Source organism: Ochlerotatus camptorhynchus, unplaced genomic scaffold (genome assembly GCF_037179485.1).
Source record: "Ochlerotatus camptorhynchus isolate MF236.1 unplaced genomic scaffold, CSIRO-AGI_Acam_v1.1 ptg000307l, whole genome shotgun sequence".
Taxonomy (NCBI): domain Eukaryota; kingdom Metazoa; phylum Arthropoda; class Insecta; order Diptera; family Culicidae; genus Ochlerotatus; species Ochlerotatus camptorhynchus.
Window position 1 is genome coordinate 1,226,271 of NW_027040795.1, and position 288,358 is coordinate 1,514,628.

The 288,358-nt window shown below is 38.8% G+C and overlaps 4 protein-coding genes and 1 pseudogene across 4 annotated transcripts; 3 read left to right on the forward strand and 2 right to left on the reverse strand.

The window, feature by feature from the left end:
• Positions 1–10,072: 10,072 nt before the first annotated feature.
• Positions 10,073–26,015, forward strand: LOC135707287 (dynein regulatory complex protein 1). Its single transcript, XM_065229090.1, has 4 exons — positions 10,073–10,678; positions 10,758–10,968; positions 25,399–25,566; positions 25,784–26,015. Exons 1-4 carry the CDS (start codon positions 10,173–10,175, stop codon positions 26,009–26,011), a joined length of 1,113 nt encoding a protein of 370 aa, XP_065085162.1. The 5' UTR covers positions 10,073–10,172; the 3' UTR covers positions 26,012–26,015.
• LOC135707316 (uncharacterized) lies at positions 19,230–20,503 on the reverse strand (annotated as a pseudogene).
• Positions 26,016–38,697: 12,682 nt separating the features above from the next.
• Positions 38,698–226,062, forward strand: pio (piopio). Its single transcript, XM_065229086.1, has 8 exons — positions 38,698–38,854; positions 39,201–39,494; positions 115,319–115,379; positions 139,167–139,212; positions 155,100–155,332; positions 224,983–225,570; positions 225,628–225,780; positions 225,846–226,062. Exons 3-8 carry the CDS (start codon positions 115,338–115,340, stop codon positions 226,041–226,043), a joined length of 1,260 nt encoding a protein of 419 aa, XP_065085158.1. The 5' UTR covers positions 38,698–38,854; positions 39,201–39,494; positions 115,319–115,337; the 3' UTR covers positions 226,044–226,062.
• LOC135707317 (probable fatty acid-binding protein) lies at positions 136,372–137,276 on the reverse strand. Its single transcript, XM_065229118.1, has one exon. The coding sequence runs from the start codon at positions 137,242–137,244 to the stop codon at positions 136,846–136,848; it is 399 nt and encodes a 132-aa protein (XP_065085190.1). The 5' UTR covers positions 137,245–137,276; the 3' UTR covers positions 136,372–136,845.
• A 14,646-nt stretch (positions 226,063–240,708) lies between the features above and the next one.
• On the forward strand, positions 240,709–243,183 carry Non1 (nucleolar GTP-binding protein 1). Its single transcript, XM_065229066.1, has 4 exons — positions 240,709–240,869; positions 240,957–241,231; positions 241,296–242,775; positions 242,850–243,183. Exons 1-4 carry the CDS (start codon positions 240,822–240,824, stop codon positions 243,003–243,005), a joined length of 1,959 nt encoding a protein of 652 aa, XP_065085138.1. The 5' UTR covers positions 240,709–240,821; the 3' UTR covers positions 243,006–243,183.
• Positions 243,184–288,358: the final 45,175 nt, after the last annotated feature.

Genomic DNA, 288,358 nt, shown 5'->3' on the forward strand with positions numbered 1-288,358 from the left:
ACCCAAACGATGAATATCGGCTTCACAAAGCTACGGCAAATGAGCCTGGAAAAATAAACTTATAATGCGTTGCACAAATGATTGAACTTGTTGCATATGACATAAACAAAACTAAACATATAAACGTTGATGCTTAAAAAAGCTATAAATTGTTGTTTTAAAATCATATTTTGTGCAAGTTTTAAATGTCTTTGGGTGTCATTAAGGATGCAGCACTCGAATATGATGAAAAGTGCAAATTGAACATGGTGGCGCCTACATCACTTTTTCATCTCACGGCAGTGAAGTTTCCAGAATTTTTCAAGAATTCTAGTAAGCTTCTGATATTTTAAAAATTCGCTGAAGTTCTCGTAATTTTTATTTCTCTTAAGGTTATGAAACTGCCCTGTCTTCTTTCCTGATATTATAGAAACTTATCTAACGTGTATACTAGACTGATGCAAAATTTGACTTTTTTGCTCTACAGTACTTGAATGGTTTCAAATCAGGTCCTGATTAGCCTTCCAAAGTTACAACTCATTTGATTAGAAACAGACTTCGCACAAGCCATTTGAAGTTTACTTGTAAATTACTATGGGAAATCTCAACTTTTTATTCATTGCCTTCTAGTCTTTTTCCATATTGAGCTGCGAAACAGTTCGATAGCCATTATTATATAAAATTTTCCCAGCTCCGCATGTGATAAGCTACAAGGAAGGAAAATTGAGGAAATAAGGAACGAATTGAAAACTGGATGGGAAAAGGAGGGCTTTTGATAGCTGGGATGGTCAACCATTGCCCAGAAGTAAACCGGCGTTTGTGCCTAGAAGACGTGAGTGGAGTACAAAAGTGAACCAAAGTATAGTGAATTACCTTTTTATGTTCCTGGTGTTCATTCAGGTGACTTAATCTTACCATATATGATTTTGGCTTGGTTCAAAACAAGAATTTGTCCTTTAGGACCTTTTTTTGGTTTATTCCACGGATATCCTCACGATCGGCACTTTTCGACCAAGTCAGTCTCGACTGTCTTGGTCTAAATGTCAAGGACCTTCAACTCTCCGGCTTAATAATTGCCAAAAAGGAGAGCATCCTCGGACTCGGTAGTCCTAATTGTTAAGGAGGAAGACCCTTTTCGGCTCGACCAAGGTGGCCTTGTCACGGTCAGCTGATGTTCGCCAACGAAGGGAGACGCCGTTGACACCGAAAAGGCTACTTCGGTAGCTGCACAGGGATTGCTATATTCCCTGGTTGCGAACCGCCATTGCAACGCGCAAACCCAAGCCTCCGATCCACCATTGTCGTGACCACAGCTCAAGTCACCAGGCGCCATCTTCCAGCCCAGTTGAAGTCACCGATCCGCCATTGTCGACGGAGTGATCAAGCCACGGACCGCCATCGCGACCCATAGAACACACTACACAATAGCCCAATAAAACCATCCGCACCATAATTCCATTTGAATAAACTTCTAGACTTTTTCCACCCACACTTTAGCTTCCAATTAATTTCACCATTGCTTAAGAAATCCCACAGTTTCTGCACAGTTTGTTCCGCGTACCCCTCCGAATTACCCAGTAGCATGCCGGCCCTGTGACACAGTTCATGGGTCTCATGCTACTGAGCTAGACATCCGGGAGTCTTGATTGAGCCACTAGGGTCCCAAGTAACCAAAAGTTCTGCATTCAACACTTCCAAGTTCCATAAAGTTCAAATAAAGTTCCGACAGAACATTCAAGTTCCATAAAGTTCGAATAAAGTTCTGACAGAACTTTCAAGTTCCATAAAGTTCAAATAAAGTTCCGACAGAACTTTCAAGTTCCATAAAGTTCAAATAAAGTTCCGACAGAACTTTCAAGCCACATGAAGCAATCCGCACAAATTTTTTTTTGTAACAAAATTTAATGTTCGTAAATATGAAATAGGGTAACCAACTTGAATTGGACCCCTACATATTTTGGACCCTTTTCATATATTTTCCTCGCTTACTGTCTAGTTTCTTCAAATTCATCTGGGTTGATGTTGTAATTACATTCTTTCAATTACTTGCTATGTCTCAAGATCATTAGTTCACCTCAAATTGCTTACAATTGCTCAATTTATGCAGTTTTAGAAAATGTTATCGAAAAAGTTTCATGTTTCGACGTTTGTCAAGAGGAATCGGCGTTAGTGAACTTGTTTTAAATTTGGTCTAAAATATACAATTCAATGATTTTTTTTATCAAATCAGTTTATCTGACTTTGGAAGATGTATTTCACGTGTTTATAAAGATTTCACCTTAAGATTTTACTTTAAAAGTATTAAATAAATAGTGTCCAAAAAAGATCGTAAAAAAATGTTACCAACTTATTTTGGACACTTATCAAATGAGAATCATCAAAAAAGCGACAAAAAAAAATTCCGGTTGGTCGATCGTGCTATTATCTCAGATTTCTGATTAAATTGGTAAGTAAATCAATCAAAATTATATGAATTCATTGTTTTTAAATATATTTCTTGTTTATCAGGCGATTCAAAATGGGAAAAACGGCAAAACACGTAGAGTGGTCCACTCTGAGTTTTCCTAGTTTTCCACAAAAGTTTTCCTATCTCCCAAACGCATTTAACTAAGGGGCTGTTCATAAACTACGTAGACGGGGTGGGAGCGCTTGGCAGATGTCTACGGTCCATACAATTTTTTTAAATTTTGTGTTTGAGGCTGTCTTCTACGGAAGGGGGGGGGGGTTGAAATCTCTCAAAAACCGTCTACGTAGTTTATGAACAGCCCATACAAAAAATAATATGGACTGCAAGCATAGAGTCAGGTCGGTCTCCGTATTAAGATTTACTTCTGAATGATTTTTTTTATGGTATGATCAGTTGTTTCCTTATGTTATATTATATTTCCTCCGTTACTCGCGCCAACTTTTGTAACACGAGTACTCACGCGTTGTACTTTGTACAACAGTGTGAGTTTTACATTTCCATTTTGCAGCCGAGCTACCAATCGATCTGAAATCAACGAGTATTCCTCAAAAAACTTGCTTTTAACTAAACAAGCTAAATATTTATTACAGTTAATCCCCAAAATATGCGGATAATAGAGAAAATGTAAATGGAAACCGCGTAAATGGTGTCCATACTACGAGGGTTCTGACTTAATTGGTTACAACATGGAATATTTCGAGATCCTGACCAGATAGAAAGTTACTGCCTTTGCCAAAGTAGTTCTAGAGATCATAACCTTTTTGCTGGTGCACAGTAGTTCAAAATTTACTCACTACATAGCGCTAGTATACATGTAAAGTTCTCGCATGTGATATATCTCGAAATCCTGACCAGATAGAAAGTTACTGTCTTCGAAAAAGTTGTTCAGGAGTTCAAAGCCTATAGTTCAGAATTTTTTCACTATATGGTGCTAGTATATACGTGAAATTCTCATATAAAATATCTCGAAATCCTGATCATATAAAAAGTTACTGTCTTCGGCAAAGTTGTTCAGAAAGTCAAGGCCTTTTTGCTGGTGGACTTAAGTTCAGAGTTTTCTCACTTTGCAACGCTAGTATACATGAGGAATTCTTGCATATAAAATATCTCTAGATCCTGACAAGATAGAAAGTTACTGTCTTCGGCAAAGTTGTTCAGGATGTTAGGATCTTTTCGTTGGTGTACAGTAATTCAGAATTTTCCCTTTACGTGGCACTAGTATGCGGGTCATTCAGAGATATTTTACATGCAAGGATTTCACGTGTCGTGTTATGTACTTTCCACCAACGATAGGGTTTGATCTCCTGGACAACTTTGCCGATTATAGTACATTTTTAGCAGGTCTTGAGATATATCATATGCGAGAATTGCACGTATATACTAGTACCATGAAGTGAAATATTCTGAACTACCGTCCACTAGCCAAAAGGCCTTGATCCCCTGAACAACTTTGCCCAAGACAGTAACATTCTATCTTGTCATGCTCTCTAGATATTTTATATGAGAGAATTTAACGTGTATACTAGAACTACATAGTGAGAAAATTCTGAACTATTCTACACCAAGCAATAGGCTTTGACCTCCTGAACAACTTTTTCAAAGACAGTAACTTTCTATTTGGTCAGGATCTCGAGATATATCATATGCGAGAAGTGTATATGTATACAAACGCCACGTGGTGAGAAAATTCTGAACTACTGTCTACCATTCGAAAAGTCTTGACCCCCTGAACAAGTTTGCCCAATACAGTAACTTTCTAGCTGGTCAAGAACTCGAGCTATTGTATATGCGAGAATTACACGTATATACTAGCGCCTCGTAGTGTGAAATTTCTGAACTACTCCACTAACGAAAAGAGCTTGACTTCCTGAACAACTTTGCTGAAGGCATTTACTTTCTATCTGGTCAGGATCTAGAGATATTTTATACACGAGAATTTCACATGTATACTAGCACCACGAAGTGAGATAATTCTGAACTATTTTACACTTAGAAATAGGCTTTGACCTCCTGAACAACTTTGCCGAAGAAATTAACTTTCTATCTGGTCAGGATCTCGAGATATTCCATGTTATAACCAATTAAGTCAATCCTACGTAGTATGGACACCGTTTACGCGGTTACATCCAAGATGAGTAGCTTTCGAACACAACCGCATGTAAATTGCATAATAATAATAAACAAATAATATTATTTTGACATAAACGTGACCTCACTTCCTCTAGGGGTCCAAAATCAGTTGGTTACCCTAATCAGTGTGCAATCAGCCGGTGGATCCAACCCGCTCAGATGAGATGTCCATAATCTCCATCGATAACAACAACGAAACATTCGTACTTCAATTGAATGTGCGCAGCGTATGGCGAAATTACAACGAGTTCCGCAGCATCATCGATGAGAGGCATCCTATAGCAATCTGCCTTCAAGAGATGATGACCAGTAAAACGGAGAATCTTCTGAAGAATAATTACCAGTGGGACACTTGCAGTCGGCCCGAAAGCTTGGGTAATGGTATAACCGGCCTTGGCATTCGTAAAGATTTTCTTTTCCAACTTCTTCCAAACTACTCTGGCTTGCACGCCTGCATTGCTAGAGTCGGAAAGCCATGGAATATCACAGTTATCTCCATCTACGTACCACACACTCTTAATAGTCAGGAGCTTGTCGGTAAGTTACACGATCTCTTACTAACTCTCGACCCACCGTATCTACTCTGTGGTGACTTCAACGCATCCCACGAAGCCTGGGGTAGCAGTAAATCTAACTTTCGGGGTCGACTACTACTCGAATGGGCAATCGAAAATAATCTCCTTGCATTGAACGATGGATCACCTACTCATTACCATTGCACCTCGGGCTCGTTCACCGCAATCGACGTTTCTTTCATCTCCTGTTTTTTTTTTTCCTTTTGGTTTGTTTTTTCCGTCGATCTTGTTTTCCGTGCTGAGCTACCAATGCTACCGACGTGCCAGGAAGGCAGCTCCCACACCTGGACCCTACCTATCGATCCATCAACTCATGAACCGGGGTCCAACGGCTTTACTTCCCATCCGAAGGAAGGCGTGATCAGAGATGTTATGCCTCAGAACATCCCGGCGGTGCCGACTGGGATTGAACCCAGGCCTGCTGGGGTGAGAGGTAATCACGCTTACCACTACACCACCGGTGCCGTTATCATCTCCAGTTCTCTTGCATCCAAGTTCAATTGGTACTGCGAAGAAGACTTGCATGGTAGCGATCACATTCCAATACACATTAGAACTTACAACCCACTCCCTGCTACCCTCTCGAAAAAAAAAAGATGGTTATACAAGGATGCCGATTGGACCAAATTCGAAAATGTTGTCGCACAGAAAATTCCGACAGACTCGGATGCCAACATCCAAGATATCACTCGTAGTATATTTGAAGCAGCATCAGTGTCTATCCCGAGAAGTAACGGTGGGCCTGGAAAGAAGAAGGAGATATGGTGGAACCAAGAAGTAGGTGAATTGATACGGAAACGAAGAAAAGCTCTGCGGAAGCTAAGGAAGATGAGCGATGCCAACCCAAGCAAGAGTGAGGCAAAGCAGCAGTTCAACGCATCAAAAGCAGAAGCTAGGAAAGCTGTGGAGGAAGCGAAAAGAAAATCTTGGGCTGAGTTTCAACAAATATTCACAAGCAGTACACCCACGTCCGAACTATGGCAACGCTTTAATAGACTGAATGGAAAGAAGAGTGCTAGGGGAATCGGACTTATCATCGACGGAGAACATGTAAACGACCCTACAGCAATCGCCGATCACTTTGCTGATTTTTTGCAGCCTCTTCCGCCACAGAAAGTTATCCAGAAGCGTTTCTGCGATGTAAACAGGTGTAGGAAACAGAAACGAAGCTGGTAACTTCCGCCCAATCTCGCTAACGAGTTGTGTGGTTAAAACCATGGAACGAATGGTGAATCATCGGCTCATCGCGCACTTAGAGGAAACTGGTAATTTGCACCACAGGCAATATGCATTCCGTAAGGGAAAGGGATCAACCTGTTACCTGGCAGAATTGGATGACGTTATTTCAGACAGAGTCTGGCATCGAAACATTATGGAAGCGGTAGTGAAAAATCATCTGGGAATTAAAATGAACAACTTCTTTTTTTTTATTATTATTATAGTCACTTTAACGCTCTTGGGTCAGTCGCGACTTGTCCGGGGGTGAGATTTGAACTCGTGACTTTGACGTGAGAGGTATGGATGCTTACCACTACGCCAGGGTCGCCCCCGTGAACAACTTCATTTCCAACTTCTTGCAGTATCGTTCAGCTAAAGTCAGTTTTGCTGGGCACTTGTCCAAAAATACCCATCAAGAAAATGGAGTCCCTCAAGGCTCGGTTCTTTCAGTATCTCTGTTTCTCCTTGCTATGAACTCTATATTAAAAATCATACCAAAAAATGTCCAGGTCTTCCTATACGCTGATGACATCCTTATCATCGCCACCGGTAAACGAGTAGGATTCCTTCGTCGTAGACTTCAAAAAGCAGTTACAGCAACCGAAAATTGGGCTACTAGCATTGGCTTCGAGATGTCTCCTACAAAGTCTTCAACCATGCACTGTTGCAAGGTTATTCGTCATAAAAACTGGCATTTAGAAGGGGCTAAGATATTGTTGGGGGACTCCGTTATCCCTAAGACCAAGTCTACAAGAATCTTGGGCGTTCTTTTTGACAGGAAATGTAAATTTAATATACATACGAAGCAACTTAAAGAGGATTGCAGAAGCCGTCTGAATTTGTTAAGAGCTATTTCGAAAAAAGCAGACCGTAAGACCCTTCTTTACATAGGAAATGCAACAATAACATCAAAACTTTTCTATGGTATGGAAATTCTCAGGAAAGAGAACCTCAAAAACCTTGCCCCGATCTACAACCAAATTCTAAGAATCGCTTCAGGTGCCCTTCGTACCAGCCCTATCTTGCCTCTGGCCGTGGAATCGGGATGTTTACCTTTCCAGTACAAGGTCACCCTCTCACTAATTAGGAAATCATGTTCCGTGCTAGAAAAACTACCTAACGAGTGCAACGGTTTACGGAAAAAAGCCAACACTGCCTTCCAATACCTTACGGGTAAATCGCTTCCGCCATTGGAAAAACTCATAACTATTCAGCATAGACCCTGGCACAAACGGAAACCACCAATCGATTGGACAATCAAAGCGAAAGTCAAAGCAGGACAGACGCCTCTGCTAGCAAGGGAAGCTTTCCGTGAGTTAGTAGATCACAAATACCAAGAGCACAACCGATGGTTTACAGACGGATCTTTGGCTGATGGTAAAGTTGGTTTCGGTGTAATTGGTCCTACAACTAGAATTGAAGCTAGTCTTCCTGAACAATGCTCAGTTTTCACTGCTAAAGCTGCAGCTTTGTTATGGGCAACTCGTGATGCAAATGGCAAGTCCGTTATATTTAGCGACTCTGCTAGTTGCCTACAAGCACTAGAAGCAGGAAAGTCCAAGAACCCGTACGTTCAAGCTATCGAGAGGAAAGCAGAAAAAAAGGATATTTGCTACTGCTGGATTACCGGTCACTCGAAAATAACCGGAAATGAAGAGCCTGACAGAGCAGCAAATAAAGGTCGACAGCGAGAGAAAGCTACAAACAATGTTCCAGCACACGATATTATCGAATGGAGTAAAAGTGAAATATGGAAAATACATCAGTCAACTTGGGATGGATCAGCAAGGAATATAACTAGGATTGTTAAACCAACAGTTTTTGGATGGATGGACCAGAAGGACAGAAGAGACCAAATAGTTCTTACGAGGCTTCGACTCGGACACATCTGGCTAACAAAACACCATTTGTTCGAAAGGGAACCGCAAGAAGTTTGCAATACCTGTAACAGGAACCAAACTGTTCATCATATCCTCATCGGCTGTCAGCAGTTCAATTCACAGCGTCACGAAATGGGTTTTCCCGACGACGTAGAATTTATATTAAGAAACAATAAGGATGCGGAAGTGAAAGTAATAAGTTTTTTGAAAAAAATTAGAATGTATAAGAAAATTTGAAATGTATATATTTTGTGAACACTAATTATTAAATTTTCAGAGACGAATGCCCTTGAAGGGTAAAGTCTCTTTAAACAAAAAAAAAAAAAAAAAAAAAAAAAATAGCCCAATAAAACAATCCGCACCATAATTCCATTTGAATAAACTTCTAGACTTTTTCCACCCACACTTTAGCTTCCAATTAATTTCACCATCACTTAAGAAATCCCACAGTTTCTGCACAGTTTGTTCCGCGTACCCCTCCGAATTACCCAGTAGCATGACGGCCCTGTGACACAGTTCAGGGGTCTCATGCTACTGAGCTAGATATCCGGGAGTCTTGGTTGAGCCACTAGGGTAAGTCTCATCTAGTCTCAGATTTTCAATGAAGTTTTCATATCGACCACCGCTTTCTGGTGTGTGGCGTATGGACTTGAGACTTGGCATTCATAAAACCCCCAAAGTAACTGTTCACGGTCAATAGTATCGTAAGCGGCTTTAAAATCGATGAATAAGTGGTGTGTAGGAACTTGATATTTGCGACATTTTTGCCACAAATCTACTTGCTAGTGCTAGTGCAAGACGGTGGAAGATGATCTGGGAAAGCACTTTGTACTACAAAGTTTGTACACACTTAGATTTTTTTGCCGAGATGGGCACCACAAAAAATATGTTTGTTAGCTGAGATCTCGGCGAAATTCCCGTTTGTTAGCTGAATCTCGAAAAGTTTTTCACTGAGATCCAGCAAAATAAAATGCCGAGCTGCTCGGTGGTGCCCATCTCGGCGAAAAAATCTAAGTGTGTAGGCTGCGTTGAGAATGATGATCGTTCGGTAGTTTTTTTATTTTTGTATCTTTATTAAGGAGACTTTCAGCTCCTATTTTTATTAAGGAGATCTTTGATAAGCTTTTGAAAAAAACTATTAAAAAAATATTGAAAAGAACATTTTTATGTTTATTATGTGTTAACACTCTTTTGATTGATTTTACTCAAAATTACATAGTTTTTTTTTTACAGTATATATTTTTACTAAAAAGCACTTGTTTTTGCCTACACTTTAGTCTCAGACGTCATTTCGAATGGATGTGACATTTTCGAGTTATGATTTATTTAAAGTATCGAAAACGCCATTTTCATGTTTTGCTATTAAAAATGACTTAAGTTTTGCTCCAATGAGAAAGTTGAATATCCAATTAAACAAAGATGAGCTAGACTAAGTAGGTTATTCAATTTAACTGTTAAATCAATGTACAGTCATCAACAAACAGAAATAAACATAATTTTAGTTAGTTAGTAGTTAGTAAATGTATGTATTCTAATATCGAGATAGGCTATATTTTGCAAAAACTGTAGTGTGAACGGGGTATACTTCAGCTATTAAAAATAAAACAAGAAATGCTCAAGCCACAACCACCTTCATTATGCTGTGATTATGCTTCAATCAAAACTATGTTGAAGTATGTTTCAACAGACAACAGTTCATTTCACCCGAAAACAGCATATCCCTGACACCAAACAGTTAGTAACCATGCTAACGGCATAGTTCGCACTTTGCCATATCGTCGGTAAATAAAGCATAAAGCATTGAACGACGCACAGCTCGGCGATTAGGAACGAAAAACTTCCCCCCATTTCATTCAACGGTGAACCATTGAACTCTGAAGTTGAAGGTGACCAATTCGCTGTTTAAACTCTTGAACTTTTCCAATGAAAAACATGGATGCCGTACTGTTGGAGCGCGAGCGTGTCCTTTTTCGGATGAACGAGGAAATTAACGCCAAATCACGTGGATTATTTGAACTAAACGAAAATGCCACCTGGATGAATACTAAGAGAAGGATGAAGAACAACATCAGGAAGTTAAATAATCATCAATCGGTGCAGTCGGACAGTTCGGGGAGTTGCTCCAGTGAAGGAGGAAACAAGGAAAATGATTGCGATCCGATGAGTCCATCGGATGCGGAAACGGAATTCAACGACAGTACGCAATGCACCGAGGAAAAGTCTGTGGACAGTGAGAAGGACTCAAATTCTTCGATCGGTACCCAGAAGGAAGAGCTTCAGCTGGTGAAGCCCAGCGAGAAAAAAATTAACAATAAAGCCGTTGCCAAGCAGAGCGCAACGGCCGGTGGCAAGAATGTTAACAAAAATATAGCCGATGTCGTGCCAAAAGTGCTCGAAAAAAAGAACATTAGCTCGGAGGGGTTGATAAAGTGAGTTCGATAGTAACATTACGCGCCAGATATGGGGGTGGTGATGAACGAGTGTGTTTGTTTTTTTTTATGATTCCAGGTTTTTGAAATCAAAGGTTGCTATCATTCAAACTGAGCTGGAATCGGTTCAGAAGCAAAACGAAGCAAACGTGAAAGATTTGAATTTGGCACTGGACCGGTTGAAGCAGTTGGAAAATTTCAAGGAACAGTTGCTTACGAAAAATGCTGCCTTGGAGCGAATGATTAAGAAGTATGAAGAGCGCAACTTGGAGCTGGATAAACAAGTTAAGGTAAGATTTCAAAAATCCTAATAAACATATAATTTTCTTCATTCAAACAACAGTTCACCAAGAAAGGCAACCGTACGTGGTACTTTACGGGATGTAAGATCTACCACCAAATCCTAGTCCTGACTGCTTCAAACTAGGGGAACTGGGGGAACCGCATCTTACACAGAAAAAAAATCTGAATTTTACTGGTGATGTAAACATCCATGCATGCAAACATATATGCATGTAAACTTCCTTCTCACGTAAACCAGCAACTTGTAAGAAATGTTGCTTACAAAGATTGACGGTTACATATAATTTATGGAATATCTCATTATATGTCTCATAAATTTACGCGATCTATAAGGGATGGTCCATTAATTATGCCACGCAAATTTGGCCCACCCCCCTCCCCCCTTTGTCACATTTTTTGTATGGACCTTAATTTTTTTTGTATGGCTCGTCACAGTTTTCAGCTCTCCTCTAAATGTGTGACATACTTAATGGACGACCCCTAATGTAAACTTAAATAATATATGACGCTCCATTTATGAGCATCATATTAACGGAAATGTACACTACTTTTTTTGAACTGTGTAGTCCTTGCTACTTTTTATGCCTTGTTGATAATGGCAATACCCGGCTTTGTCCACCGAGGATGAACTTCAAACAAGGAAACAAATGAGTTACACACTTAGAAATAACTAACTTTACACGTGACGGAATCCATCTTTGACATAAAGAATCAGACGTAAACAGATATTGCTTGTAAAATTGAATGCTCCGAGACTAAAATGTTCGTTACTCGACGAAAAGTACGTTTGATTGAGTTGAATTGAGCGTCTGTTATGACTCAATTTTATCTCAAAATTGACACTCGTATATGTCAGTCTCACATCACCTACATTTACATGATTTTTTCTAAGTGTGTATCAATGAACATTTTTCGGTACTTAAGGGCGGTTCTAAAATACTTTTTTTTTAAGACGCATATTCTTAAGATTGTTAAGAACTGCGAGATGTTGTTTTACGAAAGTTAAAGCATAGAGGTAACTCTAAGACCAGAAGGTACCGAAGAAACGTGCTCAACTTTTTGGCTCAGCTCTGACACTCTCTTCGGTCCCAAGCTAATCGATCCGCCCAAAAAAAAAGGAAATCCACGAACCTCTTATTTTATCTGTCAAACTTTCATAGCGAATCAAAACAAACATAGTGTAGTACTAGAATTTCGAATAGAATGGGGTACGCTTATAGATTTACTTGAGGTCAATAGGCTAGTCAAGTAGTGAGCCAATTTAAAACCGTTAGTTTCCATCGGTTGGTAAAAGGGTGTCCACAGTCAAAATCACTTTAAAAAAGCTGTAACATTTTGCCCTTGGGTTAATTTTAATGAAATTTTGGGTGAGTTTGCCTCAGCGTGTATTGTTTACACTTCGTGAGTTTCATTGTGAAATTTCAGGTGGTTTTGAAAATGGAGTCGAAGGAATAGCGCGTGCATGAGAAAATGTTGCAAGCTCACCTCAACAACCCACATCTTTCGCATCGAGCCATCGAAAGATGTTGGGAATCCTGTTTCTCGTGTCATTACACGTTTTGGAGAACGTTTAACTGTCGATCGGAAGCAAGTGAGCCCAAGAAAAAGTGTTCCATACTGCGTAGAAGATCACAAGCGAGTGGTTGCTGCCTTCAAACGCAAACCCAACTAATCCGTTCGGACAAAAAGTTTCGTGCAGAATGCCAAGAGCTGGCGCCGTTGGTGTAGTGGTAAGTGTGACTGCTTTCGCACCCCAATGGATCTGATTTCAATCCCAGCCGAGGTCGGTGGGATTTTTCTGAGGCATAAAAATCTCTGGTAACGTCTTCCTTCGGAAGGGAAGTAAAGCCGTTGATCCCAGCCCCATGTGTGTGTTAAATGGGTGCGGTATCCTACGCAGGTGTGGAAGCTGCCTTCCTGCAAATTCGATTGCCGTCAATGGATGGCAATCGATGTCCGTCGGTGATTGGCACTAGATTGCGGAACAGAGACCGACGTTAAATAAAGGGAAAAAAATAAATTCTAGAAACGAGCAGGACTACGTTCATTCAAGGTTCAGAAAGCACCAAACCGCAATGAACGGCAAAATAGGACAGCTAATGTATCGTGGACGATGAAACATACGTAAAAGCGGACTTCAAACAAATTCCGGGAAACCAGTTTGTGACTGCGAAAGACAAGTTCGTTGTTTCAGAGTCCCTTAGAAAATAGCCAGTGTAGAAGTTCCTCAAGAAATTCATGATCTGGCAGGCAATTTGCTGCGTTAGCGGAATGCTTAAATAAAACAGCAGAAATGGTCACCTTCCATTTAATTCCACTTAATTCATGTTGCTATCCATGGCATGATACGAAGTTTCGTTATTAGAGAGTTGCATAGATGTTTCTCCTTTGCTTTACTTAAATCTTTGATTATTATTAGTTAGGTAGGTTCCGATTCTACACGTTGTAGTTTCATTTTTAAACCTGTGATCTTGACATTGTATGAGTACTTAAGGGGGTCAAATTTTGATAAGTCTTTTTTGGGAATGACACTGATGAAGACGTCGAAATTCGTATGGATTACAAAATTAATGAAGTGGAATTAAATTGAAGACAACATTTTTTACCGTTTTATGTGCAAACTATAAACAACAGCTAAGCGCACCATTGTGTACTTGCTTTTCAAAATTTGAAGCAAATAACTCAAAACTGAAGATTAAATCACTTCCAATGCAAGCTAGACATTGTTTTCTATTTGTTACGCAACGCAAAGCTTTACTCCTCCCCTCTCATATGTAAACAATATTGGCTCCTCTTTAAGCGTTACGTAATTTATGGATGCCGCCTTATAATTTTGTATAAGCAAGTATTCCTTCAAACCTTTAAAACTTTTAAACCTTTTTTTTTCTTGTAGACAAACTCTCTTCAGTATGTCAAACCTCTAGAGTGCATGGTTTTCGATATATGTATCGAGTTTTGTCTTGAATTTTTTCGTTTTCGACCATAATTGGTTCGGAAACCACAACGTAAGGGAACATGCATAAATGACGTAGCATTTGAGGAAGGACGGGACTTAAGAAGTTGATACCGGCCATGTATTGAGTATAGTGTTGCTTTGCCACAGTACCTTTGGTAGCGGTGCCGGTGATCTAGTGGCAAGAGTGATTGTTTATCACCCCAAAAGGCCTGGATTCAATCCCAGTCTGAGCCGCCGGGATTTTCTGAGGCATAACATCTCTGACCACGTCTTTTTTTGGAAGGGAAGTAAAGTTCCCGGTCCATGAGTTAATGGGTCGATATGGGAGGGTCTAGGTGTGGAAGCTGCCTTCCTGGCGTTGGTAGCATTGCACACTGTGCTAGGAATTCAATCAAGCGGAGCAAAATTAAGAACTCCGAAACGAAGCATTTCCTTTGTGTCTTCGGCAAAGTTTCTTATCATAATGAGGACCATCTATTGAAATAAACAAATAGTTCAAAACTCTTCCGCAAAGATGGCGCCACAATCTAACTCCTTTCTCTGACGTTTTGGAGACTTGATGCCAAAGTTGTTTATCTTGACAAAATAAACAGCTCTTTCAAAGTCGTAAAATTTCCACAGCCTACTGGTTCCAAGTTATATGGAGTTAAAGAAAAAAATGTCTACAATAGGTTTTTTTTTCTTTCTGTATTGGTGTTTTTGCTTACAACCATATAATGTTTTATTTTTCTCTTATGCAAATGCATTAAATTTATAACTTTAATGAAGAAACATGCTGGTTTAAGCTTCAAATTTTAAAGATATTATTGAAAAAACGAAATAAATAACCGCGGTTTTTGAACATTAATATCTCATAAAACGCAAAAAATCGCGACCTTACATTTTCAGCAAAAATTAAGCGAGTATTGCTTAAACAAAATATCCGAATTTGAGAGAGGTATATTTTGGTGTTTTTTAGATTTCTTCATTTAAGTGGAACAAAAAACCACTTATTTTCACATTTTTTCTGTAATTCCATATAACTCGAAAACAGTAGGCTGTGGAGTTTTGACGTCTCAAGAAGAGTTGTTTATTTTATCAAGATAAACAACTTTGCCAACAACATCAAGTCTTCAAAACGTCAGAGAAATAAGAGAGATTGTGGCACCATCTCTGCGGAAGAGTTTTGAACTATTTGTTTATGTCCTTATGGTCCTATGATGATGAGAAAATTTGCCCAAGACACCACGTCGGAAATGCTTCGTTTCGGAGTTATTAATTTTTCTCATGGATACCAAAATTAATTAAGTGGAATTAAATGGAAGATAACCCCCCCCCCCTTTTTTGCTGTTTTATTTAGCATTCCGTTAACAACCCAATTTCATTACTTCATTATGATGGCTACCAAGCCTTTGGGAATTTTCCTTATTAGAGAGTTGTTTAGATTTTTCTCCTTTAGCTTACTTAAATCTTTGGTTTTTATTAGTTAGGTAGGTTCCGATTCAACACATTGTAGTTTCATTTTTATACCTATGATCTTGACTTTTTTTACTTAGGGGATGAGTAGTTAAGGGGGTTAGATTCTTTAGTGGGAATGACACTGATGAAGACTGCACATTGTAGTCGAAATACGTATCTGTCATGGATACCAAAATTAATTAAGTGGAATTAAATGGAAGATAACCCTTACTTCACAATTTTTCTCCGCTATGTTGCATTCCTGGCCCAGTGTGCATTGGATGCAAAAATATCGCAAATTTTTTAAACTACGCTACATTTTCGCACATTACAGAGAACGAAACCCAGCTTTACATACAGTTTTGTATTGTTTTGAATTTTTCTGTTTTCTGGTTAATCACATTTGAAGTTTACAGTATGGAATCATAAGATTATAATTAATACCAAACACTCCAGTGTATATATTCATTAAAATTTGGCAAAAAATTCAACCTGTGACATTTTTTCCGTCCAATACAAGCTAGCAGCAGCTCTGCGAATGCCAGCAATTGCAAGCGAGAACGTATCTCCTCTGTGATTTTTCAAGCGGTCGTTCAAAAGTAAACCTGTATACTGTATATCTGTATACACTAGACCTGTTCATTTTAAACGAAATGTTCGGAATGTAACGGGTCAACCGTGATTACTGTTCGTCATGTTAATTTGAACTTTTGTGCAAATTTTCAGCAAAATCGGTGTTGATTTAGAGGTGCTTCTAGTTAATTTTATGTTTTCAAGGTAATTTACGGCTTATAATATTTGTATCTCGGGACTGAAACAACGAAAGCTGCTGTAACAACTTTCATAGCAAAGCTTAATGTGTTATCTACCAACTTTGTGGTCAAAGGTTGACTATTCGAAGTGATTTTATTGAATTTTCACTTAGTTTCATGCTCGAAGATATCTTAAAATGTGAAGAATTTTAAAGTATTTGTTTTAAGAATTTTCCACCCATATGATATAAAAATGTGTAGTGTACGGCATAATGTTCCTCATATTGTTCTAGAAGTTTCGTTCCAACATAGTTTTCGTGTATATTTCATAGATTGAGAGATAAAAATCAGAAAAGAGGCCGTTTAGCTCAAATTCACAAGACAACAGAACCAATAAAAGTCAATTAGATTGACAGAACATAGTTGCATTGCTTTTCAATGACGACCGATGACTGTTTCATTGATATATGATTTTTTTCATAAATATGAATCCTCAGTAGACGTGTTTTTTTTATCAAAGGCAAGTGTCACTCGAACCATAACAGCAATTTATAAAATAACGAACATTTTGAATGGCTCGAGTGACACTTGCCTTTGATAAAAAAAAACACGTCTACTGAGGATTCATATTTATGAAAAAATCATGTATCAATGAAACAGTCATCGGTCGTCATTGAAAAGCAATGCAACTATGTTCTGTCAATCTAATTGACTTTTATTGGTTCTGTTGTCTTGTGAATTTTAGCTAAACGGCCTCTTTTCTGATTTTTATCTCTCAATCTATGAAATATACACGAAAACTATGTTGGAACGAAACTTCTAGAACAATATGAGGAACATTATGCCGTACACTACACATTTTTATATCATATGGGTGGAAAATTCGTAGAACAAATACTTTAAAATTCTTCACATTTTAAGATATCTTCGAGCATGAAACTAAGTCAAACTTCAATAAAATCACTTCGAATAGTCAACCTTTGGTTACAAAGTTGATATATGACACATTAAACTTTGCTATGAAAGTTGTTACAGCAGCTTTCGTTGTTTCAGTCTCGAGATACAAATATTATAAGCCGTAAATTACCTTGAAAACATAAAATTAACTAGAAGCACCTAAATCAACACCGATTTTGCTGAAAATTTACACAGAAGTACAAATTAACATGACGAACAGTAATCACGGTTGACCCGTTACATTCCGAACATTTCGTTTAAAATGAACAGGTCTAGTATACACATCGGATGATGGTTATGAAAAAATGTGTACCTTTACCAGCACTGATTCTGAAACCAAAACACTAACACTAAAACTCGACTTAAAGTGCGTTTGAATGAATTGAATTTATCGTTTCTTTCTATTGATTATTGTGAATTTTCCACCTTATCGAACGCGACGAATTGAAATCGTCGCCGTAATCGTCGCGGGTGTATAAATGTCATGGGTTGTGTCAAGTTGACTGACAGCTGATGAACTTATCTCCATGCCAATCAAAATAAATAAATATTATAAACATTGATTCACATCTTGCAAGGAAAATTGTGACGAATTGAATTAATGTATTTAATAAAAAAATCAGAAATATTATCACCATTAGTATCGCTACATTAGCAATAAGTATGAACACTATTGACATGAAAATTCCTCCTAAAAGTGACGTTATTGTTTCAGAAAATGTCCAACATTATTTGGCATATTGTACGACGACAACGTGCCAGTCTCAATACTAAATATCATTGCATTTATGGATTCTTTTTTCTGGGACTATCAAGACAACGACTCTGCGAAATTTACGGTAAAAGCAAATCTTTTTTTTTTTTTTTTTTTTTTTTTTTTTTTTTTTTTTTTTTTTTTTTTTTTTTGTATTATAGTCACTTTAACGCTCTTGGGTCATTCGTGACTTGTCTGGGGGTGAGATATGAACTCGTGACTTTGGCGTGAGAGGTATGGATTCTAACCACTACGCCGGGGTCGCCCCCTAAAAGCAAATCTACAATAAGTGCCTGGATTACATCGTACAAGAAAAACGGCGTCCTTTCGGAAAAGGAACGGAAATTGGTATACAGAAAGTTTGGGGTGGCAAAACGACAGTGGCTTGTAATGTTGTATATGACCGAACCAACCTTGTTTCTCGATGAGGCACAGAAACGGTTTTTTCATAAATTCGGAACATCAATTAGTAGATCTTCGATAGTAAGGATTCTGCACGCGGAGGGTATGAGCTGGAAGAAACTGGAACGTCGCGCCATGCAGATCTGTAATGCTGATATCTCAAAATATTGCGAGGACTTATCATTTCAGTCGGATTTAGCTAATTTAGTTTTTCTGGATGAAGTAGCTTTTGATAGCCGCGATATTCTACGCAATAGGGGATATGTATTTGTTGGAAAAATGCTAATTTTCCGTGGCGAATTTCATCGCCGTCCGAGAGTTTCAGCTCTTTGTTTTCTAGGGCAAGGTGGCCTTCTTGATTCATTCATGACGAAAGGGACATTTACACGGAAGAAATTTTTCGAGTGTTGTCGTACGTTTGCCCTTGAATCTGGTAATGTAGAGACATACCCGGGTTTCTATTCGGTCTGGATAATGGACGGAGCTCGAATACATTGCGATAGACACATTGTTATGTACCTAAGGTCTATCGGCATTGTTCCAATATTTATGCCTCCGTACTGTCCCTTCTACAACCCCATTGAAATTGTTTTTGGAATTATCAAGCGATACTTACGACGGCACTACGAAGAAAACAGTTCTAAAGACATCAAGACAGTTGTGGGCGATGCTTTACTCAGCTTCAAAATTATGACTGCACAAAAATCATGAGAAAGTGTGGTTATAAAGAATGAGGAAAATTTGACCCTAAAATTGGGCTGAATCAACCTATTGAAGACTTCGATTTTTGTTTGGAACTCGAATCAAAAGAGGCGATCTGAAGAAGGACTCCATGTAGGACATCATTCTAGTTATTTCCATCACAGATACACGAAATAAATGAAATTTGTTTCAACAGCTTTATTTTACAACATCAACATAACAAACAAATGACAATCACATCCGGAAATTTGAACGATCTGGTTCTTTCGAATGCCATTTTATCTTTCTTCACATATGATCAACATCTTCTGCGTCTGTTACAGAGTTCGCCAGTGCTCGACTGAGCTCGTTTTCCACAGGTGCAAGTGAACGTTGCATTGAAGTCAGCATTTCGTTGTAGCTTTTAAGCTGTATTTCCATTCCCGATACCCGTTCTTCATTTTTTTCGGCCGCGGCTGATAGGTGTACAGACTGTTCTCTGAGCTCTTGAATGTGAACTTCCATGGCACGAATAATAGTTTTAGAGAAAAATAGTCCTCGACGGTTTTCTTCCAGAATTGCCGAATCATCATTCGGTGCAGGTCTCAAGTGCGATTAAATGTCGTCTGGTGGATTCAGCTTCACATCGTCACATCTGTATCCCGGTGCTGCTTCCACATGTTCCGCCCAGTTGTTCCACACGAATGAATCTGCTGATACTTCTGGATGCATTCTCTTTAGCTCGTTTATTGACCCTTGAAATGATTTGCATGCAGTACCTGATCTTTCCGGTTCATCTGGGGCTTCTAGTTTCTTCACTAGATCATACAGTTTTTAATTTACCACCGCCAACGAATACACATGAAGGTAAACATAAATAACCTTGCTTCTCCATCTTATCATTACATCCGGTTTTTCCTGCAAATCAGATACTCGATATGTTCGTTTACGTTGAAGGTCCTTGAACAGCACAAATTTATCCATGTCTTTGAACTCAGGATCCGCTCCTTCTGTCCACTTAACTCGTTTCAAACTTTGGTCATCATAAACAGTTACCTCCCGGAGAATGTGACTCCTAATAGCCTCCCAAGTTTACTCCAACACCTCCTCGAGTGAATTGCCAAAAACATGACATTCCCTGGTAATCACCTTCGCATCCGCTTTTACTTTGTCGTGATGTTGTCCTTGAAAATCCTTCTTGTAGCAGGAAATCATGAAATGAAACGTACTTTCCTCCAATCTTTTACGTTTCGGTGCTGGCAAAACACTTGAAGAATGGTCAGCTTCCGGCTCTTGCTTAGGTTCTGCAGGTTCTGCAGGTTCTGTCTCGTCGTAGTCTGGGAACTTATCAACGTTCCCAATAGGATCGCCTTCGTCAAGGAACTCAGCTGCATAATCGGCATCGGAAGCATCCAGCTCCAGGTTTATGCTGCAGTATGAAAGCTGAAAGTGAAAATAAACTTCGTAAATATGTATGAAAATAACATTATTATCCGCATTTTCTTTACCGCTTCCATCTCCTTGTTCGTAGTCACTTGATTTTTACAGTTTTGAAACAATTTATGAACCGACTAACGAAAAAAAAATATCCATAAATACGAATGAAAACAAACACACTAACTCCAAAGAACCCATAGCTGGAAAATTTTCACCCATTTGTGAAAAAAGGTTTGACTCATTAAAAATGTTTTATGTTCATTAAAAGTGCCTTTTACTAATTTATGAATAACTGTTACCTGTACATTTTACGAGTAACAGTTACTCATTAATTTGGTAAAATTAACGGCACCGGTGGTGTAGTGGTAAGCGTGATTACCTCTCACCCCAGCATGCCTGGGTTCAATCTCAGTCGGTGCCGCCGGGATGTTCTGAGGCATAACATCTCTGATCACGCCCTCCTTCGGATGGGAAGTAAAGCCGTTGGTCCCCGGTTCATGAGTTGATGGGTCGATAGGTAGGGTCCAGGTGTGGGAGCTGCCTTCCTGGCACGTCGGTAGCATTGGAGCACGGAAAACAAGATCGACGGAAAAAACAAACCAAAGGAAAAAAAATCCCTTAAATGTAGATTACATGTGTCGATATTAGGGCACCGAAATGTGCATGACTTTTTCGTAGTGTATAGTTTTACATTGAATTTTTACTGATGGATGTGGGCGTCATGTATAAGGAAAGAGAGAAGGATTTGTAATTTCCATTTAATTCCGCTACCTTATTTGCTTATCCTTGACAGATACGCGCATTTCGTCTACAATGTGCTTCTTCAGTCGAGTATTAGTACAAGACACTGAAGAAGTCTCCGGTGGTGGTGTATGGTCAAACGTCAGCAGCAGCAGATTTTTTACACATTCTGCACACAAAATAGCTCACTCCTCACAGGATTTCGCGCCGATTTCTATGAATGGGGGTGGGCAGAAAGAATCGTTTGTGCAGAATATGTAAAAAAGGAGGGACTTAGAATGTTAATCAAAATGCATATATAGAGGTACCAAAAATGTTTTGCAGTGTCAGGTAGGGTAAGTTGACCAATAGTGGACCCCCTAGTAGGAACAAAAAGTATTTGTGTGTGATTTTTGTGTGTGTGACAACACAAATGTGATAAGTTTTTAATTGGTCATAATTTTCAACATTTGTGCATGACACCTGTTTGAGAAAAACATCGCTTTCTACGTAAGTTGGGTTAATAAAGCTGGTTTAAAAATGTAGTGCAGTTTCCCTATAATAGACCCCTGCTTCCTAAAGTGAACCCCTGTCCACTATACGTTTAATGGACCCGGATCCACTAAAGGAAACGTCAGCACTGAGGTGGACAATTTATGCAAACATGTTTATGCATTTAGAGTATGTTGTTATTTATTGTTTTCTAAGTATAGAACATACAACTTGGTGCCGAAGAAGATACCTTCATCAATTGCGTCACGCTTAAAAGGCCTAATTTCCCCGCTATTTCACGTATTTTTGTATGGATCTGTAATTTTATCGTTTGCATCGTCACAATTTCTAAAACCCTCCCCCTTTCTTGCATGACATAATCAATGAGTGTTTCCTAGAGTGACAGTGGCTGATCATAAACTACGTAGACGGATGAGGGGGTGAGAGGCGTGGCAGTTGTATACGGTTCATTCAAATTTCTAAAAAAAAAATTGTATGGGCGATCGTCTACGCTGGGGGAGGGTTGGGGGTTTAAAACGACAAAAAAAACATCAACGTAGTTTATGTATAGCCCCTTGTTACATATTCAATTTGTTCCCTTCTATCTCCAAGAACGATATCATTGTTAAAATAGTTCAGTTACGGGTAATCATTTTGTGCCATCTTAAATCTTGAACCCAGAAATTAACAATAACATATTTTAATTTTCATTTTATTTAATTATCTTTGTTGAGCTTAAGAAAGGGAGCTAACAATAAACATTGAATATCGTTGAATATTCAAACAATATTTGAAATAAGTGTAGGTTAATCTTTATTATTGTTAATTTCTTGCAATCCATACTTCAAACGCTCCAGTCGCTCCGCCGCTTTTTTGATCATTTCAATTTGTTTGTCTTCTGCTCGCTTTACTCGTTGTTTGCGCTTTTCTTCAGCCTTCCGAAATTTCTCTTGTTTTGAGTTTTCTTTGTCTTGTTGTCTCTTCTGATGAAACTCTATACGTTTTCGAGAAGTCAAAACTGGTGGGCTCTTCGGTTTGTTGAACTTCCTGTTCTTCTTCTTAGGCGTACTGGGTTCACTTAAATAGCTCTGAATGGTCTTGTCTTGGTCAGTACAGTTTGACAAGGACAATGGATCTTTCTCAGAATTTGCATTTTCCATACATAAGATGTCCGGTTCATCAAAAGAAGCATCTTCCATCAGGTCATGAAACGAAGGGATCGGATCGCTCGTGTTGATTTTATCTTGCGATGAACGGGTGTTGATATCGTCAGAGAAATGATGGAGATCAGTTTTGTCATTAACTTGACCGAGTTCGCCGGTTTCATTATTAAGCACCTCATCTGGGTCTCATCTTCTTCAGAGAAAGCTTTAATCTCGCTGTTATGAAAGATATCACAATGTTATTCAAAGAGACAAAGAAATAGGTAAAATGTACTCATCTGAAACGGAATCAGTGCACATCTGTTCACAGCTGAGTTCGGCTTCATCATTATTCTGACCAAGTTCGCACGATTTTTCATTAATCACACGTTGACAACAACTGCTTTATACACTGCTTTATACAATTGGCATACTATTCTCTCTGATTCCCCCGTGAAAAAATCAACATTAAGTTCGCGGTAAAGGGCAGCTTGCACTGGACTAATCTTCTGAATTATTCCCTCGAGCAATTCACGCGAAACAGCAATAGTGGATTCCTTTGTGGAAGGAACACTCGGTTCCGGATTTGTCTTGCCTGCTATACATTTCGAGTAATCGACGATCTTTAAAAGAAACGTCGATGGCCTGTTGTAAAACTCCACCGAACTCGTCCGTTCGAATTACCTTACCTAAATTTGGAAACGATGAAACAAAATAAGTAAAACCACAACATAACTTCATGACATCTGCTACCTGGATGTGCAGCCTGCCAAATCCGTACCGGCTTGGTCCACCCAGCCTTCAGCGAACGAAAAATTGCTACGTCAGCTGGTTGAATAATATGTGTACTGTTTGCGTAGGGACATACAAGGATGATCCCAAGTTGAATACACTCTTCAGCAGTTGCATCCGCGGTATGGCTCTTATGCCCGTCAATGAAATAGATCACCGGAAGTGGAATATTTTCTCGCACCAAATAAGGGTGAAACACACTTCTAATATAGGCCATAAATGTCTCTGTCGTCATCCATCCACTGTCTGATTTTCCAACTCCCCAATCGGCGGGAAAACTTCGCGCAATGTTCATACACGGCGAATGAGAACCACTCAAATTTGAGTTTAGTTCACTCATAATCACCAAAAGTGCAGGAACTCAGCGATGAGTAAAATTTGTCCCTTTAGGTTGTCGTTCCCTTTTTTTAACCTGAATATGCACCGAAAGTGAATTATTCCCACTTCCCTCAATTTCTATATCGGGATTTTTATTACTTCCTACCAGCGGAACAGCGCACTCTCTGTGGAAAATGGCTGGATGATACAATTAATTCATATGATTGATCGCGAATATCTCGCGATTGGAACAAAAATTAGCAAGAAATTCCTCCAATCAATATTCGCTTTTTTATTATCTATTGAATAAACCAAAAATTCCGTCATTTTGTCATCAGAAAACGAGGCGTTTCCCTAGCGCCGCCGAATGTTCATACCAAACACTGACCATGCCAGACCGTACCTATCTTTATGCCTTGTGATGCTAATTTAAGGCCGTCCTATTAAGAGAATTATGCCAAAAAAATCTTGCCAAATTCTTCTAATAGAAGTACCTTAAAATTTGCATCAAAAGGCACAAACGTCCGGTAGGCTTAGATTCTGTGATTTATGTGTTTTCCCTAATACATATTTCATTTCCACACCACTATCATCTCCAAGAACATCGTGGAAAAGTTTCCACAGCATTGTTCTAAACTGGATTCCAAGCTTCCAACCCATCGGATTGGCTTGTACTACATGGACATCGACAGAGCACCTCAAAAACAGAACTCTCGCGGAACTTTTCAAGAGGTCCTAAGTAACAAATGTAAACCATAGAGTTAATCGATACACACCATTGCTCTTCTATCATTGTATGTGATACAAACATACCCATCCAAATTTGCTTTCATTTATTTAAGATAATCATAGGTCAAAAGTTGTCCAATGTACAGTTTGAAATTATGAGTACGTGATTGTTACTTCAGACATTTGGAATTTATTCTGAAATCTGTGAAAGGGAATCTAGTATCATGTAGAACAAAACGACCAATGTAAAACTCATTGATTATGTCATTGAGAAAAATCGTCCAATGTAACTTGTCCGATGTACAAATTGACTACTTAAAACGTCCTATGTGTTTGGTTTTTTTTTCTATATTGTAGCATGAAATTCAAAATAAAATTGTGATTTTACCGTTTCTATGAATTTTCAACGTTATTTTCACTGACTAAACTAAAAATAGTAGGTATATCAAAATGTATTGTTTCGAAACAGTAAAAATGATCATCAGTCGAACTTCAACTTCGATTTTCTCAAAATGGTGGATATGTTACATTGGTCTATTTAAAAAGTGACGTAAGAGCTCTCAAATCACTTCTGAGTTTCAACCTAATGAACTTTTTCACTGATAACGAGCTGATTTAATATTTACCATACTTTTGCTGTGACATCAAAACTACCTTTCGTAATGCTACTTCAAATGTACGGTCGTGTCTTGGATACAACCTCTTACTTTTTGCGCTCTAAATATCTCTTATTTCCTCTAAGCTTGCCGACCTTCGGTATTTTCTACATTTCCGCTCATTTATCAACTAATAAAGCCAATTTCATAACTGCAGAAATTTTAACATCACTGACCCGCTTTCTCCCACAGGAAAAGGAAGTCCAAATAATCAACAGTGCAAAAGAGCTGTCAACGGCGCGAACCGAGATACGCTGCTTGACCCAGAACAACCAAAATCTAGAGAAAAGACTGTTCAAAGCACAGGAAGACAACGACGGTCTCAAGATCAAGCTAACCATCGCCAACGATGCCGAAAAGGTCTCTCTTATGTTTTTTTTTGTGTTATGGCTGTTGTATTTTCTCAGGCAGTTAGTGAGCAAAGCCAGGAATTCTGTGCTAGTGGCCTTTGTGTCATTAGCGGTGGTTGCGTGCTTTTATCGCTTCGAAGATGATGTTAACGATCGCATGTGTAGCACCCTTCTTTTACAGAATCCACTCATGTAGGACTATACATATTTTTTTCTTATCTCCGTAGGAGACACGAGATGCAGCACGACAGGAGCGATTGACTTACGAAAAACAAATTAGACAATTAAGAAAACAAAGAAGCGAAGTACTGGCAGATTACAAGAAGCTTCTGATGGCAGTCGACCAGATGAAGAAGCAAAACTTCCAAACGGACCAGGCGCGTCTCATCAGTGACTTTGAGCGGGACTACTTTAGACATTTGGACGATGCATCCTCTTGCTCTTTGCCACAATGAGAGGAGTAAACAAGTAGATCGTACCGATATTCCAGGTTTTATGCGTGTTTCGAAGATTTGCAACGTAGATTAATGTAGTGTGGGACCATGAAGAGGCATCATGCCGTTGTCAACCGACTTATTTGTATACTCAGTAATAATCAATGTTTCATTAACTTTAAGTTCAGAAACAAACATAAATCGCAAATTTCACACAAACATTGCTGCATTTATCTCTATAGGCGTTAACTATTGGCAACTGTTCAGCATGATGTCTTCTGATGCAATTAAATAGTGCACAATAGACCGTAAAAAACTGGTATGGAATAGATTATTTTTGATAAAAGTATTCCTAGTATACTCAACTCATCTTCAATAAATATTCATAAATATGCACAGCATAAATTTATCCAACATTCCATCATTTATGACTCAATCAACGCCTTGCAACTTCACTTAGGAATAATACCGTCCATCCAGACAAATAACTCGTCACGAAGAATGCACCATCCATTTCCTGGTAAAACAACTGACGGTCGTCGGTCGGTGTCATGCTAATGCGCGATGTCGTGGTGTGTCGGCTGACTTCATAATGTTCGGTATGGAACATCTCCTCGCCCATCAATGTGTATCTTGCGGCTTTGCGCGTATCGCTTTCGTTCCGACATTCGTTCTACCTATTTATTCTCGCTGTTTTTCATGTTTGTTTTCCTATGCTCTGTTCGCCCACCCGACCGAGTGGTGTTCATGAACGTCAATGTTGATATCATCATCGGCATCATCGCTGTCGTTAATGATTTATGTGTTTCTTTGTGCTAGTGAATGCATTTTCAATTAAACTCTATGGAAGTATGCAATGATGATGATTTTGCTCGGTTGTTGTGTGGGATGCAGTTTGCTGGTGTGCAACGATGGGCGCCATATTGGATTGACCTTACATTTCGTAGTATGCTGTTGCGATGCAAAAGCAGAAAAGTATTCGTGAGAATGATAGAGAAGTGTCAGTTGCTGCACACAGGTGAACATCGAGCACATGCTGCACGAAGAGGAAAGTATCAAAACAATGTATCTGATAGAAAACTCATTTAAAAACAAATCTTGAAGCTCGGTTTAAAGTAAACCTAGAAGCTATTTCCAATTAGGGGTACCATTTTCCGATGATACCTGAGATCAGGTATTATAACTAGGACACATTAATATAACCGAAACTCTATTTCTCTAGGGAAGTGACAATAATCACCTTGTGTGACGTGACTTTACATGCATATAAACAATATTTTATGTTTTTGATAGAACTATTGGGAAACGAACATAATTCAAATCCTTTTATTCAATAATAGGCATATCCCAAGCAAAGACAGGGGGCCATTAATAAAATCTAGCAAGAATAAATTAATAACGTTCTGGGGATACATCCATCTAAAAAGTTGAAGTCTTCTGCAACGCTTCTTGGTTTAATTTTAACCATAAATTGAAGTACATCGTCATTCTTCGATATAAAGCTTCTTAAATCTTAATTTCTTTACTTTATATCGAAGCTTAGTTGCATCGAAATAATCGAGTTATCAAAAAATGAGTAAACTGGTTTTGCTCCTCAGATTCTGGGTAAATGGTTCTGATATCAATTTTTCGTAAGTTCAAAATGACACACTTTGAAGTTGTGAACAGGCAACTTTTGTGCAGTGAGTCTAAAAATAGTTTTTAAAGTGAAGCAGTAAAAATGAAGCAGCTACTTAATAGCATAAAGGTAGCTCTAAGACCAAAAGGTCCCGAAAAAACGTGCTCAACTTTTTGGCTCTGCTCTGGTACGTTAATGGGTGTTCTTGGGACCGATAGGCTAGTCCACTGTGAGCCAATTTGAAATCGTTAGTTTCCACCGATTGGTAATAGCTTGGATGGCGAAAGCTATAAGCAGGTAGTAACCGTTACCCAGTTTCCTCCATAGGCACGTTTACTCAAAATTGAGTAAATACATATTTACTCATTTTTGAGTAACTTCCCTTTTGGCTGGACTGAGGCGTTTTCGACTCAAAAATGAGTAGCCTCAAAATGGCGTGTATCGCGCTTCAGATCGCTCATAGCTAGCCAGCAGTAGTTGCTTTTTGATATTTTCAAAAAGTTGTGCGGAAATAAACATTATATATTATTATTTCAACCCACCCAAAATCTAAATTCCCCCAATCATCTACAGCAGAAACACACTCCGATACTCTTTGTATGATGCTAACAACCTACAAATTTCTTTCGTAAGTTCTAGACCTCCATTCCCCACTGTTATCAGCTATCGGCCAACATTCGTTTGCCTTTGTAACCACTTCCAGCTTCAATTTAGAACACCTCTAAACCGTGATATTATCATCGTTCTCATCTTATCGGTGCCTTTTTACGTGTTAAATTTATCTCAATTCAAACCGAAAATCCATACGACCACTAAAGTGATGTAAACAATGTAAATTTTTCGTCAATTTCATTTTTCCGCTGTTGCAATGGATGACAGAGTTTGACGTCACAGTCCATCAACCAGGGAAAACGAAAGAGATGACAAAATCACATTGTTTACATCGCATAGAAATTTTTGGTGTTTAATCGGCACACACTACTGCACAATTTAAATTGAACGAGTGCGAGCAAGAGGGAAACAGATTAGTGGGAAAACAAACCATCCATGTGTGCTAGATAGAGAAAAACGATTAAACGTCAAAAAGGTCTATTGGACACTCCTTCGCGGCGTCCTAAAATTTCGTTATCTGTCATGAGATAGTTAGAGCTGTCGCCCGATATGATAGAGATGTGTTCGATTAAAAACGATATTAATAATTTAAGAGATTATATAGGAAAAATGGATGTATGAAGACATGAACAGATTCATCAAAACAAAGGTATTAATTCATAAAATTACAATAAATCTGGGAGTTTCGTCCCCCTCGAGACATTTGCAGAAAGTATGATTGTCTTCTTTGGGCCTTGAGGGTATTCAAAAGTCATTCTCTGGCAGCGTCATTATCCGTACATTGTCAAAATGCCTGATACATTCTTTATACATTCATTTTTCATACATTTTTCAATAAAATTAAAACCAATTTAATTTACAGTCTGGCATCTGAGCTGATACCTTTTAAAATAAATCTCATTAACAGCTGAAGCATTTTTTTTATATAAATCACAATCAATGTATTTGGAAATTATGATAAATGCTTTGTCCATTTTCAGTAATTTTGGTGAAAAGTTGAGATTAAGTCATTAGAAGCTGTGAGAAAGCTCTTTGAAATTGTGAACACTTCATCGGGTTGGATGATTATTGAATTCATTGGAAAATGTGGTATGAAAGTTGGGACTGATCTTGTTGTAAGTTGCGTAAAATACCTTCACAAATGCCATCATTTGCTAGAAATGTCATGATTTTTATTCGATGCTCTTCAATTGCATTCGAAACTTTTAAGAATTTCAGTAAATATGTATGTATGAATGATTAAGTTAAAAGTTGAGCGATCAGTTTAGCTCAAAATTCTATAGTATTATATACCTTTTTCGTCGATTTTCACTTTTAATTCCACTACTGTTGTATCACTTTCACTATTATTATGAACCAAAACAGATACGTATATCGTTTACTACTTGCAAATTTTTTCAGTGTATAGTCATAGCATGAGGAGACTCTAAGATTAGAAGGTCCCGAAGAAAAGTGCTCAACTTTTGACGTAGGACTACGTCTTTGATTTCTATATGGGGATACACTTTGTGAAAACTGAAAATGGAACATGTAACAAATTAAGAAAGATTTTGAACGTTAATAACTCAGCTGCCCCTGGTCCAATTTCAACAATTTTATCACCAATCGATCAGAAATATGGCTACGCATTGATAACAATGCTCCTGAATGCTGATTTTCAACAAGAAACTATTGAAAAACTGGTAAATGTCCAGCATTGTCCAAAAGCGTCGAATTAACTAACAAATTGACCAATTACCTACATGCATATGCTGCTTCCCCAGCACAGTCGTCAGAGAGTAGTAAGTAGACGAAACAAGTCGAAGTGGCATTCGCCTCCGATCCTCGGGCGCGTGCGAATAGGGAGGATGGAATTGCGTAATATTTTGCACACTAATCGCCATATTCAGAACCAAACGCAAATTCTTTAATAGCGAATTCGTTTATTATCGGGGTTGGAACCAGTTCCAACCCAGTGCGAAACCGAACTTTTTGTCAGTGCGAACCTCAACCTGAGCTAGGTTTTAAAAAGAAACGAGCAAACTGACGTTTGTCAGAAAACAAGCAGACCCAATCCGGATACCCGATCCAGGTTGGAACGGAATAATAAACGAATTCGCTATTAGATAACCACCATCCGTTGTCTGGCTCGCCATGGCGGTGTCTGACGTATCTCCGGTTTGATTTACGAGGTGTGCTGAAAGTGTATCAGGATATTTTTGATGGAAGAAGCAACAATCTAGCATCTAATTCGACGAAGACGGCAGGAAACATTTCTGGATCAACAATAGAAAAGGGCCCATCAGCATTTGTAAACAAACCGTTCCAAAGCCCATTCCTAACAAATCGAAGGCCGCTCACACAAACCAACACCATCATCGTGTAGGTAGATGTTTCCCCTATCCGATGATTGTGTTGGTTTGTGTGAGTGGCCTTCGCTTTATGCGGAATGGGCTTTGGAACGGTTTGTTTACAAATGCTGATGGGCCCTTTTCTATTGTTGATCCAGATTTGTGAAGCCGAGTTATTTACGAAAGAGAGTGTCGATGAAGAGAATCGATCAATGTAGATAGGACCTATTGAAAAGTGACGCGAGATTTGTTTTCCGTACTGAGCTCCAATGCTACCGACTGAGATTGGACCCAGGCCTGCTGGGATGAGAGGTAATCACGCTAACCACCGGTGCCGATATCTATCACGGCGAATGAGAACGACCCAAATTTGAGTTAACTTATCTCAGAAATAAGAAATAAAGTGCAGGAACTCAGCGATGAGTAAATTTGCCTCATGTTTTCCCAAGTTTTTCCAGGATCTTCCAGGAAAAAAATCCCGAATTTGAGAAAAGTAAAGATTGGATTCACTCAGTCTATTGGTACTACTCCGAGACTGAATAAAATTTTCGTCAATTTCGTCATTTTCTGGCAGATTTTTTAGGTTTTCCACAGGAAACCATGAGACCCTGCACTTTTGGCGATTATGAGTGAACTAAACTCAAATTTAGGTCGTTCTCATTCGCCGTGTACGCAAAAGGAAAAGAGCCAGTGTCACTACTTGATAGCAAACTACACAAAATGGGAGGAGTCTTTGTAGCTTTTATACCACTTGGTTGCACATCATTCTGCTTTAACCTGAAAAGATATAAAGCAGCGCTGCTGTCTAGTATCAGCTCATTTTCACTTTGGACGGCGTGGTCAGCAATAGCAGCAGTAGGAAGGTGGTTAGTCCACGTTCATATAACCCAACAAGCAACAATTGACTGGTCGTGGCAAAGGAGGTGCCAATCGTCATCGCAAATTCTTCGAGATATAAGCACCATCCGGCGTCTGGCTAGCCGAGGCGGTGTCTGACGTATCTCCGGTCTGATCTACGAGGTGTGCTGATGGTGTTCCTGGAAAATGAGGTCCGTGATGCTGTCACCTACACTAAACACGCCAAGCGTAAGTGGCCATGGATGTCCTCTTCAATAAAACGGCCCATTTCAGGACCATCAAGCTTACATCAGTAAAGAGTTGGAATAGAATTTATCTGTGCTTGTTTGTCCATATTCAGAACCACAAGCCCCCAACGACCACACAAACTTGGAAGCAGGGGTGCAAGTGATTTTGATTGATTCTCGTAATCATTTTTCTCTTTGAAAAATATTACTACAAATTTGGTACGCTTACAATTCAAAAACGGAAAGAGTTGAGATAATAGATATTTGATCAATTAAAAGAACTTAATGCTCTTCACATTTATTTCGTCCACTAGCGGTCCTACGTCAAGCATCCGTTCGTGCCCCTAGGCACAGACCTTTCTACTTTTTGGCTCAGCTCTGGTACTCTCTTTGGTCCCAAGCTAATCGATGCACCCCTCATTTTATCTGTCAAAGTTTCATAGCGAATCAAAACAAACATAGTGTAGTACTAGAATTTTGACTAGAATGGGGAAGTTAATCGATTTTCTTGGGACCAATAGTCTAGTCAAGTAGTGAGCCAATTTAAAATCTTTAGTTTCCACCGGTTGGTCATAGTCTAGTAGGCTGATGATATACTGTTCTGAATGTCAATCTCTCCCTATCTCAATGGTTCCTTCGATATCGACATCGTTTTGTCTCGAGTTTTTGGTGCAGTGGCAATAGGATGCTGCACGTTGACGTCACGAATGAACGCGATGAATCCGCATTCATCAGTTTGACATCCAGTGGTGGTTTGTTTACCTTTGCTTGTTAGTCGATTCAAGTGAATTTGAGGTTAAAAAAAAAGAATTAAAAGATATGATATCCGACTATGTTCGTTTGAAAAATATTCCTCTCCAAAAAATTAAAAAAAAAAATAATATTTTTTTTTCTAAGTCCATGTAAGCAAACCACTGCCAGATGTCAAAATAAGTGAGGTTAACCCGACGGTGCAGCTCCCTATTGATAGCAAAAGAAATATATGTTCTCATATTTATGTTATACAGGTATACCTCGATATAACGTAACTGTTAATTTTAATCGATCATTCATACAAGGAAAGTAATAATATTATCGGACATATGGGATAATCCCCCATCTATTGGTTATATTAATTTGTATTTTTCAACTGTTATTAGGGAGATATTGACAATGGACTTCAAAAGTGACAGTTACGTTATATCGAGGTTTACCTGTACCTAGAATTACCCCGATGGCACGTGATCTATTATTCGGTTGGTGTGATGAATCAGGCTTCTGTTCGCATGGGAGTGGTGTGCCTTTGAAAAAATGACGCTGTCACGAATGAGCCAGCCAAACAATAAATGGAAGAAAAATTAAACATAATTATTGCGAGGCTACCCTAACGGCAGATGGAAAAATGTGTGGAAAGAGCTTGTTGACCCAACAATTTTTTATGGAGTCGGTGCGAATTTTGATTCCCTCCTCATGACCGTGTTTGGATATGAACATGTTTGAATGAGTGAATTTTAAGAAGCGTGGAGGAAATTAGATCTTAGTGTTTTCACTTTATCCACTTCTGAAGCAAAGGAGTGGAAAGGTGATGCATTTTAAATTCATATTGTATGAACCCGCATCATTTGACATGTAGCAAGAATTGATTTGGTGAATTCGTTGCATTAAAAATATCCTCATATCTCGATCTCACGTGATCTATTGTTCAGTTTGTGCGGTTGAGTATATTCATGACAGTTACACTTTTATTCCTCTTGAATCGTAGGGTAAGTGAACCAGTCTTTGGCCCAAAAGGATCCCCAATTTTAAATTTTTAGGAGCACTACCCGAGCAAAGTCTGAGATTAAATTGAAAACTACATTTGGTGTTGCTGCTAATGATCACTTAGGTTGCTGTCGTTTTGATCATTTTAACGGTTAACGGTTTGGGGGCAACCCCGGCGTAGTGGTTAGCATCCATACCTCTCACGCTAAAGTCACGAGTTCAAATCTCACCCCCGGACAAGTAACGAATGACCCAAGAGCGTTAAAGTTACTATTAACGGTTAAAATGTCAAAATTTAGAGCAAAAAATCGTCCTTTGATAACACATTGAAAACTAATTCTGCTATCAGTAATTGCAAAGTGAAAACTCAATTTGATGTACATTTTTCCTGTTGTTGACAAAACAAGTATTCAATTTGGTGTTCTGCTAAGACAATGAAAACAAAACAGCACCAATATATTTTTGAAGATTTGTCAATTGCTTTGATTTGATTTCAGTTTGATGTTTACATTTAAATTTGATTTCGATTTGCTGTCATTTTGATGCTGGACTTTCCTCGGGTAGTGCCATAGCTGGCTAAATTACCTTAATTCGTCTATTCGGGAGAAACATTATTAACCACGATCATGATCGAGTAATCAGCTTTGGCTTTAGACTTTATTTATTTCGCTGTTTTGGGAAAAGTTTACTACAAATATAATTTTTTGAGCAAGTTTTTGTTTGACATTCCCTATTTAGTTTTGATCCGGTAATCTTACCCTTATAAACAAATACCATAAATGAACTGTATCCCGGATGGGTAAACTATCCCTCAAATGGTTTGGATGATACCTCGAATACGTCGTCCAGCTCTCTTTTATGGTTATTTTTATTAGGGTAGATAGTAACCAAATTTAGTTTAACTTGTATAAAATAGCAGAAAAAAAACTTTGAGGCATTAACAATTTTATTCCCATACTACGTAAGGACCAAATAAAAACAATGTACATCACTAAAAGTAGCATGCAGTTAAGTTTCAAGTGCTTTTTCGTAACTTCGTGCATCTGAGTTTGAAATATCGTCGGTCGTACTGATATATTCTGGTGCAAGGGGCACCATCGTCGGACTTGAATGTCATAAATGGAGTTATGTGATATGAGAGGCTTGGTGGCCTTGGAGTGACCGATTTTGCTTACTGAGCAGAACATCAAGGGTTTAATCACAAACTTAAGACCCACGCACATTAGATCCGGATCGGACGCGTAGCGGCAAAGTGACAGCTAAATCTATTTTCTAACTGTCCAATTGACGTCAACGCAACGCAAACGGATCTAATGTGGGTGGCCCTTTATTCACATTCAAGACTCGTAACTCGCTTTCTAGTTTAACATGAACACATCACTTACATTGATTTTTGGATGTGGAGAGGATTTCTCGGCTTCCAACCAAACGAGTATCACGTCCTATTCCTGCAAATTGTTCTGTATTCGTTGTTGTGGCTGGCGGTGGTATTGTCTATTATAAAGTTTAAAATCACCAATTTTTACTTATTGAGGATGATTGCTAGTCCCAAGCATAATCTGTCGGTATTCTGAGTTATTTTAGGTGATCTGGTAACAGTGGAGTAGTAGCCGTGGGCTGTCAATCATGCTCATGCTCAAAATATGATCAAGTTAGAAAATGACCACTTCCTTGGTGCTGTCATAACATGTACAGATGTGGAAAATGTTGTTCTGAATACTTTTTTCAATCTTTATCGATCTTGTTTTAGAATTCTAATATAATTTTTTGAGTCGCATGGAAGTCAACACCCCACGCAAGAGTGCCACATTAGGATCGAAGCAGTTAGATTTAAATTACGGCATACTGGTCACACGGATGCACGTTTGGATTATTCATTACAGGACTGATAGTCGTGCTTTTCTGCTCCATGAGTAAGGAGGGTGACACCACAGGTAAATTTATTTATTTATTCGCTTTCAATCAAACCTAGCCCATTTCAGTTACAATAAACACTTCACATCTATCTTTACTACCTCTTTACCTTGCTAACCTCGAAAACAAAATCATTTTAAGCGTACTTTTATTCTTGGTTACATCAATTGTTTCGAAATATGCGTTATAACGAGACATCATTTCTATTTAAAGGCCGATTTTGGCATAGTTTGTTCTTTAATTGTTAATGTAAAACAATTTTCTATTTCTTGGAAAAAAAAGGTCATCAGGGTCTTATCGATCATTTGGATGTTTTTTTGTGAAGCGTTTTTCTTTATTTATATGGATTCCTCTTTTAGATATTTTTATCAGTATGAGATAGATAATAACTAGGTAGGTCATGACCTTTCATACACTTTTCCTGACAGTTGGTGAAAGGTCATTTGGATTCAAGCTGTTGCACGGTTAAGTTTGACATTGATAAGCTTCTGAACGCCGTTATGCAAGCGAGTGAGGATGTATTTTCAAAAATCGTCTCCTCGCCGTGGCAAAGGCACAAGAGGGAACGCAACCGGGACGGCCGTGCTGAAAAAACGAGTGAGGATGGATTTGAAAAATAATCGTCACCTCGTGGTGGCACTGCCACAGGATAAGAACGCGACCGCGACGGCCGTTCTGAATGAAAGTGAGGACGGATTTGGAAAAATCGTCTCCTCGCCGTAGAAAAGCCACAGGAGAGAACGCGACCGGTACGGCCGTTCTGAGAAAACGAGTGAGTCCTTCTCAATGCTGCTAACAGAATTGTGAAGGTAACCACACCGGAGGTAACGGAGCCCTCGACGGAGCCATTTATAAACGCAATCGGAACCGCCAGTAGGGGATAAGTATGCAATTCCGGCAAAACCAAGTAAGGATGAAAGTTATGAAGGAACAACAAGCAAATACAAAGAGAAGGTAGTAATGAAACGTTGACAACTGGTATCTAGATCCTAGATACGCATTTGCATGCTGCTGGAAATTATTTGATGGACGATGAGGATAAACGGATTAAAAGTAAATAGTTGAGAGCTATGAGAATGAAGAAGAGCAGCACTATTTATTTTTGTGTTGTTATTGAACAATCTCAGTGATTTCCAGGATCTCTTGTTTATTTATTAGGCTACTCAAAAGTTCAAAACCATGGACGCAGTCGATTGACTCTCCCACCAAAACATGTTTAGCAAACATAGATGAATTCAGTACCCAAAAGTTAAGGCTAACACTAGGAAGTAACGGAAGGTCTATTGCTGCTTCTACTATCGCCAGTGGAAATTTTAGGTCGAATCCTTCTTGATTTCTAGGTTGTAGCATTGCCCGAGTACCATGATGATAATGTAGAGGTACATTTTCCACTTGCCGGGTGGGTCATAAGTATAGGTTTCGGCAAACGTCTACCAGAATGATACACGGTAAAGAAATTTCTTGTCCTGGATGGACAGCTTCTGCCATCACTCACCCTTCTCCTTCTCGTGGAGGAGTTGAACTTAATGGTTGGCAACGGTCAGCGTATACTGGCTAACAGTTCCAACAGTGGCCGACGATCTCGCGCTTACCAATCTTATCATCGTTAAAGCAAGAGGAATTAATGTTGTACAAAGAAAACCTCACATTCGTGTTATTTGATGCACGTTTTACTTTTTAACAGGACAGGCACAGTGATTACCCTCGTATATACTATGCAATATAGTCAGATATAGCTCGTTTAACCATCCATGAGTACTTGCTAAATGTAAACAAACAATCTCAATAGTGAAAATCTCCAGTCGATTAACGTTGTCAAAGTGAGTTTTAATTCTACCGCTGTCGCTTGAAAAATATACGGCTATTTGTTTTTGCTTATATTACAAAATTGGAAATTCACGTTTCAATGTGAAAATTGTCACTGGTGGTTCAACACATTTTTTGCGGAACACAACTACAAAATATTGTTTTCTCTGATTACGCTTAAAAAAACTCGAAAAAATAAAAATATAAATATGGAAATAAAATCAACTCTCTATACATTTTTGTATTAACATTATGCCAATAGAAAGGTAGGTGGCACCATGATATTTGTGAAATTAAAACTGACAGCATTCAGTGATTCATTAACATGAATTATTGTTAAAAAAAACATTTAAAACTTTTATACCAAAGGAGAGGGAAGATATGAGATGGATAATAACTAGGTAGGTCATGACCTTTCATACACTTTTCCTGACAGTTGGTGAAAGGTCATTTGGATTCAAGCTGCTGCACGGGTAAGTTGGACATTGATAAGCTGCATTGTGGGTGATTTGCCCATAATTAATATCGGCGGAATTTCACAATCAACTTTCATGAGAATATAATGCAAGCACTTCTAACTTGCTAAAACTGCTAGATTACCGATTCAACAAAATTGAAATTCCCTACATTGAATTACTTTTAAAACCCGTCACCATGATCGATCAAACCCCAGACATGGAAACAAATATTCTTTTCCAAAAAGTAAAAAAAAAGCGATTCGTTCAAGAAGAATCATTTAAGCGTCCGTTTTCGCATTACACTTCACAATTTCACAAGCCAACATATCAAGGTTTTTGTGAATGCACGTAGCTGAAATGGTAAAAAGGCAAATGAATCATTAAACAATGACGATGTTCCTTAATAAGTAAAAAAAATCTCCTTAAAATAGATCGGGTTGCTCCTTAAATGATTGATCAAAATACGTTGAAAATCTTAAAATGCTCAGTAAATATTTAAAGTACGCTCCCTAAAATGGAGCAAACTGTACATTAAGCATTTGAAAATGCTCCTTAGTATGCACCGCTTTGCACCATTTTGAAGTGTAATTGTACCATATTTCATCGGAAAAGCTGCTGTAGAAAGGTTAATAAGTACCATGAAATCAGCTGAAATGTTCAGTAAAAATGCACAAATGCACACAATGATTTACTGAACATTTCAGCTGATTTTCAACTGATTTCAGCAAAATTGATGTTATTACATTTTTTTCGTTCCAATCAGTCACGTGATGCACAATTGTTTACCCTTTTGAGCATCCCTTTATATCTTATTGACAGTAAGCAAAAAAAAACCCCTCACAAACACCAAGCATCGAAACATGCAACATACAAGTAAGTTAAAAACATCAACACGATCTTCAAAACCATCATCATCATCATTTTCATAACAGCACAAACATACCGATACAAACTCAACCCACATTGTCGGAAAGGCCATCATCGCATACACTCTCGCAAACGGCAAACCTGTTCGATTAGCTCTACTCCCAACCCGTGCGCCGTACGTCCACAGCCCATCCAACTTCGTACCCCGTTCGCATGCACGGAGGAAGCGGGCTTGCCCGAGCCACACTGCATTCGCTCGCTCAGAGGCAACAATAACCGAAACGAGCGATTCAAGGTATTCCCGTCTGTGGAAGAGTTGAAGTCACCAGCAACCGCCAGCAGCCAACCAGCACACAACGGCGGCCCCGTCAGTATGTTTCGCGCTGCGGCCTGATTCGCGTGTGTGTCTTGCAGTGTGCTAGGTGGTGGCTAATGTAAGTTTGCTCTTCTCGTTCGGACCGCGACCGAATGTCGTTCACTTGACCACCCATCGATCCTCCGTAGGGACCCGCTTCGAAGTGGGATCGCGGTTTTTTTCTGTTCTTTATTTTTTTTATTTGCGCAGAAGTCGATATTTTCCTTCTTTTGACTGGTGCGATTTCGGTCTGCTTCATTTAGTTATCTGAACGGGAAAAAAATTTACTGTGGAATTTCGGGATCGGAAGAAAGGGGGCTCCATTTGGTTGGATATTGGTGTGAAGTCGACTGGAATGTGCTTTTTTTTTGTTCTGCGTTGATATCTAAATCTAAGCGATTACTATTCTTGGTTTTATCTTTCAGTGGAGAAGAAGAATGAAAATTGGCATTGTTAGGTGAATTGGAAATTTCAGTGCCCAAAGTTGATAGCAAGGAAGAAGCAGTTTAGTGATCATTGAAGTGAAAGCGGTGAGAAGAGAATCGATTGATCGATTGAAAGTAGCATTGGAAGTGCGTGCAAGCTAGAAGGATTAGTTAGCGGGACCTTCGACCTGCACCGAACTGGGACCGATAAAAAGCCTTCAACAAGTCCGGCGAATCATCGGCGGACATCGTACACCCGCCGGGTTACGTAACTTTAACAAACCCAGCCAGAAAGTAAGTGTATCCTTCAAACCTGTAATTTTTGCAACCCTGTTTGCTTTATCTTCCAATAAAAAGTAAATGCTGTCTCTCTTGGTGCAAGAAAAATTGCACTGTATTTGTACCATGTTGTTTTTTTTTCCCCTGCATCCTCGGAGCTGTCGACTCGACTCAACTGGACTGGTACTGAGACGACCAGACACGGTTTGCTCTTTCAACTCGCGAAGTTTTATGGTTGTTTTTATGCCTTACTTTTTTGCCTGCATTCGATCTTTGATCTGTGCTCGGTGCACAAATGACAACTCAACCGAATAGCAGCGTTTGTATGGGGGCTTAGGGTGGCTCAAAATTAAATTAATCGCAGATAATCTGGAAACTGTTCCGAACGAGATTAACTTAATCCATGACCGATGATTTACCGAGCCAAACATTATCGCCATCCACATGAATGTTGGATTCGCCATAGGTTTGCAACACCCTAGCACTAGGCACTAAACGAGCGCTGGCACTCGTACCGAGAAGGACTGGAGGACCACTTCAGAACCGCAACAAAAGCTCCACATCAGGCCCCAGGTAATGAGTCAATCTTGAACTTTTGGACTGGCCGATGAACCGGTTTCTGGATGGGGTAAATGTGAAAAATGATCATTTCTAGGGAGGTAATCAAATTATAGACTGTATAGAGGAGCAATTTGATGCTCTCCGAGCTGCTCAGAGCACTACAGCAGGGTCCATAACAATTAGTTCGAACTTAAAAAAAAGAATATGAAGCTATTAGCGCCCGCTGAGACCTGCACCAATCGGCATCCATAGGTACCTATGCGCTCTGTCTTTGACCTGAAACAGGCAGGTTAAAAGCCAAACTGCTACTACAAAGGTAACGGCCAGGTTGCCTGGGCTTGGGTCAGCGATCTTCACTCGAAGAGCAACCTTGTTGCTGGAATAAGAGTAATTGATTCAACACGTTCATTTACACCTACGCCACCTCCATCCGGTCAGTCAGCGGTGAAAAAAAAATGAATAGGGAGATGAGAAATTTGTAGGCCAGAGGTCTTCGCACACAAGGAATGATTGAAGAGGGAAGATGGTGAAATTAATTTGATGCTTGGATGTAGCTGTTGTGGCTGTTGAAATTGGAGAATTTGAATTGAAGAAAACAGAAATACTTCAATGCCAACAGGAATCCTTAAGGTTAGAATTTTGATAAAATATTTTTCAAAGGCTGCTATTTATTCTGAAATAATAATAAACCCTGTTTATGAATGGAGATAGAATTATGAAAAAATAATTTATAAAAATGTGTATCCTAAAACAAAAAAACATTTAAATTTTTTGATCATAATGATCTTGAGCATTTCGAGGTCAATTAGCAAAAATTTATACAAATTATAGAATTTACCTTTCAGAATTCTATAAAGCTTAACAAGAGGCCAGGGTAAAAATTAAAAAAAAAATTGACTAAACGTTGAATTTCTACGATTTTGGAAAATTTTAAGTGTCCATTGTGTCCATTTCAGAAAAGTTAGCATTTTGATAAATTTTCAAATTTAATAAAATTAACTTTTGTGTTATTTAAGTGTTTTTTTTTTAATTTTTGACGAAAATTTGTGATTATTTTTCAGTGCGTTTCCAGTTTCCTATAACTTTGTCAGTTTTCGTGCTATGAGTTATTCAAAAATATAAAATACTCCATTAGGCGATAGTGAATATAGTAGAATTCTGGCACAAATTTTATTCAAATCAAGTTACAATTAGCCGAAGTTTAATGGAAATCGGAGCGATAAAATATAAAATATGTTTAGCAATTTGGCCTGGAACTGCCCTCCAAATTTCTAATATTAATTCTGTTGACAAATCTTTTTAAAATCCAAACTTTGGGAAATGAGATTCTTATATAAACTCTTATATAAAATATGTATATATACTTCTATCTATATAAAAATGAATTTCTGTCTGTCTGTCTGATCCAAAGACTCGGCAACTACTGAATCGATCGGCGTGAAAATTTGTATGCAGGGGTTTTTGGGGCCAGGAAAGGTTTTTATGATAATTCGAGAGCCCTCCCTCTCTGAGGGTGGGGGGAGGACTTCCATTAATATAAAATAGAAAAATATATCATGCTTTTTTGAATCGGCGCATAAACTCAAGCTAATATTTAATCCCGAGCAAGGCCGGGCCCGCTCAGCTGGTATACAGGGTGTTCGGTTCCTTAGTGCAAATAATTTAAGGGGCGATAGAAGATCATATTTGAAGTAAAAAAATGTTCTACGCATATGATCAAATCTCAGAGATTACTGAGTTATTGAACTTTTTCTGTTTTGTTCCATGTTTGCTATAAATTGGCTGTTACTCAAAAACTATTCCATTTAGGCTCTGAACCATTTGGTGGATTATTTTAACTTTTGGTTAAAATTTGACACATGGAAAGTTATCGATTAACCCTGCTATCCGAGCGTGGTTATTTCTGACAGACAAGAAGTTAAATTTTGACGATCGTGGCTCGAAAACCGGTCGATCGACAGCACGGGGATTTTCGAACATAAGAAATAACTTTCGAAATGTCACTTTTAACTACGAGTTAAATTTAACTCGGCAAATGGTTCACAGCCTTAGAACTTATCAGACCATCATCCGCCTGGCGATCAAGTGTGCTGTGCGCATTGCAAATATACGTCAACAGCAACGCACGGTGGGGTTGAATTGTGTTTAACGCAACCGATAATTAACGACCCAACATGATGTGTTTAGTACGAAATTGCGACAAAACCAAACAAGATAGAAAATTGGTGTCAAAGAGAGAGTTGTAGAACGCTATGAGAGGCATCTTTTGGTTTGACAAAACAGTACACTTTATTACGTATTTTTTTAAATAATAAGAGAAAACCCGTAGGAAAACACAAACTTTAGACTCATTTATCAATGTGTCTAAATGCAGCTTACTTAAAGTAGAAATGACACTATTAAGTAGAAAATTTGCAAAGATGTCCAATGGAGGCAAGAGTTTTGTGATCAATGGCATAGTTTTCGAGTAAGAGCCAATTTATGGCAAGCATGGACCAAAACAGAAAAAGTTCAATAACTCAGTAATCTTTGAGTTTTGATCATATGCGTAGAACAATGTTTTACTTCAAATATGATCTTCAATCGCTCCTTAAATTATTTGCACTAAGGAACCGAACACCCTGTATATATATAAGAAAAAAAAACATTAAAAATCACTTCTTGCAACCCCTACCTTCTTCGTATCTAGAGACCAGCACTTATACCTCTCCACCACATAAGCATGAAGTATGATGGAGTTTGCCAGTGATAAATCATGCGCTTCAGAAAAGTTTATTTGGACTTGGAAAGATTTCGATGTAGATTAATAAAGTGTCAGATTGTGCGATTTAATCTTGATTCATCACTGCAACTTCACTAAAATTTTAGCTGAATGATATTCAAATAGTCAATTTGTGTGATTTCACGCAATAAAGAGGTGTAAACATTGACGATTTTTCAAAGAGCAGTTGAAAATATCGCATTTGGATCGCAGTTTTTCAATAATTACAATTCTAATTGAAGTAGGATTGATCAAAGTAGGCCATATTGCGAAAATGACATGTTTTTGTTTTGCTGCGTAGACTTTGCTCTTGTAAAAATTAAGATAGGATTACGGGATCTAATGTCAGCCTAGCCCCTCACTTCGGCCTATCAAGCAAATAACCCACACTGAAAATAAAATTTCGTTTATACAACGAAATCGCTCGTTTGTTGTACGAATTTATTCGTTGTTTTCTGCAACGAAATGGATATGTACATTGTATGAAGCTAGTTTCGTTAGAACTGTCATACTCGGTATCGCCACACCCAACCAGCGGTCCACAAGTGTTGGTTGTGGAAACCGAAAAATGTGGAGTGTGTTAGTGTGGATGGGTAAAAATAACTTCTTCATTGGAAGGAATAAATATGACAAAAAAATAAAAATAGGTTTCAGGTCGGACTCGACTCATGAACCTTGCGATCGTTGGATCTGTGTTGTACCCATCGCTCTATCTGTGCTATGAGAAATGGTAAAGCTAAAGGCAAATAAGAAGCACTCATGGAGCGGTACATCGATTTCGCTTGCATTTTCTGCTGCTTGCATGTATTTTCTTTCTCTAACATAGAACCACCGCGACGAGTAATTTGATTTATTGTGGTAGCTTGCATGTATTGGTCAAACCGACAATATTTCTAAAAAAAAATATCCCATCTCCAACACACAATCAGCACTTTAGGAGACAATAAGCGCAGTTGTTGGTTTGATTGTACGAAGATGTATTTGTATATTATACGAATAAGGCATAATATTGACATTGCGCCAGATGACAGGAAAAACGAATGTTTCGTACCATTTATGAAAGATGTGTTGTATGTACGATATTCATTTTTACGAAACGGTTTTCAGAGAAATAACGAAAATACATTTTCAGTGCATTAATTCAGCAATAATACACAAAAGTAATGAAAAACTAATAACAATTATGCTGAAAAATTGTAATCTGTAAATTTATTGCCTATTTATGGGACACATTTTGAACATTTCTTGCTCTTTTTCAATGAAAAAGTTTAGTGACATTGACTTAATTTTCGATTTCTAGGCGCCATGATCTTGCCGTATTATTGCACTAACGAAAATCTACAGAGCTGTGATCATCAAAAAATCTGATAATGTCATGAATTTAAAGGACTTACCTTTTTGTCACATGCTAGATTATTCAATCAATATCGCACTTTTCACTATACACTGGAGTCGCTTTTTACGCGGTTTTTTTTTTACACGGTTTTTTTTACGCGGTTTTTTTTACGCGGATTTCGGAATTTACGCGGTTTTTTTTACCCGGAATTTTTATTCCGGAATTTACGCGGTTTTTTTTACGCGGATTTTGGTTTTTTTTTACGCGGATTTCAGAATTTACGCGGTATATCGCTTTTTACGCGGTTTTTTCTTACACGGTCTTTTTTTACTCGGTTTTTTTTTACGCGGATTTCGGAATTTACGCGGTTTTTTTTTACGCGGATTCCGGAATTTACGCGGTTTTTTTTTACGCGGTTTTTTTTTACGCGGGACGTATCACCCGCGTAAAAAGCGACTCCAGTGTATAAAATATTTAACGCTTTTAGCACTTTATAATTATGGACCGAACATTAGGAACGTAATTTTGATGCTTGTTCCTAATGATGGCCTACGAACTTTATTTGATAACTTTGTTTTGGTTTTGGTGAAACCATTAGCGTTGACGATGACTCTGCAACTGTTCACTCCTAATAAGCAAATGTCCAATTTCGTGAAACATAGCGGATCGTTTCTTATCCTTTCACTCCACTGAAAAATCCTGTAGGCAAATGTTAACCTTTGCGTGAAAGGAGGGGTCAACACGGTACACACGCTATTTCTAAACAATCCAAATTTGAGAAGAATCTACTCATATTCGTCAAAAGCAGATTACACCAAATTGAGTAAACAAAGTTTAGACTAACAAGATGACGAATGGAAAATATCGATCTGAATCTGAACGATGTTGTTCATTCGTCATATTGTCAGTTGCAACTTTGTTTGCTCAACTTTTGGTAGTCCTACTTTTGACGGATATGAGTAGATCCTACTCAAATGTGGGTAGTTTAGAAATAGCGGGCAGTCAATCCTCCCGTCAAAACAAACTTCACGGCAAATGAGACTGACTCATATTTGAGTACCGTACACTCAAATTCGCAAAAGCGTAGATCACTCGTAGGAGGAGTAAATTTTAATCAAATATGATTTAATGTCACTCTCACCTCGTACATTACGGAGAGTATGACAGACCATATGCAAACAGATTTCATCTACACTGACCTATCAGCCGCCTTCGACAAGTTGAACCATCGTATAGCCATCGCCAAACTGGATAGGCTCGGTATAAACGGCAGTCTCCTATGATGGTTCGCAACTTATCTATCTGATCATCAGTTGGCAGTTGCAATCGACGACTGCCGATCTCCTTCGTTCCCTGCCACTTCGGGTATTCCGCAAGATAGCCACCTCAGCCCGTTGATATTTCTTGTGTATTTATTTTTTTTTTCCTTGATTTGTTTTACCGTCGATCTTGTTTTCCGTGCTGTGCACCAATGCTACCGACGCCAGGAAGGCAGCTCCCACACCTGGACCCTACCTATCGACCCATCAACTCATGAACCGGGGACCAACGGCTTTACTTCACATCCGAAGGAAGGCGTGATCAGAGATGTTATGCCTCAGAACATACCGGCGGCGCCGACTGGGATTGAACTCAGGCCTGCTGGGGTGAGAGGTAATCACGCTAACCACTACACCACCGGCGCCGCTTTCTTGTGTATTTCAACGAAGTCAATTTCGTCCTCGACGGTCACCGACTGTCGCTCGCAGACGACATGAAAATCTATCTCCGAATCCGAGCCATCGCTGACTGCCACCTTCTCCAACTCCAACTCAACGCTTTTGCTAATTGGTGCTAACTAAACCGCATGGTTGTAAATCCAACAAAATGCTCAGTAATCACGTTCTCACGGAAGAAACATCCACGTTATATCCTAGAAGGCGTTGACGTACATCGTGTGAATCACATTAAGGATCTGGGAGTCATTTTAGATTGTCAACTCACATACAGCCAGCATATCTCGTACGTGATCGACAAGGCATCCAGAATGCTCGGCTTCATTTTCAGGATAGCTAAAAGTTTCACGGACATCTACTGTTTGAAGTCGCTTTACTGCTCTCTCGTCCGGTCGGTGTTCGAATACTGCTACCCTGTATTACCAAAACAGTGTACAACGACGTCTATTCAACGACGATTCATCTGGTTTTCGGTTCGACGATTGCCTTGGAGGGATCCTCATCGCCTTCCAAGCTACGAAAGTCGGTGCCAGTTAATTCACCTGGATCCTTTGTGGAGTCGAAGAGATACGACAAGGGCCCTGTTTGTGGCAGACATTCTACAGGGCAGAATCGATTGTCCTTCTATACTACAACAAATCGACGTTAACGTTCAACCACGAGCACTCCGTAACAACGTAATGCTGAGGATACCTTTTCATCGTACAAACTATAGTTCGTATGGTGCTATCAATGGGCTACAAAGGGTTTTCAATCGTGTTGTTTCCTTATTTGATTATCACTTGGCACGCGAGACGCTGCGTCAGAGATTCTGTGACATATTTTTCAGAGCTAGGAATTAAGTTGGACTTCACGGCCTTTGCAGCTTGTTACTTCTTGACTATATTGTATTTCCTAGTATTGCTTAATCCATCATTAGGACTAAACCCAGTCTGTTGATGTAGACCCAAATAAACAACAATAAACAACAATTTTAGTGACATTTAATCATGTAATCATATTTGAGCAAAAATTTACTCATTCTAAGAGTGACTTACGTTATTGCGAATCTGAGTGATCGGGATTCAAATATGAGTCATATTCATTTACCGTATAGGCCCTTCGAAAATCTATCAAGCCAAACAATGCATTAGGTCCTAAGTAACATTGTTCGATTCTCCTCGTCCACTTTCTCTTTCTTTAATAACTTGGCTACAAATCCGTTTCTTGTCGTGTTTGCCGTATTAGATGCTAGATAATAGCTTCTTTTATCGAACTATGTGTTGAAAATTGCTGGAAGTGGCTATACATGGCCGTGGGGAAGCAAAGAGAAAATCTACTAAGAGATTCTGTCAATGTTACTTACCTTACCAATCAGGCTAAGGCCTTGTTGTAATCTGCTGTCCGAAGAAGTCGTCTCCCCTCTACTCGATCCATGGCCACACTTCACCAGCCTCGTAGTCTGCGAAGGGTCCGCAGGTCGCCTTCTACTGGGTCGATCCACCTTGCCCGCTGCGCGCCTCTTTTTGTTGTTCCTGTTGGGTCGCTTTCTAGATTCATTTTCACTAGATCGTCGTGCGACATTCTTATGACGTGCCCAGCCCACCGTAGCCGCCCAATTTTTGCAATGTGAATGATGGATGGTTTTCCCAGCAGCTGGTGCAATTCGTGGTTCATTCGCCTCCTCCACGTTCCGTCATCCATCTGCACTCTACCGTAGATGGTACGCAACACCTTCCGTTCGAAAACACCAAGTGCGCGTTGGTCGTCCACAAGCATAGTCCAGGTCTCGTGGCCGTAGAAGACCACCGTCAATCTGAACTCGGGGTGGGAGGCTAACATTGTCTTCCCTAGAACCTCTTCCTGTCATGTATTTTGTCTTTGATGCGTTGATGGCAAGTACAATCCGCCTAGCTTCAGCCATAAGTTTGATGTACGTTTCCGCCATCGTATCGAAGTTCCGTGCCATGATGTCAATGTCATCGGCGAAGCCAAGAAGCTGGATGGACTTCCTGAAAATCGTGCCACTCGTGTCTATACCAGCTCTTCTGATCACAGCTTCTAACGCAATGTTGAATAGCAGACACGAAAGTCCATCACCTTGCCGTAACCCCCTTCGAGATTCAAAGGGACTGTCAATGTTACTTAGGAGCTAATGCATTGTTCGGCTTGATATCACTTGACTTGACAGTTCGTTATATGTGTGGTCGTGAGATGATCTATTTGGCTCGTGATTTATGTTATCAGGATCAATGGAAAACACCATCTCTTTTATCCTCATCAGTTCTTACGCGAGAAGTGAAAGTGATGTCAACAATGTGATTATGAATAATATGAATGATAAGGAGAGAAAATAAAAGAAGCGCGATTGCACATGCCCATCCTTTGTAGATCGAGGTTCATCATCGATAGGACGAAGTTGCATCCATTTATAGACCCAATTTGAGTACAGTAGACCGACACTACTTCCACGTAGCTGAAATGTTTTCATGTTAAAATGGTGAGATTAAGCAATGTTCAGTTGTGCCTAATCAATATCCAAATAAGAAGGATATTTAAGCTAACATGTTCACAGTGAAATATCGACGGAAGCTCAATAATTCCATAACATACGGCATATTAGACCGATGTTAGGGACACATACCCTTATTACAATTTTGGTGTAGAAGAAGTTAAATTGAATGCACAGAAGTGGTATTAAAAATGATGTTTTTGAAAAAAGTTTAATTTTACAAAATGACAGAAGCTTGCAATCCTGACAGATATGATGATATTGATCTTGTTTCTCAAAATGGATCAGTTACTACCATCTGTCATTCTTGTAACTGAAAAATCAGTTCATGAATAGTCTTTTAGAATGGTTTATAGTAGATTGACGTAGAATTACGTCATACATATCATACTATCGTCGTGGCGGAACACTTTGTAGGAGTAATAGAACGTCAACATTTATCTTATTAAAGTCGAAAAGTTAGGGTGTTAATATTAACATTTGTTATATTTCGTATATTGATAACCAAAGTTGATTGTAATAATATTCCTCATATAGGTAGTAGAGTGGTGGAAAATATAGATTTTGTTCCACCAGGCTCAATTGATTTCAAATTAGGTTTAATCATTCTCCCAAATTTAGAGTTTATTTGGATCCAAACTCACACTGCAGTGGCCTGCTGGTTTATATGGGAATTACTATGGGAAAAGTGAACTTTATGTAGTCAACGTCCTAGCACTTCGACTTACAATATTAACGGAAAAGTTTTTTCCTGATCTGATGGGAAATTTCAAAAGATACAACATTGCTCCAGACCACTTCTAGGTAATTAGCTATTAATTGATTTCCAATCCAATATTTCTTATAAGTAAGCAGACGATTACTTTTAGGGCAACACTGCATCTTGCACTTAGTAGCCTGGATTTTTTGTCCTATTCTTTGCACCAAGTACCCAATGTGGCCTGCTGAGCGGTTTATGGAGCAGGTCAGAATAATATCATCTTTCTGATTAATTAATACCTAATTATCCTGACCTTCAATTCAAATGCACTCTTCAGAAAAGTTGCAGCTGAAATATTTCACATTAGTACAGCTAGCAAACTTTTCCGTAGATCTGCGAAGAGCTAAAACGATGAGATCAAAAAGTTCACTTTTATCACAGCAATTTCCATGTTAACTTCAAAGGGCCAGTACACAATGAGTTTGCATCCAAATGAGCTCACATTTTGGGAGAATTACCACCTGATTTGAAATCGAACGTAGCCATAAATTTCAACATGCGGGCTACTTTGGAACAAACTGCAATTTTGCACGTTTTGATAATTAAATCGAGACAATGAATTTTGATGATGGAGTTGACGATAGGATTCAACGAAACATATGATTTAGATTGTATTAACAATGTACTGTAATTATGATATGAAGTCGATCACTTTCAAGAGACTTTGACATAAATATCATGAATGGTATGCAAATGCAATGTTTAGACCAGATAGACCACTAGATTTAAGAATTCATATTCCCGGTTTTTCTCGATGGCTGCCCATTTTGATGAAAATAGCGACATGATAAAAAAAATATTTTAAATTTAATTTTAAATTGATTTGAATTTTCGAATCTTGATCCAAAAAAGGTTTTTTTTTTATGATTACACGGTGAGCTTCTTTTTTAATACTGCACACACAAAAAATCAAGAAAATTCTAGATATCTTGAGGATAGACATTTATTTCAGATTCGGTACTTCGAAGCATTTTAAAGATTCTATAGCTTGGAAAAATATTAATGATTTATACTGATAATACCATCATTTTCAACATTTTGGGACTAAGAATTCAATTTCCGAGATCTCGGAAATCATGGATTAACCCAAATTTTTAAGGTCCCCACTTTTGACTTGAATTGCGGATTCTGGATTTATCTAACGCTATCTGCCGCCAAGACTTTCTCCACTGCTTACTCCGCTACCGTAAAGTTGGAAGGGTTGTCCGTGTGGACATTCAATGATTTAGTCTTGTTGACGTTGATGGTGCAACCCGCCGTAGAGGAGTGTTCGGCTAGGTCGTTGAGCTTACTCTGCATAGGAGAGTGCCTTGTGCTAATAGCACAACATCATCAGCTAAATCGACGTCGTTGAGGTGCTCTATAGTGATAGGCTTTCAAAGCAGCCCATGGTTCCATACACGATCAATTGCACCTACCATAATTGACGGTTTTATCCGGGACTCCGTAGTCAACGAATATCAAATAGAGGGATTTATTTCGAATGAAATGATAAATGGCTGCCAGCGCATCAACTTATATTTCAATTCTATCCTGATTCAAAAATTGTCGGGTGTTCCTGAAACATGGCCGGATGTGACCAGTGTGGTCTTGTGAACTCCAAATGTCTATCATTGAACTGGTTTAAGAATTTTCATTTAATTTGAGGTATCACATAACGGATTTTGATCCTGGTCACAAACTGGCTACTTCTCCAGGGGTATTGGAACATGGCCGGATTTCTCCAGTGTCATGCTGGTCACATCAAATGACTACCATTGAACTAGTTTTTGAATTCCCATGTCATTTAAAGAGTCACATTATGAGTTTTAATCGTTTCATTTTGTACAAGTCATTTTAAACTTGTAACATTGTGTTAAAATTACGAATAGGATTAATGTACTGCTTCAATCTGGTTTTTGTCACTGACTTTATAATAGTTTCACTACGTTTATTGTAAGCAGTCATAATAATTATGTGGACCAAGTTTGGCAAAATTTGTGCAATAGTGATTTGTAGTAAATATATTTCGAGTTAAGCTGTTATCAAGCTCTACTGAGTCAATCCGATTCGATACAATATCTTCACTAACGAAAACATTGTAAATTCACGACGCGCTTTTATTGTTTGAATGTTGATTCGCATAACATAAGATGGAAGGGGAAATCTTGTTCAACCTAATTTACGAAGAGCAAATAATAAGAATTGTGTTCGCACTGATTCTAATCGTTCCTCATGCGTGAATGAAAAAGTTGACCAAACTGTGCTGCAATATTCAAGTATTGATCTTACATATGAAATTTACAGTGTTTTTAGTGTAAACATCTCCGGAACCAGCTGACCGATTCCAAAACTATTCAAAACGTTCTATGGGATGATCATGAAACATTTCATTTGGCGAATGTTGTGTCCTATTCAGATCAGTGGCTACCGACAAACATTATTTTGTTACATACGGACACACACGCACACACATACATTTTATGAAATAGTCGAGCTGAGTCGATTGTTATATGACACTTGGCCTAGGATCGATAGTCGATTTTCCAAGCGGTATGTATACCCTTCTTTGTATGAAGGGTAAATAGAGCAACTTCATATTGAGCGAAAAAAAAATGTGTCATGCTGCGTCTGTTCATACCTCTTTCTTTCTGACTGCGAAAATAAGATATAACAGCTATCGCAAAAATCCTCCACGCGGTCCCCGGGCGGGCGGAATGGTTTATCCAACAGCGTGAACCCCAAATCTCACTCCGGCTTAAATGGAGCAACTTAATCTGATTTCCCATCATCAAACGGTTCGCCTCAACGTTTCACTGCTCAGGTAAACCAAAAAAAAATCATCCACATTTATCCCCTCATTTCATCTGTTGTTTCTTCACGCAGCAAGTCGTGTAGGAATGGCAATCAGCACTAAACTATTTAGCCTATTTTCCATCCCATCTCTCTTCCGAACCACCACTCGCCAAGCTCTAATAAGTCACCCGACTTGCGCGGCGCACTATTTCATTCCCTGTTGAAAAGTGCGGGAAATTATAAACACACTCCATGAAGAAACAACACTACAGGTGGAAATGGGGTTACGCGCTCCAGGTTTCCATCATTCCTCCCTTGGATCTGCCGCTGCACTGTGTTTTCCTCATCCTCTTCCTTCATCCGACTTTCGGTCAGCCGTTGCTGTTGTTGTTTTTGTTGTTGTGGTGGTTGCGTTTCGCTGGAAGATGAGTGGAGAAAGATGTTCTGCGAATCAAAAGTAGGTTTCCGATGCCACAGACTAGGGCTGCGGCGACAGGGAAATGGCTTCCGGTGACGGTCGGTGGTGCCGATCCGGTCGATGGCGTGGCAATCAAGGAAAGAAAAGCGCCGTTGTTGAGAAGGCAAGAAGCAGTAGAATGATGAATTAGCATTTCGATGTCGCTGTTTGTCATTTGGTATGTATGTTAATTGCTGACTCCCGGTTGGAGAATGGGACGGATGCGGTGAACTGCATTTGGAATGAAATGCTTTAGCATTTTCCATATTGAGGGCATCTGTTGCGGTACATGTTCTACGATTCAAGCAAAACGGAAGTGCTATTTGGTGGAAATGATACAATTTATAATCAAATTTCGATTAGCGGCGTTCGATTAGTGAAGCAATTATGATCTTGCATGGGGTAACGAAATGAAAAATTATTCTTTACGTCGGTCAGTTAGTACAGAGATTAATGTTAAATACATATATATATATATATACATAGCTAGTACCTCGATTGAGACTCGATTTAATTAGAATTACAATCGATCGAGTCCAATCATGCTTATCGCTGGTATTACGTTCAAAATAATAAAACAACCGATAGTGAGTGATGGGACTGGTATGCAAGTACTTTTGCCTTCGTCTCAAAATGTAATCACACATGAGTCCCTTACCTTACCTTCCAATCAGGATAAGGCCTTGATGTCGTCTCCACTCTTCTCGATCCATAGCCACACGACGCCAGCCTCGTAGTCTGCGAAGGGTCCGCAGGTCGCCTTCTACTCGGTCGATCCACCTTGCCTTGTTCATGTGCAATACGGTGCAAGTCTTGTTATATGTTATTCAGAATATGACCATAGAACATATATCATATAACTACCCAGATCACATGTGTCCAAGTGATATTGAACAACATTACAAAGCTTGTAGTAGAACTAACATTGAGCAATCAATTTGATAAGTTTGACAATGATTTGTAATAGAACTCATCTGAATAATACACTATTATTGAATACAGCAACAATTTTGTAATACTCGCGCTCTAGAATGCAAATTATTTCGGGTGGAAATGGAGAATTCTCGCGTCCCTTTTCAAATAGACCAATGTAACATATCCACCATTTTGAGATAATCGAAGTTGAAGTTCGTCAGATTATTATTTAAACTGTTTAGAAGCAATACATTTTGCAATACTATTTTTAATGGAGTCAGTGAAAATTCAGTAGAAACGATAAAATCACAATTTAACTTTGAATTTCATGCTACAACATAGAAAAAAAACACATAGTATATTTTGACAAGCCGCGTTGTACATCGGACATGTTACATTGGACGATTTTTCTTACAGACATAATCAATGAGTGTTACATTTGACGTTTTGATCTACATGATACTAGATTCCCTTTCACAGATTTCATAGTAGAATACCAAACTTTAGATTGGCCCCGCTTTTAGAAAACGAGCACCAATCATGTTAGGCAGTCCGAATGACCAAAGTAACAATCATGTACCCATCATTTCAAACTTTACATTGGACAATTTTTGAGCTAAGATTTTCTTAAATAAATCAAAGTAAATTTGGATGGGTGTTGTTGTATCACATATAATGATAGAAGAGCAATAGTTTGTATCGCTTAGCTCGATTTGTTTACATTTGTTACATTGGTCTATTCGAAAAGTGATGCGAGAATTATCGCTTTCTTGCTCTTAATAAATTTGTTGTTGACTTGCCATCTTCGCGAGTAATGTTGGGCATGTGCGTTTTTGACATTTGCTTTCAAAAGCAAAATTCATCAAATTCAATGGATGAAAGCCGTGGTGCCAATTCAAATGATAATCATTTTGATTTAAATGTGTTATACAGTACATATTTTTCAACGACAAAATCGAAAAATCAATGAAAAATCCCTTCGATTCGTAGTGCCGCATGACAGACTGAGTCAAGTAGTGCAACAGCATTTGGATTAGATGTGACAACTGTTTACCATGTAGCTTCAGCGACAGCAACGTTTCCGCCATCGTCTCAAAGTTCTGTGCCATTATGTCGATGTCATCGGCGAAGGCAAGAAGCTGGATGGACTTCCTGAAGATCGTGCCACTCTTGTCTATCCCAGCTATTCTTATCACACATTCTAACGCGATGTTAAATAGCAGACACGAAAGTCCATCACCTTGCCATAGCCCCCTTCGAGATTCAAAGGGACTCTAGAGTGACCCCGAATCACTCGATCCAACGTCGCCTTGTTCAATCACGTCAGTTTATCCGGAAATCCGTAATCCATAATCTGCCATAGTTGATCACGATCGATTGTGTCGTCTGCGGATTTTAAATCAATGAAAAAATGATGTGTGGGCACGTTGTATTTGCGACATATGAGTCCTACTCTAACAAAATACCTAAATGGAGGCTAAGAAAATATTTGTTGTATTTTTAGTTGTATCCTTATTTTTTCTGCTAATGTAGGTAATTATAATTTTACGTCGAATCATTATGTTCAGTTCAGAACTTTTTATTGAATTTTATACGCTGGTCTTCCAATATATCCCATGAGCCCATTTGTTAAGTTGAGGTAAAAGATCTTTTAGCAAATTAGCTTTAATTAATAGTAAATTAATGTCATGAAAGGCATCAATAACTTATGAATGACTGAGTTCTTTTTATTTTACTAAACACCGAAAATAATGTTTTTGGGTGATTAACGTTGAAGCATTAACGTCTACATTGAAGTTTAATCTACTCTAATCTAATAAAATGCTAAATTGCGAGTTTTTTTTTCTAGTTTTTGGACATTTTTTAAAGCTTAAATTGGAAAATTTAGACATTGGGTGACATTGATAAACCCCTTAAAATTACTTTTGAGTGACTTTTTATGAGATATTCTTATTACATCTCCAGCATATATTATGGATAATATTTTGTTTTAATGCAGTTGCACCTAAATGTAGGCATTTATAGTAGGTATCACTAGTGGTTTCACAGAAAATCATTAATTTCTAACATTGGAAACGTTTAACCATATTTAAAAAATACATTAATAGACTCAGTGAACAAAAAAATCTTTCAAGTTAAGGACAACAATCGTTCCAACCCTATGATTCGTATGTTTGAAAACTGATATTGAATGCTATTTAAGGCCAACTAGATAAAATAAAAAAAAACTATTTTTTTGTAAAGAGTAGCTTGTCAAAGCTACCATTGAATTCTCATAATGAAATGCTTTCAAGATTTCTCTCGACATCTATCACCAATCAACCAATTGAACCCTGGTGATCAATTTACCCCCGGATGAAAATAGTTAAATTTTTAATTTATTTTATGTAGCAAAATGTAAATAACATAGGGTTTTTGATCCAATTTCCGTTCTACTAAGCACAACCCGTGCTTTACCTCTCTTTTCTGAACGAGTTTAAACAAAAAAGTTGAATATTTCTGTCAAAGATGACTTCTAAATTAATTCACCGTTCCATACGTACCGTTGGATTTGATAAAGAGTCACAAATTGTTGAGATATTGTTTAAAATCTAATACTGCTTCTTGATTCTAAATTCGTCCTACGAGTTTCAATTCCGTCCAAATGCATTGAAATGCCATAAGATTTTCTTCGTCCTACGAATAAAATTAGAAAAAATGGGATACGCTAGGAGCACTCCTTTTGATATGAGAACAATGAGCGTAAATATTCATACAATGCGCTCTAACAGAATTTATCTAACCCAAAAGGCCTGGGTTTCTATCGCAGTCGGCACCGCCGGGATTTTCTGACGCATAAAATCTCTGATCAGGCCTTCCTTCGGAAGTAAAGCCGTTGGTCCCCGGTCCATAAGTTTATGGGTCGATAGGTAAGGTCTACTACACCACCGGCGCCGGCAAGAATCAATATATTCACATTATTTTTCAAACCACTGAAGAATGAACAACTCACTGCACTTTAACTTGTTTCCACCAGTCCACCAAAATATACGCGATTCCCTTTTCCTGATGCGGTATAAAACTCTTGTCCGTGAAATCCGCCTTCACATAAGTTTCGTCGTCCATGACGACACAGTCGAACTTTGTGAGCAGATTCGTATACAGCTTTCGGGACCGCTGCTTTGCCGACGTGTTTTGTTTGTAATCTCGGTTCACCACCTTCATCTTCTTAAACGTCGACAATCCGGCTCGTTTCTTGGCTCGCTGCACAGTAGTATGGGAGACATTGAGCTTGCCAGCGACGTCCCGGATGGAGAATAAATGAAACAATATTGTCAGGCCGTTTTTGCTACCCCCTCAAAATGGCGTTGGTTTGACTACTGGTTTGACGCATACAATACATTTCAGTTAGCGAAGCCACAATCAAAAGTAAATATGTTTCAGTAGACGAATGTTGTGTGTTGGGCTGGGTGTCCCAGGTAACAAATTGATGCTTAACAAGTGTTCTTTAAACGATTTTAATTCAGGCTTAGTTTTAATAATTGTTGTACATAGACCACTTTAACCTTTGTTCAGCTTTTAAACATCTAAATCTGGTGATTTTAATCAGCCCAAAGCTTAACAACAATCTAAATTATAAGTCTTTTCCAACCCTTGTTCAGCCCTAATTTTTTATTTAAAAAAAATATAATGGAAGACCGCTTCATATCTTATATGCTTTTATGAGACTGCTTTAGAATGTTGCTGACTAATTGGATTTACATATTTATATTGTTATTGTATGTCTAAAAATTACCTTTACATTTCGGGATTCGAACCGGCAGTCGCTGATTCACAGGCGTCAACTATACCCACACGACCACTATTTGAAGCAGAAGGTATGATCATTAACATGAAGCACGTCAAAATTAAGTTGAATAATAGCAACCGGAAGAGTATTATACAGCAATGCCGAATTATAAACAATAAATTGTGACAGTAAAACATTCCTCCCATTTCAAGTGCAGTAAACACAATGTGGACACAAGTGCGCGATGTATTTCGATGCTATTTTAGTGCTATTATTGAATTCTATTTTTGAAATGCGGTATGAAAATTAAGTGCAATATAAAGTCGTGAACAGACAAAACACAGTAATACTAATGTTAATACTTCCGACGTCGTCGCAGTCCACTTCTAGGTGGAACTATTCTTGAAAAGCTCCTCACCCTTTTCAATTGTCTTTACTGCTGGTGCTGCTTGGTATTAGAAAGGTAGGCAGTGAATTTAGAATAACTAAAATGTCGGAAATGCAACAAGTGAGACTGACAACATTTAACAATATTGTGCTATAAATTCATATTATTCTATCAGGCTATCGGAATATTTGTAGCGCATTGCTGGTTTGTAGAGTAGTATTAGGCTTAAATAAGTCTTGTTCAGTCTTTATATCAGCTAACTTACTGAGGTTGAATTATGGGGATACAATTCGCTTCATGCACTACTAATCAACTGTATATTCAGCCTGGTGTTAATCAGCTTCGTACACCTTAAATCAACCAATAATCAACCTTTGTTCTTACAATTCAGCTTGAATTGTTACTTGGGTGTAATAAAGGGTGTCCCACATCAAATTGCATCATGGAAAAAAACGCTGTCGAAAATTTCAACCGAGCCTTTTCAAACTTTCAGACAATAAAATATAACCCATTAGTAAGCTTTTGGAATATTTATTTCATTCAACTTCAATACCATAACCGTACCCTCGAACCTTACGCTTAACTCCACTCATTAGATTCTGTACAACATCTGGCTAAAGCTTCTTCTGTACGGAAACCCACTTTTTCATCATGTCTTCCTCAAATTTGACCTCCTTGGGATGCTTCCGTAGTGCCTGCTTCATAATAGCCCAGTATTTATCGATTGGCTTTAGTTCCGGTGCGTTGGGGGGTTCATGTCCTTGGGTACGAAAGTGACCCCGTTGGCTTCGTACCACTCCAGGACAACATTTGAATAGTGGCACGAAGCTAGATCCGGCCAGAAGGTCGTAGGGCCCTCGTGTTGCGTCAACAGAGGAAGCAGACGCTTCTGTAGACACTCCTTGAGGTAGATCTCTCCGTTTACAGTCTCGGTAGCCACGAACGGCATACTTCGTTTGACACATTAGCAGATCGATTTCCAAATCTTGTATTTCTTGGCAAACTTTGAAAGTTTCTTCTTCCTTCCTTCCTCCGGATCATCAAACTTGTGCCTTCACCATCCAGAAGAACAGAAGCCCGGAAGCTGCCGGAAGTCCGTCTTGACGTAAGTCTCATCATCCATGATAAGACAATGAGGCTTCGGCAGCATCTGGGTGTACAGTTTCCGAGCCCGTGACTATCTCACCGTATTGTGTCGTTTGTCACGATTTGAAGCCTTCTGCACTTTGTACGTATGCAGTTGTGACATTAAGAAGTAAATACACGTTTATACGAAATGAAGTCGTGCATTTTTAAAATAAAGTTTCGTTGCCTTTTGATATAGGGGAAATGACGGCTTCGGCATGCCAGACTATTTTCGGCAACCCAAATTGAAACACTATTTTCACTGGATTTTCTTACGAAAACACTTCGCTGAATGCATGCAAACGATTCTTTATGCTTTCAGCTTCAATTTGACTATACTTTTACCACTGAGAAAAAGCAATCTAGCAAGGTTTTCTTGAAATGAAACACACGCACTACAAATTGTAGCTGATTTCGAGTTGCCGATAATAGAACAGCAGATTTACATGCAGTTCAAATGGAACGGTTGCCGAAGAAAAACTGGTTGCCGACAATACTCGCTCTCACTAGAGAAGATTGGAGCTTTGTAAAAGCGTTTCAAAACAGTTTTTGACAATTCTTTCGACTGAAATTGTTAGAGCAGATTGTAAACAAACCAATACTGCATATGTGTGCGTTCCTTAGAGAAAAGGGCTACACCCAACCGGTGGATGTAAGATTCGCTTACAATTATGTGGGATTCATGATCAGAGGATGTAAGTGGAGACCGCATGAACCGAGGATGCGATATACCTAGCTGCGGTCCAATGCAAGAAAATTGGAGACCGAAAAATGTAGAGTGTATTAGTGAGGTAAATTTATTGTGTCGAGAAAAAATAGGAATTTGGTTGCCGACTTGGCTCGAACCACGAACGTTGCGATTATCAGACCTGTGCTTTTTTCACTGCTCTCTCCATGCTCCTGAATATGGATAGTCTAAAAGCAAATATGAAGCGCTCATTTTCTCGCATGCTCGACTTCGTATGCTTTTTCTGCTGGAGAGATTCGAGACAAGTGTGTGCGTCGTTCTACAATGTTCTACAATGTGCGTCGTTCTAGAAGCTTACTGGTATAGTCGAAAGCGTAGACAGAACACGAAATGAAAAAGACAAAAAACCATTACGGAACTAACATTCATTGTAATAGAGGCATTCGAGGCAAGTGTGTGCGTCGTTCTACAATGTTCTACAACGTGCGTCGTTCTACAATCTTACTGGTATAGTCGAAATATCCACGCTAACACGAAATAAAAAAAGACAAAAAACCATTACATCGCTTGCATGGTCAATTCCTAACATTCGTTGCGATGTTCATGAACAGAGGATGATAGGAAACGGAACTAACATTTATTGTAATAGATTTTTGGTTTGCGTGTATAGAAAGAAGGTCGCTGCTTAGGTTGCCGAGAATACGTAAATTCCCCTATTCGTACAAAGCACGCATTTTAAATTTTGAGTATACGAAAGTTTCATACTTTTTAAGTAAACACGAACATTTCGTATTTATTTAAAGAAACATACGTTTCAATATGATATAAAATCAGTAACGCGTGTGACAGTTTTATCGATAACAACGCATGGATCCGTAGAAATAACGAGTGATTGTGTTGTATAAACGATACGGCTCGTATAACTGCACCTTACCCCACCTGCATGAGGAAAGAGAGAAGGATTAGTAATCTCCTTTCAATTCCATTGCCTTAATCAACAGATACGCGTATTTCGTCTACAATGTGAACTTATAAAGGTTGACATGACATACAAGTCCAGTGTTCGGATAATTATTTTCAAATCTCATTCATTGAGCCTCCCTGTGAGCGTGCAAATGTGGCTTACAAAATCCACGCTTGAAATTCTCTTGCATATTCACGCACTCACATTCAACGCCGAAAAATCATTCCAGCTTTAAGCTCATAAAAACCAATCAAACGTCAACTGATAGCATGCTTATGCATGTTGTGTTAGTTTTCTAATCCCTGATGCACAAACAATGAATAACGCCAAAATATAAAGAAATTAATTGTTGAGCCTGAAACTCATCGGTGATTTTTGCAACGTCGAATTTTGCAAGACAAAATTCATAGGCGTATAAACTCACGCATGAGATATGAGTTTTTGAGCATTTCCAAATACTACGATACAACAAACCAATTCCACCAAGGTGGTTATGCAACAACTTAAGCTGAAAAGAGAAATTTGTGTCAGTTGAAATTCAAACATGTACAAATACAAGCAATAAAGATCATGTAAGTAGCATGTTGAAGCCAGGCGTAAGAATCCAGTTGAAACTTAATAACGTAGAAAAATATAAAAATATGTAATTTAGTCAAAAAGGTGCTATAATTGTGGTTTTAAATTAATGCTCAATATAAGAACATATTTCATCTGCCCATTCAAATAAACTGATCAAAGCAACTACCAATTTCCAGCTGCTGCCCTGTGCATTCTTGTATCATTCTCGCTCACGATCTCCAAACCATCATCCCTCTCGAAAGCACACAGCTTCACCAATCTACCAATTACCTACAGACCTGAATTTGCCCTCGATTTAGCGTTGCTTCTGAGCGCGCTTTTGCCATTCCCCTGCAATAATAGAAAACAGTTCTCCGGTGTAGATTGCTTCGCACTCTCCCACCACAGCTTTCAATGATAGTGCGGCGAGAAACCCCGGCACCCAAATCTAGTTCACCGAAAGGAACTAACAGAACCTAAGGTATTAATCGGCAGCCAAAAGGTACACTCCTACTAATTGTGTGTAAATTGTGGGTAAGTGCGGTTTATCCGATTCAACCAAATTGCTCAAATCAGCTGGCTTCCCAGCGTGGACGCCCCACGCGCCTCGCTGATGCACCCCGTCAGAAGAGAACGTAACGAGAAGACGAAAACAACAACTGCCCAACACAAACAAAAATCTAGCGGAGCTACCTCGTCTGGGAATTTGTTTTGGTTGTTCGTGATTTTGGTTTCGGATTGATGAATTGCGGTGCTCGCTCGAGTTTCGGCCTTTGCGCCTTCACGTGTCCATCGGCCTCAAGAATTTTCCCCGCACGTCTGTGCTTTTTGTAACTGTTCCGATTATTGCGGATCTTTATCTGTTCTGGAGCTGGCTTCTTTTTTTACCAGTCGGAATTGGTGGAGGGCGCGCCGCGGTGGGAGGGGAAGAGGTAGTTTTTTTTAACATTATTTAACGACTGTCAGGTGCAGCTGTGTGGGGGAAAGAGAATTAATACTGGACCGAGCAACGGTTTTTGGCTTGAGCCTGGGTTGCTCGTTACATCTGTTTTGATTTTTGTTTTGGTTTAAAGATCAACAACCAAATCAATTTCTAATTTCAATTAGCTTTCTGCAAATCTTTCCCGTTTGCATGATTTTATTTGGATCATTTTCCATATCTTCACGATAGTGATCTGATTTAATTTAATTAAAGAATGTTCTGTTGATGTTAATTAGATTAAGGGAGCTTACGCCTCCAATCCAGGCTTAGAACAAGATCGTACCCGGAAGAGGTAGACTTCATCTGTATTCTTTCTCAGCTGCTATAAACCGCACCAGTCTTAGTTGAATCAGATCAGCGATCATGTATGGCGGATTCAAATGAACTGAAATTGCCATTAGGTTACCTTGATTAGCGGATCATTATTTCGTCTACCACCCCCACATGGAATAACAAAATTCAACAGTTAGTCAACTATAAACTCCGGCAGGCGGGCTGCAGTGACGAACGTTCTCAACTTTGGCGAGGTTGAACAACCTGTTTTCTTTATTTGTCGCGCACAGACACACACACACACACACACGGGGCAGAGTGGCGAAGGAAGTTATATCTTTTTACTAAACAATTCCACCATGTGGGCGGATATAGTGGCAACGTGCACGTCGATTCAGTCAGAGCGTTGGAAAAAACGCACATATTACACCTCCTCCTTCTCCTGGTAGATGGCGGGCGGGCATCTATTCGCATTATTGTTTGCGATGACATCATTGAAGTCAGCGTACGGTTCAGACTGTATTGAAACATTATATCATGACTGGGTGGAGGAATGAATGTATTCAACACTTTTGAAGGTTAGCCGGAGACTAATGAGGTAATTGTGCAACAATTTGTGACTGGAATTGAGGGAGTTAAGTAAGTATGTAATTATTTGATTCCGATCGATTTTAGTGGGTAGTAGAATGGAAGTTGTTCAATTGAAGTTTAAGGTCGAGGGTAGTTAATGAATTGCTTCTTTTCTAGTTTTGGCTTGGTTATTGCTGATGGGTGTCAATACCAAATTTAAGTGTACTATTTTAATGTATTTCGACACATCAGTAAGTTCAGCAAGAACAATACGCTTTGAAAGGTGTAGGTTAAATAAACACTCTATTAAAGTCATTGAAGTCGCTTGAGAAATATACTCATTTGGATTACTGAAGAAAATCAGAAAAACCTATGCGTAGGAGCCAGTGGAAACTTCCGGGAAATGTCAAAATCAATTTCTATGATAACTCTGCATAAACTCCCCAAGAAAATCGGAACAATCTTTAGGGGAAACCAGATGGACTTATTGGGGAGTCGGAAGAGTCTTCCAGGGGAATTCAGAAGACATGTCCAGTGGAAGCCAATTATTGGGACAAGCCGGAAGAATCGACTTGGCACGAGCCCCTCCGATTTTGATAAAATTTTCAACAGATTATGATTTTTTCATGGATTACGAGACCATTTTGACTCAAGACTAATTTTTGAAAAGGGTATATGTGTTAGATTTCACCTGGAAATGCTTTTAGTATAAAACAATGAAACATATTCAGCTACATACTAAGATTATTTTACCGAAATTTGTGAAATTTTACCGAAACCTCAACAGTTGAATGTTCGGTAAACAGTTCGATGGTTTTTCATAGATTTCGTGTAATTTTTCAACGAATATCTGTGAAAAATCACAGAAAATCTGTTAAAAATCACCGAACAGTTTACCGAACGTTCAGCTGTTAGATTTCGCTAATATTTCACAGATTTCGGTAAAATAATTTTAGTGTGTAAGCTTCCGGTTGACTGAATCCGAATTGACAGGCCTTTCGTTTGACTTCTGCCATCAGATTATGTACAGCCACCTCGTCCACTTTTTTTTGCCGCAGAACGTACGTTCCTTCTGCTTCTCGCTTCCAACAGGTTTTTTTGGTATTCTTCAGGTTTCGCTTGACGATGGTCCAATATGTTTCGATCGGGTGGAGGTCTGGCGTGTTGGGAGGGTTTTTGTCCTTTGGCTCCACCTGCACGTTGTTGGTGACATACCACTCAATGGCCTTTTTCAGTAATGGCAGGATGTCAAATCCAGCCAAAAGAGCACGGAACAATCGTGTTGTTTCGGGAAAGGTAGCAGACGTTTTTCCAGACGCTCGTTCACGTAAATTTCCTGGATGACGGTTCCGGTTGCAGTGAAAATGCCGTTTTTCAAGCCACAGGTATAGATAGACTGCAAAACCATAATTTTTTTAGCGAACTTCGACAGTTTCAAATGCTTGAAAATGTCTGCCACCTTTCCCCTTCCATTTCCTAAGAAGCAGTTTAAAGTCTACCTTGACGTACTCGGCACGCGAGTAGTTCGGATTTTCGTGATTCTGCACGCACACACCTATAAAATGAGGGATGTTCAGGTTTTTTTTTAATGCTCCGTTTACCTTGCTTAAACTCTTTTAAGAAATGCGTCAAGTTTAAGCCGACCAAATTTTGATCGAAACACCCTTTAGAGTCGATCCATATTGTTTCAAAAATGTTAGTATACTCAGCATACTCAGTTCTGTTTTTACGGGAATTTTTTTGCCTCTTTTTTTGATAGTGGGATCTCAATTTGCAACCCAATTTAATTAAACTACAGGAAATGGCTCTAATGTTAGCTTATGGATCTCAAATTGGACCCATCGCAAAAATCTGCTCTTTATCAATTTTATCTAGATGAACGCGTCATTGGGACGGTACTAATGGATATTTTTGGTCAGTATGGAAAATTTATTCGATTGCCATTGAGGCCGACCCTATCATTAAAAAAAAAATCAAAAAAATGTGCGAACTGATGAGTCGGTAAGGACAAAATGAGGTTTTTCAGTATTTCGGTAAAAGTATTACTGACTTCGGTAGTTTTCTAGGTAAAAGACAGAAGGTAACCCATAAAATGTTTGATGTTTAATTTTTTCCAAGTCTGCTGATCTGACATTCAATATGTTGTAGTTGTGAACACATTGCATAGTGCCGTTCTCGGAGAAAATTTAAATCTAATTTTTCTTCAGTTTTCAGTAAGAGTGGCATACAGAAATGATGTCAAATTTAGTCAAAACAATTGAAAACATTTGTGGAATTTTATTCACCACCTTTTTCATGGATGCTAAGACTACTAAGATCATGAAAATGCTTAAAACATATTGAACGATGGGTAAAAAAAAGTGTGAGCAACCTGTTTTGTTACATTGTCCAATGTTTTAAAGGAACAAAATATAAGATCATAAATGTACCTAAAATAATATTTTTCCACCAGTTTTTGTGTTAACTTCTTCAGAATTACATGCCATAAATAATTGAAGAAACATTTTGCATTGTAATGCATTTTTTATGGATTTGAAAGAAACAGTTTTGTACAACTTATTTTCTATACAGTCCTTATTATAACTGAGGACCCCCCGCTTGTTTTGCATTTATTTATTTATTTATTCATTTCGTCAAGCCAGTGCACAGTGGGCAAAAAACGACAAAACCGCGACTAAATTGAATATCTCGGCTGCCAAACGGTTTCAGTCAAAATGTTATACATATTCTCAAAGGAAAAACTCTGTTTAATCGATTGGTGGTGTTTTCATTGGCCGGAGACTTTTGTGTACCGAGATAGAGGCCTGGGATCAACCCGAGTTCCCGGTAAAGTAGGAAATTCCACTATTTATCGACATAATTTATGGCCACTATACCCCAAAATATAGTTTCCATATTAAATTCGCTTTGATCTTATGATTCTGAACAAACATAGAAAAAATCGCAAGGTTCTCGGACATTTTTTATAATGTGGCCACTTTATCGGTCAATCCAGATTATCTGTAGAATCAGAAAATGGCCACTATAACTCAAAATATAGTTTCCATATTAAATACGCTATGATCTCTGGATTCTGAAAAACATAGAAAAAATCACAAGGTTCTAGGAAAATGTGGCCACTTTATCGGTCGTTCCGGATCCTCTTTTAGGCCAGTAGAGTTTCCCTGAGGGCGTATATGGTGTCTTTTTTTTTATCTAGTTCGTTTATTTGGAAGGCTCAATCGCGTTAGCTTTACGGAGCCGATAATTCATTGCTGTCACGATCTTCTTCGAAAAATGTGCTGTATACTTCTTGGAAGAAGTTTGCAAAGAGATTGCAAATTTCAGAAGAATTCTCACCTCCATTTGCATCCAAATTCATTCGCGAAGGAAAATTGCTACTTTTTAATTTCGTGTTTACATAATTTAAAAAGTTCTTAGAACATGGCTTGACTTCATTTTCGACCTTGCGGTTATAATCCTTATATGTAGAGTTGATGGCTGAATTTATTGGTTGCATTTATAAGCTACGATAGTTTCGCAAATTGGTTTCAGTTTTTTCTTCTGTTTGTTTAGTTAATGAGCTCTCTGTTTTTTATTCTTCAAATTTTTTAGTTGTGGATTGAACCATGCGAGTACTTTCTTATCTGATTCGCTAAGGCGATAGCGTTACGCAGTGTTCTGTGTATTCAATTCGCCGCATATTTCAGCCCTTATTCTATATCATTCAAGGAAAGGTTTAAATTCCGTCCTTGTGAGATTTTTTCTCGAAAATCAAAATTTTAATAAGAATTGGAAATAATATGCGGATATTAAATCCACTAGCGTGCACAGGAATCTTGTTAAGGAGGGGCAATTTTTTTTATATGGTGCTTTTAATCTGTCCACCTCCTTCTATTTCCCTACTGTTCAATTTAGCTAATTTTATTTATTTTTTGCTCCGGTGGTGGTTCATCCTCTTAAACGCAAACTGCTTTCAGACAGCCAATGGAAATTTGCAATGTCGATGATGATCGGTTCGTCAAATGGTTGCAATAGTAGGGCTTTAACCGAAATGATACATTTGCTGCAATGTTGTTGCCTTGCTGGTTGGATTCAGCTGAAGTCACGTCAGATGGTGGTGATAGCACCGACATGAATGACCAATAAGAATCGCATTCTCCTTTCACATGCACACTGCTTCGACAAATACAAGGTTCAAACTGTGCACATAGCAGTAACAAACAGTATATTGCTCTTGATCAATCCAATCTTGATCGGTGGTGTTGACTACTTGGCGCTGATGAAGTCTTCAAGAAGTAGATGAAATACGCATATCTGTCAAAAGATAAGCAATTATAAAGGAATTAAAAGGAAATAAACCAACACACTCAAAGCTCTTAATAAAAGTATATGGTTGTTTTTGTCCTTGCACTTGGTTTGTACTCTAGCAGTGCTGCCAGCCATTGTGCTGGCACCGTCAAAACATACTGCCATCACCTGCTCCCAAGATATCTGCATCGCTGTCAGGACTTCAGCAATGGTATTGAAGATGGTCGTCGCGTCTGTTTTCAACACCCGTCTCACACCCACGAATGTTTCCGTCGGTCGATCATTATCAATATACGGGAAATGGATGAAATGTCGGTCTAAATACCCCTAATTTGGGCCCATACATAAATTCAGCAATCGACTAAATTTTCAATAGCGACCAAAAATATCCATTAGTACCTTCCCAATGACGCATTCATCTAAATAAAAATAATAAATAGCAGACTTATACCAACAATCAATATGAAACTAACGAGCATTTTCATCCTTTGTACAGTTGCGAAAAAGTCCATCCTCAGAATACCTTGAGGTGCTTTTCGAAATTTTTAGAGCTCAATGAGCTCTTTTGAAATTCTTCTCAGAAGTCCTCTGGAATTATTTTTAGAACTCTTGTTGACTTTTACTCAGAACACCTTGGAAAAGAAATTCCCTTAGAGTTTCAGAAGATTTCATTAGTATTATCCAGAAATTATTCCCGGAATGAGCTAGACATTATCGGTACTCCCTTGAAATTTTCCTCAAAATCTAATTTTTCTCGGTATGCTTTTCGGAATTATTTTGGAACTACCTGAAGGATTCACTAGAAATTATTCGCAGAATTTTCTTGGAATACTCCCCAGAAATCCTTTGGAACTGTCTTCAGAATTCAATATCCTTAGGTTCATCTCGGATTTTTTTAGAACTCTCCTAAGCGCTCTTTTGAAATTCTTCTCAGAAGTCAACTGGAATTATATTTAGAACTCTTCATGTTTTTTCTTAGAACACCTTAAAACTGAAATTCGTTTAGAGTTTCAGAAAATTTTCCCGGAATGAGCTTGAGATTATCCGCGGAATTCGCTTAAAATTTTGCGTAAAATCCCCTTGAAATTTCACTCCAAATTTGATTTTCTCGGTATTCTTTTCGAAATTATCTTGGAACTATCTGCAGGATGCACTACAAATTATCCTCAGAGTTTTCTTTGAACTCTACCCAGAAATATTTTAGAACTGTTCTAAGAATTCAATATCCTTGAGGTTCTTCTCGGAATGTTTTAGACCTTTTTTTTTCTCAGAACACCTTGGAACAGAAATTCTCCTAAAGTTTCAGAAGAATTCCCTCTGTATTCTCCAGAAATTCTTCCCAAAATGAGCTTGAAATTATCATCCGAATTTCCTCGAATTTTTCCCCAACATACCTTTGTAATTTCATTCAAAATTTTATTCTCTCTGTATTCTTTACGAAATTTTTTTGGAACTATCTGCAAGATTCACTAGAAATCATTCGCAGAATTTTCATGGAATCATCCCCAGAAATCTTTTCTTTTGGAACAATCCTCAGAATTCAATACCCCTGAGGTTCTTCTCGGAAGTCAAGTTTAAGTTGTCCGTCCATCCACCAAAACGTTGTAGTTTTTCTCCCAGAAATGTTCAATAAAGCTTGCCACTCCATTCACCTGAACTGTGCAATTTTTACATCAGGAATTTTCAATTCAGCTTGACCCTCCATGCAGCAAATTGTTGCAAATCTTACACCAGAAATTTTGAATACAACCCTGTCCCCAGAAAATTTTACACCAGAAAATTTCATTTGACCAGAACGATGCAAATTTTCCACCGTTAATGTTTAATAAAATTTGCTTCTTCAATCTTCTGATTGGTGAAGATTTCCATTTTTTCATTTTCCACCAGTAATTTTCAATATAGCTTGTTTCTCCTATCATCAAAATGTTGCAGGTTTTCCACCAAATAAAGCTTGCCCCTATTTTCAGATTTTTCATCATACATTTTCAGTAAATCAGCTTCCCTTCAATCATCAGAATGGTGCAAATTTTATACCAGAAACTAGTATGTTTCTCTATTCAGCAGAAGGATGCAAATTTAAGACCAAAATTTTTCCAAAAAGCTTACCCATCATTGTTGTGGTGCAGATTTTCCACCAGATATTTTCAATATAGCTTTATTTTAAATAAAGCTTGTGCCTTCATTTACCAGACCAGTGCAAGTTTTCCACCAAAAATTTTCTGTTCATTTCATTTATCAGAGCGATGTAAATTTTGCATCAAAATTTTTCAATAAATTATGCTCCTCCATTCATCTGAATGGTGCACCACAAATTGTCAGTGAAGTTTGTTTCACCATGCACCTTTGTGGGTCAATTTTCAGGCTTTACCTTTTCCATAATGGTGCAAATTTTCACCATAAATTTTCAATGAAGCTTACATCAGAACGATGCAAATTATGCACCAGAAAAATGAATAAACCTTGCTTCTACATTCACATGTTGCGAACTTTCCACCAGAAGTTTTCAGTTAAATGTGCAGCTCCTGATTTTTAGCGTGATTCAATTAATTTAGTATGATTAGTCCCTCCATGTTATTCAGTTTGATTATTTACTTGATGATATTTTTACACCAGAAACATTCAATGAAAAGCTTTTTTTTTGATTTACCACCACCATCAATTTTTTCAACCTTAAATTTGCCCTCTTGTTAAACCTCCATGAGAAAAAAATTACACCAGATTTTTTTTTGTATGTATTTGACAAAAAAATTTCATTGAAGTTTGTCCTTTCATGCACCTTTGTGGTGCAATTTTCAGGCACCATCTCAAAGGAATTGACGCAATAGAAGGTTTTCATTTTTCTTCAAATCAAGTTGAGGTTATTTTACCTTCAAATCAAGTTATTTTATATCATAATTTTGTTAATGTGGAAATAAAAATCTTATTTTTAAAAGGGTGGGCAATTGCCCTACCTTGCCTCACTCTGTGCACGCCAGTGATTAAATCTTCCCGAGTTGATTTGGCGAAGAGTTGCACTCGATCAGAATCAAGATCGTTGAACAGTTGATGTTAATAATGCTTGGTAAATTCCTAGAAATGTGCTTGTCGAAGCTCTCCTCGTCAGTGCTGTAAATTCTCAAAATCAATCGAATATATTTGATGAAAATAAGAAAAGCAGCTATCGGCTATCACAGAGACCTCATTCGAATGAGTGATATATGTTTGCTTAGTCATTTAACGAACATGTCCGTCCGTCCGACCATTTTTCGGGTCTCTTCAATACTCAACTTCCGTATATCAATTGGTTGTGAGTGACGATGGGGTTCGTTTGATGAAGAGTTTCATGGGCATAACAATATTCGTTTTCGCAAAATTGATTGAATTGTTGTATTTGGTTCATCTTCAATCGAATGATACGAAAATAAACAGCACTGCTCCTCATGACCGATCCACCACCGATCTGGTCATTCCCAACATTCATGACACTCATCTGCGCTCTTTTTGAAGCAGTTCCTGCTTCGCTTGCTTATGCGAGTGTGTTGCTGCGTGAGCCCAACAGCTTCAGTTTAACTTTTCCACCTTTGTTTGTAACTCACACAGTCGCGCCTGCCCAGTCGAACTTGGAATGCGAAAGCATTGTTTTCATTTTATTCTGTCGTTTCGCTTTTTTCATCATCGTACTGCAGAAATCTTCACTGCCTTCGTTGTGCTTTTCATCATCAGCAGCGACGGTTACATTTTGCCTATGAGCAGCGATCATTACTGGTGATAGTCGTTTGCCTCGCACTGCGTGACAAATCGTTCTGTTAGCGATAGCCGGTTAATGCGTTGACGACTTTCACGAGAGTGTCATGATATGTTGCATTACTGGACTTGGGTCTAAGTGGTGGGATGCACAAACTATATCTTTAAGAATAAAAAACAATTTTGCATTTTCTGCATGAAGAAATTATTGGATAAAACTAATTTGAGAAGTACACAATGTCCATATGGTAGTTTAATAGACACAGATTGTATTATTTTAAAATCCAGAGAATTTGCTCTGTATTATACTAAGTTGTTCTAACATCGATAAGGACTGTATATAAAATAAGTTGTAAACACATTCCCTTTGCAAATAGATAAAAAATATTTTAAAATGGCAAATGGTACAAACAAATGAAAAACTATTTTCTTAGGTACTTTTATGATCTTTAATTTTGGTCTTAAAAATATTGGAAAGTGTGACAGATTTTTTGCAATTTTTGTAAGCATCGTACAACATTGTTTTTTTTATTTCAATGTGATCTCCAGTTTTGCTCGGGCAGAGTGCTATACATAATTTCAGTCCAGTGACCGAACATTTCCAGTTCTCCTCCCGGGAGGTCTGCGATAAAAGCACTAAGCATATAATTCAGCCCATAAAATTCAATTGAAAAGACGATAAAAGCTGGCGGAAACCGAGAAAAATCAATATCAGTCAAAGAATACCCATCAGAACATTAATCAACATCGAAAGCCTACCACGTCTGTTATCAAGATGGCAACGGTGAAGACTCCAACGATGACGGCGACGTCTACGGTGATGATCGCATCCCAAGATAATGGGAAAACAAAATGCGATGAGCTATAAATAATTCCGACTTCCTAATGACTAAGGCACTCATCCCCAAACGGGTTGCAGCAGGCACGCAAACTCATCAGGAGGCTCGAGAATTAACTGCTAGAACGAATGATGCACAAACACCGCTCACTCGAGCTCATCATTAGTATTGCCGGTGGTAATTCAGTCAAAATCTGCCGGTGCGGTAATAATTATGATTCATTTTCTCCCCGTAGACCTTCACGGTGGGTGAGAGTATAGATAGTGTGATACTTTTTTTTTCCAATCAACCGCAATGAGAAAAATAGACCTCATCTACATAGGTACAACTCGCACCTTTTACGGCTGGCGGCGGTGGCTGGCGGACACAGAACGCTATGAAAAAAGAAACCTTCACCGCTTGCCGTCGCGGTCGTACACCACACAGTCAGAGTGCACCGTTCGGCGTGGTACAAATTAAGACCCAGGCTTGATTTAGCCTCCCTTGAAGTACACTTTCAATATATCAATCTTTCCAACGACGACGACGCCAGACAGTTGGTGAGCCCCTTGCTCTGCCGTTCCGAACCAAATTGTGCTCATGCAGGCACAGAACTGAAATAGTTGCCATGCCCATAAAAGTCGAAACGTTCAATGACAATCGTGCGTTGAGCTTATGGCCTATGATCGAAGGTGGTGGTGTGGAGGGTTCTCAGGTTCTCTGGTGGGGAAGGTGGCAGTAAGCAATCTGTTCGCTATGATGTGACGTGGAATAAGATTGTAAACCTGGGGCTCAAGAAAAGCTTGGCTAACAGAGATGTGGTATGGATTGAATGTGTGTATGGTTTGATCGCTTGGAGTGTAATGGTTGTTTGAATATTTGAAATGGTTCTGCCGGTTCTGTATTATAACAGCAGGATAGTGGAAGGCCATTTTCGGTCGGAGGAAGTTGTTATTTTCAATTAATTTCCAGTGACTTTTTGTACACGTTCAAATCTGATGCGCAGAATGTTTAAATCGTTAGCCCCTCAGCTCACAGGTTGTCTGAATTTGTGTTATATTGGAAATCGATGCAAAGCGTAATATTTACCTTTCTTTTTAAGAAGGATCCATTTCCTCCCAGGCAATTAGCAGTTAGGTAGGGTAGGTGAGCCAGTTTTGGAGCTAGTTTATTTTATAAAATAGAAACTCCCATGTAGTTTCGCAACTGTCACTATAAAATTAAAGTTTAAAGCATTCTGAATAGTAATACGATGTGGAAACTGTTAATTTTGCACCACAATAATCTTTATGATTGATTTTAAACTTTAAATTTCAGCGCCAGTTTTTCATTTATTGGCCGTAGGGGTGGTTTGGATTTTTTTTTACTGTGATTATTTCAACGGAGAATCCTTCTTTGCAATGAAATAACGTAAATGTTTAATAAAAGAGAATTTACAAATGTTTGCCATTACATATTGCAAATGTTGTATTTATGTATCAAATTTTATCTAGATTATTTTAGCTCAAGGAAGAATTTGGCTATCTGAATACTGACTCCGAGTTGGATGCAAATTGTGACATGTGATATGAAGGATTGTGTATTTTTTCGTGGTACCTTTTTTTTCCGAGATTTTACTTTCAAAAGGGCGTCAACCTTATAGTATTGAGATAATTTATTTCGGTTTACATAGTTGAAGATGCTAATTTCAAATAACAGACTAAAGTGGTAATTTTTATACGATAAATGAAGAGATGAAAGTATAGTCAGAGTACGGCAGTGTGAAAATTGCCTATAGAGAGTAAAAAGCGAGCAAGGACAACTTTAGGAAGGTACAAATCGGTTTGATCATCTCTCTTTACGAAACTCCTCCGTTAGAGAGGGATGGTGAGGGGTATCCCCCATCCACTACCAGCAAAAAGAGATGATCACCGACACGCTCAAGTACCGACAATGTGTTTGAAACAGTTCAATCGATTATTTCGGTTGTTTTTCTACCCCTTTCAACACATTATTGGAAATTGCAACATATACATATTTTTTGAGTTTACATGTATCAATCTATTGTTTCTTATAGCCCAATCTACAATTCTAGCAGGGAGCAAGTTGACCATCCGATATTTTTTTCGAGTACGTTCCGGGTACTTTGGGTTATGAGACTAGAACCGACCTGAAGCGTGCTAAACACATCAAATTACATGAGAATTAAAAAAAAAAAAACAAGATCAATCAATGTCAAATTGAGTGCCTAGCACCACGTTGGCAACAGTTGGACATGTTCCGGGTACCCCCGGTGGTATACGCAATAAACAATTTGAGCTGATTAAAAGTTGAATAGGCCATTTTTTGGTTGAAGACGCATATTTTTGCCTGACTTTACCTTACCTTACCAATCAGGCTAAGGCCTTGTTGTCCTCTGCTGTCCGAAGAAGTCGTCTCCACTCTACTCGATCCATGGAAACAGTTCGCCAGCCTCGTAGTCTGCGAAGGGTCCGCAGGTCACCTTCTACTTGGTCGATCCACCTTGCCCGCTGCGCGCCTCTTCTTCTTGTTCTTGTTGGGTCGCTTTCTAGAACCATTTTCACTGGGTCGTCGTGCGGCATTCTTACGACGTGCCCAGCCCACCGTAGTCGCCCAATTTTTGCAATGTTGACGATGGATGGTTCTCCCAGCAGCTGGTGCAATTCGTGGTTCATTCGCCTCCTCCACGTTCCGTCATCCATCTGCACTCCACCGTAGATTGTACGCAACACCTTCCGTTCGAAAACACCAAGGGCGCGTTGGTCCTCCACGAGCATAGTCCAGGACTCGTGGCCGTAAAGGACCACCGGTATAATCAGCGTCTTGTAGACAGTCAACTTCGTGCAGCGGCGAATTTTATTCGACCGGAGCGTCCTCCGGCGTCCAAAGTAGGCACGATTCCCTGCCATAATGCGTCTTTGAATTTCTCTGCTGGTATCATTTTCGGCGGTCACCATTGAGCCCAAATACACGGACTCATCGACCACCTCGATTTCATCACCGTCAATCTGAACTCGGGGTGGGAGGCTAACATTGTCTTACCTAGAACCTCTTGCTTTCATGTATTTGATGCGTTGATGGCAAGTCCAATCCGTCTGATCTCGATCGATTGTGTCGTATGCGGGTTTGAAATCGATGAACAAATGATGTGTGGGCACGTTGTATTCGCGGCATTTCTGCAGAACCTGCCGAATCACGAAAATTTGGTCCGTGGTAGCGCGGGCACCCATGAAACCCGCCTGATATTGCCCCACGAACTCTCTTGCATATGGTGACAGACGGCGGCATAGAATTTGGGAGAGTACCTTGTAGGCGGCGCTCAGCAGTGTGATCGCGCGGTAGTTGCAGCAATCCAACTTGTCGCCCTTTTTGTAGATTGGGCATACGACACCTTACATCCACTCCTCCGGTAATATCTCCTCCTCCCAAATCTGGGCAATTACCCAGTGCAGCGCTCTAGCCAGTGCTTCACCACCGTATTTTAATAGCTCACTTGGTAGTTGATCTACACCAGTTGCTTTGTTGTTCTTCAGCCGACCGATCTCCTTCTCAACTTCTCGAAGATCAGGGGCCGGTAGCTTGCTGTCTTCTGCGCGTGCTCCAAGGTCTGTTGCCGTGAAAACTTCGTTTTCTGCTGCTTCACCGTTGAGCTGCTCGTCATAGTACTGCTTCCACCTCTCAATCACCTCACACTCGTTCGTGAGAAGGTTACCGTCCAAGTCCTTGCACATATCGGCTTGCGGCACGTAGCCTTTGCGCGAACTATTTAGCTTCTCGTAGAACTTCCGTGTGTCGTTTACGCGGTACAGATTTTCCATCGCCTCGCAATCTCGGTCTTCCTGCTGACGCTTCTTCCTTCGGAAAACCGAGTTTTGTCTGTTCCGCGCTTGTCTGTATCGCTCCACATTCAATCTCGTGCGGTGTTGCAGCATTCTCGCCCGTGCTGCATTCTTCTCCTCTACTAACAGTTTGCATTCGCCGTCAAACCAGTCATTTCTTCGGTCCGGGATTGCAGTACCTAGAGCCGTTGCAGCAGTACTACCTATGGCTGAACGGATGTCCCTCCAGCCATCTTCAAGAGAAGCTGCGCCAAGCTGCTCTTCCGTGGGTAGTGCAACTTCCAGCTGCTGCGCGTAGTCCTAGGCAACTCCGGCGTCCCGTAGTTGCTCAATGTTGGGTCGCGGCGTTCGACTTCGACGTGTGTTATGCACCGTCGAGAGTTTTGAGCGAATGCATACTGCAACTAGGTAGTGGTTAGAATCTATATTCGCACTGCTGTACGTGCGGACATTGATAATGTCGGAGAAGAATTTCCCGTCGATTAGAACGTGATCGATTTGGTTTTCTGTGTGTTGGTCAGGTGATCTCCAGGTGGCTTTGTGGATATCCTTGCGGGGGAAAAAGGTACTTCGAACTACCATACCCCGGGAGGCTGCAAATTTCACGCATCGTTGGCCGTTGTCGTTCGATACGGCATGCAGGCTGTTTGGCCCGATTGCCGGTCCATACATTGCCTCCCGTTCTACCTGAGCGTTCATGTCGCCGATAACGATTTTGACGTCCCGTTGCGAACAGCCGTATTACACCTGCTCCAGCTGCGCATAGAACGCTTCTTTCTCGTCGTCGGGTCTCCCTTCGTGTGGGCAATGCACGTTGATGATGCTGTAGTTGAAGAAACGGCCCTTAATCCTCAATGTGCACATCCTCACGTTGATCGTTATTTTTGCCTGAATAACTGCTTATTTAGCTTTCAATGTTTGTTGGGTAGTTAACGTGACAATAATTGTAAGGTCGTATTCTCTGAAACCACTGCACCGCACATGACGCAACAAGCATCGAGCGAAAGGTGGCTTTATATAAACTATTGATTAGTTTTGGAATCCGTCATCTGGTTCCCAATATAAATCCGAAAAATGTTCCGGTGAGTACGGATTATGATACTAGAATCGACCAGAAGCGTGACAAACACATCATGTGATACATCAAATTACAGGAGGGTTCTAAATTGAAATGAAATGAAAGTTAAAATTTGAAATCAGATCCATATTGGTCACATCTGGACCATGTTCCAGGCAGGGGTGAGGCTGTGGCCAATGTGACAAAAATTGTAAGACGGTAATCTCTGCCACCACTTTACCAAAAAACCAGTGCTGAGATTTGTCATTGCCATTGAAAGACTTCACGCGACATTTATAACATTATTTTTGACATCGTTACGGGATGAATTTATTCTAAAAAAAAACTTCGTCATATGTCACTAATTTTTTCATCAAGACAAAGATTCACCTGGTAACAAGAAATGTAATTTCAAGCATTGTGTGATACATTATTATAGTTATAGCCGTACTCAAGATTTTCGTTTAGGTGTCAATCTCACAGATTTGCGCCCCTCCCCCTTCACTTTTTCAGTGCCTTCATCACATTCCATAAGGGTAGCGTAAAAGAGAAAGAGAAAATACAACTATGTCTCACTAATATAGTGGAGAAGACGGCTTCGACTCTTCATTACCTTTTATCGTCAGGAGGAAAATGAAATCCCTTAGCGCTGATTTTTTGCATTTAGGTACACAGCCTAGAATCGATATCAGTCCCATTTCTACTATCAATTGGCATCAACTTTCATATTATGTGATAAAACTACGGACGTTGATCGTGAAAATGTGAAAACAACAGTCCCATTCTGAAATTCCATCGTCCAGAAGTCAAGTTACAGTTACCATATTTTTCCATGAAATAGAAAAGCATGCAAAGTTCATTTCAACCAAATTTGCTATGATATTTCAAAAACTTACATGAAAATTGCACTTCGTAACTTTGACTTCCATTTTCTCGATGTTTATTTTTTTTCCATATGGGACTGATATGCGATTCAAGGCAGTACATCATGTTCCATAGCATCGTTTTGCACAAAATTAATGCTCTACGATTTCATCTCAAGACAATAGGTGATGTCGATGTTAACATTTCCTCTATCTGTTTTCTTTGTCTTGAAGTGGGAGATATTCATAGATGTCAGGAGTATTTAGAAAAAATATAGATGAGATGTCTTTACCGCTACTTTAGATATTTGTGAACGGAAGAAGGTGTTCTTTCAATACTTCAGATTGTTAGGGACTTCTTAGATGTTAAAGGCAATTCGTAAAAGTTAAGAAAACGTAATTTGATTTCCGAGAACATCTACGATCTGCTCGGAGAAATATTTAAAAATAAAAAGAACGTTGAGAATTTCATAAAAAAATATTTCTAGAAAAATCGTAATACTTTCGTTGAGCTGTACATACGTTCCAGTAGTATTCTTGAAATGTAGAAAATTTTCTTGAAATTCAGCTAAGCTTGGCAACTTTGTGGAAGCTCAGTGAACTTCATAGAAATTCAGAGAATTTCGTAATGCTCCTAAAATATTTTAGAAGTTTAGAGAACTTTGTAGATCGTCATTAAACTTCAAAATAAGCAAACTTTTGAGAGTTTTGAAGAAATTCGAAGAACTTCTGTGAAGATCTGAGATTTTTCTTTAACTTCATTAGACTTTATCAGACTTCAGAGACTTTGTGGGTGTTCAGGAGACATCGTTCAAACTTAGGAAATTAAACGATGGACAACTTAGTAGAGCTTCAGAGAACATCGAAGAAATTTAGGGAGCTTTTTGAAATATCTGGAAAATATTCGTAGTGTTGGGAACTTTATTCAAGCTCGGAAAACTTCGAGGAAGCTACTGGACCTTTGTACAATTTTAAGGAATTTGACCCTTCAGAACACTTCATTAAAGCATTACTTACTTTATCAATCATGTTACGGCCTTGATGTCCTCTGCTGTCCGAAGAAGTCGTCTCCACTCTACTCGATCCATGGCTACAGTTCGCCAACCTCGTTGTCTGCGAAGGGTCCGCAGGTCACCTTCTACTTGGTCGATCCACCTTGCCGGCTGCGCGCCTCTTCTTCTTGTTCCTGTTGGGTCGCTTTCTAGAAACCATTTTCACTGGGTCGTCGTGCGGCATTCTTACGACATGCCCAGCCTACCGTAGTCGCCCAATTTTGCAATGTGAACGATGGATGATTCTCCCAACAGCTGGTGCAATTCTTGGTTCATTCGCTTCCTCCACGTTCCGTCATCCATCTGCACTCCACCGTAGATGGTACGCAAGACTTTCCGTTCGAAATCACCAAGGACACATTCCTCCACAAGTATTTTCCAGGTATTGTGGCCGTAGAGGACCACCGTTCTAATTAACGTCCTGTATATACTAAACTTCATGGGGCGATGAATTTTATTTGACCGGAGCGTCCTCCGGAGTCTAAAGTAGGCACGATTCCCTGCCATAATGCGTCCTTGAATTTCTCTGCTGGTATCATTTTTGGCGGTCTTAACTGAGCCCAAATACACGAACTCGTCAACCACCTCGATTTCGTCACCGTCAATCTGAACTCGGGGTGGGAGGCTAACATTGTCTTCCCTAGAACATCTTGCTTTCATATATTTTGTCTTTGATGCGTTGATGGCAAGTCCAATCCGCCTAGCTTCAGCCTTCAGTCTGATGTACGTTTCCGCCATCGTCTCAAAGTTCGGTGCCATGATGTCGATGTCATCGTTGAAGCCAAAAAGCTGGAGATCGTGCCACTCGTGTCTATCCCAGCTCTTCTGATCACACCTTCTAACGCGTTGTTGAAAAGTAAATACAAAAGTCCATCCACTTGCCGTAACTCCCTTCGAGATTCAAAGGGGCTCGAGAGTGTCCCGGATACTCGAACAACGAACATCACTCAATTCATCGTCGAGTTTATCCAGAAATCCGTACTAGTGCATACTCTGCCATTAAAAAATAATGGTCTGAAAATATTTCAGCATAGAAATTGAAAAATCATTGTAGAACTTCAGGGAACTTCGCATAAAATTAACGAAATTAAAAAAAGCTCATGGAACTTTGTAGAAGTTGAGCGAACTTCATAGCAATTCTGAGGAATTGTACAATTTGTTGAGCAACTTTTTACAGGATCAGCCAAAACTGTAGAAGCTCAACGAAACTAAGGAAGTTCAGGGAATTCCATACTTGCTTTGGGAGAAATTTTTGGAAACTTTGTTTCGTTCAGATGTTTAGGAAAATTCTTGGGAAAATCCATAAAAAAGCTCAAAGTTTGCCCTTAAGCTTGGAGATTGCCATGAACGTTCTGAGATTATGGTTGAAATTAGTGAACTTGGTTGAAGCTGACCTAACTTCATAGAAGTTAAAAAAAAACTTACAAGAAGAAAAGATAAAGGGATTTCTAGATGTTCAATGAATATAAGAGTAATTTTTCCACCCCTTATAAATTTGTGGGTGGCAAATGCCACCTTTACAGTACGGTGCTGATTATTATTATGCAGGAAGTCAAGAACGTAGATGCTAGTTCACTTAAACGGCTTCATGCAATAGTTTTGCTTAATTTAATTTCGTTACAAATTTAGCTTATAACAACAACTGCAATGTTCGTCACTGACAGAATTGTCACTGTCAATTAGAATGTTATCCCTTGAAGATTTAGCTCGAATAAGCTACCAATCGCGAATGAATCACGACATGCCTGACCTTTAGTCCATTGGCGACACAATGGTTTTTTTGTTTATCAAATAAAAACATTTAAGTTAATATCGCCGTTATTTTTGGCCGCACTATAAACTCTTGGAATAAAGCTGAAAATCAAATTATTTCGATATACGCTACATTTGGGCATAAAAATCATAAAATTTTTGCATATTTTGTTGAAAAAACACAAAAGAATGCCTTACAGCTCAAGAAAGCGACTTACTTAGAGAAACAATATTTGATAGTGCAGGCGAACCAGCCCAAGGCTGAAAGCCTCCCTAATAAAGATAAATAATAATAATAATATTTGATAACCAATTCAATGCAGCTGAACTGAGAATTTTGAACCGAAATTTTGTATTTTAACTCAATAGATGCTGCTGTGCTGAAGCAAAGACGCGCAGAGCCTAATATATCCATGATATCTTGTAAAGCTACAGTTCCCACCAGGACCCAATACATGTGCTAAACTGGCTCACATACCGTATATCAAAGTTGCTCCAGTGGCATATATATCAACAAATTAATCGCATTTAATTTTCAAAAATGGACGCCACATTTGAACAAATTTAAACTAACTGGTTAAACAATTTGGTTTAACCTCATATACGTTTCAATATTGAACTTGAAAAACCATTTGAGGTCGACAAGTCTAATGTTTTCATTCTATTTATCAAGTCAAACCATTCTTGTCTCACAACCTATTGAGCTGCGTTGAAAATGGAATCTACGTAATGCAAGATAATGTCTATTTTGATCATACACACCTAAAAATTATGAATTTTAATGGTGATGTAAATATCCATGCATGCTAAAATTGAAGCATGTAAACTTCAGTTTCACGTAAACTAGCGACTTGCAAGAAATATTGCTTACAAAGATGGATGGTTGCATACAATATTTAGAATATTTCAATAAATGACTCATAAATTTACACGATCTGTAATGTGAACTTGTATGATATGTGACGCTCCACTTATGTGCATCATAGTGACATAAATTAACACTACTTTTTCAAACTGTGTAGTATTCGCGCAGTACTTAGAATATTTGAATGAATTATAACAGCATTTTATCAATAGTTTATCCATATTTGATGAAATGCCACACTTAGTATGTCATGTTGGAAGATATCTGGAATTTGGTACAAAGATGAATTGTCAAAATCAAAGGATCACGGTATGATTTAATCTTGACGGACAACCAAGAACATCATGTACTACAGGGTATTTGTTAGAATAACTTTAATACAGAAATCAGAAACCTTCACGATTAATTTTTACACAATTACATAAATATTGCATGGGAGGACTTAAAATTAAAAAAAAAAAGACTGATAATACAGTGACACATAACAATTGCAGAGGCGCTTGGCGATCACTTCGAGGCACTATCTTCCCTTGCCAGCTACGACGAAAGCTTCGTTCTTAGAAATAAAGTATCCCAACAGAGCCTTGACAAGATCACCATTCCAGGTGCCTCGTCCATGCCATCCTTTAACGCCCCATTCCAAGCTGCAGAACTCGACCTAGCTCACAGCCGATGCACCGGTAAATCTGCAGGTACTGACGAGATCGGTTACCCTATGATTAAGAACCTACCCCCCGAAATAAAAAAAAAACAGTACGTTGAGGATCCTTAACAATATCTGGCTGGAAAATAAGATGCCCTCGGACTGGACACATAATTCGGTAGTACCCATCCCAAAAATTGCTGCTACCAGTCCAACTCCAAAGAGCTTCCGCCCCATCTCACTGACTTGCTGTCTATGCGGATGGTGAACCGTCGTCTCATGAGATTCCTAGAAGACAATCAATATTTGGATCATCAGCAGCATGCATTCAGACCAGGTCATGGGAACGGGACTTTTTTCACCGGACTCGGCAATGTCCTTCAGGATGCAATGAACAATAATTCCCATGAAGAAGTCGCATATCTGGACCTTGCTAAGGCGTATAACCGTACGTGGTCCCCACGGGTCATGCAGCAGTTCGAGGACTGGGGATTAGGTGGTAGCATCCTATTTTGTATCAGAAACTTTCTCCGCGGCCCGACCTTTCAGGTAATATTAGGAAACCATCAATCATCGACTCGCTTGGAAGAAACTGGTGTCCCGCAGGGCGCTGTAATTGGACTCCCAAAAGAGATCTTTATATTTGTCTATGCCGATGACATTGTTCTCTTGGCAGTAGGTCTTACCCTAAAGGCTCTCCGCAAAAAACTACAGGCCGCAGTCTCCTCCGTCCATAGATGGGCGTCTCAATCCGGGTTTGTGTTGTCAGCTGAGAAAAGTATTACTTCACACATATGCCGCTTTTCACATCGCCCCATACAAGATCCGATCAAATGTGATGGTATTCCCATCCCTTTCCGGAAAAATTATCGGATTCTCGAAGCACTTCTGGATCGAAAACTCAGCTTCGGCCCTCACTTCAATGAGATCCAGAACAATTGCCGTACAAGACTGAACTTGATCCGTACCCTCTCCGGCCCGCATCGATGCAGCAATAGAGAACTCACCCTGAGGGTCACAAATGCCGTAGTAAACAGCAGGATCTTCTATGGGATGGAGCTCTTTTGCCCAGCCGCTGAACTCCTCATCGCCAGACTGACTCCCACCTACAACAAAGCTATTCGCACTGTAGCAGGGTTGCTCCCCTCTACCCCCGCAGACTCGGCTTGCGTGGAGCTTGGAGTTTTACCATTCAGGTACCAGGTGGCAGAAACACTAGCGTCGAGGACCATCAGTTTCCTAGAGAAAACAACCAGAACTGAAGAGATCTGCCTCCTCAGAGAGGAGAACAGACTTCTTGAGACCCTGGCTCATCAGAAACTCCCCCACTGTCAGAAGTCCACTGGAACGGAGCTAGGAGATGGGAGGCCCCTCCACTTTGTGTCAATTTCTCTGTAGCCTGGTGCTTCAAAGCCGGAGATGCGCGCTTACGTCGCCAAAATCCTAGGGACTAAGTATCACAACTACCATCACCGATTCACGGACGGCTCTAAAGCTAGAGGAAAAGTCAGATTTGGAATCGCAGACCCTACTGAGAGCCATTTTTTCCGGCTCTCTGACCAATGCTCCGTTTTCTCCGCGGAAAGTGCGGCCATTCTCCACGCTGTAACTAAAAGCGCCAACAAACCCATTTGCATCTTATCAGACTCGGCCAGTGTCCTTTCTGCGCTAGAATCCTAGTTCCTAAGGCATCCATGGATCCAGGGGATCCAAGAACTATCACCACCCAATACAATTTTCCTCTGGGTACCGGGTCACTGCGACATTAGAGGTAATTGTGAAGCAGATCATCTGGCAGCTACCGGCCGCTCTGGCCGACTGTTCAGTAAAGAGATCCTTGGTCCCGACATTAAGCGATGGGTCAGGTTCATTATCCGCAACGCCTGGAACCTTGAGTGGGCAATATTTTACTCGGAAGGTGAAAGGAGAGACTTCCAAATGGCAGGACACCCCAAGTCGACAAGACCAGATTATCTTGTCTCGTCTCCATTCCGGGCACACACGTGCAACTCACTACATGGGCTGCTCCTCCAATTTCCGGAAAACTTGTGACACTTGCAACGGTACACATTTTGGTAGATTGCCCAGTGTTCAGCAATATAAGAAGTCTCTACGGTATACCGAATAGCATAAGGAACGCCCTATCGAATGACCCATCAACCGAAGCAGCAGTCTTCTGCTTTATTAAATACGCCAATCTTTATGAAAGTATTTAAGCCCAAGGACTGACACGACCACCAACAATCCGCTATCGACACTGACTACTACCGACTATGACAAATTACTTCTACCTAAACTACGCTGGCAACTGTGACACTACTCAGCTATTATATTTGTACTATTGTTTGAACCTGAGCTCCGAACTCTGAAAAAAAAAAAACTCTGTATTAGGGAAACCTTCTTCCGAGGCCCACTTTTTAGTGGGGGACCCCCTTCTGGGGCCCCTAATACCCAACTCTGTTATTTGGGGCACCCCCTTCTGGGGTCTGAAAGTCGCTTTAATAAAGAAAAATAAAGATAAGATAACAGTGACACATAGAAATGGACGCTCAAATTAATCTATAACCATATATCACCAGTCTAAGCAATCCTTTTAAAATAACTAAATCACTACAAGCAGCCTTTGTGCATGTACTGATTCATAAAATGAAGGAAGAACTTCAAATCCAGCGAGGTCACATGTTGTTTTTTTTTATGATCTAGAAGCCGATTGCTTACAACAATATTTCAGTCGATCTATTTTTGCTGTATTCACAACAACTTCAGGAAAATGAACTAAAATTATCGCTCAAAATTAAATTCAATCATCCCTAATTGATCGATTTTTTTAAAGGCATTCCGTCCCCTGCTCGGACTTTCATCTCAAAACATTGCAGACTTTACAACGCAATCTCACACTACACATCTTCAAATCATTCAACAAAAGCCGCTAATTCCTCAGCTACAACCAGTCAGTGTCTGCAGCCATAAACTACCGATACTTACCTCATCATCGCGCTAATGACGTATCCATTTAAAGTCGGTTAATCGGCCTGGAATGCAGCCCAAATTAATCACCCGCTAGTTGCAGCGCAAAATTAAATTTATGTTTGGTGCGCCCCAAAATAGACGAGGGCCATTGCTTTAACCCTCGCGGAATTAGTTTTTTCAATGTCAATCACACAATGACGGACCACCGACTGGAACGTGGGATGCCGCCATCTGACTGACAATGGCTCGTATTGCCTCTATTTCTCATGTTGAACGGTTGATTCAAATTAATTATTTCCAAGTTTTGGGTCCGAAAAATAATGAACAACCTTTTTCCCCTCGAGTGAATGAACCTCATCTCTTGACCCGGAGGAAGTGGGTAGGTACACCACACAACAGTCGAACATACATGACCAAGAGCCTGAAGCAACGAGCTCGCGTGCCTTTTGTTGCGCGGTAATGTGTGTTGTTGTCATTGACAAAGGTGAGCTCATAGTTTGGAGGCAAGACTTCCCGGTTGTGTGCGTTCCGCTGTCATGGCTCATACTAAAAGTCATGCAATGACGACGATGCGACGGCGGGGATGATTTCTGACTCTCTGGTTGAAGAGTTTTGTTTTGCCTGGCATGCGGAGGAGATAATTCAAATCTTCATTCCACCGTTAACGCTTTACACTACCCATGTACAACAGGCTGCCGGCTGACATGACGAGCAACCTACCTCGTTGCGGTTGGATGTTTTTACCCGATGACGCCAGCTCTGCTTGTGATGAGATGCAGCATCTTCAACGGACCAGAGGACTGCTTCTGCTACTGCATCTGGTTGCAGTAGGCTAATTGCTGCGGCGGTGTGGCATAGTTGTTGGCCCGACTCGAGACAGCAGCATGCTTGAATGATTGGTTGCATAATTGAAGATGTGTACCCCCTCCTTAAGATGGCAACTTGCGGAACATTTGCTGTGCATTTGCTTGCGGAACCCAATCAAGTGGTCTGGTTGCAAGTGGTTAATAATATACATTTTGTGAACAGATCGATGTAGGAACTTGGTTCAGACTAGATGGAGAACTGGTTGATGGCCACCGTTCGAAAAATCAATTATTGATTCAGAGGGGACGCAATTATGCACTTGCATCAGCTGCATTCTTTCGATAATATAAATTGCCATAAATATTGCATAGGGGAAATGCGGCTTCGGTAATACCTTTACCTATTAGGAGTGAGCAAAGTCCTTGAGTGCTCAAATTTGAGCAATGAATGCTCGGAATCATGATGTATCTTCAAGCATAAAATTTGAATTATAATTACTGATCATTGATATTGATCCAGGCACAGTTGTTGAAGTTTTGGCACAGTTTATGGCAAGTAATGTTGTGCTTTTCGCATCATGAATTTCGTTCTCAGGTTTTACTGATTTAAAGCTTGCAGTTCTATTTAGACTTATGAGGAAATAATTGTTGCTATTTAATTATTTCCGCGTTTTGGAAGAGTAAATTTTGAACATTGAAAACAAAAAACAGATGAGCATTCGAGCACACATTTAATGAAATGAGTCGCGCTTTTGGAAGAAAATTTAAAACGAGACCAGAGTGACAATATTAGGGTGTGCGGCAATTGCATCAATACTCTAAAAGCTTCCTTCGTCAATATGTACCGTCGTAATACCAAACCTGCTAAATGTGGAACTATACTGTGAACATGTTTGTTTCTTGGCAAAGTAACAGTCGCACTCTGTCACCACCACATCGACATCCATTTTTCAGGTTCGGTATTATGACAGTGATATGTCATTGACAGCCATGTGACAGAATAAATTTAACCAAAAGCATGTACTTAGCAGTGTAAGTGATCTACACAATGTACAATATATTCAATAAACTAGGCTTGTCTAAACTTAAAAAAATGTCCATAACATTTATTGATTTGGTATATCCTTAAACTGAGACTAATTTAATGTTTCTTTGTTTATTTTCAGGTGAGTTACCAGCTTTGTTGAAACAAATCTTCAGTAGCGTAAGCATCGTTATATTCGGAACACTGAGGGTAACCTTTCGGATCAGTAGGTGGTGTCAATTATGTGCGTAAAATATTATCGGAATACAGCTTTAAAGCTGTGGTGTTGTTCTTATCCTTCCTGCGTTTATAAAAGAACCGTTAAAATAAACTCATGTCTTTTAATACTGCTTGGGAGATAGTTAGGACCATTAAGATCCTTTTTTTTTTAAAGAATAAAGCGTTTGCTTTTTTTTTTACTTTGAATCAACTTCAGGTGGCTTAGCGTTGCCGGTGGTGTAGTGGTAAGCATGATCGCCTCTCACCCCAGCAGGCCTGGGTTCAATCCCAGTCGGCGCCGCCGGGATTTTCTGAGGTATAACATCTCTGATCACGCCTTCCTTCGGAAGAGAAGTAAAGCCGGTGGTCCCCGGTTCATGAGTTGATGGGTCGATAAGTAGGGTCCAGGTGTATGGGAGCTGCCTTCCTGGCGTCGGTAGCATTGGTTCTCAGCACGTAAAACAAGATCGACGAAAAACAAACCAAGGAAAAAAAACTTTAGGTGTCCACTCAAATCCAATCCAATTCCCATCATAACAAATGAAAGAAGATAAATAAGGCCTGTGCTCGAAAAAAATGCACCAGACAAAAGTGCTCGTCGGATTTTCTTGAAACTTTCAGGGAATGAACTAATACATATGGATTATGTTACGGCATAATTACTTTATTCAATTTCCTTTCCATCGCTGTAAGCCCGCACCTTTCCCTTAAGACCCCTCATTACATTTTGTGCAATGGTGGAGCCGACCTTTTTGGTCACTTTCATCCATTCTTTCTTCAACTCCAGCTCGTTCTTAAACACCTCGGACGATTTTCGAACTTTGGCCTTCATTATGGCCCAAAATCTTTCCACTGGACGAATCTCTGGTGAATTGGGGGGGGTTGGCGGATTTTGTTACAAAAACAACGTTATTGTCTCTGTACCAATCCAACGTCGATCGCGCGTAATGGCATGATGCCAGGTCCGGTCAAAATAATGTCTCGCCTCCGTGGGACCGCAGGAAGAGCAACATACGCTTCTGGAGGCACTCGGTGCGGTAAATTTCGTTGTTGATGGTACCCATTGTGATGTACGGTTTACTCAGTTTATCGCACTGGCATATGGCCTGCCAGAGCAAGTATTTTTTGGCGAATTTGTCCATTTTCTTCTTTCTTATGTCTTCCGGAACATCAAACCGTGATTTGGAAACGTAGAACTTCAGCCCCGGTATCTGATTAGCGTCTGCCTTGATGTTCATCATCCATAACCACACACATCGGTTTCGTTAACCACTCTCGATACAGCTTCCTTGCGCGGGATTTGGCCGCCGTGTTTTGTTGATCACGCCGGTTCGGTGCCTTCCGGACCATGAATACACGAAACCCAGCTCGTTTCATGGTTTGTTGAACGAAGCAGGCGGAACACTTTGCCTTCAGAGCCCCGTCGCGAATCGAAAGGTTCGGATTACACTTGAAATAATCCAACACCTTCCGGGCCTTCACAGGGTCAGCTGTCTTCGATTTTCTTCCACTTCCAGCCCTTTGCTCGGTCGTCTGGGACTCCTTAAACGATTTTACCACCCGAGACACAGTTGTATGGGTGATTCTCAGTTGTCTTCCGATCCATCTCATGGTCGCAGTTGGATTTTCCATGACGACGCGCAAAATTCTCCGGCGATTTTCTTCTTGTTTCGATGACATCTCAATAACTAACTAACTATGAAATTTTGCACATGTAAACAATTCACTCCAAACTAGATATACCCAGATTTTCATCAATTTTTACCCACCGATAAAAAAGTTACACACGGATAAAAATGGTGCATTTTTTCGAGTACAAGCTTTATAACTTTCATTTGCAACCAGTTTTAACAAAATCGGATAAGAAATGGATTTTTTAGCCAAAAAAACAGGTTTCACCTCTAGATGACATTTGGCACTGGTGGATGAATATAATTCTTCCACTTGGTTCCAGGTAAAGTTCCGGTTTTTCCCGGGTGCCAACACATTTTCCCGGTTTCATATAAACAGCAAAATATGATAAGAAATGTAATACCGATATGATTGATTCAAGCTAATTATGTCACTGGATAAAAAAGGCAGCGGCATTTTATTTTAAATGCAAAACCGTTGAAACCCTCCCCTTCTTTCAATTAAGATACAAAATACATCATCAACATTTTTAAAATTAATAAATTATGATCCATAATCCAATTTTTGAAGTTTGAAATTTGAACGGTTCTTAAAAGTTGCAGAATGTTTAAACTTAAATATCTAAATTAAATTTAAATTATTCAAAGGGCACTTGAGCATGAAATTGTTTTAGAAAACAATGAGATCTACAGAAAAGCATTTTAATCTACAGACTGAGAAATTTTGTGAAGATTACATGAGAACTTCAAGATTTGGATGCTAGGTTAGTTTTTCACAATCTTGAACTTTACGAGATTTCGTTGTATTACGTATTTTAAAGATCTCAGATTTAATAAAAACCATGGCTCTTGAATAAGTACATGTTAGGCTTCTGACATATTGCATTTAATTATTATCAGAATACCAAATAAATTGACGAGAATCGTTGTGGATTAATTGGGTTTATTTTTAACGAGGAGAATTCCAAAATAATTTGATTCGAAATCTCAGGTAATCTTGAAAAAAATCTTTAAAAAATTGTAAGTAGAAATAAAAATAATTCTGAAGCGATTACACTGTGCGTGTAGCTAAAATCTGAGATCTTTCAAATAGGTACTTCACCGAAATCTCGTAAAGTTCAAGATTGTGAAAAATTAACCTAGCATCCAAATCTTGAAAATGTTCTCATGTAATCTTCACAAAATTGTGAAGAAGCTGTGTTAACTTCCTAGGATTGATCATTTTTCCAATGTTTGAATTTCACATGGCCTCCTGAGCAGTTCCTTGCGAGAATAAACTCGCGTGGGAATCCGGCAAACAAAAATCACGCTGAGATTATCATGCATATTCACTAGGATGGTTCATTGTGGTCATTTTTCAGAACAATGTTTTTTTGGTTCCATTTGGGGTCCCAAACAACTGTGCAAAATTTGGGGACGATTGGTTGTAACCCGGCTTTCCGCATTACCTTTGAAATTTGTATGGAAATTTTTATGGGAAAACCTACTGTGTTACATCTTTATTACTAGGGACCATAATTTTTCACAAACACGCATCTAAATACGTTAAAGTATAGCCCAGAAAGTGTCTAACAACTTTGCTACAGGATGTATGGTGCTAGAATGTATCTAAAAAAAAGTTATAGCTGTTCAAAAATCAATGGTTCGAATTAAATGCCAAAAATCCCTTTTTCTGCCAACACTGCCGGTGTACAAATGAAAGTCAGACTCCAAACTGAAATAACTTCGGAGTTTCTTATCTTATCGATTTGGTTTGTTCAGATGAATTGTTTAAAAACAATTTTTCAATCTCATAGGCATATTAAGTGATGAGAGGGGGCTAACCATACCCCCGCCCCTCACTCATTTAAATGGAAGTAAAGCTTCAAACTGCAATAAATCCGGTGTTTCTGATCTTGTCAAGTTGGTAAAATATGTATTCAATAACATGTGCTCCATTTAATAGGCGTAGTTAGATATTGGGGGGGAGGGGAGGTGTTACTGTATTATTACTTACTGTAACATTTGCTCAATCTCATAAGAGTAGTTGTAAAGCGAGTACCCCTAGTTCCTTCCCTACTCTTTTGGTGCAATATACAATGTCAGATACATTCACACAAATATCATTGGATTGTAATGATTATATTTTTAATATATTCTACGATTTCTCAGGGTACTCTTTTCGATGCTGTTCTATCCCTTGTAGCAAATATTGCTGTTGAAATATGTCTCGTGTGGATTTCTTGATAAGTCAATAATTAGCTTCACCCCTCACCATCAAGGAAGCAACTCGTTGTATCGCATTGACATAATCTGTATCATTATTCCACTCGTTTGCCAGTTTTTGCATGAAGCCGGTTGAAATTTCGAAAAGGAATCAGCACTGTTACAAATGACGTTTGACTTGGGAGCCCAACTGAAACGTAGCTCACTTAAAGAAATCCAACTGTACCTATGTCTGAGACGAAACGGGTGAAGACAGTTTTCGTTTTCTCCTGTTTTTTTTTTTTTTTTTTTTTTTTTTTTTTATGTGCCTAAGACTACTTCTGTGTTTTATATATGCGGGTGGCCCTAATGGCGGTTTAATATTTAAAATATTCCAACTGCTAATAATTCAAACAATATCTCCTCACTAACACATGAACGGACAAGTGAATATTAAATATTTACACTACAACGTGATGGCGTCTTACAATCAACTGCGAAACCATTGACTTTTCAATGTCTCGGCATAAACTAAAACAATATTTTAACTCCATACGGAATCATAACTCGTAAAAATAGAATAGCAGACATTTTTTTCTATATATTCTTAAGAAACACAAATTTGTAGAGGAAATGACGGCTTCGGCATGACAGACTATTTTCGGCAACACAAATTGAAACACTATTTTCACTGGATTTTCTTACGAAAACACTTCGCTGAATGCATGCAAACGATTATTTATGCTTTCAGCTTCAATTTGAATATATTTTTACCACTGAGAAAAAGCAATCTAGCGTATAGCGTATAGTAATTTCTCATGCTTGTGCATCATGATTTAGATATATTTGGCAGCACTGGATAGCTTATACTGTTAGGTGTAACAATGTTGAGTAAACGTAAAGATGTCGAAACAAGAGAGCAATCTGTCAACCGTTGTCGCTTTGTTGTGCACCGGAGTAAGCATAAAAGAAATAATTCGGTCGGTAAATGTGTATGAAAGAACAGTGTATAATATAAAAAAAAGGCTTGAGAATGTGATAAAACGGAGCACCTGCTCGTACTGCTAATAAAGCACAGATATGGCTTGCGGAAAATATTTCAGAATTTTGGGAGGAAGAAATTTGGCCCCCAAGCAGTCTCGATATCAATCCGTTGGATTATTTTGTATGGGGCTTCGTCGAACGGGATACCAATAGAACCCCTCACACCACACTTAATTCGCTTAAAGCTTAAATAAAGGCAGTGATGACATCTATGGATCGAAACATTGTAAAACGTGCATACGGCAGTTTCCGGAAGCGTCTAACTACAGTCGTCAAAAGGGAAGGCGATTTTTTTTAATAAAATTACTTACAACTTCCATATGTTGCGAAAGAAAATACATCACATAACATTCATTGCTAGAATAACTAACTGGTGTAATTTTTCTCAAATATGCCATTTACTGCAAAAATTCGTCACGCACCCTGTAGAAAGAAGGTCGCTGCTTAGGTTGTCGAGAATACATAAATTTCCCTATATGTATTTGTACTAGTCTACATCGGTTGATGAAAATAAATAAACAACAATTTTTGTTTTAAAAAATGGATAAAGAAACCCCCCCCCCCCTACCTCGCTCTCTAACTACGCTTATGAGATTGAGCAAACGTTTTTGAATAATTCAACTTGAGCATACCAAATCGATAAGATAAGAAACTCCGAAGTTATTTCAGTTTGAAACTATTGATATGAGTGTGGAGGACGGGGTATATTATTAACCCCCCCCCCCCCTCCCCCCCTATCCAACTACACATATGAGATAGAGCTATTGTTTTTGAATAATTCATTTGAACATGCCAAATCAGCAAGATAAGAAACTCCGAAGTTATTTTAGTTTGGAGTCTGACTTTCATTGGTTCACCGGCAGTGTTGGCAGAAAAAGGGATTTTTGGTGTTTAATTCAAACCAGAAATATTTGAATTATTCTAACTTTTTTTAGATACATTCTAGCACCGTACTTCCTTTGGCAAAGTTGTTAGGCACTTTCTCGACTATATTTGTGCATACTTAGTTGTACTTTTGATTCATGTGGTCTCTAGGGATAAAAGTGCAAAAAAGTTGGTTTTCCCATACTAATTTCCATAAAAATTTCAAACGCAATGCGGAAAGCCGAGCTACAACCAATCGTCCCCAAATTTTGCACAGTTGTTTCGGACTCCAAATGGAACCAAAAAAGGGTTGTTCTCGATTGATGAAGTAAAGTTTGCGTTTTTTCATATAACGATGACCCACTCTAACATTCACGCACTTACACTCACAACGCAGAAAAATCATTCCAGCTTTAAACTCTTAAAAATGATCAATAGTCAATTGATAGCATGCTTATGCATGTTGTACTAGCTTTCCTGCTCTTGAATCAGGGTAAAATAGTATTAATAATTAATAGCACCGACAAATAAAAAACAAAATTAACCTGAAAATTCATCGTTGATTTTTCTGACGTTGAATTTTGGAAAAAAAAACTCATGGGCGCATAAAGTCCTTTTCAGTTAGTATTATAAATTGTTTTAATAAATTGAACGACGATTAATTAAAGAATTAATATCTAAAGATAAATAAGATAAACTAACAAAAATATAATTTAACGAAAATGTCTACCGTTACAAACTATAAGGTGAAACTCTAACAAACCTTAGCGTAAAATTTCAAAAGCACAAATGTCAACTTCCATAAAACATACAATAAATAAATTGCTACTCTCTCTTTGTAGCAGCGCAGCAACCACGGAGCAGAAATATCATTATTGTATGTTTTGTGGATACTAACATTTGTGCTTTTTAAATTTCACGCTAAGACTTGCTTAGTATTATTATAAATTTAGTTTCCATAATTAAAAGTACCTTAAAGAAGCTTCTTTACAAACATTTGAAAAGCATGTTCTGAACCTAAAAGAAGCTTATGACTATTTAAAATTCTACGCTAGTCCGATGCTAACTCCCTTTATTTAAATAAAATACTCCTTTGTAGCTTCTTAATCGGATATACAGTTAGTTAATCGCACAAAAAAGGAGTATTAGACCCCACAAAAAAGAAGTAGAAACTAATATCAGAAACAACTTAGCACAGGCCGCTGTCTATATATTTGCAATGGCATTTTTCCTCAGTTTTCACATTAAACCACAGTGAGCAGTAATTTGATTTATTGTAGTATATCCCGTGAGTTTAGTTTAGTGCATGTCGTACTACTCAATCATTATTGAGAAATGATGAAGAATTCGGTTTTGATACAGTTGTTATTCTTGCCTTCATCACAAGGAATCGATCTAATTGAAAGGTCCCGCTATTTATACCCTTCGGAGTGTTGGAACACCCTCCAAAGGCACGCCGTTTGTCAGTCAAAATTTGATTCCTTAGCAACAAACATAAGCAATGACACTGATAATGACCATGTATCAAAACCCTTGCCTAACCACTTAAAGGGCGAACACGAAATTATTGCGGCACCGAAAATGTCATGCCAATTTTCTTATAATGTTTAGAATCAAACCAAAATTTTAGGGTAGTTTTATACATATATTTACTTCAAAAATCAAAAGAAAAGTTAATCGATGGAGCCTTGAGTGTAAAATTGAACGCATTTTTGCTTGATGCCCTCCATCAAAGTCTTTACAGTGTCATCCGGTACCAGTTTCTCAGTTTTTTTTTCCATTTTCTTAACATGTCCTTCTCGTCTTTGACTGTCTTCTTGCTCTTCCGAAGTTCCCGCTTCATTATTGCCCAGTACTGCTCCACCGGGCGCAGCTCCGGACAGTTTGGCGGATTCATGTCCTTTGGAACAAAATGAATTGGCCTCATACCACTCCAGGACACTTTTAGAATAGTGGCATGATGCCAAATCTGGCCAAAATAGCGGAGCTTTGTCGTGCTGCTGCAAGAACGGCAAAAGGCGCTTGTCGAGGCACTCAGATTTGTAGATCTCGCCATTTACTGCGCCCTTTGTCACGAAAGGCTCACTCCTCAGTCCGCAAGAGCAGATGGCCTGCCAAATGAGATATTTGGAGGCGAACTTCGACATTTTCTTCTTCTTAAATTTGTCGTCCACATTGAACTTGCTCTTGCCGGTGAAAAACTCCAACCCCGGAATTTGCTTAAAATCGGCTTTTATATACGTTTCATCACACAGCAGCCATATTTTGTCAGCATCTTCTCGTAGAGCCTCCGTGCCCGAGTTTTAGCCGTCGATTGTTGCCGCTCATCGCGGTTTGGGAAGTTCTGTACCTAGTATGTATGTAGTCCAGCTCTCTTCTTTGCATTCTGGACGTAGCTCTGTGACATGCCGATCTTTTTAGCCAAATCACGGCTTGAGACGTTGGGATTTGCTTTAATCATCCGCTTCACCTTTCCCTCCGTCTTTTTGTTCTCCGGTCCCGGTTTTCTTCCAGCTCCTTTGCCGTGGTCCAACGTCAACCGCTCCTGGAACCGCTTCAACACTCTGGAGACGGTTGAATGGTGAATGTTCAACATTTTTCCCAACTGCCGGTGCGACAGGTCAGGAAATTCCAAGTGTTTGGAAAGAATTTGTTCTCTCAACTCGCGTTGGTTCACCTCCATTTTCGTTGAATCGAAAAACACGACTTCGAGTTTGACAGCATGTACACAATACACATCAATGAGAAAGTGTGCAAAATTTGGTTGATTTTTACCGAATGGTAAAAAAGTTATGCCCTGTTGAATGTGTCGCAATAATTTCGTGTTCGCCCTTTAAAACTAGGGAACAACGAATAGAAGATTAGGAATCACATTGTTTCAAGATCATCCTCGGTTCAGGCAACCCGAGAACTTATCACTATCAACATGACAAAAAAAAAAGTAACAAGGACTAAGATGTGTTCCTTGGATTACTGAAAAATCCTGTTCCCTCAGTTTGAAGAAGTCAGGACTAGAAGTCGGTGGTAAATCTTACATCCCGTATCGTACCACGAAAAGGTGATCTACCCACGTTACGGGGCTGGCAAAGGCATAGTCAGCTTTCTACACAGAGGAGATTACATGTTTAACCCTAAGAATTATCTTCCAATAGATCCTACAATCCTTCTTAATCTTTCAATAATTATCACAAAGATATGTTTAATGTTATCTACATAATTCTGCATAAAATATCATATGGAAACCTGCAAGTCCCTAAAAGTTGAAAAAATTATGCCTAAATCTTACTCAGAATCAGGGGTTGAAACAGTTGACGTTTTTTACTACACTCGCTTCGTTGACGTGCGCGACAGTCTGTTTGTATTCGAACACTCATGCTCTACCGTCGTCTCTCTCACACAACACGAGTGGTAGAATAACATTCGAGCTAAAAGAAAATTATCAAAAAAGCTATCATATGACATGTGTGATTTCGTTGTAATTCCTCAATTTGGTGTAAATCAAACCATTTTTGATCAGAAATATTATTACTAGGACATCATTGCTTGCTATTTTCAGAATTTACACAAGCACACCATCAGCAGCTCTTATTATGAGAAAAAAAAACAAAATACATACATTCGTGACGGTCTTCGGCGACAGTGTCGTATGACAGAGCCTGTCATACGACATTTTAGTTTGGTACTGTACTATGATAGCTTGTTTTGCAAGTGTCGGAGGCAAAGGCAGTCAATTATCACAGAAAATGTGTCAACTACCGTGACCGCTTACAAGACTGCTCAGAATCTTCGAAATCTCCTAAAGCTCTTGGACCATTCCTGCCTTCTATTAATTTTGGCTTAAATATGTTTTATGAAATAATGGAATAATAAGATATTATGTTAATATTTTGTTTGAGTAAGCAACAGCAAAATATTGTAAAGTTTGTGCAATAATCGATTTTGTTATTTAACTCACTCTTCGCGAAGAGACGATCAGAAAATCGCTCATTGTGACTCTGTTAAAGGTAAATTTGCAGGTTTTATGTGTCAAACACAAACTTAATAATCTTTTCTTGTTACTTACACACATGAAATATCATAATAATATATTCACAGACAATCAGACATAACACTCGCAAGTTGTTCATCAACCAAGCATTTAACGGATAATTTAAAAATATCGTAGTTGGTAGTACCGCCACCTGTTGCGCGCATAGTAAATTCCCTTGCGTTTGACGCTTACACACTACCGCCATCTGTTCAGCGTAGTACCCACCACAGTGTACTCAACAGATGGCGGTCATGTTCTAGCGATGATGTTTTACAGTGAGAAATAATCAATGTGTTATTTCTGTTTGTCTGTGATATCTTATCCCATAGTTTTGTTAAACATTTTTATAGCCAAAATTAATCGAAGGCACCCTTCTTCTGGTTAACATTATCTTCGAATATAAGGCAAAAAATCTATGAAATTCCGTTCAAGATTTGCTAGGAACACTCTTCCAAGTTTCTTTGCCACTCTTCTCGGAATTCCCTTGAGACTTTCCTAAGAATTGCCTAGGAATTTATTTTGAACTAGCCTTAGAATTCCCTTGAAATTTACTACTTACCAGAGTTAATGTACACGTGCATCCATCCCGCGTGATTGAGACACGCTTTCTATCAGATCGTAGGTGCCTGGTACATTTCGAGACGAATTATTTCTCGTCTCTTTTTTATTCCTACGTGCCTCATTCGTGTCACATGTGCTGTGTCTCATGAGCTAAGCTCGGGGAGCTCCAGGGAGATCGGCAGCGTACCTTTGTCCTGCGTGCATGCTAAAAGTGGCTGGTTGGTTATGAAGAAAACAACGGAAAACTGTTGATCGAGTAGTCCTGTCACACTCTAGTGTTGCTGGTACAGCTGATTGATTTGAACCAGATGGTATTCAGTTTTTGAGGGTTGAGAGATTGTGGTTTTATAGAAGTATTTCAAGCGGAAGATGAGTTAAACGATTACAAATCATTTACCGGCGGGGTTATTTGTTACCGATCCATGCGCTTGGAATTTTCATGGTTCATTTGCTCAACCAAGTTCAAACGATTTAAAATCAGCTCCTGATCATTCTCACAAAATTTGATCTCATTAGGATGTGAGCTCATACTGCACTTAGCCCTTTGAAGTTTATGTGGAAATTGAAAAATTGAACGTTAGGATAATTAGTACTAATTGATTAGGAAAATGATGTTCTTCTGACATGCTCTATTTACTACTCAGCAGACAACGTTGGAATAATAGGAAAAACAATCCAGGCTATTATGTCATAAGGGCAAGATGCAGTGTTGCCCTGAAAGCAGCCGATTAATCATACCAGAAAGTTATAAACTTAGAAATAAATTAATAACTAATTTTCTAGACATTCAATTAAAAAGTGGTTTTCAACAAAGTTGTTGCTGGGAAAATTTCACGTAGGGGGAGGGGGGTCTCCGATTGACAACTTTTTACGTAAATCATTTTGGTGTAGGGCTAGAACGATGAGAACAAAAAGTACACTTTTTATAACAATTCCCATATAAACTCCAAAGAGCCAGTGCAGAATGAGCTCGCCATCAAATAGCTCAATTTTTGGGAGATTGATCAGCCTGATTTGGAACCAATTGAGCTTGGTTGATCAAATTGAAACCATCTTAATATAATAGGTATTTTCCAGCTGGTAGAGAACCAATAGTTCAGAAGGCCCTTTAAAAAAAATGTCTTCGCTGTTGAAATTGATTCGTGTGAGCTGTAGCCGATAACATCACTAGTTAATTGAAAATGTACTTTAATTTGAGAACTGTTCAAATATATTTCTAATCTAATATTTATCTAATATATATATATGATAATATTTCTAATATATTTAGAGAAAAAAAAACATGGTGTGTTCATCCCAAGTAGTAGTCAACCTGAAAATATGATGAGAAATAAGAAAACTGGATTGTAAATTTTAGGATGAATCCAAAATATTTGTCACACTCTGAGTTTAAAACCATTTTTTCCAAAATGTTTTTTTAGTAGGCTCAATATCTTTGAAAGCTCTGCGGAGCCGAAGGACTTAACAAATTTTAAAATTAAGATCTAAATCAATTTCCTTCTTTTTTTTTTGATTGCAACGCATTGAATCTCGACAGATCCGCAAACCGTTTCTGCCGAGGATGCTGGGTTTGGTTTGTGCATGCTTTATCGGCCTCCTGAGTGCACGTCCATTATCACCACCTCTTCATGCTGGACCTCTAACACTTTCTCTGTCGATTTACTGGTGCTGTCTGACAATGCATCTACAACCACTACACCACACAGCAAAAAATAAAATCCAAGAGGATGCACTTCAATCTTGTCGAAAATCTCATGTAATTTTTATGGTCACAAAAATAAACAAATGCAGTAAAAACAGTGTACTGTCAGCTCATGCACTGTATGAATGATTTTTTTTTTCGTTTTGGCAAGTAATATTACACCATACTTTTAACACGATTGAAGTGCATCCACTTTGATGCGATACCAAAATTAATTTTTTGTTGTGCAGGGTACGAACTGCTATCCTAGTTGCAAGGAATTTTGTAGTTCTTCAAGAAACTTCGCGGAACTTAAGGGAACTTTTTTAAAATTCAGGAAGCTTTCTTGAAGTTCAGATTTTTTTATAGTTCACCAAACTTTGTAGAAGCTCACCGAACTTCAGTGAATTTCGTACATGGGAACAAATCAAAAATCCGAAATGAAAAAAAAAAATACTCATGATTTCATGAACATAGCGTATTTTCATGTTATGAAAATACACCATGAATAATAGGTAAAAAAAAGTTATACCTATGATCTTGATTTTTTTACCTATGGTATGAGTACTTAAGGGGTTAGATTTTGATAAGTTCTTTAGTGGAAATGACACTAATGAAGACTGCACATTGTAGTCGAAATACGTATCTGTCATGGATACCAAAATTAATAAAGTGGAATTAAATGGAAGATAACCTTTTTTGCTGTTTTATTGATACATAAGTAACAAGATTTTCTTTCAGATATGCTCCCTAGACAGCCAGGAAGTATAAACAGACCAGCATTGGCTGATGTTCTTCTGATCTGAATTAGAGAGTTGATAAAAAAGGATGACTTAAGAATATGCTTAAGTTTTTGAATATCATATTGTTTCAAATGGATAGATCAACTTTCAACACGGTATTTTCCAAATTTAAACCATACAATCTCAGCAGATCCAGCAAGCGGATGCGACGAGATTTTGAATCATATTCCGGTGCTGCGCCGATGCTGGTGGAAACATGGTGATTTGATCTGGGGGGAGACGTGCTGTCAAATCAACTTACTGATCATTCTTGTATGAAATTGGTTCCAAACGTAAATAAACCCTGTAGGTTTCTTATGGCTTGTTTACGTTTTGAATCAGTTATGCGAGGTAGGTGACGATTGTTCGTATTTGACAGCCACCTCCCCCCTGGATTTGATTGGTTTATCTGGTGTAGGTTGTAGCGATGGCTGTACGACTTTCGGGTCAACCGTTTGTTGTAGATGGTGGCGCTTGGTGGTCGCTTTGTGGAATTGGTACCGATACTCACTGTTGGTATGCAAAGGTAATATAATTATCTGAATACTCGATCACATGAGGCAAGTTAAAAAAATCTGAACATTTTTAACGTAATGGTAACAAAGTAAAAGTGAAAGCGTAAAGGTAATACGCCAAGAAAAAAATGTTCTGCATAAAATTCTTCGACCCATTGACTTATCATAACATTGCTGCATTCGTAGCATTCCGATATAATCTATTCAAAATACATAACATCCCTTCTAACAATGCATACCAGTTGTGTTGCCGATGAATGGTTAAATTACGTTGAAATTTGTGAACGTCTTGAAACGGTCAAATCCCCGTACTAAACACTTTTACACGATACACTTTTTGAAGAATTTTTTTCCATTACATATTTAGAAAATAACGTGTCAAAAGATGTTAGTCATGCAAGTGCATTTAAGTGTTGAACCGGAAAAAAATAAACAAAGAATATTCTAATTGACCGGCAAATTAATGGCTTTGGCTGTTAGAGGATTCCAAGAATTCAAGCACTGCAAATTTATGCTATCTTTCCTCTAAAATAGGAATGGTTTGTGGTAACGCATATGAAATGTCGGTCAAAGCAACCAAGTTTCAACAGCCTATATTTCGTTTACCTACACCTTCCAGAACTTAGAGCTCTGCTGTTCTAGCATTAATCGTAGCACATGAGATGAGGCACATGAGATCAGCGCGAGGCTCACGCACGCCAGGATTTTTGGGTGTCGCATTTGTTTCTCGCTCGTATCTTATTCTCGCGTGCCTCTTTCTCTCTCGTCACATGTTGTTTTCGTTGCGACGGGAGACGGTTTGTTGAGAGTCTCGGCAGCACATTTTTGCACGCACGAGGAAAATGTAACTCTGCTACTTACTTACTTAAAAAATTCTATGCATATTTTTCTCAGAAAGACTTTATTTTTTCTATAACTTTATCTCAGATGTTATTTCTATCAGAAGTGATGTTTTCGTGCTTCAATTTATTGAAAATGTCAAAGACGCCATTTTGAAAAACATCAAAAATTCATGTGACATGGAACTGCTCTTATGCTGAAAGTCAGTTATATCTGCACTTAAACCATAATTTAGATATTAAAATAGTGGGCTCAGCTCAAGGCTGAATCAATTTTAATATGCTAATTAGACACATTTATTTAATTCATACGAAACATGCTTTGCTAAATAAATTCGCTTTGTAACGTAATGATTTACTCATCACGGCGCGTTGAATATTATCCTTAATCCGATCGAAGTTATGTAGACTATCAAACGATCAAAGCTCCCAAATGTTTGTATTCAACGCTTTTCATCGCATAGACGTTGATAGTTCCCACATTTTGCTGATGAATGTGCATAAACCACCCACCATGGTTTTAGCCAGCAGTACGATTGACCACCACCTGCATTGCGCAACTAGCGAACCAGCTACAACCCCCGCAGCCACGAATTACAAATTTTCGCCAAATAACCTGGTCACGATGCTATCTTCGCACAATTTGGCTGCCACTGGTAGCCGAAATACCTACATTTCCATATCAGTCCACCATCACAAAATCCGCTTTGTGGAGGCCAATGAAGAAGTATGACACGGGTGAAAAATTTAAATGCGAATGACATCACACAACAATCCAAGCGCCGCCATCGCATCCCGCTTCATATGATGGGAGAGGTGCGGCACGAGGTGTTGCGCATCCGCCGACTCATCAACCCTTACGGGGGGAGCACTGTAAATAGAGAAAACAGAAAACCGCATCAGCTGGCACATCTTCCATTCCGTGGAAAACGAAAATATCCGCAACGTTCACGTTGCTTTGTTGTTTTTCTTCGCACAGCGTATTATGCAATGCAATTTATTTCCTTCCATCAATTTTTGCTCTCACTGTTTTGGAAAACGAGCATGAGATCAACCGGCCGTAACAGTACATATCGCTCCGGCATTCGGCAGTACATACTACAACAACAGTGTGGCAGCAGCAGCAGCAGCATCACGTGCTGAGATCGTACAGCGAATCGATATACCGTACGATCGAAACAGATAACTTCATCTTTGGCCACCTGATGGGCAGGGCTTCAATAGGAACAATAACGAAAATACAGTTTAGCTTTAATTTGGCTAAAATTACTGTGAAATGTGGATCTTAATTTCTTTATTTAACGTCGTTCTCTATTCCGCAATCTAGTACCAATTACCGACGGACATCGATTGCCTTCCATTGATGACAATCGAATGTGCAGGGAGGCATCTTCCACACCTGCGTAGGGTATCTCACCCATCAACACACATGGACCGGGACCAAAAGGCATGAAATGTGGATGTTAAGCTTTATAATGGTGTCTTTTGGAAATTACTTATAACCGTACTTGAATTAATCCGCCATATGCAATCTAAAGGGTATTTTAACTTCCACTTCAACCCTTTTCCGCCACAAAAACACACACTGGGTCGTCTAGCTACAAAACAAGTGCCCCAATTCCCATTAAGCATTCGTTTGAAAAGGTTGAAATATGTTTCTCCCACACGATATGCTTCCACCCATTTCCCAACCATATGAACAATCAAGTGTTTCATTCATTCATTCAAGCAATCACTTCACCGCTGAAACCAAAACTACCTGTTCACTTTTTCCTACCAACAACGGCCGTTTCCTATTTCCCATAACTACCTAAGCTTTACTTTTTGCACGACCACAACAACCGCACAGAGCGAGAGATTTCCACCTCATCAACAGGTTGGCTCTACTTCCCACATAATTATTACCTACTTACGCACTCAAGAGATTGATTCGGGCACGATGAGATAGGGCGAAGGAAAGTGTACCAACCAAACCCATAAGTGCAGTTTTCCGCAGCAGCTTCGTGACAGAGATTTTACCGTCATCTGACGCGATCATATCGATACTCATGAAAAAGGCGGAAGGAAATGGAAGAGATGGTACGCGCTCGATAAGTGAGGTTTGCTTTCCCTTGGTGTGTCTTGATGATGTGCAAGGAAAAAACATCTTTCATGTTGTCAGCATGAGCAGCTACTGAGTGGATGTTTTCCATTTTCGGCTTTGATGGCTGAAAGTTGGGATGACATCAGATTGTACGATAATATTGATGGACACGACGTTCATCACAAGGTACCCATTGCCATTACTGCGGCAGTCAGTGGTCAATTATAAAAAAAAATCACGTTTTACTATCTTGATGTTCGCATTCCCTGAATCGAATCTTCTGTGTCATCGCTATCTGCATTGAATTTCTATTCCAATGTTGCTTGAATTTCGAAGTGGTCGTGACATCTTTACAATTTAAGCAACAGAAATATCACGTCTTCCTCGTTCTTCAGGTTGGCTTTAAAGTTAAAATGAAACTTATCGCGTGTCCTCATCATTGTGTTTCTTGACCTCTTCCACAGCTGCTAATCGAGAACTCTCCAAGTCTACTTCATTTTTGCATACCACAATCCGTTCTATCTGGTCCGAACGGAGAACCCTTCTCCACTGGACTCGGCTATTTTTGCCCTGTTCGGGACCAATAAACTGCACTGAACACTAAATTTCGTTTATACAACGAAATGGTTCATTTGTTTTACAAATCCATTCGTTGTTTTCTGCAACGAAATGATTCGTACTTTCTATGAAGCTAGTTTCGTTTAAATTGCCACACTTGCAGTTAAATTTATTTCGTATTGAGAACGAATGTTCCATGTAAAAAATACGAACTGCGAAGAATCCGAGGATTGAACATAACACGAAACACCAATGGTTATTGTTCGTATACACATAACAATCATTATTTATATTTCCATCACTCAAATCAAAATTAGCGTTCTTCAAGCAACTAATGGTACAGTTGAAAGTTTACTTTGCTTGAAATTCTCTGCGTCGTGTCCATCAAGGAGTTGATACTCCGGAAGTCTGGATAACCAATGAAATCTGATAAGTGTAAGGTGTAATCCGGTATGTAGCTCCAATCTTGCTCCTTGTGCAATACATCCTGTGAAGTGAGGTCAACCAACAGCAACGGAAAGCAGCTTAGTGCCTCCGGTCCTTTGGTCTCCTTGGTCGATAGCTTCGGACTTTGCCCAATAACCCCTTCGTACAGAACATTCATCTTAGAGGGATTCATCGTTTAGGATTGCGTAGGTGCTCCAAGAATGTCTCTCAACACAGTGAACGACAGGGTGGCTTTTTTCGACAGTAGTTGATGCTTGGTGATCCGATCCTGTTAAATCCGAAGAAGAGATATTGAACAGTGAGCTCAAAGAAGACTTACTTGAACTTCCTCAGTGGTAGAATTCCTCAATATCCGCTGTGATATTTTTCCTTATTACGTCCTCGAATTAGAATTTTGGTCCTCGGCTGTCTTTCGTGGCATCGTTCAACAGCGGACAATTTCATTTTCCCGTCACAATTGCTTGCAGCTCGGCAAGGCGTGTTTCCATTGAAATTTTTGCGTTATTCGTCTTAGAGTTAGTAGAACGACATTATTTATCAAGAGTACAGCTTTATTGAGAAAAATAATATCTTACCGAGAAGATTCAATCTTGTCTCCACTAGCTTGAAATGCAGCGTCCCGAGCCTAAGCGCGAATGAGTTGACCGAATCATTAGCAAGGGCATGTGACACAACTATTCCGAGAAAACTGGAGCCAACGAACAGGCGGCGTCCAGCTTACTGGTGGAACGAGGAAATTAGCACCATCAGTGCTAGTTGTCTTCTAGCCAGGAGGCGCGTTCAGAGAACAAGAACTGAAGCAGAAAGAGAGGAGCGCAGGGTGGTGTTCCGAGCGGCCAAGGCTGCACTAAAACGAAAGATAAAGCTGAGCAAGTCAAACAGTTTCAAGGAGCTGTTGCGAGATGCCGATGCCAACCCCTGGGGCAACGCATACTGAGTCGCGATGGCGAAGATCAGACGTCCAACGATGTGGGTTGAAATGTGTCCCAACAAGCTGAAAGTCATCGTGGAGGGACTTTTCCCACAGCATGACCCTACGACCTGGCCACCTGCACCATATGGCGAGGAAGATGGAGACACCGTTGAACAAGTCCTAGCAGCAGCCTTTCGAAGACGAAGAAAGCTCCCGGCCCGGATGGAATTCCCAACGTGGCGATGAAGGCGGCGATCTAGACGTTCATGTTCAGGATGGTGTTGCAAAAATGTCTGAAAGAGGGTCAGTTCCCTGATAGGTGGAAGGTACAAAAGCTTATGCTGTTACCGAAGCCCGGAAAACCGCTGGGGGATCCTGTATCGTATAGGACAATATGCTTGCTGGATACTGTCGGAAAGCTCTTTGAGAGGATCATCCTGAACAGGCTGACGAAATGCATGGAGAGTGAACATGGATTGTCGGAGAGGCCGTTTGGATTCCGGAAAGGGAGATCGACAGTGGATGCAATTCGAACAGTGATTGACAAAGCTGAGAAATTGCTCCATAGAATGAGGGTTCCAGACTACCTCTGCAGGATTCTAAGTAGTTACTTCCAGAACCGGGTCCTAGTCTACGAGACAGATACGGGCAGAAATCGCTTAGGGTCACGGCGGGAGTTCTACAAAGCTCCATTCTAGGTCGCACGATGTGGAACAGAATGTACAATGGCGTGCTGACGCTCAAGCTACCCAAACGAGTTGAGATTGCTTTGTGGACGATGTAGTCTTGACGGTAACAGGTGAGACCCTGGAAGAAGTGGAAATGCTGGCGGCCGCCCCGGCCGGATACGATTGGTAACTGGATGCAAAGAGCGAAGCTGCAGAAACCCCACCACAATACAGAACTGATGTTGGTCAGTAACTGTAAAGCAGTGCAGCGAGCAGAAATCACCGAGAGCGCGTGCTGAAGTATCTGGGAGTGACGATCGACGACCGGCTGAACTTTAACAGATACATCGAACATGCGTGCGAGAAGGCGGTGAAGTCCATCAACGCAATAGCCAGAATCATGCCGCACAATTCTGGTCCAAGCAGCAGCTAGAGGCGTCTTCCGGCTAGTGTGTCTTCATACTAAGGTACGGTGATCCAGCCTGGATTGAAGCACTGAAAGCGAAGCAGAACCAAAGGGAATTGAGCAGTACGTTTCGGCTTATGGCCATGCGAGTCATGAGTGCGTAAATAACCATTTCGACCGAGGCAGTATGCGTTATCGTCGGTATGATCCCAATCGGCATCACCTTGGCGGAGGACTACGAGTGCTGTATGAGGAGAGAAACCAGAGGAGTACGAAAAATGGTGAGAACGGTGCCGATGGCGAAGTGGCAGCAGGAGTGGGATGCAGCGGAGAACGGTAGAAGAACACATAGACTAATACCGATTCTTCCGACCTGGGTGAACAGGAAGCATGCAGAAGTCAACTTCCACTTGACGCAATTCCTGTCTGGTCATGGCTGCTTCAGGAAGTACCTGCATCGGTTCGGACACACAACGTCACCCTTCTGTCCGGAGTGTGGGAATGTGGAAGAATGTCCTAAATTTTAAGCTATGCGAGAGGAGATGCTCGCCCTTAGAACGGAGAATTTCGCGAAGAAATGTGTCGAGAGGAAGGCATCTTCAACGCTGTCAGCAGAGCAGTAACGCAGATCATGTCAGCGCTGCAGCGGTCACATTGCGAATCTCGAAACGAAAGACTTTTTGAACGAACGCTTGCATGAAAAAGTTTTTGGTTCTCGAAGATGCGCAATGTGGCCCCAGCTAGAAAGTAGTAATGTGCTCACACAAGTGCAAAGTGAAAGCCTAAGCCGAGAGAACTCTCCGTCGGAGTAGGATGAATCCACCGCCGGAGGTTAGCCGAGTAGAACGTGACGCTTGGAGCTAAATGGCTCACCAATTGGAGAGACGATCAGCAAACTGGAAGCGCCAGTTGCCTGAGGTAAAGTGAGGTACGTAATGCACAGCCCCTCCGAAGTAATACGACAAGTGGTTCCGGAGGAAAAGGTCAAGGCGTCCAAGGAGGTTTTAGTTCGGTAAGAATGCCACGCACCATGTTACCGCGACAGCGCGCCCGGTCATCAAGTTGTGGCATGATACCTTTGGTTTCCTCCTTGCCTAAAAAAACACACGCACATACACGAAGGATATCATAAATGGTACAACCATATCACAAAAAGTTGGGATGGTATGCCGAATAGGCGGTTGGGCATTTCTTATAATTATTTTTTTTATGTGTGAGGTCCCATCCAAACAGGTGGCCGAAAATATTTTTGTCGCTTAAGGAAAGACACTTGTTGTTATCACTAAAGAAAGCGTATTTTTTGTTTTTTTTTTTTTTAGAACAATGTTGATGGAATTTGTTTAAATATTTCTAAACTTTCTACTACGTCTAGTTTCCAAGGTGAAGATACACTCCTCAGGATATTAATATTATCCTTTATCAAATGGTGCCCTTTTGTAGATATATCTATTAACCTGTGCTATGTGTTCCTTAAACCTTGTATCCCATTTCCTTTTCGTCTGACAAATGTAGATAGCATTACAATCTGGACAAGAGATTTTGTAGACATCGGCTTTTCCTAAGACATTGATTGAATCTTTTGTTGATCCTAACAATGACTTCAGCTGATTTGTCCTGCTGCTGAATACTAAATCTTGATCAAATCTTCTAAAGCTCGAACTGATGATGTTTTTGTCGAAATTCACCGCTATCCATTTTAAACCCTCAGTTACTGGTGTAAGAGATGTTAACGTACGCCTTATATGGTCCCTTGGTCTTTTATCGATTAGTACCTGAATTGGTTTTTTTATGCCCATTAAGTCTAGTGAATTAAAAAATGTAAACTATTTCCTTTGATTTGCCTGTATTGCTAAAGGGAAGAGTTTGCATCCTGTGAACCATGTGGTGAAAAGCGGCCGTTTTGTGTTGATGGGAATGGTTTGAAGAGCTTGGTATTACTCTCTATGTATTTTTGGTTTCCTATAAATTTCTAATTTGAACGAAGACGTTTCTCTGATGATGAGAAGTTCTAAGAAGGGGAATTTGTCGTCTTTCTCTTTTTCGTGATTAAATTTGATGCCCTTGTGAACGTTGTTTATGGCCTCCAAAATTTTTGATAAATCTTCTCTTTGACAATGCCAACAATTTTCTCTGAAAATTAAATAATTTTCCTCTATACAAAAACGAGTAAGCTTGAAATATGACCGAATTTTGTTTTTTCCAAGTAGAATCTTCGCGTTGCTTCAGAAGCCAGTCCTCTGAAAGGCAGATGGCTTCCTTTACTAGTACTGTGACATCAAATGAAATCATGACTTCACCTTCCCGAATCTCTCCTGTTGTCTGAAGTTTATATGCGAATTCCGATGTGCTGTTTACTAAGCGAGTGGAAAAAGGGTTAGGCATATTTTGAAATTCCTTTACTAGCCATTTGGCGAGCTTATGAGTGGGGGATCCTTCGGCCGAGATAATATCCTAGATAATAGTCCTCAACTGCGAGATAATAGTCCTCAACTGCCTGTATGGGCCATTAGTATTTTTTTTTTCGTCATCCGATTGTCGTAATTCTATTTTTCCAAAATCACTGCTGCATTACGTGTCGTAGACAAAACAGCCCAGGGCTGAAAGTCTCCTTAATAAAGATATGAAAAAAATGCTGCATTACTTTTGTCCAATTTTGTATAAAATTCCGGCTTTGTCTTTAATTCTTTGAGAATTCGAATTCCCTCTTTTTCGGTTTTACTAAGTGAAAGTCCTTTTCGGTAGGCTGAAAGTCTCTATAATAAAGAAATCAATCAATCAACCTTTTCGGTTTTGTATTGTCTCTTAAATAATATTAATTGTATTAACGTGTAATTGAATATGAAGTGTGTGAGTGATTGCAGTCTGCAATTTCAACGTTAGCCTTTTTCACGTAATTTTTATGAATATTAATTGTTGGGATGAACGAGGACCAAGGGAGTATTTTCAATTTTTGGTGCTTTTCAAGAAAGAACTACTTTATTTTATCTATATATCCCGAGCGAATACAGCTACAATTAACATTATATGTAGAGTGTTTTATGAGAAAATTTGACAAGGAATCTGAAAATGGATTTTTAATATTTGTTCAGTGTTGCCAAATATTTGATAAAATTAAAGAGTTCAAATAAAATTTTCTCAGAATGATCCTGCTTAGATTTTCATTCTGGCAGCACCATCGTGTTCCCCATCTTTTTTTTTATAAGAAACACTAATGGACAAAATTTAATTTGCTTATTTCCTGAGATACACTATGCCAAAAATAATGAGATAAAAACATGATTTCATTTTTTTTCCGCCAGCTCTTCTAAGTACAAGAACTCATTCATAATTCACTGAACCTCCGATTACGAAGTCTTTTTTTAACGCAGTATTCAGTTAACGTCCCTCTTTTTACGAATTTAATTCCAAATAACGAGGTTTTTTTCACGCAGTGGGAAATACTGTAAAATACTCCACATTATGGGTCTTTTTGAAAAACGGGGTGACGTGTAGGTACCGGATATCGATGTCTGACGCCATTTTGAAATAAAAAATGGTGGCTACCGTTTACAGAAAACTGAGAAATACTGTCAAGTACTCCACTATACGGATATTTTTGGGATCGTGGTGACATGTAGAGACCGGAAATCGATGTCGGACAGCATTAAAAAAAAATCAATATGTAAATTTCAGTGCCCTGAGACCGACACATGCATGTGGCCCTTTTGACATTGATAGTTCCGTTAGAGTACGGCAGAGTAAAAATTGCATATAGAGAGTAGAAAGCGGACAAGGACAACTTTGAGAAGGTACAAATCCGTTTGATCATCTCTCTTTACCAAACTCTCCCGTTGGAGAGGGATGGTGAGGGGTATTCCCCCAGTGGTGGCCTAATCTATCGTATAAAAATTACCACTTAAGTCTGTTATGTGAAATTAGCATCTTCAACTATGTAAATCATTGACTTCACGCAGAAGTGATACTAAACATATAGTCAAAGAAAAATGCTGTCTGATGCCATTTGGAAATCCAAAATGGCGGCTTCTGGCTAAAGAAAATCTAGGAATTCTGTCTAATACCCAACAATATGGGTAGTTTTGGAATCGAAGTGATGTGTAGAGACCGGTAATCCATGTCTGACGCCATTTTGATATCCACTATGGTGGCTTTTGGTTGAAAAAAAACTGGGAAATTCTGTCAAATACCCCAAAACATGGGTATTTTTGGAATCGGAGTGACGTGTAGTGACCGGAAATCCATGTTTGACGCCAATTTGAAATTCGGTTTCCGTTTCCTACACGTCAATCCAATTCCAAAAACAACCATATTCTGGGGTATTAGACTTGGATTTCAAAATGGCGTCAGGCATGGATTTCTGTTTGCTACACGTCACCCCTATTCTAAAAATACCAATATTGGGGTTATACGAAAATATAAAAAAAAAATACTTTTTTATGAAGTAAATCCCAAATAACGAGTTTTGCTTTTACGAAGTAAATCCGTTATTTTTTGCACTGATTCGATTTACGAGCCTCGGGTTTAATTCGTAAATGGAGGTTCCAGTGTACCTGTTTTTCATCATGCGTCAGAGTAACGTAACGGTCAACTTTTCCTAACTAAAATAATACTAATAAATGTGAGTATTGCCTTGCTTCTTGTCTACCAACAAGTGTGATCAGAAATTTTTGGTCATTCGCATGGACATCCATATGCAGTTAATCTTGAAACAGCTTTCTTTATAGATATAAATAATTAAAATTCAAAGGGTATTTTTCAAAATTGCAAACAAATTTTGCACACCTCGATTTGTTCAGCATTCGTCGTAATTCGCGCTGATTTTTTACCATTTTACAATTTGTTGCATAAGTTACTATTTGTAAGAATGTATGAAATTTTGAGAAAAAATCACAGTGTTGCCAAATTTAAGTTTAATTTCCCAACTAAAAAATTTAATGGGATTTTTTTGATAGTATATTTTAATTAAATATTTTACATCGTGTCCCTCATACTTTTTTACATAAGATGTGGACTTATGCCAAAGGAATAACCACAACTAGCTTTCATTGGTCTCATTTATTATTCTGATATAATTTGACATGCAGCATGATTAATTTACCTCAAATATTAAGATGGCCTATATAACCGGATTCCAGGACCCCTATAACTGATGTCAATCTGGCCAGATGTCATCGGATATACCATAAACTGATTTCAGAGACCCCATTGTCAGTTTGACACGACTTGACATGTCCCATGATATGGCTCCTTTGAACGTAATAATGTTATAGCAAATCCTATCTTAGAACTCACGGAATAGAATTTCAGAACCCCGGAACCGAAGTTAAACTTGCCAAATGTCACCGAATACACCTCAAATGGTCTTCATTGGCTTGTTTCTACCTATTTGGCATGATCTGACATGTTGCATGATACGATTTCCAGAAATATTACTATGTTTTATAGATCCGCATTCCACAACTCCCGGAATCGGTGTCTGGCCACAAATCTGATTGTGCAGATAAACTGATGACCAATTCGTCAGACAGCAATAGCATGTGGGCATACTTGTGCAAAAATCCGAAAAAACACAGACATATTTGCATCTCTAAAAAGCGATCTACTATTCTCCTTCAATAAAAGTTCAGGTTTATGATATTAGTTTGTAAAACTGCTGAGAACAGGCATTTTCTAAAAAAAAAATCGTCCTGGTACTTTACAGGTTAATGTTTACAGAAAGCAGATAGCGTCAAGTTATTTCATTTTCATAAAAGCTCAAAGCATTACAACTATACTTTCTTCACTGTTCTTGGCTGTTTTACGATTATGTGATACATGATTAAGGGGGTAGTCCACTCTGGCGGCATGAAAAATAGGTCATTTTCACGAATTTTTTTTTTTAGGGTAAATAACAATCAATTCAAAAAAAGGAATGCATGGTTTTGTAAAATGTCCTCTTTAATTGAGATTTTTTTTTTTGGCACGATTGGATGTCTCCTGTAGCCGCTGCACCAGGTTCCCTAGGAGACCTCGAGTCTGAGTCGTCGCGGGGCGGGACGTCTGGTGGTCACACCACTGGAGCTGGAACAACGAATTTTTTGTGGTTATTCTCTGATAGATGACCCAGTCTTGTACGTAGCCGTTTTTTATTTGGTTGAAAAATAAAAATTTGGCGACGTTTTGAAAAAAAAAACAGTCCGTTTTTGTACCCTAAAATTGGAGATAAAGACTAGAAAAAAGGTACGTAACTCGAAAATTCAATTGCCGTTTAAACCGAATGAGCCGTTTCTAAAATACAGCGCCCGTCAATTTTGAAAACATGGTTTAGAGATAATCGCGGCAGCAGTTGGAACTACTAAGACACGCCGTTTCGCCAGTAACGGGCGGGTACTCCGAGCGCTCACCTGAGCGCGCTTGGAGCGTCTGGACACGAGTCCACTAATCGGCCTTTAACTTTGGAACGATGTCACTTGCAGACAAGTCTATGTCAAAGAAGACATCCCAAAGTATTCTTTAAGCCAAAAAAAAAAGATTTTTTGTAATTTCCAGAGTGGACTACCCCCTTAAGTTGAGTAGAAGTGATTTCACCATTTAGAACCATAATCCTAAATATATGTAATCTGTTCTACGGTGGCCATATGGGACTATGGTTTTCGTTTTCAGAGCCGATTTTTAATATTTCGTCGAATATGTGATCAGTCTTGTAAACGGTCACGGTAGTCGACACATTTTCTGTGATAATTGACTGCCTTTGCCTCCGACACTTGCAAAACAAGCTATCATAGTACAGTACCAAACTAAAATGTCATATGACAGGATCTGTCATACGACACTGTCGCCGAAGACCGTCACGTATGTATGTATTTTAGTTTTTCTCATAATAAGAGCTGCTGATGGTGTGCTTGTGTGAATTCTGAAAATAGCAAGCAATGATGTCCTAGTAATAATATTTCTGATCAGAAATGGTTTGATTTACACCAAATTGAGGAATTACAACGGAATCACACATGTCATATGATAGCTATTTTGATAATTTTCTTTTAGCTCGAATGTTATTCTACCGCTCGTGTTGTGTGAGAGAGACGACGGTAGAGCATGAGTGTTCGAATACAAACAGACTGTCGCGCACGACAACGAAGCGAGTGTATTAAAAAACGTCAACTGTTTCAACCCCCGTATGTGATTTGATATATCGCTTAATACAGTTATCAGAGAAATCAAATTTTACCTTGATGAACCATAATCCGGAATTCCCGAAACCGGTTCTACGGTGGCCATATGGCTTTATGGTTTTCGTTTTGAGATCTGTTGCTCATGTCTCGTCGAATAGATGTGATTTGATATGTCACTTGATATGGTTATGAGAGATATCAAATTTGACCACGTGGAACCATGATCCGGAATATCTGGAACCGGATCTACGGTCACCATGGTTATAATTTTGAGATTCATTTGTCATATTTCATCGAGTTGGTGTGATTTCATGTGTCGCATAATATGCTTATGAGAGATAATAAATTTGACCATATGGAACCATAATCCGGAACATCCGGAATCGATTTTTAGGTAGATATGAGTTCTTATGATTGTTTTTTATTATTTTCTCGAGTAACAAGAAAAAAAATCAATATATTTTCGCAATGAAAATTAAAATTTATGATAAAGATTTTAAAAAACACCCCCGTGCCAACACATCCTTCAATATATAACAAAGATGGAGGGGCCTGAGGGGGAGTGCCACCCAACAACTGTAAGAACCACTAAGCGGAATGATGTTAAAAAAATTCAATTTATTCGGCCATGGCATCTCTGAGATACAAATTTTTGAAAATAAATAGTTTGTCCCGGTCTTTTACGAGTTAAAGCAATCACAAAAGTTAAAGGTGACCGAAATTAAGTATAGGGGATAACCATGCTAAGGTAGATCCTAATTTAATCCCTATTGTGAATCGATATTTAAGTTCAATGCCATCTAAAGGTTAGATTTGGCTATAAGCAAGATAATACAATTGAATTGGTAAACGAAAATTGCTAAATTATTGTTTAGATTGGTAAAATAAATATGGTCAACAAAACCTGTTTTCAAAATACTACGTGGCAAAAGATTTCATGCCAAGGACAATATATTTAGGCTTTATCTACGCTCTTCTTCCGTTGAACGTGAACGATTGAAGCTGATGGTTATTCTACCTATACTAAAACTCGTGGGACGCATTTCGTTCAACTTTAAGTAACAAATAGTAATAATGAAAATGACGTCTATTTTTGTAAAAAAAAAAAAAACATACGGGTTGAGCTATCGAGCTGAAAGATAAAGGATATGTCTAACATGTTGGTAGTGATCAGAGATAGCACCAATTCCAGAATATACATTTTCAATTTTATAAATTTCAAATGATTTTCACTAAACCGCTTTTTGTTTTCATTCATGAAGTACATTTAATGTTCAATGTATGGCAGCAATTCCTCGCCATCATATAAATTAACAGCTTATATATAAGAAAGGGTGCATTTTGCCCACCATTGGCATTTTACCCATATTTCCCCTAAGTGAATTCTGTTATACTTCAATATGTTAGTAACCTAACCCATAAAGAATATCAGCCCTATTCAAAGTTATGCCTCTTCATTTTTTTTCACTTATTTGGGACAACCCTGTAGATTTCCATAACCTAAACATTTTTTTTATATACTTGATGATAAGATCCAATATTAGTTGCTGGTATGTTTTTTTCGAAAAAAAAAATATGAAATGTTCAAGATACTTTCATTTTATTAATTTTGTTTTTCGACTCACTTCCATTTCATCAACAACATTCTACGATTCGGTAGCGAATAATCATTGAGTTGGAGGACATTTTCACGATTCAATAAAGATGCCGTAATTAAGTATGCATTCAAGATCAATCGAAAAGTAACCGCCCCTTTTTAAAACATTCAAACGTTCCGGATGTTCCGAATTGGATAGAGAGCGAAAAAGAAGCCCACTTCGTCCACTATGCGCGCTACTCACTCCTCCGGTGCGATGATTCGCTTTCACACTTGATTGACCTACCGGCGTGATCAGTCTCAGTTTTTTTTTCTCTCAATCTCTGGGCTCTTTAGCCGATCGGCTAATGATCACAACACTGAAAAGATTCAATCAACATCAATTTTACCATTACAATTAAGGTCATTTAACTATGGCTATTTTCTATTTTATGCCACTTTTCGAGGCTTGCCTGTAGCTTAATTTTGCTAGTTGAATTCTTCTTTGAGTGTTTTCCTTCGTCTTCCAAGTTTAAAGTTAAAAAAAACCTGATTTGCAGTAATCGAGCTTTCTGACCAACGAGCTGAATTGTTATAAATAGTTTGAAATGAATTCGAAATCTGCTAGAAATATAATTGATTTTTGCCGTTTCTCATATCAGGTTTCATGATAGTTTCCATTGTACTGGGGAAGCTCTGCATAATCATCGTCATCACTGGGATCGGAGGCATGTTTTGCTGCAGCTTCAGTTTGCTCATATTTGAACAGCTTCCTCAGTTTATGCGATGCCATAAATTCTCGTTTGCTTCCATTGCTCGTAAATTATAACACGCTTCCCGCCCCCGGTAGTTACACCTATTAATTAATTAATCGTTTCTCGTTTTTTTGCTTCTTTTCAGGCATTCCAATGAGAGCACCATGGAACTGCAGTCGATAGTCTTTATTTTAGCGCACTTTCTGGTAAGTACCTTCAACGGAAATCCATCTTCTCCAAGGCACATCAGCTATGGATAAAATGCATAAGAAAATAGTTTTTGATGCCGGCTTTATCTGTGTTCCCTAACGGTAGCTGAGCAATAATATTTATAGCCTAGATACAAACAAAGCTCCCGGAGATCATGCGACTCCAAGTCCGGAAGAGCCATAAACTGGCGAACGATAAATGGCCTTACACAAAATAGCAAAAAAAAGGCAGCCGAGCAAACTGGCATAATCAAAGACCACGCGAGACAAGTCAGCGGTGAAAGGAAATGTTGTCGTGGTCATGCCATCAGCGTCCTCGATGTGGACTCGTTGTTTATGGACTCTTGCCGTGGCGCTGGCTGCAATGTCCGCAAGTTTTCAACTGATCAAGCGGCACAGCTCGGCGACTTTATAATGTAGGGTGAATGGCTATCGGATGGAGGACGTAGCAGTTATAAACATAGTTTGGTATTTGATGTGAACCGTACCAGCAGATAGAAGTTGCAGTGTAGAGACACCCCCAGCATCCTAAAATCCCATTCACCGTCGATGTTAAAACGGTCGTTCAATCGAGAAAAAGCTTCTGCAGAGAAAAGCGTACGAAAACAGTTCACTCCACCATGATAATAACTACCCGTTTCGAGGTTATTGAAACTGGTTTAAGCCATGGAACCGCTCGCGATACAACAAGCAGTTGCTGACGTTGTTGGCACGATTACCACTTTTGATCTGTGGGGCATGCTGTGAACGAGCATTCACCAAACAACACCCATGCAGCACCCAACCAATAATGGTCAAAAGCTAAACGGTATACTACTTACGGTAGAGTTCGCTGTAAACTCAAATGAAATGCTTAACAAATCGGTTTCACTATGATGCAACACCTTTCGCACCGAGTGGCTAGAGTGATGGCGTTCGATCATCGATGAGTTATGGCAGATTATAAATGTCAACGGTGATCGATGGTTGTTTTGATAGCTACCTGTGCGAAGTGTTTCGTAACTTGACAATCAACGAGAAGGAGGTGTGATCACTGTAAAACTCGTTCTTTTCTGAGCTTACATTTGATTTGATTTCATAAAATGTTCGCGAGTCAGGAGTTTTCGTGAACTTCAATCAAAATGTAACACTGGTCTTTTTTTCTTTCCTTTATTTGTTTTCCGTCGATCTTGTTTTCCGTACTGAATAACAATGCTACTGATGCCAGGAAGGCAGCTCCTGGACCCTACCTATCAACTCATGAACCGGGTACCAACGACTCTACTTCCATCCCGAAAAAAGACATGATCAGAGATTTTATGCCTCAGAAAATCCCAACAGCGCCGACTGGGATTGAACCCAGGCCTTTTAAAGTGAGAGGCAGCAACGCTTACCACTACACCACCGACGCCGCTAACACTGGTCTTTGCACAATGTTCGGGTTGAATAACAGATTACACAGTATCAAAAACTAGATGCACTGTTGTTTTGAAGGAATTGCAAAAGTTAATCTAATTGGATATTTCATCGTTGAACATACTTTTATGTTCGAACTACCTTAATCTGCCAATAACGAAGCATCTTGACGCCTTAAATCTTCAAAATAACGTCTTCACGGAATGCAACGAAATTTTCAGAGACCGGATTTTGATTCCCGGTCCTATTAAACAAATTATCTGGTGGGAACCAAGGACATGACGCGTCAGCTCAAATGTAGCATCCCTGTTGTAATTTAACGTTTTGTGGCACGTAGTCCCGTGCAGTGTTGCCAAAGATATGGTTTTGTTTAAAAAAAAAAACTTCTTTTTGTTGCACAATTATTTTAAATGCGAGATGGGCATCAATAGTATTTTCAGATAGAGTTGTGGATGTGCTAACAAGAATAGAGTTGATAAAAGTGAACCCGTGCCAAAATCGGTCCCCATTTTTAATTTGATATTATTTAATCTATTCGAAAATTTGAAATCTCGTACGTCCTCCACAAGAAATTTTATGATAATTCAAAGGATCATCAGGAAATCATCGTAGTTTTTTCATCAGCTATGAGTGGCTATTATGTGTAAAATTGTGATTTTTCCTCTGTTGTCATGTGTGTACATAAGATTAATTTTCTTACTGATATGCATAATTTTACTTGAAACAACGTATCAATTACCGTTTAAGCTTTATCAGTTGCTGGAGTAGACGGAGAATCTCCCTTCGTAAACGTACTTCTATTGGTTTTGAATCGTTTTCTTGATTCGCTATCTGCCCTACATTGTTCTCAACCAGTGCTGTTAAAAATCATTTCTTCTTCACTAAACTTAGTTGAAAAAGAAGACAACCTTAACAGATAGACCAGCTACTTGCATGAATCTGAATTTTGACATACCAACATTCTCTTGATCGAGGAGTTAAAGGCAATGAAGAATCCGTCTCCTGCATGGCTTTTTTGCGACAGGATGATTCACCTAAAGTGCGGGTGCAGTTTCGAACGGATACGGTTGTGTTTTAAGTTTGTTCTCTATTTTGTGCGTGCGTTCGCTCTCATAGTTTTCGGCTGCAATTGCCGGATTATCGCTGGCGCTCTACCTCCCGGACGTTTATACGTGTGTGATTGGTAGTTTTCTCGCTTTCCGGGAGGTTTTAGAATAGAGCAAGAAAACGTGATTCAACATGTTTGCAAGCATCAGAAGAGATGTTGCGATCTGCGTTGTTTAATTTTCTCCCGGACCAGAAATTAGTGGCATCGCGAGTGATAATTTTTAATTTCAGTTTATTTACGCGCTGCAAGGTGCGTGAAAGAGCTCGGCACAATCGATGTTGATGTTGGCTCGCTTGTAACTTTTTTTGTTGTGTTTTTGAAAGAAATTGATCGAAATTGTACCAAAAGTGCTTTTGAACGTGTTTCGCAGTTGGGTGTGGTGAAATTCGTGAATTCGCGGTTTATGTTCAGTGAAAATTCCGTGTCACAAAATTGCTCACCGAGTTTCCTTTTGTTGCCGTTCGACGACGACGGGTTTGCGAGAGAAAAATAAGCATCGGGAATTTGCTCCCGGATGTATTGATTTGGTGAGTATACACTAATCGAGTCAGTACGGTTTTACCGAGTTTTTGAATTGCGGAACTGTTCGGTAAAAGTTTAAAAATCTGTGGAAAATTTATTAATGAGAATTTTGTTCTGAACTTGTACATACATAGTTCTGTTAACCCCATTTAATGGTAGAAAATAAAATTGGTCGATTTCATTTATTCCTTACGGATAACGGTGATTTGAATTTTTACCGACTTTTTCAGTAATTCAAAAACCCAGTAAAAAAATACTGACTCCTGTAAAAAAATCTTAGTGTGTACGTTCCAGTTGAAGATTGTTCTAATACATATCTCGATTGCATTTTCGAGGGGACGTTCGGAGAGCTTTGAGATTTGGGCCTTGTTGCATTTGCGGGCAGATGAGTTGGTCGCCGGTAAGGGCCAGTAAGTGCTGCCAGCAGATGAATCAAGAGGTATTCGAAACAAAATTGATAAGAAATGTCCATTCAAATCGATTTAATACAGTTGAACAAATTTCAAAACTATATACGTGCCAGATTTGGAAATAATATTTTTTGAATCTGGAACTGTGTTTATGATACCATTATCCATTTAATAAAGGTAGAGTGAACATGCAGGGCTTATTGTCAGTAAAAGTGACCTCGGAGTGGTCGTGAATTACCAGGCATTCTGAAATGGGTCACTGGAGCTGCAATAGAGCTAACACCTTCTAACTCCCGGACTAAACCTGCTTTAATTTAAGGGTAATAAAAAGCAGTTTTCTTCCATAATAACACTGCCGGACAGTCGGGGTTAGATTGTACACACACACACACACACACCAACATTCTCTTGATCGAGGCAACCTCTGAGTATCGTAGTCAACATTTGTTTTTCTTCATTCGTGTCTGGATGTTCATAATCGCCTCCGTTGTTGTCAATATTAATAATCGTCTTGGTGGGGATGATTTTGAGGATCGCTGAAGGACGTGTCATGTTAGTTTTTACACACAAACCAACCAATAAAGTCTTGGTTTTAGGCTCTCGAGTCGACAATATTCAAAATAATCATTTTGCCCAAAATGAATTTGATTATTTTGATTTTGAGGATCATTTCTGATTTTGAGATTTTTGGGTTGGATAATCAAGCACTGGAGAATGTCAACAAACGCGTATTCGTTGATGTATAATGAACTCATTAGTTAATTAAGCTAGTACGTAACAGCAAAGATGTTCAAAACAAACGCAATTCATCTACAGTGGATTGAAGCGCTACTCCTTGCGTGTGATGATCAGTGCTGTGCAATTTCGACAATACACGGTGATACTCAAAATTCTGCTTCTTCTCTTCTTCCTCTTTTATTTCTATCTCTATCTCTATCTTAATCTATCTCTATCTCTATCTTACGCACATGAAATCGGCCAATCAGGAGCTGGTTCACGTTTGACAGAAAAGTGGTTCATTTTCGCCCCCGTATTGTCACCTCTTCTCTTAGGGTCACTCGTTTGAGCTAACAGTCATCGTCAAGGCAAACCATGTCAATTGTCAGTGGCATTTTTGTCAGTGACGAACATGTGCTGATTTGTTTATTAGCTAAATTTAAAATGAAATTAAATGGCTTGAGGAAAACAATTACATGGAGCCATTAAAGTGAACAAGCATCTACGTTCTGAACAGCTTTGAAAACAATAATGTGACTCAGAATGCAAGAAATTACCCTTTCTGTTACCAGGTGAATCTTTGGCATTGACGAAAAAATGAATGAGATTTTGACAAAGATTTTTTTGAGGATCAAGTCTATCATTGACTATGTGAAAAACAATTTTGTCAATATCGCGCAAAAGGCTTTCAATGACAATGACAAATCTCAGCACTGGTGATGATACAAGATAAAAAACAGGCACTGTTCTCAAATGGTTCCATATTCACTGTTCGTCTAGCCATTCAACAATCACCGTGGTGTTCCACGTTTTATTCGGATTTATTTTTCCGTTCGAGAAATTGATCTAAAATTATTGGCTACACCTAAGGCCCAAACGCAATTACAGTGGAAGCGGAACGGCAGCGGCAGCTGAAAAGCCCGATCTGAGTAAGCCTACTTGTCGGATTGAAAACTAGTTAGAATCAAATCGACTTCGGTTAGGCATCTTGATGTCATTTGTGGCAACTGTCAAACTTTCCGTTCCCGTTCCGGTTCCGTCCACATTGCGTTTGGGCCTTTAATCATTTCGCATTAAACAATATTATATTTATTTATTTATTTTTTAGTATTTACTTACACTGCATAAAAAACGCAAGCACGTATTTATTCTCGGCGGATTATGGACGAGTGCACGGATGGATTTGAGTTCACTCACTCGACAAAAAGTGACACAACAGCGGGGCCCTGTTTACTAAAAATGAACATATATGTGTTCATTTTTAGTAAACAGGGCCCCGCTGTTGTGTCACTTTTTGTCGAGTGAGTGAACTCAAATCCATCCGTGCACTCGTCAATTAGGTTCTTCGAAAATCGGTAGAAATGAAGCCCTGGATTCGCTTTATCGCTTCTACTTCATCCGATTAGCTTCACTGAAAAAATTTCAAAGATTGTTTTTATGTGTCCCACACATGAGTTTTTGCAATGTGATCAACAAATGATATTTATGTGTCGGACACATACTTAATATGTGTACACACAAAAGCCATGTGTAACCAAACATACTATTCATTTGACTCATAAATTTCATGTGTGCTTCTGGGTGGATTCTGTTTATGTGTGGTCACATGAAAATCATGTGGAATTTCAAATGGAAATTCGTCAATAAAAATGTGTGGAATTTTATTAGTGTTGCAGTTCATTTTGGAATTTCGAACGAACCAAAATAGAGCAAGATTTGAACAAAATGAAAATGACTGATGGCGGTAAGCTCCAATCGGTATTATATGCGGATTAAATCCCGATCAAGAATGTCCAGCTGCTTTGATGTCGATATCTGAGTTATTCAACACGATGCTATGCAAACACTTCGCAGATCATCCAAACAGGGACGGTATTAAAAGTTAATCCGAGTTGGAGCTTACCCCCATGAATGTTACCATAGAGGTAACTCTAAGACTAGAAGGTCCCGAAATAACGTGCTCAACTTTTTGGCTCAGCTCTGGTACTCTCTTCGGTCCCAAGCTAATCGATTCACCCCTCGAAACATAGGAAAAACCAATAACCCCTCATTTTATCTGTCAAACTTTCATAGCGAATCAAAACAAACATTGCGTAGTACTAGAATTTCGACTAGAATAGAGTACGTTAATCGTTTGCTTGGGACCAATAGGCTACTAAAGTGGTGAGTCAATTTAAAATCGTTAGTTTCGTATTGATTGTTGATGTTACCGCTGTTGTGGCTATGCCAATTATGTGTATCATACCAACTAGCAACACGGCCAAAACAATAACAAACAACCCTGTAGTAATTTCATTGATGCTTGCTTGTGATATTTTCAGTCAATCAGAAAGCGGTCTCCGTTTGACACCAAATTCAGGCATAACATTTGATAACGGCACAAAAGCATTTTTAAACAAACTTTTTAAGGCCCTTTACACGCGAACCAAATTACGCCCACCCAAACCAACATCATCATCGGATAGAGGCAACTATCACCTTTCCGAAAGTTTGTTTACAAATGCTTTTGAGCCGTTATCAAAAGTTATGCCTGAATTGTTCTCAAAATTTAAAATAAGCTGACGCCATCCAGGTGGGAACTTACTGCAAACTTCAACAACTTGAATCATTGTGGATACAACCGACTGCTAAGGTTCTTAATTTTAAAAACAACCACCTAGAAATTCTGCGGTTACTAATTTCAGGCTATTGGAAATATAGTTGAAGATTCTAATTTCAAATAACAGATTTAAAGTGATCATTTTATACGATAGATGAGGTGATGAAAGTATAAAGTTGATAGTTCCGTTAGAGTACGGCAGCGTGAAAATCGTATATAGAGAGTAGAAAGCCAGCAAGGCCAACTTTGAGGAAGGTACGAATCGGGATGATCATCTCTAATTACCAAACTCCCCAGTTGGAGAGGGATGGTTAGGTGTATCCCCCCCCTTTAAGTATGTTATTTGAAACTCAGCATCTTCAATTATGTAAAGTATTACGCAGAAGTAATACAAACAAAATAATTGAAGTATTGGAAATAAATTTTCGGAAAATCATAGGACTTTTAGAGATTTTCTGTGAAAGATGCTTCACCGGAAGTAGCCCTCTTGGATTTAAAAATGACATTGTACGTAGAATTCTAGCCTCCAAACGCCTGTTTTGCTACAAACATACCAAGTAACCAAACAACCAAATAAGTGGCCTCAACTGCCTTATATAAGAAATTATAAAAACGGGATGTCCCGGGATGAAAAGTTCCGAGATTTGAATATCTCCCGAGCTTCCCGATTGCCGGGAAATAAACTTTTGAATCCCGAAATGCCTTGGGTCCCTGGATTTTTATTTTGGGCCTTTTTTCTCCTTTCAACATATTGTTAGCATATCTGGAAGAAGGATTTGAACCTGCGAGTCTAATCGTGAGTAGTTTCTAATGAATTTCACTCTTTCCTTTGTTTTGCGTTTGTTCTGATTTATTTCAAGCATTGTACATAGAAACCAGTTTTTTCAATATTACTGGAGCTGCTTTCCTAAGAAAAAAAATCGATGGAACAAACCACAAATATTTCGACCAAAATTCATAGCCGCGAATCTTTTTGGTACAAGAACATAGCGAGATGTTCCCCATAAAATCGAAAAACCATTTTAATGCATTGTACTTAAAAATGACAGGTATTTGGAAGTTATTTATGAAGTAAATATTCGCTGATATCCGCTTTGTTATGGTCATAATAACCGCGACTAATACATTGATCTTTTGTGATATGGCCATGTTATTCGTTTAGTGCAAGTCGTAGTACCTCATTGCAATGGAAAATGAATGAGGTATCCGTTTTCTATACAGTTAAATCATACATACTTGCTCTTTTCACAAGTAGCTTCATGGAATTGTGATGTTCCGCATCATTCGAAGAGTTCTAGAAACTTTTCAATCAAAATAGATCTTACATTAATCCGCATTCAATTGTAATGTTCCGTATCATTTGAAAAATGCTTAGATTTCTCTAAATACACGCCATCTCACCAATCGAAATAGGGCTTCTTAGCGACAAAAACAAACGATGATACTGATATTTGATCATGCAGCAGCGAAAAGATGATCTGGGTTTTCTGCAGAATAGTAAGCCATGAAAACAAAAATAGTTGTTCAGCTGACCAATGCCTTCTCAATAGTGGCCAGATTTGTCTGTCTACGTAACACTAGTTTCATAGCTACTATAAAACGAAAACTCTACTACAATTTCAAAATTTGATAATTTGAATATGGTTGAACGTTTTTTGAAATATTTTTTTTTAAGTAAAGCAGGCTTTAAATAGAACGGCAAAGTTTTACCGAACGCTTAGCTGTTTCGGTAAAAAATAACCGAACACGATAATAATTTATGAGTGTGTTGGACCAAACATGCCACAATTCAAAAAAGGGCATAAATACATTCTACGCTTTAACTCAAGGGACCACAAGAAAGTCAAATATGGTTTTAAATGCCTGCCTTAGAAAGCCACGTGCACACTGTTATCGGTAAGACTCGGATATCGAGATTGAAAAATAATTGGAATTATGTACACTACCGATCATAAGTTTAAGGACACCCCCAAAAAACCATGCAAATGTGTTTTGTTCAATGATCTCTCATTTCACGTTCAATTTTCGATCTTTAAAGGTTATTTGTATGGTATAAATGGTATAGCATAAGTGTTCTGCTACTTTTTTATTTCAAAATTTGGCCAACCAAATTCTGAGAAAATCAGTCACGATTCTTCGGAGTAAATTTTGAAAAATATTGTAACAAAATTTGAAAATTACATTGAACAATTTGCCTACGAGGAAAGTTCCATTCAATACCTTTCAAATGATCTAAAGAGAACGACGCAACATGACAGAGATATGAACATAACAAATTTGTCATGTTTTTGGGGGTGTCCTTAAACTTATGATCGGGAGTGTATGTCTGTCATCAGGAAGCTGGCTTCAGTTTTCTTTAAAAGGATAGTGAGGTTACCCTTGAAAAACTTTCATCTCTGTACCTCTTATTTCCCATTCGTTTCTTACGTACCTACATACGTACATACGCTCAAACAGAGAAAGTAAAATTCTAATAAAAACATCACTCTCTTCCTCGAATTCACTTTCAAGACCATGTCGAATCGCGAAGGCTAAACCGGCCCCTGTAATCCACTTTCATGAGCAGTGCACACACACACACACTCTTTCCTCTGCTGTTTGCTTCCTCGATCATTCATGCACTGATTTAATATGATCATACCCCTCGCGATCAAACAAACTTGATCTACGAACAAATGAACTTCGGAGAAGCCTATGACCTCGTTGTAGAACCACTCACTTCGTCTTAGTTATTATATGCTGTAGACTTTCACTGACTGCTACCGGACAGACAGGCGGGTACATGCTCTCCATTCAACCAAATATGCTCTCTTGCTCGCGAAATTCTCACCCTCCACTGCCAATTTTCGCTCAACATGTTTTTCTGCCGTACATTCAACCTTGTTGGCGGTCGCGAAAAGAAGTGTAAAAGCCAAAAAAAAAATAAACGCGAGCATGAAATCAATCGGCGAGCTCACTTCCTCAATATCAAAATTAGGCTTTTATAGCTGGTCCAGTGTGGCTCCTACTCATCAGCTGTGTTTCAAGTGGCCGGAGATATGAATGAACCCCATCCAATAGAGTTGCCGATGTGCGGTGGTACACTTGACCTACTTACCGGTTTCTCCTTTTTCGGGTAGCCATGAGTATGTTAATTAGCTGCACAGGCGATGGCAGTCGTAGCGTTGTTGTACCCGCACCCGAACGAATCGGGATACCATCACGCGACGCCTCTGTCCCCTGCTACAGTATCATACCACAAATGTTCCTACGATATCACGAGATAAAAGCATACTCGAGCATCGGTTTCTCCCCGTGGCCATGCTGTTCAACGTGAGCGAGGGAGATGCGTTTTATTACCTGTAATCGTGAATACAACTTGACCTACTTTCCTGGAAGAAACGAGACCTAGTTAAGTCAGCGACAAAAGCAATTCAAGATCGTGGAAAGTGATACAATTTTACTTTCCCGTGTAGCAAACTGAGCTGGTCACACCGGGAAAGGCTGATTGGCAATATTAATTGATCAATTTCAAATTGATCGATGATCTTTACGAGACGAAAACGAATCGATATTTGACGCTGAAAAATCGTGTCGTGTGAAACCTGAATGGCATAATGTGTCATTATTATGGTGAGCCAAAGATTGAACTCCGCTCAATTAATTGATTGTGGAGAAAAGGGGAAGTAATAAAGAGCGACTAAGCTGGAGGTGATCTAGTGTATGACCGCTAATAATTATGAGCGTGTCAAATATCAGCTCAAACTTTTACGTTACAAATGATATGCAGAAATCTTTTAATTTAAATTATCAAGGAATACCTACAATTTGCCAAAATTTAATGCTCTTAAAAACTGTTTAATACGATATTGACAAAATTATGTTTTACATCGTCACTGGAAGCATTCATTCTCAAAAAACCAAAATCTCATTATTTTTTCGTCAATGACAAAGATTTAATTGGTAACAAAAAATGTAATTTCGTTCATTCTGTGCAACATTATTGTTATCCAGACAGTTGAGGACGTAGATACTTGTTCCCTTTAATGGCTCCATGGAATTGTTTTGCTTTAGTCATTTAATTTCGTTGCAAATTTAGATAATAAAGACTGGAACACGCAAAAATTGGTCGCCAAAAAAATCGTTTCTTTCAGTCAAAATTCATATCACAAAAATCTTTTTTTTTTTTTTTTGTAGTTCAATTCATATTTTAAAGGAAAAAATGTTCGTTTACTCTTTTGGTTTGCCAAAGCAGAACTGCCGTGCCTTCCGCTTAACCTCTTCCATTAAATTTTGCACAAAAGTACCAACAAGTCAATTATAAAAGAAAATTTTTCACTGATGGATCACGCATTGATGGATCCACTGGCTTCGGTGTCTTCAATGAATACTCAATCGCCTTCCGCAAACTTCAGAATCCTTGTTCCGTTTATGTTGCTGAGCTAGCAGCAATCAACTTCGCATTGGGGATGATTTCTGACATGCCCACAGACCATTACTTCATCTTCTCGGATAGCCTCAGTCCGATTAAGGCTATTCGGTCGATGAAACAAGGTAGGCACTCATCTTATTTCCTTTCAAAGGTAAGGGAGCAGATGAGTTTGCTGGTTAAAAGATCATATAGGATTACTTTTGTATGGGTCGTCCCAAATTTTTCAATCCCAGAAAATGAGAAGGCAGACTCTCTTGCAAAACGATTGGACAAGTAATTCTCGTGGGTGGTGGTTACATTTCATTATTCCAAATGTTTCTCCGGGAGCGTGGTTCAAAGGTCTGGATGTAAGTCGGGGCTTCATTCGCGTGATGTCAAGACTTATGTCCAACCACTACTTGCTAGACGCACATCTCTATAGAATAAACCTCGTTAACAGCAATATTTGTAGTTGTAGAACCGGTTATGATGACATCGATCACGCAGTTTAGTATTGCCCGGGTATTAACGCCTCCAGAGTTGGACCGACAATCCTTTCGTGGTAGACAACCCTTCCGTGAAGTAAGAGATGTATTGCGAACTCGTGATCTTCCCTGTAGGCGACCTACGAATTCCAGGGCTGTTACAAAATTTTCTAAATTTGATCCGCGAAATCCGCGATTTCTCAAAAGAAATCCGCGATTTCAAATACAACAAAAACTGTTTTCATTGCCTAAAAATAGCATTTGTATACCACTATATGGCATTTCAAGCTTTTTGCTTATAGCATATTAGATTTTTGCCTGCTCTCAACTTAGTGTTCGTTGAAGTACGTTCACATTTTAATTGAGAGCTTTCTATCCCTGTATCATCCTATGCCCAAGAAAGTAGAGAAATTTTCCAACCCGAAAAATAAATAGACCGGACGGGAATCGAACTCAGTCACATCCAGCATGTACTTGATTTGTAGCATAATGAAACACCCTTATATTATGAGATTCTATTGAATAATACCGGCCTAGATTTGATGAAACATTATTTAAAAAAAAATTAATGCATTTTCATTTGAAATGCAAATTTTCTTGAAAATTTACCTTTGCTGACATATTTTGCTGTCTTTAATGTTGTAGGGGAAATGACGGCTTCGGCATGACAGACTATTGTCGGCAACCCAAATTGAAACGCTAATTTCACTGGATTTTCTTAAGAAAACACTTCGCTGAATGCATTCAAACTATTTTTAAGGCTTTCAGCTTCCATTTGATTATATTTTTACCACTGGTAAAAAGCAATCTAGCAGGGCTTTCTTGAAATGAAACACACGCACTACAAAACGCTGCTGATTTCGAGTTGCCGATGAAAGCACAGCTGTTTAACACGCAGCTCAAATAGAAAGGCTGCCGAATAAAAAGAGGTTGCCCACAATAGTCGCTCTCACTAGAGAATATTGGAGCTTTGTAAAAGCGTTTCAAAACAGTTTTTCACAATTATTTTGACTAAAGTTGTTAGAGCAGCTGGTAGCAAAAGATTGTAAACAAACCAATACTGTATATGTGTGCGTTCCGTAGAGAAAAAGGCTATATAAAGATGGTCGCTGCTTAGGTTGCCGAGAATACGTAAATTCCCCTAGTTAATTTGTTTCTAGTTTTCTCAATTTTTTACCGATTCAACCAAAGGGCTGTTCATAAACTACGTAGACAGTTATTTTGGGATTGTTGACCCTCCCCCCTCCCCCTGCGTAGACAATTGTCCATTCAAAATTTTTAAAATTTTTATGGGCCGTGGATAATTGTCACCCCCCCCCCCCCCTAAACTGTCTACGAAGTTTATGAACAGCCCCCAAACACCCTGCACAGAGTATCATTAATCACACTTGTTGGTCACGTCGTGGTTCTGTATTTTCACGGATGGGGTCTGTCCAATGGTGAGACATTTTCATGATATTTCTAATATGAACCTAGCACTTTTCGTTGTCAAATCATAATCGAATCGCATATATGTGACTTTGTGGATCATGCACGAATTATTAATATGCATACCGGAAATTATAGGTTTTCCAAATCGTCCAGGACATCAGTTGATTTGTTCTACTAGATCAACCAAGTCTGCAATAATGTATGTAGTATCGAAAAATTTTCAATCAGATTCAAACTGTATATGTGGATTATGCATGATCTATTTCCGAGCAATCCAGATGTTCAAGGTTCTTCAAATCGTCCTAGAGTTCAGATAATTTGATCTACTAGATCAACCGAGATTGGGACAATGTCTTTAGTATCGAAATATTTCCAGACAGATGCACACTGTTTATGTAGATCATACATGAACTATTGTCATGTATACCAGATGTTTTAAGTTCTCCAAATCGTTCTGGAGTTCAGATGATTTATTCAACTAGATCAACCATGACTGGGATGAAGTCTGTAATACGAAATATGTCCAAACAGATTCATAGTGTCTATATGGATAATGTTTAATTATTTCCACGTATACCAGATGATCTAGGTTCTCCAAATCGTCCTGCAGTTCATATGATTTGTTTTACTAGATCAACAAAGACTAGGATAATATCTGTAGTATCGAAATATCGATTTGGAAATCCTAGTACATGTGGCATACACGGAAATAGGCTGGCATGATCCACATAGACAATGCAAATTTGTTTGGGCATATTTCGATACTACAGATATTGAATTAGTCTTGGGTGATCTAGTAGAAAAATAATCTAATCTCCAGAATGATTTCAGAACCTATAACATCTTGAGCAATAGGTCAAGTACAATCCACATAGACACTTTGAATCTGTTTGGACATATTTCGATACTACAGACATTATTGCAGTCTTGGATGATATAGTAGAACAAATCAACTGAACTTCAGGACGATTTGGAGAACCTAGAATATCCGGTATACATTGCAATTACTCGCATACAGGGTGCGTGACGAATTTTTGCAGTTAATTTCAAATAGTAATTTCTCATGCCTTGTGCATCATGATTTAGATATATTTGGTAGCACTATATAGCTTATACTGTTAGGTGTAAGATTTAAACAATCAATGTTGAGTAAACGTAAAGATGTCGAAACAAGAGAGCAATCTGTCAGCCGTTGTCGCTTTGTTGCGCGACGGAGTATGCATGAAAGAAATAATTCGGTCGGTAAATGTGTCTGAAAGAACAGTGTATAATATTAAAAAGGGCTTGGGAAAGTGATAAGACGGAGCACCTGCTCATACTGCTAATAAAGCACAGAAATGGCTTACGGAAAATATTTCGTAAATTTGGGAGGAAGAAATTTGGCCCCCAAGCAGTCCCGATATCAATCCGTTGGATTATTTTGTATAGGGCGTCGTCCAACGGGATACCAATAGAACCCCTTGTTCGAAACGAGAATTGAATAAACTTGCGGACACTCGCGGGGAACTCGCGACTCCACCGACACGGCAATATTGTAGGCAACGAGAGAAGTCAAACTTTCTTCCACCGAGAATGATCTTAATCTGTTTTCTTTGAAACGATATGATTGTGTTTTTATTCGACCGATAGCAACGTGTGCACGTCCAGATCGGTGACCGGGTGGAGATCAACTGATCTATATTCAGATCTCGGCTACTACTCTACTCTACTCGATCACTACCTACTATCCAGAGAGCCAGAGAAGCTGGTGTTGGTCGGCTATCACAGAATAGGCTATTGTGATAGTCCAGGGTCAGTGAAAGTATATAAGGCAAAGGCCGACATCGATTTACAGGTATTAGGGTGGTGCGAAAACGATTATATATAATTTACTTTAGGAGTAGGATTTTAATATAAATACTTTTAAGTGCATGTATCTAGTTATAAGTTTACTTTTAAGCAATGGTATTTAAACAAATATAGAATTAAGAATTTGACCTAAACGAACTAACTAACACCCCTCACACCACACTTAAGTCGCTAAAAGCTAAAATCAAGGCAGTGATGACATCTATGGATCGAAACATTTTAAAACGTGCATACTGCAGTTTCCGGAAGCGTCTAACTACAGTCGTCGAAAGGGAAGGCAATTTTTTTGAATAAATTTACTTACAACTTCCATATGTTGCGAAAGAAAATAAATCGCACAAAATTCATTGCTAGAATAACTAACTGGTGTATTTTTTCTCAAATATGCCATTTACTGCAAAAATTCGTCACGCACCCTGTATATACGATTCGTTTATGATTTGACAACAAAAAATGCTATGTTCATATTGAAAAAAAGGAAAATGTCACACATTGAAGTACCCACGAGATCATTTCTCGATTATTTGTAGGGTGTTTGGTTTGAACTGATAATAAATTGAGAGCCAAATGAACAACAAAATTGATGATAGCAAAATAAGATCAAGACTGAAAGTTCAAATCTGCGACAAATCCGCGAAATTCGCGAAATCCGCGCCTGTTGTAACAGCCCTGGAATTCCTTTGTTTGTCTGATGTTAGAGTTTGATATGACCATCCCCTCCTTTCCAAACAATTTCCAGCCATTGTGTCCCAGTCATGTTATCCTCCTGTTTCTGTGCTACTTGCCCCTGTCCAGCCAGGATTTGGTCAACCGTCCGAGAGTAGGATCTGAAGGAGGCTTCAGAATCCAGAAAATGTAAATTCAAACATTATTGATTTTTGGCTCCGCAAAATGTCACACACGACTGAGCCTAGTATATAAACGAACAAGTTAAAAAAATAAATACAATCCATGAAAAGCATAAAAACAAATACAATCGATGTTTTTCAATAAAAAAATCTAATTATTTTTAATATCATTATATTTCACCTAAAAATATTTTTGATTAACTTTTATTTGATATTGGTCCGATTTCGCCAGTTTTGAAAAGTAATAAATTTTTTAATATAGTCATTTTTGAAAAAAAAATGTTTTTTTGGGTCACCTTAACATGGAAATGGTCACCCTAATGACAAAATAAAAAAAATGCGGCGTAATATTTTGCGATATGGAACAAACCTTCAAACTTTTACAAAATTCTGAGAACCACAAAAAAAAGAATATTCTTTCTTTTTTTTATTATTTAACGTCGGTCTCTGTTCCGCAATCTAGTGCCAATCACCGACGGACATCGATTGCCATCGATAAACAGAATGTGCAGGAAGGCATCTTCCACACCTGCGTAGGATATCGCACCTATTCAAACACATATGGGCCGGGACCAACGGCTTTACTTCCCTTCCTTAGGCTGAATTGTAGCAACAATATGAATGATTGTCCATTACAAACATTTATGCGAAGTTTCATGCAAACCTTTTTTTTTTTGCTTCTAGCCTGAAACTGATCATTTTTGTCACCATCATCTAAAGTATAATTTTCTGATAATTTTCGATGGACTATTTTATGATAGTTACATCTAACTGTTTATGTTTTCCATTTTCATCCATGTTTGCCAAGCACTAACGAGCCGTATACAATCCCATTGACGGAAATGAGCACCAATTAGCGTTGAACGCTCTACACAGATAGTCCATTTAACGTTACGGAACTCGATGTAGGCATTTCAAAACGTACACAGTTAACCAGACTACCTTAAGCGGTTCCATTACAAACAGTGTATGAACAATTTTGAAACAATTACCATTAACATAGAATGAGCGCAGTCTAGAGATGCATTTCTTGAAATGTTCTTTCCTCTCCGACTGGAACAATACTAACAGCCTAGACCGCAGCAGCTAGCATTTGTCGAATCGCAAGTTCTCTTACAATTAGACAAAGCACTTGCGTGCAGAGATGCAAATTAACAACAACACGGCTATTGCATAATAGCACTACATGAGCATCAAGTACAGACATTAGTCAGTGTTGTCCGCTGCTAGATACTCACAAGGAAAGATAACATGAGGACGGTTGCACACTTTTTACCAACAATTTCTGAACCTTCGAAGTCTAATCTGATGAGTCATGAAGCATCTTCATTGTATACCGTGAGCCACTGCCCATGGTGATGGTCGCCCTCACACGATCTTGAGACCCTCGGCTGCCGTCTGATTCGATTAGCGCTGCCATTGTGTGTGGTGAGTACGGTTCAGAACGCCAGTTGCACAGCACTTTTTTCGTTTCTTTTCAATTGCATGACCTCTCCTTCTTTGGTCGCGACGGTCAGTATGAAGCTATGTACTCACAAAGTAGTGCTTGGGAGCAACGTTGGAGGAAAGCTATGCGTACACTGTGCAGCCATTCACATCCCGCTGGTCATACATTTCCTATATTTTATTGTAATTTTAATGCAATCAACGGCCTCCAAGAGCTAAGCACACCACAAGTACGTGGAATTGCCGTTATTCAGCTGACCACGATGACCTAGAAGTCTCCTCTACTTCCTATTTATCGGTTGCCGCACGGCTGGGATGGGCTTGGGCATCGAGAGCCCTCTCTGGAGTGGGCTACTGATTATTCTTGAAGGGAGTCAATGCGCACATGCCATTATATTCCGTTAGGTTTTCCAGCTTGGCGACGACAAAGACGACGACGACGACGACGATGACGGTGTAAACGGCGTGGAATTCTTGTTCCATGCGCAAATGCTCCTAAGCACCGTGGAATTATCGCATTACGCGCGGAGATGGGTTTAATCAAGTTTTAATAGGATTTATGCGCACTGATCGCCGTTCATTTCCTTGTTTTCTCATTTTCTACCCTAAAGCGATAGACATGTTGGTAACGTTAATAGTCAGCAAAATCATTTCTCTGCTATAAACGAATGGACAGCTAACATACCTTTATAACTGTAAGGTTCAAAAGAAAACATCCTAAAGTGGTAAAATGAACCCTTAGGAGCCATTTTAGGCCATAAAACCCAACTCAAATTAAAAACCCGACGCTTGCAGAGCACGCTTCATCGGAAGGTCTTTAAACTTACACCGATCGGGGCACAGCCCCGATGGTTAGTCACGAGCACGAGCCCACTGGGCAGTGAGCCGTAAAATGTGCAAAAATTAGAGGAAAATAGTATATTGCATGCACATAAACCACGCCGTACTCAATTTTTAATTTGGCGCGAGTACGTGAAATGAATGTATTTAAGAGGTATTACTTACTTAGGCGCCTTGTGTCCACCATACGCTGGGGCTAATCCACGGTGCTGCAGTTGCTACTTTCGGGAAAGAGTAGCTGAATTGAAATTGTTTGTTTGGTCAGTTCGTGACGGCAGGGTTAAAGCAATCTGCGGTGGTGCATCAGTTAAGTGGGACAGAGCATGAGCAATGGGGTTGCTTAGCGGGTTGGCTTGGGTTGCTGTGAGAGTGAATAGCAACATCATATTGTTCTACTCTTTAGTGGATTGAGATTGAGAAAGTTTTTTGAAGAAAAAAAATTAATCAGGTATATGTCGCTGTTTGGAGCACCTAATAAGATGTTATGTTAGTCTATCTTACAATAGGTAGATTAACCCTTCGTCTGGGCCTAAAAAACATACGTTGTCTGTACCTTGGGGTCAATTTGATTCCAAATAAAATTGTTATATATCATCAAAATTTCAACGCATTTTTGAAACTCCGAATATTTTGCAAAGAAAATTTAGTGAGCTTATACATAAAATTATTATACTTATTTTAGGGGCACATCTCTCGGGGTCTCATAGCCTAGTCAGTAAAGGCACTGTATTACCAAGCCGGAGGCAGCATGTTTGATTCCCGATCCGGTCGAGGGAATCTTTTCGGGTTGGAAATTTGCTCGATTTACCTGGGTAGAGAGTATCAATGTGCTTGCCACACAATATATAAATTCATGCATTGGTAATTGGCATCGAAAGCTCTCAATTAATAACTTTTTTTTTTTTTATAATTACTTTATTTGTACAGGCTCAATCGAATAAACTTTACAGAGCCGAGTTATTCTTTGCGTTATACATTATTACTGTCTTAAATTTAAAGTTAAAGGAACTGGACCGAGTACTCGCGGTTGTCTCGAGGTTAGTGGAGATTTACAATTTTTTGGATGGGAAAAGGGAAGAAGGAGGTTTGAAATGTGGTTTACGATACAACTATTTAATTAATCCTAAATCAATTAATAACTGTGGATGTGCATTTAGAACACTAAGTTGAGAGCACGAAATAAGTTAATATTCACTAGGCAATAAGCTTGAAATGCGAATAACAAGAAGAAGACCTCTCGGGGTGAGGATTGTCTTGAAGTGACAGATTTTAATGTTAGAGATGTTTATTTCACGAGATCCCAACCATATAGGCAGTTGCTCCGTTCCGCAAAGGTCTTCAGAAATGCAAGGTTTTCAAAATTATGAATAGTTTATGACAAAATTTACTCACTAGATGGAGCTAAAATAAAAATGATCAAGTTGTACCTTCTACATACACATTATATAACGATATTTACAGATCCTGCTTATATAGATGGTTCTCGTCTTGAGCAAAGTTGTTCAGATGGGCAAGACCTGTCCTAAGGTAAAGAGTTTAGTTCAGAACTCACTCACCAGACAGCGCTAGTGTGACATTCATTTTGAATTGTTACCCTAACTTAACATCTTGACTAAATAGAAGGTTTCCATCTTCGGTAAAGTTGTTCAAATGGTCAAGACCAACCCTAAGGTAATGAGTTTAGTTTAGAATTCACACATCAGACAGCGCTACTGTGATATTGATTTTGAATTGCTTGTCCTAACATAACTACTTGAATACTAGATAGAAGGTTCCCATTTGTGGAAAATTTGTTCAGATGGACAAGACCTATTTTATTGTAAAGATATCATATCACTCACCAGGAGGCGCTAGTATGGCATTAATTTTTCATTGTTTGCCCTAATCTAACATATGGACTAGGTAGCAGGTTTCCGTCTTCGGTAAAGTGGTTCACATGGACAAGATTTATCCTAAAGTAATGAGTTTAGTTCATAATTGTCTCACCAGGAGGCACTAGCGTGACATGCATTTTGAATTGTATGCCATAACCTGGCATAACCAGCAGGCTCTGGTCTTTTGGTCTTTACGGAAAGACATAGGGGAAATGGATGTAATGTCGGCCTAAATGCTCCTAATTTGGGTCCGTACATAAATTCAGCAAACGGCTAAATTTTCAATAGCGACCAAAAATATCCATTAGTACCGTCCCAATGACACGTTCATAAAGATAAAATTGATAAATATCAGATTTTTAGCGATGGGCTCAATCTTAGATCCATAGGCCAACATAAGAGCCATTTCCCCTACCACTCTGAAATTTTCACCGGATAAGAAATTTTAAGCAAGAATGCGAATTTTAGAAATTGTTTCCTTGTTTTAATTTGCGATTTTCCTGCACTGTAAAAATTTTCGTGTAATACATTTTTCAGGATATATTTTTTATTGATTGCTGAGATAATTTCCTTATGAGTTGAGTTTTAGTAGGGATCGAAGTAGGCCGCGCTGCGAAAATGACGTGGATTTGTTTTGCTGCGTCGTTTGCGTTCTAGTGAAAATGTTATAAATTTTCCATTTTATTTTAAAAAAAGTGTTAATTTGAAAGCACAGAAGTCATGTTGAAAAGTGCATAAAGTGAAAATTTTCAAATTTCTATCCGTTGCATATGGTGCCGAATGTTCTAATCTATGCGTAGGTAGCTAAACTCAGCTAAGTTTATTTACGTTTTCGTTCCTCTGTTCTCGATAGGAAATATCCATCTAATTCAAGACGATCATTTTAAAACTTTCTAAATACGCGTCAATCAAGCATTGCACTACCCTAGTAGCACGCTTGTCGCAAATCAATTGTAGAAACTTATATACGACTTATTTCAGTCATAAACAAGTTGCTGTAACTTATTGTGATAAAAGTGTGCTACTCGGGTACTGCTTGATTGAAATTTTCAGTACGTTATCAATGGTGTATATACTTTACTTTTTGTTCATCGTTCATACAACATGCTCCATGCACTACTATGCAAAAAATAATATCCGAAAATAGATATTTCGTTTCGGTTCAACAATGGTTCAGTAGAGAGAAAAAATTAAACAAAACAGCCAAAAAAAAAAACAAAAATTGAATTTGTTCACTTCGTTCACTAAATGCAATATATGAAAAGCGTGCGTCCGCTTGATTTGTGTCGGTTGACAAGACATGTCTGCACCCGTCAGATACTGTGATGGAAAAGAGAACCATGCTGTCACCACACCGTTCCGGTCACAGATCGAAACGGTCTGCGCGAGCTGCTGGGTTCCATTCTAGGAATGATGACTAGGTTGGTCCGATGTTGTTTGTGATGTTGTCGAGTATGGAAGATGGCGTTTCGGTTTTAGAAAGACTGGAGTAGTCGAAGAAAGGACGCTGCTTCGTTCACACGGGTGATGATGGGCGAGCGAGATGCGGCTTATGCGACCTTGTAGTATCGGACGCACTTGGCACTTCCAGCGGTCATGGTGGCAGTCAGGTCTGTCTCGGTGAACTCACGAATAATGGTGGTTGGTTTTTCGCCCTTCTGCTCATGGACCAGCTTGTTGTTGCCCTCGAGGGTGCACACAGACTTGACCTTGCGTCCGTCGACAGTTTCCTCTTCGAATTCCTCGCCGAGCTTGAACTTGATGGTGGTGTTCTTGAAGGTCGACGTGGTGTTGAAGGTGTACTCATCGCCCTCCTTGACTAGTTCGACCGTTGGGGAGATGCTGTTGCCGAGCTTGCGGAGCACCAGACCGACACCGAGGGCCTTCATGTAGTCATCGAATCCTTCGGACTTCTCCATCTTGTACTTCCTTCCTACCCAGGCTGCCATTGTTGAGGATATAGAGTGTTGTTTCAAAATTTGGAACAAAAAGTGAGCACCGCACAAACCACTACTGACTGTAAAGAACCACCGGTCACACTGGAATCTGTACTTGCAACGATGATGTATTGGAGCGGGGCTAAACATGTGTGAAAATAGCTTCGGAATGCTTGCGTTCTTGAAATGGGCTATTGTAGCTGCGGTAGTTCTGTCACCTTCTAACTCTGAACCCGTTTCTTTGTATTCATTGCAGGCAGATTTTATCCATAATACCAATGCCAGACAGTGAGAGTTAGGCCAATGGCGAATTTTCATTCTAATCTACGATTCCACATATTATTAATAACCTTTTACACATCAGAATGAATTGTGCATATTTTTAGGATCAACAAACATTTTCAGTCGCAAAGGAGCAACAGGATCGAGCTGATAGCGTTTCTTAATTCCAAAATCTGAAGACTGTTTTAAATAATATGTTTAGGTAATGGGCAGCAACAACGGACAGATAAACTACGTACAGCTTCTATTTATTAAATGCTTGATATACCGATTGCCAGTATCGCCGGCTGGGCGTATCCTATGGCTTACCCTCACTACTAACAAAAATGCACCCTTCCCGTAACACTTATGATGGATCGTAGAGTTTTCTGCATCTCTCTTAAGTGTCGGACTAACATTCCTCCCAATTTCCCCACCAGATGCAAGGACGTGGCTAGGAAAGCTCTGGTCTGTTGGAAGGAGACACATCCTTTATCTAAGAGGTAGTAATTAATCACAAATTACTATCTAACAACAACGGATGAAGGTGGGTCTCCTTATTAACAACAGTTTGGAGCTCGTACCCCCTACGACATTATGCAACCTGGTTTTGCTGAGATAATTTACTTATCATTTCATTATACACAATTCTCAATCGAAAATACTTATATCATAAGTTATGAATTTTCAATGCAAGTGATGTCTAGAAAAATAAGTAGATATCAATCAAAAATTACTGGAAAAATTAACAACTTCAATGTATTATTATTTCGTTCATATAAGCATAAGCATACTTGTGGGCAAAATTTCTAAACATGCTGAGACCCTTCGGTGCATTTTATCCGATTTTTAAAAGAAATCCCCTATGGTGCCTTCCAGAAACTCCCTTGCATCACGATTTTAAAATGAAACAAACCTAAAATATGCTCTTATTTGTAACCTAGTTTGAAGTAGAATATGTTGTACCGCAAGTGCAAATATACATTGCAGCAATTTTCTCAGCCTAGTTTTATTGTTCGTGTGTTCCGCCCACGACCTATCACAGCACAGGCACCATACCGCAGAACACTCGCCCATCTCTGGCTGCACACCACCAGCTTCTACAAAGTCACGATTTCACCGCGGTCGGTGGTCGGTATCATTAATATTGCCAGCCTTGCGTTCGATCTGTTTCCATGAATTTCTTATACCCTTGGCAACCAAAATACTCATGTGATTTAGATACGTTTCAGATTTGCAACACCCTCCTTTTGTATAAATTTATAATGTTATAGGCGTCTGGAATAATTATAGTTCTCAATAGCTCCAATTTGGATTTTTAACAATCGTCTATTTTGGTCAATAAGGTGCGTTCGTGAGAAGGCTCACCATTCCAATCCAGCAGACTAACGCTGTGTGCGCACCGATAATTTACCTTAATGATCATAACAGACCTGTAGTAAGCTACCAACCAAACACGAAATCAATGAAGGAGCACCGCTGAAAAGGCAAATGAACTTTTGGTCGTCCATATGGCGTTACAATTGGGTGCACTTTGCAAAATACCTATTGCTGTATTGACGAGTTACGTGTTACTGAAATGTGATAAGCGAAACACTAAAAAATCAACAATTTGCTAATGCAATGAAGTGCCATTACTAATGAGATATTTTTCCGATTTTCCTTTCTTTCAGACAATAGCTACATTCACACGATGTGCTCAGATTCCTTCCATCAAACGTAAGTATATCAATTGGCCGTGAACGTAGAGAGAGGTGTTTACTGTTCCATACTGCTAGCCGAACGGAGGAAATGTTGTTGCGCAAATTATTCATTGTCGGACATAATTGAATACAAAACCAAGTAGGTTCGTTGACTGACGATCAGTTAGTGTCGAGTATCAATTAATTGGCACATTTATCACTTAGAACCCAAGCTATTATGTATAGATGCTTTAACTACATTGTTATAGCGGAAGTTGTTAGTTAGGTGTGAATCCGCTACGAGTTGAAAGCTTGCTGCCATCAAAACACCTCGAAGGCATCTGCGAGCACGACTTCCTTCTTAGTTGGTAACTGTGTTCCAACATGTTGGCACTAGAAACCATCGATTTATCCACTCGATTCCGGTTCTAGGCGTAAAACAAACATAGACCTACAATAAAGTACACGATGGCGACGATGGGAAGGCGTTCCAGTGTATCTGATTATTCCATTATTACGTTTCTTTGCCAGAGTTCCTCTCTTCACACTTTCTGCACTTCGCTTCTCTGATGCTTTTTTGCATTTTGAGAGATAGAACAGCAGAAAGGAAGGCATAAAGATGACTAAGGTAATTCAATATTCGTGTAAATCGTCTGTTGAACTCGAAAAAATTGAGAAACTGGGGCCTCATTGCGCAAGTCGAGACAAAGAAGCTCCGAATGCTCAATTTTGAACTAACTATACAGACAGTCTTCCGCTTAATCTAATTCCGTTTTGGCTTTTATCGATTCAAATTGGAATAAATTGGAACATTACGCTTGTTCTCAGTTCAGTTTTATTGGCCAAATTCCAAAGTCTCCGATTAAGACCCTTCTAAACATGTGCCATTTTTGGATATACTCTATGTCCAACTTGAAATGTCTCGACTGGTGTGGAAATTGAACTCACTGCCTGCCGAATGTGTTTTGCTATGTAGCAGCGCCTTTACTGATTGGTCTAACGAAAGTCTCTAAGTAGCTAAAGAATGATTAGAAAAGGGTGGTAGGCTGTGAGCAACAGGTCGCAACGATTGTTGAAAGCCTAATTTGCATTTGAAATGTCGTAAGTAAATCTCATTTTCTCAATATGAGAAAAATAACATTTCTGGAATTTGGGGAAAATAAGAACTTTGTAGTTCATCAACAATACAACATACTAATGCAGCATTTGGAATAGTTTTTCTTGATCATATTTTCTAAAGCCAGAACTTCAATAGAGCTTATAATAAACAAATTATTCAATTCAGAACGCCCGCTTATTTATCTAGGAGTGAATGGCCGGGATTGACGATGAAAGTGCAAAAATAAAACTGACATGGAAGAGAAGGTAATCATTCCTAATTTTGTGCGGATGCTAAAATTAGCTGGAGCAATCATTAATGTTGGTTTGTTGTTGGTTATCGTGCGGAGCCGGGATCCATGCACGAGGAGATTGTTTCGGAGTCCGTCTGCTTTATGCAAAATGTATACTAGGGTACCAATGAAAAAACTGCAGAATCCGACCAATTTTTTTCATCTGAAAAATCATCCAAGGTATATACAATTTCGGAACTAGATTTTTTTCCAAATGACTTTGGTGTATTCACTCAACTTTGGTGAAAGACTGCAGGAAAGGTGCTTCAAAATATGTGGTATTTGTTAAGCGCAGAATTGAATATATTTTTAAGCTCTGTGGAGAAGATTTCAGCTCAATCGATCATAAATAAGAGAACAAAGTTACAAAATGTCAATGTTGACCAATTTTTATGAAAATTTTGTTATTCGATACAATGTGCTTCTATTATTTTGAGCAGAACTACAGTGTATCTCAAAATTGATCGTACAGCTGTACAACAAATTTTTGAAAGAAAAAAAAACGGCTCTTGGAGCACAAGTTAAAAAGATACGTCTCTGAATTTTCGGCGGCTGACTCAGCATACATTTATCAATTATTGGCTCAGTATTGGGCATATTTGGCTGCGTTTCAAAACGTTAGAGCAATTTAAAGAAAACGCCTTTTTCTTGAAGAACGTTATTTCCTTAAAATAAAATAAACATAAATTCTTGAAATTTTGCTCATTTTGTGTCGTAATAAATATTTTCATCTGCCACTAATTTTACTAAAACTCGTTCACTAGGTAAAAAGTTGAAATTCGAGCTTTTTACTAAAATAAATCTAACTTCATACATGCTCTGTTCAATAACCAGCCACGATTTAAAAAATACGTCTATTTACCATGTTTAAACAAAAATATTCTAGGGTGTACGATCAATTTTGAGATACACTGCATATATTCGAGATCTTAACAACTTTTCTAGCGACTATACAATCTTGAAATTATTATTAGTCCTCTACCTAATTAACCACTCGGTCAAATGAATTTCAGCGTAAGGACTGTTCAAAATATAAACTGGTCTTTAACTTTATATTATCCAGTGCATCCTTATTTTTCATTCAGGATATGTATGTGTATTGCTTAAATTAATGATAATCAAATGCATAACCTTAACGGCGCCGGTGGTGTAGTGGTAAGCGTGATTACCTCTCACCCCAGCAGGCCTGGGTTCAATCCCAGTTGGTGCCGCCGGGATGTTCTGAGGCATAACATCTCTGATCACGCCTTCCTTCGGATGGGAAGTAAAGCCGTTGGTCCCCGGTTCATGAGTTGATGGGTCGATAGGTAGGGTCCAGGTGTGGGAGCTGCCTTCCTGGCACGTCGGTAGCATTGGTGCTCAGCACGGAAAACAAGATCGACGGAAAAAACAAACCAAAGGAAAAAAAAATGCATAACTTCAGAAAGAACCTTCAATGCAAGTATTTTCAAAAAATGCATTTACAAATACAAAAAAAAATATTCCATCTTTTTGATTTCTCGCGAAGCAAAACAAGTTTTTTTCGTGTTTTCTATGAGACCCTCTTTATCCTTTTTATCTTAACCTTTAAGAAAAAAATCTTATCTTTACAATTGCCTGGCAATTTAATTATAATCAAATCTGATAAACTGATAAAGTGTATTGGCATAGCTGATGGTCAGAACGAAATTTATTTTATGTGTTTCAAATGTGTATATTCAATTCAAATTGACTGAAAACTGTCACTGAAAAGCTAAAACTAACATTATTAGAAACTATTTAATATTAGCAGTGCCGGTGGTGTAGTGGTAAGTTCGATTGCCTCTCGCCCCAAAGGGCCTGGGCCCAATCCCAGTCGGCACCGGCGGAATTTTCTGAGCCATAAAATCGCTGATCATTCCTTCCTTCGGATGGAAAGTATAGCCGTTGGTCCTAGGTCCATGAGTTGATGGGTCGATAGATAGGTTCCAGGTGTGGAAGCTGCCTCCCTGGTTTTGGTAGCATTGGCTGAGTCATTTTGAACATTTTTGATAATTCAGGAGCCTTAAAAACTTTACATATCACAAATATTTGATTTTTTTTTTTTTCATTTCTGGGATATTGATTGCCCATAGAGGACTATTCTCACAAACCTTACTGTTACACGTATATGAATGTTCTAGCTACATAAGCTTAAACAATTGTATAAGACCAGGATCTTGAAAATTGTTCTCAGATCGTTTGTTAATCCTGGATCATTAATTTCTGTGCACGGAAACATGAAATTTTTTCAATGTTTTTAAGTTAGTAAATTATGTCTTATCTCTGAATATCTTTCCAATTTTTAAAGGATTTGTTTTGGAAGTTCAGAATTCAGAATTACATTTAAATTCCCTAAATTTCTCTTAATAATCTTATAATTTTATCCAATATTCCCAAGAAATTATCTCGAAATTGTTTGCAGAACGCTTCAGAAATTCCTTCTTGATTTTTTTTTAATTTCACTTTTAATTTATTTTCGCAGTCTTAATAGTTCTCATAAGAATTTATTTACCTGTAATTTCACTGAATCTACTAAATGCGTGTCGATACTGTGACACAGCACGCCTGTCCCACTTGTTCGCAGCGTCCGCACGCATTTTGCAAGTTTGATACCACGGCTGCTGATTTCTGTCCATAAGTTTCTTCAGAAATCACTTGAAATATTCCTCTCAAAACTCTTGGTTTGCCATTTAGAATTGAGAAATGTAATTTCCTTAGATTTCAACTCAGAACTTTAGAGGAACTGTCCTTAGTATTCTCTAGGAAATTTCTCCCGATTCTCTTGCAGCATTACAGTAGCATGCTCATAGTGTCTTTGGAAAAATACTCAATGTTTCTTGCCACATCTTCCCAGAAACTCCATGAAATTCCTTCATTCTTATAAATTCTCCTGAAATTATCTATTAATTTCTATCAATCTGGCATTGAATTACTCAAAAAAATTTTTGAGAAATTTTAAGAATTTTATATCTCTTTGATTGGTTGATTGATTGATTAACATTTACGAAATTTTCAGCCATACTCGAGCAGGAGAAAATTACTTATTAATACATAATTCAGCTATGAAAATAGCATAACTGGCAACCTAAAAATAGTATTGACGGGCCAGACATAAGAACCAACAATTCTTCATGCCAGAATACCATTATTTATTATTTAAATAGCCTTTTAATACTAATTCAATATCTCTTTTAAGTGTTTTTGACTAAAAGCTGACAGATCATGTCATGATATTTTGGTATTTATTTGATATTTTACTAGATATTTGGATAACTGACTAATATCAAAATATGGTTTTATACCGTAAGCGTTCCAAAATAAGTTATTATACCTAATTGTGATATTCATATGTTATCGATTAATAATAAGTTCTTGCTCGGATAATTGACCATCAGGTGTAATTTCAAGATGGTAGTCGTGTGGTGAAGTTTGCTGTAGGAACGAGGCTCCGAATTCATTAAGAATGCTTTCTGAAATTCTATTCGATTTGCTCTAGAGATTCCTAGAATTAAAATCGTAATCGTAATGGATCATATCATTCAAACAGGTTAAAATTACCTACTCAAACTTTTCTGTGGGATACTATTTTGAAAAATTCTTATGCTGCTCGACAATATGACTAATTGTAAATTTTAATTTAATGGTTTTGTCAGTCTACGGTAATCCAAATGGACCGTTTAGATTACCCTTGACTGAGAAAGCAATAAAAAAAATTGCAATGAGATTCTTCTCAAAATAACCTGAAATTTCTAGTTAAACTCCATTAGTATTCTCCCCAGAGTTCCTTTATAATGTATCCCTAGATTTCCTCTATAACTATCCTCGAAACTCATTTGGCCTTCTCATCATTATTCTCAAGCCAATGCTTTATAGTATTAGAGTCCTAAAATGTTGTCCAAGTCCAAGAGTCATGATACTTTTTTAAACTGAAAACTTTAAAATTTAAAGTAAAAAATCAAGCAAACTTCTAAAATGTGAAAAACTTGCCTTACTTAATAATCTTAATACATTTTTTATGCAAACTTCGAATACTATTTCTGTCCGAGTACACTCGATTCTGTTTTTATTGAGTAAAAATCTAAAACTTGATAACTTAAAAGAAAAAAACGGGTGATAACTAAAAAATGAGAATAGTTTCAACTCTCTCATACCTAACCACAAATGTCCACAAAACAGAGATAGCTTATGGAAATCAATGCTCTCTCTCTCTCTCTCTCCACAAAACTATAGAATTTTTTTAATTTGTTTTTACATGCTCATTTGTGTTCAAAATAGTATCAAAACAAGAAGCGCTTCGTGCATTGTACAGTTCTTCAAATCAAAGAATGTACCAATTTCTACTGTTTATCGCATTCTGGCATCCTTGACAACAGTTCAGTTCGGAAGAGGGGTAGTGGAAACCCAACTAACAATTTTCACAGTGTAAACGCTTTACTCATTTCATTTATACAGCCTCAAGCTGTATTCAAACGTTATACGATATGAGGAAACCTTTACTCAACCTCTATACAAGCAAATCTGACGAACTTAGTCAACTAATTATGGTTGTTGAGACAGTTGGGACAAGCTCTTATTGCGTATCCATTAACGCTTCTATACAGCTGTTATCCTGCTGTTTAGCTGTGTGTCAACTTGAAAGGCGCTTATTCAACCTTTACTCGACTATCCAATAATCACTATACAGCTTTCTCTTGAAGCCGGGTTAAATACTGTTTACAATTTTTTTTATATAGGGATTTATTGAGTTTATTTTGCAAGTCATCACCAAATTATTTTACCCTGCACTGGAACCTGGAATCGAACTCGAGACGACCGCATTTGGCAAACCTTGACACTATCAACTGTGCTACGCCAACACTTTGAACTGATGTAAACAAATCAACATGCCCTTCTACAACAAAATCGCTGAGTAGATGCTTTATAATAGTGCACATGAATCACTTTTCTCGACTAGTTACTTCAGCTTTGTAAAGGAGCACAGTAAAAGCTGTAAAACTGCACACATCTAAAAATAAACCTAGTTGACTGTGAAAATGCTTCCGAAGTAGCTCTAACACAGATTATTAGCTGAGTACAGGATGTTAAGCTGTTGAAAAAGCACTTTTGATGTTTATGTTATTCAGCAATAATGGTTGGTTGTGTAGAAGCCATCAAATGAGTAATATATTCACTTTATTAGCTTTGTTTTGCAGCTACAAGTTGAAAGTTGATTAGGATGTGAATTAAAGTGACATTAGCGTTTATTGGCTGCTGTTAAGCAGTGAGATAATTAAATTGAATAATGGTTGTGAAAAAGTTGAGTAAACGCTCTACAAAACAATTTTGCCAGCTTCTGCTTGTAGCTGTATCTGCAGTTTTTTTTTCAGCTACTTTACAGCACAACGCTGCAAAGTTGGCTTACAAAGCAGAAAATGTTAGTTGGGAAACCAGCCAAAATAATGAACAAAAAAGGGCTTCGATCGCTACACAATACGTTCAACAACAAAGATTCGATAATTCAGTGGGACGCCGTGAAAAAGTTCATGTGCTCGCCACCTTACATCTGTAAAACGTTGAAAACGATAGAAATAGTTAGTCGAAAGAAATCTAGAGCTCTAGTATACACCGACCAACAAATTTCGAACGTGAAAGTCCCATGCCGTTGGATGACAAGAAATTACTCAGGAAAATGTCTTGTTTTGGATGATGGAAGTTATTTTCCTCTCTCAAAATCTCACATTCCTCTAAATGATCGATAATAGTTGTACAACATCTCCAAATGTAAGATTCAAGTTCAAACACAAGTTTGAACAGAAAGTGATGCTGTATACCTCCATATTGGAGAGAGGAATTTCTTAACCATGGTTCAAGCCTAGCGGTTTGGCTATCAACCAAGGAGGGTACCAAAATCAATGTTTGAAGAAAATATTGATTCTTTTCTTCATAAATATCACGCAGAAGTAAAATCCATGTTTTGGCCCGATAAATGATGCTCTATGCTAAGTAACACTAACATTATTTTAAATTTCATCTAATTTGAAATGTTGATCTATGAAATCGAACTAGTGATTCAAATGTTATGAATGTAAAAAAAGGAATTTTTGAAAAAAAACATTTTTTTGAAAAAAAAACATTTTTTTGAAAAAAAAAACATTTTTTCTGGAAATTGAAAATGGTCACCCTAATAACAAAATAAAATAAAAACGGGTTCTATGTTTTGCGATAATGAACAAAACTACCAATTTTAACAAAATTTTGAGAACCACTAAACCGTTTTGATATGGAATGGCTGCATATGAAACCGAGGAAAATATGTTGGGCTGAACCGGGAAAAAAACGGGAATTGAATTTCTTAAATTCAGCGGCCACTCTGAAATGTATCACTACCACAAGTTTTTCTGGAAAAATATGAGGGTCACGTTTCTAGGATCAGTTTAGTCAATTTGTCACTTTTAAGGTAGTTCTAGGTCATCTGAAGCTTTATTTCATGCAAGTTTCACACACTTCAAAAATTAATGCGAGCTTTTTGAAGTTCCTTGGGTATCCAAGTTTTTGGACAGTAACTAACCATAAGTAAGGATACTCGTCAGTTTGCCCTTACAGTACTCTCTGTGAAAACATTCCATAAGTCTAAGCTATACGTGAGCAACTATTCCTTAAATCAAGAGGAGGCTGGTTATGATTTTTAGACAGGTCTATGAATATTTTCGGTAGGGAATTTATCCATCTTCCTTAGGCATAGATTATCATTTTACTTGCCAAACAATAAACTAATGCCAAAATTCTAAAGGCTACGACTGTGGAAGTGATTAAAGTACACTAAGGTACACTAAGGGCCAGCTTTCCTATTGGAATGTAATTGCTTAGAGAAAAAATATATCACAGTCGTTAAAAATATAGATTTTCAAGGGATTGTCTTGAGCTCTTTAAGTCTTCTAATGCACCAAAAACGTGATATTGCCTCAACTCTTATCAAATCAAATCAGGCAAGTTGAGCCAATACAACGTTTTTGCTTTAGAAGACTGAAAGAGCCGAAAATCCCCAAGACAGTCCCTTAGATACAGCCTCAGTCGCGAGCTCTCAAATGCTTTTATGTTTAAAATAAGCCAAAATTGTTTTATTTAGTTATCATATAATTTTTAATATTTCATTCATTCTATTTTGCTATTCCCATCAATCAGAATCTAGCTGAAGACCGAGATTTTAAAAATTAGTATGAGCTTAGTAATTGCTCTTATTTGTAGTCATTTATTTATTTATTTATTTATTTATTTATTTATTTATTTATTTATTTATTTATTTATTTATTTATTTATTTATTTATTTATTTATTTATTTATTTATTTATTTATTTATTTATTTATTTATTTATTTATTTATTTATTTATTTATTTATTTATTTATTTATTTATTTATTTATTTATTTATTTATTTATTTATTTATTTATTTATTTATTTATTTATTTATTTATTTATTTATTTATTTATTTATTTATTTATTTATTTATTTATTTATTTATTTATTTATTTATTTATTTATTTATTTATTTATTTATTTATTTATTTATTTATTTATTTATTTATTTATTTATTTATTTATTTATTTATTTATTTATTTCGTCAACCAACGTAGACTAGTACATATAAGAATACAGTTTTGTTTTCTTAAATTTATTTATTTATTTCGTCAACTTTGGGCAAAAGGTTAAAAGTATAATTTTTTTTTAATAAAAATTAAGCAGCGTCAGCTTTCCTATTTTTTATGAGTTATAATGCCTTATGGAGTAAAAATATTGTTTTAGTTTATGCCGAGACATTTTAAAGTCAATGGTTTCGCAGTATTGATTGTAAGAGGCCATCATGCGGTTTAATGGCCCATATTTTGCATAATTTGTGCGATGATGTTTTATGGCAAATAAATTTCGATTTCTGAGTTGCCGAGTAGGTGCATGGAAATTTAATTTTGATAAAAGTTCTGTGGAGTCAATGCGTTGCGAAACGATATCGTTTACAAATAAAACCATTGCATATTCACGACGCTCTTTTAATGTTTGTATGTTTATAAGCATGCAGCGTGCTTCATATGATGGAAGAGGAAATGATGTCCAACCTAATTGACGAAGAGCGTATAAAAGAAATTGTTTTTGTACGGATTCTAATCTTTCTTCGTGCGTGATTGAAAATGGAGACCATACAATGCTGCAATATTCCAGTATTGACCTCACATAGGCGATATATAGTGTTTTAATTGTGTATGGGTCCTGAAAGTTATAGCAAAAGCGCTTGATAAAGCCTAGCATGTTATTTGCCCTGTGAATAATTGTGTTGTAATGGTTTATGAAAGTTAGTTTAGAGTCTAAGATAATTCCTAAATCCCTAACTCTTTCACATTTTTCTACATTTTGACTTCCTAGTGCAATTGAAATATTTGAAGTTGTTCTTTTCCTGCTAAATGATATTAAGTTACATTTTTTTACATTCAATTCTAGTAGACTTTTTTTGCACCATATGTAGAATATGTGTATTCCATTCCGGAATATATTGATGTCTTCTGCATTTCTTATTTCTCATTTCTTATTTTTTATTTAGAGGTATTCACCTTGTAAAAAAAATTGTGGTTGTTCCTAGTTAATTTAAAATAAGGTACGGTTAAGATCTAATTTCCTTCATACTAAGCACTACCACCACTTAACCTCTCTCTTACGATTGGGTTTGAACAAATAATTAAATAGTCCCATCAAAGATAACTTTAAAATTTACTTACTTTTCCATCCATACCGTTAGATTTGATAAAGAGCAACAAATTGTTGAGATATTGATAAAAATCTAACATCGCTTCTTGATTCCAATTCTGTCAAACGAGTTTCATTCCCGTATATGTAAACACATTGAAACGTCAGTGGATTGATTTCAGTATACGAATGAAGAGAGAAAAAACTGATTAGCTTAGAGCACTTCTTTTGTTTTCAAGAAACATAGATGTAGGGTTAACTACCCCATTTCCGGCCTATTAAGCACAACCCGCACTTAGTCTCTTTTAATCTAGCGCAGTTTAGTACCAAACGGAATGTTATTATTACTAATGACATCCAAATGTATTTACCTTTCCATATGTACCGTAAGATTTGATAAAAAGAAACTAATCGTTGAGATATTGTCAAAAGTCTAACGCTGCTTCTTGATGCCAAACTCGGCCTACGGATTCTAAACTCGGCCTAACGCTTTGAAACGACAATGAATTCACTTCGGCCTATCGGATGAAGATAAAAATTGAATCGGTCGGAGCGCTTCTTTTGTTTTTGGGAATAATGGGTGCAAACGTTCATATCACTCGTTCTCATTGACTTCGTTCGGTAGCTTATTAACTAAAGTATCGTACCAAACGCATAATTGACTTGTTAACTCTGAAATCATGGATTTATTTGAAGTTTTCTGCTCGATAGACCCAAAATGGGCGATTAGGTCGAAGTAGTTCTCTACTCTAAATATTCTTATTATAAGTTCTTATAGATTTTGTTTTATACACAGCTAAAAAAAAAGTAGTGTAAATTTCCGTTACTATGATGCACATAAATGGAGCGTCATAAATCATACAAATTTACATTATAAATCGTGTAAATTTATGAGACATGCCATGCAATATTCCATATATTGTATGCAACTTTCCACCTTTGTTTGCAACATTTCTTGTAAGCTGCTAGTTTACGTGAAAAGGAAGCTTACATACATGAATGTTTGCATGCATGGATGTTTACATCACCAGTAAAATTAAGAATTTTTTGGTGTGTAGCTTTTGAGCTACATTGTTGTACAGAACGTCTGATTGATTCGTTCACGTCAATATATTTGATGTTTCTGTTCAATATGACGGAAATGAACGCTTATGCTGAAGTAGTGTTCTACTCTAGGTTGTCTAGTACATGTGTTAACTAGCAACCGCATGTACTAAATACCGGCGTGAAAAATATTATCGGCAGTGTGACGGCCATCGGTCACCAGAACGTCGCCGACATCTCGTTTGCCGTATGCCAGAAAATACCGGTGGTGACGGCGTGGTTTGGCGGCGCTCAGCTCTAATCGAGAATCGTACGAACGCTGAAAATGATCATGAAAGTATTGGTTCTCCGGAGTCATTCATCAACGTCCGTACTCTCTATTTATGCTCACATTGCTTGCTCGTCGACTTTTATGAGGTAGTTGCCATCGTCGGGTTTGAATGGTTATTGCTGGTTATAACGGCTCGCTGGTTTCACGTTGTATTTGGATATCTTGGATCTCTATGGTGCAACAACAGCTATTGTAAAAATTGGCATGAGCCCTTGATCATAAGTTGTGCGTTGTGATATGAGAGATTTTACGGCTACCTTACACAGCCGTATTTGCTTCTTGAGCAGAAAATCGTAGGATCAAACACAGGCCCCATCATATTAAGGAGATTTATAGTCACAATGCTTGCTCATCGTGTATTTTTCAACGTCATCGTCGTCGTCGGTTCCGGGTTTGAATGATTACAGCAAAAACTCGATCATAAGTGGAGTGATGTGATATAAAGATCTCGGTGGCCTTAGAGCGACCGGTTTTGCTTACAGAGTAGAAAATCATGGGTTCTTGATAATTTCATTTAAGATTCGTAAGTCACTTTATTTCTTAACTTAAACCCATCATTACAATTCAGCGTACCGTTTGCCAAAACGAACCCTGCTGCAAACTCGATCCTTTTTTCCAACATCCCAATAATTTCTCATGGAAGTTCAGATGATTTCTTGGTTTCCAACAAAGCAAGTATCATGTCAATGCATTCCTACCCATTCCTTATTTGACCTGCATTTGAACATGATCAGCGCTGGTAGGGTAGAGCACTACTTCGTCATAAGGGACCCATCTCCGTCATGTGCCATTTTCGTTTAAATAGAGGAAATGGCTCTAATGTTGGCCTATGGATGTAAGATTGGGCCCATCGCTTAAAACCTGCTATTTATTAATTTTATCTAGATGAACGTGCATTGGGACGGTACTAATGGATAGTTTTGGTCGCTATTGTAAATTTAGTCGATTGCTGAATTTATGTATGGGCCCAAATTAAGGGCATTTAGGCCTACATTACATATTACATCCATTTTCCTTATATTGCCTTTGTTCCTCCACTACTGGCTCACCTGCCTTATATAAAAAAGTGTATTTTCAATTTTTTTTTAAATTAAAAAAAACTCATGAAATATGCAAACTTTTGAAATATTTAAAACCTAGAAACTTGAAAAGCTTTTGGTCAAATTTTAAAGCTTCTTGTTGCCAGCTTTTCTATGTTATTTTTACACAGAAAACTATTCAAAATATCTCATATATTGTTTCGTGTGTTTAAATTACATAAAAATAGTACTAGCAAAGTGAAAATAAATTTGGCTAAACGTTTTTGATCTACAATTGTTTAAAAATTCAAAAAAATCGCATGGTTTTAGGTTTTTTTTTTCCTGCTTTCAATCAAATTAAAGATATGCCTTTTGAGATCGATGTGTTTTTATAACTTTTCATAGTTGAAGATGCATTTTTTTTTCGGTGATCATCTCTTTTGACAAGTGGTGGCGGGGGGAATACCCCTCACCATCCCACTCCACCGGGGAGTTTGGTAAAGAGAGATGATAAAACCGATTTGTACCATCCTAAAGTTGTCCTTGCTCGCTTTCTACTCTCCATGTGCAATTTTCACACAGCCGTACTCTAACGGAACTATCAATTCTATACTTTCATCTCCTTATCTCTCGTATACTTTAGTCTGTTATTTGAAATTAGTATCTTCAACTTTGTAAATCGTTGACTTCACACAGAAGTAATACTAAACAAATAGTCAAAAAAAAAACTTTTCTTGTTTTTTTTTCGCACTCTCTACTAAAAAAAAAACCGTGTTTGTTTTTTCCAGAAACAATTTGTTTTGCTCTACAACTTTGTCTCAGTTTTCATGCTACAATTTATTGTAAAATGACATAGACGCCATTTTGAAGAAAATAAATACAAGATCCAAAATTTTTAGCAAAAATGTGAACTATTGCCTATAACAACTATGCAAAGTGTTATTCAAGGGGAAGGTCGATTTTTCCCGATTCGTCATTTGGTGTGAAACTGAGCATCAAATTATTTGCTGACGAGTTAAATTAAGAATGATTTAAAATAAATATTACGAGGATGTCGAACTACAGGTTTCAGGGAACTATGTCGAAGTGAATTGACGTTTGATGAAGGTTTGCCGAACCCTACTGCCTATTATAAAGTTTTTACTAAATAACCAGTTTTTATACATTGAGGGTGTATGTTAGTCCCAACCATCTTATGTTCGTTATCTGTATAATTGCAGCTCAACTAGCAATTTGGATTTTATGAGACTTCTGTAGACTGGAAATGTCACTTGGAAGGTGATCTAACAATAACGGACTAGCAACCGCAGGCGGTCAATCATGCTCATGCTCAAAATGTTGAGTAAGGATGCATTCTTACGATACGAAAATATTGCGCTTGATGAAAAATAACGAGAAATATCAACGATCAAATACACCACAAGCGATCAAATCAACCCCGTTTTACGGTACTAATTTTTCTGATTTTTTTTTATGTAGACCTAACTGGCGAAAAAAAAAATACATTAAAGCAGACTTCAATTTATTTTAAAGTTTACTTCTAACTTTCGTCTAGATTGCAAGATTTGCGATAAACTTATTGTCATGTGGATGTGGATTGCAATAACATGATTTCGTTTAACCACAGTCGTCGTTTGTATCGATTGCTGTTGTTTTTGTCTGCATTTAAGAGACTTTCAGTCGTTGGCAGTATCGATTATTGTAAAATTCCTTAAATTTTTTTCTATGTTATTTTATTTTAAGAATGAGTGTTGAATATTTCTTGCACTTTGGGCTGATCTCCAAAACATTCCCACTTTGGAGATATGAAAATTTTATCAAAGTTATAATTATGCAGCCATTTCATAGCAAAACGATATAGTGGTTCTCAGAATCTTATAAAAATTAGTAGTTTGGTTCCTTATCGCAAAACATAACACCCGTATTTTTTTTATTTTGTCATAACTGTGAACATTTCCGTGTTAGGGCGGTCCAATTTTTTTTTTTTGAAAAATGACTTTTTTATGTTTAGTTTTTGAACCACTAAGTCGATTTCAAATATGAAAAATCAAATGAAATATAATTAAAAACACTTACTAGGAAAAATAAATGATATTAATAAGATTTTGTATTGAAAAACATTGATTGTATTTGTTTTTATGGTTTTCATGGTTTGTAGATAGAGACCGCAATAGGTTTTTATATTTTCCCTTGAAAATTTTTGCTGTTTTACACATTATATCTTAAAATCAGCGATATGTTTTTTTTTTTCGTTTTGAGTTGTATATTTTTTTAAAGTTATCAAGTTTTGAGTTTTCACTCAATACTCCTGTGAAACTAGACTACATTTTTGAAAAACAAATCGATTTTCGGAGCACCCCAACATGGAAATGGTCACCCTAATGACAAAATAAAAAAAATATACGGGTCTAATAGTTTGCGATAAGGAACAAAACTATCAATTTTTATCTGAGAACTACTATATCGTTTTGCTATGGACTGGCCGTATAAATGCTATGTTTCACTAATCTTGAAAATATAACAGAGTGTACGGTTTTTAGAATAATTTTCAAGTGGGTTCACGAACATTTCTTAAATTTTATTCAACTATTTTGGAAAATTCGATTTTTCCACCCAAAAAATTATCCATCCACTTTGAGATCATAAGTTTTATAATAAGAAAAGAGACCGTGTTTCTCTGAAATTTGTTGGTCTTAGAGGTTTTTTTGTATGAAATCAATCCTCTATATAATCCCCTCAACAGACTAATCAAAAACTAGTTACCTCTAGTGACGTACATTGTTCCGGAACAACAGTATTTGACTTATGATTTTGATTGTCTTAAACTGTTTCTCTTTAAACTAAGCTTTCATTACCGGAGCAATATTAGAATGAAATTCACTTGCATATTGCGGCACGCGAAAAAAAAAAAGAATTCAAAACCGCAACAACCGGATTGAATGCGGAAAGCGGCACCGGAATGGAGTCTATTCATGCCGAGAACCGGCTACGGTTGGTGGCGGCATCAAGTAATAAGTAACACTATGAACACATTGCCTGATGGCAAACGATTGGCTGTGCACCACGGCCAAGATTTATGTGATCACGAGCTAGCTGTTTCGAGCAGAACTAGCAACATCATGCAGTCAGCTAGCCGGAGCATCACGCCAACCACCATCAACCATAGCTCGTAGCCGATGTTGTTGTGGGAGAGAAGGAGGCTGCGAGAATTAAAGCAATTTTCAACAATGTTCTTGTGCGACTCGTCGTTTAATCTTGCCTTCCCCCCGCCAACATAGGTACCTACCGAGGCTTAAGGGATCTCCATCGCGCCAGGGAGTTCATTGTACGCGGCAAAGATCTGAACCCTCTAATCCAGCGGTAAAACGAAAGGCGTAACCGAACTGATATGTGATTCTCCTCTACTTGTTTCTCCCTCTCTTTATAGGATCTGCCACGATATTCACCAAAGAACCCACCGTGCGGATACAATGTCTTTCGGGTTCGATGCTGATCACGATCAAGGATGCACCCGCTAACCTCAACGGTCAGTTCAGTGGGATGGTGTATCCGAAGGGATTGGCGAAAAACTCAACCTGCCTTACCGAGTACCGGGATCAGGAGGGACCGCTGCGCTACAAATTGCCCCTCAAGAGCTGTAACACGATGCCCATCGAAACGGTAAGTTTCCCATTATATTGCAAGAATGTCGTCGTAGTTACGTGGAGTGATGTGAGGTAATGAGATTTTACGGTGAGACTCTGACCTCAGCAAAAGTTCCTACAGATGTTTGCTTGCTGTGTGTTTCGTAATACGAACTTTGTTCTTCAACCAAGAGTCAAGAACGAGCACTTCTCCCTGTTATTCTGCTGACTAAGAAAACCGGTTCGGCAGGGTTCACTCCATATTTTGAATGTCATAGCCAATGGCTATACTTCCTTTTTCGTGCAAACTTAGTGGGTGCTTGAACATTATTCAGTGTTGAGCGAGGGAGAAAAAAGTCTTTATGTCAGAACCCGGACTTGAAGCGGAACGTATCGGTCGAGCTCGTGGGTTCAAAACAATGTGGCTTGTTAATTGCTAAAACTACCACTACTGTTGAAACGGTGCAACTCCGCCATGGTATCGACACATTTGGAACCGGTTTGAAGAGGCGTGTGTTGCCGATCAGCATTGAAAATGATAAAACCTTTTTTTCGAGGTCGAGCCCAGTGGAACGTTCAACACTTTGGAGCGCATTAGAAGATGAATCAACAATCAAATGCTGGTATGCAAATGCACAAAGCGCATCGTTTCAAGGTTGTTTGTCAATATTGAGACGTTCGAATATTTTAGAGGTGACTCAACTGTTGGAAAACGTCCCTTGGAATATTCGATTCTCTTACTTCATACCCTGACAAACGACCTTGCCAACGCAGTTCAAATAACCTTGGTGGAATAGAAGAAAACGTGTCGGTTGTTTACACGAATATAATTATCAACCAACGCATTCGTTGTGCAATTCAAGGGAATGCACTTGTCACGAGCCAGAGAGCTCCGGCTTCGTTGCAAATGATAGCACCGCTTCCGAATACCAAGCTCAGCAACTGGTTTCAGATCAACCGCACACGATCAAATTTTTCTTTTCACAACTCTGCCAGGAAAAACACACATTTTCAGCCCAGCATACGAACGGCATTTGCTTCATCCGAGCTTTTAGCATCATCGACAGATGGAGTTGCGAATCCGTATAGGTAATTGATACCGACCGAAGCAATGAGCTGTGTACGATGATGTCCAGTCTAAAAAAAAAGGTTGAAACGAGTGGGTATTGGAATTCTTTCGCTGGAAAACCGTGAAATGAGTCTCTTTGTTTGCACTTTCTGCCGCCTGCCGGCTGTATCAACGCAAACTGCAGCTCACCAAGTGGTTATAGAGGAGTAATCCTACGTAAAACATGTGCTGAACTTCATACCATTGGCTATGTAACGGAGGAGTATATGGAGATCTCATTCCAGGGAGAGAGAGAAAGATTGCAAACGAAGAAAAGTAAGATATGCGACCTCCCGCTCGTTTGTGCAAAGACCAAAGCTTGTTTTTCATCGGCCCCCAGACGCGTCATGCAGGTATGTAAATAAATTACAATTTCACCATTTGTTTCTCTTCCTCAAAGTGGACCTGGTCCATGGACAAACGATGATGGTGCGGTCGATGGTGGTGCAAAATGTTTTGCGAGACATGATGTTTGACGATTGTCATCGTTGGCGAATGCAAGAAATTGTGTGTGTGTGTGTGTATGTGAAAATTTATTCAAATCGCATCTGGGGGCTGTTATGAAACGGATAGCCTTGTCTGAGATTGATGTCACGTCTTTGTGGTACCAGCCGTAATAAAATTACGCGGGATGGATTGAAATTGTCTGGCAGCTTGACAAAGTACACCAGGGTGTAATCATTCTTTCATACAAGATGCGACAAGTGTAATCTACACTTATTACATAACATTCAACCAATCAGTTCAATAAAACGTATTTTGCAACGTTTACATTATTATCGTTTTAAGCACTTTTAACTTTACATTAAATTATCGGTAATGTTTCAATATTAACGTCAAAGATGGATTGATTCAAATATAACGTTAGTTTGAATGCGTAAGCTAAAGTATTAGAAAAAAAACAAGATTTTGGTCGTATAACACAGACTCAATTCTGTTTTATATGTAATTTTTTTCGTTCTGAGTAAATCGACGAGTCGATCAAATTTCACCCCCTACGAATTCGATGAAACTTTGCATTATTGTTCGCTAGGGGCAATAAACCAAGTTTGTGCTGGAACTCAGCCATTTTCACTCGTGCCCAATTTTTCAAATAAAAGTCTCTTTAATAAATAAATCCAAATCAAAAAATCACAGCACGAAAACGGCTCATCTAATGGAAATTACTTATGAGACAAAGTTGTAGGAAACCGGATTGCGTTTTCAGAAAACAAAAAAATAAGTAAATATTTGGTAAAAACATTGATAAAAACTACAATAGCAAAATAAATGCGTTTTTTTTTTAAAGATTGGGCTAATCAAAAATGTTATCTTTTCGGATATATTACCTAATATAAATATATACCTAATTAAATTATTGTGCATGACTTATTAAATTTCACCAGATTTTCTGGCTTTATCAAGGGAAACTGAAACTTCTTGTACGTCGCGCTCATGCCTCTTACACCAGACTACCACGGTTATAAAGTAATGAGTGTTTATCCTGTAGCACACACGATTTCTCTGGTTTTTTTTTTCAACTAGGCTTTTATTGTTTTTTCGAAGCTATTGGATTCCTTGCTTGTTCCGGATGTCCCAATTTTCTGTTTCATTCGTCTACCTAAATTTATAAATAAATACAAATGAGAATTTTAATTTTTCTAGAGCATTTTCCTGAAATTAAAAAGAAGATCACTAAACGACAGTGAAATTCAGCGAAATTGATAGAAGCTCAAGAAACTTACTTTAGATTTGTTTACTATCCACAGATCTTGAAGTATTTTCAATGCCTAATTTTCATTTGAATTTTCTCTAGAATCTCCTTAGAATCATTAAAAAAAAAAGAATATGGATTGTTATGCTTTCTCATCCAATAAACACGTTTTATTTTAGTTGAAGATGCTAATTTAAAATAACAGACTAAAGTGGTCATTTTTATACGATAGATGAGGAGATGAAACTATAGAATTGATAGTTCCTTTAGAACTCACCAGTAGGATCAATTTCCATGTACAGTTTAAAATCGTCAGCATATATGAGCACATTTAGGCGGTTTAACACAAACTTCACGTCGACCATTATGCTGGGTTTCTTCCATACTCCACTGTCGTATATCAAATGATAGTGAGTGACTCAATTGACAGTGACGATGAGCTTCGAATGAGAAAGGGGCTCTTCAAGTTATGGTCATGAGAGGAGTATTTTTGCATATTTTTTTTCATAAATATCTAAAGCTATGCAGTACCCAAGTAGCATTTCTTGTTTTATTGCACTCTATTAGTGGTTTTTGAGATCAATTTTATAAAACCGTCAATAAAATTAATAGCTCCAGCACAACCTTTTGATAACCGCTATAAGATCGTCTTCCAGCTTTGTGGACCACTCTTGATAAGGTTTATAAAGCATGTTTGAGGATCACAATAAAGCTGTCTTAAAACCTTTTGTAAGAAAGCCCCATACTCTACAAAAGGTTCTCATAGCCTCTTTAAGAGTAATATTGTATCCAAAAAAATTTTTTTTAATTTTTGGTGAAAATTAGCTTGTTGTTGTTCTGTTCTGCTGAAACTGTTTAGCTATAAAAATAAGTTTGAGTGTTGGTGTCAAGATCACCATGCAATCACCAATTCATGGCGACATTAGTGAAAATCTTAAAGAAAATATATGACTTTTTAGAAGTTCCAAAACATATGCGCTTGAAATTTTATCGTGTATATTGGGATAATATGAGCGTTAAATAAATGCGCCTCAAAAATAATTCAAGTTAACAAAAAAGATTGTTTTAGAAATCAAATTAATTTGATAGAATCATTTTAATTTTACAGAAAATAGATCTCAATAAATAAATTCATACCAATGCACACTGGAAATCAGTTCGGATCTCTAATTTAGCCATTATTTTATTGAAATTTCTTGGATTTTATTCCAAGGCTAATGGGATTTTCATAATGACAATATTGGGACAGAGGACAGCAGGCAAGAAGAAAACCAAGCGCAATTTCTTAAAATGTCTAATGCTTACTTTTTTTTTTTTGCTTTATTAGAGAGATTTTCCCTTACATTGGATGGAAGCAGAACAGAAAAGCATAATGCAAGATTTTATCCCGAGCACTATTTTCTTTTTACAAGAACAATTATTTTTTTATTTGAGGGTAAACGTGTATTACTACTCTACGGGTGCAACCGATGAATTTTACAAACATTTGGAAAAGTTTTGAATGGTACATTAGACTTTATGAAAAGTTATTCGTGATTTCAACTTTTTTGTCTTAGAACTGTCACCATCCAATGTATTTCGATCAAGATTAGACAGTGTCACCCCATGAAAAAAAGGAAAGAAAATTTTCATGCTGATTGTTCTAATTCCTGGACTAAAGCTGCTTTCAATTATCTCTAATATGATAATTTCAAGTAGCTTTCTTCCATAATACCACTTGCAAGAAATGTTGCATACAATATTTTGAATCTTTAATGTAAACTTGTATGATACATGACGCTCCGTTTATGTGCATCATAGTGATAAAAATTCACATTCAACTGTGTAGGCTAAGAACAATTTTAAACCAACTTGACCAAATTCGGGAACGGTTACTCTCAAGGAAATGATCAAAATGTGTTTTGAAATAAAATTCAGCATGCGACATTTTTATTGCAATACACTCAATTGTGTAACGCGATTTTTTTTTACTACCAAATGTAATGCAACATATTTCAAAACATCACAAAAAAAACCAAGAATAATATGATGGAATTAAAAAATGTGTACCCATCCATCCACGGCAAAATAAAAAATTAAAATAGCGTTAAAACATAATTGAGTGTAATTTGTTTACAATTTAATTACCGATTGTCATAGCCTACTTCGATGCCACGCTTGTACAGTAATGGACAAAATAAATCATACACCCATATAATTTTTCTTTGGAGCTCGATATATCAGGTAGATTCAAACATACAATAATGGTTTGTTCTGCAATACTTCTGTATGTTTTTCGCTAAAACTGTGCAGGCATAGAATACTCAATATACATATTGTATGACTTTCTCAATTAACATTTATAAGTTGTAAAAAGAGAATTTCGAGTTGGACAAAATAAATCATACGCCTGATTTCATATTGAAAATTCTTGTTTAATTCAACTTTCAACTTACATTTTAACACTCTCAGTATTTGGTATGACCGCCCTTTGCTTTAAACACTGCTTCTAACCGTCTTGGCATACTTTCGACGAGGTTTTGTAGATATTCTGAATCGATATTCTCCCACGCTGCTTCAAGTGCTTCAAAATAAACGTTTTTGTTGGAAACCGATGCTTTATCCACTTTGTTGTCCAAGTAAGACCACACATTCTCAATTGGGTTGAGATCGGGAGATTGGGGAGGCCATTCCAGTGTTTTGATCCGATTTGATTTGAAAAATGCCGTTGTTTTCTTCGCTGTGTGCTTTGGGTCATTATCTTGTGGGAAAATGTAATTGGATTCCAGGCCAGTTTTCAGTAGTGAAACTTGCAGATTTTTACTTAACAAGTCAATAAACACATCTGCAGTCATTATTCCCTTTATATGAGCCAAGATTCCAAGACCAGACCACGCAAATGCTCCCCATACCATGATATTTCCGCCTCCGTGTTTAACCGTCTTTTGAATGTATGGTTCCTTAAGAGCCTTTCTGTCTAAATAACTCAAATTTGTTCTCATCCGTCCACAGAACTCGTTTCCATAAGTCCACAGTCATTCCGGCGTACTTTTTAGCAAATTTCAGTCACTTCCGTTGGTTCCGCTTGTTGATAAAAGGACGCTTCGATGCCAAACAGCTTTTCAAACCACCATCGATTCCACAATATGCCTCGACGAATACTTCGGATTCTGCTTAGCCAATCAATCAATTCTGATGTCATCACGATTACTTGTCGCACGATGACGTCCTTGTCCGGATAAATTCTTCACAATTCCTCGTATTTCGTACTTTTTTCATATGTGCTGAACAGCTCCAACTGAGATCGAGTACTTTTCGGCAATTTTCCGAAAAGAAATTCCTTTTTCACGATCGCGAATAACCAAATTTCTAACATCGAGCGAAATCTGCTTTCCCGACATTTTCCTCTTTTCAAATGACGCAAACAAAACACAATGGTGCACGCTTCCCGGAACAAGAACTGTCAAATATTACGCCGTGATGCCAAATCTTCAGATTTTGTTTTTATTCGATGGCTAAAAAATAAAATCCTAGGAGTGTAAGATTTATTTTGTCCAAGCACAAAAGTGAGCAAATATTTATTTAAATTTGTAACAAAAATAACAGAATATTATAACAAATTTTCATTCAGCTAATTGAATGCACCATGAGAAATACTTGAACTTTTATGAATATACTGCTGAAATTGCGTGCAAAATAGCAAAAATATGATGTAATGTACTTTTTTGGGTTGAGCGTATGATTCATTTTGTCCAGTACTGTATTTGCGTCGAATCAATTTGTGCTGTTCATTTCAAAAAACATAATTTTGCACTAACTTTCGAAAGTTTCCGAAACATGATTTTCGAAAAGCTGATAAAATTTTCTTTTAGACAGTGTCAAATTGGAAAAGACTAAATTGTTTTTTTTTTGCAATTTATTATTGAACATTGGCGGTTAACAGAAATGATCAAAAAACCTTTTCTTTTCAATTCTATTGATCGGAAATGAGGTAAAAAAGCTTACAAAAATGCCTAGTTTTTTTTTTTTTTTTATATAATCTACATTGAAATTAAAAGCTATATTTATTTTTTTAATATGTTTTGGAAAGCATTTTTGTGCTTTGAAATTCTACCAAAAATAATTTTCTTTATAAATTGGACTGAAAACTTGGATTGCAACAGAATTCAATGTATATTATGGAGAAAAAAACACCAAAAGATCCGAACTACTTGATTATATATACTAATTATCAAGCATGGGATTTTGTATTTACTACTCACTCACACGCATAAAACATCACAAACAAGCAGTATCTTGTGCGAGCCGTACTGATTTCGTTCGTTTTGCTTCTATTTTCTCCGTTGAACGCAGAATTAGGTTCTTTAATTCTGAAAAATGTATCGGTTTTTAAACATCATCTGAAAGAACTTCGTTTTCTGAGCACAGCGATATATTTTTCGATCCCATAGACTTTATCTCGGGTTTTAAATCAAGATTTAATGCAAAATAATAACTTCACTGTTTGACACTCAACTAACAAATTAACAGCTCGCTCCCATACAATGTCCGACCGAGGGGCGCTAATATGGTGATTTTTGCGAATGTAATCACTCTATTTAAAATAGTTCCAGTGTACCAAAGTTGATGAAATTTTGCAACATATCGGAAGAAGAAGATGGCTTTATCTCAGAGCCCCATCTCGGAACGAGTGTATTGTTGATGGACCTGGTCTACGATTCAAAATTGGTTTAAAGTAGCACGATCTTCGTCGAAATGTTAGTATTATTGACAATAATCATAACCATCAACTCGTATATACATTGAAATACATAAATAAAAGGGAAGGGACGGTCCAACAGGGCACCCGATTGAAGCGATTTGGACGGGGAGAGTGGGAATGCCAACTCCCTGTTGATAACATTTCGTGGATAAAGGGTGGGCTCTTCTCCCCATCTGTTTGGGGGCTTGTCTTTTTGATCAATTGGCTGATCAAGTTGCTGGAAGGAGATTCTTTATTGTTCCGTAGTTTAGGCGACTTTGCCTATCGATCTACCCAATCCGTTTTTGGCCCATCATACAGCGACATTTTGAGAACAATCAGAGGTTATTAAGCTTGATCAAGACAAACAGCGAAGAGAGCCCACTGCTGTCGGACTTAGTTTCCACTATCATCATTATCCACTATTATCTATTATTAGACCACTATCATCATATCATGATTTAACACAAACTTCACGTCATCTACAAATAAAATAAATAATAAAAGACCTAAAGGAGATCCTTAGGGAACTTCCGAAGTATCATTTACTGTTGATTACGTTTTTTCTTTAAAGCGGACCATCTTTGTTGTTTTGTGTCAAGTATGAACCGATCCATTTTAAAAGTGTTCTTTTCATACCGAAACGTTTTAATTTAAAAAAGTTGTAAGGAAATTTCTACTCTGTCAAAGGCCTTACTAAAGTCAGCGTATAAATTTTCAACGGTATTACCTTTATCCATTGCTTCAATAGAAAAATTTACAAATTCCAAAAGATTATTAGACGTTGACTTAAAAAAAAAACATGTTGATTATTTAAAAAGCGTTACTTAACCTAGTTAACTATTTTCTGGTTAACAATTGCTTCAAACACTTTAGGAATACATGAAATAATTGTAATAAATATTTGGGTCACATGACCAAAGCAGCCTATCAACATTCGATCTAATGATCTTTTAAGAACTTCATGTTTCTGCAACTCAAGTAAATTTCGTTCGGAGGCCTTGACAAAATGAAATAATTATTTTATTTATATTTTTTTTTCGCCTTCGACTGTGTCGCACAGACTACTACTTACCTACGTTACTAATACTATTTTTAAATCAATTTTTAGTTATACTAAAGTCAAAACAGTCACTAATGTTGCTAAAAGCACTGAGGCAGGAACTAAATGGGCTGTTGTCGTGTCGTAATTAAGGTCACATTGAAGGAAACTTGCTGAAGTAGGTCCGAGCAACTGAAATTGTTTTTTAGAAGGTCAAATATGAACATCCGCTGTGTCTGGAGGCGTCTTGTTGATAGCAACTGGAGGTTGACAGCGAGTTGACAGCGTGCCGCATACTCAGGAAGATGAGTTTTTAGTTTAGTTCACTCATAATCGCCAAAAGTGCAGGAACTCAGCGATGAGTAAATTTGTCTCATGGTTTCCTGTGGAAAACACAAAAAAATCTGCCGGAAAATGAGGAAATTGGCGAAAATTTTATTCAGTCTCGGAGTAGTACCAATAGACTGAGTGAATTCAATCTTTACTTTTCTCAAATTCGGGAATTTTTCCCTGGAAAATCCTGGAAAAACCTGGGAAAACATGAGGCAAATTTACTCATCGCTGAGCTCCTGCACTTTTGGCGATTATGAATGAACTAAACTCAAATTTGGGTCGTTCTCATTCGCCGTGCAGGATCGTTCCACAAAAGATGACGGAGACCGAATCGCACGAATTTTTGTTGTACACGTTCAATGTGGATCACTTGAGCCGCATGATAATGTGCCCAAATCGGAGAAGCGTATTCGAGAAAACTACGCACCAACGCGCAGAACAGTGCTTTCAACGCATAAACGTCAGTGAATTGCGAAGCGTTGCGACGGATGAATCCGAGAACAGAGAAAGCTTTATCTGTCATGGTAGCAATATGATCATTGAACCTCATTTTGTAGTCAATTATAACACCCAAATCGCGAATGGGCTGAACACGTTCCAGAGGGGTTGTATCGATGGAGTAAACGTGAATAATAGGCGACCAGACACGACTGGACGTGATTACCTTGCACTTGTTAATGTTTACACTCATACCATTCTCGTTGCACCATTGTGAAAGCATGTCGATGTCCATTTGTAGAGCCGCACAATCCATTGCGGACTTGATTACCCTTAACAGCTTTAGATCAGCTGCGTATAAAAGCTTCCCGGACGACATACGAAGGCACACATCGTTTATGAAGAGCAGAGTTGCGAACCATCACAATCACGATCGTCAAACAGCTGATGGTAGTAGCGCTTGGTACATTCCTATCAATGTGCTTGTCGAAGCACTCTCCATGACCATTAGACTGATGCAAAATTTGACTTTTTCGCTCCACAGTGCTTAAATGGTTTCAAATCGGGTCGTGATTAGCCTCCCAAAATTACAACTCATTTGGTTAGAAACAGACTTCGCACAAATCATTTGAAGTTTACATGTAAATTACTATGGGAAACCTCAACTTTTCGTTCATTGCCTTCTAGTATTTTTCCATATTAAGCTCGACAGCTCGATAGCTATTCTTATAGAAAATTTTCTCAGCTAAAACTTTGCTCAAAATCGTTTCTATGTAAAACGAGACAGGAAATAGTTATTAATTATTTAAGAGATTGGTAAACTTATGACATGACCAAGCAGCTGCTCTGTAGGCAACACTGTATTTTGCAGTGTGACATAGTAGCCATGATTTGTGTGTCCTATTCAACGCCCCAGAAACACCAATGTTGCCTGCTGAGCAGTTGATTGAGCATGATCATAAGACACCAGCGCATTGAACAATTGATAACTTTCGATCCTTGCATTTAATCAAAAAGTGGTCTTCAGCAAAGGTGTAGCTGGGAAAATTTTCTACAAGTACAGTTGAAAGTTTTTGAAGCAGACCAATATGGTGAGATATTAGATAGACATGAACAAAAATCTTGGTTTTACCATAGTAATTCCCATACAAACTTGAATTGGTTTGTGCCATCTCAGTTTCTCACTAAATGGGTTCAAATTTTGAGAGGTTAGTCAGGATTCGATTTGGAATCGTTTAAGTATTGTGGAGCGAAAATTTCAAATTTTGCATCACTCTAATGACCATCCATCAAGTTGACGAAAAAAGCAACTGGTGAATGTCGTCTGCGGTGTTGATCCATCACCAATCTGGTCATTCCCAACAATCACGACAATGTGCTCGTTTTAAAGCAGTTGCTGCTTATATGAGTGTGTTTGTGAGTGAGCCCAACAGTTTCCGTTTAATTTTGTCAGCTTTGTTTGTAAGTCACACAGTCACGCGTGCCGAGTCGAATTTGGAATGCGTAGGCATTGTTTTCATTTTCTTCTGTCGTTTCCCTTTTCCTCATCATCGTACTGCAGAAGTCTTCACTGTTTTCTTTATACTTTACATCATCAGCAACGAGTGTTACGTTTTGCCTGTGAGCAGTGACCATTACTCGTGATTGTTGTTTGCCATGGCTCTACCTCTCACTGCTTGACAAAACGTTCTATCAGCGATAGTCGGTTGATGCGTTGACGAGTGTCGAGTGAGTGTCATGATATTTTGCATCTCTGATGAAGAGGACGAAGATAAGAGGGTCTAACACGCTACCCTGGGGAACTCCAGATGGTATTTCGAATGCTTTGGAACGTGCAGAATTGACCTGGACGAATGCTTTACGACCAGTCAGGTATGTCTTCAATCAGTCCGTTATCCATTCCGGAAAATCCATGTGTTTCAGCTTCTCCATAGAAATAAATAGAACCTGATTAGTACGTTCCATTTATCGGAATAAACTGCTCGTATAACATATCAGATTAGTTGTTGTTGAGCGACGAGGAACAAACCCATGCCGGTTTGATATCAGCGGTTTTGCTGCAGTCAAGATGACTTCGTGAACTAAGGATTCGAGGATCTTTCCTAGTCAACAGAGTATCAACATTCCACGGTAGTTTTCGACACGTTGAAAGCTGCAGGATTTGTGAATGGGAATCATTGAAGCAGTTGTCCACATGCCTGAGAACGTTTTTTCTTCCATTGATTGATTGTACGGCTGTGTGAATGGATCTACTAAAGAAACAGCACACTATTTCAGTAGATATGGTGACCGGCCATCGACCCCTTTGACACGTCGAGATTTTGCAAAGCTTTCTGTACTTCCTCTCGAGAAATAATGAGGACAGACAGCAGTACATCATGGGAAGGTACATTTTGGAAACAATCTGGGTGAATTTGAGGCGACGTTGAACACTTTGAAAGAAGTTTGAAAAAAGATTAGTAGCTTCTTTGGGCGTGGTGGGTGGCCGTGGATGAATCGAAGCTAACATTGTTCGGAACGCGATTATTGGTTCTTTGCGCCTTTACGAATTTTCAAAACATCGATGGGTTTTGCTTCAAAGACGACTGCGATCTTAGCAAATAATCATGGTGACTTGAAGTCAGAAGTTCATTATAGGTCGTTTCAGCGTGTCGGAGAAAATCTCTGTTTTCATCAGTTCTAGATGCAAAAAAGCGTTTGCGGGCTTTTCGGAGCCTGTTTCGCAGGCTGCGTAACTCAGCTGACCACCAAGACTTTCTGTTGACCCTACTATGAGCATGGTGGCGACGAGGAACATTAGCATGCAAGATTTCGTATAATTTATCGTAAAACAGGATGTGTGACTTGTCACCTTGAAGATAGTGTTCCAAATCTATCGATGAGAGTTCCACATTTAGAGCCGCAAAGTCACACTGCCGGAAGTCGAAATATTCGAGTTCGGATTGAGAATCAACTTGGTTATGAAGATAGCAATGAGTATCAACTTGTAGAACGAATGGTAGGTGAAAAATTTCAACATCGTGGTGAATCTGTAAACACCAAATCGAGCAGGTTTGTGATGGAGTTCATTTGATCCAGGCCACAAGCGTAGATAGACTCTACAAGTACGAGTACATGTTCACTGGCAGCATTCGGTGGCAGGTACTCGTTAACGTATTAGTCAAAGATCCAGTGCAGATCAGGAAGATTGTAATCGCCGAGTAGCAAGGCGATGTCGTTTTCTGATGTATGATCACAAATGCTCAGAACGGTCGAAGCATGAGCAACATATAATCCTGGATCAGAATTCGGTCGGAGGTAGATGTCGAAGAAGTATATCGATGGATGTGAAAGATTCAAACATACGGAAATTTGTTCAATTAGTTTACTACAGAGAACGCTGTACACTGCAGACAAGTTTTTACTGCAATTAACACACCACGACCTCTCGTAAGATTGCTGGTGGACTCACTACGATTGCAGCAAAATAACGAGTAATCTGACGTCAGTTCAGCATCGTTTATATCGGGGCGCAACCATGTCTCAGTGAGAACGACCACATCGTAGTCACAACTGGATAATGCTAGCTTGAGTTCGGTCGTTTTGGTGCGCAGACCTCTGACGTTCTGGTAGTAGACGGACAGGAAACGCTGTGGCTCCGATGATACACCGTTGTTGCTGAAACAGTTGCATGTCGAAATCGTAGAGGCTTGTCCGTAAGAATATAGCGTTCGTCTTGTAGGTTCGTCAGAAAGAAAAGCGCTATCGATAATGCTTCAATTGGAATTGAACTGAGTATCAGGAGGCGCCAATTGTACAGACGGAAGACAGGACACAGGACAGACACAGGACCAGGACAGCTGCGACGGCAGGAACTAAGATGATGCGGCCGTTGTAGAAATAAAGCGGTAGTATGATCGGTCTCGACTGTTCTCGGCGGAGAAGGGGTTTCCATAATGCTTTTGGACATGCGTTCCGGCGAAGAAGGTGGTGGTTGATGAGAAGTTTGATGACTGCAAACGTTTTTTGGAGGGTTGCTGAAATCCGAAGTTTTATGCGATAGCGATTCCATGAATGAATTCATACCATAACTGTACTCGCCTGAAAAGACAGGCTGGGCAGCCCTGTCTTTGAGTTCGAACACAGGACCGGGACGACTGGGGCTGGAGCTGATGACATGTAGCTCGACTGTGCCGAAAGTATAAGGGCCGCCCGTAGAACCTGATTGATTGCGTTCCGGGCTGACATTTATACTGGATGAAGATTTCATGGCAGGTTCGGACGAAATGTTGCAGAACCGTTTTTTGGACTATGGTCAAATTCACGAACAGTGACTCCATCTGACCAGTATCAAGGCCGTTGGATGCAGTTTTGCTAACGATCACCTTGAAGGAAACGAATGAGAGATCCTCCAAACTTTTCTCACGTGGAACTAGCTTGACAACTTTAACCGACGATGGGTTAACATCAGCAATATCGTTGATATGCTGTTTCACGTCGTCGTCTTTTTGGTTTGGGGTAAACGGGGTCACGTAGAATGATACCATATCGTCAGGCGTCTGGCCCTATTTTGCAACGCTTAGAGGTCCAGTGCAGTAGCAGGATGGTTCCTGTTCACACTGTCGGGCAGGGTAGTATTTAGTACCACTGGTGGCTGGCTGGGTGCAATCATTACCAGTCTGGGTGTGAGATTTTGGTTCATTAGCAGGTGATGCATGTGGTTGATTGATACGCACAGCTGGTGTTGATGCAATCGATTGAGAAGTAGAACCGGATTTCTGGTTGAATATGATTTGAACCCGTATGTTTCCTACAACAAGCCTGTCGGGTTGATGGGCAACTGTGCTGTTGATCTCATCCAAGACTTCGAAAAAAGACATCCCATCACAGGATCTTGAACGATTGATGGGATCAATAGTGTCGTCAAGATTTCGCTGATCGATGTTTTGGTGGAATGTTGACTAATCGATGGATCGGTTTGATTGCCTGACTTGTTGTGTTCCATAGAACGTTTTGTTGATAGTACGCAGATTATCACCGTAGACTTAGAAAATTGGCCTTGAAGCTTGAATATTTTTCAAAAATCCTTGAGCTTCCAGTTAAACCTGAAAAATAGAATATTTTATGCTGAGTAAGGAGCCGCACCGTAACGCGAGTAGATCTCCTCTTCGTGGTACGTTGCGGTTTCAGATCTACCACAGAACCTCAGTCCTGACTACTTCAAACTAAAGACAAAATAGGTTAGGCCTAATCGTCTATTCCTTGTTCTCTAGTTTGAAGACTAAGGTTCGGATGCATGGTCCAAATTGGTGGCATTGCTTGATTTTGTCACCAAACAAAAAAAAATGAGGTTGAAAACCCTAGGTTTTTTAGAGCCATATTTAGAGCCCAAATAAATTCCAATAATTAAAAGGTTAGTTTTGAGATGAAAAATTGAAACCTCTGTACCAACTTTTCGGGTATAGATTAAGATAAACTCAATAGTAAAGGGATGATTTTATTTAAAGGAATGATTGCGTTTCTCTTGAACATGTTATTAGGGATATCAGACTTTCGATATGGCGCCAGGAAGCTGGAGCTGCCTACAGATTAAAAAATAGTGATAATTTCTGGTTAAAATGATGCACATAAATTTACATTATAAATCGTGTAAAGTTCTGAAACATATTTCATGAAAAATTGCAAATATTATATGCAAAAGTCCATATTTGTTAACAACATTGCATACAAGTTGCTAATATGCTTGAAATTAAATATTTAAAAATTTATGTGAATGAATGTTTACATCACAATAAAAATTCAAAATTGTTTGATGTATCTAGTAGGGCAAAAGGTCTAGCCGTATCCCAATATAGTAAAAAAGCATCTAATTACTCTAAACAATGCTAAATGGAGCAGAATGTGACAAAATCCTTGAAAACATTGCGACTCTATTGTATTTATTGAGGAAAAACACTATATTCGAGTGAATTTCGTTATTCGCCAAGTTCTGACAATATCTGGGCGCAAGCATTTGGTTTCTTTATGTCCTTCAAACCATCATAGGACATTTAAAGATTTAAAAAAATCTGCTATTCTGCTCACTGACTGGTGGGTCAAAAGTTCGTGTTGAACACTCTTCCAAAAAAATGTTCTAGCTACGAATGAACTGAAAATTCAACAATGCTCTGCAAGAGAACCTGTTGTAAACCTTGAAATAGGGATCCGGTGCATGGAATTAGTTAGAATCCAAATGCTTGAAGGAGTTGATTCATATATTATGTCACGCTCTAACGGGAGAGATTTCCGAGCAAAGTCCAGCATCAACATGACAGCAAATTGAAATCAAGTTTTGATGTCAACATCAAACTGAAATTACAACAGTCAAAAGGTCTTTAATAAAGCAAAAAAAAAACTGAAATCATAATTTGATTTAAGTTGACGTAATTGACAAATTGGATACCAAATTTTTTTTCATTTTGCTTTGTTATCAACAGGAGTTTTCAGTTTGCTCTCACTGATAGCAGAAAAAGTTTTCAATGTGATGTCACAAGAAGATTTGTTTGCTATCAATTTTCATATTTTAACCGTTAAAACGACCAAAACGACAGCAACCTGTGTAATCATTATCAGCGAAATCACAACATCTAGTTTAGATTTCAATTTTATCTCAGATTTTGCTGGGGCTATGTGACAAGCAATGCATTAAGTATAGGAAAAACGTGACTAAATGGCAGAGGGGGGGGGGGCGATTATTTATCCTCAATTTAGAATGACATGATTGATGCATGGCGCTAAGTATTGCGATATTTTATTTTAATCAACTTATTTCGAATATTTACCTCATATTACTCTTCTGTATTTAAATTAATACGTTATTTCTTTTCGAACTTAACTTCTGAAAAAAATCGTCTACTGTTCAACTATTATTTCCAATCATGCAGCCATAAATCACATGCATAACACAAAAGAAACCCAATTCAATCAAAGCTTTGCTTGCGTTCATGGCTTACAAAACAACTGACTATATTGTTTTTCTCATAAAGAAGTCACACTTGGCTTCTCCAGCGAAGAATTACTCCGTTGAAACTCGTAAGTCGATTATTCTACTCCATCCCATCCGGTCCCATAAAAAAAATCACTCAGCACAGAACATCGACATCATAATGGCCAAATCAAAACCAAGCGAGTGAATCGAAAGAGCAAGACTCGTAAGCTGCTGTGAAAAATTGTATATTCGAAGGTCGCTCTATAGCAGCTCCAAAACCGAAAAATCCTGACATTTAAACAATATAATGTTAATCAAATTCACCTACCTTGACCACGCGTCTTGGGCTCACAATTGGAAGAGCTTCTATGGAAAAAAAGAGTAGCACGATCGCAAACAGGTTGGAGCCGTCGGATGCGTCCAAAACCGGATCGCTCTGCAGTGGGATAAATGTCACTGGCGTAGGTTGATGAAAAAAAGTGATGCTATTATCGCTCCCGATTCAGTATCTCGTCAATCGACTCGAATGGTGATAAAAGCGTATTGCAGCATCAGCTTATGGTGACGTCGTCGTATAACCATTGCTATTGCTAATAGAGATGCCCATAAAAACGAATACATCATTACCCATGCAAGGTCGTGTTGGCCGCCTGGAATACGATAGACTCATCGACAACAGCGATTTACTTGTTTTGAGACGCGAGAAGGGTAGATAAACACCGATTCTCAAATGCAGGTGTGCTATTAATAAATGTTGGAATTTCTAAGAAAATAACACTCCCTGTTCGAATCGCGGCGAAACATTTTCTTGGAAATATTTCGCCCATCATGTAGCTTACGTTGACCAGTGTAAATCATGATCAGTGGTGGGTCGTGAGTGTTTGCTCATCAGTATTCCGCATTTTTACTGCTTCTCCTACGTGAGTTCGATTCATGATGTGTTGGGAAGCGTTAAGAATTTTAAATAATTTCTTGGCCGTGCGTTTTCCATGCATTTCTAAGCTGTAGCACTTCAAAGGTCGCTTAGCTTTGACTGCAAAGGCGGCTTGTTCTACAAAGATATTTTAAACTCTGTCGCAGCCCACAGGCGTAGGATGAACTTTATGCCTTAATATGTACGAATAACAAAACACAAGGACCATCATCCTTTGATCAACCTCTGTAAACCAATACAACTAACTACTTAGTGCTTCAAGTATGCTTGTCGATGGGCTTTGTTCTTCTACCGAAGCACAGCGTTCAAGTAACACTGTGAGCAAAGATTTCATCAAACTCCATCTTCTCAACGAACATGATGGGGCACAGACAAAGACGACTTGCAAATCCGCGACAACGACCTACACATCATCACATCATCAGTGACTATATTTGTCGATATGACGCGCTGTCGACGTCGATCGCTCGTTTGCATGCTCTCCGTCTGAATCATACGGATTTAACAAGAATGTGCGTATCAACCCATACAGAAATCCGCTTCCCGTTGCCCATTCTTCTTGCACTCAGTCTCGACAGCCGGAGGTTGATACAATCGGAGACTTCCTTAGCGTGATGAAATGCGGGAGTATTGACTGCGTGGACACGAACAAAATGGCATATTTCCTTTGCCATGAACCTACCTCATTGTCGCGGGATTATGTTCATGATCATCGTGTGCATGCGCAGTCAAATGATTTTCGTTTTATTGTTTGGTGGTCATGATGCGCAGTCATCATCGGGTCGTCGTCGGGCCCTCCACGAACAACCCTACGCGCGTGGATGACTAATGGGATTTGAGATGGTACACGACGATAGGGGCGATGCCATTAACTAACATTCATAGAGAGAGAACGGGTAGCACAGGAAACCCATTAGGCCAGAGGCTTTTGTGGGTTGTAATTAAAAAGTTTTGTGTTGAATTCATCTTTACAAGCAGTAAATTTAGGGATAATTGTAGCAGTCATTTTAATTGAATTTCACCAACGCGAATGACGGCAATGCGAACAACACCACCGGGATCATTGAACCTCTACGAGGGTCTCAACGTGTGTAGACATTGAACTTTGACTTTTTTATGGATGTGATTTATATGTAGTCGATGGTCAAGTTGAGTGCCATGGATCTTAAATGGCCTTCAAAGCAGAATTTAATAAAATGTTTTTTTTTTTTGTGAATCAATAGAGTGTCAACCAGTTTGAATGGCAAATTAATAAAAAAGCAACGAAATCACCCGTACAGTAAGTAAAACAGTCGTGTAGCGCAAATATCTGGACTCAGACTTCTTAAAAGTTTGGCTGAAAGAATCTACAATCTACATTTCTATCCACTTTTACAAAAATGATAATATTCTGACTGCTGAAGTTTCGGAATAACGCATCTGGAGTCCTTGAGTTGTGTTAAAGTCGTATGTGACATATACCCGACTAACGTTTTATACCAAATTGATAACAAGTTTTCATACCCGGTTATCAAAGTATGATAGCTGAATATGTTATCATTTTGGTTGAATAAACAGCTAACATAATATAAAATTATAACAAAATATGCTCGTTGGATGTTACAAAAATGACTATGTTTGTTATTATTGAAAACATCTTGATAAGAAATCCTGTGAACCATACACATTTTTTCAACCAATTTCAAATTATGCTATCTATTTTATATTTAAGGTTGAAATAAGACAAGTGGTTTAAAGTACATTCACCATGCGCATAATTTTCAGAGTTTTGAACAAAACCTGCATCGTTGTAAACAAATAGTACTTTTTACGTAGAACTACGTCTTTGTCGACAACCCCAGTATTGTAAATCAAAAAATATGTATGGTGAAAAAGTGTTAGGTTTTGAACGCTTGTAACTTTGTCATTTATAGATGAAATAAAAATCCAAATACGCCAATGGATAGGATATTACTTTACAAATCTGCTGAAATAAGTATATTTAAAAAATTTCATAATAAAGTTTTGAAAAATGTACAAATGATAATTTTATCACTGTTTTCATGAAATAAACGTTTTCCCCAAACCCTGTCGTCAAAGTTGAGACCACTTGGTTCCACATCATTCTACTTGAACCTGAAAAGATATGTATAAAACAGCGCTGCTGTCGTGTCTCTGCTCATTACCGCTTCGGACGGCGTGGCGCTAGCAAATCCGCACAGATTTTAACACCATGCTGTTCACCATCTACTGGTTGGGATGCTGGAGAAATTTAAATTAATTTGTAACAACCTTTGGAGTTATGTTGGATCCTATCCAAAAATGAATCATGTTTAGTCTAAGAAAATCTAAAAAACTTCTTCTAGGGATTTGTTTTAATAATTAACATAATTTTTGTTTTATTATTTTTTCAAAAATAGCTCACTTTTCGCTAATTTTCCCATCAACAGGGCTCATTTTAGAACGTCCACAAGAGGAATGTTTACTTAAATTTTCATAGTCATGCTTGGACCTAGCTATTTCCTGCATTGGCTGTCAGGTGTGCTTCGGTTTGTTTGCAATTTCCTTCACGCGCAGCAACATAATTTTCTGTTTACTTTCAGTCACAACTTTCTTAAACAGAGCATAGAGGTAGTAGATGAATTCTCGTGTGATTTGAAGCATCGCATAATAGATTATTATCCAAGTCTAAACTGGCTACTTTCCTAGGTGTTTCCGGAAATTGACTGGATCCTGGTTATTCCTTATAACTGTCATTGAACTGGTTGTTGCATTTTAATGTGATTCAATGGTTTTAGACCACATTCACAAACTGGCCACCTTTCCGAGGGGATCGAAACATGGCCAGGTGTGGCCAATGTGGCGAAGGGTCCACCAAATGACTACAATTGAATTAAATGTTTAATTATAAAGTGATTTGAGGTGTCATATGATAGGTTTTATTCGTTTGAGGTCGCAATTTTCCTCATGCCTCATACGAGCTTTTGCTGATTTTGAAATTCAATAATTGAATCCCCTTAATTTTCAATTATTGTTGTACTGACCACCTACTTATTGGAAACCCAACGTTTGATTTGAGAAAAGTCACAGTGTTCTATTTTGGATCATTCTACGAACACGCTGTAAACTACATAATGATGATGCATGATAATTTTATGTTAGGGTTGTCCTCCAAATCAAAGAACAAAGAGGTGCTTAAACCCCGTAGGATCGTTATACCCCTTCCTCCCCTACTTCACTGACATGTGAACCAACATTTTGTTTAATATTGAAACGTCTTCTGATAAGGAAAACAACTGCCTGTTGCGTTATCATAAAATGCAGCCTTCACTCTCTTGTCTGCTTCAGAGACCTAATTGAAAAAAAATTAACGTACTTTTTGGATTTTTTTTATCCCATAACATGCACGGCGTCTTTGTGGACTATACTGGGGTGCTACTCCAAAATATATAACGACTTGTTTAGGATCCCACATTTGAATTTTCATAATTTATTACATTTCAGGAAAAATACTTGAACCAACATTGAACCATAGCCGAAGCAATTAAATACTTGAAAAATTTAGGACAAAGTATAATAGCCAAATACATGACACACTATACATCAATTTTGCGTAGTTCTACGTCATACTGCGGTCGTGTCTAGGACTCAAACCTTTAATTTTTTCATAATAACAACAACTGATAACAGTATTATTCAAGGTTGATAACTAAATTAGTAATGCGATAACATCTGAAAACAAAATGATATCTGGAATAATAAAACTTGTTATCTAGATGATATCATGCTGTTATGTTGCTTTGCTCGGGTAACCTGCATAAGTAGTAGTAGCAGTATTGTTTCCACAAGAGCGGTACATTATCTTATTTGGAGTGCTGGTACCGACTCAAGAGAATCAATAGCGATCATCACATTCGGGATTGTTCATAAACCACGTTTACAGTTTATGAGGAGGGTGACTACGGTATATACAAATTTCTTAAAATGTGTATGGACGATTGTCTAAGCGGAAAGTAAGATCTAAGGAGTTTACTTACAAACTACGAAAAAGACATGTAAATTTCAGTACCCTGAGGCCGACACATGCAAGCGGCCCTTTTGAATTTAGAATCAGTTGAAAAGGACGAGAAAATCAACTCAATCAAACGCACTTTTTGTCGAGTTGCATATGTTTCAGTTTCAGGACACTTCATTTTACATGCCATGTTTGCTTACGTCAAAGCTGAATTACGTCTCGTGTAAAAATAATAATTTCTAAGTGTGTACGACAGTGCATTTTTAGCAGTTTTAAGAAATTACAGCCTTAGGTCAGTCGGTAAAGGTGCAGCAACACCATACTGGAGGCGGCTGGGATCGATTCCCAGGCCGATCTAGGAATTTTTCTAGTTGAAAATTTTTTCGACTCCCCTGGACATATAGGGTGTCCCAGAACGTCTAGGCACGATTAAAAAAAAAAAGATAACGTAACTTTGTTTACAGCAAATTCGATTTTTATTTCGTATTCATGTCCTCTATAGTATTCTCTTACAGTTTAACGTAGAAAATCCAATGCCTTTCCAACAAGTCGTTCGCAAACTTTGTAACGGAATCCGCTGCCTTTACATGTTTCCGCAAATATGCTTTAGTCAGGGCCCAACAAGTTTCGATTGGCCTGGCCTGGGAACAGTTTGGCGGATTCATCTCTTTGAGTACGAATTGGACCTTGTTGGCTTTATACCAGGCTACCGTGTCTTTGGAGTAATGAACCGACGCCAAATCCGGCCAAAACAATATTGAGGCGTCGTGTTTGCGGCTCATGGGTAACAGACACTTGTTTAAACACTCACTCACGTAAACATCGGATGTCATTCTATCCGTTGTCACAAACGGTTTGGAAAGCATACCACACTCACAAATGGCTTGCTAAACCCTACCCTTTTTACCGAATTTTTCGATAAAAATCGACTTATCCGCGTCGTCAACACTTCTGCCATCACGAATGATGTAGTACTGATAACCAGGAAGAGTTTTTTAATCATATTTAACATATGATTCATCGTCCATAATCACGCACGGTTTGACGGATGCGGCTTGTTTTTCACTCCGCTTTTCGCTTCTTATGCTTCTTATACGTCTTTAGACCCATTCTTGCCTTGGCTCGCTGGACGTTACTCTTCGAGGATCCCACTTTTTTAGCCACGTCTCGAACCGAAGCACTTTTCTTGCGATTTTCCGTTGCAGATTTCGGTCAACAGGGTTCGGTTTACGTCCAGATTTTTGCTTGTCCTGGAAAGATGCTTCATCTCCATACTTCCGAATTGCGTTTCGAACAGCTCCGATGCTTATACCTTCCAATTTCGCTAATTGACTCAGAGAATTGTTGGGGATAGTACACCATTTGTGCACGATCTGTTTGCGTTTTTCCGGAGAAATTCTTTGCATTGTCACGGAAATGAAAAGAACCGACACTTGCGATACACAAAAGTGTTGGTCAAAATGTAAATAATGATTCAGCGTGAAACAAGCAGGGGTGTTCCAAAGTCATGCTTAAACATTCTGGGACACCCTATATGAGTATGTATGATTGTTAGGGTGTCCCAAAATAGCTTTTTAACGTTAAACCTGGTGGCTCACCCTCAAAATGATAGCTTAGTGTATTTCAAACAAACTTTTGTATGATGGCAACTCTGGAAACTGTTATGCAAGCTTTGCTTTTTTGAAAAAAGTCCCTTTTTCTTAGCCTATGTAAATAAGAACTATTTCTAATTCTTCAAAATCCAGTGAAACCAAACCATTTTAATTTTTTTCAGATTCTTTAGGGTCCAAACTATGAGAAAAACATGTTTACGGCTTGTTTTGTTTCAAAATTTTAATGTATTTTTTTTATTCTCTAAAACTATGATTTTGTAACGGATGTTTGGCACTTAATCTTAAAAGGTTGACATTTAACATATGCTAGTATTAATATTAGATGGGAAATTTTATGACGAACAGCTTTGCCCAAAAAAAATATAGTCCTATGTTGAAATTTTGCTAAGATAAGGCAATCTGAAGTGATCCATCGAAAAAAAAAATACGTTTGAGTTTTTTGATACTGTAGCAAAATAAATTGAAACTTAATGATGCATGATGCATGACAGTGGTCTACCACCCATTTTAGCACGGAAACTAATTTTGATAGCAGTGGGTTCTCTTCTTTGTTCGATTTTTTTCTTTTTTTTTTCTAACTTAACTTAACTTAACTTAACTTAACTTAACTTAACTTAACGACACTTTACCACTAACGTTGCATTCGTAACGGTCTGTTTGTCTTGATCAAGCTTAATAACCTTAATAATCAGCTTGATCAAGCTTAACAACCTCTGATTGTCCTCAATATGTCGCTGTATGAAGGGCAAAACATTGGGTGGATAGATAGGCATAGCAATCTACGCATCTACGGTACCGTAAAGAATCTCCTTCCAGCTATTTGATTGCGCAATTGGACGAGCCTCGAAGCAAGAAGATGCCCCAATGAAAGGGGAGAAGAACCCACCCTTTATCCACGAAATGTTATCAACAGGGAGTTGGCATTCCCACTCTCCCCATCTAAATCACTTCAATCGGTTCGTCCTGATGGTCCCTTCCAATACCAACATTGTTTTGTATCATGTCTCTAATGTTGGCCTATGGATCTAAGATTGGGCCCATCGCTAAAAATCTGCTATTTATCAATTTTATCTAGATGAACGCGTTATTGGGACGGTACTAATGGATATTTTTGGTTGTTTTTGAAAATTTAGTCGATTTCTGAATTTATGTATGGGCCCAAATTAGGGACACTGAGGCCCCTATATGAGCAATATTAAAAATTAAAAATTTAAAACGATCTCACCAACATTCGCTGTTTCTTCACCTGTTCAATTTGTGTGCCTATTTTTGATCTCGTTGACCGTCTCTGTATTACTGCTAGTCGCTACTAGTCTCCCGAAAGACTCCCATGTTATTTCTGATGTGTTCTACGATTTCGACGACCATTATCTTTGTATTATCTTGAGTTCCTAGTTGCGTCTTATAAAACCCTAACACCAGTGCGGAAAATAGACAGTGTCTCCGGACATTTTCTTAACGACCATCACTCCATTTTCGTATCGCATGTGCTACATTTTGCAGCTCTTCTTTCACTTTTACTTTGTTGATTCCATGGTATATACATTATAAGCAATGCATCAAAGTAGATTTATATTTAATAAAACAAAAATACTGTTGACAAGCAAAGCTATGTGAACATCAAGGCTAAAATGACCCTAGGATTGACAGTAGAATTCAACGAGAAAGGTCCAACTACTGATTCTGTAAAACATCAACCCGTAACTAAGATTAGAAAACTTCAAACTGAATCGCCAAACAAGTATGCCATTGATTAGTTATGAGCTGAATATAATAATTAGGTTTATTATATTGATAAACATAATCTTCCACTGGGAATATATTGAGAATTCAAAAATAAACTTGCAGTAATTCGAGAATCTCTCAGCGAGTTTTCAACATAGGATCAAACTTTCTTGCGCAAAGATGTTCGTCATAATTTTTAGATTAATAATAACTAATATTTCAGACCTCAATTTAAAATAGTTTCCCTCATTAAAACATTCTGGAATTTTAAGAAGATGTGTATTAACCTACGTAGACTGTTTAAGAGGGGAAGAGTTGGCAATTATTCACTGCTCTTATAAATTTTAAAAATTGTGTATGGAAAATTATCTACACAGGGGGAGGTGTGGGCAGTGAACAGCCCCTAAGCGGATCCAAAAACTACTAAATGATCGTTTTCAATAAAAAGGTGACAAATGCGGTTTCTCAAATAAATGGTTCAAATAGTATTCCCCTTTTTCTCAAATATTAAAATCAATTGAAAAATTAAGTAATAGTGATGAAATAGACCTTCTATCTCTGGATTACCAAACTACACTGCTCATAAGGCTCTGATGGATAGGACAACCCAATTTTGGTATTTTTCACGAATATGTTCTTAACGAAATATGTATCTTTTAGTGCTTAGTAGTTTACAATCGATTCGAATGGATAACTAATTTCTGCAACACATCCATATGGGACAGTTATGCCTTCTTTAATCTACGAAAATGTTTAGCTGGCAGCAAAAAAATGTGCCGATACTTCAATCAAAAAAATATTCTTATGAAGGTTTTGTAAGAACAACTTGACCCTGGAAGAAGCTGATTTTTTGCTTCAGGCTGTTTTAAAAACTACCATTATAGTTCTCTTGAAAAAATATATAGAGAGGACTCGACAGCTTTAAACGTTCTAGATTTCAGATTTTTAAGAGATTTTCAGTTTTTCCAGAGATTAAGATTCCAGATTTGCAAGGTCCCATATCTGGATTCAGAATCTGGATTTATGTTCAGAGGAGAATTCTTTTCAAATTCTAGTGATAATTTTAAAATATGTGGAGCATTCCTAGAGAATGCCGGGGGAAATTCTGAGATGAACTCCTAGAAAGTACAATGGCATAATTTTAAGGAAGATTTGTAATCTTTAATGTGAACCAGAGGAATATTGTATGGGAAATTGAAGGTGGGGTTGGGTAGGGTATAGAGGAGGGAAACTCAGGGGAAGCAGAGATGTATTCCATGGGAATCAAATTCTGAAGGTGGTCCTAAAAGAATTCAGAGAAGAGTTCCAACTACACCCAACCAAGCACGGGAAAAATCGTTTCATTTTGCTCAAAGACTTTTCATGAGCACTGGAAGCGAACCAGCCTCTGACTGAAAGCCTCCCTAATAAATAAAACTTAACTTAACTTTCCATGAGCAGAATTTGAAGTTACTATTTGTTTAGCTAAATTTGTATAACGTACATACATACTGCCCACAATCGTACAGTAGTCCCGTCGTTGCATGATTTCGTATTCTTATGAGAAAGTTATGTGATAGTACATTTATAATTGAATCAATACTTACCCTTCTCAAACCGTATCCGCAATATTTAATTAATGGAACAAGGATAATTGTAAGGCGAGTTCTTCTTATTTCCAAATTGTGTAGGCATCACAAAACCATAAATTGAGAAATAAACGGAGAAAGCCATTCAAACACTCAATTCATCCTGACACTGAACACTGCCAGTAGCGTGAAACTGGCTCAATGCTATTATCATTTTACTAGCTCCGGTTCCAAGACCGTCGTGGTTCCACTTTAACCAGAAATCCCGGACACGGCCTTCTCACCATTGCATTGTGTTCAACCTCGACGGCTGGGAAATAGCGCCACTCATTGCATAGCCCGAGAAATGGGTCACCAAAGACACATCGGCTCGAGAGCGGGAAAAGAATCCCAGATCAATCATCTATCATTAAAGACACAACTTTCTCCTGCTGGAGCCCACTTTGACCCCCATACCGTTAGATGCTGTTGCCGCTGCTGCTCTCTGTCTGTCCGTCTGTTTACATTTCTACGGGCACGTGATTCAGCGCAACGGAACGGAGGGAATCGTAAAGCAGAAGCTCGTTTCACGTTCTCGAATACAAATGTGCGCCAGTCGATGTTTTTTTTTCGCTTTTATCGTCATCATTATCATCATCATCATCATCACCGTGCCCGCAGTTGCGCATAACTTATGCTTGGCTTTCTCGTTCGTCTAATGTGGCACAAACTAAAGTGAAATGCAGAGGAGCCTAAATAGAAGAAAATCGACACAACAAACGGAGGAAGGAATCGTGCTCTATGTGTGTCCAAGCCGCTGCCGCCCGCCACCAATCGGTATAACTAGTGCCGGTAAACACTTTGGAGCATTGTTATTCTCGGCTCGTGCATTCTTCGTTGCAAAGGTTCGTTGCCGTATCGGTCGTTGAAATCTTTCCACTTTTAAAATTCACAATCGATTTGGGGCCCATCCAAGATGGCACCACGATGGCAAGCGCCCGACAGTAACGACCGGATTGGTCGGTGGCACTTTTATCACCAGCAGTATGCTATTAGTTTAATTAAGTAGCGGTGATGTTCTAAAAATTGTTTCCTGTCAGCAGCTGGTGACGCTGGCGTTAATGAATCGATGTTGTTCTTAATTTGAGAACAGGTATGGAAGAGTTTTTGATAGTATCTTCACAGACAAACAGACGTAACACTTCATTGTGTATCTTCGTTCACGCATTTAACGGTTGATTTGAATATTATAAGTTCCGCGAACTACTCGCCGCAGCGCTGGCATCGGATCACTTTGACGTTTCTATACATTCTATAGAACTTTTATGCAATATTGTTTGCGAGTTAACGAGCAAGCTTGTTTTACGCGAGAAGCCCGAGAGATGTCGTTACTGAGGTCCTATGTTTTGAGATACTATGTTTTCAAGAAAAACTTTTTCAAAGAGTTACGTCTGTTTGTCTGTGGTATCTTTTTTGCTTTGTTAATTACTTTATTCGATCAGGTTTCAACCGAATGAACTTTACAGGGCCGAGTTTGCTTGTTCATTATGAATTACAATAAATCTTAAAACTGTAGTCAAGAAGATCAACACGAAAAGCACCACAACATCTGAGAGCAAACATCGGAATGATAATTTTCAGATAATATCAATCGATGTTGGATGTAATAATCTATAGCCGTAGCGACAACATATGGGATGCTTTTATGATATGCGCCCATTAATCACTATTCCACTAAAGTTAATTCGTTTCATTCTGGTGATCATTAGGCAATGCTTTAGATTTGAGAAAGATCTCTTCTGATGAAGTTGTATGAATATGATTTAACTAGCGATACAAAGAACTCTGTGTGGCTATTTAAATGTATAGTCACAAAACATGAATCTGAAAAAAATCTCATCCATCATCCTAGATACATTGCACAGTGGTCCAGAATGCAGATTTAGGTGGAAGGATATGTTTTGAGCCTGAAATTGAAACTTTTAGACTAAAAGTCTCTTCTACAAAGCTGTTCCTTATAGTTAGTTTTATGACAACAAATTCTAGGGTGGTTCTTATTATCATTAAAATCAAAAATCTTACTTTTTTGTTTGAAGAAATTATGGCATACATTTTTCGGCAAGGCTATAGCTGAGCTATTTTCAAGCAACTTTGTAGAAAAGAACTCTTTTCACGTAGAACTACGTCTTTGTCGACTATACTGGGGTGCAAATAAAAAAAATATGTGTGGTGAAGTAGTGTTAGCGTTCAATTGTAACTTTGTCATTTTTAGATGAAATTAAAATCCAAATACGCCAATCGATAGGATATTACATTACAATCCTGCTGAAATAAATATTTTTCCAATTGTTCTGTAATAAAACTTTTGAAAAATGTAAAAATTATAATTTTATCACTGTTTTCATGACATAAGCGTTTTCCCTAACCCAGTCATCATAATCGAGTACCACTTGGTTGCACATCGTTCTGAAAAGATATAAAACAGCACTGCTGTCACGATTCTGCTCATATATAGTAGTTGTAGGTTAGTTGTAGTTGTAAATAGTAGTTATAAGTAGTCTCCTTTTTCCAATTCAAATCAAACCAATCCCACCAAGGTGCTCATACTTTAAAACAGGCCTGATAGGACTAGGAACTGTTATTAATAATTAAAATCTTAAATGTACTAAAGTTGAAAAGACGCATCTGTGTCATTTGAAAATTCATACATGTAAACCACACAAACACAAGAAATAAAGATCATTTAAATTCAAAATTCGATTCTGCTCATTACCGCTTCGGACGGCGTGGCTCTTGGTTCTGCAGTAAGCAGGAGCAAGTCAGAGGTTAAAGGTGACTTGGGTCCCATTCAACTAAGGGGCTGTTCATTAACTACGAGGGGCAAGAATCCCGAAAAAAATGTCTACGTAGTTAATGAAAAGCCCCTAATACGAAACGTGGAAAAGTTATATATGCAAAACATCCCCCCCCCTCACCTTTAACGACAACCTGAAAAAATATGGACTTTAACGATAACTTTTTTCCAGGAAATAATTCTAAAGCAAACTACAATGTAATTTTTTTACCCAACTACTGCCCAGAGAGCTTCGAATTTGAGAAAAAATCGCTCACAATATTTTGATGTTATTCTGTGGGTGATTTACCACCAACAAAAAATAAACAAACATTACAAACATATCTGGTACCTCTATATACACAATTAGGTAATCCGAAGTCCATCCTTTCTTACATATTCTGCACAAAAGATACTTTCTGCCCCGCCCCATTCATAAAAAAACGATGGGAAATCCTGTCAGGGGCGGGGCCTTTGAAAGTATTTTGTGTGCAGATGTTAACCCAAATGCTTATACCGTGCATCATAGAGAAAGAAGCTCTATCTACTGTTTCCAATTGGGTTCTTTAAGGGTATTGAGGATGTTACTAAACCAGTCCATAGATGTCACCACTTGTCCATCTATAATTGTCACTGTTATTATATATCTATTGTAATGTGCTGTTCTTGTATGTAAAAACAAACAATAAATCTATATAGCTTAATGCCTCCGCCATGGCAGGACGGCCAATGAATCGGTCTGTTTCAATTAATTATCACACAACGTAGAAAATCGGGTCCTACCGTGCGCGATCATATGGTGCCGTGACCAGGATAGTGCATGGAAAAGTATTCGCCAGCGCTTCAGGAGCACTCAATAAGTGTAAACCATCATTTTGGCATTAGATTCAGCTGTTGGGCACCATCGTGATTGGATCAGTTTGGCGCCATTCTTCAATTCAGCAACGAGTGAAAATATGCTGACCTGAATCTCTTTCGGATCGTACGTTTTTGCACCGTATCGTTCTGGTTCCCGTAGGATAGCCAAGTATCCCTGTTGGACGCTAGCGTCAGTGTCGGACCCCAGCGTCCCCGTCTAGCTGAAGTGCTCATATGCCGGACCTCTGCGTCCATTCATTGGACCCCAGCGTTCACCTGCCGGACCCATGCGTCCACTTATTCGGATCCCAGTGTTCCCGTCGGACCCCTGCGTCCATCATCGGATTGAATCATCTTCTCATTGGACCGTAGCGTCCTCAACGCCGGACCTAATTGTCCTCCTACTGCAACAAAGCGTGCCTACGTTGGACCGGACCGTCACCCTATTGGACTTAAGCGTCATTGTTTGGACCACAGCGTCACCGGACCAGAGCGTCATAAGGACCGCAGCGTCGTATACACACTGCATCAACATGGTGTGATTTTCAATTTCTGTAATTTACTAAATTCAAAACATTCGTTTTGAGACGGCGCTATGTTCAATCGCACCATCGGTGCCGGGCTCTACTGCATTTGAATATGCCAAGCAAACAGAAATCAATGCCCCCGGTCAGATGGTAGTAAAGCCCTTCATACTGGAACAACAGTAACTACCGTTTCGCTCCCCACGGTGGTATTGTTAATGTATGCCATTCAATGTTATTGTTTACATTTTGTAATGGTTTTTTGTAATTGAAATTATAAGATTGCGTAGGGTAGGACCCGTTCTACGTTGTGTGATAATTAATTGTAACAGACCGATTTATTGGCCGTCCTGCCATGGCGGAGGCATTAAACTATATAGATTTATTGTTTGTTTTTACAAACAAGAACAGCACATTACAGTAGATATACAATAACAATGACAATTATAGATGGACAAGTGGTGACATCTATGGACTGGTTTAGTAACAATGTTATGCTTAGGGTAAAGGCGGTAATCGTCGCTTGCACGAACATACCGGCCCGCCAAAACCAACGATTTTAATTTAATTCGATGGCTTCTATAATATGCTGGTGATTACTATCGGCAATGTATATATTCTTTAGAAGATGTGATGAAAAAACAAGTGACTCGATTCTTATTGGTAACTGAAGAAGAAACAGTGCACTGTTGTTTGTTGCAAACACGCAGTCTGGTGGATATCCAACGTAAGCACTTGTCCAATGAATGACCACCCGCTTCCAGCCAAATGCTGAGTCGTTTGCAGCAGGATGAGCTGGATCCGAGCGGGATGCTCTGCTAGATGGCTACTTGAAAAGCCATACCATCGTAGCCGGTAGTGTAGTGGAATTTTCCATTGCACTGGTGTTGAGCGCAACAAATATTTCACGTCACTTGTAAAACTGTTCGCGCTATCCTGGTCACGGCACCAATGTTTCGGCCAGGATGCGGCCCGACATTGTATTTTCAAGGCGATGGAGGATTTCGCTTCAGAGCACACAATAAACTACAAACTTCACTTGGCGGCACTACAATATTACTTTTTATTGCCTCCGAGAGGCATCCTGCCTGCTCGGGTAGTACGTTTACTTAAAAACTATACATTTAATTTCATCTTTAAAAGCTAACACAGAACAATGACTATAATTTCAATTACAAAAAACCATTACAAAATGTAAACAAAAACATTGAATAGCATACATTAACAATACCACGGTGAGGAGCGAAACGGTAGTTACTGTTCTTACTGTATGGTGGGCTTAACTACCATCTGACCGGGGACATTGATTTCTGTTTGCTATTCAAATGCAGTAGAGCCCGGCGCCGATGGTGCGATCGAACAATCAGATATATAGTTGCATACTCAGTAGGCATTGAAGATTTTCGACGACTCTGCATTGCAACTCCTTACTCGTATGGTAAAATCCCATAACCATCTGCCAATCTGTGCATGAATCTAGCGAACTTTGTATTATCTCTTCACTCCACCATGGTACCAGTGAAGCACCGTCTCTTCACGCAAAGCTTAACAGTTATCTTATGGTAAGGAAATGTTCACCATGTTTCACACACAGACTGACGTTTGCTGAAGAGGAAATACCATAGGAGTAAAGAGTTATAGAGTGGCCGAAAAGGCGATTTGTATATTATCAAGGTAATGCGGCCATTCTGTTTCCGACTTGCTCTGCAGGGAGCACAGATACAGATGATTTTATTTTTCCGGATTGTAAATGGACATAGCTTTATCAAAGGATTTTTAACTAGTATTTTCAAGTCGAGCAGAAGCGAATCAAAAGCGTTATTAACCAGTAATATTTTTCACTGTGCTTTTAGTAACTCACCTTATGAATGTTATGATTTCAGCACGAAATATTCTGTTGATGGATATTAACGGTTACTTAAAAAAAAGTTGATTTTTTTCTGAAAAAGATAGAAATAAAACTAAGGTGAGTGGTCTTAGGCCCAGTGGTATTTGAATTGGCCCTATTTTAAATTCCCACATTCATCAGGTTTAAATTACACATTTTTGTATTATTTTCAATTTTTTTTTACGATGCAAGTTTCGAACATATGTTTAATTTGTAAATATATTTCAAGTTTGATTTAGGCCCTAGGACAAAACATTGGACAACTATTGTCAAAACTAGTAAACTAACCCTACGTAAAATAGATCTAAACGATTACTTTCGTTTGTAAATAGTGCTAAATCTTGATAGGAAAAATAGCCATTCTTTAAAATGTATGCAGTAAACTACTAATTTGCGCAGTTATATTTTCCTCCTACGAATCCAAATGAATTCAAAGGTTGATGAAAAAGTTTAACGAAATAAATGGTACATACATTCTTCTTCGAAGTTTACAGAAACAAAATAGAAAAAACAAATAATCCGTTCAAATTGAGAATGATAAGTATTCACGTAGAGTTTCCCGACGTTTTTGCCAGAACTACAGAGAAACAATACCAGGCTATTATTATTTTAATAAAATTGACTACCCCTTGATTCTCTTGCTCATTTTACAGCTGGTATAATCAATTTGACAGATCGATGTCTTTCTAAATTGGGTTAACAATTTTTGATAACCGAGTTCCACATATGTTATGTGGCGTAAGAGTATAAACGATCCCTTAAACAAAATTTAAAAACCTTGTTTGTTTACCCGGGAAAGCATTTTTTGGGAATTTTGCAAATGCATTTTTTTTTTTTTGAATACTTGCTTTGATGTTTCATGTTTAATGTATGCGTATGATTATCATTAATTTAAGCAATGCATATTTATGTCTGGACCATATCTATATCCTGAATAAACAAAATAGATACAAAAACATTTAAAAGTAACAGATAATCCTTATGAAATTAATTCAAATAAAATTAATATTTACTGATGTATGGTTCAACTAAGTGTTTTAGACATTGATGTAAATTTATAAAGTTTTGTTTTTGTTAGGAATCACTGCATTGCGCAATGCGTGAAAATGATCAGTAAATTCATCACTAACATAAGACAAAGCCACCTAACGTAATCAAACTGAAACTCTTTTGGCAAAAATTATATCACACTATCGATAACTTGGTAGCTTAAAGCCCATCAATCAACACTATCCGCTTGACCACCACCACTGACTCACACGTCGCTAATGGCTTTAAAAAATCAAACAAATGAATTAAACAAACCCGTCCCCGACCGACATTGCGATTTTGGTATGCGTGAGCGAAATAGCCTTCCAATGGTTATAATCTGGATGATGCGGAGTGGGTTTTTCTTTCAATGTTGACTGCTCTGAAATAATCGATTCATCGTCATCAGTTGGCTGCAAACGCTGTCAAACTGCATTTTACATTAAGCCCAATCGTGACTTTTTCATTGTTTGTTTACGATGACAAATTCATGAAATTGAGAGGATGAAAAATCGCTTCATAAATAGAATGATTCGAAGTGAACTTGAATATTTTTCATATCAATGAACTGCAATACTCGTTTCTCCCTACCGATAGAGTAAACTATTGGTTCGACATGACAGCACGGCATTGGTTCAATTTCAGGTCCGTCTCCGCATCACCCAGGTTATAATGCATGTCCAGATCTACTCCACAAACCGTCAACCTTCTTATTTCATCTTTTATCTCACCGGGACAAGCCACGACCTGTCTTATAGGTAGACAATGGAGCAAAGTTGAAATCAAACAGCAAAACAAAATTATCTCAATCATGTCATATGGGGCACTTGCATCTTGGACATCTTGGACCACCTGTACCAGATCAACTCACAAAGCAACGGTGAACGGTGCTGCTGGAGGCAAAACCGCAGCGACCTCAAAAACTTGCTCTGGCCAAACTAGATTTTGTGCCGGTGACATTTTAACGTTCCCCTTTTTCTGCGCGGTGATTGTGAACAGAAAAATATTTCGTAATACGTGCCTTGGGTCGTCGATCAGGGTTTGCTGATTTTTCATTTCTTTGCATAACAACGGCAGGTGGGTCCAAAATTTGCCAATTCGCTGAAATCTGTTTGTCGGTCTCACTTTCTTCAAACGGGCAGAGCTCCTCACAATAAAGGGGCCATCATCATCATCGTCATCGCCCCATGGCCATCATTCGTCAGTGTTCAGCCAAGTTTATGATGCCTACGAGGAAGTGAAATTGAAGCTTTATTTCGTTTTATTTGCTTCTCTTAACGAGAGAGGTTATGGGCAAAAGCAATGTTGGGTATAAATTTTCCTCAAATGTGTTATACATGGCGGAGTTGGATAACGACCGCTTTTCGGCCCATACGTTGATAAGTGGTTACACGAGCCGAATCTAATTGATTGATACGTTTCGGAAGTCTTGCTTCTCTCATGATTTTTTCGATTATGTCATGTGTGCTATATATTGTTGAACGGCAGTCGTGTAGCTGCAGCAAAATATGCGGTAAATGGTTGAAACAAAACAAAATTTTCAATCGATCGAATACGAAGCATTAGGTATGCCAGCGATGGAATTGTTCCCTAGATGTTACCGGAGCAGTGGAGCTTGAAGATGATTTGTGCGATTATCGGTTTTGCTTCCATTGTGTGGTTTTGGGAAATTTGCACAATTGGTTAATTTGAGCTCAGTAATGAAGCTCGTTAGGAATCGACACCTCGATGGAGGAAAGATGGGTGTGTATTTCGAGGAAGTTATAAATTTTTACTGATTTTGAAAACAATTCAATGGATTCAATGGACTCAAATATTTTCCTTAGATTGCGGTATATTGTCCATGATCAGTTATAGAAAAAATGTTATTCGATACGCTCTAGTCTGGATATCATATTTCACAAATGAACCCATTTACAATGTGGGTTTGAATTAATTAATTTTATCATTAATCATCCAAAGAGATTAGCAGCAATTTTTGAGTAGCTCTATGCTATCCACTGTTCTCTTGATTTAAATAGGTAATGTCTGTAAAAACCAGACAAATTAGTAAAGTCTTAAGAGTGCCGCAATGGCGATGATTTGAATGGAAGAAACTGTGCTTGAGTAAAAAACTGGCACTAAATTCATGAGAATCATGAACATTTAGCTGTAGAGATCAAATCAATTCAAATCGGTATTTTGATTATGACAATTGACCTTGGATCAAAAGTTCGTTCATTCACAGAATTTCACACAAAACACTCCGAAGGTAAAATGTCATACCACTTTTCAATGTTTACGGAAATAATAGAACCTATTTAATGATTTTCAGTGCCAAAAAACTTACGTGTCGGTGTTTCAATGGATTTTTAAAATTCCTTATGTTTGGTTTAGAGTTGGCTTTCATTCTTAATAATTAGCTTTGATTACTTATCGCCTACATTTCAGTCCTGCAATGGGTCCTATCTCAGGGCTCTATATTAATATCAACAAGTCAGATGATCGTTTTAGCAAAACTGTACACAGTTGGTCTTGAAAGGAGCTCTGGCACTGACGTTGTTCAATCTGCATAAAAAATCACCGCCTGTTTACAGTTTTTCCAAAACGAAAATCTTACAAGCTGATTTTAATAGTTGAAGTTGCTAATTTCAAATAACAGACTGTAGTGGTAATTTTTATACGATAGATGGAGTAGATGAAAGAATAGAGTTGATAGTTCCGTTAGAGTACGGCAGTGTGAAGATTGATTTTAATATTAAGCCCTGAGGAAGGTCCTCTACAAACACCAAAGCGTAGGCGATGAATTAAAAGTAATCAACGCTATTTATTTAGACATAAAGTAGAATTAGCCAACTCTAAATAACCGACAACGGCCGAAACCGTATGTATGAAGTGTTTTGAAACGTTTGCAAAGGGTGATGGACTTGTGGGAAGTGGTCATCGTAGAAATGTGTCTTTTTATTCGAGGATATCCTCTCCTTCAGCAAAGATGATCGGTAATACAAGATTCCAGTGCACTAAATTAACTTTGCAAAACATTTTATTTTCCCAAAATCCATTGAAACATCGCTGAGATACGGTAATTTTAACTTGAAATAATATTGACCCATGAAAGGTGAGTTTTCAAGAAATTTTTTCAAGTATTTAGGAACAATTTCATCTAGCAGAGGACACATCTAATCTCGGCAGAATTAGACAAATCAACTCTCAAACTGTAGCCTGTCAAAGTGCTCTGCGGTCTAATTGACCCCAAGGTTCAGACAAAGGATTAACCTGTCTCGTTGTCTTCATAGCCGGCTGCCACGCTGTCTACTGAATGTTATTTCTGTTCACGAGAATGTTACGTTAAGTTGTTCTAGCTGTTGGGTGTTCCTGATGTGTCAAACCCCTCCAGAACTGGCATTGACATAGATAATTTTCCCGATCATATACATACATATACAAAAGAGAAGGGAGGGTCTGACAGGACACCCGATTGAAGCGATTTGGACAGGGAGAGTGGGAATGCCAATTTCCTGTTGATAACATTTCGTGGATAAAGGGTGAGCTCATTGGGGCATCTTATTGTTTGGAGGCACGTCTTTTTGACCAATTGTGCGATCATGCTGCTGAAAGGAGATTCTTTACCGTCCCATAAATGCGTATTGGCAACTTTGCCTACCGATTCACCCAATCCGTTTTTGGGCCTTCATACAGCGTCATGTTGAGGACAATCAGAGGTTATTAAGCTTGATCAAGACAAAAAGAGAAGAGAGCCTACTGTTATCGGACTTAGTTTCCGTGCTTCAATGCGTGGTAGGCCATTATCATCGTCTCATCATCATTATCATCATCACCATCATCAGCATAGATAATTCTCCCGATCCTTGATTTTGATTCATTACTGCAGTCTACTTTTATCTATTTATAAGACGGTTCCGAATTTCAAAATCTTGATTTGATCATCTAGGGTGTGATAATACTTCGGCATATGGGACCCATTTCTATCATACACATCAAAAACAATGAAGACTAGCAGCTTAATCAAACAATTATGCCTCAAAATGTTTGCTCAAGACTTAAAGTCAGGCGCGTCATGGTCCCTAACTGGGCACAGAATTATTGATGTACATACATGAGCCCTTCCATTATTTTTCACAAAGTGCTCTCGAAGTGATGAAATATTGCGCCACCCTTTTATACAAAAAACAAATGCTTGAAAAAACATCCGCCGAATTAAAAAGTATATGTTTATATTGGCTCTAGCATACAAATAACATCAGAAAACATTTTAAATACATTTAGACATTTTAGCGGGTGAATGTATCAACCTTCGTTGTTCGGTTTTCTTACGTGGTACGTAAAGATATTTCCATTAATTTCAGGAAAATTACAGGAACAATTAAGAAGCTATGTGATCTCTTAAGATGAATTTTGAAAACTTCAGTGATGTTCCAAAATCTATAGGAAAAATCCGAATCATTGAGAGATCTTTCAAAAGTTTCAGGAAATTTTCTAGAAAGTTCTCGGAACTTTGGGAAAGTTTATACCGGGGAACCGGATAATGGTAAACCGTAAATTCTGAGAACATCAATGCAGATTCATGAATCTCAAGAAAATTTCGTGAACTTAGTTGATGATCGGAGAATTTCACGAAAGGTCCATTGACATCAAGAATTTCAGGAACTTCATGAATGTCCGGAAAATTGTGTAAACAGATGAAAAATTACGAATCAAAATGTAAGAACTTAACAGATGTTCCAAGAACTCAATCCAGAAAACTTAAGCAAAGTTACGAGTTCCATGAGCGTCAGAATTTATAGAAAATTTCGAAAACTTTTAACGTTCCGTAAGTATCTGAAAAATTGCGTTAAATTTCAAGAAGTTTTGAGAATTTCATGGATATTCCGAGAATTTAAAGCAAGCTCCAGAAACTTCAGAGTAGTTCTGAGACCTTCAAAAATGTCCTGTACAACATGCATGTTTTAAGATCTGTTATGGTCAGTTCCGATGGCTTTAAGGCAGTTCAATAGAGTTCAGGAAAAGTTTGAGAAATTCAGTGAAGATCAATGAGATTTTAGGGCAGTTCCATTGGAGAAACTTTACTGAAGATGCTAAAACTTAAGTTGGATTTAAAGACCTGTGGGCAAGAACTTCACTACCCTGAAGTTCTTGCCCACAGGCTTTGAATTCACGAATGTCCGGAAAATTGAGCACACAGAAAGGGAATTCCGAAAACTTCAGGAAAAGGTTGAGAACTTCAGGTCCGTTCTACTAACTTCCGAAAAAAATATAGGAAGTTTACAGGTGTTCCAAGAACACAGTTCAGAAAACTTAAACGAAGTTAAGAGGTCCATGAGCGTTAGACTGATGCAAAATTTGAAATTTTCGCTCAACTGTGCTCAAACGGTTCTAAATTGGATCCTGATTAGCCTCCCAAAATTTGAACTTATTTAGTAAGAAACTGACTTGACACAAACCCTTTGAAGTTTATATAGAAATTACTATGGGAAAACCAAATTTTTTGTTCATATCTATCTCAAAATTCACCAGTTTACTATGCTTAAGAAAATGATACCTGCACTTGATAAAATTTTTCTCAGCTACAACTTTCTTGACGACAACTTTTCTATTAAATGTAAGGAACATAAGTTATTGATGATTCCAGTCACTGATGTCTTATGATTATGCTCAATCAACTGTTCAGCACGCAACACTAGTGTTTCTGGGGCGTTGAATAGGTCACCAAAAACATGGCTACTATGTCACACTCCAGAATACAGTGTTGCCAACAAACAGCTGCTCGATCATGCCATAAGATTATCAATCTCTTAAACAATTAATAACTATTCAATTTGACGTCTGACTGAAAAACAATTTTGTGCAAAGTTGTAGCTGAGAAAATTTTCCTCAAGAATAGCTATAGAATTTTTTAACATTGCGATATGGAAAAGGCAAGAAGACAATGAACAAAAAGTTTGACTTTCCCATAGTGATTTCCTTATAAACTTCCATGGAAGTTCCATTAACTTCAATAAAATTGGAGGAAATTTATTGGCTTGTTGAGTTGTTAAGCTGAGTTTGAAGATCGTTAAGGAAGTTACGCAATTTCGGCAGTTCTAAGAACTCAGTGCAGGTTCATGATTAGGAAAATTGAAGTAAATGCCGAGTACTTTAGCGCCGTTCCATAACATTCAGAAAAATAGCGAGAACCTTCCAGAAGTTCAAACATTGAAGGTAGCCTTGAAAACATCAGAAAAGCTTAGACAACTTGAGAAAAATGTCCAAACTTCACAGAAGTTTCGAGAAGTTCAAGAAACTGCAGGAAACAAAGGGGATGTTTAGAGATCTTACAGAGAGTTTTATTTATTTCAAAGAAACTGTTGTAGGAACTTCAGGGATATCCGGAGAACTTTAAGGAAGTGAATAAAACTTGAGACAAGTCCAGAGAACATTAGGAAGTGGAACAGAAAACACAAAAGATGACAGCAACATAGGACAGTAAGGCAAAATAAGTTCCCCTCTGGAACCGCAACCACCATTCAACTCTGTAAAATAAAAACTCTGTACCTTCTCTCCCTTTGGGATACCCCCTTCTGAGGTGTCCAGACACGAACCAGCCCAGGGCTGAAAGTCTCCTTAATAAAGATATAAAAAAACATTAGGAAAATTGTTAGAACTTTATTATAATTACCTTCTTCAAAAATGTCCAGGAATTTCAAGGAAGTATAGTTATATTTGGAGAATTTCGCAGATGCCCAGAGTTTTTCAGGAACGTTTATAAATTTTTAAGATAGTTCCATTAATTTTAGAGCAGCACCAAGATCTTGCGGAGCATTTTGAGAACTTTAGGGTAGCTTCGAGAGCATCAAGGAAGTTCAGAGAACCTCAGGACAGTTCGTTCAAGTTCATGGAAATTGCAGGAACTTTTTGGAAAGTTCAAAGAAACTCAGTTAATTTCCGGAACTTCAGCAAAGTTCTGAGACATTCACAGTCCACCGAATTTCAGAGAAGTTTAAACAAAAAATTAAGAACTTTCGTATATTAGTGATGTTCCGAATATTTTGGGGCGGATCAGATAACATCAGAACATTTTTTTAACTGTAGGATCATTCCAGAAGTTCAATTTTTTTTTTTTCCCTTTGGTTTTTGTTTTTTCCGTCGATCTTGTTTTCCGTGCTGAGCACCAATGCTACCGACGTGCCAGGAAGGCAGCTCCCACACCTGGACCCTACCTATCGACCCATCAACTCATGAACCGGGGACCAACGGCTTTACTTCCCATCCGAAGGAAGGCGTGATCAGAGGAGATGTTATGCCTCAGAACATCCCGGCGGCGCCGACTGGGATTGAACCCAGGCCTGCTGGGGTGAGAGGTAATCACACTTACCACTACACCACCGGCGCCGTTAGAAGTTCCATGAATCTATAAACTTTCCAAAAATTCCAAGAATTTCAGCAATGTTTCCAAAAATTTCTGGAAATTTGCAGGGTTTTCAAGGAACTTTAATAAATATCCGGAAAATGGTTGGAACGTAAGAGAAGTTCCGAGAGCTTCTTTAAAATTAAGGGAAGTTGAGGAATTTGAATCGAAAACTTCAGGTTTTGAGGTTCAGAGTTCTTTAGAGCAGATCCAATAACTTCAAGTAAGCACTAAAAACTTCAGAAAAGTATAAATTTACGGGGAAGATTAAAGGTCCTGAGTATTAGCCATTTTGTTTCGGCTTTTAAGTCTTCAAGAAAAAAAAATAGATTACAGTTTTATCATCGTCTACAATTCAGGAGTGGAAATCTTCATCAGGGCTAGTTTTAGTTTAAGATCGTAATGATTTTTACGCTGAACGAAAGACGGCACATCTTTATATTCCCTGAAGATGACCACGTCCATAGACTGAAACGTCGGACTTTTTTCCTTGATTTGGCTTTACTTCCCTTCCGAAAGAAGGCGTGATCAGAGATGCCTCAGAACATCCCGGCGGCGCCGACTGGGATTGAACCCAGGCCTGATGGGGTGAGAGGTAATCACGCTTACCACTACACCACCGGCGCCGCTATATTGTTGATCCATCGTTACCAAAAAAAACCAAACCAAATATACCAACAAAATTGTATTTCTAAATTTCATGGAGAGCTGATAGCAGAAAAGATTATCCGTACTCTAGTTTTCGTTAGAGGAAACTAAATTGCATGTACATTCCGAAATTTTAATCATGGGCGAAATATAAGCGAGTAGTCAGCTCTAAGTTTGTCATGACAGCACTGGTTAAAGTACGAATGCTACTAATTCTACGGGGTTTTCTGAAGATGGATTTTTTAATGTATGAATGTTCTATAAAAGGTGCATTTTACTGAAAGAAAGTTTAAGCTATTTGCTACCGGTCTGAGATAAATGCATTTAAGTAAATTTATTTCTGGTAAATATCAATTTATAAAAAGAATTTTGAACCTTTTTTGGAGACCCTAGCTCAATCCTTTCACTTTTGGTATGCCTGCGATATGAAAAATCATGGATTTTAGACAATTCAAGAGACCATTTTGGCTCAAGACTAATCTTTCAAATAGGCGAATGTGTTTTCACATTTAAAGAAAATATCAAACCTCTCATAACTTCATTGGTATTGAAATTGTGTCTAAGAAGAAGTCGAAAGGGATTGATTGGGTGATTTGGGCCTCCCTAAGCTCCCTCGATAAAGGCGGTAAAGACCATACTGGAAGTAGCTGGGTTCGATTCCCGGTTCGGGTTGAAAACTTTCTCGACTTCCCTGGGCAAAAATAGCACAGGCTAGGAAAGCTTTCAATTAACAACTATGGAAGCGCTCAAAGAACACTAAGTTGAGGGCCGGTGTAAAGTACTAGTAGGGACGTAATAAAGGAAAAGAAGAAGAAGGCTCACGGAAAATTGTTTTGTTCATTTTCTAATTTTTCATTCATTTCATTCTATGAATTCAAATCCAACGATCAGATTTTCATTTACTATAAATACACGAAGCCGTTAGCAGAGCTGTAGTTGAGAGTAGTGCCTAATAAACGAAAACCATAATTAAAAAGTAACCTGAATTGTAAAATAATTCCACTAAAAATCTGGGTGATACCTCGAACCAGTGGTGCAGCCAGGATTTCTGTTAGCAGGGAGTTTGTAAAAATGACGTTATTAAAAAAAAAACTGCTTTTTAATAAAGTACCAGTGACATCCTGGGAATCAATTTTCACTAATTTTATCAAATTCTATGGAAGCTATTGCAATTTAGAGAGAAAGCATGCTAAATTCTTCCAGAAAAAATCTAAATGTAACATTCCCGGGAAACTAACTCTGTGAAGAACTATCATTAAATTAAAAGAAACTTCGAATGGATGCTGAAGGCAACTTTTCGGATAGGTTTGAAAGAACTTCCCGAGCAGTCAGAAAAAAAGCTATCAGAGATTCGGATGAAATTTCCGAGGATAGTTGGAAGAAACTTTCCAAAATAGTTTAGAGAAACTTCCAAAAGAAGTCAGCAGACATTTCCGGGGCATGTCAGCAGGACCTCCGAGAAAATTCGGAAGGAACATTCAAGATAAATCGTTTGAATTGGCCAATGTCAGTAAGAATTAAATTCCAGCCCATGTCTAGAAAAACTGGAATTTACTTCCAGGAGAAGTGGCTGGACTCTTCCAGTGGAAGTCGTAAATAACATCCTAATAAAACTGGAACAATCTAACGCGGAAGGATGAAAGAAGGTTGAGGTAAACATTCCAAGAAAACTAGAACAAATTTTCAGGAGTGATCTTAAGATTTTAATAGGGGAATATAGAAAAAAAATTATCAGGATGTGTTGGAAGAGTCTTCGGGAGAAAGTTTAAAAAAAAATCGGGGGATGTCTAAAGAATCTTTCAAAGGAAATCAGAAGAAGTTTCCTGCAGTACTTTGAAGACCCTCATGAAGAAGGTCAGTAGAAATCGGGTAAATTTTGAAAATAATCTGTAGTTAACGGATGACACATCCTGGAGTAGTTGAATTTAACATCTGGAACAAGTTGAGTTCCAGAGAAGATTGATGAAACTTTTGGTGGGAATTCAAGAGGTCTTCCAAGGCAAACCAAAATATTAAAATAAAATTGTTAGCTATATTTAACACTTTAGGAAATTTGGTTGTACAGAAGTTCATAATAGATTTTCCTTCGGCTAACATCATTCCATGGGGTGCTTGTTATAATGAAAGAAATACTAAAAATTTTAATTCCAAAATCTTCACGAAAAAAAACTCTTTTCCCTGCATTTTGATACTTCTACACAAAGTTAAGTTTTCTTTATTAAGGAGGCTTTCAGCCTGGGGCTGCTTCGCCTCCAACTTCTACACACAATTTTCATCAGTGATCTATAAAATAAAAACATGTCATACAATAGGATTGAACGAAAACTGGTTCATGCAAAAATCGTTAAAAATTATACCCATTCTGTGCGTATGAAAAAGTGTAAAATTTGAAACACATTATTTATTAAAAAGACAATTCTATATTTAGCCTCAGCACTACGAAGCTCGTTTGGAAAGTATTTTCCTATTTTCCAAGTCTAGAATTTTAACATGCATAGCATAGCATAGCATAGCATAGCATATGCGATTGCACAAATCGTAGGTGGATATATAATGATCAGCTCATATATTCCGCAAAAACATAATATGTTGTCGCAAAAAGGATACTTGGGATTAATATCCTTTTCCCATACCATGCAATCTGCAAAACAAACCTCGCATTGTATACCTGGCTACGTCCTTACAATCGCAGGGGAAAGGTAGGAATGTTAGTTCAACATCTACTTAAGAAGGTGCAGGGAACCCATACTACCTTCATAGACGTTACAGGAAATGGAAATCTTGTTAGTAGGGGAAGGGGGATATAAGGATGCTCTATTCGACAATATAAAGCAGTATAAACATGAGATAAATTCCAAGTCTAGAATTTTAACATGCGGCACAAAAATCTAAAGATTCATCATTGGACATAAGCAGCTATGGCACTTAGCTTACGAGCAGTTAACCCAGGGCAAAAATGATGCCATTATGTGTATATCGCCAATTAGAGATGAAGAAGAAACCACGTAGCTAAAGAGGGCCACCCAAGGCTACAACTCACTCTGCTACGCTCACCAATCGTATGCCTCATTTGGAAAATTGAATTTCCTATACTTTCAAACTCCGGAGGCGATGGGTCAAGTTCGTTTACAGTACAGTTAAGTGTGGAACGTTCATGCACCAACCGCCGTCGTCACAAAAGACAGTCCCTGGGGAGTTTCGTTCGATAAGCATCTCTAATGAAGAGACTCCTCTGGGCCACCATCATCGTAAAAGATGCTACCGGGATCGCGTTGCAGTGCAGCGGCAATTGCAAATAGCAGTACCTCACTACAGTTCCACGTTGACAGACAATGCGGAATTCCAGCGATCTGGGAAGTTGTACCCTAATTACCTCAATCTGTTTCTTATTTTTGCGCTGCTTATGCTGTTTTAACCTCCACCGTCATCGTCACGGAATGGCTTTCCTGGTCTAGTGTGCCACCACTCAGCAGGCGACGTTCCGGAAAATTACCTCCAATCCAAATCCCGTTTTTTTCTCTACCTGGTGCTGCTGTCGTCAATATTTACGTCGTCGTATAAATTTTACCCCCTGGAAGCAACTGTCATCACAATATTTGCGGCAACAAACCGCTTCCAGGTTTGCAGTAATAGTAGGATTAAGTATGATTCCCATCCCATCAAAACACGAACGCTTCGCTAGCCCAATTACTACCCGGAAAGCAGAAGACCTTGCGCTGGGATTAGCTGTGAGAATGATAGTAGAGGCACACCAAACACAATGGCTCATTCGGCTTACAACTGTATCTTGAGTCGAGTTTCCCAAATTTCTACATATGTACCAGCTGGGTTCTCTCATCTTACTCACAAATCGTTTCAACTATCCCGCCAACCCACTCACGCTATGATCCCACTGACACGAAAAGGCAGCGCAAAACGGACAAGTAACCGAGATTTTTATCGGCGGCAAGCGAGGAACCCGAAAGAATAATGGGAGAAATTCTGCCCGACTTCAGCCAACAGCGAGTTTTTAGAGCGGTAGGTAATTCAAAGTGGTGGGAATTGGGATGAAAGGTTTCCTTTTGAGGAAAAAGAATTCGAAGAAATTTAAAATTTATATACTGACTTGGGATAGTTGACATTTATGAGGGGGAATTCGCCTAAACATGAGCTAATTTGCAGAAAGGCACAGAAAACTGTGAACTGACCGAGATTTAATCGTCTGAGATAGTAATGGTATACGGATCGGAAGCATTGGATTGGGAAAGCTGAATAATCTGTGTTTGATAACTATATTTATTGGTCATGTCACGAGGCTAAATCACACTAAAAATAATAGATATAGATATTTGTGATCATTCTTTTGCGGTGCTTTACTGTCGTGGTTTACTTTCTTTTTTATAAAATAAGGAATATCAGCACCACTTAACCGATTCGATCCCACGCGCATATATATGACACACGACGACACGAAATTTTTTTTTTCACTGTCGATAATTATTTATTTCATCTCGTAAAGCCAGTGTAGACTACATACAATGATTATTACAATGTTTACTTACATACTATGCATTAATTCTATTCTGTTTTAGCTTAGTTTTTATTTGCTACTTGGACATAGTGATGTCAATAGTTATAGTAAAATATATAGGCGCATCATTCCATTGATTGGGTTATTTTTTGCATAGTTTGTTCTGTACGATTTTTCAGAAAATAAATTTCGTGTTCTAAGATATCGACAAGGTGTGTAAAAGTTTAATTGTGCGAGAATTTCTGCCGAATCTATGCGCATTGAAATAATGTCGTGGATAAAGAAAAGCATTGCAAATTGGCGGCGCTCCTCAAGTGTTTGTATATTGATGAGCATGCAGTGCGCTTCATAAGATGGTAATGGAAATACAGTCCAATTCAATTTACGTAAAGCATATAAAAGGAATTGTTTTTGGACAGATTCTATGCGTTCTTCGTGTATGGAAATGTATGGATTCCATACTAGGTGGCAGTATTCCAGAATTGGCCTTACATATGTGGTATATAATAGCTTAACAGTGTATGGGTTTTCGAAATTATGACTGAACCTTTTAATGAAGCCTAGCATTCTATTTGCTTTACTAATGATAGCATTATAATTTTCTATGAAAGTTAATTTGGAGTCTATGATTACACCTAGATCTCTTACAATTTTGCTTTTTTCTACTATTTGGTTGCCTAATGATATTTCAATATGCGGTGTTTCAATTTTTCTGCTAAATGCTATTGCAGTACATTTTTTACCACACCAGTTGTGGAATATATTGATTTCATTCTGGAATTCTTCTGCATCGCTAGAATTACTTATTTCAATTAAGAGCTTCATGTCGTTTTATTTTTTTAAGTATGTAGGAAATGTCGTTTATGTACAAAATAAAATGAAGTGGGTCTAAATGAGTACCCTGGGGTACCCCAGAGGTGACTGAAATTGGTTCTGAAAATTTGTTTTGAAAGCAGACTATTTGTTAAGTGTTGTATCAGTATGATGAAAAATATATCTCAATACAAGATACATAAATATGCAGGACAAACGAGGTAGTAATAGTTATCCATATCATCTTGGAGATTCGATCATGAAGTTCTATAGGTTAAAAAAAGTAGTATACAATGTCCTGATCAAGTTTTGAATCCCGTCGAGCTTCATTAAATAAGTCCGCCTTCGGAAAACGTTGATTTGACTAATTATTTTTAGTTTAGGAAACAAAATATAGTTATATGTTATGTTAATCAATGCTCACAGCCGAGACAGTTTGATGATTTTCATAATTTTAATTACGGCTCATTGATAAATTGATGAGAATAATGTTATTTTAAAGGAAAAACCTCTTGAAATACGAAGATTGTAAAAAAGCAAATGGAATAATAACTAGGGTTAACTACCCCATTTCCGGCCTATTAAGCACAACCCGCACTTAGTCTTTCTTAATTTAGCGCAATTTAGCACCAAACGGAATGTTATTATTACTGATGGCTTTCAAATTTATTTACCTTTACGTACGTACCGTAAGATTTGATAAAGAGAAACTAATCGTTGAGATATTGTCAAAAGTCTAACACTGCTTCTTGACGCCAAACTCGGCCTACGGATTCTAAACTCGGCCTAACGCATTGAAACACCATTGAAACGCCAATGAATTTACTTCGGCCTATCGGATGAAGATAAAACATGATTCGGTCGAAGCGCTTCTTTTGTTTTTGGGAATAATGGGTGCAAACCTTCATATCACGCGTTCTTATTGACTTCGCTCCGTAGCTTATTAACTAAAGCATCGTACCAAACGCATAATTGACTTGTTAACTCTGAAATCATGAATTTATTTGAAGTTTTCTGCTCGATAGGCCCAAAATGGGCGATTAGGCCAAAGTAGTTCTCTACCCTATATGGCGATAGCATAAATATTAATTTTCCATAAACCATTTGTTGAAAAGCTGTTTTGCTTTCATGAAATCGCTTACAAATGCAAAGCATTTTAATGCGGCATTTTTGTAGATAATTTGCAGACTGAATTGTTTTTATTCAAACGTCAAAAGTGAAACGTCATAATTTGTTTATCTTACGATAATTTTGTTGTGCGATCATTGCAACGACCACGCAGGCAAACGAACGTAAGAATTCCATAAGAGACACTTATGAATTTTAGCCACAAGAAAGTAGTATGAATTTCATTGATTTTCCTTATGAAAAATAATGTTGACAAAAAAATAATAAATCGGAGCAGACTAGAACCGAATCATGGACGTTGAGATTATGAGACCCGTGTGTTGACCACTCGTCTTTCAATGATTGGGAAAATGAAAAGGGTAAAGGCGTATAAGATCTACATCATGTTAGACGAAAATCATTCATAAGTCACGATTATGAAATTCATATATGTCGTTCATAGGTCGAGCCTTATTAAATTCTTATGTTTATTTGCGTCAGTGGATGTTCTACACTGAGGCAAATAGAATTTCATAAGGCTCGACTTATGAACGACACATATGAATTTCATAAGCGCGACTTTTGAAAGATTTTCGTCTAACATAAGGTAGCTTCTATACGCCTTTATTTATATGACTGAACATCAACAGGCGTTATTTGCCCCAATGATGTAACTTAAACTAAACATGAAAAGTACAAAAACAAAACATCAATAAGTACATAGATAGTCATCTCGTAAAAAAAGGAACATAACTAAACAAACTAAACTGATCTAGAAAAAAACGAACTAAACTTTTGGCGAAGCAGCTGGCGAGTCAGGTCAAAATCAAACAGTGCGGAGACCCTATTGAAGAGTCTCTGTAAACCACCGATTGCACCGAACATGCTATAATTAGTTCGCTGTATGGGCAGGCGCAGCATTGAATTATTCCGTAGGGCTCGGGGTTGAACATTGATGTCAATTTGCTCAAGGAGGACAGGGCATACGGTGCGTCCTTGCAAAATATCCGCAATTAGCAATGCCCTTGCTGTATCTTTTCGGACTGACAAGCGCTCCAGATGGATCAGTTGTAAACGACTTTCGTAGCTAGGCAATCGGAAGGGATCCGTCCACGGCATTTTACGTAGCACATATCTCAGGAACTGTCGCTGAACCGACTCAACTCTTTCGACTCCGTTGTTGTTGTGAGGAGTCCAGACAACTGAGCAGTATTCTAATATGGAGCGAGACAAGGAGCAGTACAACGATTTAAGGCAGTAGATATCCGTGAAGTCTTTGGCAATCCTGAAGATAAACCCTAGAATTCTGGAAGCTTTGTCGACGGCGTGCGAGATGTGCTGCTTGAAAGAAAGTTTTGTATCCAGAATCACGCCTAGGTCCTTAATTTGGCTGACGCGCTCAATTTCAGTGCCTAACAAAACATACTTGAACATAACAGTCTCTTTCTTGCGCGAAAAAGAGATAACCGAGCATTTGTACGGGTTAACCTCCATACGATTCAGAATACACCAATCAGCAAAAGCATTCAGCTGACGTTGAAGGAAGCAACAGTCTTCAATTGAGTGAATTCGGAGGTAGAGTTTAAGGTCATCTGCGTAAGATCTTTAGCCTTTTCATTTACTCAAGCGTTGACAGACGAGTGATCTAGACATAGGACCCGTAATTTCAACGTCCATGATTCACTTCCAGTCTGATCAGTTTGATTATTTTTTTGTCGACATTATTTTTCATAAGCAAATCTTTGAAATTCATATCAATTTCAAGTGGTTCTTATGGAATTCTTACGTTCTTTTGCCTCGGTGTACTCCAGCGTTGGATCAACCAGTTGCGTGACATCCTTGATAAGGGGTTCATATATTGGAAGTAACGGCGCCCATGGGGGGTTGGTAAGCGTGATTATCTCTCATCCCAGCAGGCGTAGGCGTCTTCCCAGACGCGTGGAAGCGGCAGAAGCTGGTGCTGCTTCCGAAGCCAGGAAAACCCCCTGGGGACCCGTCAGCATACAGACCCATCTGTTTGCTGGACACCACTGGGAAACTGCTTGAGAGGGTCATCCTCAACAGGCTGTCGGCCTACACCGAAGGTGTAGACGGCCTGTCAAGCAGCCAGTACGGGTTTCGAAAGGGCAGATCCACGGTGGACGCCATCCGCGACGTCATCCAGACGGCAGAGGTGGTCCATCGGAAACAAAGGGGCATTCGCTACTGCGCGGTGCTAACCTTAGACGTGAAGAACGCGTTCAACAGCGCGTGCTGGGGGGCGATAGCCCGCTCGCTACACCAGCTCCAAATTCCCGGAGGGCTGTATAAGATTCTGGAAAGCTACTTCCAGAATCGTGTGTTGACGTACGACACAGAAGATGGCGAAAAATGCGTTAGAGTCACCGCAGGTGTGCCACAAGGCTCCATCCTGGGCCCGGTGTTATGGAACGTCATGTACGATGGACTGTTGAGGATAAAATTCCCGGTAGGCGTGAAAATTGTAGGTTTTGCCGACGATGTCACGCTGGTAGTCTGCGGGGAATCCCTCGAGGAGGTAGAGCTGACAGCGGCCCACTGCGTCAGGCTTGTGGAGGAATGGATGAGAACCAGGAAACTGGAGCTCGCCCATCACAAGACGGAAGTGGTCGTAGTCAACAATCGCATGTCAGTACAGCATGCAACGTTGACAGTCGGCGGAAGCACAATTAGGTCTGTGCGCTCTCTAAAACTCTTGGGGGTCATGCTCGACGATAAGCTCAGCTTCGGCTGCCACGTCGAGTACGCCTGCAAGAGAGCGTCTATGGCTGTGGGGGCATTATCCCGTATGATGTCAAACAGCTCGGCAGTGAATGCCAGTAAGCGCAGGCTCCTCGCTGGGGTCGTAGTATCTATCCTCAGATACGGCGGCCCTGCGTGGGCTGCGGTACTGGATATTGACTGCCACAGGCAGAAATTAGAGAGTACACACAGGCTAATGTGCTTAAGGGTGGCCAGTGCATACCGCACTATCTCGAGAGAGGCCGTCTGTGTCATAGCAGGGATGATGCCAATCAGCCTTATCATTAAGGAGGATGTGGCGTGTTATGACGCGAGGACCGTTCGAGGGGTGCGCAACAACGCGCGAGTTGTGTCGACCGCGAGATGGCAATTGGAGTGGGAAAACTCCACAAAGGGGAGGTGGACTTACCGCTTGATACCTTCCGTATCAAGCTGGGTCAACAGGCGCCATGGGGAAGTAAACTTCCACCTGACACAGTTCCTGTCAGGCCATGGCTGCTTTAGGAGCTACCTGTATAGGTTCGGACATGCAAGTACTCCCACCTGCCCCACATGTGCTGGCGTCGAGGAGACCGCCGAACACGTCGTGTTTGCCTGTCCACGATTCGAGCCAGTATCGAGCGCTATGCTAGCGATATGCGGAGCGGATACCAGTCCGGACAACATCGTTCATAGGATGTGTGGTACCACCGAGAACTGGAGCGCGGTGGTGACTGCGGTCACCCACATAGTTTCGGTATTACAACGACAGTGGCGAGCCGAGCAGCAGTTACCTACTGCCCGACCAGATCGTTAGAGTATTGCTAGAGAGGCGCCATAGCGCTACAGCGGCCCCTCCCACGAAGTAATGCCTTCGGGCGGTTCCGGGGAGGCCAAGGGCCAAGCGCACAGGGTAAGGTTTAGTGGGTCGGGAGTGAAATTCTCCCATCCCCACACCCTGAGTTCCTTCTCAGGTGTCTGTGAGAAGATTCCCCCCGTAAAAAAAAAAAAAAAAAAAAAAAAAAAAAAATCCCAGCAGGCCTGAGGTCAATCCCAGTCGGCGCCACCGTTATGTTCTGAGGCATAAACAGTGCTGTGCATTATCATAACGGTTATTGTACCTTAACGACGGTCATCCTCATATAACCGTCACATATCAAAAATGACGGTCAACAAGCATATCACTTGGAAACACCTCTACCTCACTAGACCGTCTTCATAAAAGCCACCCATGACAGTTATATTAATTGACAAGGAGAGAGTAGCAAAATCATTCACTCACTGATCATCTCTGTTGGGCATTTATAAGTGGGAAGTGAGTGCTCCCTCATTTTCCTGTTCTTGCTAAAAGTTGTTATGTTCAGAACATACGAAACATTTTGATGAAAACGTTGGATTTTCATTTTTCTTGTCACAAATAAATAAGTTACAATGTAGAAAAATATCCGTTTATCTTCAAAAATGCCATTTCTTAACTTGCCACTATCACTTTTTTATGTTCCATCGGCAATATCAATTCTCTCTTACGTACGCGTCATTGAGTACGATGCTTAATAAATCTCAAAACTGACACAACTCACAATTGACAAGGTCACGAGAATTAAATAATGTCAAAAAAAAATAACTTTTCAACATGGTTACGTTTTGTGTGAAAAGAAAAGCGAAAAATCTTAGATTTTTGAATTGCTCCGCAAAAATGCAAGGACCATCATGGAATCAACAGCTGGACCTCCGACAAAATCAGTGCGAAACCGAACTTTTTGTCAGTGCGAACCTCAACCTGAGCTGGGTTTAAAAAGCAAACGAACAAACTGACGTTTGTAAGAAAATAAGCAAATCCAATCTTAATACCCGATCCAGGCTGCAACTGAATAATAAACGAATTCGCTATTAATTTAAGCGATGATTTATTGAAATACACAGCGTTTCTTTACGGAATTCAAAGTAATGATTTGAAGATTTCTTTGTTGATGGATACCAAGTGAATAAAATATGTAATGCACGTGCAATAATTCAAGACCAACAATTGCAAAGGCCTCCTCAGCTCCATTTTGTAAACAAACCATTTCAAAGCCATTTTGTCGCGAACCGAAATCCGCCAACGCAAACGAACAAAATTACAGGTAGGGAAAAATTGTCTCTTCCCGATTGTGATTGAGGTTTGTGAATGTAGGTTTCGTTTCGCGAGAAAATGGCCTTACAAGGTTTGTTTACAAAATGAAGTTGAGGCTTTTTCAAATGTTGGTCTTGAATTGTGTAAACATTAAAGAGGGATGGGGTGCTAGCAATTTTCCAACAATATCTTTACTAGAGAGGGACATATCTTATTTAAGGATGAAGAAATCAAATGCAGAATGCTGTAGGATATTGATAAGAGTGGAGGAGCAGTTGGTATGATTTAACAAAGTCTTACATTGGAAGAGGGTGAGTTTAAAAATTTCGTAAAACTGCTAACGTTATTGTTTGACCCTTGAATTTGATGCTTGTCCAACCAAGCAAATATTGTATTGTGTTTAACCTACACACTTAGAAAAAATCAATTTTACACGTGACGGAATCCGTCTTTGACATAAAATATAAGACGTAAACAAACATGTCATGTAATATTAAGTGCTCCGAGACTGAAAAGTTCGTTGCTCGACGAAAAGTACGTTTGATTGAGCTATATTTCACGTCTGTTATTACTCAAATTTATGTCAAAATTGACGCTCGTATATGTCACTCTCAGAGCACCTAAATTTACATGATTTTTTCTAAGTGTGTAAAGATATACAATGACTTGAACAAGTTCAACGTTTGATTACTCAGCAAAAACACCTCTAGCTACAATTTATATTTAGAGGGGAATTCCTATTTACGCAAGGTTTTTTTTACTGATCCATTGATACTTGGGCTTCGGTAATATGGATACGATATGCGATCAGCATCCTTATTATTCGAGCTCAAGCGTCACGGTATCCAGAAAAATAAAAAAAACTGCAAAATCTCTATCCATGGATAAGCATTCCTGACTGCAGGTAGTACGTGTTGATGCAGATATGAATTCTCACAATAATAATTTCTGGTAATACTTTTTCCTCGATAGGGGAAATGGCTCTAATGTTGGCCTATGGATCTAAGAGTGGGCTAAAAATCTGCTATTTATAAATTTTATCTAGATGAACGCGTCGTTGGGATGGTACTTAAGGATATTTTTGGTCGCTATTGAAAATTTAGTCGATTGCCGAATTTATGTATGGGCCCAAATTAGGAGCATTTAGGCCAAGGGGTAGGTCACTCTGCACACCAATCTTGGGTCATTTTTTTTTGTCAGTGTGCCGCAAGTATGACGATTGTACCAGTCATAGAGCAAGCTGCGATTGTTTGTAAAATACCCATCCCGGCAACCCGGTACTTCTGATACCTTGAATGTTTTGGTTTGAAATCACAAGGATAAATCGGATTGAGGATGACGCGGGAAGTGGCGAGTGTGCGAAATTTCGGTGTTTTGTGATCCATAGGATAATAAAAGTCCTATATTGTAGTGTTTTATAATGCCCTCAAAGGCAGACCAGAAACCTAGCCTTTCGGCCGGAAAGAGTTGGAACCGGTCGAGAGCATTGTTGGAGACCGACTATAGACTGATATAGATGAATAGACTTCTTTAGTTTGTTTTGTGTGAGTTGCAGCATTATTTGAATAAAGGGTACTAATGAGGTCTGATTAACTTTCTCTTGAATTCACTCTAGAACCTACATTTCATATTTAGATCTTTAAGTGAACTGCTGGTCTGAGTTCCTCTGGTATATTCAATTAGAAGATGTTCCTGAACGTAATGTTCAGAACAACTTCAATGATAGTTGTCCACCAGTGCTCTTATTTTATTTACAACAATCTAATGCTTACGAGCTTGTGCCGATGAATGTGCCCAAGCTGTGCCGAATATAATTTCGGCACAATGTGCTGAGTGACTTATCCCTTGAATTAGGCCGATATTACATCCATTTCCCCTGCATCCCAACTATCGCCTTATCCGTGATTTTGAAAGAGAAATTACCGTCATTACCGTATTTATGCTCGAAATGAGATGACGGTCAATTTATATGTCTTTTTTATTTTTCCTCGGTGATATGATGGTACCACATGATAGATGTTAGTGATATTGCGAATGAGTGAGAAAGCAAAAAACGATATCTCACGGTTGTTGTATCATACTGGTGAGAAGTTTTACGGAGAGAGGGTTCTCAGTTGTTTTGATTATTAACCGTAGTAATCTTTTTTGTCAATCTAAAAGCTGTCAGTACCGTGATGCAACTCAGCACTGGGTATAACATCTCTTATCACGCCTACCTTCGGAAGGGAAGTAAAGCCGTTGGTCCCCAGTTCATAGGAGTTGATGGGTTGATAGACGACAAGGTCCAGGTATGGGAGCTGCCTCCCTGGCATTGGTAGCATTGGTAGCACGGAAAACAAATCAAGGAAAAAAATCTATTGACCGCAGTTACTCAGGAAGCGAGTACGTAACTTGGAACAGGTGAAAGCTCAATCGTTCCCGAAAAGTTTTCTTTCTTCCGGATGAGTTTCTTGTCAGCAGTTTTCCGCAGTCCCAGTTTGGCACTGATGCTATTCGGATCATTATCGCACATTATTTCTGGAGAATGCTGCCATTGACAATATGCTGTGTATTCCCTACAATTTTAAGCGTCTAATTTGACGGCTTCCAGTGCTTCGTAAACCGTATTCACTTCGCTCCTCTCAGTCGGCTGCTCTGTTATTGTTGTCCGATTTTGGTGGAATTGCCCTCAAAGAAAGTTCTGGAATTGGATTCCTTTTCTCTTCGGTCGACAGCATTGCTAGGATTATTACTCGATTATCCTTTGGCACATTTCCTTGTGACTCTGTGTTTGAAAGCTCCACTCGATTATGTTTTCTCTGTCTCTAAGCGGATCCATCTTTTTAGTTTTATTTGTAAACAGTAGGAGGTTTTGTGATACACTTCATTGACACCAAAACGCATCAATGTATGCTTTTTGATCCCGTATTAAAACGAACGTTTTAATAATTGCTTTTATAATGATGAAACACCTTAATGGGGAATTTTGTCGTGACATCAATAAAACAAATACCAATTGATTTACTGAACAGTTTTAAAAATGGAATGAGTTCTGCATTAAATTCATTTTTAAAACTAGACTCTTTCTGATTTTCTCGTCAGTCTTTAAAAGGTTTTTAAAACAGTATTAAGCTGAACTGCTAATCAATATTTTTTTGCACTGTTAAATGCTGTATTTAAACTAAAAAAGGATTGTTGATTGCCGTTATAAAACCACAATAAATCAGAGTGAAAGCCAAAAGGCTGTTAAATTGTTACTTGGGATGCAATGAACAATAGAAATACGCGATAATTCATATAGTTTCAGCGGTTGATGGTTAATTTTAAATATACTGACGATACTGTCTACGGTGACTACCACGACGAATACGACGGCCATGCTTGGCATGCACAGTTGCACACACCAACTGTTCATTTGTTAACAACTTTTCACTCAGTTATTGAAAACTGACTTTCTTTAAAGTAATTGATAGATTAAGATAATATCTTAATATAGATATGCAAAGAAACTTAAATCTTAACATTTGATCAACACCAATGATTTTTTACACTTAAAGTCTGAGATGTGCAGCAAGCATTTCTCACTTCATTTTTACAACGCAAAAATAAATACAGTTTATTATTAGAATTAAAATCTACATTTTCTTACGTACCTATGCAATCTTAAACTTTATTCTATCTAAAGCTTCAAAAAGAACTACGTTTTATCAACTGTGTGCAAAGTTATTAGCGAATGAGCAGTTGGTGACCAAAACTGTGTATGCCAAGCATGACGACGGCGCCTACGATGATGACAACAGCGAATTTGTAACTTACCATTTGTCTGGGACACCTCCACTCGAGCTTCATGTCTGCTATCTGTCACTGTTGAATCAACGAGGCTCTATGAATGCCAACATTTAGTCAGGACATCGTACAATATCCCGATGAGTCTGTAGAACATCAAGATCTGAACTCCAGGGTGATTTGCAGTATCTTAGATATTTTGTTAACACAAATACATATTTCTCCTGATGCAATGAACTCTTACAAAGCTCTCTGGAGTCAAACATTTTGTCTGAGCTTCGAGATAAACTTTCATGAGCATGTAGAACTTCATGGTAAATATTTCAGGATGTATTTTAAAATCTTATAGTTCTTCGTGTATGCTGTTTTTGATTTCATATGGTGCGTTTGGGCTCTACGAGGATTTGAATGCATCTTTGAATAACATCTTCTTTGAGTCTCTGTTTATCCATTAAAGATAAAACTCTAAACATAAGAATAATTTGAATTTTTTTTTCGGATTATTATCCCAAAAATGTGAATTCTTATAGTTCTTTATGTTTGTACTATTATTGCCGAATTCTAATAAAAAGCGTGAAAAGTTCTTTAGAATATGCATTAGAAAAAAATGGGATTGAAATGTGATGCTATTTGACATTCATTTGACATGTTTACAAGGATAAAGCAGCAAATAGTTAACTTTAATGATAATGTTTTATGCAACAATAAAATTGATGTGTTCATTTTTCTTTTTCTTAACAGGTATGTAACAATAAGCCCTTGGTGCTTGGTATGTGACATAATTGATAAAATCCCATTCATGTAACGGTGTTTAAAGTATCACAATAAAAGCATCGTTTTCTTGTGAAGGTCCATAGCACACAGTAATAATAAGAAAAACCTTGACTGGCAAATATGACTCAAGATTCAAGCTCAATTTTTCCCAGTCCTATATTTGAATATTTTCATAAATCCTTGATAATTGTATGAACTTTTCCTGTCTTCAATCTATTTTTTCTGTTCGGGACATAACACTACTGCGACCAGTATTTTGATCTATTGTAGTGTATCACGTGTCCTTAGTTTAGTGCATGCCGTATTACTCCATCACTATTGAGAAATGATGAAGTATTAGGTTTAGATAAGTTGTCATTCTTGCCTTCATCGCAAGAATCCTACTCTAATTGAAAGGTCCCGCTATTTAGACCATTCGAAGTGTTGGAACACCCTCCAAAGGCGCGCCCCTTTATCATTCAAAGTTGAATTTCTTAGCAAAAAAATTAAGGAATGACACCAATAATGACCATGCATCAGAACCCTAGCCTTAACCAGTTAAAACTAGAAAACAACGAATAGAAGATTAGGAATCACATAGGTGAAGACTAACTAACTAATTTTTTCCTTGTTTCAAGATCGGTCCAGGCAACTCAAGGACTTATCACTATCAACAAGGCATAGAAAGTAACAAGTACTAAGATGTGTTTCTTTGAATACTGAAAAATCCTGTTCCCTAGTTTGAAGTAGAAAAGACTAGGAATCGGTGGTAGATCTTACGTCCCGTAACGTACCACGAAATATCTCCTAATACGGGAATTCAACCATTGGCAAGACTTAGGACCCAAGTAACCAACAAACCCACTTATACGTCTAGTATAAAGTCTTTAATTGCTCTGATTCGTCGGTCTGGGAGTTAAGTTTTGTTTATTTTGATATTAAATTGCGATCAGTTCACTTGAAAGATCACAGGCCTGTAGATTTGAGGAAATACCACTAAGTCCCTTCACCCATCAAGTGAGCTAGACAAAGAAGTGCGCATTTGACATCAACTTCTGTTAAATTTTCACACTGCCGTACTCTAACGGAACTATCAATCTATCCTCAGAACTTTCTCTAGCTAGTTATCCAACTAAAGCTTCATGTTGATATTAGTATAGCATTTGCTCCCAAATCTGTAATAGATAACTTCACGTGTGCAGTAACAAACACTTTAATTGAACAAAAATGAGCTCTCAGAAATCAAACTAGAACACTTAAATACAACATCATTCAATTCCTGTAAAATCATTAAATTTGATCCTGCCCAGAGTCAGGTTCGCTTTGTTGTCCTTTCTTCAATAGCAGCCAAACTGTTCTCGCTTACTCTATGACACCCTTTTTCTCTCTGACACCAAAAGGTAAGAAAATTGTTTTATGAAAAACGAGGTAGAGTAACGGTGAAAAAACATAGACCTTCCCAACGAAAGAGAAAAGAGCAATCACAAGCCTACATTTGTCCAGAAGACATATTCAAACACATCAGCAGAAGTATTTCATATATCCTCCGAACGACCCCTCTGTCAGCCAGTCATTATGGAATTTAAAAGAAGTGATCGTGTGCACACGCGCATTCACTCTTTTGAATCGCTGCGCGAAAACCACGAACGGCAAAAACACTTCGACCGTCAACAGGCTTATTGTGCATTATGGTAATTGATTGGATCTTTTGCCCGCACATTGCAGACACTGGGGTGTACCTACACACAAACAGCACCCTGCAACGACGCGACGCTAGTGGACCCTCCGTCTTCAACCTATGGGTCTACAATTTCAACCATCGCCAATGAGAAGAGAAAACGCGAAACCTAGAGACCAAAAACCTAGTTTCGTTTACGATTTGCTTATTACTACCCATAGGCTATTCAATTTATGCTGCATGAAATTGGCCTGTTTGCACTCGGTGAAGGTTGGGAAAAGGGTCACCACTATTCTGTCAGTTGTCTCTATCCTCTAGTACCCACTGTATCAGTCGGTCTTTTGATTTTCCCCGCTCAATCGATGGCCAACATAAGCGTACACATGTAGATAGGTAGGTGAACGCATAACGTATGCTGACATGAGTAATGACTAGACTTGGCAACGTTAAGCCCCATGACTGACATTTTCATGCATGCGGTGCTCGGCCCTGAGGTTGAACTATGCATACGTGAAAGGTGTTACGGATTACATGACTGGAAAGGACCATTATGGAGCATGGACCGACTTTGTCTGGGTGGAACCGCAGCTATTTGTTTTGATACGACCTTTTCACGGAAAATGCTTATGTTAGTTAGATCACTGAAGTTGAGTGTTCAATAGGGTGCTTCATTCTGAAAAAAGTGATGAATTTCTGATGGGCCACCCTCCAGTTCGATTTATAGCCCCAAAATATGAACCTGTGCAAAAATTGGTAAAGATTGATGAAGGTTTGGAGGTCGCGCCAATGATTTGAAATTTGTATGGGAATTACTATGGAAGAATTTAAAAAATCGCTTATATCGCTATAACTTTGCTTCTACTTGTCCAAATGTCGAAAAAATTTAGTATGTTATTGCTATGGCAATAAACAAAAAGCCTACAGTTGCTACGCTCAGTTTTGCAGCGTATCAAGAATTATAAAAATGTGAAAAAATGGCAAAATAGGGTAAATTGACAGATGAATATGTACAAGGCAACAACGCCAATTTCATCGCAACAACAACAGGCTTGTTGATCATTGTCATGACAACCACATATTTTTTTTTTCAACGTTTGGACAACTACAACCAAAGTTAGAGCAATGTAAACGAAAATCAATAATTTCCCATACTAATTCACCAAAATCTCCATACAAAATCCAAATCATTGGCGCGACCTCTAAACCTTCATCAATCTTTACCATTTTTTGCACAGGTTCATATTTTGGGGCTATGAATCGAACTGGAGGGTGGCCTATCAAAAATTCATCACTTTTTTCAAAATGAAACACCCTAGTGTTCAACAGAACAGTTTTAAGATGCATGTGTACATTAAAAATTTCGATTTCCTAACGATGCCGTGACTGCTTTCTCACTTCAATCTCACAAATCTAGCCTAGGTAGTTGAGATTTCTCTGAGGTCTCGTCCAGCGTTGCCAGGTCATTTTCATAAAAATCTGGACCAGTTGAAATATAAAATCTGGAAAAATCTGGAAGTCTCCAAAAATCCTGTTTTTTTAACATAATGCTGTTGAAATCAAAGTGATGTGCCAATCTCCCGTAAAAATCGGTCAGTATGATCATCTGGAATTTATTCAAAGTACCAGAATGTTTATGAATTACATGTTCAAATAATTTATATAAAACAAATAAATTGTAAGCATTGCTTAATTCGTCCAAAAGTTAAGAAAAGTATTGACACAGTGTACCCAAAAAGTTTGAATATCCATTAAGCAGCATTTCAAAAATTGAGTTAAATTGTTGGTAAAATACTGCAAAAAATATTTTTAGAATTGCTTTTTAAACTGTATTTTTATTTTATGAATGAAAAGCAATGGGATGGATTTTTAAAACTTAAATTCGATGTAGTCCTTATTTTTTGATGCAGTACCATAATATGTCTTAAAGATTATAATAGTTCTAAATAATTCTAATATTACCCTGAGGTTGATCATACTTACAATGTAATTCTTGACATCATAGTAGGCATTTTATTTTAAAGTAAAACGTTGAAATCAAAGCCTAACATCGTGGTATTCACACACAGTTTACCCAAACTACAGGTAACTCAACTGTTTGCATTACCATTACGAAAAAAAATATTATATTATAAATAAAATGAAAGTCTGGAAGTGGAATTTATATATTTCCTAGAATTCCATCATACTTCTTTTCTGGATTTCCCTAAAATAATCTAGATAATATCCAAACATTTTCAGTAACATTCTAAGAGTTCTCTTGTCATCTCTTATAAATCACTCTCCGATTCCACAAGTCCATCAAACTAGCAATAATTTCCAAGAAATGGCATATTTTTGTTTCATCTTTCTCTACGAAATTCCATTAGAATATTCTTAATAATTTCCTTGGCACACTCTTCAGAATGACCGTCACACTATGCTCAGACTTATCCAATATTTCTCTTTGAGTTGCTTTGTAGGTATGATCAGAATTGTTTTTAAATTCCTTTCCAGTATTTGCTATGTACTCAAATACTTTGCCAAAATGGTATTGAAAGTCTCCCAGAAATTGCCAGATGTTCTTTTGGCATAATTCCGATTAAATTTCTTAAAATTTTATAAAAATGAATCTCCATAGAAGCATTGAACAGAAGTCCATTGACATTATTCTCACGATTCGTATCAGCATACTCCTTAAGTTTTATAATAATAACTTCCTTTGATTACTTTCCGAATTCTATTTCCATTCTTCACAATATCTCCATGCAATTGTCATCAGAGTTTTAAAAAGACAACTGACACTGTCTTCAACCAAAGGTTTCACAGACTGAAAACTTAACATTAGAAAACTGACAACACACCACACCCAGTAGACCAGTAGGAAAATTTTCAGGTTGCTAAAAGTTCCACTGGCTGGAGCGGGAATCGAACCCTCACTCATGGAACCTCATGAACCCTCATGCCTCACACTTCACTGGAAACTTTTTTCAACATTACCTTAAAATTCTAAAATTCTAGGGCAATTCAGAATTATAAAGAAATTCAGACTGTTGTTACTCAATATTCACAGGTACTTAAAAAAAATGCTAAAAATTATCAGATGCCTTTCCAATTTTCTTTATGAAATATCCTCAATCTCACATACATACTTCAAAGTCCTGGTGGTTGTCTAGATTCAAAAGCCTTGCTAATGTTCCAAGGCTTAATTTATTGTTTTCAGTCCTGAACAGTTTTCGATTTTTCTAGATTAAAAAAAATATGAAAATTCCTACATATTGAAATTTTGATTTTTTTTTTAAATAAAGCAAATAAATAAAAAAATCCAATTAAACAAACATTCAGGCCCACTATTTTTAAAAGTTTAAAGATTTTTTTTGAGCAAATAATATTTAGAAAATGGCTCAATTTTCATGATTCTGCAACATCCATTAACATGCAAACATGTTGTAACAATTCCATGTACGATGTTGTAATAATTTCCAGCGTTGATGGCCTTTAATAATTTAAGCAGCAGTTTTTATTTTTTGATTAGAGTGTAAATCAATTGCAATTATATTTTTGAAGCAACATGTTTAAAAAATATGGGAAAATCGGGAACATATTTAAAAAATCTGGAAATATACATGATCTGTCTGTGTATCTGGCCAGATGACCAAAAATCTGGAAAATCCAGGTAAAACACTGGCAACGCTGGTCCCGGCTCATGTGTTGACGGGTTCGATAGTTTCCAGGTGTGGACTTGTCTCCCTGGCACTCGATTGCCGTCGGTGATTAATCACCAATGGATTAACGCAACCTGTCAGTTTTAATCTCACAACTATACTGACAGCATGGTGCCGCCTTTAGCAATGGGCGATCTTGGATCGAAACACAAAAGATCGATTCTTTTGGTTCGATTAATCGATTGGATCGATCCCTTTCATTCGATTTTTGTTTCGATCAAAAAAAAAATTTCAGGACATTTGCATAATGCAATTTAATATTGATATTTTTTGTCTTCACCTTTGCACATCACTTGCCTTGATCAAGGATTCTGCAAACAACCAATGTGACCGTTCAGTACACCGACGCAAATAAACATAAGAATTTCATAAGGCTCGACCTATGAACGACATATATGAATTTCATAATCGTTACTTATGAATGATTTTCGTCTAACATGATGTAGCTCTTATACGCCTTTAACCATTTCATTTTCCCAATCGTTGAAAGACGAGTGGTCAACACACGGGTCCCATAATCTCAACGTCCATGGTTCGTTTCTAGTCTGCTCCGATTTATTATTTTTTTGTCAACATTATTTTTCATAAGGTAAATCAATGAAATTCATACTACTTTCTTGTGGCTAAAATTCATAAGTGTTTCTTATGGAATTCTTACGTTCTTTTACCTGCGTGTAGAAACATTCACTTCTTATTAGTAATCCTATCCCAGGCAACACACATGTTCGATAGCGGCACCGGTGGTGTAGTGGTAACCGTGATTACCTCTCACCCCAGCAGGCCTGGGTTCAATCCCAGTCGGCGCCGCCGGGATGTTCTGAGGCATAACAAGTTAAGGGGGAAGTTAAGCCGTTGGTCCCCGGTTCATGAGTTGATGGGTCGATAGGTAGGGTCCAGGTGTGGGAGCTGCCTCCCTGGCGTCGGTAGCATTGGTGCTCAGCACGGATAACAAGATCGACGAAAAACAAATCAGGGAAAAAAACACACATGTTCTATAACAGTTTATATAGCCTTTATGTGACTGGTTTTGGTCGTATAGCAGTTTACTCAACATAATTCTTTGAATTTGTGTTACTTGGGATATGTAGAGATTCGCGCAACTATTATGAGACGATTTGGCAACGTGATTTGTTATGTCTACAAAAGCTGCCGACTATTGCCGTGGAGCAAAGGGTTCCAGCTTTGTGCGTGACTTCATCGTTGTCTATGATACGAGTTAGTTTGTTAAGGTTGTTACGTTACAATTTTTGAAAAAGTTTTGCCTTGACCGCGGTCATGGAAGTGTAACAAAGTGTAACAATGTGAGTTTTTTTTTTCGTTTTTCGAACAACGCTGAACTTCGCAAAAAATTGCTAGAGTTTTGCGGAGTACCGTCGGATTTTCCCTGGAGGATTCAATGCGTTTGTGCAGTGTATATCACAGTGGTAATTATTTAAAGATATCTAGTTAAAATTTGATGCTTCTTTCAGTACCATTTCGAGCACATGCAATTGTATTTTGCTAAAGAATTTAGATATATTTCAGAAAAAAAAACAGCGTACAGTATTATTTATATAAGCCAAACTGAAAAATCATTAAAAAAATATCCATTCACAATTTATTATATAATTGTTAATTATGCTTGAAACTCTCTTATGTTAACAGACGCGTTTTACTGCTATATTTTGTTTTTTTTATAAACGTTTCGTTTGAATTTATTTCACCCCGATTACAATACTTTTCAACTTAATAAGAAATCTTTCAAATATTTTATTATCAGAATGCTCGTCATCAGAGTTCTCGCTGCTCGATTGGCTCAAAATGTCCACTTCCACGAATCTCTATATATAGTAGACGTATTCATTTTAACAGAAATGTTCGGGATGCACCGAGTCAACCGTAATTACTGTTCGTCGTGTTAATTTGAACTTCTGTGCAAATTTTCAGCAAAATCGGTGATGATTTAGAGGTGTTTTAACTTAATTTTATGCTTTTAAGGTAATTTACGGCTTATAATAGTTGTACCTCGAGTCTGAAACAACGATAACTTTAAGAACTGTCATAGCAAAGTTTGTGGCCAACGGTTTACTATTCAAAGTGATTTTATTGAAGTTTGACTTAGTTTCATGCTCGAAGATATCTTAAAATGTGAAAAATTTTAAAATATTTGTTCTACGAACTTCCCAACTAACATTTTCAGCTTTGTAAGCCAACTTTTCCAGCGTTGTGCTGTAAAGTAGCTGAAAAGAAGCTGCACATACAGCTACAAGCAAAAGCTAGCAATAAAGTTTTGGAGAGCATTTACTCAACTTTCTCACAACCATTATTCAATAACATCAGCCAATAAACGCTAATGTCACTTCCATATACACACTAATCAACTTTCAACTTGTAGCTGCAAAACAAAGCTAACAAAGTGAATATATTACTCATTTGATGGCTTCTACACAACCAACCACTCTTGCTGAATAACATAAACATCAAAAGTAATTTTTCAACAACTAAACAACCTGTACTCAGCTTAGCAACTTCAGAAGCATTTTCACAGTCAACTAGGTTTATTTTTGGATGTGTGCAGTTTTACAGCTTTAACTCTGCTCTTTTATAATTAGTCGAGAAAAGTGATTCATGTGCAGTATTATAAAGCCTCTACTCAGCGATTTTGCTGTAGAAGGGAATGTTGATTTGTTTACATAAGTTCAAAGTGTTGGCGTAGCACAGTTGGTAGTGTCAAGGTTTGCCAATGAAGTCGTCTCGAGTTCGATTCCAGGTTCCGGTGCAGGGTAAATAATTTGGTGATGATTTGTAACTAATTTCGATTAATTTGATTCTCACAGCAAAATAAACTCAATAAATTCCTTCATAAAAAAGCGTAAACAGTATTTAACCCGGCTTCAAGAGAAAGCTGTGTAGTTATTATTGGATAAACCGGGAAAAGGTTGAATAAGCGCGTTTCCAGTTCACACACAACTAAACAGCAGGATAAAAGCTGTATAGAAGCGTTAATGGATATGCAATAAGAGCTTCTCCCGACCGTTCCAACAGCCATAAGTAGCTGACTAAGTTCGCCAGATTTGCTTGAATAGAGGTTGAGTAAAGGTTTCCTCATATCGTATAACGTTTGAATACAGCTTGAGGCTGTATAAATGAAATGAGTAAAGCGTTTACATTGTGAAAATTGTTAGTTGGGTTTCCAACCATATGATATAAAAAATGTGTAGTCTACGGCATAATGATTCTTATACTGTTCTAGAATTTTTTTCAAACATAGTTTTCGTGTAGATTCCATAGATTGAGAGATAAAAATCATAAAAGAGGCCGTTATAGCTGAAATTCACAAGACAACAGAGCCAATAAAACTTTCAATTAGATTGACAGAACATACATTGCTTTTCAATGACGACCGATGACTGTTTCATTGATAGATGATTTTTTTTTAGAAATATGAATCCTCAGTAGACGTGTTTTTTTTATCAAAGGCAAGTGTCACGCGAGCTATTGTAGCAATTTAAAAAATAACGAACATTTTGGATGGCTCGAGTGACACTTGCCTTTGATAAAAAAAAAACACGTCTACTGAGGATTCATATTTCTAAACATATCATCTATCAATGAAACAGTCATTGGTCGTCATTGAAAAGCAATGCAACCAGTGTTGGCAAAATCAGAAATCAATTGATATTTTTCCGCTCTAATGCGCTCGCAATATCACGCGTGATATTGGAACAAAATATCATGCTTGATATTGATTTTACAGCTCCTTTGATATTGCGAGACTATTCACAACGGGCAAAAATCAAGCTGAGAGTTGACTCGACACAAAAATGATTTCGTTACACATCGTTTTCTTAGAAAGAGAAAGTATAGTTTGCTATCTCTTTTTACTCTTCACCGATGGCAGACTCGAAGTGACTGCTGCCAGCCGTTATGGAAGTTTCGGTTGCATTCGGGTGTAATGCAAAAATCATTAAACTCAATCTCACCACAGTTTGTTGAAATTTGCAGCTGGTGAGTTTTGTTCGCTTGATATTCCGAGCTGCGATATCACAGCTTGCAAAATCAACAGCAGTTGTTTGTTTGTTGATTTTTGTCTACAAAAATCAAGCGTGATCTTGGGCGTTTGTGAAATTTGATTTTTTGATATTTTCCCAACACTGAATACTATGCTATGAATACTACAACTATGGTCTGTCAATATAATTAAAACTTTTATTGGCTCTGTTGTCTTATGAATTTTAGCTATGATTTTTACCTCTCAATTTCTGGAATCTACACGAAAACTATGTTTGAATGAAACTTCTAGAACAGTATAATGCCGTAGACTACAAATTTTTATATCAGATGGGTCGAAAGTTCGTAGATCAAATACTTTAAAATTCTTCACTTTTTAAGATATCTTCGAGCATGAAACTAAGTCAAACTTCAATAAAATCACTTTGAATAGTCAACCTTTGGTCACAAAGTTGGTTGATAACACATTAAACTTTGCTATTTCTGTTAAAATAAAGAGGTCTAATACACATTTATATATTTGATTTAAATGAACAAAACTCGTATACGTATTATTATTCAATTAATGATTCACAGTTTTGCTTAAACTCGGTCATTTTGGATCTTTGCTTTTCTTGGAAAAACACACAAAATTTTGTTTTGTTCTGTGAATTCAAGTAAAAATAAAAAAAAGCTAAATATCTCAAAATGTTCTTGCCTGATTTTTTTTCAAAAAATATAAAAACATAAAAATACAAATAGGTATGTGCAATATATAAACTAATGAACAATTAAAAATAAGGTAAAATTGTAGAACAAGAACTTATGGTCCATCTTTTTAACATTCTTTTAAAAAAAAAATTCATGTAATTTATGCTCAAAAAAATGTTTGAGACATATTAAATAATTTTCTGAGAAAAAATTCTAAAAAACCGTACTAAAAATAGTTCAAAAATTTTAAGAAAAGTTTCTACGTTTTTTTTTTTCAGTTATTAAGTGTTCAAGGTTTTAAACATTCCATAAGTTTGCATTTTCCGTAAGCTTTTTGTGTGATATTTCATTTAAATCGTGCAGAAATATTTTGAGATGTACGGGTTTATACGTGTATTTTTTTTTAATTAAAATAAATAAATAAAACATGTTTTGTTTATTTTTCTCAGCAATAAAATCTTATTTTTTTAAATCATTATAATTTCCAACAAATAATTTTAATTACATTTCATTTGATATTTTGATCTTTAAAATCGACCCAGTGGTTCAAAAGTTATAAATTTAAAAAAGAAGCCATTTTTGAAAAAAAAAAGCTTTTTTGGACCACCCGAACAAATTTTTTGGACACCCTAATGACCCTAAATACTCAGTACGGAAAACAAGATCAACGGAAAACAAATCAAGGAAAAAAATATTTAGATTGTGAACTCTTATGTGATTGTATGCATCGGTTTTGGCCTAAGACAGTTTCTGATCACTTCCTCTGATGTACCTGATTTACCAATTATCCGGCTGTGTCCAATGTGGTCCTGGGTACTCAATGTATCTTCCAATTGCCAATGGTTCTATAAAACAGACGCTCATGTTATTTGAGTTGTCCCATTATGGATTCTGGCTTATGTCAGGCTATGGTAACTTATCATTTATCTGAAAACTTAAGAAATGTATACCTCTGTGTCAAGTGCAAGAATATAGATAAGTTTATAGGGAAATTTATTTATATCGAAAGAAAATTTGATTGTTGATAGTTGTTGCAAAATTGGAAGATAATGTTGCTTGGAGAGCTAAGTAGAGTTCCTAGAGATTTCATAGGATAAATCTGTGGAGAATTTTATTATTATTCAAAGAAGAGCTCCAAGGCTATTTTGTGGAGAATTTTCAGAAGGGTATGCTACTTAAGTGATTTGTGAGAAATACTCGAAGAAAGTATTTCCCAAAAAACAATTCAGTTAGTTTACTGTTAAATAAGCCTGTTTTAGCTGCATAATTCTTACCAGTATGAGCTATTCTGAAGCTAAAACTGTGCTAAAAATAATCGAGTTCCGTGCTTAATGATTAGGAATTGGATGATTTTTTTCTGATGAGAAGCGCTAAAAAACAGTGACGCCGGTGGTGTAGGGGTAAGCGTAATTACCTCTCACCCCAAAAGGCCTGGGCTCAATCACAGTTGGCGCCGCCGGGATTTTCTGAGGCACAAAATCTCTGATCACGTCTACTAGTAGTATAGCCGTTGGTCCTCGTTCCATGAGTTGATATGTAGGGTCCAGGTGTGGGAGCTGCCTCCCTGGCGTCGGTACCAAAAACAAATCGAAGAAAAAGAAAAAAGTGCTATAAAGAAAATTTTAAGGCCATATTACAGAAAATCTTAAACATATTCTTTAGTAGCTGAAATAGATAGGGAAAATGGCTCTAATGGTGGCCTATGGATATAAATTTGGAATCATCGATAAAAATCTCCTGTTCTTATTTTTTTTTTCTAATCATTGCAAATTATTATGTTTGGTTGCTGCCAACATTAGGGACATTAACACCCTACCATGAGATATTTCTGTAAGTAATATAATATAAATAGAAAGATGAAAGGTTGGTTTCTAAGCAATCGAATAAAACAGCTTTTACCTAGGGTAAAACTTTAACAGACGTACAGCAAAACAATAGGTTACTAAAACAAATAAACTTTTTTTTTTTTTTAATTCTTACCTCAGATTTCTACTTTCACATCAAAATCATATGCTTCAATGTGACTGTATGATAATGTGACAATGTGACTTGAAGACTTGATCGATAGCAAGGCACAAATTACGAATGGAATTTGTTAAGAAGGCACTTCACGCATGTACAGTTTCTCGAGTTTCCCAAATTATATGTCAAGCATTCTGTTGCCAACCAACTAACTTTGTGTAACGGTATTAAGTGGCCCTTACCGTCCGGCGTTCCGAATAAATTTTATTCTATTTTGTTAATTCATCAATCACTCTTAAACGGTTTCTCCAATTCCTGGCTCTCAAGTGGTTTCTTCCCACTTCTGATGGGCTGGTCCAGTTCGCCTACATTGGTGATGACTTGCTCGCGATGATCATCATCACATTCAAACGATGTGATTCTTCACTTATTAAAGCACATTTTGCACGGCAGGTTCGATCTGGTAGCTCGGCAAAAAATTGCTTACGTCATCGATCTAATTTAAATATTGTTTCGCTCCGTTCATGCAAATTACGTGCAAATTTGCTCTCTGTCCTAGGTCAATAGGCAATTAGATAACATAGTTTTTCTTCTTCAACTTAATTTCAGGATGATGGTGGAATCGAGTTCTTCAACACGATCGTTCTACAGCCACATCTGAAGCTCGTTACGGACCTGGGCCGTGGCTATCACGTTCGATGCAGCTACAAGAGCCGTGAGGCAGCGATGAAGCCTTTGAAGCCACGTGACGACAGCCGACCGCTGGCATTGACCAGTGCCGAGGGTACCGACCGACGGGAGTACGGTAGGTCGATGGACAAGGATCATGCGGTTCAGGAGGAAGAGGTTAAGCCAATGCCCGCATGTCATATGAAGATTTTCACAGGGGAGAAACTGGCGGAGAATGTAAAGATCGGAGATCCACTCACTTTGGTTATCAACATTGATAAGCAAAATCTGTATGGTTTGCACGTAACCGATTGTTTGGTTCGCGATGGTCTCGGCTGGGGTGAACAAAGACTGATCAGCGACGAGGGATGCCCGTTGGACAATGAGATCTTGGGCCCGTTTGAATATACGGAAGATCAAACCAAGGCCACGGTGACGTTCCCGGCACACAAGTTCCCGTACACCAACTCTGTATACTATCAATGCAACGTGAAACTGTGTGCTTTGGGAGATCCTGACTGTCATAAGGTATGAATCATCAACTTGCTGAATGGGACACAATACTTATAACACATGTTTTTACAGATCCCGACCTGTACCGGTAGAAGCAACAGGCGACCGAAGCGGCAAGCGGACGATGAAGGACTGCCGGCAACTATAGAAGTCTTCTCCGGATTGTACGTAAACGAGAATGCTGAAGTACTCAACGACGATGCCGATTCAGTGTTCAAGGAGAAGGTAACCTTCATTTTCAGCACCCGAACTTGAGAGTTTTACAGCCAACATTTCCCTTCCCATTTTAGACGCCGGACGACGCCATCTGCGTATCCCAGAGAAGCTTCGCTGTTGCCATAGCCATTGCCGGTCTCTGTCTGATGTTGGCCGTCGTTCTCGCGGTGATGTGCATCGTGGCCAGACGAAGCGGCAAGACCATCTCCAACTCGGGAAGCTCGATCTACAGCGGCCCCTATACCAACACTGCCTTCTCGCATAGCAGCTAAAACGAGACGAAGCAAACAATAGCGGCGTGCGTGTGTGTGTTCGTGAACTTAAAACAAACCGAGTGTGATAGGATATGTTATTAGAGTGGTAATCTCGAGTACTAGAACGTGTGACTACTGTGATTCTTCCTTTTTAACTGAAAACTAACAAAACAACGATCTATTTTGTGTGACGAAACAATTCGTCCAAGGGAACATGCGCAAATTTCATAGGGTAAACGTGCCAACTAGTGGAAATAGGTACTTTTAATACTAGAAAGCCTCACTTTATTGGTATAGAAAACTACAAGACATCTACGAGAGTATTATATCCCAAGTTTGGAGTGAAACTTAAACAAGTTTTCTAAAACTTAGCTACTTAAACCCGCTTTCAGATATTACCGGACAATGAATTATTTAAAAAGTTCCTTACCTACAGATTGTCCACTAATATCGCAGAGGACGACCTCCTAGGTCGACACACAAGGCTCCCTCGAAGCATGGTTTGGAGAAATCTAATCACCATTGTATTTCTCCATTACATGTCCCTCGATGGAACCGAGTACCTCTGTCTATTAGAGTTTAACTATTTTCAATCCAATTCAAATGAAAGAAACCTTCCGTCCAATTGTTAAACATTTGCACAAGAACTGTTCAAACTAAGTCAGGTGATGGGTACTTCTCCTTCGGTCTTTCCTATGGTCTATCAATTTCTCCTTCTAACGTAAGTCGATTTGAATGAAGCATGTATTTTAATTTTTATTTAAGCAACGAAAACAACACATTAAGGATGAATCGTTTATAAGTTATGAACTTTGATGCGATTGAACATTGTCAACACTAGCAGCATAGTAGTCAAGCACTGAACTTCAAGCATAAAAACAATACTTGTAATTGCTAAAACTAAATCTTCAAATGCAGAGCAATGTTTTCTTGTATCTCAGTTCGAGACGTAAAGCAGGAAAAAGTTAAACTAAAAGCTAGAAACTTAAGCGAAAACGTTACAACGATACGAAAGGAAACGAAAATCTTATTCTAACATCCGCACAAATGTAATTGAAATTTATTGGAACCTGTGTATGTGTAAACAAATGCGAAAGCAAACGAATTTAATAAAAATGTTAGAAAATGGAGCTGCTGGTAATTATTTCGAATATCACAGGGATCGGGTTGTCACGTGTGAGTGATATAGTGAGTTGTGGTCAATGTCACCGATTTCAACTTTGCCAAAATATTTATTTTGATATTATACGAAAACGCCTTTTTGGATTTTGCTCTAAAGTGACTCTCTCATTTTCTTTTCGTAACACCTTGGATAGCATTTCATATGACTACTGGAAGGCTGACTTCGATGGAATGACTGCATTTTTCGAGACCATAAATTGGAATGAAGAACTGCGTGATCGTGACGTGATCGACTATTTTTTGCGAATATTGTTGTTTATGTAATCTATCAGTTCGTACCAACTCACCCTCCATGGTCCAACCCTCGTTTGAAACATCTAAACGGGCTGTTTTGAAAAAGCTTTGCAAACTGCGAACTAACGTGTAGAGGAAAAAATACATCCGCATTAACTAGCAAAATAAGCAACTCTACCTTCATAACCAGCGTCAACTTCAAAATAAGCTCAAAACTAATCTTAAAAGCAGTGTTCACTAGGCTGTCAACAGAAGCAGGCCACTCTCGATGTGTGTCACGCGTTCATCTGTTTACTCAGCAGCAACCATTATGTGGTCCTCCTATTTCAATCTGAAAAATGCATTAGGTCCTAAATAACATAGATCGATTCTCTTCATAGATTTTCTCTTTCGTTAATAACTTGGGTACAGAACCGTTTCTTGTCGTGTTATGTATATTAGAAGGTAGATAATTGCTTCTTCCATCGATCTGTGTGCTGAAAATAGCTTTTTTTAATTCCTTTGGTTTGTTTTTTTCCGTCGATCTTGTTTTTCGTGCTGAGCACCAATGCTACCGACGTGCCAGGAAGGCAGCTCCCACACCTGGGCCCTACCTATCGACCCATCAACTCATGAACCGGAGACCAACGGCTTTACTTTCCATCCGAAGGAAGGCGTGATCAGAGATGTTATGCCTCAGAACATCCCGGCGGCGTCGACTGGGATTGAACCCAGGCCTGCTGGGGTGAGAGGTAATCACGCTTACCACTACACCACCGGCGCCGTTAATTTGAGTGAAAATAGCTGGGAACCAAACAAACGATTGCCTATTGAAGAAAAGACTTCTTGAAGACTTTATTCAACTGCATGCTGGATAATACTTATACTATTTTTAATTATAACTAAATGTTCACACAAATCTGGAGAATTTATTCAACCATAGCTTTGAACTACTTAGTGTTATAGTATAAGGTATGTCGAGAAGCTTTTATTCGAATTACATGAGTTGTTACAGAGCATATTCGATCAATTTTTTGATTATTCAGCGTTTATTAGACATCATTGCTTCCTTAAACAGTGATGGTATAAAGGTGTAATACGCTTGATTCTCATGTGAAGTAACGTTTAATTTGACACTATTATACATTTAGGAAACGATAATTCAACTATGGGATAATTAATCCAAAAATAAGAACGGAAGAAGAACACGGTTGTTTCTCGTTAACACTCCGAATACGGTGGGTAAAAAACTTTACGCCGACTACGAAGCCTCCGAAAAACGTGTAACGGCAAGTTTGCAAGATCCGGAACATCCGTAAAAGTGTTCAATCCATGAAACTGATCCTAGAGTTACGCATTTTTTTAACATTAGGATCTGTGATATAAGAATGAATTTGGGTCATGGACCTTGATGGCCATGAGACCGTCCTCCGGAAGATCCGGAACATCCGTAAAAGTGGTAAATCCACTCTCCTGATCCTAGAGCTCCGCGTTTTTTTTTAAACATAAGGAACTGTGATGATAGAAAGAATTTGGGCTTGTGACATAAACATGAACCTGAGCGTCCATAGGACCATCCTCCGGAAGATCCGGAACATCTGTGAAAGTGCTCAAGCAAACAAAATGATCCTAGAGCTCCGCAGTTTTTGAAAAAAAACACTAAGAACTGAGATGATAGAATGAATTTGGGGTCGTGACATAAAAATGGACCTTGATGGGTATGGGACCGTCCTCCGAAAGATCCGGAACATCCGTGAAAGTGGAAAATTCACGAAACTGATCCGAGAGCTCCGTGGTTTTCGTGAAAACGTTAGGAACTGCGATATTAGAATGATTTTGGGATCGTGACATAAACATGGACCCAGATGGCCATCGGACCGTCCTCCGCAAGATTCGAAAATTCTGTAAAAGTGGTCATTGTATGAAACTGACCCTAGAGCTCCACGGTTTTTTCGAAATCACTTGGAACTGTCATATATAAATTAATTTGCGGTCGTGACATAAACATGTAACTAGAAGGCCATGGGACCATCCTCCGCAAGATCTAGAACATCTTTAAAAATGGTCAATCCTTGAAACTGATCCTAGAGTTCTACGGTTTTTTCGAAAGCATGTGGAACTCTGATATAAGAAAGAATTCGGGGTCATGGCATAAACACGTACCGGAGACGAACCAGCCCAAGGCTCCTTAATAAAGATAAAAAACACGGACCTGGATGGCCATAGGACCGTCCTCCGGAAGATACGGAACATCCGTAAAAGTGATCCAGAGGTTTCTTATATCACAGTGTTTAAAAAAGAACTGCAGAGCTCTAGGATCAGTTTCACAGTATGATAAATTTACCGATGTTCCGAATCTTTTGGAGGACAGTCTCATGGCCATCCGGATCCATGTTTATGTCACGACCCTAAATTCTATCTTAAATCACAGTTCCAAGAGTTTTCGAAAAAAAAACCACGGTTTATTCACAGTTTCATCGATGATCCACTTTTACGGATGATCAGGATCTTCTGGAGGACGTTCCAATGGCCATCCAGGTTCATTTTTAAGGATCTTCCGGAGGACTGTCCCATGTGTCGTGTTCCACCGGTGTTTCCATGGTTAGGTCTAGCACGTCTGTACTTCAGTACATTAGCCGAAATAATCAATCGGGAACTGTACGCTGGGAATCTTACAACCTTTTTTTTATTTTTTTTATCCACCACTTTCGCTCTTCATGCTTCTATTTCCAATATTACGTTTTGGTAGTAAAACTGACAGACATTTCATGTCATGTTTACTAGAGCTGGTGATGAAGGTGAAGTTTTTTTTCCTTGATTTGTTTTCTGACGATCGTGCTTTCCGTGCTGAGCACCAATGCTACCGACGCCAGGAAGGCAGCTCCCACACCTGGACCCTACCTATCGACCCATCAACTCATGAACCGGGGACCAACGGCTTTACTTCCCCGTGATCAGAGATGTAATGCCGCAGAACATCCCGGCGGCGCCGACTGGGATTAAACCCAGGCCTGCTGGCTGGGGTGAGAGGTGATCACGCTTACCACTACACCACCACTGCCGCTAAAAAGTGACGAATTATTCACATCAATATTACGTTTGTGTGAGTGTGTTTGCGCTTACGTGAAATGGATTTACGTGATTTACAGGTATGAAAAAAAATGCGATATGGCGTCACAAACACATTAATGGAAGAGTTGCTGTCTGATATGGAGTTTCCAAATGCTTTGCTGCAAATATTTGAAGGTATTTTTGAATTATTCACAATATTTGTAGTTCAACATATAAAACTAATTATATTTATTTTGATTTCAGAGGGTAGCATTACTAGTTTTGATCTCTTGACAGTTTCTGAAGAACAGTTTAGGCAGGTGTCGTGTTCCACCGGTGTTTCCATGGTTAGGCCTAGCAATTATTACCTTTATTAATAAACGGAGTCTTCTTAACTCATTTTGTATTTTTTTTATATTTGTCTTATAAATGCAAAATTTTCCTCATTTTCTTTTTTTTCAATTTAAGCATCTTCCACTCAATCAAAACCATTCTCATTCTCACAAATGTAATTATTGTCCATAAAAAAAAACCATTCCTATTTTCGTTACGTTGTTTATTATATCCATCACTCCAAATCTAACCTGAGTGCATTAGTTAGCGTCTTGAAAAATATTGAATTCAATCACATCAGCAAAACTATCCTTTTTCTCGCCAAATAGCTGCCTAAATTATTCATCCACTTCAGCATCTACTGTCCTTGTCTCGCCAGGATGCTGCTAAAAACTATCTACGTAAGCAAACACTGTCCTTATCCCGCCAGGTTGCTATTCATATTTTTTTTTTTCATTCGGTTCCATGTTTATGTTAAGACTCCAAATTCATTCTAATATCACAGTTCCACGGTTTTTCGTTCGTGGATCAATTTTATGGCTTGCAATCGGGCTAAGGCCTTGTTGTCCTCTGCTGTCCGAAGAAGTCGTCTCCACTCTACTCGATCCATGGCCAGACTTTGCCAGCCTCGTAGTCTGCGAAGGGTCCGCAGGTCACCTTCTACTTGGTCGATCCACCTTGCCCGCTGCGCGCCTCTTCTTCTTGTTCCTGTTGGGGCGCTTTCGAGAACCATTTTCACTGCGTCGTCGTGCGACATTCTTACGACATGCCCAGCCTACCGTAGTCGCCCAATTTTTGCAATGTGAACGATGGATGATTCTCCCAACAGCTGGTGCAATTCTTGGTTCATTCGCTTCCTCCACGTTCCGTCATCCAAGGGCGCGTTTGTCCTCCACGAGCAAAGTCACGGTCTCGTGGCAGTAGACGACCACCGGTCTAATCAGCGTCTTTTAGATTAAAAACTTCGTGGCGTATTTTATTCGACCGGAGCGTCCTGCGGAGTCCAAAGTAGGCACGATTCCCTGCCATAATGCGTCTTTGAAATTCTCTGCTGTTATCATTTTCGACGCTCACCAGTGAGCCCAAATACACGAATTTATCGACCACCTCGATTTCGTCACCGTCAATCTGAACTCGGGGTGGGAGGCTAACATTGTCTTCCCTAGAAGCTCTTCCTTTCATGTATTTTGTGTTTAATGCGTTGATGGCAAGTTCAGTCCACCTAGCTTCAGCCTTCAGTCTGATGTACGCTTCCGCTTTCGTCTCAAAGTTCCGTGCCATGATGTCGATGTCATCGGTGAAGCCAAGAAGCTGTCTTGATACGATGTGCGGTAAAAGAGGTGAGGAGAAGGGAAACTAGTGGACTCTTTCATTCTGACGGTGTTCTTAAGCAACAGCAGACGTGACGTCACGTCTGTTGCTGCATAAGAAGACGCGAGAACGAAGGAGTCCACTAGTTTCCTTTCTCTCTTATACCGCACATCGGTCTTGATACTCGTGTCTATCCCAACTCTTCTGATCACACCTTCTAACGCGATGTTGAATAGCAGACACGAAAGTCCATCACCTTGCCGTAGCCCCCTTCGAGATTCAAAGGGACTCGGACGAGAGTGTCCCTGATACTCGAACAACGCACATCACTCGATCCATCGTCGCCTTGACCAATCGCGTCAGTTTATCTGGAAATCCGTACTCGTGCATAATCTGCCATAGCTGGTCACGATCGATTGTGTCGTATGCGGATTTGAAATCGATGAACAAATGATGTGTAAGCAAGTTGTATTTGTGGCATTTCTGCAGAACCTGCCGAATCGCGAATATGAACCCATGAATTCCTGCTGGTATTGCCCAAGAAATATCTTGCAAATGGTGACAGGCGGTGGCGTATAATTTTTTTTTTTTTTGTAATTGCTTTATTTGTACAGGCTCAATCGAATAAACTTTACAGAGCCGAGTTATCCTTTGCGTTATACATTGTTACTGTCTTAAATTTAAAGTTAAAGGAACTGGACCGAGTACTCGCGGTCGTCTCGAGGTTAGTGGAGATTTACAATTTTTTGGATGGGAAAAGGGAAGAAGGAGGTTATAAATGTGGTTTACGATATAACTATTTAATTAATCCTAAAGCATGAAATTATTTCTATTCATCTTGAAAACAAACATTGAAAAAAAACCCCCCAGACGTACAAAACACAAACTAAACACAAGGTTAATCAAACTTACAATCTAAGGTTAATATCCTTAAAGTAAACATATATGAGTTTCATAAACTCCAGATCGCGTCTAGCCAAAATATCCCGAACTGGAACATTAGGTTGTCTACCTCGAGCCCGAAGGGAATCATAAAAATGTGATCTGACGTCACGATACTCCGCACAAGACCAAAGGATGTGATCAGCGTCCTGGTAACCTTGTCCACATTCACAGAGATTGCTGTCTCCCAACCCCACACGGAACAAGTGAGCGTTTAGACAATAGTGATTGGACATGAGACGAGACATCACGCGTATGAAGTCTCGACTCAAGTCCAACCCTTTGAACCATGCAAACTTCGACACCTTAGGGATAATTGAATGTAGCCATCGTCCCAAGCTACCCTCACTCCATTGATGTTACCAGCTAACGAGCGACTGCTGACGATAAATAGAGAAAAATTCACTATAGGCGATCTGTCGATCATAAATGTCGCCTTCCATAGCGCCCACCTTCGCAAGTGAATCCGCCTTCTCATTGCCCAAAATTGAGCAATGCGAAGGGACCCACGTGAAGGTGATGATGAAAGAGCGCACGGATAAAGCACTAAGCAGTTCTCGTATTTTCAAGAGAAAATACGAGAAGTGCTTTACCGGCCTAATTGAACGGATAGCCTCGACAGAACTGAGACTATCCGTAAAAATAAAGTAGTGGTCTGGAAGAAGTGAAGCAATAGTTTCCAAAGTGTAGTGAACTGCTGCCAGTTCAGCCACATACACAGAACAAGGAGCTTCAAGTTTTCGAGAGGCGCTATGAAATTCATTAAATACACCAAAACCAGCGGACTCCTCTATTAGAGATCCATCTGTGAAAAACGTTCTTGCAGAATCAACATGGCCAAACTTTGCAGCGTATAATGACGGAGCAATCATAGGACGATGATGCTCTGGAATTCCGCGGATTTCTTGCGTCATAGATAAATCAAAATTCACTGAATTGCCGAAATCGGAGAAGACTACACGATTGGGAATATTTCTTGAAGGGCTGACATCCTGTGTTAAATATAGGTAGTACAAAGTCATAAAACATGTTTGAGGATTTAGCTCCAGAAGCTTCTCAAAATTTGCAATCACCAGTGGGTTCATTATTTCGCAACGGGTGAGGAGCCTCAGAGATAACTCTGAAAAACGGACGGATAGTGGCAACATGCCCGCCAGCACTTCGAGACTCATAGTATGAGTCGAGTGCATGCATCCTAACGCGATACGAAGACAACGATACTGGATCCGTTCCAGCTTGATGATGTGCGTTTTAGCTGCCGACTGGAAGCAAAAACTGCCGTACTCTAAAACCGATAAAATCGTTGTCCGGTACAACGTCAGAAGATCTTGTGGATGGGCTCCCCACCACGTTCCGGTAATTGATCGAAGGAAATTGATCCTTAGTTGGCATTTTCTTCTCAGATACTCAATGTGGGATCTCCAGGTGCATTTGGAATCGAACCAGACCCCGAGATATTTAAAAGACATGGAATGAGTGATCGGTTTACCCAAAAGTTGAAGCTTCGGTTGTGCTGGGCTATGCTTCCTAGAAAAAACGACCAACTCAGTTTTCTCCGTGGAGAATTCGATACCTAGCTGAGTAGCCCAAGTAGACAAATTGTCCAAGGTATCCTGTAAGGGTCCTTGCAGGTCAACCTCTTTTGGCCCTGTGATAGACACTACGCCATCATCTGCAAGTTGTCTCAACGTGCAGTTGTCACTAAGACAATTGTCAATTTCTCTAACGTAGAAATTGTACAAAAGGGGGCTTAAACATGAGCCTTGGGGGAGACCCATGTAGCTAAATCGAAAAGCTGTAGAGTTTCCATGAGAAAAGCTCATATGTTTTTCTGACAGCAAATTGTACAAAAAATTATTCATTAATGGAGACAATCCACAAGCGTGGAGTTTCTCTGAAAGAACTTCAACGGATACTGAATCAAAAGCCCCCTTGATATCCAAGAACACAGAAGCCATTTGCTCTTTCTTAGCAAAAGCCAACTGAATTTCCGAGGAAAGCAACGCGAGACAGTCGTTCGTTCCCTTACCCCTACGGAAACCAAATTGAGTATCTGAAAGAAGGTGGTTCGTCTCAACCCATTTGTCGAGGCGAAAAAGGATCATTTTCTCCATCAATTTCCGAATACACGACAGCATCGCGATGGGCCGATACGAATTGTGATCCGACGCGGGTTTATCAGGCTTTTTAATGGCTATCACCCTCACTCGTCTCCAATCGTCGGGAACAATATTGAGCTCCAAGAACTGATTGTACAAGTTCAACATGCGCCTCTTAGCGACGTCTGGGAGGTTTTTCAGCAAGTTGAACTTGATTCTATCAGATCCCGGGGCAGAATTGCCACACGAAAGGAGAGCGAGTGAAAGTTCGACCATTGAAAAAGGCTGACTGATTTCGTCTACCGAATTCGCGGTTTCGTGAGGAATCAACTGCGACGGCACGGAATCTGGACACACTTTTCGCGCGAATTTAAGAATCCATTGATCCGAGCATTCCTCGCTTTCGTTGTTAGTAGACCGGTTACGCATTCTTCGCGCCGTACTCCAAAGCGTATTCATAGACGTTTCGCGCGACAATCCGTCTACAAACTGCCGCCAGTAACCCCGTTTTTTGGCCTTGATGAGGCTCTTGAGTTCGCGTTCAAGAGATGTGTATGCGTCGAAATGCTCGCGTGTTCCGCGTTTCCGAAAAAGTTTAAACGCGTCGGACTTTTTACGGTAAACCTCCGTGCATTGTTGATCCCACCAGAGCGATGGTGTTTTCTTACGGATTGACGATCGCGGCACCGGTCGTGTTTGAGCTTGAAGTGCGCTGTCGACGATGAGATTAGAGAGGAAATTATATTCCTCCAACGGCGGAAGCTCTTCCACTGACGATACTGTATCGTCTATCGCGGATTGGAACTTAGTCCAATCGATGTTACGGGTTAGATCATACGCGACGTTAACGGATTCTGACGAGTTGAACCCACTGGCAATCGAAATTTTGATCGGCAAATGATCACTACCGTGCGGATCCTGGATTACATGCCAAGTGCAATCCAACGATAGTGAATTGGAGCAAAAGGTGAGGTCTAATCTGCTACCATTCGAGGATGGACCAGCCAAACGTGTTACTTCTCCATTGTTAAGGATTGTCATGTTGAAGTTGTCGCAGAGATCATAAATCAAAGTAGAACGGTTATCATCGTACAGCTCCCCCCAGCCTGTACCGTGGGAGTTAAAATCTCCCATGATCAACCATGGAGCGGGAAGTACCGCACATATGTCGAAAAGTTGTTTGCAATTAACAGAGACTCTAGGAGCAATATATACAGAAGCAATACAAAGGCTCTTACCTTTAATGGTAGCCTGACATGCGACAACTTCAATACCGGGGAATTCGGGAAGATTCACTCTATAGAAGGAATGGCACTTTTTGATCCCCAAAAGTACCCCTCCTCCACGTGAATCCTCACGATCCAATCGAATAATGTTAAAATCAAAAAAAGGGAGATCAATTTCTGAAGAGAGCCATGTTTCACAGAGGGCAAATGCATCGCAATTATTGTTATGGACTAAATACTTGAACGAATCTAATTTCGGAATAAGACTTCGACAATTCCACTGTAGAACAGTGATCAAATCCCCGACCTCGTTTGGAAAATTATCCATCGAAGGAGATGATAGCTGCAAGAAGGGGCCATTTTGAAGTCAATTGCTTCAAGAAGGATTTCACAGTGGGAAGCAATGTGAGGACAATGCTTTTCAGAGGATCAGAAATGTTGAGGTATTTGAGAATACCGTCCACAATGTCATCAAATGAGAACAACCCAGATGAAGAAGGGGTTTCTGTTCTTAAAATTGGGGCATCAGGGGTTTTGGATGTCCCCGGAAGTGGTGGAAAATCCTGGGTATAGTCAGTTCTGCGGAATCCAGGAGGAGTAGAAGTCTCCTTTTTTCCACCACTCCTTGATTTAGGCAAGCTGATTTGGGGTTCTTTATTTGCAACAATCCGCGAACGGATGCGCTTTCGTTTCCGTGCAGAACCTTCCGGAAAACTGAAAGAAGTTCCCTCCTCAGCCAAGTCAGAGTCAGTCTCGTCATCTGACAAAAGAGAAAAGGGATTTTTGTCATTGGTCGATGGCGTGGCTGTCTTAAGCATTTCTGCAAAAGACCGCCTGGAACGTTCCTTAAGGGAGCGTTTCATTTTGTCCCCGAGCTGTTTGTACGCCGGGCACGACGAGAGAGCATGAGGAGGAGTTCCGTTGCAGTACACGCATTTTGGTGCAGTAGCTGTGCAGGCGCCATCCTCATGCTTCTCCCCGCATGTGGAGCAGCGTGCCTTGTTGCCGCAGTGGGAGGCCGTATGTCCCAACCGCTTACAATGCTGGCAGTTCATGACCCGAGGTACAAACAACCGCACAGGAAGACGAAGTTTTCCCAGCTCGATGTATTGAGGAAGGGCAGATCCAGAAAAGGTCACCCGAAACGAGTCTGTGGGGGTAAAACTCTTTTTACCCTCGCTGAGCGATACTGACTTCATTCTATGAACGGCCAGTATCTTTACCGGAGGAAGCAAGGGGTTCTTGAATCGGCCAACCGCTTGCTTCTCCAGTATCTCGGGGTTCAGACTCGCCTCAGTGACCACGCCTTCGATCTCCACATCAGAAGCTGGAATGTACACCCTATATTCCAGTGTGAAAAACTGGGAAACAGCAATTTCATTGGCCTGTTTCAGGTTAGCGACGGTCACACGAAGTTTGTTGTGCCTAACCTTCGTTATTTCGGTCACGGCAGAGAATCGCTTTGTCAGATCATCAGATATCTGAACAACATTCAAGGGTTTGTTTTTGGGCTGAAAATAGACAACCCATGGGCCAGTCGAGTCATTCGGGTAGGCCCGCAATCTGGTGCTTTTCTCAGCCTGCCCATCGACAGACTGAGACGACGAACCAGGGATGACATCATCATTCTTCTGCGATGAATGGTCATCCATGTCGTCTTCTGACAAAACATCCATTTTGTTCAACTAGTGGGAGCGCAAAACGCTCTCCCACTGAACGCACCGACACAATACACAGAAAACACTACAAACACAGAAATACAAAATGAAAATTTAACTAATGGGGGAGTAAAAGAAACAAGAAAAAAACAAAAACTTATCTGATAATCCTATACTACTACCACCGAGCGTTATATGTGTAGGCGTTTACACAGATGGCTGGAAGAGACGCGCTGCGTGGATGACCTTCGTTGTGGTGCACTTGATCGAGGCGCGGCACTCAGCGCACACAGGCGCACGATGATTGATGAACGATGTAGATGTAGAAACGGGTGCTCACACTCGATGATGATGATACGTGAGCGCGTATGCGTGACCACGCAACGATGATGCCCAAATTTGTTTGCGAATTTCCAATAGCACGGATTAATCTTTCCGAAAATGACACTTTCTACTAAAAAAAAACTCACTTTTCGATCAATTTACCGGGAACTATGCCAGGAGTCACTTAGTGAGAAAAAAACTGATAATTTATATCAAGCGAATACCGAAAAAACTTCCAAAACAACGGAGCGCGAAACAAGTCGACCGTACTTCTTGCTAGGACGCAGTGGGATGGTGGCGTATAATTTGAGAGAGTACCTTGTAAGCGGCGCTCAGCAGTGTGATCGCGCGGTAGTTGCAGCAATCCAACTTGTCGCCCTTTTTGTAGATTGGGCAAACAACACCTTGCTTCACTCCTCCGGTAATATCCCCTCCTCCCAAATCTTGGCAATTACCCAGTGCAGCGCTCTAGCCAGTGCTTCATCACCGTATTTTAATAGCTTACTTGGTTGTTGATCTACACCAGTTGCTTTGTCGACCGATCTCCTCCTCAACTTCTTGAAGATCAGGGGCCAGTAGCCTGTCGTCTCCTGCACGTGCTTCAAGGTCTGTTACCGTGCCACCTTCGTTTTCTACTGCATCACCGTTGAGGTGCTCGTCATAGTATTGCTTCCACCTCTCAATTTTATGGAGTAACCATTTTACGGATGTTGTTGATCTTCCGGACGACGGTCCCATGGCTATCTAGGTACATGTTTATGTCACGACCCCAAATATTTGTTTATATCACAGTTCCTAATGTTTTCAAAAAAACCGCAGAACTCTAGGATCAGGATCATGGATTGACTATTTTTACGGATGTTCCGGATTTTTCGAGGACCGTTCCGTTGTCTCCAGGATCCATATATAGGCACCATGATTGTATTCTGGCTAATTGTGAACATTTGTGCCCATTAATCTAAATTACAGATCTTGCGCCACTTGCAAACCCCTACAAACACACCTTTCAAAAAGACGTGTAACAACTCTTGTAGCTTTTTAAAAAAGTAGACGACTCTATTTTCAAGTGTTTTGCAATCAAAATCATCTAGAAACCCTAGGAATTCTAAAGGTACCAAAATTTTTGAAATTCATTAAGAAATGGCTAAGTTGTGCCATTGCAAACTTGCCGTTACACGTTTTTCGAAGGCATCGTATTCGGAGTGTTATACCCTGTTCACATTACAGCCTATATCACGTAATATAGGCTGTCTTGCAATGAGCACTCATACATAGGATTTCCAGTGAAAACTAGATGCATGAGTGCTCATTGCAAGACAGCGTATATCACGTGATATACGCTGTAATGTGAACGGGGTATTAAGCGAATTAAAGTTGAGTCGGTAATAATAAAAAAAACTACAGATCTTTCGGTAAATTTCAATCTCCATATCGACTCCAAACTTACAGTTCTCCAGTAAAGTCGATTACAAATCAAGCTTATGTTTTCGGTAAACGTTACCGATCGTTCGGTAGATTTGAAAGCTAATTTTGCTGATTCAGTTTACAGATTTTTCGGTAATGCTCTCGATTACCGAAATCTTTACCGACCGTTCAGCTGTTGAGAATTCGGTAAATGAATCACCGAAGTCGGTAATTTTTTCTAAGTGTGTAATGCGCATTTCACACCAAATTGGACTAATAAGCGCGTTTTCACTTATTAAAAAGTGTGATAAAATTGCAAGTTTACATCTAATCGTCTTGGTGTCTTCGATGCACTTATTCCTTATAATGCAAGCAATAAGTGCTCCCAAGACATCAAAACGATTTGACGGAAACGTGCACTTTTATCACACTTTTTGAATTTTTGGGACAGTCCAGTTTCAGATGCAATCAGCAATACATGGGACATTCATCTTGATTTGTAAACCACGTTTTAAATTGTCAATAAATTGCATTCGATGGCATTAAAATCCATTAAATGACAGTTCACTCTATGGTGAGGGGCGCTAAAATGGTGATGCTTGAAAATGTAATCGCACTAATTTAACATAGTTCCTGTGCACCAAAATTTATGCAATGGTTCCATTTTTAATGTAGATTACGAATATGTAAAAACATCAATACCCCTAAACATCCCCATTGAGGGAAAAGTACTTAATTTTGGGTAGTTTTTCATCTCCGTGTAGGTGGGCTCTACCCAAATTTGGGTAGTTTTAAAATAGCGTGTATAGCGTGTACTGTATTCAGTGCTCACCGCGAGGTGCTGCAGCAATCAAACGGCCACTCCCTCGACTGTCAATTTGACAACCGCGTGTTTTTCGTTTCTGTCTCTCTCCACGTTTGTTGACCGATTGCAGCAAACGTCAAAACTCACTCCTTTTTTCGTACCATCACCTCGTGTTGATTTGGTACTGAACCGTTGTCCGACGGTTTTTCAAGTATTTTCCGCGGAAAAGTGCCGGAAAATTCTCCAAAATGAGTATGTACAATTTCAAAAAGATTATGGTGGTGCCGCCAGCAAAGGTAAGTGAAATTCCGACTGATTAATGAGGTGAATTGGATTGTTTTGGACGACGTCATTCCTAACCTGTATCGATATGATTTTTTCAGGCCTTCATCGATATTATGCTATCGAAGACCCAGCGGAAAACGCCGACCGTGGTCCATAAGCATTACAAAATCAGCCGGATCCGGGGATTCTATATGCGCAAGGTGAAATACACCCAGCAGAACTTCCACGATCGATTGTCGCAAATCATTCAAGATTTTCCCAAGCTGGACGATGTTCATCCGTTCTATGCGGATCTGATGAATGTGCTGTACGATAAGGACCATTACAAATTGGCACTTGGACAGCTGAATACGGCCAGACATTTGATTGATACGTGAGTAGAATGAGAAAAATAATCTAAGAAATATCAGGTTCCAATTTTGTAATATACTTTTTAGTGTGGCAAAGGATTACGTTCGATTGCTGAAATTCGGAGATTCGCTGTACCGTTGTAAGCAGTTGAAGAAAGCCGCCCTTGGCCGAATGGCCACTATAATGAAACGTCAGGCTTCCAATCTTACCTATCTAGAACAGGTTCGCCAGCATCTGTCCCGTTTGCCATCGATTGATCCATACACCAGAACGATTATCATTTGTGGCTTCCCGAATGTAGGCAAATCCAGTTTTATCAACAAAGTCACTCGAGCAGACGTTGAAGTGCAACCCTATGCATTTACCACAAAGAGCTTGTACGTCGGTCATATGGATTACAAATATCTCAGATGGCAAGTCATTGATACGCCTGGAATTCTGGATCATTCCCTGGAGGAGAGAAATGTCATTGAAATGCAGGCCATTACGGCCATGGCTCACTTGAGAGCTTGCATTCTCTATTTCATGGATGTTTCCGAGCAGTGTGGTCATTCGATTGAGGAACAGGCAAAACTTTTCGACAGCATCAAACCATTGTTCGCCAACAAACCACTGCTTCTTGTCTTGAACAAAACCGATATTCTGACTATGGATGAATTGGATCCCGAGAAGAAGAAAATCATCGAAGACCTTGCAGATGAAGCCGAGGAGATTCCGATTTTGCAAATGTCTACCGTCACCGAAAAGGGAGTTATCGAAGTCAAGACAGAAGCTTGCGAGCGTCTACTAGGCTACCGTGTGGATCAGAAGCTGAAGGCTAAGAAGATTGATGGTGTGCTGAACCGGCTGCATGTGGCCATGCCGGAAAAACGTGATGACAAAGAGCGTCCAGCGTGCATACCAGAATCAGTTCTCGCAGCCAGGGCTGCAAATGCAGATAAGCTCGCTCGTCGCCAACGGAAACTTGAAAAGGAAATCGAACTGGAAATGGGAGACGAGTACATTCTGGACCTCAAGAAGAACTACACCGACATTGCGGAAGAGGAACGGCATGACGTTATTCCAGAATTCCTCAACGGCGTCAACATCGCAGACTATATCGATCTGGATATTTTCGAAAAGCTGGAAGAACTGGAACGCGAAGAAGGGCTTCGTCTGGAAGCTGGATTCTACGATCCTCCGCCGCTTAATTTGGACGAAACTCTCCTGGAGATTCGAGAAATGGCTAAGCAAATCCGGCTTAAACGGTTCCTGCTTAAAGATTCTCGTAAGATGCAACAGAAGAGTGGCCGTCCGGTTATGCCCCGACACAAACAAGCGATGGTTCGTGATCGCAAGGTGGACAATCTGCGTAAAACTATGGAAAATCTGGGAGTCGATATGGCTGGATCCGAGCAAGCGAACTTCTCCAAGAACCAGGTTGATATTCGCCGTAGCATTATGCCAGCGGTCGGTGGCCCCAAAACACCCAAAAAGGATCACGAATCGTCTGCCATTGTCAAGGCTACCGGGCAGCTGCTCAAGAGGAGAACTCCGGGACACGAGATGGGTATCAAGGATGTCGTGGTAAGATTAACAATTCTGCAATATCTCTCGCAACACTGTTGTGTAACATTTGCTTTTTTTCTGTTTCCTAACAGCTCAAGAAGAAGGCGAGGGTTATGGCCAAGCACGACATTGCCAAGAGGGTGACGAAATATTCCCGCAAGGGAGAAGGCGACCGACACATACCGGATCTGATGCCGAAGCATCTGTTCGCCGGCAAACGTGGAACGGGCAAGACGGATCGTCGATAAGGTCATTAAAGTCGATTCGTATTTAGCTCTATCCGTTTGTGATTAATATTTTATGTGTAAGTAAGTTTCGTTCTTTATCCTTCTACTGCTAAATCTTTTTTTGAAATGTATTGAACATGATTGGAGCCAATTGCTGGTTATAAGTAATAGTAACATATAAATGCAGATTTATATATCATATCATTTTGCCTTCTTGTCATCCGAAACGTCTCACTAAATTCGTTGTTTAGGGGTCGCCTGAAGAAAAATTTAACCAATGGAAAACAAAATAAGTTGGAGTTATTTGTGAGATACGTCCGCATCTTGAATGCAGGGTTTGAAAGTTAGTTTGGGATCGTGACATAAATATGAACCCTGATGGCCATGGGACAATCTGCCGGATGATCCGGAACATCCGTGTAAGTGGACAATCCACGAAACTGATCCTAGAGCTCCGCGGATTTTTCGAATGCATTAGGAACTGTGATATAAGAAATAATTTTCGGTTGTGACATAAACATGGACCCAAATGGACATCGTATAGAAGTGGTCAAACTGATCCTAGAGCTACCCGTTTTTTCCAAAAACACTTGGAACTGTCTTATAAAAATTAATTTAGGGTCGAAAGATAAACATGTACCAAGAAGGCCTCCTCCGGAAGATTTGGAACATCCTTAAAAATGGTCAATCCACGAAACTGATCGTAGAGCTCCACGGTTTTTTCGAAAGCATTTGGAACTATGATATAAGAAAGAAATTGGGACCATGACATAAATATTGACCCAGATGGCCATGGGGGCCATCCTCTGGTAGGTCGAAAGCATTTGGAACTGTGATATAAGAAAGAAATTGGGATCATGACATAAATATTGACCCAGATGGCCATGGGGGCCATCCTCTGGTAGGTCGAAAGCATTTGGAACTGTGATATAAGAAAGAAATTGGGATCATGACATACATATTGACCCAGATGGCCATGGGGGCCATCCTCTGGTAGGTCCGAAACATCCGTAAAAGAGGTCAATCAATAAAACTGATCCTAGAGCTCTGCAGTTTTTCAAAAACATTAGTAACTGTGATATAAGAATGAATTTGGGATTGTGAAATAAACATGTACCTGGAAGGCCATAGGACCGGCGTCTTGAAGCTCTGGAACAACCGTAAAATGGGCAATCTATAAAACTGATCCTAGAGTTCCACAGTTTTTTCGAAAACACTTAGACAGTTCCTTATCAAAAAAACTGCCCAAGTAACCAATAGTTTCGCATTCAATGATAAAACTCACTTCCAAGTTCCATAAAGCTCAAATAAAGTTCCAACAGAACCTTCAAGTTCCATAAATATCGAATAAAGTTCCGACAGAACTTTCAAGTTCCATAAAGTGCATATAAAGTTCCCAAAGAACCTTCTGGCTAATTTAGAAGCTATAGGTAGCTCACGAGCAACTTCATTCTCCTAAAAGTTCCGATGCGTACTCCTAGCAACTTGAAGTTCTTATGAACTTCAGGTAAGGCTGAAAACATGACCACAACAAAATTCCGAACAAGTTCCCAACGGAACTTCTTAGCAACTTCAAAGTATCTTAAAAGTTCCCTGCGGAACTTCTTAGCAACTTGAAAGTTTCTCAAAAGGTCCGTCATAGCCCACATGAAGCAATCCGCACAAGTCTTTATTAGTAACGAAATTTAATGTACGTAAATGTGAAATGATCAGTGGCTCAAATAAATCATAATTCTTATATTTATGCAGTGCATCAATATTCTATCCAAACATAAAAAAGAACAATTTCCTGGATTCAAACCCCTGTATTCGGCTTGCGATCTACGAGCGCTAACTACAACTACTGGGCAAACACCAATTTAAAATTCATCAAGGTGTTGTGTTTCGTACTCAAGTCAGAAAACACATTGGCATTGAAAACTGCATCAGTTGGTGGGACAACAGCTCACTTTAATATATTTCAGATGACATGACGTAGTGGTTCGTACTGGGGCTCTCACGCAGAAGGATTGGGTTTAATTTTTCGAACAGCTCCAATACTACTACTAATGCTGATTTATTCAATACACGTTCATACCTGCCTTTGAAAATAACTTTCATAAGACCTGACTTTAGAATTAACTTTCATAAAAGTGCAAATTGGTGTAGAGGACAAAAACCTTTTTTTTTGACTTATTTCAGGCTGGCCAGCGAACCAGAAAAATCGGGAATACCGGGAAATATACGGGAATTTTAAAAGTTACCGGGAAAACCTCGGGAATTCGATCAGAGAACCAGGAAAAATCAATTAACCACACCATCGGAATAAATTTTCACACCAGAATTTCAGAAAAAAAAAAACATTAAAACAGAACGATTCTTAGCCAAATGAATATCTTTCTCTATTTGCTGCTAAATTTTCTTCAGATTAGCATCTTATTGTTTTTAGGATTTGATCACTCAACAATATTTCAACTTGATTTTTGTCATTTCAATTTCAGATGTACGTGCATGGGCCTTAAAACAAAATATTGAAGATGCTGGACTTAAGAAACAAAAAAAAAACTGAAACTGAACTATTCTTTTCCAGGGTTTTAATTTTATTCAAAATTTTCATGATATGTATTCAAATTATCATGGAATGCTAATAATTAATAACTACCGTTGATTTTTTTTTTGAATTTCCTTGAAATCCCTTCAAAAGGCCCAAGCGCAATGACAGCGGAAGCGAAACGGCAGTGGTAGCGGAAATGCCCGATCGGATTAAGCCTTTTTTAATTAATTTATTTGATAAGGCTCAACCGAATTAACTTTACAGAGCCGAGGATTCTTGTTCACTATACAATACATCTTGAAACTATAGTCAAAAGGTACAACACAATAAACATTTTATCTTCCGCTGTCCAAGAAGCCTCCTCCACCAGAACGGGAGCCGCTTCCAATGGTTTCATTCTATGGCAGATTCGCCAACGAGGGTCAGAGCGCTTCCATTGCAGCAATGGACGCAAAACGTGGTCAGCACTCACACATTCATCACGAAACGGTTGCTTTGCAAAGTTGACGACGCATCGACTGAAAGAACTGCTGATGAAGAACAATGAGTAGGACCACACAATGGTTGCTGCCGAGTAAACAGACGATCGCGTGACACATATTGAGAGTGGTCTGCTTCTGTCGACAGCCGGAGAAAGCCTTTTTGTCGGATTGAAAACTAGTTAGAACCAAGGTGGCTACATATAGGTGTTCTAATGTGTCAAATTCATGATTCAGCCATGTTGGATTTTTGTATGGGACAGCGACCGAGTTTGTTTACAATTTGCTCTAAAACCGCACTTTTCCCCCCCGCGACCTCCTCGCCTATATAGTGACAAAGCTGTATCACCATTTATATACCCACCATGGTTAGAACCAAATTGACTTCGGTTAGGCATCTTGATGCCATTTTTGACAACTGTCAAACTTTTCGTTTCCGTTCCGCTTCCGCCCACATTGCGTTTGAGCCTTAAGAATTTGATTGGAATCCGTCTTAGAATTCCCTTGAACCTATTCGGAGACTTTGATTTCTTTGAAGTTCTATTAAAAGTTTTCCTTTAACTCTATTCAAAACAGCATAAATCTTTCGAAATTTTATTTAGAAACCCCTTTAAGTATTTTAAATAATTTCTTTATAATTATACTAGTCTACAGCTTATTTGAACTTTGCACGTTGTTGGTCATTTCCCATGTAAAATCGTGCGCTGAATCAAAAAATGTAGTCCAAAAAAATAATTTTAGAGATATAGCTAAAAATGACATTTCACTTTAAAACAGCTTTAGAAAATACTTCCTGTAATTTTGCTTTTTTCCCACTAATACCCTCCGAAAATTTTCAGTTGGCCACGTTTTAAAAAATACATACAATTCTGTTTTTTTGTGGAATATTAACAACCGGGAAATTTTTAAGATTTCAACCGGGAAAAAAACCGAGAATTTTAAAATGAAAAGTCACTGGCCATCCTGTTATTTTCAAAAAGTTCCGTTCAAGTTCCGCCAAAAGCTGCTTAGAATGCTCTTCAATTATGGTACCGGAACTTTCAAGTTCTTCTAACTTGAGCTTGAGCTTGAGCTTGATTGACCGCCCACGGTTGCTACTCTGTTACTGCCAGATCAGCTGTAATTACACAGAGAACCAATAGACGATGCTTGGGACTAGCAATCATCCTCAATGTGTAAAAACTGGTGATCTTAAATTAGGCAATACCAGCGCCGGCCGTGCCCGAACACAGGTCAAGAAAGGAATGGGAAGGATTGTGTTGACATGACACTCGCTTTGATGGAAGCCGAGAACACCTCTGCACTTCCACGAGGAATCACTGGGATGTTGGATAAGAGGGTTGGGTTTGCAGCAGGGTTCGTTTTGGTAAACGATAAGCTGAATTGATGTCCTAACGATCATATAACGCGAAGGAGCTTGGGACTAAACCCACGGTCTTCTGCTCAGTAAGCAAAAACGTTTGCCACTAGGCAGACGAGCACCTTTTTAATCACCGAGTTGCTGTTATTACCATGTAGTCATATTAACAAATAAAACGATTGACGAATCTTTAATGTGGATGGGCCTGAGATTAGACTCATGATGTTCTGCTCAGTAAGCAAAAACGGTTGCTCTAAGGCCACCGAGCCCCTCATATCACATAATACCGTTGCTCAAATTTGTGTATCCATTCAAACCCGGAACCAACGACAACAACGAGTTGCGCAAAATACACGATACACAAGCGATTTTACCATAAATCTCTTTGATATGTAAGAACCTAGGACCGCGTTTTTCTGCTCAGTAAGCAGGCCACTGTAACCGACGATCTTCCAAATCCGAAAACTAAAAACTACAAAAAAGTACTTAGGCCTTCATTAAGTTCCACTTTCACGCGACGTTCAATGACAGGGTCCTATCCAGGATTACATCTGAAAAATCCAAATCTGGCCAACGCCAACCTAAACCTGTTCTAATCCACCTGGAATGACTAACGAATGGAAGACTTTGACTACCCAGCCATGCAATAGTCTCATTCCGTGCCTTATGGCAACTTGATGATTCTATTGCGCTCATTTTCTGGCACCACCCAGGGGAGACTTGGTCCTGTACCCAATGCTTAACTTATCTCCATTCCACTCAGCTACTCGCAATTTCTTGTGATATAGTGGGCGGAATATTATTATATGAGACAATTCAATGCAGACGTCTTTCCAAATTTGGCAGATCGACAGGTAATCGGTGAGTTACCACGATAGTTGCTATTCAACAACTCGACAACGTCCCATCGTCAACGCCTGCTATGAGAATTTCCCATTGCAGACGCCAACGAAATGACGTCATCGAGCTATCGATCAACTACCCTGGTTATCGCCTGGTACCTTATAGCACGATGCTAGGAGGCGAACCGGAAGAATCGATGAGCTACCTCTCCCCCCTTTCCCCTATATAATCTCTTGCGTATGTGAAGTAGCTAGCAAACAATTAAAATGCGTTTCTTGTACGGCTTGTTTCCCAGGTCCTTCGTCATGATGGTGTGGGCAGTCCCGATCGACACATCCAGGCCAGCAGCGGTCTTTCAGATTGAGCGGTTCATTTTTCGACGAATCCGCTTCCTCACCACCTTATGGCTGAGGAAAACATTGAACATTGAGAAAAACCGCAAAATTCGGTAGAGAAGTCTCCGGTCAATGGTTTCACCGTCAATCGCTATAACATGTTGGTTAAAACCGTTATCCGTCACGATTTGGCTAATTTTAGCCCATTGGGGGAGTGGTTTTCTTTAATCTTGAAATATGCATCGAAAAGATCTCTATTATTGCTAAGAGGAAGAGGGGACAACTGGCTTCTTACTCTTTTATCTTTATATCTATCTCTATCTCTAGATATATCTCTATCTTAAGCGCTTCAAATCGGCCAATCACGAGCTGGTTCGCGTTTGACAGCAAAGTGGTTCGTTTTCGCCCCCGTTTTGTCTCCTCTTCCTCTTAGGTCTTGACAACTTACTTCAGTCTTGAAGCCACAGAACTTTAAAAGTTTGAAGTTATGGTTATGTATTTCCGGAGTTATTTATAAACTTTAATATGATGATAATCAAGAAGAAGAAGAAGAAGAAGAAGAAGCGGAATATCAAAGTTTTTGCGCCAATTGAGTAATCAAGATCTATTATGATTGATAAATGAAAGAAGGCAGCCATGCGTCATCTCATCGAATTGCATAATTTTCAATTCTGCACAAACAAACTATCAAAACAAATCATTCAAAACGTATGCCATAACAATTCATTTAACGCCACACCACTGAACTACATATAGGTACGAATTCGCAATTTAAATTTGCAAACGAAAAATTCCATTCTTCCAGGTCAAAAAGGTCAATCTACGCAGCAAAGCAATCAAGAGAAACGTGACTTCTCCAATTCGAGCTTGTTTAAAGCAGCCCATGTTTTTGCGCAGATCTCTGTTTCTAAATTCAAATTTCGCTCATTCGCTGAATGGGAACGATGCTTCTATTTAGCGAAATTGTTTGGCAGTGAAGTTCGCGCTCTAGGTCATATAACCAATAACAATCTCCAGTGATAGATGAGAATCAATAAAAAACAAACATTCGATGACGACGACGCCGGTAAGTGGTCGACCTGTTGGGTGGTGGCGGTCGGTACCACTATTTCAGCTTCCAGGGATGCAGCCGGATCAATGTTTAACTAACTGTAACCGTTGCGAGAGTTGATACACAATGTCATCCTTGCGAACCAAATCGACTGGAAACTAATCAAAACAAAATAACAAAATTTAAATCATCGCATCTCCCCCTGGCGACGCATTTTGACTATATTCCATTACCAGTGCCCGCCCAACCAACAGGAAGAAATCTAGCGATCTCAGTAGGAGCATCCGTCGATTGAATTTTGCGGCGTTTGTTGACATTTGGTCTTGTCTAATGTAATCAACAATCAGTCAATCACGTTTGGCAGTGGAAATGAGTAATCGGCGGCGCGTCTTGGCAAATTTTTGCGAATCTCGAAGGTTTGCTATCAAGGTCGGGGCCACTTTATTGGTTCAACGGGTTTACTCGCTTGTGTGGGCTTTGTTTACGGTTTGGGATGTTGAGTGATTTGAATAAATTGAAACGCACAATGATATGAATGAATTGCGCAATATTTGCTGGAAGAGAGAAGGGGAATGTGCTTTTGCAGCAATTTAATAGATTTAGAGGTTAGAGTGTATATTAGAATTTCGTAACAATTGGTCATATTATTCCTTATCGAAAAATATTAGACCCGTATTTTATTTTATTTCGCCATTAGGGTGTCCCTTTCATCGTTAGGGTTGACTGAACAATCTAATTTAAACCAGGGTTGCTTCCACTCACTTGCTATAAAAACATGTTTTTCGGAATTATGCAATCATTAGATGATAAAATGATGTATTGTACTTGTAAGTAACGAGAAGAGGGCTTAAAGGATGTGTTTGACTCATAAAATCTGCTAATTTTTGCTTTCAGAGCGTCACAATAAGCGATCTTTACTTCCCTTCCGAAGGTAGGCGTGATCAGAGATGTTATGCCTCAGAACATCCCGGCGGCGCCGACTGGGATTGAACCCAGGCCTGTTGGGGTGAGAGGTAATCACGCTTACCACTACACCAGCCTTGGACGGTGGTTACATTAAATTATTTCTAATGGCTTAAAGGCTTGGGTTTAGATCGTAACTTGATTCGCGTGATTAATAGACTTATACAGAGTTCAGACTACAGAGTTATAACATGTTATAGCGCTATCTTGATGGTGGTTTCTGTGTTGCAATTATTTGACAACCGTTATAACATGTTATAACTCTCCAGTCTGGACAGCGTTTTACAATGTCCAGCCACTACTCGCTAGATGCGCATCTCCATAGAATAAACCTCGGGGACTGCATCATCTGTCGGTATGAAAAGGGTTATCATGACATCGATCACGCAGTTTGACAATGTACAATGTAAGACAATGTAAGTGCTGTTTCTTGTCTTTGAAAATGGACTGGGATTTAATTCCGTATCATTTTCACATGCGGATTTTTTCATGCATCCCTTTCGCTTAATCTTGAGAACAGACTAGAATATAACTGCATTCCCTACACGGTAAGAAAAATGTACCCAACGGCCAGTTCACTTTTACCTACTTTTGACTAGTTTGTCTCCTTTGCTCCTTCTACTGTTGTCATAAACGGAGGAGCAAAACCACTCAACATGGGCAGTAAAGTGTGGGTTCCCATATTTACCTACTTTTGGGTACAACTAACTTACTTTTGCGTTGAAAGCTAATGGAAAATTCCATACGAATTACACACAAGTAGGGGAAACAACCCTATTGTTGCGGTACGTTAGCAACGTTAGAAGCCTATTTTTGTGTATGGAGACTTCCATACACAACAATAGGCTTCTAACGCACCGCAACAATAGGGCTGTTTCTCCCAAATGAAAACTACTTTGTTCCGATTTACCTACTTTTGGGTTCCTGCACTATAGCGCCGATATGTTCCTCATGTGCGGACTAGAACCAACAATCAATACGAAACTATCGATTTGAAATTGGCTCACTACTTGACTAGCCTATTGGTCCCAAGCAAACGATTAACGTATCCCATTCTAGTCGGAATTCTAGAACTACACAATGTTTGTTTTGATTCGCTGTGAAAGTTTGACAGATCAAATGAGAGGTTAGTGGATTTTCCTATGTTTCGAGGGGTGAATCGATTAGCTTGGGACCGCAGATAGTACCAGAGCTGAGCCAAAAAGTTGAGCACGTTTCTTCGGGACTTACTAGTCTTATAGTTACCTCTATGCTAGAACTGCTAGTTCCCTTCGATATTTGACCAGGTGTACGGACTGAAATGTTTCCCTGAGTCACCATGGGTTTTCCGTAAGCCCAACAGACTAGAACATAGTTCCCTTCGTTTGGTTTTGCTTTACCTGTACGGTCTGAACATGTCCCTTCGTTTAAGTCTAACCGTTTTCTTATGCTGGGTTAATGAACCAAATTTATCAATACCATCGACATCTTTGATAACTGCACCTCGATCCGTTTCGTCTCCACAAGCTCAAATTTGCCTCATCGCCAATGTAACGGTGCTAAACAAAACTCAACTGTCTTGCTCTAGAAGTACGATCTAAGTCCAGATTTATTATGCAATGCCTGCTAAGTTTGTACAATCGTAGCCTAATGTAGACTGTTTATCACATTGATGTCAATAAAAAGCATTGGTGTATTCAGCAAAGTTGTGTATTTCAATGATGCCAAAAATTTCTTAGAACAAGATGAATTGAATTGACATATTTGAAAAGAGCACTAATTAACTAAAAAAAAACAATTTTAAGGTGATCCTAAAAGAAAATCAAATATACATATTTCGAGTTAAGGTGTAGAAACCTGTTGTCTGTAACAAATCTATCTATCTATCTATATCTATCTTCTATCTATATATATAAAAGTGGATGTATGTTTGTATGTTTGTATGTTTGTATGTATGTTCCAGAATAACTCTGGAACGCATGGACCGATTTCTACCAAACTTGGCATACGTATTCCTCACTTTAAGAAGATGGTTATAGGGTGATTGGGAAGACGGGGGGTCCGAAGATTAAGCCGAGGGGCTATCAAAAGTATAGCGTGCTTCGATTTTTTTTGCATTTTTGGTACCTTTACACCACATGTAAAATGTTACAAGACATGAAAAATGTTGCACGACACGAAAAATGTTGCACGACATAAAAATGTTGCATGACATAAAAATGTTGCACGACATGCAAATTGTTGCGCGACACGAAAAATGCTGCACGACATGAAAAATGTTGCGAGTATGAAATATTTTGAATGACCTGAAAAATGTTGCGTAACATGAAGAATGTTGCACGACCTGAAAAATGTTGCGCAACAAGAAAAATGTTGAACGACATGAAAAATGTTGAACGACATGAAAAATGTTGCACGACATGAAAAATGTTGCACTACATGAAAAATGTTGCACGACAAGAAAAATGTTGCACGTCCTGAAAAATGTTGCACGACATGAAAAATGTTGCGCGACACGAAAAATGTTGCATGACATGAAAAATGTTGCACGACATGAAAAATGTTGCGTAACATGAAGAATGTTGCACGACCTGAAAAATGTTGCGCAACAAGAAAAATGTTGAACGACATGAAAAATGTTGAACGACATGAAAAATGTTGCACGACATGAAAAATGTTGCACTACATGAAAAATGTTGCACGACAAGAAAAATGTTGCACGTCCTGAAAAATGTTGCACGACATGAAAAATGTTGCGCGACACGAAAAATGTTGCATGACATGAAAAATGTTGCACGACATGAAAAATGTTGCGCGACACGAAAAATTTTGTAAGGCACGAAAATGTTGCGTGATACGAGAAATGTTGTGTGACATGAAAAATGTTGTATGATATGGAAAATGTTGCACGATTTGAAAAATGTTGCACGATATGAAAATGTTGCGTGATATGAAAAATGTTGCGTGACATGAAAAATGTTGCACAACATGAAAATGTTGGGTGACATGAAAATGTTGGGTGACATGAAAAATTTGCATGACATGAAAAACTTACGTGACATGATAAATGTTGCGCGACGCAGAAAATGTTGGTGTTGAAACAAATGTTGCGCAACATGAAAAATGTTGCACGGTATATTTAATGTCGCGACTTTTAAAATGTGTTACAAAACAAAAATGTTGCACGACCTGCAAATTGTAGTACGATAAGAAAAATGTTGCACTACCTAAAAAAACTTTCACCTCTATTCTGGTTTTCGAACGAATCGAATCCGTCATACAAAAAAAAAAATTTTTTGTATGTCGAATCCGATTTGTTGAAAAACCAGAATAGAGGTGTTTATGTGTTATGAAAAATGTTGTGCAGCATGAAAAATGTTGCATGACATGAAAACTGTTACACGACTTGAAAAATGCTTCGCGACATAAAAAATGTGGCACGATATGAAAAATTTCGAACGAAATGATGAATGTTGCACGTTGTATACATGAAAAATTGTGAACGACATAAAAAAACAACATTCAAAATGTTGCGCAATAAAGATAATGTTGCCCGTCATGAAGTGATGCATGAAATAAAAAATGCTGCGTGACATGAAAAATGTTGCACGATATGAAAAATGTAGCACGAAAGTAAAAATGCTGCGCAGCATAACAAATGCTAAGCTACGTTAATAGTTGTACTACATAAAAATGTTTCGTGACATAGAAAATGTTGTTTGTCATGAAAAATGTTGCACGACATGGAAATTGATGCACGACATGGAAAATGGTGCAAGGTATGAAAATGTTGCAGGATACGACAGTTTTTCCAAAATATAGAAAACGTTGCATGACATGAAAAATATAACGCAACTTTAAAAATGTTGCATGATATGACAATTGTTACACGACACGAAACATGTTGCGTGAAATGAAAAATATTTCACAACATGGAAATTATTTCACGACATAAGAATGATTAACGACACAACAAATGTTGCGTGAGAAAAAAAGTTGCACGACATTAAAAATAATAAACGGCATGAAACATGTTGCGAAATATTGAAAATGTTGCACGACGTAAAAATGTTGCATGACAGAACAAATTTAAACTTAATGAAAATTTTTGTATGACACCAAAAATGCTGCGTGGCAATGAATATGTTGAAAAATGTTGCGCGATCGGGGTATGTTGAACGGCAAAACGAATGTTGCACGCCATGGAAAATGTTGCATGACATGAAAAATGTTGCACGAAACGACTTATTTCGCGTGAAATAATAAAAACTCGGTTGCTCGGAATGAGAAATATTGCTCAACATGTAAAATGTCACATGACACGAAAAACGTTGTATGACATGGAAAATGTTGCACGACACAATAAATGTTGCGTAAAATGAAAAATTTTGCACGACACGAAAAAGTTGCACACCACCAATAATATACCGTGAAAAATGCACTGACAATATGTTGAACGATTGAAAAATGTGCGACTTTTTTTTATCTATAGGGAACGGTAGTTTTATTGTGACCCTCCAAAAGGTAGAGGCCATAAAGGTGCTAAGTTTAAAGTTGTACTCTATAGAGGAGTTTTCTATGTTTCACTTTGAAGCGAAACAGATTAATTTTTTTTCATCATTTATTTATTTATGTCGGAAAGAAAATGTCCTTTCTCAAATCCAAATACAAGATGCTGGAATGAATTTAAAGATCGGCGGTCATGTGACGTCAAAAGCGCCCCTGAATCCATGCCATTTGATAATCTATCATTGGCAGATGGAGACTTTCCGTTATCCAAAATATTTCAAATACCCTACAATCTGGGTATTTTCGGAAAGGAGGTGACGTGTACAGGCCAGAAATCGATTTAAATTTAAATCTAGAGAGGTTTCACACAGTCTTTTAGTATAGCCCTAGGTTAATGATACTTCTCTCGATTTTCCTCATATTCGAAAAGTAAACGGTATTCTCTGTTGGGTTAAATGGGTTAAAGAGACGGGCATGCGTTTATTAAAAGCCTCTCTTTAAAGCTTCTTTTTTCTAATAATCCTTGAAAAATGCTCTTCTACTGCGTAGTCCTCAGATTTACTGTCCTGCCCGTGTTTTTTTTTTAGTCAGAGGAGCGTAGCGACGGGCATGCATTTACTAAAAGCATTTTAAGAAGAATATTATCTTCACTATCATTTGAGAAACGCTTTTTTACTGGGTAGCCCTCAGATTTACTGTTATGCCCGTGTTTTTTTTTAGTCAGAGGAGCGTAGCGACAGATATGCATTTACTATAAGCTTCTTTCCTCCATTAACCTTTGAAAAACGTTTGTCTACTGCTTTGCTCTCTGATTTATTGTCCTTCCCGTGTTTTTTTAGTCAGAGAAGTATAGCAACGAACATTCGTTTACTAAAAGGTACTTAAAGCTTCGGTCTTCGATGTACGTTAATTCGCTGTTTTTTGCAGGTTTTTAGCATTTAGCTATTCGTACTTTTCAGCTTTTTGTGCTGTTCAGACTTCTGTGCTGTTCAGCCTTTCTTGATTCAGCGAGAGATCCCTCTTCGATTTGATGTGTTCATTTTTGTTCTATTTACGTCAAACAAATCGGCTGCTCTTTTATTCACCGTGAAGATGATTTTCCTCAGCTCAGTCCACCGAGCAAATTTTAAATTGAGTACTACAAGATGACGTCACGCATGAAGTCTTTGACAGTTCAGTGGTAAAATTCACCGGACTTAGAATTTTTTTCGAAAAAATATTTTTGATGTTTCGAGTTTTCATTTAAAAAATAACGAGGAAATAGGCGATGAAAAGAAAAATTATTGAAAAAATCCACTCAACAAAATATCTATTTATTTATTTATTTGTCGTCAATCAATGTAGACCGTTTTACAATTGTTGTCTTAAGTGCTATTTTTACAATGTTGTCTTTGTTTATATTTTTTCTAATATGTATTAAGAACAAGTTAAAACATTACTTCTAGTTGACGTTATGCGAGGAATTAAAATATTGCTTTAATTTGGTTTTTGTCATTGTAAAGTCAATGTTATCGCAGTGGTAATGCATGTATGTATCCATCATTTGGTTCAAGGGTCCAAATTTGGCATAATTCGTACGATTACGATTTGTAGCAAATATATTTCTATTTCGTAAATGCCTAGATGGTGTATATAAATTTAAGGATGACAATAGTTCTATTGAATCAATTCGGTGTGATACGATATCGTTTACGAAAGAAATCATAGCAAATTCACGACGCTTTTTTAATGTTTGGATATTTATGAGCATACACCGAGCTGTGTACGATGGCAGAGGAAATACAGTCCAACGTAACTTGCGGAGTGCATACAATAGAAACTGCTTTTGAACGGACTCTATTATTTCTTCGTGTGTGATTGAAAAAGGTGACCAAACTATGCTGCAATATTCTAATATCGATCTCACATAAGCAATGTACAATGTTTTTATCGTATACGGATCGTGAAAGTTATAGCAGAAACGTTTTATGAAACCAAGCATGTTGTTAGCTCTGTTAATAATTGTGTTATAATGATCGGTGAAAGTAAGTTTTGAGTCCAAAATAACACCTAGATCCCTGACTCTATCACACTTTTCTACGATCTGGTTTCCTAAAGTGACTATTATATCGGGTAGCTTTTGTTTTCTACTAATGGTAATGGAGTTACATTTTTTATATTTAATTGTAGCAGGCTTTTTTGACACCAAGTCTATGTCGGATAAGTCTATGTAAACAGTACCACCAAACTGTCAAAATTTGAGGTTAGCCGCCGACGGTGCAGTACCTAATAACATGAAACACTTGAGTATCCGTCGATAATTTTGAAATCACGTATAGGTAAGGACATAGATACAGTTCAGTTGTGTTGGGGGCCATTCAAGTATAACGTAACGTGAAATATTTCATTTTCCATACAAAATGAAATGTTTCACCATACAAAATGAAATATTTCGCGTTACGTAATATTTGAACGGGTCCTTGTGTGTGAACCCGATAATTGCTTATAGAGAACTAATAACAGCAAGATTCGTAATAACAGCAAGCTACAAAAGATACTAGAAGCATGTTAATTTATTAATTCCTTTACAATTAACAAAGATGATAAAGTCTCGCAGTTGCTAATTAATTTAACTAGCATGATTCGTATTGCTTGCGACTAAGAGGATAGGATTTTTTTTAGTCAGAACATGAACTTAAGTAAATATGGAATCCCGAGCAAAGCCGGGTACACTCAGCTAGTTGTTCATAAAATTAACTGCTCTGCAACTTTATCGAAGACTTGGACCCGTTATCTCGTAACTGCAAAAAGTTAGAATTTGGATGTGTGATACTAGCATAATGATTATTCAGGTGTATAATTCAAAAGATGCATGATATCATTTTAGGCTACTTCTTCCAAGATACCTACACTGAGGCAGACTTTAGTATTTCATAAGACTCGACTTATGAACGACAAATATGAATTTGATAGGCCCGAGTTATGAAAGATTTTCGTCTAACATTTATTTTAATTTTTTTTTATTATAGTCACTTTAACATTCTTGGGTCATTCGTGACTTGTCCGCACAGTTAAAATTATTTTGTAATTTTACATGAATTTCCATGCACATGAAAAGAGCATGCATATTCATGTAAAATTAAATTGCTTTTTAAATTTACTCGACTTGAAATTTACTTGCATGTAAAATTAAATGTCACTTGAATTTTACATGGATGGCTTAAGATGGGCTCACTTTGTAATTCTACAGAACATTTAGAATTACACGCATTTGGCTTTTTGAACGCATTTTTGAATGTTTTTCTATTTTTTCCATATCAAAATTTTTGATTTTCTGCACGAACTTAAAGTGCTCTCTGTATAAAACCGCTTTAATCAATATTTTTTCTGTCATCCATTTTCTGTTTGTGGACGCGCGTATGTACGATAAATCGTTCCACATAACCAAAACTTACCGCACAAAACAAAAGAAACCGAGCGGAGAAAAAACTGATCGAATAATCGGTCCGTCCGCCATATTAGCTTTCTCAATGTTTGTTGATTTAAATTTACCCTAAGTAACACTTGCAACATCTTGCATGAAAAATAAAAAAATCCAGTTGTAAATAAGTTATATATTAATTGCTTTTAAAACATCCTGTTTTAGACTCGTTCGATTGTTGTTTGTGAAGTATTCAACCTTACTGACAAGCACTTGTTATCTTGAAGTTATAATTCGATATTGCACGTCTCAATTACCAGTTTATAACACATTTATAACTGATTGTATTTGGTGAAACCTGGCAAGACTTATTTACAACATGTTTTCATATGTCATTATTAGAAACATGAATCCATGTATATAACATGTTATTAATAAGTTATATTTCAGATGTACTCATGTTTCCAAAAATGACATGTGAAAACATGTTGTATATAAGGCTAGCAATTTTTCATCAAAAACTATCAGTTATAAAAGTGCTATAAATAGGCAATTGAGAGTTGCCATACCTAATTATAACTTCAATATACGATTCAAGTAATGTTCTTGTTGTTCGTGTTATAAACATGTTTTGATAACAATTATGAAATTTCTCAATGCATACTACAAACTGCACTACAATATGGCTGACCAATAAAGCAATGTATAGAATTAAAAAACATTTAATTTGTACTTTCAACATCACATGTACGTTTTGTGAAAGAGAAAAACAAGATAATTTAAAAAGAAAGTTGATATTCTATTTGTTTTAGTTGCAAAGTTGGGGAATTTTATCCAGGGTATTTTATGCAATTCAATTTATTATATTAAGCTTTTTCTAAGAGCCAATGAGTTTTTTAGAAGTAGAATGTATAGATTTACCATAAATTTGCAACCGCATAAATGTTTGCAGTACGGAATCTCAGTTTAGGCAGTTTATTCGCACGATAAAATTCCTCCGAAGAATAAGTTGTGTAAATTGATGATAAACAAATTCCATTCGTAGGAAGGATGAAATTAATTTACAACATGTCCAAAACAGTAGGTTGCGTTATAGTCATAAATAAGTTGCGCAAGTCAAGCATATGTTATATATAGATCCCACCTCTTGCTCTTTTTTCAGTATAAATAAGTTGTATATTAGTGACTAGACGTAAATGTTTACCGCTGGTTTTGTCATAAATAAGTTATGTAAACCCGTTTATGACAAATTGTGTTGCTTGAGATACGAGCATGTAAATTTATAGGTTTTATCATTGAAAATCCGATGTTCTTCGATAAGTTTTTACACTACGTGGTGATATTACACTGCAAGAGAAAATTAATCGAATAAACGTGTAATTTTATGAGTTTTATCATGATTTTATTATGTGCATGATTTTTAATGTAAAATTAAATTAAAACATAGATTAAAGTGATGCTATTTTCAAATGGTTTTGGTTTACATGTCATGTAATATTCCTTATTTTTTGCTGTGCTGGGGTGAGATTTGAACTCGTGACTTTGGATCTAACATAACGTAGCTCTTATGCGCTTTTAGCCATTCCATTTTTAAGCGAAAAGTGGTCAACACACGAGCTCCGTTATCTCAACGTCCATGGTTCGGTTCCAGTGTGCTCCGATTCATAATTTTTTTTGTCAACATTATTTTGCATAAGGCAAATCAATGAAATTCATGCTGATTTCTTGTGGCTGGAATTCATAAGTGTTTCTTATGGCATTCCTACTTTCTTTTGCCTGCGTTTAGTCTCTAAAACGTTAAAAATGGTAGAAATTGTTTGTCCTATCAAAGACGTGTTGGGAACTCACAATCTCTGGTGCTATATGCAGTCTATTTATGTGTTTCTGCAAATGTTTAGTACATGAATTTAATCTTTTTTCTTTTGTTTTTCTTTATTACGTTTTGTTCGGCGCCAACTGATTACCAGTATCCTTCATATACTGGCGACAACGCTCAGATGAGACAATGAAACCCCAACCCCCAAGCTCCTCCCCTGATCATATCCTTCGACAATGTACCCCTCGATCCTCAGGTAAGCTGCGAGTATTCGGCCGAACTCCTACTAGACCTAGAATTGAGTAAATTTTGTTACGAAACAATTAATTATCGGCTTCGTAAAGCTAACGCGATTGAGACTTTCAAATAAACGAACTTCATCAAATATAGCCATATGTTACGAACTTAACTTTTTTCTTTGAAAATTCTGTTTGTTGAAGAAGATCACGCGTCTCCATTCTCTCTAGCCGGGTAAATCAGGTGCATAAGAACGCCTATCAATGGTTGTTGGGCTCTGCCCTGATCGGCGATTTGCGACCTCTGTGAACCTGAACTCCGATTCTTACCTCCACGCGGTGCCCGGTGGGATTGCTGGCGGTGATATTTGCCGTCAGTAATGCGAACAAGAACGGGGGATCATCGTCGTCACTAATGCACTATTGTTTATAAGTCGCTAGTGTCAGTGATGACGATGACAGAGCAAAGAGGTTATAGCCAACTCTAAGTAGCCCGTGATTATCGCTACCTGGGGATGCTAATCGGCTTGGTGCTGGTTGCGATTTGGCCGTCTTGAATGAACTATATCCACCTCTTCAAGGTTGTTTGTTTAAAGAGACGTTAATAGATGGAAGCATGGAAGCGTCTCCATTCTCACCAAAACATACCGCGTCTCACTTTTTGAAACTACGCCGTTCGCCATACCGTTTATTTAAGGTTATGCGCCCAATGGTGTGGCGACGTTGTGACTAGTGATACACCGAATAGTGCTATTCTAACAGGTATTCGGTGTTTACGCTAAAATTTTAACTGATATTATTCTGTCATTTTCCTCCAAACAAGTGGCCGACAATGCACTATGGTCCGAAATGGCAATTTAGCGGGGGGAAAAATGTTTACTCCGTTTCTTTTCAGGGGCGGCTAGTGTCTTCGTAGAAGTTGTTTATAATTTAATGGGCCTTCTATTTTTTAAAATTACGATTAGGTTGGTCCTTATTTTAACTTAAATCAGAAATCTAATATGTTTTTTAATGTTATGGTGTGTACATTTTTCAGTTGTTCTTTTGGTTGTAGAACTAATTATGTCAAGCAACTTTGCTGAAGACACAATCTTTCTAGCTCTTTATTGATTATTTTTCTGCTTTAAATTTGGGTGCCCTAAAAAAATCAATTTCTTTTATTCTAATTGCGTAGTTTTATAAGAGAAGCGAATGTAGAACGGTATTTCAACGATATGTTTATTAAAAGTAATATTAATAATAACCGGTTTATGGAGCTGGTTTCGCATGCAGTAACCCAGTGTAACCAGAATGCAATGTTGACTTCATGAAGAGCCCTTTTAAAACCACCTGCTGTCAGAAGGCTCCAAATCGTGACGAACGGCAAAATACGGTGGCAAAGTCACGGGCCCGGAAACTGTACACCCAGATGCTGACGAAGCCTCATTGTCTCATCATGGATCATGAGACTTACGTCAAGGTGGACTTCCGGCAGCTTCCGGGGCTACTGTTCTTCACCGCCCAGCAAAAGTTAGATGGTCCGGAGGAAGTAAGGAAGCAGACACTTTCAAAGTTTGCCAAGAAATACATGATATGGCAAGCGATCTGCAAATGGAGTGCGCCTTTCGTGACTACCGGGACTGTAAACGGAGAGATCTACCTCAAGGAGTGTCTACAAAAGCGTCTGCTTCCTCTGTTGAAGCAACACGAGAGCCCTACGATCTTCTGGCCGGATCTAGCTTCGTGCCACTATTCAAATGTTGTCCTGGAGTGGTACGAAGTCAACGGGATCACTTTCGTACCCATATTCGTACATTAACAAAAATAAATAAAATGCTATGCCCATCCTCAGTGCGATGAATGTTCTGTTCCTAAACATTACACTGCCTCAATGTTATATTTGATCTCTTGACCTTGAATATAGTTCAACCAGAAAAATCTTCCAATGTCATCCCATCAGATTGACCGGAGATCAAACATCTAAATTTTACCACTCTCGGAGGAAAAAAAAAACCGTTTCGCACCGACTCCATTCAAGAGGGATAACAACAGCCAGCAGGAACCGGATTATTAGTTTTATTTTATTACACCGTTATTATCATTGTATCACATGCTTTCACGTTGTACGACGTACCTACCATCAGATGAACTTAAAATATGATATCTCCTCCCGGCATTTCGGAAGAACCTTCCCAGCTCAGTATCCACACACTCATACGCGGAAAGTTTTCTAGCGCCTCATACATTTTCGATGACCAACCATGTCCCCCTCCCACTCCTACGGCTATCAAAGTTTTATCAAGGGAATCACCAACGGTAACCATCAGCTACGGCTCTTGAGTTGGTGAACTTTTTTTGTACCTTTTTTTCAAAATAGCCCATCGACCGTTGATGGAAAGATGAACACATTTGGATGGAAATTCTCAAGCTTTTTTTTGCTGTAAGCTTAATGGTGGGTTTCACATTTTTATTGGATAGCGGGGCGGAAGGAAACCGTGGCATAGGACAAGTGCCAGCCCTCTTGAAGTGTGTTTGCCGTTCGTTGCGAGGGTGGTGTGGAAAATTTTCCACCAGATTAGCCGATGGTTTTCCATTGTTGGGATTTTCTCTCGATGCTGCTTAGTGATTCTCTTATCCGCGGGCGACTGTCAGTGAATCGTGTCAAGTAGCTCTTTCCGATAATTTTCAGTCGATTATCGATTTCTGATTTTATGAATATTGCTCAGGGTAAACCGACCTATACGAAAACCGAACAGAAGACAATGCATAGTGAGAATAAATGTTATGACACGGGTTATATTTGTTCAGCTGATATGGCAACTGCGAGTAAGATTTTACATCACCCATAATCGCATATCAGTTCCCTCTCGATGGTTGATTTCTAATTCATTTGAGACAGTTATTAGATTATGGCCAGCACAGTACTCAACATTTACCAATTAGAAGGAGCTTTGTTAAAATATACTTGGATGGAACGTGTCTAATTATTCAAATTCAGATTCAAACTTCGAATGTTCGGTGTACGTGCAAACTGTACATTGGTTAAAATTGAGTGCAAATTGATCAACTATAGGGTAGAGGGCGGCAATATGGTCCATATAAGAAAAACATATTTCAAAACATGGAAACGTTCGTAACTGTATGATACCTGGGATCATCTAATGCTTTGGAACAGTGTTGGGAAAATATCTGAAAATCAAATCTCACCAAAGAACAAGATCGCGGTTGATATTCTTAGGCAAACATCAACAAGCAAACAACTGTGGTTGATACTTGGGTTGATATCGCAAACTTTGATATTGCAGCTCGGAATATCCTAAGAGGAAGAGGAGACAACTGGCTTCTTTTTGTCTGTGACGTGTTCTTCTTCTCTCGCTGAAAAGACCGTGCAAAAACTATTTCATTATGGGCAACGCAGTCGATTGTCAAAATACAAGAAAATAGATTCCCTGTTGTAAAAATTCTCGCGTTTCTATACGTTCGCCCAACTAATCACGCACTGGTTCGCGTTTGACATAAAATTGGTTCTTAAAAGTCGCCCTATTGTCTCCTCTTCCTCTTAGGTAATATCAAACAAACAAAACTCACCAGCTGCAAATTTCTTCAAATTAGCCTGTCTGAAAAGACCAATCCAAAGGAAAAAAAAAAGAAAAAAAAATCTTCAAACTGTGGTGAGATTGAGTTTCATGATCTTTTATTTACACCCGAATCACCCAATTAACATGTTCAGCTTTATATGCCAACTTTTCCAGCGTTGTACTGTAAAGTAGCAGAAACAAAGCTGCTGATACAGCTACAAGCAATAGCTAGCCAAATAGTTTTGGAGAGCGGTTACTCAACTTTTTCACAACCATTATTCAATTTGTCAGTCGCACTGAATAAGATCAACCAATAAAAGCTAATGTCACTTCTATGCATATTTAATCAACTTTCAACTTTTAGCTGCAAAACAGAGGTAATGAAGCAAATATATTAGAAGCAATCAACTACACAACCAACCACTCTTGCTGAATAACATAAACATCAAACGTTCTTTTTCAACAACTAAACAACCTGTACTCAACTAATAAACTGTGTTAGCGCTACTTAGGAGGAAGCTAATTTACAGTCAACTAGGTTTAGTTTAAGACGTGTGCAGTTTTAAACCTTTTACTCTGCTTCTTTACAAAGCTGAATTAACTAGTCAGGAAAAGTGATTCATGTGCACTATTATAGAGCCTCTACTCAGCGATCTTGATGTAGAAGGGCATGAGAATTTGAAGTAACATAAAAAACACTTTGAATGTGCAGTGACTATTGGATAATCGGTTAAAGGATGAGTAAGCGCCTTTGAAGTTCACACACAACTAAACAGCAGAATAACAGCTGTATAGAAGTGTAAATGGATATGCAATAAGAGCTTTGGCACTACCGTCCCAACAGCCATAAGTAACGCTGACTAAGTTCGCCAGATTTGATTTTTAGAGGTTGAGTAAAGGTTTCCTCATATCGTATAACATTTTAATTCAGCTTGAGGCTGTATAAGTGAAATGAATAAAGCGTTTCCATTGCGAAAATAGTTAGTTCACTCTTTGGAATTTATAGAAACAGATAACAGCGCCAAATGGTTTGTGACGAGACAACGTTGAACTGCACCACTAAGCGGACGGTATAGCATTCAATGAAATGCATAGTAGGATGGGTCATCATGATCATTTTTTCAGAACAATGTTTTTTTGGTTCCATTTGGGGTCCTAAAAAACTGTGCAAAATTTGGGGACGATTGGTTGTAACCCGGCTTTCCGCATTGCATTTGAAATTTGTATGGAAATTAGTATGGGAAAACCTACTTTTTTGCATCTTTATTACTAGGGACCACAACTTTGCACAAACCACGCATCTAAATACGTTAAATTATAGCCCAGAAGTGCCTAACAACTTTGGTAAAAATTTATTGTGCCCCTAAAAAAAAAGGTATAGCTGTTCAATCAATGTCTCCAATAAAATACCAAAAATCCATTTTTCTGCCAACACCAACTGAAAGTCAGACTCCAAATTCGAAGTTAATTATTTTATCGTTTTGGTATGTTCAGATGAAATATTCAAAAACAATAGATCTATCTCATATGCGTAGTCGGAGGGGGGAGGGGGGGGGAGTCTCTCATATCAATAGAAGTTTCTTATCTTATCGATTTGGTATGTTCAGATGAATTATTCAAAAACAATTTTTCAATTTCATAGGCATATTAAGAGATGAGGGGGGGGGGCTAGTTAAATCCCCGCCCCCCCTCACCCATATAAATGGAGGTAAGGCTTCAAACTGCAATAACTTCGGTGTTTCTGATCTTGTCATGATGGTATATTCAGATGTATTCAAAAACATTTGCTCCATTTAATAGGCGTACTTAGATATGGGGGGCTTACTGTATGCTTTTCGACCCTCACTTATATCAATTTGACTGCCGATCAGGGTGCTGCCTGAAAGAGGTAATAAATAGTCAATGAGAAATGTATTCTTTTACTTTATTTGAATCAGTTGTCGATCTCCAAACTGCTGTCCAAAAATCTGAGCAACAAATTAAACACAACGTAGAGCCATATCCTGGACATTATACCTGGTTATTACAAAAGTAATCTTCTAGCTTTACTCTAAGCAGTTAATTGATATTATAGCCAAGCCCGAAAGTCGCTGGTTTCCCATTAGTTTTAATTCGTTTCAGTGTGGAGAAAGATCTTTCCACACTGGCTGTAGTGACCGGTAGTGTCAACAAAATCTTCAACAAAACATTGATTGTTGGAAAATACGTCGAGTCACATTTATCAAGCAGCCCAAATGCCTCAAAATTCTTGTTAATATTTATGGATGTCCGGCACCAGAGCTCGTATTCCACCTTTACCTGCAACCAGCCAGTGATGCAAAACATCATGACACTCACGTGACACTCGTCTTCGCATCAACCGACTATCGCTGACAGATCGTTTTGTCACGCTCTGAGAGTTAGAGCTATGGCAAACAACAATCACCAGTAATGGTCGCTGCTCACTAGCAAAAGGTTACACTCGCTGCTGATCATGAAAAGCACAACGAAAACAGTGAAGAATTCTGCAGTACGATGATGAGAAAAAGCGAAGCGACAGAAGAAAATGAAAACAATGCCTACGCATTCCAAGTTCGTTTCGGCAGGTGCGACTGTGTGAGTTACAAACAAAGCAGGCAACATGAAACGGAAGCTGTTGGGCTCACTCACCAACACACTCAAATAGGCAAGCAAAGCAGCAACTGCTCCAAAACGAGCACAGATGAGTGTCGTGATTGTCGGGAATGACCAGATCGGTGATGGATCACAACAGAAGACGACATTCACCAGTTGCTTTTTACTTCTTTCGTCAACTTGATGGATGGTCAGCTTCGACGAGCACATTGATAGGAATGTACAAAGCGTTACTGCCATCAACTGTTTGGCGATCGTGATTATGATAGGTCGCAACTCTGGCAACCACGCTGGTGAAATCACAGAGATAACAGTTAAGTTTGTCAAGTTGGGATGACTCTCCAATATCTGTAAAACCAGGCAAAAATATTTGGAACACCGGAAGGATGTCATCATTTTTTTGTGAAACGTCCCATCATGTTTTGGATCAATGCATCGAGCCATGGAATGAAAACTGCTCTTCGATAGTATTCCTCTGGTGTTTCTACTGATTGATTTGCACGTATTGTTTGCTTGGATGCACGTGGATGTAGTCGTAACTGCGCATTCAAAAACAGACATATGCAGCTTTGAGGTTGCATTAAAAATTTCAGCAAATTTTGCTTCAGCGTCAGCTCGTCTCTCCTTAAAAACCTGTATTATACTGTTCGCATGATTAAGAGCCGATATAAGGTCCACATATTTAGATTGTAATCCTATTGAAAGTGGTTGTGTTGAAAGATCACATTGATGTAATAAATATATAAGATGTTTGTATCCTTTTATAAACAGAAAATGCATACTTTGCCTGAAGAATAAACTTCTAATATTTGAATAAGTTTTTAGACCGGTCCTGCTTTATACTGTGCCAATATGGTCTAGATCTTGCACTACCAGGAAAAAAGAACTTCAAAGGATTAAGAACAAAGTTCTCAAGATGATTTTGAAATTGCCTCCCTGGTACAGTACTACCGAAGTACATAGAATTTTGAATGTTGAGACTTAAGAACAAATCTAGATAGAGCTGGAATTAGGGCGTAACAGCTTTTGTAAACAATGAATTCTCTCGTCGTTTTCTAGCAACTCAAGGCACCCCTACACAAATCAACTTATCCATCGGGTAGGGGAAGTCTTCCCCTATTCGATGGTAATGTTGATTTGCCAGGAAGAGCCATGTCTTTCGAAAAATCATCGAGAGAAGCCATTGTTTACAAAAGCTGTTATGCTCTAATTCCAGCTCTATCTAGAAATGTCCAACAAAATAATTTATCATTTTAGGGAAAAATCGTTGCAATCTTCAATTGCAACGATTAATTAGCTTTATACATATATAAGATATAGTTTTAGTTTTTAGTTTTGATGTGAATTGTTATACTGACATGCAGGTTAAGAAGACCTGTTTAAAATACTGAATTTCTAAGGCAGGAACAATGTAAAATCACTTAGATTTATATCATAAAAATTACAGCTGATAAGTTACTAGGTGGCTTGAGCACCTGGGTTAAAGCGAAAAGTAATTTATTTTGAATTTTGAACAATTAAAGAGTTAAAATCTAAATAGAAACAATGTGTGACTCTTTATTAAATCCAATGGTACATATGGAAAGGTAAATAAATTAAGAAGTCATTTGTTGTAGAAACATTCTATTTTGTATGGCTTGAAAAAGAGGGGTTCAGTGCAGATTGTGTTTAGAAGGCTACAAATTGGGTCTACACCCTAGTTCCTACGGAAGTGAAACGAGGCTGATCTTTCATAAAAACTCGATGGTCCCATGATCTTTAACAGAATCGCTGCAAACATAAATTGTTCATGCACACTATATAGATACAGCCCGAGTCTCATTTTAGAGGGGGCTATAGGCCTGAGCCTCGTCCATAAATTATTTTAATATAATATGAAAAATAAAAAACCTTACCCAGGTAATGGATATCTATTTCCTGTACAGTACAGGTAACAGATATCTATTATCTTGGGTCAGATTTTTTTTCTTCACATCATTATAATAATTTGGAGGGGGGGGGGCTTCAGCCCCATAGCCCCCCCCCCATGGCTACGTGCCTGGCTCTATCCCCTGAAGCAAATATTGCTGTTGAACTAGGTCTGGGGTGGATTTCTTGATAAGTCAGAAATTAGCTTCACCCCCCTTCAGCCATATTGTTGTCAACCATTAAGGAAGCATTTAAATAATCTGTATCATTATTCCACTCGTTTGCCGGTTTTTGAATAAAGTTGGTCGAAATTTCGAAAAGGAATCATCACTGTTAAAAGTGACGTTTGGCTTGGGAGCCCAACTGAAACTTAGCCCACTTAAAGTTAGCCCAACAAGCGAAATCCGACTGTACCTGTGTCTGAGACAAAACTGGAGAAGACAGTCTCCGTTTTCTACTGTTTTTGGTTCGTACGACTACTTCTGTGTTTTCCATATGCGGATGGCCCGAATGGCAGTTTAATATTTCAAATAAAAGCTTTGTAAAGACATTTAAAATTTCCCAGCTGCTAATAATCCAAACAACATCTCCTCACTAACAAAGGAACCGACAAGTGGATAGTAAATATTTACACTGCAACAATTTCCGTTTTAAAAACGGCATACAGTAAGACCTTCTGAAATATTTCAATAGTATAATTCCCATGCAAACCCAAATAAATCTATCTGTGTAAAAATAAACAAAATAAGAGTGATTTGCGGCAAAACCCGCCAGTATCACACCCAACGTCAGTGCCTATACGTAAGCGTACTACGACGCGGCTCTCAATCAAAGGAGTAACAAGTGTGATACTATCACTGTTAGACTAGATCTTTGGTTCTCTCATGCAGTGGTTTAAAGGGTGATACGGTCAAAATTTGGTCAAGGGAAAACGCGTGTAAATCGGTGAAATCGTTTATTTAAAAAATCAAATTAAACTTCTTTTTCAAGTTCAATTAGTATAAAATTCAGGAAAAATATTCAGTTAGGCTTCCGCTTTTCCAAATCCGAATTGCCGGGCCTTACGCTTGACCCCTGCCATCAGATTTTGTACAGCCACCTTGTCCACCTTCTTCGCCGCAGAAAGCCAGTTTGCCTTGAACTGCTGCTCGCCCTTAGCAGTTTTTTTGGTCTTCTTTAGGTTCCGCTTGACAATAGCCCAGTATTTCTCAATTGGGCGGAGCTCTGGCGTGTTGGGAGGGTTCTTGTCCTTGGGAACCACCTGCACGTTGTTGGCGGCGTACCACTCCATGGCCTTTTTACCGTAATGGCAAGATGCCAAATCCGGCCAAAACAGTACGGAACAACCGTGTTTCTTCAGGAAAGGCAGCAGACGTTTATTCAAACACTCTTTCACGTAAATTTCTTGGTTGACAGTCCCGGAAGCTATGAAAATGCTGCTTTTCAAGCCACAGGTACAGATGGCTTGCCAAACCAGATATTTCTTTGCGAACTTTGACAGTTTCATGTGCTTGAAAACATCTGCTACCTTTCCCCTTCCTTTTGCCCTATAAAACTACTGTCCCGGAAGCTGCTTGTAGTCGGCTTTGACGTAGGTTTCGTCGTCCATTACCACGCAGTCAAACTTCGTCAGCATCGTCGTGTACAGCCTCCGGGATCGTGCTTTGGCCGTCGTATTTTGTTTATCATCGCGATTTGGAGTCACTACCTTCTTGTAAGTCGATAGTCCGGCTCGTTTTTTGGCTCGATGCACGGTTGTAGACGATACACCCAGCTTATTTGCGGCATCTCGGAGAGAGAGGCTAGGGTTTCGCTTGAAACTACCGGCAACTCTCTTTGTCGTCTCAGCGGCTTCCGGTTTTCGATTTCCCCCCGATCCAGACTTCCTGGCTGTCGACAAACGTTCCCCAAACACTTTAATTACATTTGTAACGGTTGATTTGGCAACTTTTAGCGATTTTGCCAACTTTGCGTGCGAGTAGCTCGGATTTTCGCGATGCGCGAGCAAAATTTTGATACGCTGCTCTTCTTGCTTGGACGGCATTTTGACAACTGAAGAGTGAATTCTAAAATCAAAATAGGAGCAACATTCTACACACACACACCTTCAAAATGAGGGGTGTTCAGGTTTTTTAAATGCAAAATTGAAAGAAATACGTCAAGTTGATATTGACCAAATTTTGACCGTATCACCCTTTATCAGAAAGGGGAAGCTTAGTAATCCCCATTGCCTGCCCATGCCGCCATTATATCGCGGCATGAGCCAGCAACGCCGGCCATAAACCAACCGTCTCCAACACTCCACTATAAAGCATGAAATTAAGCCCGCCTACCAACAGCAAGGTGCAAAAACTAGCCAAGGGAAGGAAATTCATCTTGAACATACCAAATCGATAAAATAAGAAACTCCGAAGTTATTTCAAACTGAAACTATTAATAATAACACCCCCCCCCCCCTCCCTCGCCAACTACACATATGAGATAGAGGAATTGTTTTTGAATAATTCATCTGAACATACCAAATCGGTAAGATAAGAAACACCGATATTATTTCAGTTTGGAATCTGAGTCCCATTGGTACACCGGCAGTGTTGACAGAAAAAGGGAATTTTGGTGTTTAATTCAAACCCTAAATATTTGAATAGCTATGACTATTTTTAAAATACAGTCTAGCACCGTACTTTCTTCCATAGACTTGTTAGGCACTTTCTGGACTATATTTTTACATACTTAGTTGCGCGGTTAATGCAAAATTGTGGTCTCTAGGGATAAAAATGCAAAAAAGTTGGTTTTCCTATTCTAATTTTCACCCTAATAAAGATAAATAATAATAATACTAATTTTCATACAAATTTCAAACCCAATGCGGAAATCCGAGTTACAACCAATCGTCCCCGAATTTTGCACGGTTGTTTGGGACTCCAAATGGAATCAAAAAGGGTTGTTCTCGATTGGTGCGGTAAAGTTTGCGTTTTTCCATATAACGATGACCCACTATATTGCATACCGATTTCATGTGGCTAAAATTCATAAGTGGTTCTTATGGATTTTTTACGTTCCTTTTCCTCAGTGCTGGATTAATTCTTTAAAGAGAGTGTTTTTTCATGTTTATTTCTATGCATATAACGATTATTTTGAGCAACAGCTTCGTAGATCGTCAATTACTATTAATAAAGATATGCATGGTAATATTGGAAAATATTTTACTCGAAAGCAAAACGTATTACAAGGCCATCATGATTCAAGCTTGGATGTGTGATTGTTTTCTCAAGTGTTTCTGTTGCGCGTTGTTTATGTTTATTGAAAATCGGAGCAATTCCAAAACAAGTGAGATTTTTGCTATCGCAATATAGTGATGATAACATCGAGGATGATATCGTCCTCTTCCCTCGACTGATCATCAATGTCCGCCCTGGCATCTGTCATACTGACACCTGTCAGTGATTGAGCCCTGGTGGTGAAGATGGTGGGAGACTCCTAACAATTTCAATGTGCACTCACCATATGGTACTGTGATCTCATAAGGGTGGTGTATCCATTACCGTTCAAATAATTGATTAATGGGATATCTTCACACTACGAAAAAGTAATGTAAATTTCCGTGCCCTGAGACCGACACATGCAAGCGGCCCAAATGACATAAGAATAAGTTGAAAGAAACGAGAAAATCAATACAATCAAGCGTACTTTTCGTCGAGTTGCGTATGTTTCGTTTTGGGAACACTTAATTTTACATGACATGTTTGTTTACGTTCCATTATTTACGTCAAAGATGGATTACGTCTCGTGTAAAAATAGTTATTTCTAAGTGTGTTGTTTATTAGATATCTGTGCCCGAACGCAACCGAGACATCCATAACGGTTGGCAGCAGTCGCTTCTTGTCTGCCATACAGGATATACAATATAGGTAAAGTATGATATACTCTCTTTTTTGGCAGATTGTCGCTAGAAAATAACGTTAGAACTCATGTGAAATGGAAGCATAAGGTATTTTAGCAATTGGTACGTGTATTTAATTTGAATTCACGAGTTTATTGAACGGATGAGGGATACCAATTATTTCCGCCAGATCCAAAAGATCGTTTTCTTGCTCTACCGAAAAAAATATATTCGAAAACAATCCAAGTGGACGTTTCAATGGGGTATGCGATGTACTAAGGATGCCCGCCACACTGAAGTGCCACTCTCTACAACTTCAAAGGTCGCAATCATGCTGCTTTCCAGTTCGATTCACGCGTTAAATTCTGCACCATAATTTTCGACAATATTTTGACAGCAACAGTTATAAGTTACGTTAAGAAAGAACTGCTCGTATTACCCCAGGTATGAGCATTCCGCCCCGTAGGGATAATGCTCGAGAAAAATGAATTAATTACTACGAGAAAATACAAAAAATATTCAGATAAATTGTTCAGACATATAGGTGAATTTTGATACGGTTTTAATGGATATGATATTAGAAAAAAAATTCAACAAGTTTGTAAAATATTAAGATTGAAATCATGGGTAATATACCCTAACGAACGATCACCCACCATCCCCGTATGACCTTCTTGCCCCCAACTACCCTAACCAAATTATAATCTTCACAGAAATTTCTTTGAATTGCATAACCAATGTTCCGTTTTCCGTTCCGGTGACGATTGTTATCGTTGAAGTGAGTAGTGAGCGCGATTTTATCAAAAAGAAACTGTATAATTGCATTCATAAGCTTCCTACAATGGCTACTTACATTGGGAAGTCTGAAGTGTCAAATTGTGTCGTTAGCATAATGTTGAAACACAAGTGAAATTATGACAATTATGACAATATCTGGATCAATAATAGAAAAAGGCCCATCAGCATTTGTAAACAAACCGTTCCAAAGCCCATTCCTCACAAATCAAAGGCCGCCCACACATACCAACACCATCATCGTGTAGGTGGAAGTTTCCCCTATCCGATGATGGTGCTGGTTTGCGTGGGTGGCCTTCGCTTTGTGAGGAATGGGCTTTGGAACGGTTTGTTTGCAAATGCTGATGGGCCCTTTTCTATTGTTGATCCAGATATGCAAAATTAATCGTTATAGTTGGGTAGCCAATCATTATCAACTCTAACGATTAATCTTGCATACTGTATACAAAGTTGGATCAGTATATTTTTTGGAAATGCATTTTCCAAATAAGATGACATTTTTATCATTTCCCGAAAATCATTATTTACATAGTTATTTTTGCTGGCTTTGACGCTCTTAAGCATGCGTCCGCCTACTGTAAACTTAGTGTTCTTGAAGCGCTACTGCAGTTAATAATCAGTCATATTTCCGAGCAGTTTTGGGATGACCTTCTATCAGCAATTTTATGAAAATGAAGCAAGAAATTTCAGATTTTTCAAGCATAGCATAAATATGACCCTATTTTCACGAGGCTCTTGAATAAAATATTTCAAAATTGTTGAAGATGCTAATTTCAAATAACAGACTAACCACCCCTTCGAACGGGGGAGTTTGGTAAAGAGAGATGATCAAACCGATTTGTACCTTCCTAAAGTTGTCCTTGCTCGCTTTCTTCTCTCTATTTGCAATTTTCACACTGCCGTACTCTGACTATACTTTCATCTCCTCATTTATCGTATAAAAATTACCACTTTAGTCTGTTATTTGAAATTAGCATCTTCAACAATGTAAATCGTTGACTTCACGTAGAAGTAATACTAAACCTATAGTCAAAGTATTTCAAAATATTGTTCCACGTTAAGTTTAAGTGGTAGGAAACATCCTTTTAAACTGCTCGAATGATATGATTCATTGAGAGTTTTTTATGTCATGCATTTGAATATTGTTCGCCAAGCACAAAGATATTCTATGTCCAGCCCGAAAAATATACTATAATACACCTGGAATCGGACCCGCCACCTCAGGCTTGCTGACACCGTGGCTTTACGGACTACTTAGGCTTCTTAGGGTCCTAATTTACATATCTATAGATAAACAGGGTAGGCCCAAATAACTAACGCACTTTTTGCTTCAGTGTAAAGTTCTTCTGGATTATGCGAGAGCTATCTGGTGGCTAACACATGAATGGGTGACTGATTAAAATGTGAACAAACTACCACAGACAAACAGACATAACACTCGCAAGTTGTTCTTAGAATAAGCATTTAAGGGTCAATTTAAAAGTATCGTAGGTTGTAGTACCGCCACCTGTGGCGCGCATAGTCAATTCCCTTGCGTTTGACGTTTACACACTACCGCCATCTGTTCAGCGTACTACCCACCACTGTGTATTCAATAGATGGCGGTAATGTTGTAGCGACGATGTTTTTCAGTGAGAAATATTCAATGTGTTATGTCTGTTTGTCTGTGAAACTACTGTGCGCTATATTACATTAAAAGGAAGCGCCTCAGTTAGAGATGGATTTCAAAAGAAAAAGGATTTTGCAGTTGCATTTGGAGGGTAACCCAAGTAGCCAAAAGTTCTGATAAAAGGCTATTTATGGCTTAAGCACCTTGGTTGAAGGTGGTCTATAGAATTCTAAGCAGCCTCATTTTTAAGTCGTTATAAGAACTTGAAAGTTCCGGTACCATAATTGAAGACCATTCTAAGCAGCCTCTGGCGGAACTTGAACGGAACTTTTAGAAAATAAATTAAAAAAGGTTTTTTTTTGTCCTCTATACCAATTCTATATTTAGTTCGCACTTTTATAAAAGCTATTTCTAAAGGCAGGTATTAATGTGTATTGATTAAGCATTAGTAGTAGTAATGGAGCTGTTTGAAGAATTCAACCCAGTCCTTCTGCGTGAGAGTCTCAGCACGAACCACTACGTCATCTGAAATATATAAAAGTGAGCTGTTGTCCCGCCTATTGTTGAAGTTTTCTGAGCCAGCTGACTGACTTGAATACGAAACACAACACCTTGATGAATTTAAATTGGTGTTTGCCCGCATGGTATTCCATCACACTTGTGGCGCAGTGGTTAGCAATCATAGATCACATGCCGAATGCACGGGTTCGAATCCAGGAAATTACTTTTTAATTTTAATTTTTTTTATTTTTGGATAGAATGTTGCATAAATATAAGAATTATGATTTATTCGGGCCACTGATTATTTCATATTTACGTACATTAAATTTTGTTACAAAAAAAGATTTGTGCGGATTGCTTCATGTGGCTTGAAAGTTCTGTTGGAACTTTATTTGAACTTTATGGAACTTGAAAGTTCTGTCGGAACTTTATTTGAACTTTATGGAACTTGAAAGTTCTGTCGGAACTTTATTTGAACTTTATGTAACTTGAAAGTTCTGTCGGAACTTTATTTGAACTTTATGGAACTTCAAAGTTCTGTCGGAACTTTATTTGAACTTTATGGAACTTGAAAGTTCTGTCGGAACTTTATTTGAACTTTATGGAACTTGAAAGTTCTGTCGGAACTTTATTTGAACTTTATGGAACTTGGAAGTGTTGAATGCGGAACTTTTGGTTACTTGGGAAGCGTCCTTACCAGATATTGGCTGAGACCACGAAGGCAGGAATATGTCGCACATTAATCGACCGGACGTTGAGAAGATGGAGCACGGAGGGGAAAATCATACTTATGTCATGGTGTGGGGAGCGATTTCTGCAGAAGACCACTGTTTTTTATTGACAAAAGAGTGAAAATCACCGCGGCTTACTATGTAAGAGAGCTTCTGGAATACCATTTGAAGAAGCATGCTTCAACGATGTTCGGTAACCGCAAATGGGTGTTCCAGCAGGATTCAGGAGCAAAGATTACCCAAGCATGGTGCACCGCAAATTTTTCAGATCTCATTCCTAAAGAGTAATGGCCAGCTTCTTCGCCAGATGCAAACCCTCTAGATTTCTCTATATGGAGAATCATGGAAACACATGCACATGCAAGTATGCAAGCAGCCAATGGGTATAGAAAAATTCAAGGCTACTATACAGAAGATATGTGATGAAATTCCCGAAAATCAGGTGCGTGGCGCTTGTAATGCCTTTCCGAAGCGACTAAGGGCAATAGTTAAAGCAAAAAAAAAATATATGTATATATAATATATGTACATTTAAACTATAAAATGTTATAAAGAGAATAGAAGAGAAACATTAAAACCATTTGTCTTTTCTTGGAAGATCCGATCCTTAATTCATGCGTCACTTATTTGGTCCTGCTCTGTATAATCAGGAAAGGTAGTTTCAATTAAAAAAAAATAGAGTTGCTAGTTGAATTTCAGTTTTAAATTTTGAATTGAATTTTTTAGCATGGGTGCTGGTTAGAGTGACGCTTATTTTTCAAAATCGTTCGTGGACATGTTTTCCCATTATGCTTTTTTCGTTAACATTTAAAGGTGTCACAAGAGGTCTAAGTCCAACACATCGAACAGTGAACTTTTTCAAATAAAACATATGCATCTATAAGTAAACATAACTGTGATATATTTAATCGTTCTCGAGATACATGGCATATAGATGAACGCGCATAAAGCGTGTACTCGAAAAAAATGCAATAGACAAAAATTCATTTAAAGTCGGGTATTTTTGAAACTCTCAGGGAATAAATAAACACATATTGGCTTTATTTTTGCAAAGTTGGTTTATTCAACCTCCTCTCGTAGGCTAAATGCCCGCACCTTGGACTTAACGCTACCCATTAAATCCTGGGCAACGGTTGCGCCATCTTTCATAACACTTTCATGCACTCTTTCTTCAAATCCTTGTCGTTTTTTAAGGACCTTCCCATGTTTTCCGGAATATGCCCTTCATTACCGCCTATTGCGCGAAGTTCTGGCGAGTTTGGCGGATTTGCCCCCTTCGGCAACAAAAACAACATCGTTGGCTTCGAATCACTCCATCACCGCTTTCGCGTAATGGCAGATCCGGCCAAAATTGAATGTCACCTTCGTAGGACCGTAGGAAGGACAGCAGGCGCTTCTGGAGGCATTCTTCTTTATATATTTGGCCGTTGATGGTACAGGTCGTTATGTACGGCTTGCTGAATTTGATGCACCCACAGATCGCCTGCCACACTAAGTTCTTCTCGGCAAATTTGTGGACCTTCTTCTTTCGGAACTTCTCCGAAACATCCAGGCGGGACTTGCAGACGAAAAAACTCCAGGCAGGGGATCTGCTTGGTGTCCATTTTAATGTACGTCTCGTCGTCCATTACGATGCATTTCGGCTGCACCAACCACTCGCGGTACTGCTTCCTGGCGCGACATGAAGTCCGGCCCGCTTCATTGTCTGCTGGACGAACCAGACGGAAGAATTGACCTTCTTAGCCACTTTCCGAACCGAAAGGTTCGGATTGCGCTTGAAGTAATTCCTCACCTTCCTTGCGTTTACGGGGTCGATGGTCTTTGCTTTTATTTTATACCACACGGGACACGGGCAAATAGTCAATTCCAAACTGTTTCACGATCCACCTGTGGGACTGGCCTGGATTAGGATTTTGCGATCTTAAGTAAAAGATCGATCTTGGAGGATCGATTTGATTTATGGCACTAGAATCGATCCATCGATTTAATCCGTACAGAAGAATCGATCTTTGCAGGATCGATCTTTTCATCATTATGCTGAATTATTGTAATGCACCGAATACCGAATAACCTGGACATTTTTTTCTTGATTTGTTTTCCGATGATCTTGTTTTTCGTACTGAGTACCAATGCTACCGACGTTAGGGAGGCAGCTCCCACCCTGAACCCTACCTATCCGACCCATCAACTCATGGACCGGAGACCAATGGCTTTACAGAAAGAAATTATAGGAATGCAAATACATATATGCATTTTTTCGGACAGTCAAGCAGCATTGAATGCCCTTAAATCAATGATCTACACTTCAAAGTTAGTGTGGAAATGCTATAATCAACTTCACAAATTGTCCTGTCGTAACAAGGCAAATCTATATTGGGTTCCTGGTCATTGCGGCATTAAAGGAAATGAAAAAGCTGATCAATTAGCAAAGCTTGGCTCATCCCAGCAATAATCCCGAACCGTTTATTTATCTATCGCCTTCAAAATAAAATGGAATTAAAGAACTGGGGAAAAAAGGTACAATCCAATTGGAGTAATACCTCAACAGCCCGCAACGATCTAAACGATTCATTAAGCCCAACGTTTTGAGTACGCTAAGGTTACTCAATGTTTCCAAAAAAGATTTAAGCACCTACACTGGATCAATAACAGGACATTGTCCTAGTAAATATCATTTAAAAAATTGGAAAGCTTAGCGACGATAGATGTCGCTTTTGTAATTTGGAGAGCGAAAGCTTTGAACATTTATTGTGTGATTGCGCAGCACTATTTAATTAACGATGCAGATTTCTTGATAAAGGACTCACCGTATCTTAAGAAATTTGGACCAGAACACCCAATAAAGTTGTAAACTTCATTCGAAAACACAATTCCATACTGGAATAATCAATGATGATCAATGATAAAGACCACTCTACATAGTGGTTGATCATCAAAACATACGGCAAACAGTTAAAAGAGGAGACACCACAATAGATCAAAACACTGGTCGCAGTGGTAAATGTGCACGACACGGAAAAAAAACGGCTTTACAGAGATTTTATGCCTCAGAAAATCCCAACAATCACGCTTAAAGACTGGCACGCGCAAAAATTGGTCGACAAAAAAATCGTTTCTTTCAGTCAAAATTCATATCACAAAAATCTTCTGAGATTTCTTTTGGAAGTTCAATTCATATATTTAAAGGAAAAAATGTGCGTTTATTCTTTTAGTTTGCCAAATCCGAACTACCGTGCCTTCCACTCAAACCCTTCCATTAAATTTTGCACAGTGCTCTCATCGACCTTATTCGCCACCGAACACCAGGTAGATTAAAACTGCTGCTCGTTTTCCATGGATTTATTAGTTTGTTGGAGATTCCGGTTGATCAAGGCCCAATACCGTTCGATAGGGCAGGGTTCTGGGCTGTTGAGAGGGTTGTGGTCTTTGAGTACCACAACCACGTTGTTCGCATCGTAACACTAGATTGCCTTTTTTCCCATAGTTGCAGCTCACCAAGTCCGGCCAGAACAGCACAGGTTTATTATGTTGCTTTAGAAATGGTAGCAGCCGCTTTTCCAGGCACTCCTGGACGTAGATCTCTTGATTGATGGTTCCCGTAGTAATGAAAATGCCGCTTTTTAGACCACACGAGCATATGGCCTGCCAGACGAGATATTTTTTCGGGAACTTCGACAGTTTGATGGTTTTGAAAATTTCAGCCACCTCACCTTTTCCTGATGCGGTATAAAACTACTGTCCCGGAAGCTGCTTGAAATCCGCCTTCACATAAGTTTCGTCGTCCATGACGACACAGTCGAACTTTGTGAGCAGATTCGTATAGAGCTTTCGGGACCGCTGCTTTGCCGACGTGTTTTGTTTGTAATCTCGGTTCGCCACCTTCACCTTCATAAACGTCGACAACCCGGCTAGTTACTTGGCCCGCTGCACATTAGTATGGGAGACATTGAGCTTGCCAGCGACGTCCCGGATGGAGAGGTTAGGATTCCCAAGTAACAATTTTGGTTTTATGAAGGTTCTGTAGACCATGATTTGGACTTGTAGCATGCTATAAAACCACTTTAAAACTTGAAATGTTACTTGGGTTCCGCTTATATTTCACAGCCACCTTCTTCATCGGCGCTGCCACGTCCGAATTACGATTGCCACCGCTTCCAAGCTTCCCGGCGGTCTACAGACGCTCCCCGAACACTTTTAAAACGTTTGTCACGGTTGATTTGGCCACATGTAGCAGTTTTGCCAACTTGGTGTAAGAGAACGTTGAATTCTCTTGCTGCGTAAGCAAAATTTTGACACTCAGCTCCTCTTGCTTGGACGTCATTTTGAAAACTGGAGACCGAACGGTGAAAACTCATCATAGCAACCATTGTATATACGCTCAATTTCCAAATGCAGCATTACAGGTTTTTTATGCATTTTTAACAGAAATACACCAATCTGAAGTTGACCAATTTTTGCACGTTCCAGACTTTATGACGACTGGGTTTGGGAAGAACGTTTATTTCATGAAAATAGTGATAAAATTATCACTTTTTATTTGTACTTTGGATAATGCTCCACATCAACACTTTTTCAATAGTTTCTTGTTGAAAATCATCTATCGAAGGCATGTTATTGATGCGTAGAAATATTTATTTTTTGAAATTGGTTCAGGGGCAGCTGAGTTATTAATGTTCAAAAAAATTATAGTTTTGTTACATGTTCCATTTTCGGTTTTTACAAAGTGTACCCCCATATAGACATCACAGACGTAGTCCTACGGCAAAACATAAGTAGGTAAAGAGGTTTTATTGTATTGTTTGGAATACATTTGGTACAACTTTCACTGATCATACATTATTTGTCAAATTGTATCATAATTGGTTCCCATAACACACGGTTGCTTTATGAATCTTTTTCATTAATTTATTCCATTGGTTCAGTTGAGGGATTTACGAGCTTTTTTTTTTATTTTGTGACATAATTATCGAGAAATGTACCGTAATTAAATTTACTCGAACGCCATAAATTCACCGATTTCACATGAACCATTCCCAATCCAATTAGTTCCACTCAGTCCTTAATCCGTAAATGTGGAAATCGTATTTGCCAGCCCTCGTTCCGCTTCAGAATAAACTGCCGACATCAAAGCAATAAATCTTGCTCAAATAAATGTAATGCGTGGCATCAAAAGCCAGCCAAACTTAACAATATAATCTATCCTGCAGTCATTCCATCGAATCTGACTGACATTTGCCGTTCCTCCGGTTTAACTTTCGATTGAGCAGTTGTTTTAATTGAAATGTCATTCCAATGAACGGGAATCATTCCTCATTGAACTTACCGCGGTCGTCCGTTGGTAGGCTGGCATGGTTGGTTCCAATCGGTGCCATCAAGTTGGAAAACCAAGTTCAACTCAAGGGTGACGTTTTCCATTCAACTCCGGTACCCGAGCAAAGTCGGTTAACAAAATGAAAGCAAATCGATATTAAAGTGTGCAGTTCTTATCATAATGAAAACTCATTTTGAATTCAAATGTTGCGACATAAGTCTGATATCATATTGTGCTTTCATTATGCAGTCAAGACTTTTTAAATGAAAGCAACTTAACTTGAAGTTCTGCTGCTTACGTCTTGTTTAAAATTTAATTGAAATGCGTCTGTCGTTGAACTAATGATTATTGTTTATTTGATTTGTTTAACACATTTTAGGTCATTCGTGACTTGCCCGGGGTGAGATTGGAGCCCAAGTCTTTCAGCTTGAGAAACATGAATGGTAACAATTTACTCCAGGCCCGTATTCAGTTAAACATTATGAATGCAAAATCAGTAATCAAATTGATTTCATTGAAAGTAAGATTAGTTTTCCGTTTGCTTCAACAGTGTAAAATTTTGCTCTCATTTTTGCTGTGTTAACCGTTAAGTCAACCAAAATGAGATCAATTGGAGTATTCAAAATAAGTAACATCATAACAGCAAATTTTGATTTCAATTTGATCTTCAGCTTTGCTCGGGTTGTCGTAGTTCGTTTATCACCATTTCAACATTCAAGTTGAATCCAATCTTCGTCGTAGAGTGGACCGAACATACGATATAGGCAGATATGGGTTGCTATCGAGAGACACATCCAGAACGTACATCAAGAGGTCTTTTCATATTTCCATTCGAAAGCAGTTTTGATTTGCAAGCAATCACGAGCACCTATCATGAGTGTAATGGAAAAACGGGCGAAAAGAAATAACTATGAGTACTAGAAAGGAAGCGTATGATGTTTCGTCATGCAATTTGCGATTTCATAGAATGAAAATATTGTCATTGATGGAATCGAAACTCAATAAATGTTCCATTTCATTTTTTTTAGAATTTACCATGGATTTTTCAATTAAGCGATTCGAATACGTAGTCATTGGAATATAGACATTAATAAAGGTAACAATCAAACATTTTAGATTGGAGAATTAGGAACATGTATTTGCTGACTATACTCATCCCTACTATCTGTGGCATCCTTCATAATCACGGGACTATCACAGACATTGCTTGTGGAGAGCATCCATCATTCATCTACATTAAAATTACCATAATGAAATCAAAACTCCATTGTCAATTCTCCCCAAAACATGCAAAAAACCAATATATATAACGATCATCCCAAACAATCTCTCATGTTTATACACTGCCTCTAAAATCTATAATCTCGCCAGTATCGAGATTCATAATCTCATTACCGGTATCAAATAGGCGCATGCATTATTTGAATGAAACCGGTCCAAGCATCTGATCACGATTCACCCCAATCATAAACATTCTAGAATATTGATCCACCCAAAAAATACTAATAATGTCCTCCTGACGGAAGGATATGGACGGGTGTGTAAAATTCATTATAATGCCTAAATCCCAAACCTTTGGTTTCCATTCGCTTATGCAGCGCTCGTAGACACTATTTGCTCGATAATCGCATGCTCCATTCGAGGATGGTCGATGGTTATCGTGGACAGTGCCTGGATGCGCCTTTCACATAATTTGAATTCACTTCCATAAAAAGGAGTTCTCAGCACTAGTACAACATATGTGCTAACACGGCTCTGGTTCCAGCAAAGCTTTAAAGGGTGATACGGTCAAAATTTGGTCAAGGGAAAACGCGTGTAAATCGGTGAAATCGTTTATTTAAAAAATCAAATTAAATTTCTTTTTCAAGTTCAATTAGTATAAAATTCAGGAAAAATATTCAGTTAGGCTTCCGCTTTTCCAAATCCGAATTGCCGGGCCTTACGCTTGACCCCTGCCATCAGATTTGGTACAGCCACCTTGTCCACCTTCTTCGCCGCAGAAAGCCAGTTTGCCTTGAACTGCTGCTCGCCCTTAGCAGTTTTTTTTGGTCTTCTTTAGGTTCCGCTTGACAATAGCCCAGTATTTCTCAATTGGGCGGAGCTCTGGCGTGTTGGGAGGGTTCTTGTCCTTGGGAACCACCTGCACGTTGTTGGCGGCGTACCACTCCATGACCTTTTTACCGTAATGGCAAGATGCCTAATCCGGCCAAAACAGTACGGAACAACCGTGTTTCTTCAGGAAAGGCAGCAGACGTTTATTCAAACACTCTTTCACATAAATTTCTTGGTTGAAAGCCCCGGAAGCTATGAAAATGCTGCTTTTCAAGCCACAGGTACAGATGGCTTGCCAAACCAGATATTTCTTTGCGAACTTTGACAGTTTCATGTGCTTGAAAACATCTGCTACCTTTCCCCTTCCTTTTGCCGTATAAAACTCCTGTCCCGGAAGCTGCTTGTAGTCGGCTTTGACGTAGGTTTCGTCGTCCATTACCACGCAGTCAAACTTCGTCAGCATCGTCGTGTACAGCCTCCGGGATCGCGCTTTGGCCGTCGTATTTTGTTTATCATCGCGATTTGGAGTCACTACCTTCTTGTAAGTCGATAGTCCGGCTCGTTTTTTGGCTCGATGCACGGTTGTAGACGATACACTCAGCTTATTTGCGGCATCTCGGAGAGAGAGGTTGGGGTTTCGCTTGAAACTACCGGCAACTCTCTTTGTCGTCTCAGTGGCTTCCGGTTTTCGATTTCCCCCCGATCCAGACTTCCTGGCTGTCGACAAACGTTCCCCAAACACTTTAATTACATTTGTAACGGTTGATTTGGCAACTTTTAGCGATTTTGCCAACTTTGCGTGCGAGTAGCTCGGATTTTCGCGATGCGCGAGCAAAATTTTGATACGCTGCTCTTCTTGCTTGGACGGCATTTTGACAACTGAAGAGTGAATTCCAAAATCAAAATAGGAGCAACATTCTACACACACACACACCTTCAAAATGAGGGGTGTTCAGGTTTGTTAAATGCAAAATTGAAAGAAATACGTCAAGTTGATATTGACCAAATTTTGACCGTATCACCCTTTAGTCAGAATCCAGAACCTACCAACGGACAGGGAATGGCATAATTTGATTTGCTTTCAACTCCAGACGGTTTTTGGGACGGCATCGGGAAAAGCTCCAACAAGCCTTAAGTGAATGGATTTTGTCCATCTCTGAGTGAAAGGTTAGTTGGAATGGAATAAAATGTTCCGAACCCAATATAAAAGATTTCCCTGGATGATTTCGGTAGGCTTTCGTTTTGTATTTTTACGAGGTAGATGGCAATTTGGTTGCTCTCGTCAGCATTTTTATCATCACAATAATTCAGTAATGGGTTTTTAAAATTGGAAAACAAAAATATTCTAGCGAACGTTGGCATCTACACTAGGGTGCCATTGAAAATAGCCGAATTAAATGCGCAAGCAGTGTTTCGCGCGAGCAAATATTCCCCGGTTGTGCTTATATGGCACATTCCATTTTTTAAATGCAGCGGCACCCAATATAGTACTGCTACCAACTGCTGGTCAGAAACAGTAGAACTCACGCATGATCGAGATTACTCGAAATTGCCAATTTTTGGTAGGGCGATGTTTTCATGTCCTGAACATTTTTTTTTTTTCAATAAGTAACCAATATAACTTTGAGAAATAATGAGTTTTTCAGAAAAAAAAACTACTGCATTTTTGCCGGGGTATTGGAACATATCAAGTATGCCAACATCATTGGAATCAAACCAAGAACCTTACGATCATTAAACCCTTACTTTGACCACTAGACTATCAGTACTTGTATAAGAAAGAAGGCAAAAGGCGTATAAGAGATACCTATGTAGTGCGGTGAACATGGTTTGACAGGTAAAGGCCCAAACGCAATGAAGGCGGAAGCGGAACGGAAACGGAAACGTTTGACAGTTGTCACAAATGACATCAAGATGCCAAACCGAAGTCGATTTGATTCTAACTAGTTTTCAATCCGACAAGTAGGCTGACTCAAATCGGGCTTTTCCGCTGCCACTGCCGTTCAGCTTCCGCTGTCATTGCGCTTGGGCCTTAACGCTTGTAGTGGTCAAGATTTCGCTGCATTATTAAATCATTAATTTCCATCATGAAATCATGAATCATTGTTACTTACTTACTAATCCTCGTCCGACATCCCTCAGGATTGCACCTGTATCACAATGTTACGCCAAATTCACTCGGTCCGTGGCTGCTTGTCTCCAATTTCTTGACAGTCCCATACTTCCAAGATCCTGCTCCACTTGGTCTAACCACCTTGCTCACTGTGCTCCTCTGCGTCTTGTACCGGCCGGATTCGAGGCAAACACCATTTAAAACGTGGCCCGCCCATCGTACCCGTCCAGCTTTCGCTACTTTCTGGATACAAGGTTCGCCATAGAGTTGCGCCAGCTCGTGGTTCATCCTTCGCCTCCATACACCTCACATACCCCGCCAAAGATGGTCCTAAGCAGTCGTCGTTCGAAAACACCCAGTGCTTGCAGGTTCTCCTTGAGCATCGTCCACGTCTCGTGCCCGTAGAGAACTACCGGCGAAATTCTCTGCTGCAGTTGTTATCCGACGTCACCAATGACACAAATTCATCCACCACCTCGAACTCATCGCCGTCGATTGTCATGCTTCTGCCTATGCGAGCCCTATTCCGCTCGGTTCCACCAGCTAACAGATACGTTGTCTTAGACGTATTTACCTTTAATCCAACCTTCTCTGCTTAACGTTTCAGCCTGGTGTACTGCTCTGCCACGGCCTGAAACGTTCTTCCGACAATGTCCTCGTCGTCAGCGAAGCAGATGAACTGGCTGGACTTATTAAACAGGAGGCAGGAAAGACCATCGCCTTATCGCAGTCCTTTGCGATTTTCAAACGAGTTCGATAACGCACCCAATATCTTCAGGCAGCACTGTACACCATCAATCGTAGCCATGATCAGTCTGGTCAGCTTCCCGGGAAAACCGTTCTCGTCCATAATCTTCCATAGCTCTTCATGGTCATAAGCGCCATTGAAATCGATGAATAGGTGGTGCGTAGGGACTTGATACTCACGACACTTTTGTAGGATCTGCCGCAACGTAAAGATTTGGTCCGTTGTCGATCGTCCGTCCACAAAACCGGTTTGATAACTTCCCACAAATCTGCTTGCTAGCGGCGATAAACGGCGAAAGATGATCTGGGAAAGCACTTTGTAGGCCGCGTTAAGAATAGTGATCGCTCGATAGTTCTAACATTCTAGTTTGTCGCCTGTTTTATACATTGGGCATATTACTCCCTCCTTTCACTCATCCGGTAGCTGTTCTGTATCCCAGATCCTGACTATTAGTCGGTGCAGAGAAGTGGCCAACTTATCCGGGCCCATTTTGATAAGTTCCGCTCCGATGCCATCTTTCCCAGCTGCTTTGTTGTTCTTAAGCTGTCGGATTGCATCCTTAACTTCACCTATCGTGGGAGCTGCGCCGTTCAGATGCTCATCGTAGTGCTGCTTCCACCTTTCACCTCACGTTCGTCTATCCTTATCCCGACACATTTCGGCTCGCGGCACAAAGCCTTGGCGGGATGCGTTGAGTTTCTTGTAGAACTTGTGTGTTTCTTGAGAACGAAACAGCTGCTCCATTTCTTCGCACTCCAGCTCTTAGAAGCGGAGCTTCTTATCCAGGTCTTCGCTTCTGTTTATATCGCTCCACATTATGACGGGTTCCTTGCTGCAGCATCACCGCCCGCGCTGCGTTCTTCTCGTCCAAAACCGTCTGACACGCTTCGTCGAACCAATCGTTCCGTCGTTTCCCCTCCACGAACCCAACGGCGCCTTCAGCAGCCCTGTTAATGGCTGCTCTCACGTTGCTCCAGCAGTCCTCAAGAGAGGCTTCGGTGAGCTCTCCCTCATCCGGCAACGCTGCTTCGAGGCATTGCACGTACTCAGTTGCGACTTCGGGCAGCTTCAGTCGCTCCAGATTGTACCGTGGCGGGCGTCGGTACCGAATGTTGTTGGCAACGGATAGTTTTGGCGCACCTTGACCATTAAAAGGTAGTGGTTCGAATCGATATTTGCGCCGCGATAGGTCCTGACGTCGATCACATCCGAGAAGTTCCTTTCATCGATCAAATCGTGGTCGATTTGCGATTCTGTCTGCTGCGGTGATCTCCAGGTGTACCGATATGGGAGGCTATGCTGGAAGTAGATACTACGTATGGCCATGTTTTTAGAGGCGACAAAATCGATGAGTCTAAGGCCGTTAGCGTGGGGCATGTTGTAGTTCGCCTCCTCGTGCTGTGCCCTGGAAACGTTAATTATTGAACCCAAGGGAGAGATATTGCGGCTAAACGAACTACCGCAGAGTAAGGACGCTGGAACCCCATCCAGCTCGTCCCAGGAGGTTCATAAGCCCTGCACAAACCCTCGTTGTGCAAAGGCAGGAGTGACACCGGGTTCTTAGAGTGCTTAGCACACGCAGCTGGTAAGCGGTCACATCTGTCCTGTTTGGCCCTGGACAGTTGGCTGGCTATCACGTCTGCTCTATAACTCAGGCGAACAACTAACAGCGATCAACAAGAGGAAGGCCCTGCACAGCTGCTCACTGTGCAGTAACACTTAGTGATGCGCCATAGCGCAACCGGCCCCCTCCCATGACGTAATGCTTTTAGGCGGTTCCGGGGAGGGCAAGGGCCTAGAGCACAGGGTAAGGTTTAGTGGGTCGGGAGTGCTACTTCTCCCATCCCCACACCCTGAGTTATCTTCTCAGGTGCCTGGGAGCAGATTCCTCCCCCTCCCCGTTGGCGTTCGTTAGCTGGTAAGCGCTGAACTTTCCTATAACCGGTCTGAATTCCTCCTCCTGGCCGATTTGAGCGTTAAGATCTCCGATGACGATGTTGACGTCATGCCTTGGGCAGCTGTCGTATTATCGTTCCAGCTGCTCGTAAAAAG

Excerpts from the sequence above, each read along its gene's own strand:
- LOC135707317 (XM_065229118.1), bottom strand. The coding sequence starts at position 137,244 with ATGGCAGCCTGGGTAGGAAGGAAGTACAAGATGGAGAAGTCCGAAGGA.
- LOC135707287 (XM_065229090.1), top strand. The coding sequence starts at position 10,173 with ATGAAAAACATGGATGCCGTACTGTTGGAGCGCGAGCGTGTCCTTTTT. Across the intron at positions 10,969-25,398 it reads AGCTGGATAAACAAGTTAAG|GAAAAGGAAGTCCAAATAAT; the intron begins GTAAGATTTCAA and ends TTTCTCCCACAG. Across the intron at positions 25,567-25,783 it reads TCGCCAACGATGCCGAAAAG|GAGACACGAGATGCAGCACG; the intron begins GTCTCTCTTATG and ends TTATCTCCGTAG.
- pio (XM_065229086.1), top strand. The coding sequence starts at position 115,338 with ATGGAACTGCAGTCGATAGTCTTTATTTTAGCGCACTTTCTG. Across the intron at positions 115,380-139,166 it reads TTATTTTAGCGCACTTTCTG|ACAATAGCTACATTCACACG; the intron begins GTAAGTACCTTC and ends CCTTTCTTTCAG. Across the intron at positions 225,571-225,627 it reads GAGATCCTGACTGTCATAAG|ATCCCGACCTGTACCGGTAG; the intron begins GTATGAATCATC and ends ATGTTTTTACAG.
- Non1 (XM_065229066.1), top strand. The coding sequence starts at position 240,822 with ATGAGTATGTACAATTTCAAAAAGATTATGGTGGTGCCGCCAGCAAAG. Across the intron at positions 240,870-240,956 it reads TGGTGGTGCCGCCAGCAAAG|GCCTTCATCGATATTATGCT; the intron begins GTAAGTGAAATT and ends TGATTTTTTCAG. Across the intron at positions 241,232-241,295 it reads GCCAGACATTTGATTGATAC|TGTGGCAAAGGATTACGTTC; the intron begins GTGAGTAGAATG and ends TATACTTTTTAG.